General features: G+C 39.2%; 2 protein-coding genes across 6 annotated transcripts; both read right to left on the reverse strand.

Annotated features, from left to right (window-relative positions):
- Nucleotides 1–11,398: 11,398 nt before the first annotated feature.
- On the reverse strand, nucleotides 11,399–15,475 carry BBS10 (Bardet-Biedl syndrome 10). The gene is made up of 2 exons (XM_004602816.2): nucleotides 15,260–15,475; nucleotides 11,399–14,910 (listed from the first exon to the last, which is right to left on the reverse strand). Exons 1-2 carry the CDS (start codon nucleotides 15,463–15,465, stop codon nucleotides 12,918–12,920), a joined length of 2,199 nt encoding a protein of 732 aa, XP_004602873.2. The 5' UTR covers nucleotides 15,466–15,475; the 3' UTR covers nucleotides 11,399–12,917.
- Nucleotides 15,476–21,503: 6,028 nt separating this feature from the next.
- Nucleotides 21,504–200,907, reverse strand: OSBPL8 (oxysterol binding protein like 8). Of its 5 annotated transcripts, none has more exons than XM_055118098.1 (24): nucleotides 200,773–200,907; nucleotides 142,484–142,592; nucleotides 118,079–118,115; nucleotides 105,386–105,514; nucleotides 68,120–68,190; nucleotides 63,368–63,445; nucleotides 58,599–58,700; nucleotides 55,149–55,352; nucleotides 51,900–51,984; nucleotides 48,773–48,944; nucleotides 46,941–47,178; nucleotides 46,352–46,536; nucleotides 42,217–42,298; nucleotides 41,843–41,941; nucleotides 38,690–38,786; nucleotides 37,004–37,102; nucleotides 33,537–33,634; nucleotides 31,529–31,618; nucleotides 30,862–30,998; nucleotides 28,726–28,911; nucleotides 28,304–28,391; nucleotides 24,611–24,716; nucleotides 23,253–23,355; nucleotides 21,504–21,834 (listed from the first exon to the last, which is right to left on the reverse strand). In XM_055118098.1, the coding sequence occupies exons 2-24, from the start codon at nucleotides 142,523–142,525 to the stop codon at nucleotides 21,702–21,704; spliced, it is 2,661 nt and encodes an 886-aa protein (XP_054974073.1). In that variant the 5' UTR covers nucleotides 142,526–142,592; nucleotides 200,773–200,907; the 3' UTR covers nucleotides 21,504–21,701. The 5 variants fall into 5 exon arrangements, with proteins under 5 accessions (XP_054974073.1, XP_054974072.1, XP_054974075.1 ...); XM_055118097.1 differs by having other exon boundaries at nucleotides 105,386–105,523; XM_055118100.1 differs by lacking the exon at nucleotides 118,079–118,115 and having other exon boundaries at nucleotides 105,386–105,523; nucleotides 200,773–200,801.
- Between the last annotated feature and the right edge of the window lie 87,451 nt (nucleotides 200,908–288,358).

The following is a 288,358-nucleotide window of genomic DNA, read 5'->3' on the forward strand; positions in this document are numbered from 1 at the left end:
GCCAAAGAAATGGATACACACGGGGGTGCATGAATGCATGTATGCGTGCGCACACACTTATAGACACACACACAATGTTTATTTGGCCACATCTGGCAGTGCTAAAGGCTACCTCCTTGCTCAGTACTCAGGGGTCACTCCTGGCGGTTTTAGGGGACCATATGGGATGCAAAGGATGGAATCCAGGTTGGCCATGTGCACCCTGCCCACTGTACTATCTCTCTAGTATTAAAAAGGGTCATTTTGAGAAGTGATGCTAAGTATTGCCAACTGAATGAATCCCTGTGGGTGGCCTTTGAAAGATTCCATAGATTTGAAATGGAGTAAAGATAACCCCTTTGACAAATAGTTCAGGGAAAAATTGGATAACTACCTGTAAACAAATTAAAACTGGATCCATATCTTACACCTTACACAAAAGTCAATTCAATGTGGATCAAAGATCAGAATCTCTAAAGTACACTGAGGAAAACATAGGCAGAACGCTTCAAATATGGATCTCAAAGGCCTTCAGTGATATAATGTCATTTGCAAAGACATCAGCATCAAAAATAAACAAGTGGAACTACATCAAAGAGTTTCTTCATGGCAAAAGGAACACAGGCTAACATTAAAAGACAGCAAATTTAATGGGAGAGAATATTTGCATTCAACACATCAGATAAAAGGTTGATATCCAGGATTTACAACAACAACAACAAAATCTGAAAACCCCATCAAAAAAATGGGAAGTGGAAATGAACTGGGACTTCTCTGAAAAAGACCAAGGGATTGATAACAAGAAAAAATGCTCGTCATCTCTTCTTATTAGTGAATTTCATATAAATATGACAATATGAATTCCATATAAATATGACAAACCAGTGAGAATGACACATATCAAAAATATCAGGATCATGAGGCCAGAGCCATAGTATAGTGGGTAGGGCATTTGTCTTGTACCCAGCTGACCTGGGTTTGGTCCCCGGCATATCCTGTGGTCTCCAGAGCACTGACAAGAGTTATTCCTGAGTGCAGAACTAGGAGTAACCCCTGAGCATGGATGGCAGTGTGTCATCCAAAAACAAACAAACAAAAATACTGGGAATAATCCCTGATGAACTCTCATCCCATGCTGGTGGAAATGTTATCTGCTTCAACTTTCATGAAAACAGTGTGGAGATAATCTCAGTAAACTAACAACTGGGCTGCCATATGACCGAGCAATTCCACTTCTGGGTATCTGCCCTCAAGTCACAAAAATTTTTATTCAAAAGACCTTTGAAAACATTATTCATTGCAGCACTAACTATAATTGCTAATATATGGAATAAACTTAGGTGTCCAATGAGAGAAGTGGATCATGAAGATATGGCATAAATATGTACTGGAATCCTACACAGCTTCAAGGAATGATGAAATTATGTAATTAGCTGCAACCTGGATGTAAATGGAAGATGTTATGTCAAATGAAGTAAACCAGAAGAAAGATAAACAGGATAATCTCATTTATTTGTGGTATACAGAGTAATTGGATGAGGAAATGAAATGTTTGAAAGGGGGAATGCCTAGATCATCCTTGGCCACAGAGTATAGGGAAAGAAGGAAAGAGAAGGAAAGAAATCTAGGGGAAGAAGAGACAGATGCGAAGCAACTAGGGTGGTAGGCAGCCTGGGGGAGGAGTGAGGAAGGGATCAAGGGGATTAGTACATTGGTGGTGGAAGTATATAGCTACATATACCCAAACCACAGAGTTTCTTTGAAGAAGTCTTCTCAGAGACTGAGTATTTGGCAATCCCAGTTAAATCCCCATTAATATTGATCCCTTCTCATCTTTATATTAATATTATCTCATATTTCTACGTCTACTTTCCTCCTTTAAGTCCCTTCCCTTCAATTTTCAACTTAAGTTCTATTTCCTTTTATAGGCTTTTCCTGTTTTACACCAAATACAGTAAGTTCACCTCGAATGTTAGTAAGTACATCTTACCATTCAATCTTTATATCGGCTGTATATATATTTGACTAATCTATTATAGGGAACTTTTTTTCCTTTGCCTGTATATATATTTGACTAATCTATGGGGAACTATTTTTCCTTTGCCTGACAAGGTTGATGATATTTTGAGCACTGTAGGCAATTCTTCCCAGTACTCTGAACATGTGCTATATTTATACAATAAAATGCTATTCATTTAGTTTTCATCAACAATATCTGACATTAGAACTCTGAAGAGTACAGCTGTTTAAAGTGAAGTCAATGCTATGATGAGCATAGTGTTGTTCTAAAATCTTTAATTTAGGGGGTCGGAGAGATAGTACAGTGGGTAGGGCGTTTGCCTTGCATGCAGCCGACCTGGGTTCAATCCCTGGCATCCCATATGTTTCCCCAAGCACCGCCAGGAGTGATTCCTGAGTGCAAAGCCAGGAGTAACCCGTGAGCATCGCTGGGTGTGCCCCCAAAAACAAAATAAATAAATATTTTTAAAAAATCTTTAATTTAGGGCTGGAGTGATAGCACAGTGGGTAGGGCGTTTGCCTTGCACGCGGCTGACCCGGGTTCGAATCCCAGCATCCCATATGGTCCCCTGAGCACCGCCAGGGCTGATTCCTGAGTGCATGAGCCAGGAGTGACCCCTGTGCATCGCCGGGTGTGACCCAAAAAGCAAAAAAAAAAAAATCTTTAATTTAATGGCCCTAGAAATCTAATGGTCTCAGAGACTTTCAAACGATGATGATACTGTAAGCACTATTGAATTTCTGATCCAGTACAACTGATTCGTTTCATTTCACACATGTTTCATGTTTTTAGTTTTATGACAAATAATCTCTTCAATTAAAATGTTAAACATTACCATAGATTTTAAAATTATATTCACGCAGCAGTATCTTTTTGTAGTATAAATAGATCAGCAAAGAGTCAGCACAGACACTAATGTAATTTGATCTATTAACTCTGAAATTTTACCTTTTTCCATGTTTTACATAGTTATAAAAACATGTAATTTTTACTACCAAAAACTCTACTGTACTATTTTAATACATCTATTCCCCTCACCAACATACTCATTGTCTACAGGCTGTTAGCTACAGCACCTCTGGAAGGATTAAGCTTCATTGGTAACATTCTGCTGATGCTAAGCAAATTATTAGTTTAAAAAAAATTTTTTTAAATTTTAAAACCTCATTATAAAAAAAATTCACGATGTTATGTAACCCGTTCATATAAGTGCTGCATAAACACCTTTAAAAACTCGTTAATTGGGGATGAGAGTGATAGGTCAGTGGGTAGGGCATTTGCCTTGCATGTGGCCAACCTGGGATTGATCCTGGAACCCACATGGTGCGGTGCCCCAAGTCCAGTCAGAAATGATCCTTGAGCATATAGGCAGGAGTAAGCCCTGAGCACTGCTAGGCGAGGTCCCCAAACCAAATTTTTTAAAAAAAAAACCAAGCAAACAAATAAAAAACTTAGGTTAATTAAGGTATAATTTACATATAGTAAGATTCACACTCTGAGTTTACAATTCTGTGATTCTCAAAGTCTTTTTGTTTAGTTTTGTTTTGGGGTCACACCCGGCGATGCACAGGGGTTACTCCTGGCTCATGCACTCAGGAATTACTCCTGGCCGTGCTCAGGGGACCATATAGGATGCTGGGAATTGAACCTGGGTCAGCCTCGTGCAAGACAAATGCCCTACCCGCTATGCTATTGCTTCAGCCCCTCAAAAGTCTTAGAGCCATCAACATAATGGTCTGTCACCACCAGAAAAATTCGTTTATATCCTTTTACTTTCAATTCTATTCACTGACAACCATCCACCTCATAAAATTGTATGGAGCTGGAGAGACAGTTATAGGAGTTAAGGTTCATACTCTGTATGCAGCAACCTGGATTCAATCCCTAGTATACCATAGGGTCCCCTGAACAGAGCTGGGAGGAGTCCCGGAGACCACCAAGTATCACTGGGTATACACTGGAGGCCTCTAAACTCCACTAGGGTGAGTATTGCTTGGGAGATGTCCCACCCTAAAAAGTGTTTCATTATTCCTCTCCTTTGTCAGACATAGGTAGAACTGCAGCCTGGCCCCTTGTTACTTCTCCCACAGGGCTGTACCACGCACTTCCAGCAATTACTCCTCTCCATGCTTCTACACAAGTCTTTCCTCTAGGACTCTCTTCTTCTCCCTCTGCATCAAGTCACTCCTGTTAGGCCTTGAGATCTGCACTTCAACATCATCTCCTCAGGGAAGTCTTTTTTGACTTGTTCAAATCCTACTAGTGAACACACAAAGCGGCCACATGATTTTACACTGAATTTTGTATTATTTGACTGAAGTTCTTTCCCATTAAACTGTGAGATGCATGAAGGCAGGTATTGGCCTGATTCTCTTTGTGATCATGTACTGGGCATACAGCACAGCTAATGGTAGTCAGTAAAGGCTAAGTCAGTGAATGTATAGTTTGCTCTTGAATAATAAGAGGGTTAGAGATACCCTCTTTAACACAGCTGAATATCCACTTTAACATTTTTATTTCCTCAAAACATAATTAACAGTTACTAGGCCTGTTGTTGACCTGGAAGACTTACTAATAAAAGAAGCAGTTCCTAAGTATATTTTATATATAAATTACATACTATTTGTATATAAATTACATACCATCTGTCACTGTTACTGTCATCCTGTTGCTCATCGATTTGCTTGAGCTGGCACCAGTAACGTCTCCATTTTTATTTTATTTTATTTATTTTATTTTTGCTTTTTGGGTCACACCTGGAAATGTACAGGGGTTAATGCCTGGCTCTGCACTCAGGAATAACTCTTGGCGGTGCTATGGGGACCGTGTGGGATGCTGGGAATCGAACCTGGGTTGGCCGCAAGCAAGGCAAATGCCCTCCCCGCTGTGCTACCACTCCAGTCCCCTTTTTTCATTTCTTAGTAATGTGATCATAAATGCTTTGAGATACTTTTTCTCAAAGGGTAGAAACAAATTCCCCATCCATAAGACATGAGTTGATCCACAACTCACCTCTAATGAACAGAAGTGACAGTACCAAAAAGTTACTGTATTTTTCCTTATTTTTTCTAGGGTCACTTACTCAGTGAAGCCAACTGAATATCTGAGTACCTTCTGCCAGCTACCATATCCATAAGCGAAATCACTCCTTGAGCCCCAGTCAAGTCCCTGAAAGACTTAACTCTGGCTAACATCTTTTGACTGCAAAGTACAGAGGACATGAAACCATCTAGTAAAGGTTCTGCCAGATTCCTGACCTCCAGAAACTGTGGGAGAGAGTCAATGTTTGTTGTTTCAGGCTAAGATTGAACAGAATTTAGTACCAACAATAGGTAACTGAATGGCCCAATGGAGTAGGAGCAAGGTGAGAACTCAAGTGGTTGAGACATGCAGGCCATACCTGAGCTTCTGAGTCTGTTTGATTCCTGGAGTTCACCCCCCGAGATACATGCCTTCCCTCTTCCCATTCCCAGCGTCACCTCCAAGTGGCTCTCAGCTCTCCTGGTTCTCTCCCTATAACATGGCAGAAGGTGAGGTAAGTCAAGCACAGTAAGGTTAAGTGCTTTGTTTAAGTCACTCAACCAATAAAGAGCAAATGCAAAAACCAAGGATGGGTTGTTGTGGCTTGAAAGCTCTATATCTCTGTCTCAGGCACACTGTCTCCTAAATTTGCTTAGTATGGCAAGTGCAAAATTGCTTGACTGTGCTATTATAAAATCTTTGCAGATTGGCTCATGTTACAGTTTCAGAAGGTTTCTGGATTTCCAAAAAAGCTGCTGACTGGAGCAAGTTCTGAGAGAATGGTGAGTAAAAAGACAACTCTCATGAAGAATCTTAAATATACTTATGTACTATTTAAAGAAACTTCTGTGAAGACATTTTGGTAGAAAAGGAGATTGAAGCAAGCTGCTATACATTGGAAGAGATGACTTGAAAGTAATGTCTTTCTTTAGCTTATTATGACTTTATACAATTGCTTTTATATTTATTTCTACATACCTAAGTAAATATATATTTATTTTTATTACATATTTGTGTATTTAATATATGCATATATATAACTAGCTTTTATTTTTATAGAGGAATTTCTGAAATTCAGCATTTTCCTGATATTTCTTAGTTTCCCTTCCAAAGGTCCAAACCTTAGACTAGGCAGAAAGATTTCTTAAACAGGCCAGAGTGATAGTACAGGGACTAGGGCATTTGCCTCCTATGCAGCTGAACTGGTTTCTATGCCTGGCATTCCATAGTCCCCTGAGCCCTGTCAGGAGTGATCAGACCCAGCAGTAAACCCTGCACTCCTAAGCATAGTTGGGTATGATCCAAACGGAGAACAAAATAAAAAATTCTTTGACAACACACAAGATGCCAACCTTAAAACACGTTAATTAGTCATAGTAAGCTGGTGCCTGGACAGGCTGACAAGCTGAAGTCTCTCTGCAAGGTGCCCAGTGGTCTTGCAGTCTACATTTGTAAGACTTAATGTCTTCCTCGCATCCCACTGTTATAACTCATTTCCTCCCTCCCCCCACTTTTTCTAATCATTAATAAAACTTTTCTCTCATCTAATACTTCATTACTCTTATTTTCTTTCTTAAAGCTTTATTACTAGTTCCCTTCCTTGTGAATATTAGGTTCTTTGGACTAACTAAGCTCAATAGGGAAGACTCCCAGCACCCAGAAGTAGGAATTTGGCTGGGCCATGCGCCAAGCTCCGGAGCCCTGAGTTGGAGTGGCCTCTCCATTGCTCACACGTGATTCTGTCTTCATATCTGTGGAATAGGTTTAACTGAAAAATCTCTATTTAGTGGCCCAAGCATGTAATACTTGGGTTTTCCCAATAATTTTGCTCTTCTACAGTCCATGATTTTGCTTGGTGGTTATACCCAGTAGTTCTCTGGGGATACTGAGGATTGAACATAGGCTCCTGCATGTGAAAACATGTCTCCAGCCTATTGAGCTTTCTCTCTGGTCCTGAATCTGAGAAAACTTCACAGTGCCAAGGAACAGCCCTTGGGGCTCCTTAGCTGAATTAAGTCCATGCAGGGACTTCCCTTAGAGGCAATCATCCGCAACCTTTGTCTCTTGTCTAGTTCACTGCCTTTCCCCTAAGGACTGTTCAGCTGCTGTGACAGAGGTTTGGTCTCTCTTCACTTCTCTTGCTGGGCTTGCTCATGGGGTGGAGGTGGGGAGAGAGTTCAGGGTGTCAGCCTGTCCATGCCAGTACAGTGGTGATGGTGAGGCCACTGTCCAGTGTGGTCCTTGCTGGTACATTACCCGATGCTGGTAACAAAGGGCTGCCGGTGAATGAGGCAGGCATGAGACATCTGAGAGCACAATAATAACTTGCCTCCCACTAGGAGGTAGACGTGGGAGTCAGGCTGAGAGAGTTTCTCCTGGTAATGCACATATAGGAACTGGGGTTTATTTATTATTTATTTTTTAATGTAGGAGTACTGCTATTTATTCAGCCATTGATTAAGCTGATTAAATTGGGCATGAACTCCACATCACTTTTTTAAAAATTCAGAATATTTATTATTATTATTATTTAATCACTGTGAGATAGTTACAAAGCTTTCCTGTTTGAGCTTCAGTCATACAATGATCTACCACCCAACCCTCCACCAGTGCAAATCTTTCACCACCAAGGTCCCCAGTATCCCCTCCCCCTGCCCCTGCCTCTATGTCAATCTCTCCCATACTCTCTTTTGTATTGCTTGTTGTGAATAGCATAAGATGTTACATGGCTGTGAGAGAGGCCATGTGCTCCTGGAATTCTAAAATTTTAGCTAATTAGGGTCTGAAGAAATCTCTGCAGCAAGCTGTTGGGTTCGGAGATTCCTTGTGTGTCTCTGGATCATGGTCGTTAAGGAGCTCAAGTAGCAGCTGGAGGTAGTTTGTGGGTGTGACCTCCAGGGTCCCATGGAGATGGGGCGGAGGGGGGGGGGATGAGAAGGACCAGCCCATCCCTTATCCCTTAAGGCCTGGAGTTTGCCATCACTGGACCCGAGTACCTGCATTTCTCACTGGGTTCTGCAAGTTGGCGACTGCCGAAGGTTTTTGGGGACAGGTGGAGGTGTCTGCCCCTGTCTGAGGAGAAAGTCCGGAGCTATCTCTGCAGCGAGCTGCTGGGTTTGGAGATTCTTTTGTGTGTCTCTGGATCACAGTGGTTAAGGAGCTTAGGTTGAAGGCAGTTTGTGGGCGTGACCTCCAGGGTGACACCTGGACTGGCCCATCCCCTATCCCCTGAGACCTGGAGTTTGTTGTCACTGAACCTGTATACCTGTACTTCTCACTGGGGAACTGGGGTTGAGTGCTGAATGAAGCAGGGTCAATGTCCCTTCCCTAAATCAAACAGACCAACCCAATCATAGCTCCCAACTGCTGATGTCTTCTTTTTTTGGAGGGGTGGGGGCAAACCCAGTGATGCCCAGGAGTAATTCCTGGTTCAGCATTCACTCCTGGAAGTGCTCAGGGGACCATATAGGATGCCAGGGACAGAACCTGGGTTAGCTGTGTGCAAGGCAAGTGCCCTACCCTGATACTATATCTCCAGCCCCTGGTACCTATTATTGGTCTCATAATCTTCTTGCACTACTGATGGTCTTCTCATAATCTCATGGGTTTTTCTGTAGCTTCTCCTTTTCTTTTTTTTTTAACTTTTTATTAAATCACCATGTGGAAGGTTACAAAGTTCTCAGGTTTATGTCTCAGTTATACAATATTCAAACACCCATCCCTTCACCAGTGCCCATATTCCACCACCCAAAACCCCAGTATACCCCCCGCCCCCACGCCCTACCCCCTACTGTAAAACTAATGAATTTCACTCCATTTTCTCTTTACCTTGATTACATTCCATAATTCAACACAAAACTTACTATAATTGTTGGAGTTTCCACCCAAGAGAGACAGACCTACTACCAAGGAAGCATTTGATAATTAGTTTTCATTGCTGGAAATGATGAGATATGTAGCCCCACTGCTACCAGTACATAACTCTTTTTTTTTCTTTTTCCTTTTTCCCTTTCCCGCCCACCCCCCTTCCCGCGCCTCATAGTATGGTGTACGCCACGCCGCGTCGGCCAGCGTGGGGCTTTTGCTTAGTTCACAGTCCAGAGAGGTGGCTGCTACATTAATAACCTTCAATATTTCAACAAAAACTTACTGTTAATATTTGGAGTTTCTCCCCCAAGTCAGACCTGTTCAAAAGGAACCGTTTCACATTGCTGCCAATTATAAATGTTAAGTCGCGTGGACGCTGCCGCGTCTGCGCGGTTTTGGATTTCTGTATAAAGTCCAGGGAAAATTCTGCCAGAAATTGCATAGCCCAGCTCACAGTCCCAGTGCATTGCTGTAAGAAGTCTGGAATCAAAGTCTTTAGGCGCAGAGGGTCCGCTTCACGCTCAGCGGCTCCGGATTTATCTGGGCCGAGGGCGTGCCGGTTACGCCCCCTTCCCTTGAGTCCCTGGGAGCCCCAAGTGTAAGAATCGAATACCTCTGGGTTTGGAGTCTTAGAAGATGGCACCTGCCATGTGGGTGCCGCCGAGCTTCTCCTTTTCTAAGCGGTTCACTCTTCTCCGCGTAGGCCTTAAATTTCTGCAAGCAGGTGGTGCCTCAATTACTCTACCTTCAAAGAACTCAGGATTTGCAGGTCAAATGGATCTGGTTTTCATGCCTTTGGGCTACTTAGAAGCTTGGAACACTCTTCTTAAATTTTATTATTCCCCAAAAGTAGGTTACCAGAGCCCTCTGCCTACCTGTCTGCAGCACTATTATGGGGTCACAGGAGTGAAACTCACTAAGATAAAAGAGCACTGAGTCCAGCTCAGGCAGTTCCTCCACCCAGAATCACCAAGTAGGTAAATCCGTTTCCCCTTAGGGCTCAGAATGAAATGAGAGGAATCTTCAGATAAAACAAAGCACATATATGAATATGCATGTATGATCTTTTTCTCCCCCCCCATTCCCTTACTCTTGCTGTCTCTTATGCAATGTCCAGGGGTGTCACACAGTGATGTGAGCACATGGGGTTAGGTCCTTGCTGACTGCACAGTTTAGCTGTCGGGCCCGTATGTTTTGTTTGTAGTGTGTTAGAGTACACTGTGTGAGCACACTCGCAGGTGGAGTGTATCTGGGATGGAACTGACAGACTCACACCTGCAGTGCAGGCACTCCGCCACTCTATTCCTCTCTAGATAATTTTATGAGCAGCCTCGTGGAAAATAGGGAAGATTACCAAGTGGGTCATGGGACTGCCAGTTGTGGGAGCAGCTGTGATGCTATGTGAAAAGAGAGGCATGAGGCAAGTGACACACAAGGTTCCTCAAACACCCACAAAATGACCCCTGCCTGGAGTCTCCCCAAAACAAAATGGTATGTATAGTGATATTTAAAAATCAATTTTAACATATTTAATATTGTTTTAAGAACCAACATTCAAAATACTTCAACTTATATGCATGATTAATTCTTCACTAACTAAAGCCAACACCATCTCTGAAGGTTTCCTTGCTAAATCAATCATTAACCTAAATTGTCAGCTAGCCCAGGGGTTTTCTGAGAGTCTCGGGACTAGATCAAGGAAGCAGCACTTGAGAGGCTCAAGACAGCAGCAATTTACCAAACCAAATCAGAAAGATGCCTAATTATTTTGTTAATTTTTGGCTTTTGGACTATACCTGTCAATGTTCAGGTTTTACTCCTGGCTCTGCACTCAGAGATCACGTCTTGTGGGCTTGAGGGACATTATGGAGTGCCAAGGATTGAAGCTGGGTCTGCCACACGCTAGGCAAATGCCCTATCTGCTTTTCTATCATTCTGGCCCAAGAAAGATGTCAATATTTTATTACCACATCCAGCTCTCAATGCACTTCAGTGAATAGCATATTAGTTAATTTAATAGAACAGTAAAGTTTTCTCCTTTTGCTGTTATCAATCACTTTCATCTGGGAATAGGTAAAAGCTGCATGAAGAAAATGTATATATAATCAATTATAAGCACATAAGGATTCACTTCAAAGTCTCACTCCTGGTTGGTGGGTGAATATATTCAGGGGAACACATATGATTCCACAGATCAAACCCAGGTCTGCTGCATGCAAAGCAAGCATCATAGTCACTGTACTAAAGGTGGACTTGGACCTTTACTTAATAAACACTCCTTAAGATTGTCAAGGTCATATTTTAAGAGGAGACTATGGCAAGGTTAATAGGTAAGGGGAGAGAGAATACAATGTGCCATAACAAATATATCTTCTATGTCTGGGACAGTCATGCTGGTATCATTAGTCCCAACGGTCTATTTCCATGCTGTCAATGTTAGGGCACAGATGAACTAGTATGACCAACAGGTTGGGGGAAAAAAAAGAAGAAATTAAAAATGTATGGCCAAGCTGAGGAAGAAACAATGCTATTTATTAAGTTTCATACTTGATAACATAACAGGCATTGAACTAGGAATTTCTTATATTTCTTTATTGATAATCACCACAGCTGAGTGAGCTAAATGCTGTTATTGCCATTTCATGAGCAGTAGGTTCTATCTACACTGAATTCAGTTATAACTTACATTTTTAAACTTTCAATGCTATACAGACACTTGCAAATTCACATTAGAAAAAAATATTCTCAGTTACGTGTTATTGTTGAACTCTGGCTATACAATAAAAATAAGCCACACCAACAGCAAACACATTAATTCCTTTCACAAGCTCTTAAGGATAAGATTTAAAAAAGTATAAAATTCATATTCCTTGAAGGAGGGAGGTGGGTACACTCACTGGTGATGTGTGTGGTATTTGGAATTATGTACATGGAAAATCACCAATAACAATATTGTAAACCACAGAGCCTCAAAATTTAAAAATAAATTTCATGTTGTTTCTGAAATTAATTTTAACTATAGAAATTGTTTCACACAGTACAGAAAATAATATTTCCAGTAACATTTGAAGGTATACAGCTGGTGAAAATTTATTTTTTCATATGAAATAGAAATAAATAAGGAATTATGAAATGAAAAACTAATTTTTATGCTCTTACTTTTTAAATTTTGTTTGGGGGGGCCTCATCCAGTCTGAGAGGTCATTCCCAGCAGTACTCCAAGTGGACCATGTGGTACCAGAGATGGAACCCGGGTCTTTCATATGCAAAACAAATGCTCAGCTCATCATTTTTTGCGCCTTTTGGACGATTTTCTTTTTCTTTTTTTTTTTTTTTTTTTGTTTTTGGGTCACACCCGGCGATGCACAGGGGTTACTCCTGGCTCTTCACTCAGGAATTATCCCTGGCGGTGCTCAGGGGACCATATGGGACGCTGGGATTAGAACCCGGGTCGGCCGCCTGCAAGGCAAACGCCCTACCCGCTGTGCTATCGCTCCAGCCCCTGGACGATTTTCAATGAAGAAAATCTGAGACTTTTAACTCAATGCTTTGGAACATTTGACTAATAATATAAACCTATTTTAAATAAAAGATTATACCAATTTTGCATTATTAAAAAATGCAACAAAACAGGATGTCATTTGAAGATCCCACCCAAGTTAGATGATTCTACAACTAAATACAGAAAGATAAGGAAGGAGGGTGAGTAAGACAAAGAAAAGCAAAAGGATCTTTTTTTTTTTTTTTGCATTTTGGGTCACACCTGGCAATGCTCAGGGCTTACTCCTGGCTCATTACTCCTGGCGTGCTTGGGGGTACATATGGGATGCTGGGAATTGAACCCGGGTCGGCCTCGTGCAAGGCAAACGCCCTACCTGCTGTGCTATCACTCCAGCCCCCCAAAAGGGTAATTTTTTTTAAAAAAAAGTTATACTGGTTTCTTATTTAGATTGAATTGTAAAGTCAGTGATGACATACCTGCTGTACTTAAATCTACTCTCTTTTCCAGTAACTTCTGTGGCTTCTAATTTCATAATTCATCTTCTGAATCTTGATCACAGATCTTGCGAGGTTGTCTCTTGATATTAATTATCAAATCAACTGTCAAAATTTTTGCCAAACACTGAAGAACTGAATTAATTAACTGGTATTTACCAGCCACTGATTCCAAACCTGTCTGACTGCTTACCATTGGTTCACTGACTTGCAAGGCATGAAGAGTTCTTATATACATTTGTGGAAAACTCTGGTTTCTTTTCCGAGATCTACACAGGATTTTGGGGATGCCTAGAAGTGCATTAGCTATTATACTAACAACCATGGTTTCTCCTGGTTGCTGGCATCTTTTAGCATAATTAAGAAGATAGTAATGTAACAAGAGTTCAAAATTACCACCCACTGGCAAAACACAACCTGCCGGTATAGATGAGAAAGTGTAATTCTGGGAAGGACACTCCTCTAGTAACTTAGATTTCATCGGAAATGAAAGAGGTAACAGGCTCTCTTTTCCAGTAACTTCTGTGGCTTGTAAATTTTCATGAGGAATTGCTATTCTAGTATTTTCTGTTGTTGAGCTAGCAAGAGGACTCTCAACAAGTAGCTCAAGGTTGTTAGTAATCCTGGTTTTGTTTGGAGATAAACACTGCAGTGTTTCATTACTCATGTATGAATCTGTTGATGTCTCTTTTGATGCTGAACATGAATTATATGCTTCTAATTCTACCCTTGGAACTACCTCATTTGAATATACTTCAAAGTTTGTTTGAATTTTTGTCAGTTTGTCCATGTTACTTACAGCACTGTCTTCTGATAGTGTTTGTATGGAGTTGTTAGTAATTTCTGATGACTTACTGCTTTCTCTATTGTTCTTAGGAATAAAAGAACTTGATACATAATTTTGGTCACTGGTATGTGTTACATAATTTAGATCAACCTCTTTAAATAACTGCTGAAGCATTTTAAAAGCACCATGTAAAGCATTTTTATGTTGCTCAACAACACCCTGCACAGGTCCACAAAGAACCATAGAATGTGGTATAAATGAACATGTGCTACTCAAGCCAAGATGAGCATACCTTTTGGATCTAAGGATAAAGAACTTGCAGAATTTCACCAGAGCAGTGTTAGCCATTTCACATTGTGGAGAGCTCTGATGTAGTACAAATGGAGTAAGACCTGTGATCCTCTGGATAAGAGAAATTTCTTCAGCAGATAAGCACTCGACCACTGATATACCGTTTAGCCCTGCATAATAAATAACCGACTCTGACTGTTTCACACTAGATAAAATCAGTTTTACATTCTGACTCTGTAAATGTTGCATTATTGCTTCTGTCCTCTGCATAATCCAAAGCTGGGAAGTCTGAAACTGTTTTTCTGAATGGAAAAGAAACTCAGATCCAGAAGTTGAAAAAGAAGGCTGAATGGTTACTGTTACAATCACCATCCTTATGTCACCATCTGCTGGACGGTACACAGAAAAGTCTCTGTGCAGCACAAGCCCTGCTACAATCCTGGAATCTGAAACAGGCAGGCCCGTTGCGCCAACGTTCAGCTCTACAAAGCAGTCATCCACTAACTCTAACACTTCTTCAAATCCACTTTCACCAGATGTGCACTTGAAAAAGTAGTCACTCATCAACTGTGAAATAAAATTGTGACAGTTTCTTCCCACTTTCCCACAAAAGTAGGCTTCTAAAAGTAAAGATAAGGAGCTCCTACACAATGTTCTTTCTTTAGTGGATAAAGAGAAGATGGACAAAAAGTGCTTACTTAAGAATTGATCCATAATGTAGTCTAGTACCGTTGTCTGAAAAGTCAGAAGAGCTTGGGAAATAAATTTCCACTGACAGCAATTTTTCCAATGCCTTCCATGGGTCTGCATATTTTTGGAAATCAAAGAATCCTTTTCTTTGTCTGTCACTGCACTTATTTCTCTGAGCAAATTGCAAAGGAAGATAATAAATGTTTTAGCACCATCTCCTGTTTTCCTTAGATGACTGGAAACACATGCCACCATCATCCTGCACAAAAAAGAAATAAATCAACTAAGACACTCAGCAGGTTGCTTTTGTGCATCTGTTTCAAGCCTAAACCATGCGTTCGTAGCTCTAGATATATAGTATGTTTTAGTTTTTTCGTTCCTTCTATTCCAAGGTTCTAGGATTGGGAGGGGATGGGGAGTGCGAGGGGATGGGGAGTGCGAAGTGCTGGGAATCTTTTCCAAAACTTGACGACCGACAGGTTTTCTATCGATCATGCATTACCTCTAGCTTACAAATATCTCACTCACGCTCAGTTTTTTAGGACAAGAAATTGAAGGCAAGAGCCTGCGGGTGCCCAGCTACGGGCTCTCAGCGGGAACGCGGATACCTGGCTATCGGATGCTCTAAGTGCAGCGCCTCCAGGAGGCGGCCTCCCTCCCGGCTCAGCAGCACCTCGCCGGTGGGTTTCGTACACAAAACTTGACGCCCCTCAGGTCCCACGCAGCCGCTCACGATGGCTTCCAGCACCTCCGCCACCTGCAACGCCACCTTCACAGAAGCCCCCGTTGCCATAGCACCTTGAGTTTGCTCCATTTCCGGTCGCTGGCCGCCACACGGCCGGGGGGCGGAGCCACTAGCGGAAAAGGCGGGGATAAGAGCGGAAGTCTGTGCAAGTGTTTTTTCCGGTTGGGTGAAGCGACTGCCCTTCCGCTATTCCGACAGTTGGGGCGGGGGGTCATGGCCCATTGTTCCGCAAAGGACGCTTCGAACTTCTTGGGGGCCGTCTCTGAATCAGAAATCTGCTGGCTCCCCTCGGCTCCCTTTGGTGAAATCATTCCCCCACAGTGGTTTTAGCTGCTGTCTAGTCCCTCACTCCCCCAAAACTTCCTTCCTGAAGTAGGCACTGTGCACCGCCAGGACAGAGTTCGTCCTTCACCTCCCCACAAAGCTGCTGCTTGCTATTTAGCAAAATCTCTGCGGTGCACAGAGATGCCAAGTGACGCACACACTCTCCATCGATGCTCTTCATATTAAGAATGCTGTCTGGGGACGCAGAACAGCAGGGGAGGGCTTGGACACACTAGGCTGCAGCTTTGTACTTTGTGGGCCTCAGAACCCCAAGCACCACTTACAATATTCCTTGCCATTTTGGGGGGTTACACCGTATTGTGTTGGCGGGGAGTCAACCTGGTGCGCAGGGCTTGCTCCCCTGCTCACGCATGCAAAGCAAGTGCTTTTTACCACTGAGCTACCGTCCTGGCTCATTTTCCCCCCCCCCCACCCCCTGTAGTAGAGGCAACAGACTTGCAGACCCAGACACATTAATGGGTAATTCTCTCTGTTTTAAGACAAAGGCCAGGTAGGGCAGTAGGGCACTTGAAGCTACAACTCAGTGAATGGTCCCAAGTACTCCTGGGCCCACCCCTGCGAGAGCCAAAGCAGGGGGCAGAGGGGGGAAGGGAGCAGCAAAATAAAGTCATAGAAAAGCTTATTTGGCACAAAGAACACTTTTATATATTAAAGAAATGGCTAAGTAAGCTTTGCTGTGCCATTTATGTATCTGTGACATTCAGCAAGTAGCCTCATGTATTGTTTTAGCATCTTAAGTATATAAAAAAAATCTCGTGAAGTTTTGAACAGCTACACACTGCTTTCTTCTCCTTTGCACTGTGCCTAAGGACTACGTGGTCAAATATCACAGACCCATAGAACTGCACCACATATACAACCTATCTCCACAAGTGATTTAAATCCAGTGGACACCTAGTGGAGTGTTGTGCTACGAGAGTGTTTCTTTGAGGTTGAATAATGAGGCTGTTTTCCATACTGTTTATCCTATGCATAGAAGAAACGTGTAAGCTGCCGCCTCTATTCCCCCACCCCTTAAAATTTGTAAGTCAGAATTGAATGCTAGAAGCAACCTTGAGGAGGGAGGAGGATGGGGGAAAAACAGGAGTTATTTTATTTTTTGCTTTTTGGGTCACACCCAGCGATGCTCAGGGGTTACTCCTGGCTTTTTACTCAGGAATTACTCCTGGCGGTGCTTGGGGGACCATATGGGATGCCGGGGATCGAACCCGGGTCAGCCACGTGCAAGGCAAACGCCCTACCCGCTGTACTATCGCTCCGGCCCCCAAACAGGAATTATTTCTTGAACTCAATCTGATTTATATGGTTTAGATGGGGCAATTTTAAAAAGGGAGTTGTATATTTGTCGTTTTGTTCTTATGATTCCACTGATCACAAAAGGATCCCATTCCTTAATTATTAAATCAATGGCTTATTCCAAATATTCTGTAAGTGCTAGGACCACAGTTCTTTTTTTTTTTTTTCTTTTTGGGTCACACCTGGCTCGATGCACAGGGGTTACTCCTGGCTCTGCACTCAGGAATTACTCCTGGCAGTGCTCTGGGGACCATATGGGATGCTGGGAATCCAACCCGGGTCAGCTCCGCGCAAGGCAAACGCCCTACCCGCTGTGCTAACGCACCAGCCCCCCACAGTTCTATTTTAAGTGTAGAGTGGAAAGAGAAAGGATATTGGAGTCAGCCATGGATTCAGAAGTGTGTTCACTATCGTTTTATCACTATCGTTTTGGAATTACTTAACTTCTCTAAGTTTTGTATCCTTTGTCTATAAAATCGGCCTAACTTCCATATAAGGTTATTATGAGTATTCAAGAAGAATTAATATAAAACACACATCAGGGATTCTAACCATTATAACCTTTCTAACCCTTCATCATCCTTCACAGCGATCTCCCTCAAAAACAAAAACCCAAAGATCCCAAAATTAGACCTATGAAATTTAATCACCATGTTATATTAAAAATCATTTGATCACAACTTATTCTTTAAAATTTTATTTAGAATGCCTACTTGTAGAAGTTAACATAATTTTACAGATCATTATAAAAATTCAATGCTTTTGTCTCTTCAAACATTGATAATGGGTTAGGAATATAGATTAGAAACAATACATTACAAAACAGTAGCCTATGACTATCTGTACATTTGCTATGCACCTTAAGGAAAAGAATTTGACAGTGTGCTGTACTTACACTGCAGGTAACATATGTTTACTCTATTATACAAAACTGACCAGTGGTAGTGTTTGAATTTATAAATGACCATTAAACAGAGTATTTAATTTAGATGTATATTTAGCATGCTAAAACATGAAAACATTTTTCAACTGAAATTCTGTGGCTCATCAGTTCAAATGTGTTGTGGCATTTTTCACTAAGTTTTAATATCAAACTAAAATAATTTTACATGATAAATGCAGAAAGATAAAATTTCTAAATAGTTTAGTAGAAAGTAATTCACATTCATTTTGTCATGGGTTTCTTGTGGCTTTTCTAAATGTTAATCATTATGGAGACACTGGTCCTATACAATGTTAACAGTCCATCTTCAATTTAAAAACTAAAAAAAAAGTATGTTAAGAGTAACAAAAAGTTAAATAAATTCACACGTTATAGGTAAACAAAAATGAAACCAAATTAATAATGGCAAGTTGTACACTTTAAGAATCTCTTCTTACATGCGGTCAAAAAAGGCTGAAATGTAAACTTACTGATTAATATGCGGGGTTTCCCCATGGGGTCCAATTGGAAATTTTGAATTTATGAATCCAAATTTTATTTGTACATTAATATAATTCAAAATAATATTAATTGTCACATATGGCTCATCAATAATGCCATCATCACTGTATGTAAAACAGAAACCCCCCCAAATATATTCACTGTTCATTAGAAATGCCAAACCACTGGAAAAATGAAATATTATATATTTGCTTTCTTAAATATTTTAAGACATTCTTCAAAAAGTTAAAACTGCCTTGCACAGAATTTTGTGTGTATATGGCACAAGATGACACGCAAAAACAGTATGAATTCCATTGAAAAGGCACTGTTTACAATACTAGGAATCTGACAAATCTACTTCAATGATGTTTGAAAGAAGGATATATTTGAAGTATGTAAATAGATAAACCCTTATAAAAGTACAGCATTACTACTTAAACTATAGCAATATATAAAATGAAATAAAGTGACAAAGAAATGACCCTTTTATGACAAGCCCATAAACACTTGAATCTTATTATAGTTCCGTAACAAAAAATAACAGAAGTATTTCTTAAAGGCACAAAAGCGTGAATACTAAATGAGGGTTGTATTTTACAAGGCCAACTTTTTCAATGGAATGGTGACAAAGATTACACTGTACCTTTATAAGTGATACAAAAATGTACTAACATGAATTACAAGTAAAATATCTCTTGCTAAAACTTATTTTACATGCCCTAATTTTGTCTTTTCCTGGGCCAGCTACATCTTATTAAATGTTGGGTAACTGAAAGCTTTGTACATTTAACAAATAAAACAAATTCACTTGTCAATATTTATTATTCATTTAAATTTTCATGTGAAAAAATAAATTTTTGATTGAATGAAAAACTGGCCTAAGGTCTTAAATCCTAGGAAAAGCATCATGAGGCTTTCAGACAAGAGGGAACTGTAAATCACAAACTTTTTATGATTCCATATACGAAGGAAGATTGAAACTCAGGTAGAACATTCATAGTCAATTACATATATGGCTAAATACAAAATATGGCTAAATAAAAAAAAAGGATTCGCATACTTAGCCTAGTATAAGCAATAATCTAAAACTAAACCACCAATTCCTGAGTTTTGTGTTCATTTCACAGAAAGGAATTTATATAACTAAAAGCATAAGTAGACAATTAGATTTGAAATATACTTTTAGTGCATAAGAAACAGTCTTGAGTAACCCTGCTTTTTCTCATGGAATAGTTTTTGAGTCAGTGGGTATTAAGAACCCGTAACATCTGCCCTAAAAAGAAAATTTAAAAGTAAAGAAGAAACATTCTCTTCTAGCCTTGGAAGATAACCCATACACAAATGAAAACACCAATTTTAAGTTTTCAGGGCTGGCTTACTAATGAAATGGGATTTTTTTTGGATCGGTTAATCTAGTTATATACGTAATTTAAATTAATATTAATTTAAACCATAAAAAGATAAAATTGTACAATATTTATAAAATATATGAATAGGCAGTTGAGCATAACATTGGTAACAGAAAGCGAGTACAAAAATTATGTTGACAAGTATGAAATACAAACACCCCCCCTTCTGTTCTTATACAGGGGATAGATACAACTTATTTATATATCAGTTTAAAAAATGTTTTCACATGTATGTAATTACAGCACTGGTTTGCCAATGGGAAACGGCTTTTCATAAAGCCTTAAGGAAACAGCTACTATTGGTTGGGGTGGGGAGTGGGGAGCAGGCTCTTAAAAAATTTTTAATTTTTTAAATTTTCTTAATTTAGTAATAGTTTGGTGACCATATATTCGTTTATTGTGGTGTAAACAGTTAATTATAACTTTATTAGTACCTCACAGTTTCTTCTCAAAGGCAAATGTAGCCAAAACAATTATTTTTTCTGAACTTCATTTTTTCTTAATAATCATTTTAAAACAGAAACTTTCATGATTCTAAGCTGTCCTAGGAAGATGTACCTAAGCCTCAGTACATTTGCAAAAACTTGTTCTTTAAAAACTATATTTATGTAAAAAGGTAAAAATAGTAAACTAAAAAATACAACAATACTTAAGAAAAAAATCTGAGTCTGAACAAAAGGAATCTTGAAAAATTGTGTTTAGCCATATACTGAACTAAGAATAGAGGAAGGTAATAAAGAATTAAACTTCAAAACTTGATGCTCTTCTTAGATACTCAACTTATTGCACATTTTAAAGAAACCAATTTAAATGTATATATAAATGGTACTACACTAAATATCTTTTCTTACATGCCTTTTTCTTTTTTTTTGAAATAAATATTGTTTTTTTTTCTATCCTATAATTTATTTAATACATCTGGGCCTAAATAAATGCTAAATAAGTTTTTCATTATGAAAAAACATGAATTATCAGCATATCATTGCCCTATAAACAGTTCTACAGTGTGGTCTACATCATGGACCAGCTGAATTAAAACCAAAAATAATAAAGAACAGCAATCAATTTTGACCACACCTTTTTTTTTTAGCAAGTACCGAGTGGTAATTGTACATGTATAAGAAAGGTATAATCAATAGATCCAAATAGCTGCACCCCTGTTTTTCATATTGATATACACATACATACACATACCTGTATCTGTAATATTAAATCCTAGGGGTTAAAAAAATATTGTGTAAACTTTTAAAAAAAAGCAAGATGCCAGCTCTTTCCCTTAAAGTGTATTTGACCTACATTTTCCTTGCTGTTTCCCAGAAGTCAATTGAGCTCAATGCTTCGGAAATGAGTTTTTTAAGCTGTTATTCAACTACTGACAATATCTACTATCCCATCAGTTCCCATTCATATTTCCTTATGATAAAGGTTTTTGAAGAAAATAGATTACTATACATGTATTTATAAGATTGATAGCATTTTGTTATGAACAACATTAATGCTATAGTTTAGAACATACTACAGAGTACAAAGACTACTGTCAGGTATACATAAGACATAACTGTGTTTGTACATGTGGATTTATTATAATCACATGTAGACACATTCTCACAAAAGCTGGAAATTTTCTGGCACTTAACATATAGCTCACTTTAATAACCAAAGAGAATAGCTCTTGTTTTCCATTAAGGATGAAAGGTATGAAAAGTCAACACCTCTATGTGTACTTCTAAAGGTTTTGTTTTAGAAATGTGAAGTTCTAATAAAGACCAACGAATTTTAACATTGGTCCCAGTCCAGATCTAGTTCACCAAATCAACTGTAAAGAACTTCTACTTAAACATGAAGTTTATTAAAACTTGAAGCAAAATCAGGAGAAAAATGATGAAGTAGTCTTTTTGCTGTAGGAAATAATCCGTGGCAGGTGTACTTGAAACGAAGTGATTTCGAAGAACCATAACATTTCTACAAAAATAACAATAATAAATTTTATAATTATCAAAACATTAGCATAGTATGCATAACTTCATACATGGTTATACAACACTTAATTATATTATCTAAAGTAACCAGTTCAGTTATTACCACCAAAATGGGGAGCTGACTGTTCTATGTCTATATAGCAAATACATGCATTAATTATATGCATAAAATATACTTTAGGTTGTATGTTTGTAGAATTAATCATCTCTCTTATCCAATGGTTTCAAAATGAAAATTTTGCTTCTTAGCTGACATTAAAGTTCTTTTATCTCCAGGGAAAAAGAGGTAGGGTTGAAAAAACATCCTAAATTCTCCAGGAAAAAATAACTGAATGCACTTAAAGAATATTTATAGGCACTTCTTATGCTAACAAAAACTCTTGGTCATGAAATTAATTTATATTATATTCATGCCACCCTACGTGTTTCTGGAAAAAAAAAAGAAAAGAGTTAATTAGTGAAGATGGTTATTTTCTTCCTGATTTCTATTAAATGTTTTGAGAGTAAAGAAAATGAAAGGAGGCAAACAAGACTAATTTATGGATATAATTAGGAAAGAAGCACTGGTGACAACAAGAGTCTAAAGGAGTTCATGGCCCACTGGGGCTGATATAAAAATACAATAACTTTGTGATAAAGTAAAGTGTTCAAAAGCTGCATCAGGAGCTACACAAACTGAGCAGACAGATAAATGAACTTCATAGAGCAGGGCAAGCAGTAAGAAATATTACAAAAAGGGTGGCATGTTATGTTATGCCACCATGTTATGTTATGTTAAGAGTTATGTTCTGAAAGATAAGTAGGGACTTTCATAATGAACAGATTGAGATGGGAAATCCAAGAAATAGATTCCTGATGGGTAAAGAGTAAAAGATGAAGAGGACAGTACACTTTGGAGAGCTCAGCTACACTCCTGATATATAACAGCAAAGAGAAAGAGTTCAATTTTACTCTCACAGATATGAGAAAACACCTCTCCTCTGCTCCAATATATTACTGCTAAAGGAATTTAAAGTCTTAATCAAAAGGTAATAAAAACTAAATTTGTATTTTAGTCTAAAAATGGGCTGGAGCAACAGGACAGCAGGTAGGGCGTTTGCCTTGCACGCAGCCGACACAGGTTCGATTCCTCTGCCCTTCTCAGAGAGCCCAGCAAGCTACCAAGAGTATCTCGCCCACACAGCAGAGCCTGGGGAGCTACCTGTGGTGTATTCGATATGCCAAAAACAGTTTAATGACAAGTCTCACAATGGAGACAGTACTGGTGCCCGCTCGAGCAAACTGATGAACTACGGGGTGACAGTGACAGTCTGAAAATATTATAAAATAGAAATTTCGTGTATGGCTTCTTATGTAACAAGATATTAAACTTCCTGTACTGTTAGTGCTCATATATGTTACCTTTTAATCTCTTCCTGTGTTTGTTTTATAGATTCAATTGAACTTTGAATATCTCCAAGTTCTATCCCTTTCTTTCTTCTTGTACTTGGTTTGACTGATTGAGCTAAAAAAACAAAACAGAAATGGCATTTACAAGAAAGTTGGCAAAAATAATTACTTGTAAACAATCTATATTTCAGCTTAATGAATCCTAGAAAAATTAAAATGTTCTTAGGCATTATTTTGGAAAGTTTAGGGCTTACTCATTGCAACCATGTTCTATGCATTTATTACTTGTTCACTCTTCTATAATCTCTGTAAAAATTGAGTTCCTTAACTTAGTGTGAGCTAAGTAAAGGTTATGGCTTAAATGTTTTTCTTAAGGTCTAAAACATTACTTAAATCCTTTCTTAGTTATATATTGTTATTAAAGAAGGTTTATATATTATATGACTGAAAGAAAACTAGCACACAATAAATTCCATAATTCTGATATACTTAAAATTTTTTTGTATGTAACTTCAAAACATAACTTTTCTGAAACAGAAAACAGTGCAAAACCAAAAAATCAAAAATCAACCAACCAAACAAAAAAAACTTCCTAAGTAGAATTTAGTGAACTATCCCTCAATTTTTCAAAAACTGATGAGGCATAAAGAACTGCTACATGTAGCATAGTTCTTGATTTGCATATTCCCTTATACACTGTCAATACATTGTGACCTAGTCTTTTTATTTATTTTAATTTTGGGGGTTGTGAGTCAGACCTGGCAATACTTAGAGGTTATTCCTGGCTTTGTGCTCAGGAATTACTTCTGATGGTGTTTGGGGGACCATATAAGATCTCAGGGATTGAACTGGATTGGCTACATAAAAGGAAAACATCCTACATACTGTATGATACTCTTCAGTCCCCTGAAAATTTTTTTATAACTACCTTATTTTGTACACCATTTTTGCTGCCACCAAAACTTTACATATTTTCTCAAGTAACTATGAAATACTATTTTCATATATCAAACATAGTATAATAGAATCTTAAAAAATTTCTGTTATAGTTAATGGTCTTGTATCCTGTTATTCATCAATTTGCTCGAGCGGGTGCCAGTAACGTCTCCATTCATCCGTGTCACGTGCTACTGTAGCCCAATGGCGTCTGCTTGCTCCAGGAACATGAAGAGCCTCAAACCATTTATTCAGGGTCTTGGTGAAGAAATCTGACCATCTTGTAGGTAGGCGGCCATGTGGTCTTTTGACAGCCTGTGGAATCCAGTCTGTAATAGCTCTAGTCCAGCGGTCGTTTCTGAATCTCATTACGTATCCGACCCATCTGATTTTTGAAATGTAAATGGTAAGTGGTCTACAATAAATATTTTTACCTTCACTTCCAGATGAATCCTGGATATCGGGTTCTGGGGATGAATATCCTTTTGCCACTTTCTTCTGTTGCCTGGTTGGCTTATGCTTCATTTTTGGGACACTAACCTAAACAGAAAAAAAAATTGCAATTAATGATCACTATTTAGTAACCTTCAAAATTACCCATTTAGACACAATATTTAGAAACAAAAACTAAAATAGCCTGAAACCTAATAAATTAGGAAATATATACAAGTTATTAAGTTTAAAAAGAAAAATTAATTTGACCCAAATATCAGAAGTACTGAATTACTGAGTTTCCCAATTCTGTCCCTTGTCCTTGCAGTTTCTCCCCACTAAATTTATGCACATCCAAATATTATCCCCACTCTAGCTGAATGCTAAGTGGTAATTTAATTAAAAAAAATAATTAACTTTTAATTATCTTATTCTCAACAAGAAACATTCCCAACAAAGTATGCTGCATTTCCAATAAAATTATTTAGATTTCTTTTGACAAATAAATGACAAAATGAATGACAAAAATGAATCTTATAAATGAAAATATGATTTTAAAGAGCATTGTGTAAAATTACTGAAAGCAATTGAGTACATACACAAGTTTCTAAAATTTATCAAACCATTAACCAGTGGTATATGCTTTCTATAGATTATTACATTTTTGCTTCTTTCTATCCTATATATAGGCCAGTAATTTGAGTAAATGCTCCCAAATTAAAAAACTCACAAGTGGTTGAGGTGATATGGTTTGAAATAATTTTGCAAAATCTTATTCATGTGCTTTAAGTGAAACTTCTGGAATTTTATTATAGAAAGTAAGTAGGAAGTTCCAGATTTAGCTTACACTGTATTGTGTCCTCTTACTACAAGTTAAAATGTTAAAACCTTTTCATAACCTTTAGAATTCAAATCCATATTTGTTGAGTATGTTCAAAACAGAGACTGATGAAGACTTGTGTGAAACTATTTAACATGAGCAAAGAAGTCAGAAATACAAATTTCAGGATATAAAGAGTCATTGTTTTCAGTAACTACCATTTGCAGGAAACAGATGTGCATTATATGTCACTATCATGTCAGTTTGTTGAAGAAACAAATTTGAAAAAATAATTCTAAGTTGTGGTGACATAAAATTTGCCATTCTAACCATTAAGAGTACAATAGTATAAGCTATATTCATAATATTATGCAACCACCACTATTTCGAAAGAAAACCCATTACTGAACAATAATAACTCTCCATTCCCTCTTTTCTTTATTTCATACTATACTCAAATCTTTCTATGAGTTCTCCTATTCTAGATATTTTACATAAGCAGAATCATACACTACTGTCCTTTGGTGATTTGCTTAGCATAATATTTTCAAATTTCATCCATGTCATTGCATGGAACAAGGCTTAATTCCCTTTTTACATTGGCTTACTCTTCAAGCCCGTGTTCGCTACCTTGAACACAGAGCTCACTTGCTATGACTCCATGTATCTTTGCTTTCTTGGTTTTTCACTCTGCAGAAGTCTGTGCTCTGTCTTGAATAATACTGCCTCTTTTTCTTTCCCCTTCCATCTTTCTAAGTATGTTTTGTTGAATAAAAGTTATCCTGCTTCACTAAAAATTTTAAATCATATTTTGTGTATATGCTGACAGACATTTGAAATGTTTCTACCTTTGCACATTGAAAGTAATGCTGCAATAAACGCTGGTGTTGAAGTATGTAGTTGAGTCTTTGTTTTAGATTTTCTTGTTGTGCAATTGCTTTGAGATCACAAGACAGTGCTATGCTGTCCTTAACTCCCTCAGTCTTTGTTAATAGGAATGTTTTTCTTTTAATCATTTCAATTTATTTATTTTTTAATTACTGAGTCACAGTGAGGGTACAGTTACAGATTCACACATTTTCGTGCTTGTTTTTCCCTCATGCAATGTTTGAGAGCCCATCCCTCCACCAGTGTCCATTCTCCACCACCAATGAACCCAGTATCCCTGCCACCCCTGCAATCCCATCCCCCCCACCCCACCCTGCCTCTGTGGTGGGGCATTCCAATTAATAGGAATGTTTTAATTTCTCCCCTTGCATTTAAAGGACAATTTGCTGGGTAACAAATTATTGGTTGACAAGGAGTTCCTTTTAGAACTTTAAATATGCACCTTCTGGATTCCATGATTTCTGATGAGAAATTGGCTATTAATAGCCTTATTAATTATTATAATATTGATGAAAATAAAATGCATTAAACTGGTGGAGGATTTTATATATAACAAGTTCCTTCTCTTACTGCTTTTAATATTCTCCCTTTGTCATGGCATTTTTGTCTTTTGACATCCTGTTTATTTTATTTTGTTGAGTCAAGAGTTTATTCTAGTGTGATTTGCAGATTCATATCAAAACTAAGGATTTGTAGGCTCTCTCCCAATATTCTTTTGGCTTTTTCTGGGATGCACTGACACTTGATAGTTTTACAAAGTTTAATGAGTCTCTGTTCACTTTCTGTCTTTCTTGTCTTTAGCTGTTCTATATATAATTATGTTGATTTCTGAATATCTCTAGTGAATTTGTCACATTGGTTAACATACTTTTTAGTTCCAGAATTTGTTTGATTCATTTATACAAATTTCTTCTTACTGATATTTATTATCTTGTTACCGATATTTCTCATTTTATACATCTTTTCCTTGATTTCCTTAAGTTATTTGAATCTGTTTCCTTTAATTGTGTGCATATTCAAGACCACACACTGACTGTGTGAGTTGTGTGTGGGGGGTTACTCACACACACTTGCTTAAACTGAGACTACATTTTAACTTAGGGTTAATGTTTAGGGCTTTTGCATGTCTTTTTTGAGTATAAGCAATACATCTTGCCTTTAGCATTTGCAAAGCTTTCTCAATTCTGTCTACATGGGGCTTTGTAATGCCTACTTTTCCAAAAACTCTTTCCCCTTCTTGAGTTCATAGGTCTTACATGGTCTATCACTTGTTCCAACCGTAATTTTACTACAGGGCTTCAGCTATTACTAAAGTGAGTGATATTATCCTCTGTAGAGTGCTGGAATAATCCAGAGGGGCAGCGGTTTATTAGGATACAACTGGGTGGGGCAGTGGGGGCACTTCCTGTTTACTTAAAGAAGACAGATTTCTGGGAAGCTCTGTTGTTTTTGTTTGTTTCTGAAAAGTGATCTTTGCTCTAGGTGGCCACAGACTGCTAGTCTGCTTTACCCTTCCAACCAATGCAGGCAGCTTTTCTTACTGAGCTGTGAGGAAGACAAAATAGAAATGTGTGTCCTGCAAGATTCCTTCAGGAAAACCCCAGGGAGGTTAGAAGAGACATTCAGTGTTAGTGAATAAGAGCACTTCTTCTTCTCCAGCTGGCAATATGTGGACCCTTCACTACAGCTGCTATATCACTCAGGACAAGTAACAATGACAAAACTTTCCTACTGCTTTGAAGTCACTCTTCTTGAGTCCTTTCATTCAGCTGCTGCAAATGTTTCTTTTCCAGAATCCTGGGAAATCAGAGTTTCAGCTTACATTTTATGCTTCTTTGGAAGGATAAGAGCTTAGAGTTGCCTATTCTATTCTTGCTGGCATAAAACTTAAACATTTGAAAATCAAATTTTGAGTGTTGGTGACTCATACTAAGGTTTTGAAAAAATTATATGCCTAGCAGAGCTAGTTACTTTTGTTATTACTTACCATGGGGGTGCGATGTTTCACTTTGGTCTGGATAACACCATCTTTTTCAAACTGTATCATATCATTAAGTGGGTCCCATGGTCGAGTACTATAAAAAACAAACAAACATAAGAAACTAAAGATATCACTAACATTAGTGGCTAAATAAAAAATGTGAAAAATTTTCCAAGAACTTTATATTCAACTATTAGATTTTCATTAATAATTATAAGAATAAGGTCTGTCATATCTAACCTCCTATTATTCTTATTAGGATGACTACTTACATAGAGTCAAATGGATAAAAGAAAACAGTAAATCTGAAATCAGACATGCACAAGCAAAAATGGCTTACTAAAACCCACCAAGTAATTATAAAAATTTGGAAGAAAAGGCAACAAACTATGCTGATGTATTTTTTATATTACATTCTAATTACTTACTCTGCAAACTTATAGTGCCATTCTCCTGTGAGTGAATCAAGTTCAAATAATTTGCAACTCCACTCTTCATTCTTAGTTTTCCGTTCTCTGGCAGACTGTCTCTGAGCTTCTTCTAAAACACACTTTTCTTGAGTGGCTTCTGTTTGGTCTTTGGCATTTATGGCTCGAGTTACCCGGTGCCAGAGTCTATTACACATGCAAAGACAGTATTAAAAATACAGCAGGTCAAAAGTCTACAATGAGAGACTCCAGTGTTTACATGCACTTTTGATTTTTATCAAACTTATATTCAGATACTCAGAAATGAGTCAAGATGTAAGAATAAGTGCTTTGAGCAGAGAGACACAATGGGGACTTTTTTCTCGACAAGAGAAATTTATTACATGAGTTCTTAAGTACATCAGTGGATGGTGTTAAGCTGGGTTGGTAGGAATGAAATGAAGAGATCCATCAGTCTCAAATACCTCAAAGATGTGTGCTTTTGACTATGGATGCCCAAATTATCCTGAACTTTTAAAAGTCAAAACGTCTGAAACTAGACTCAAGAACTGTTTTTTTATTTAAGTATTTCCCAGTTTATTTTAATAAGCAGCCAGTGTTGAGAACCACTGATAAAACAAGACTATGAGGTTAAAATTCTATCCACTATAAAAATTTGGTCTTTTAAGTTAGACAAATAAAAACAGATTATCTATATTCCACCCATCTCGGAAGGTAGGATTTCAAAATTGAAAGAATAAAGGATACATGTATGGGATCAGACAGATGTGGACTGTAAACTTAAATTCTATCTAAAAACTTGGCTTTATAACCAGCCATTATAGGTAAGGTCACAGAAGAGTGTTTTTTTGTTTTTTCTTTTTTGGCTGTTGCATATTTTATAGATATTTACTTATTATTATTTATTGAATCACTGTGAGATACACAGTTACAAAGCTGGTCATGATAAGGTTTCAGTCATATAACATTCCAACACCCATCCCTCCACTAGTGTACATTTTCTACTACCACTGTCCCCAGTATCCCTCCTGTCTCACACCTGCGTCTATGGGCACTTTTCTTCTTTTTCTCTCTCTACTTTTGGCCATTATTGTTTGCAATACAGATACTGAGAGGCTACCATGTTTGCAGACCAATCGTTTTGAACCTTTCCACATCCGCTGACTGGCATGTGGATTGACGACTGAAGAATGCTCTAAGGCAAAGTTAGCTATGGATGGGAAGTAGCCTGTAGTTATAACTGAAATGGAATGTTCAGAATTGTTACCTACAGATTCTACCCTTTGACGTCACTGATTGTTAGAAGAAAAATACACAGACTTAACACAGGAGAGAAAATGATAGGCATATGAGAATAGGTACAAAGTACTAATCTGTTTCATGTGTATAAAGCATCTCTTATAGTGTTTTTTTTTTTAACACTTAACTGCTTCCTTTTACTACACAAAGAGAATAAAATAAAACCATATATACAATACTTTGGGCTGAAAAAGATAATCAAGAAATTCATGACATAGGAATAGAAACTATGGCCTTAACTTATTTAATACATATTTAGTGGCATTATTCTTGTATTTTAAAAAGGAAGCAAAATAAGATTTTATAACACTCCCTTCACATAGAATCATGCACACCTAACCTACTGCTAGGTAAAACTGCCACATAAGAGGGGGCGGGGTGGAGCTATACTGGAATTCTTGGTGGTGGAATATGAGCACTGGTGAAGGGATGGGTATTCGAGCATTGTATAACTGAGATTTAAACCTGAAAACTTTGTAACTTTCCACATGGTGACTCAATAAAAAATTAAAAAAAAAAACTGCCACATAAAAACCAAGAATATTAATTAGCATTACAATTTCAGACATAAGAGAAGTATTTTTTTTCCTTTCTGATAAGTCCTATAGCATATAAGAAAGGAAAAATGAAAGTTTCAGTTAGAGAGACACATAACTTTGATTACATTCATCTGACAATTATAAGTGCCAAGACAGAATCCTATCACATTTCACAAGTGTTACATTATTTTGTAGAATTAAAATACAGCTGAAGGCAGAGAAAAGAAAACCCAACACTGAGAAATTAAACAAAATTTTCTTTCATCTTCATGCATTTAACTGAAAAATGAATACTTACTTCTCTGATTCAAAATCTCCTTGCTCTTCATATTTTACAGTGTGCCTTATTAGTCTCCATTGCTTAATGTCTGGTGTTGGATTCCAGAAAACCTCTGAATTATCAGTCTTTTTCTCATTAATAAAAACTTCACTATCCTATATTGAAATAAAATTTTAAAATATTATTGTTTAGAACTGTAGGTCAAATTTCATTCTCTCATATTCTCTCTTTTGTTTTTGCTAACTATAGGGCAGAAAACATTAACTACCAGGTCTCATAGTGGGAATGCTAACTAGTATCATGACCATTTTTATTAAGTCCTTCTTAACAATCTATGTTTCTTCCTCTGGAAAATTGGAAAATAACAGTACTCATCTTGTAGGGTAATTATATCGACTATTAATTAAACAAATAATTTTTAAACAAAATCTTTGGGAGAACTACACCTGTCAGAACTCAAGAAATATGTTATGCTGGGAATTTAACCCAGAGCTCCTGCATGCTTTTCTTGGAGTCATTTCCCAGTCCTGTGAGTGCTATATCAACACTTTAAATTTTCATTAATCAAAGATTTTGAAATCCTAAAATATTACTTAAAATATCACTTGTAATAAACAACAAAATATTTGTTAAGCTGAAGTTTACTTTCTTTGAACACTGGTACTTTAGGCAATGAAATACTTACCCAATGGCCTTCCAAAGTAGCTAAGACTTCCTTTCCCAATTTAAGTTTTCCTGATATTTGATTAACACAGTCACTGCTACCTAAAAATGGCTTTTAAAAGAGAAAAGTGTTAAAAACCATTCTATTATTACACATGTATACACACTGTGGACAAAAAAACAAAAATGTAATTGTATATGTACTGTGCTACTGATGAAATGCTAACTCATAATTCAGTTCAATACAAAGAACTCTGAATTTGCTGCTGTGGAAAAAATAGACAAAAAAGAGACTGCACTTAGAAAAATTACATTCCTATAGCTGACTACTTTGACTGATATTCCTATAACTGACTTGTACTATGTTCTCTTCTGACTGAAGAACTCAAGACAACTCAGTAAACCTAAGGGATTTAACTCTACTACTGAAGAAATAACGCCTCCTTCAAAACAAAACAGTAAAGCAATACTCAACCCCAAACCCTATAGAACATAAACTCTGGACACACTCCAAGAAACAAAATTTGACTTACCACATTGCTTTTTTACTGACTCTTCTCAGAGACAAAATTAAATGTTGGGTTTTTGTTTTGTTTTGTTTTTTGCTTTGTTTTGAGGTCACACCTAGCCAGTACTCCTGGTTCTATGCTCTGGGTTCACTCTTTCACTCTTGGCACGCTTGGGTGCCATACGGAGTGCCAGCGATCAAACCTGGGCCAGTCATGCGCAAGGCAAATGCTCTACCCATTGTACTAAAGCTCCAGCTCCAATACATGTTAGTTTGTAGAAATATTAGCTTATAGTAAAAATGTAATTTACTATTCTCCCACTATAACTGACACTATGGAAGATTTTATATTTTCCTCTAGCTCTGAAGCACAAAATTTTTCTAAGGTGGCGTCAAACCATATCTTCTCCCTCCAGCCCACAAGCTCTTCCTTCAATCATTCTCCCATTGAGAAGTAGGGTCATATCCCTTCACCTTGAATATGGGTGGATTCACAGTTCTTCAATGATTAGAGATAGGAAGGTAAGTTATTTGACTTCAGAGGCTCGGTCATGGATGGAGAGACAGGACTACCGTGTTCATGCCAGGCTTTAAGGAATAAAGCACATGGGAAAGCCATGTACAGAAGTGCCCAGATCAGTAGTCCTAGACCTGTGGTCATCTCACCCCAGTTATCAGGAAAAAATTATGAACTTTCAGCTGATCCAGGGTCCTACTATCAAATCTCTTGCAACCCAAAAGTCTTAACTAACTGAAGCAGCAAACATCACGGAACAAACACATCTCCAATAGGTTCAGAGTTGTGTTGTTGTAGTTGCTGACGTGCAGAACTCCAAGGATCTGAAGGCAGCTGTTTTCAGTTTGTGAGTTTTAGAGTCAGTTATTATGAATAGAAACTAATAGAATTCTGTCTTGGTGTACGAAGCTTTAGCATAAGCATAACATGAACAAGACATATTTGGTATTTTATAATTTACTGAGAAATTTCTATACATTCCTTAAATCTCATGTCCTTTATGATATTAATCAATTTTATTAACTAAAAATAAAAAAAGATAGTGATGGCTCTATGTTGTTCTGGATCATTCAAAGGCTATCCTTTCAATAGCTGTGTGGTTTGCTTTGTTTCTGTAGTATAGGAGACTGAACTCAAAAGCCTTACACCTGTGAAGCAAGTGCCCTGCTCTGATCTATATCCAGAGCTCAAATTTTGTGTTCCGATAATTAGTCCTTAATTAGGAACTAAACTTTGCTTTTTTTTTCCTTGGTTTTGCTTTTGGGTCATACTTGGCTATGCGCAGAGCTTACCCCTGGCTATGCAGTCAGGGATCACTTCTGGAGGACTCAAGGGACCATATAAGGTGCTGGGGATTGAACCTGGGTCAGCTGCATTAGAGGTAAGAAAATCTGCCCACTATACTACAATCACTCTGTCCTCTAAACTGTGCTCTGTAGTTAATATTTATAGTAACAATATATCATTCTCCTTTAATTAGGCATGCCTCCTACCATCTGTACAAACCTTTAGTTTGAATTCAAGTATTGCACTGTATCCAGTTTTTTGACATGTAATATTGACTGTTCCACCAAGCTCCAGTGTCATGGTGCCATAAAGAATTCCTAAGGAAAAGAAGTTTTTAAAAATGTTGCAGAAAAAAATAATAAGAGGAATTTGTAATAGGTTTTTCTAGAAATAAAATACTATTATTAATATATTTATAATACAAATAATTCCTACATAATTAGTAATTATCATTTATATTTATGGGGATTCTGTTCCACTCACCAAAAATTAAGTTAGTATTTGAAAAGATTAACAACTGATTTCTATTATTATAGATTGCATATCTGCAAATCCACAGACTCCTGGCAACTCCAAAATCAACACCCACATACTGTTTTGGTTACTATGCCCATACAAAAAGTGGCAAACCCTTTGATTTGCCTAGCATGAACATTCTAGCTAGGGCCTCCTACTGTAATGGCCCTCCCACAATATTTTGAAGTAATCTTACTACCACTATTTTTGTCGTTTTCTTGGTTGTAATTTTATTGTTAAAAACGACTCTTAGGAGTTGTGATGAAATGGCACCTGCATGGTACCCTAAACACTGCAAAGGTGACCCTGGTGGCCCCCAGGCCCACACTACTTGAGCCCAAGCATGAGAAAGAATCAGGCCCACACAGCCAGGCCCAGTGTCACCAAAGAGTGGCTCCCAGGCCTGAAGCAATGTGGGGAAGCCCCTCCCTTGCTCAAATAAAGAAGAACAAGGTTAACATTGATTGTTTGAGGAAAATGTTGTGAGAAGAGGCTCCCAGGAATTATACCTTGGTATAATTCCTTGGTATAATTAGTGAGGAATAATTACACTAATTCAGTGTTCGTTTATGGAACATAAACATATGCGGCAAATAAGAATCAGCTGTTTAGAAAAGACAAATGCAGTTTTTTGGTGTTTTTTTTTTTTTTTGGCTTTTTGGGTCACACCCAGCGATGCTCAGGGGTTACTCCTGGCTTTGCACTCAGGAATTACTCCTGACAGTGCTTGGGGGACCATATGGGATGCCGGGGATCGAACCCAGGTCGGCCGCGTGCAAGGCAAATGCCCTACCCGCTGTGCTATATCGCTCCGGCCCCGACAAATGCAGTTTAAAAAATTTCCTCAGTTGGTTCTGTGGCTTAAAGTTAGAACAATTCCGTTTTGAGAGAAAAGGTGTGTGTGTGGGGGGGGAAGAGAGAGACAGAGAGAGAGACAGAGAGGAGAGAGAGACAGAAAGAGACAGAGAGAGAAAATGAATGTGATTATCTGCTCTCAGACTAAACTCCAAAAGCAGTCTTTATATATGCAAGCACACAGTGCTAATTTCAAAAAAAAAAAAAAGGAACAGGAAAAAGACAAAATTTTGCATACCTATTTGGCTATGAAACTCTTCTTTCGTAAAACCATTTGTAAGACTAATTAGAGTACACTTAGAAAAATGCACAAGGGTGAAAGGAATTATTCCCTATTTCATTCACCTCTTGATATGAAACTTTCACACTGATATGAAAAATGTTTTCCTGTAGTTAGCTGAGTATGGTATGGGTATCTACATAAGCTGCTGCTTTATTTATTCCAAAAGATGCAACATTTTAAAATGTTCTTACCAATTTCATTTTTCAAATACTTCACGTTTAGTTCAAGATTACACCTGAAGCTCTAAGAATGCTCTGCCAGAGCCACAGCTGCTAATATTCTATGTAGTACCAAGTAAGTAAATGGAAGCCACCAAGACTGGAATCTTAGCAATCTTACCAAATGCCAGGGGTCTGTTATAGAGAACATTCTTACCCCAATTCTTAAGTTTTCTAATTTGTGACATAAAATCATGTAAACTGATTTCTGTTTTGTTATTTTGGGGTTTGGTGACACACCCATCAGTGAGCAGGGCTTATTCCTGGTCCTGCACTCAGGAATCACTCCTGGTGGTGCTCAGGGAACTATATGGGGTGCTGGGATCAAACAGTGCCTATAGAGTACAAGGCAAATGTCTTACCTACTGTACTCACTCTCCAGCCTCACCAATTTCTGCTTTTAATCAATTCCTAAAATAGGGGATAATTATTCTAAAATTTATTTTGAAGCAATGGGTTAGAAAGGACAGTGCACATGATGCCCAAGTTAATTGTCCTTGCTCTATAACTGCAAGTAAATTATCGCTTCCCCTTTCTTTAAAAAAAAGTAAATATTTGGGCGGCCACAGCGGCCACTCAACACCTTTATTGCAAACCACAACAGCTAATTAGAGAGAGAGAACAGAAGGGAATGCCCTGCCACAGTGGCAGGGTGGGGTGGGGGGGAGATGGGAGTGGGGAGGGTGGGAGGGACGCCGGGTTTACGGGTGGTGGAGAATGGGCACTGGTGAAGGGATGGGTTCCCGAACTTTGTATGAGGGAAGTATAAGCACAAAAGTGTATAAATCTGTAACTGTACCCTCACGGTGATTCTCTAATTAAAAATAAATAAATTATTTAAAAAAATTAAAAAAAAAATAAAAATAAAAAAAAAAGTAAATAACTTTATTTAAGACATGCAAGAGGTGGGAAAGTGAGAAACAGAAGAAGGGAGGGAAAGAGTGAAGGATAGAAAGAGGGAAAAAGGAAAAGAAAAAGGGAAAAGGGAGAGGAGAGTATAACAACCAAAATGCAGTTACACAGCAAGTTAACCTTTGTGACTCAATTCCTCACCCTTAAGACAGGGATAATATTCTAAACTTTAGAGAGCTGCTGAAATGATGAAATGAGTGTACAGAGTACACAGAATAGCTGGGTGCTTGGTCAAAAATCATAGTATTCTTTAATTTTTACCTGCAGACTAAATAAAGGGGGGGAAACAATAACTTAAGAAACTGTCAAATAAGGATGGTACATAGAAAGAAATTCAGTGTATTAAAATTTGAAAGAGGGGTGGTGGCGAGAAGATGGAAATACATTTTATTTAACCAATCCAAAGTAATGACCAGTTTAATGAATTTTAAATCCTGTACATCAGGGCCAGAGAGAGAAGTGAGCAGGCTGAGCACAGCTTTCCAAGTACGAGAGAAGCCCAGGTTTAGTCACAGCGCCACGTGCTTCCTCAGCTTGAGCCATGAGTAGCTTCTGCACCACAGCCTGACTCCAATGCACATATGACAAATGAAATTCTACTATTATAAAATAGTCTTTTCCAACAAAACTGTGCCACAAGTTCACTGAATGTGATTCAATTCAGCACAGGAATATACAACAGATATCAAGAATCCCAAACGTCTGTAAACAAAGTTATCCTTTAAAACAAAAGGATAACTCTATCAATCTCAAAACATAAGCCATTATGGATATACATGTTTACTTAAAAAGAAAGTGTAAGAGATATAGCTCAAGTATGAGAAATATTAGGGTGTCAGGATGGCTGAGTAGTCGAAGATGCCAGAGTCAAGCTCCGCTTCACCAAATATGAAAATTCTTACCTTTACAGTGAGCATATGGCATTGTCATTACATAATCTTCACCTCTATTCAAGAAAGTTAACCGTGCTTCTCCTTCCAATATCGCAGACAATGAGTTTCCTGAAATAGTTTGTTAAATTTTACAAAACTAAATGAAACAAGACATAGTTAGAACACCTACCCATTAATTGTAATAAAACCAGGAGAATACTGTGTAAGAATGGTGCAGAAGCCAGGCAGGCAGAGGTCCCGAGTTTGGTTACTGGCACCACACTGCCCCAACCACTACGTGGAAGCCCGCCACCCCTGCCCAGTAAAACTGACATTCAATAAATAATCCATTTTAAGTGTGCCTTCGGATGGTCTTGACAACTATGTCACTCATGTAACCTCTAATACCATAATTAAAATTAAAACTTTCTAACAACCCGAAAGGTTCCCCCTTGCTCCTTAGCAATCAATCCATCCTTTGAGCCTCAGGAAACTATCAGTCTGGTTCTTTTCCACTGTGATTTTATCAATTTTAAAATTTTGTAGAGATGACATCATAGGATATATACTCCATTCTGCTGAACTACTTTTAAAAAAAAAAACTTTTTTAAATTCAAGCAACCTGTTTTATCGACTTTTCCTCCTTTTTGTAAGGAACAGTTAGCAGACAGCATTTCTATATTTGTTGGTAGCCATTTCAGTTGGATCAGTCATCAGTTATTATGAATAATGCTCCTATTGCATTCATGTCAAGGCTTTGTATAATCACATAATTTCACTTATTTTAATACTTAGGAGTAGAATTTCTGCATTTATATTTGAGTCTATATATCCGAGTGTCTGGGTTTGTGTGTGTGGGTTTGTGTGTGTGTTTGTATGTTTTATTCAAAATTAAGTATGACTACTGAACAATTCCTGGATTAAAATAGTTTCCCACTGGGGGCAGAGGGCAGGTTTCTAGAGTTGTATCCTGTTTACTTATTAAAAATTAAACTGCAGCAGAAAAAAATATTACTACTGGTTGGCTCTGAACCAAGTACTTAAATGTACTTGGATCCCTTCTCTATTCAAAAATTAAATAGGAAAACTGACCCTCTCAGATATACTCAGGTGAAATGAAAAACTTCACTTTACTAGTGAAGCTATTCTCCATCTCTGCTGGCAGACATCCTTCTCAACTCAAGTTGTATGCATGCCAAGAAAGTCCCTTTTTGAAGGCTGGACTGCAATAGACAGTGCACACTTTGCATAAGGAAAGCCCTTGTTCAATCCCTGCCATGGTGTGGTTGCCTAGACACTAATGCAATGGTGGGGATGTGGCTCACTCTTCCCCTCAATAGAACTCCAAATCTTAGAAGGGCTTAAGATTAGAAATACACTATGTATGATGGAAGATGAATTTCACTTTCAGTGGTGAAACTTCATGTAGTTAAATACACAGGCTAATGAAATGAAGCACACCTGAAGCTTATAATACAATGTTACTGCAATTAAAAAAAGTACATTATTGTCTTTTGTAAGTGGTGTCCATGACGGTCATATATTTATGAATAGACAAAGAAACACATCATTAAAAGTATTATGCAAGTATAAATCTTAACAGGATATATAAATTCCATGTTGTAAACAGTCCAAGACACTAATAAAAAGTTAACAGAAAAATACTATCTTTCTCCTGCCAGAAAACAATGGAGACTGAAACAAAGGGAAACTCACCATAGAACTTAGACTTAGCAAGGATACTGCCACTAAGGCAAAATCCATCTTTCCGGTTACTAACATAAAAGGCAGATATTGGTGGGTGATGGGACACCTATTAAATAGAGAAAAACAAAGTATAATAAACATATTATAGTGCTATCAAAATTTTTAAGTTTTTAAAATATACTTTACAAAACAATAAAAACATTTTGTGAATTCCATATAAATAGTTGTATAGCCATTCTCAATAGAAGCTCCCAAGCTTTTCAGAAAAAAAAAAGTCCATAACCCTCTGAAAATACTTTCTTCTTCTTTTTGTGTCACACCCAGAGATCCAGAGATGCTCAGGGGTTACTCCTGGCTCTGCACTGAGGAATTACTCCTGGTGGTGCTCGGGGGACTTATGGGATGCCAGAGATCGAACCCAGGCTGGCTTCGTGCAAAACCAATGCCCTACCCATTATAATTGCTCCGGCCCTCTTCTTTTTTTTTTTAAGTGAAGCAAAATAATTTTTTATTGGATAAAATTTACTTAGAAAGACATGAGAGGAGAGTAAGAGAGGAATACATTATCAGGTGAGAACATAGGTGCTTATTCAGAATGGAAAAAAAGCAGAAAAAAAAGAGAGATACATGTTCAAGAACATAGGCTTGAAATTGTACACTTGTGAAACACTGTAACAGGAGTCCCCCAAGGAAAAGCATGGCCCTGTATTCACACTCTGAAGTAGGTTTCTCTTAAAATGTAGCAAAGTGAATCTTTGTAGAAGTGCCTTACTCTCCATTCACTATGGTATCCCTCTATCCCTTTCATTATCCCTAAAAGGTCAGCTTCCATATTGTGAACGACCCTTTGGAAAAGGCCAGCTAGTGAGAAAATGAATTCCTTTCTCAGATGCAAAGTGATGAGCTCAGAACTGAAATCTTCAAGCCTAATCAAATCTTCAGCTATCAAAATGGACTGACATCTTAATTGCGTCCTCCTGAGAAGACCTGAGACAGAGCCTGTTGGCTAAGCAGCCTTGGTTACTGAACCTCAGCACATCAGATCATATGTCTCTCTGGGCAGCAATTTGTTAAGCAGTAATAAATACCTAACACAGCAGTGAGTCAGCATATGGATTATTGAATAGGTTTTAGTAAACTAATCAAAGCTCTGATTAATATGTTACTTAGTGATCTACCATTTCAATTTGTACACACTTAAAGTACTATCTTTGTGTGTGTGTGTGTGTGTGTGTGTGTGTATGTGTGTGTGTGTGTGTGAGGGGGGTTCACAATTGGTGATGTGCAGGGGTCACTCCTAGCTCTGCAATCAGGAATTACTCCTGGCGGTGCTTGGGGGATCATATGGGTCAGTAGAGTGCAAGGCAAAAACTACCCACTGTACCATCACTCTGGCCCTACATTGAAAGCTCTAAAAGAGGTAAGGCTAAAATAATTTAACTTTTCTATATCTTTTTAATGAAGAATTATAGTGAATTAATAGGCAAAGTAGTATCATTATTAAACAAATTAAGACTAATAAGTGGCCTCAATCTGAGGTGCTTAAAAAGGTCCTAAGGAAAGAGTAAGATTTTTCAAATGATATACAGTTTCCTCAATCTCCTTACACATAAGGGGTTATATTATGAGCCACTATTAATGAGAATACCATATTCTTCATTTCATTCATATTCTTCATTTCATTAGAATGAGAGAGGACTCAGAATCTCAGGTACCCTGGTCCTTATTATTGAATGCTTGAAACTAAGAATTCTTTTTATTGTTTACTATGTGTACAACAAAAGTGGGGAAAGTATATCTTCAAGAAGCTAGCAATCCAGTTACAGAAATATTCTGTAAAAATAGTTAAATACTGTGCTAAAATGACTGCTTAAAGGATAGTCATGAAAGCAATACATAATCTTGAGAAGGGAGAAGTCACTGGGTGCTAGAGATGGCTTATGAGTGATAATTAGCTCATGGCTTATGAAGAATAGTTGAGAAGAAATATTGGGGTAGGAGAAATAAATTTAAAAATAATGAGACAAGGAACTGTAATTATCAGGTCATATAATTATATATAGATAGATATAAGTGCAATGGAGGGCTTAGAGAGGCATATAATTTGAGATAAATTTAGAAAATCTGAATGTGGACAAATGGGTGTAAATTTTATTTGGGAACTGAAGAACCCTGAAGAACTTTTTTGGTACAGAGTCATCCTCATTAATGCTTGGAGAGGTTCAATGGCTATTGCTGGCAATGCTTGTTCTGTAAGTACAGCCTGATGGTGTGGTACTCAGGCTTAGAATTACTACTGGATCACCAGGGCAATCCTAACAGTGTTCAGGGGTCTTTGCGCTGCAAGAATCAAACTCAGGGCCTCCCTTATGAGAGTCATGTGCTCTCTCTGCCACTTGAGCAATTTCCCTGGTACCTACTAAAGAATTTTACATATGATCAAAAAAGTGTTTTTATAGAAATAGGAGCTTGGTCAAAAAAGTGTGGGGGGGTGCTAGAGAGAGAGCACATGGGATAAGGTGTTTGAGTTGCACACAGCAAACCTGGTTTAACCCCTGGTATATTCCCTATGGTCCACTGAGCCTAACCAGGAATGATTCCTGACTACTGTGCCATGAATGAGCCCGAGTACCACCAGGTATGGCCCCCAAACAAAACAAAACAAAAACAAAAACGAATACAAAAAGGAAGAAAAGAAAAAGAAAAGAGAAGAAAAAAAGAGGAGAGAGGGCTGGCAGGAAAAATATTTATTTTTGACCACAGTATCCTATAAATATAATAAAATTACTTCCAAGTACGGTACTATTAATTACCGAAGAGTCAGACATGTATCTCGTTCATTACTAAATGGTTAAATGTCCATCATATGGGCACCAATAATAAAATTCATCCACAGAATTTAGTGAATTAGTATACCTATTAAAAAATTCCAATAATGGAGCCAGAATGGTAGTATATTGATTAGAGTGCCTGCCTTGCACACAGCCAATATGGTACCCATATGATCCTCTGTGCACCACCAGTGATCCCTGAGTATAGAACTAGAAGTAAGCCCCGAGTACTATCCGATGTGCTCTCTCCCCTACTCCCCACACCCCACCCCCATATCTCAATAACTTCTGAATCAGTTTTTCTTTTCTCTGTAATATGCATGTCTAGTACCTGTTCAGCAATATAAAAGGTTTTGCTGTTTGTTCTGGGATGAATCCACAAGCAACGGAAAGTCTCACCAAGTATTGGATTATAAGGTTTCTTCAGTCCCTAGTAAAAAACATACAAGTTTAAAATGATAAATACAGAGGATCTGAAGTATTTTATACCAGTTAAAACAGATTGAATTAAACAATTATGAGCCATGTTCATGAAATTTCACAGTGGTGTCATGAGATGAAATGACATCAATTACAATATAAGTCTAGTGACCAAATGTTTTGCAATTTTACTAGCTCAAAGATTTCCTGTAGTACATTGTTAATTAAAAAAAAAAAAAGGTAGGGACCCCATTTAAAAAACCCATATAAGACAAAAGAAAATACCTTTGGCTTTTTATAAAATCCTGACAAATACCACTTTACTACTTTCTTCAAACGGAAATAAGGATTTTCTTCGAGAGCAGCCCTAAAACACAAAATGATAAACAGAGAATTGGGACTCATTAATCTTTAGAGACACGTGTACTTACACCATAGGGGAAGGGGCAGCAGGTGGCATTTCTGGCTATAAAGGTGGAAGCAAGAAACCCTGGAGTAGCCCAAGGAGATGGACAAGGAAGGGAACACAAAAACAGAAAAGAAACTGGAGAAAATTAAAAACAAAGGCAATGGGAATGGCTTCCTGGTCATAGGTAAAATTTAGGAATCTAGCAAAAAATATACTGTTTCTTTGTCCAGGGCAATAATGACCCTGAATTCCATTTAAACATCTAGATATGCTGCCAAATCCTGCTGACACCCATATCTAGAATAAAGTGTCATGGAGGGAGAGGGATATATATATAATATATAATGTAAATATTATATATATATAATGTATATTGTCACTATCATCCCGTTGCTCATTGATTTGCTCGAGTGGGCACCAGTAACGTCTCTCATTGTGAGACTTATTGTTACTGTTTTTGATATATCCAATACGCCATGGGTAGCTTGCCAGACTCTGCAGGCGGGCTCAGTAGCTTGCCGGCCTCTCCAAGAGGGGCGGAGGAATCGAACATGGGTGGGCTGCATGAAAGGCGAATGCCCTACTGCTGTGCTATCGCTCCAGCCCATAATATATATTATTCATATAATATTTATATGAATTCTCCCTCACATACATATGTCAAGCTAACAATGTAATATGAGGTATAGGTGAAAAGTACAATTGATGTTAGGTGTTTTGGCTTTTTGGGTCACACTGGCAACCCTGACTCTGTACTCAGATATTACTCGTGGTGGCGCTTGAGGATTGAACCAGGGTTGGCGCATGCAAGGGAAACACGCTACCCTTCAGTCCCAAACTTGATGTTTAAAGTAGATGATAATTGGGCTGGAGAGAGCACAATGGGCTGAAGACACACTGTGCATGCAAGAGGCCAGGTTGATCTGTGACACCACATGGACTCCTGAGCACTGAGCACAGATCCAGGAAGGGCCCTGAGCACCACTCAGGACACGGTCCAATGCCAAAACAAACAAAAAACACCAAAAATCTCATAGTAATAATATTTTAAGTTTTGATAACGTTTCCCTCATTTTTACTATTATCATAAAATATAAAAAAATGTTAAACAATTTAAAATAACTTGAAAGACTGTAACTATTTTTAGCCTTCAGCTTCCCCTTAATGTGCTACCAAGAGATTTTCTAGAGTGATTGGAGCTATTAGTCATTCTACTGGGAGCTAAAGAGTAATTTTCCTTTCAAAAAATAAATTTTCAGAAATCTTGACTCAGCTGCCCTTTTTCCATTGCTATAAACTCTGCACAAAACACCGAGTACACATGCTAAAGGTGAATTTTTATGTTCTTCTTTCTCTTTTTTAAAAATCTAATTATTTACAAAACAATTCAACTTTCTAAAGGTCTACTGATTTTTTTAAGATAACGTATGAAATAAAGTTTGCTAGACCTAGGTTTACTAATGATTGTGCCAAGTAGAAAGGCTACTCTTTGATTCTTTGGAAAGTTACAATCTTGATTTTCTCCTCCTGTTTTTTTTTTTTTTTTTCAAATTGAATCACCGTGAGAACAGCTACAAAGCTTTCAGGTTTAAGTCTCCGTCATACAATGATCAAACACCCATCCTTTCACTAGTGCACATGTTCCACCATCAAGAACCTAGTATACCCCCGTCCCACTCCTCCCCCTGCCTGTGTGGCAGATGATTTCCACTTTACTCTCTTTCTACTTTCATTACATTCAATTTTTCAATAGAAGGCCTACTATTATTATTTGGAATTTCCCTCCAACAATCACACCTGCCAAAAGGCATCATGAGATAATTTGTTTTCTATTGCTGATAATGAAGAGAATATGATGTCGTGGCTGTGCAATTTTGGGTTTCTCCTATTTTAGTAATTAAGTCCGGAGGGATTTCTGCCAAAAGCCACAGGGTTCTGAGATTGGTTTATGTGTGTCTCTGGTATCATGGCCATTCAGGAGCCCGTTCGTGGGCAGCAATGCGGGGTCTCGTCAGGGCAGGGAGAGCTCCTATTTTAGTTTTAAATCTCTTATTTTATTTTAAAAAATAATTAAAATTGTAGATATAATCAAAATAGAAGCAATTTTTAAAAATATAGGTCTTGCCACTGTCCCATTTCTCTAGGTGTCTTTTAGCTTTTTTTTTTATTTATTTAGTTATTTATTTTGGCTTTTGGGGGTCACACCCGGCGATGCACAGGGATTACTCCTGGCTTTGCACTCAGGAATTAATCCTGGTGGTGCTCAGGGAACGATGGGATGCTGGGGATTGAACCTGGGTCGGCTGCGTGCAAGGCAAATGCCCTACCTGCTATACTATTGCTCCAGCCCCTAGATTCCTTTTTAAAAAGCTAGTAACTTAAGCATAATGAAGTACATATAATTAATATCTGTCTTCAGGGGTCAAAGAGATCACATAGGCACTTGTCTTGCATGCAGCCAATCCAGGTTTGATTCTTGGCATCCTAAGCCCCACACCCCTGAGCATCACTGGGTGTGGCCTCAAAACTAAAAAAGTATCCTTGCTCTTCAAAAAAGAGAACAAGTAGCCTAAAACCACACATGTTACTGTCACTTTTTATTTTTTACACATACAAAATCCTTGATTTTCTTCAGTATCACTTTATAGTGCTCTTTCTCCTATGTGGACATTTAACCTATCAATTATCACTAGGTATCTGAGTTATCTACTCTTTTATGATAACAAATTCTGCTTCAATAATCTTGTTTGGAGCTGGAGTGAGAAAATAGTGGGGAGAGCGTTTGCACTGCCCATATCATCCTGGAGTAATTCCTGAGCACAGAGCCCAAGCACTGCTGGGTGTGACCCATAAAGCCAAAAAAAAAAAAAAAGAAATCTTGTTTGATAGCACTTTGTATAAGTGGGGTTTTATCTGGAAGAGTTATTGGTAGGAGCAGAATTACCGAATTAAGTACTGAATGCATCTATCATTTTGATAAATGCTGTTAGCTGGTGCTAGTTTGCAATGTCCTGCAGCAATGTATGTAAGCATCTACAGTCTCACAAAGGCTTGGAAACAGCGAGCACTGCCATAAGAGGATAAATTTTCAATATAGGAAAATGGGCAACTCCAAATAATTTTATCCTATATATAGAAATCTGCCTCACATTCTGAGAAATTAGTTTCTATGCATATTTTTAAAAAAGAATGGTATTAAGTGTAACACAGAGGTAATGAGTTTTAAAAGTGAATTGCATTTTTACTGTGTGTGTGTGTGTAAGGGCATACCTGGCAGTGTTCAGGGATCACATCATGTAGATTCAGGGACTATATGGGGTGTCAGGGTTGGTCATGTGTAAGAGAAGTGCCCTGCCCACTGTACTATTGTTCTAGCCCCTGTGTACATCAAGTTAAGGTCTTTTTATTGGTTTTCCAAGGAACTGTTAGAGAAGGGGAGCCACCTCCTCTTTCATCTCCTTTCTCTCTACCTTCTTCAGAATTATGCCCAAGATGAACAAAGACAAGAAAGAGGAGGGATTTATGCATGAGGGTATCCAGTTGTAAAAAACTACAGATGTGGCCCCTCACCCCCAAAAGCAGTACAAAAGAGTTGGAACAAAACCTTAAGTCCCAGAATAGTCCCTGAATGAGGGTTTAGGTCAGAGAAAACCAAGAATGCCGACCACCTTCCTTTAATTTGAGTTTGTATGTATAGGCCAGGGAACCTACGATAGCAATGTTGTGGGTATTAAATAGAATTTCTATTTCTCTCAAGCTTGCAACCCTGTAATTCAGTGTCACACATGAAAATATTATATCAACATGTTAAATATGCTTTTTATTATGAAAAAGAAAAAAAAAAGAAAACGAAAATATGCTTTTTATTATGAGCTGTTATTGAAGTGACGGAGAAGAGAGTGATATCTCCCCTTCAATCTGATCTTGATAAGGCACAACTACTGTACTGCTCTCTGGAAAACCCCTCAATCATAAACCATCTTCTATTTAAAGAAGAAAGAATTTACTTACTCAGACAGGAAATCTGCGTGGTAGTAGTAATCTGAAAGCTTATCCAGAAAAGACCGAGGTTCCAAAATAAATGTAGGCAGAACCACCCTTGACAGGTCCATGCCAGGACGGACTTGCTTCAGCAAGGTCCAAATAAGGCTTTTGTTTTCTTCAGAAACAGTTTCTGTTTGAGAAGCCTCACCTGCCTTTGGAAATTAACATAAATGCCAAAATGCTGCATTTATTTCAGACACATAGGTATATAGAAGACAGGTAATGATAAAATCTGAATTTTCTTTAGCACTTTTATAAGCATTTTTAAAATGTGAAAATAAATAAAGTATATAGCTATGTTAGGTAAAAATGGCCGTAGCAAGAGAACTTAAAGTGAATTTTATACACACACACATATGTATTATCACAAAAACACTGTACTGTCTTTACTTCTATTTTAGGTAGTTCACAATAATAATAAAATTAAAATATTTGCAAGTTATTTTGTACCTGGTTCTGATATCAAGCAATATCCAATTTTAAAAGCAACCTGAAGAAATCTTTAAATAGGCAATATTGGTATTTATGTGACACATATAAGTATTAACCTCTTTACCTCTCCTAGTTCTTCATGGCTCTGTTCAGTGTAGGTAGTTTCTTTTAAAGGCTCAACTGGCTCAGGTTCGATATACGAATCATCTTGCCTCTCAGATGTATCTGTGTCACTTTCTTCACTTTTCCCCATCACCTCATTGTCAGACTCATCATGTTCTTGATCATTTTCCTTATCAGATTTATCAGAATACATATCTTGGTCCTTAAAATGCTGTCGTTCAATTTCACTATCATTTAACCTTCATGCAAAGAATTATAAGAATAAAGAAAGATAAGAATATCTGAGGATGATACATAACACTTATTAAGAAGAGTAAAAAAAAAAAATCAAGAAAAATAATTCCACTTACAACTGTATCAGAAAAAATTAAGTACCTAGAAATCAACCTAAAAAGGAGGTTTAAGACTTATACATCAGGACTTTGAAGTTATACAAAGAAAGAGAAGACAGCAAGGAAATGGAAAGCTATTCCTTTCTTAGGGATTGGGAGAACGCAATTTATTAAAAGGACCCTCCTATTAAAATAATTATGCAGATTCAGTGCAATTTCTATTAAAAACATTAAGGAAAAAAAAGGTTACTAAAATTTACCAGAACCATAAAACTCATTGAATAGCAATAACAACTCTGAGTAAAAACAAAAATGACGGTATCATGTTCGCCATCTATACTATAAAATTAGTATCAAAACAGTTGCATTAGAATGAAAGAAGATATTTGAATAATGGTATAGGACTGAGAATTCCGAAATAAACTTTCATATCTAGGGATGGCTAATTTAGGGCAAAGGAGGCAAAAGAAAAGAATGGCAGAAGAAAAGTCTCTTAACAAATGGTGCTAGCAAAACTGGATAGTCATGTAAAATACTGAAATTTTATTACGGGTTCACACTATGCACAAAAGTTAACTCAAAATGGATTAAGTACTCAGAAATTAGACCTAAATCTATTAAAAAAAACCTAAGAAAAACATGAAACTGGATTCAGTGGTGTGTTCAGGGATCCAACTCAATTAGCAAGGAAAACAAAAGCAAAATAAACAGGATTGCATAAAAATGAAGCACGGAAGAGCCTGGCAAGCTCCACGGGGCGTATTCGATATGACAAATATAGTAACAATAACAGGTCTTTCTCCTGACCCTGAAAAGATCCTCCAATCGCTGGGTAAAACGAGTAAGGAGAGGCTGCTAAAATCTCAGGGCTAGGATGAGTAGAGACATTACTGGAGCCCGCTCGAGTAAGTCGATGAACAATGGGATAACAGTAATACAATGACAGTGATACAGAATGATTATAAAAGCCTCTATACTGAAAAAAAAATCATTAAAACAAAGACATCCTACTGAGTGGAAGAAAATATTATACATCAAAGGACTAATATCCAAGATATGTAAAGAATTCACAAAACTCAAAACAAAAAAAAAAATAAACCCTATCAAAAAATGGGGAGAAGAACTGAAGAGATACTTTTTGAAAGAAAACATAAAGATAGCCAACATTCACATAAAAAATGCTATCACTTTCTATCAGGGAAATTCAAATCAAAACAATGTCACCCTCAGTCTCTCAAAAAGGTCAGAAATAAGAAATGCTGGTGTAGTGTGGAGATTGGGAGCCCTCCTCATTCACTGTCAGTGAGAAATGTAACTTGGTGCCATCTCTATGTTTGAAGATCTTTTACAAAAAAATTAAAAACAACTGTGGTGTAGGGATATTAGCGCGTAGTGTCATGGTAATAAAGAAATCAAGTCCCAGTCCTATATATGCTGCAAAAATTCTAGGAGGCCTACTGATTAGTGAATAACACCAAATTAGTGGAAATTATCTACTTACTGGAAGTTGTCACCACTGTGAAGATTGTTAGCACGTAATAAGCCATACAAAGTCACATGTGTATTCTCTGATGAAATGCTGGGGTCATGCTCCTTTCCTTCCCTGATCATTGTACGTTTAAGAAGACTGGAACACTTCAAAGCCAACTCCAAAGCATCCATCCAGCATCTTCCTACATGAACATGTAATTATAAGCAGTATAATTGAAGAAACTAAGAAAAAAAAACCCTAGCATTTATCTTAATTTAACATGGCATCATTAAATGTACTATGATTCCTTTGTTATACACTAGAAAAGTTTAAGAATATTAACATATAATCTTAAAGTATACAAAACGAATACAGTTAAGGGTTTCCTCTTTTTTTGTGAAGCAAGATTATTACTTATCTACCAAGACATTGAAACTTACTTAGAAAAATGTGAGGGAAGAGAAAGAGAGACATACGTGCTCAAGAGAGAACCCTGGCTTCTCCAAAGTGGCGCAAGAAACAGGGCAAACAAATGACATGCATTCATGGGAGAACATGGGATTAAAAAGCAAGCCAAGGATTATGCTTCTAACTTTAAACAAACTATCTAGAATAATATTTGTTACTGATAGGAGGTCAATTCCCAGGTTTAGCATCCATTCTACTTATATGTATGAGGAATTTTAAATCAGGGGAATGTCAATGTAATGCTGTCATTAACTACTACACTATTCATAGAAACACTAGTAACTTTGGCTGAATATGGGTCACCCTGGTAGTGCCATGGCTTTCTGTTAGCTCTGTACTGAGGCCAGTCCCAGTGGGTGCTCAGGGGTCCATATGCAATGCCAGGATTCAAACCTGGTCAGTGGTGTGCAAGGTAAGTGCCTTAACCCTCTTAACTATTTTTCTGGTCTCTTAATAATTTTGCTTTTAAATTGAAATTTAGAGGTGTCTTAGTAGAAAAAGTTATTCATAAAATTTATATATATATATTTCATGGTGTGATTGAAATATATGCCAGATGAAACTCTTTATAAACAAAAATTCATGCCTATAATATTTAACCTTTAAAAATAATAATCCAATAATCATCTGGGAATCAAGAAGGTAACATAGTGGTCAGGACATTGCATGACATGCAATGGGTCATGCCCTGGGTCATGCCCTGGTAGTCCCTGCCACAACTGAGTCTGAGCAGGGCTGCATCTAACCCTGGCAATTATGAATCGTTTAGCCTTGGCTGACTGAGTACTACTGGAAATACCTTCAGGGCACCTTGAACACTGTCTGGAAACCCCACAGCCCCAGTACAAGTAAACTTGGAAAAGCAAGACTCCCTAGGCTAGATATACCTAAACTATAAATTATGACAGTGAGAGAATTCCAATCACAGGTGGGGTCGAGGGTTAGGCAACACCCTACAGTGTTCAGGGCTCACTCCTGGCTCAGGGGACCATCTGCATTGCTAAGGATGGAATCTGGCTCAGGGGACCATATACATTGCTAGGGATGGAATCTGGATCAGCACATGCAATATAAGCCACTATACCTTACCACTGTACTATCTCCCTGACCCCAGTAATTAAGGTTTTAAAATCACCATGGTTGTCGGCGTCATCTTGCCACAGCAACCAACAGTGAAGAATCCGGACTGGGCCAGCAGGCACCACAAGCCAGAGAATGCTCCGGACCCCAGACAGGGCCAACAACACCAGGGTGCCAGACGGAGAAGGTTACAGCCAGCACGCCTTCTCCAGATGGAGCCCCGGCGACACCGAGCTTCTACTACTATGGCTCTGATATGCGGGACTGGGACATCTCCAAACCGCGCGACCTTTCCTGATATACAAAATATATGCTCAGGAATGGCTCTGCCACCCCTGAGCGTCCATTATCCCAGAGGCACAGAAACCAATCTCAGAACGCAGCAGCTGCTGGCAGATATACTCCTGGACTCTAAACTAAGCTACGGCCCCGTGCAGTCCCGGGAGGGGAAGGGTTTCTGTCCCTTGGTCTTTTCCCCGCTGCAACAACATGGCGGGAAAACCAGAACCAATTGGACAGAGAGGTAGGATTTTGCAGTGATGGGACAGGATGCATGGGGAATCTCGCAATCGGGGAAGCAGAACTGGCCCTGCCTTCTGCCCAAATGAGACCCCAAGTGGTCGCCCATGAACAGCTCCTCCACTCCTGAACAGCCATGATCCCAGTGCCACAGAAACCAATCTCGGAATGCAGTGGCTGCTGGCAGAAATATCTCTGGATTTAATACCAGAATTCCAAAACTGGGCGGCCGCTTTTGCAACCGTGCAACATCATATGCTCTTTGTTACCAACAATAGAAAACATACAATCTAATGATGCCATTCTGACAGGTCTGACTGTTGGAGGAAAAACTCCAAATAATGATAGTTTTTTGTCGAATATTGAATGTAATCAAAGTGAGTTAACAGTAAAGTGAAAATCATCTGCCACACAGGCAGAGGGGGCAGTGAGGGTGGGGGGCGGTATGCTGGGGTTTTTGGTGGTAGAACATGTGCACTGGTGAAGGGATGGGTGTTTGAGCATAGTATGACTGATACTCGATCCTAAAAGCCCTGTAACTGTTCTCATGGTGAATCAATTAAAAAATAAATTTTAAAAAAAGTAATAAAATAAATGAATAAATGGCTCTCAAAAAAAAAAATCACCATGGTTGAATACAAGTAAGTTTCATTCTCTCTGTATTTCCTCCAGCAAGTAAAGTATTAATGAAGAATGAAAGTTTATACTTGAGTATGTTTGTAAAATAAAATCTCAAAATCGTCTTATGTTAATATTTAATGATTTAAAAATAAAATTTTTGATTTAATGTCAAAATGAAAAAAACTTAACAAGTTTCCCTAGGGTACACTTACCAAGTTAAAAAAAAAAACTGCTAATATGTCAATGGAGAATAAAGAATTTTAATAGGCTGACTCATCCAACTATCACTGTTTTTTGTCCATCCATATTATCTCATTTGTCTACCAAGTCAGTAATGTACTGAGTTACTCTAAGTAACTTGTGATTGCAATACCTTCTCTTCAAATACCAAACTAAAGGCAGCCTTTCCTGAAGGAAAACAATATATTAAATAATTCTTAAAATCCAATCCATCAAAACTTGTGCTTACCATCTGACTCTGAAGTAGCTCGAATAATCAAATAACTGCTTGGCAAGGGCTGAGTTATGGATCCAACTGCTTCACCTTTTGGACCCTTAGAAACAAAACAAATGGTGTAAAGTTTATGAAATCTCGCCTTTTTAGGACCCATCATTAACTGCAATACTCTAAGTTAGGCTTCAATTATTTAAAATAAGTCTCATACTTACTATTAAGTATAAATGCTTACATTAAATCTATTTTCTAAATAATGTTGTAATTTATAACATTAAAATAGCTAATGTTCTTATTAACACTAAAATAGCAGTTTCTTTTTTGATCAAGAAAGCAAATGTTGCCTTGCTCTTCAAGCCCATGTTTTCCCTTGATGACGTATCTCATTTGCTTGTCTCAATGCCTGCCCTATTTCCACTCTAGAGAAGCCTGTGTTCTCTCTCAAACATGCAATTATTCTCTCTCCCTTCACATCTTAACTTTCTTTCGTCACAAATAAAAAAGAGCAAATGTTAAGAATAACATCTTAGTGTTAACATTTATGAACTTCTTCTCTCTCAATAAGTACACCATCTAAACAGAAAGTTAAATCATGTTTACAACCAACAATTCTGTATATTGTTCATATTGAAAAGAAGCACAGAATTCACCATATTGGCCAAATTATAACTTAAGAGGGAAATTTTCCATTCCTAGATGCTATTAGATAAGAAACACTAAATTTCTAAAAGCCTAAAGAAACAGTGAAAATTTACTAGAAAATTTGACTATAAGTAAACAAAAATAAACCTCTACTTTGTAACTTTATAACCAATTTTATTCTTGTTTACAAATAACTATAAAAACAAACTATTATTTCCAGAAACAAGAATGAAAAAAGAACTTCTGTTGCTAGATGGGAGTTGCTTGTTTTAGAAGTATACAACTCCAGAAAATCTATAATAATTAGTAACATCCCATGATAAATTCACGAGTTTTCTCTGGAAAGGAAATTCAAGGACTAAATTTATGACATAATTTTGAATTAAAAAAGCATTATTTTTAAGATGTAAGATCAAGAAAAATGCATTTTAAGAAGTGTAAACATTAGAAAATGCAGAGTCAACATTAAAAAGTGGAAGAAATGCCAATAAAATTTCAATAAATACTACAATATCTGTTGATTATTTTTGAGTCATCCTATAATTTATGGGTCAGCTCTAAAACCAGTGTAGAGGAAGACCTAGAGTCAGTCTGCTTGGGTTTCAAACTTTGTTCCTTGGTAGAAATGTTACTTAAGTAATCTCATTGGGCTGCAATATTTTATTTGTGTACTGGGGAAAAACTGAATTTTCTTTAGAGGTCTGAGAAGTGTCCATGTAAAAAGTTAAGAATCTTTGACAAAAAAACCTCAAACATTATAATTTCCTAATCATAACCATTGACTATGAAATTACCTAAACAATGTTCTAAAGTAGATTTTCTTAAGGAGGATATGCTAATATTTATTATAACTGTACAAAAATTCCCTCCTTCTACCAATACTTGGAATTAAATTTAACATTAAAATATTCTTAATGATTTAAAATTTCACCATAATTCTAACAATTCCTAAGAACAGCAGAAAATAACATAAGAACTTTAACACAGAGAATAACAATGGAGAGAGCTAAAGTGAGTGGAACATATACTTTGCATTCCCCAAAACTGATCCCTGGTATTTTATGGACTCTAAGTAATATTAGGTGCAATCCTGGTCGCCCCAGAAATACTGGGTCTGGGCATCAAACTGTCAGGGCTCCTACCACAAGGCCAAGCATCACTGGGAGACAAGCTTTCAAGCACAGGTGGGCAACCTCCTAGTCCCCAGAACTAGCACTGTAGCACTGTAATCTTGTTGTTCATCGATTTGCTCGAGCGGGCACCAGTAACGTCTCCACTGCGAGACTGGTTACTATTTTTGGCATATCGAATACACCACTGGTAGTTTGCCAGGCTCTGCTGTGAGGGCAGGATACTCTTGGTAGCTTGCCGGGCTCTCCGAGAGGGACAAATGAATCGACCTGGGTCTGCCCCATTCCGACGCACGCAAGGCTAACGCCCTACCCACTGTGTTATGGATCCAGTACAGTACATATCACGTGACATATAAATATCAGAGGTTTTATGGGTTGACTCCTTTCACTGGAGGAAGCACCTAATCCCACAATGGAATCTCCATTCATCCTTGCTATTGTTTCACACCAGTGAAACAGGTATAAAAGTTCCAGGGCTTTTCCTATGTTTACACATACTGGCTATTATGCAATCTGGAACAAACTAAAAACTTAAGACTATGTTTAGTTGGTGCAAATCTCATGAGGTCTAATTAAAGGAGGAACTCTAAATCTTTTATTAAAATTAAAGGGACCTGAGAAATAAAGCAATGTTTGCTTTGTAAAATCCTCAGCAGAACTCATTTATTAAGCTAGCATGGTATTTATAGTATTACTAGTTATCAACTATGGCATTTTAATTTTCCCGATTAAATAAATGCTCTTATAATAACAGAAGGGTGCAACAGTTATACTCTTTACTTATATTAGCATTTAGAACTCTATTTTCACACAAAGCTGCCTCTCACAAGAATAAAATTGTCTTTTCTTATAGACATCTTATCACATCTCTACATCTCTCGAAATAAGACCACAAAAAGACTGGGAGTTTCTGCTTAAGGATAATTACAAGTTGGTAAGAAGGAACAATTAAAATGATGCAATATTATAAAGCAAAGTTAGTCACAGCAAGTTAAAAAAAAAAGACAAATGGAATCCCAATTGACAAAGGGGATATTAAGGTACAATATAAATCTGGGAGACATTTCTTGGGGGAATTTTTAAGTTCAGCCATAGGGATAAACAAAATCTTTAGAGCATAATTCATTGTGATTAGTGACAGAAAGTAGAATAATTTGCTTGGAAACAGAATAAATTTAGAAGTCCTAGTAAAGGACAACAATCCTATAAATTCCTAAGTGACTTAGCTCAATTCTACTCATATATTATTAATATTTTTATTTTTTTGCTTTTTGAGTCACACCCAGCAATGCACAAGGGTTACTCCTGGCTCATGCCCTCAGGAATCACTCCTTGAGGTGCTCAGGAGGCCATATGGGATGTTGGGGATGGAACCCAGGTTGGCCGAGTGTAAGGCAAACGTCCTACCCACCATACTATCCCTCCAGCCCCAGTCTACTCATATACCATTATCTTTAACTTTTTATCTATATAACAAGTGCTTACTTACCTTCACAGCCCAAATAGATTGCTCCAAAGGATGGAAAAGTTTGAAACAAAATCCATCCTTTTTTGATGGACGCTCAATGATTTCACAGGCATTCAAAAGGACTGTCCCTACCCACTGACCGTTTTTTTGGGTTTTATAGATCAGTAGCACCCCAGGTTTCAACACACACCATAGCTTGGTCCAGCTCTTTAAAGTACCACGAATCTACAAAAATATAAAGGTTATTTAAGTACAGGTGGGTACACTGACGGGTGTGGTATTGGAATTATGAGCATGAGAAACTATTATTAGCAGTACTGTAAACCATAGAATCTAAATTGATAATTTTTTTTTAAGAAATAATACTCTGAAAAATAAAGAAAATAATGCTCTGTACTGTCATGTATCAATGTTATTTCAGTGGCACTGTAGCACTGTTGTCCCTTTGTTCATCAATTTGCTCCAGTGGGCACCAGTAACGTCTCCATTGTGAGACTTGTTACTGTTTTTGGCATATATACTGTTTTGGGGAGCTTGCAAGGCTCTGCCATGCGGGCAGGATACTCTTGGAAGTTTGCCGGGTTCTCCGAGAGGGGCGGAGGTATTGAACCGTGATCAGCGGTGTGCAAGGCAAAGGCCCTACTTGCTATGCTATCGCTAGATAAAGCGCAGTATTTGTCTTTCAACTGCACAAGATCCAAACTGAAAATTTTCTTAGGATGCACATTATTTTCTTAAGCTACTCTATGGAAAGTACTGCAAATAACTGTTATAAGCTCTTAAGGAATTTAAATTCTTTTTTTTTTTTTTTTTTTTTTTTTTGCTTTTTGGGTCACACCCAGCGATGCTCAGGGGTTACTCCTGGCTTTGCACTCAGGAATTACTCCTGGCAGTGCTTGGGGGACCATATGGGATGCCGGGGATCGAACCCGGGTCGGCCGCGTGCAAGGCAAACGCCCTACCCGCTGTGCTATGGCTCCGGCCCCAGGAATTTAAATTCTTAAGTAACTTAAGGAACTTAAATTCTAGTGAGATTGGATCAAGTATTTTGAAGTAATAGACTAAATAAAACTGTTATCCTAATCTTCCTGGCCAGGCCAGGGACAATAAAATAAATTCTGTAACAAAGAATTTTCCCTTACCATTTACCACAGATACAATATTATTTATGAGCATATGTGATTAATCTGCTTTATACATTTTCCCCTTATCACTAAACCAATAGTGCTAAAAATACACTTCCTATATATATATAGGGAATGCTCATCAGTGGCAGGAAAAAGAGGGAGGGAAGGATCACCTTACGGCCACTACAAATGCCTTTTCTAAATTACTTTGTTTTTAGAAATTAAAGCATGTGTGAGATGCATTTCCTGGGGGAAAATTAAAAGCATAAGTCATTAAAACACAAGTTACATAAAACTGTCTACAGTCTAATAAAAAATTGTTTACCCTACTGCTCATGCCAATAAAACTTTGATGAGGTTTTCCTATCAAATTCTATTTCTGTAGTCCCTTAAAATTATTTCCATGCAAATTACTGAATTCACAGAACTGAAAAGAATAACATTTTAAAAAGTAAAAATTATTCTCATTTTAACTTACTGTAAGACATACATGCTCTAAATGCACTAGTAATGTGCTATTAATATTTAGATCTCCCTAAATAGGAATACTATAGCAACACTAACCAAGAAAAATTTTTAAAGGGAGAGTCTGGAGTCAGGCATTAAAAAAAGAGAATTAAGAAAAAAAGCATTCAGGGGCTGGAGCAATAGCACAGCGGGTAGGGCGTTTGCCTTGCACGTGGCTGACCAGGGTTCGATTCCCAGCATCCCATATGGTCCCCTGAGCACCACCAGGGGTAATTCCTGAGTGCAGAGCCAGGAGCAACCCCTATGCATCGCCAGGTGTGACCCACAAAGCAAAAAAAAAAAAGAAAAAAAGCATTCACACATGTGAAAAAAGGTGAAAATACAAGAGAAATGAAAGGACACAATACTCTAAGCCATTATTTTTGGATCTTGGTGATTTAACAGTAGCATTTGGAGGGAAAATTATCAAAATGAATTAAGATTTAGAAACCAAAACCTACAGGGGACGTGCTGGATAACCTATTGGGGTATGGTTAAAGGGCAAAAGTGGGATCAGCTCTGTTAAAATTAAGTAAGATCTGGAGTTTAAAGACTTCTTGGTAGAGTGACAATAAGTTTTTAAGCACAGTAGTGAAAAAGACTCAATATTACTTTAACCACCAGCAAACTATCACAAGACTCCAGTTTTTACTAAGAGAATTTGACAGATTTCTAAAGAGCTCTTGGTTGGAAGTAACACCAACTTTGGGGGAAAGGAAAACTTTCTGAGCTGGGATGATTTTTATATGAATACCAGGTACTTACAAACTTTCTGGGAGATGGGGGTCTTATAAGATAGTTTCTTTGATCCTTTCTTCATATACACACATACATAATTTCTTTGTATACACACAATATACTTTGAATGTTATTAACTTACACAGTCTTCTCCCTCACTTCTCTTCTTGTTGTTCAGTATTGGGGGGTACACATGTGGTGTCTAGAGGTCACACACTTGGTTGCAGTGCACCAAGTTTGGCCGCAATACTTCTAGAGGCTATCCTAGTCATGGTGCTAGAGATCACGGCAGTGCCTGAGACTGCATTAAAAAATGTGGGGTAGTGTTGGTAATCCAACCTATGCAAGGTAGGTATTCTACTACTGATCCATATTCTCCAGCTTCCTAATGTTATTATTTTTAGAGTTAGCATTAATCTGTAAGACTCCTACTAAACATCCTTTAGATAAGAATGAGAAAGTGGTGGGCTGGGGATATAGCTCAGAGACAGAGCACTGGCCTTCCATTGTGAGGCCATAAGTTCCATCCCTAGGGAGAAAAGAAAAAAGAGAAAGAGGACAAAAGGGACTAGGATGAGAGAAAAGGAAATTAAAAAAAATGAGCGTATTCCAAGATCAAGTGAACACTGAACCAAAAGAAGTATATTTTTCTGAAAAGAAATGTTTCACAAAAATAATTTATACATTAACTTTATCTCATATCTTCTCAATGATATATACTCAAGTTAAATGATAACATAAGCAAAACATGTTCACAACATACTGATTAGAATATATAAAGCCACACATATCAAAAGACTTTTGTACCCTCATGGTGATTCACTAATTAAAAAAACAAATACATTTTTAAAAAAAAAAGACTTTTTAGAAGAACTGCTAGTTCTACTTGATTTTACTGTGAAGAGAGACAACATTAAGATTCCTTCTCCCCATTAATGTTGGAAGACAATGCATATGGGATGTAACTAATAGTTTCTTTGCCAATGTAAAACACCACAGAACTGATTTTTATCTTGTGGGCTTTAGATTGCACTCTGGGCTTTCCAAATTTAGAGGTTAATATGCAGTAACTTGAATTCAAGATTGAATACAAACTGACCTTCAACCAGTCAGCCATAACAATAACAGAAGGATCTGTGATTGTACTGAGTAATTCCTTTGTAGCTCGTTTCTTTTCTTCTCGGTAGTTCTTCTTTTGTACCTATTTTAGAAAAATAATAGAAAAACAAAAAATTCAACAGCTATGATAAATTTCTTAGGTCTATAGAATATAAAGTATAAAGTTCAAAATGTAGAATTCTAACATCTTAGATTTCTTAATTTTAAATTTTTTTATAATGAATACAAAAGCTACAGCTGTTGATAAAACTCGGGTTGAAATTGATTAGATAACAAAATATAATATTAAAATCTAAGTATAAAAATATCAATTTTTATGTAAAAATTGCTATACATGATCAGTGGGTTGTTATGTTCTTGCCTAAGATTTTATTAAGCTGTTTGTTGCAATTTGATCGTTGTGTTTTGTTGTTGTTGTTCTCACTGTTTGATTTTAGTTGGCTTCTTGTTAGTTTCCCATCTATTTTTTATTTATTTTATTGAATCACCATGTGGAAAGTTACAAAGTTTTCAGGCTTAAGTCTCAGTTATATAATGCTCCAACACCCATCCCTTCACCAGTGCACATATTCCACCACCAAGAACCACAGTAAACTCCCCCTCCCCACTCTCCCACCTGGCCTGTGTGGCTGATAAATTTCACTTTATTTTCTCTTTGCTTTGATTACATTCAATATTTCAACAAAAAACCCACTATTATTGTTTAGAGTTCCCCCACCCCAAGTCGGACCTGCTGGAAAAGAAGCATTTTATAATTTGTTTTCCATTGCTGAGAATGAAGAGATATGAGGTCGTGTGACCACACTAGTGGCCGAGAGATTTTGGATTTCTGTATTTTAGTATTTTAGTAATTAAGTCCAGAGAAATTTCTGCCAGAAGTTGCATCATCGCAAGCTCATACCTCTCTGCTTTATATTCCACATGAGTGCAATCTTTCTATGTCTGTCTTTCTTTCTGACTCATTTCACTCAACATGATACTTTCCATGTTGATCCACTTATATACAAATTTCATGACTTTATCCTTTCTGACAGCTGCATAGTATTCCATTGTGTAGATGTACCAAAGTTTCTTTAACCAATCATCTTTTTTTGTGCACTCCGGTTTTTCGCAGATTGTGGCTATTATGAACAGTGCTGCAATGAACATAGAAATGCAGATATCATTTCTACTATACCTTTTTGCCTCTTCGAGATATATTCCCAAAAGTGGTATTGCTGGGTCAAATGGGAGCCCAATTTCTAATTTTTTAAGAATCGTCCATATTGTTTTCCAAAAGGGCTGAACAAGTCGGCATTCCCACCAGCAGTGAAGAAGAGTCCCTTTCTCCCCACATCCGCACCAACACCAATTGCTTTTGTTATTTTGGATGTGGGCCAGTCTCTGTGGTGTGAGATGGTACCTCATTGTTGTTTTGATTTGCATCTCCCAGATGATTAGTGATGTTGAGCATTTTCTCATGTGCCTCTCAGCTATTCAGATTTCTTCTTTGGGAGAGTTTCTGTTCATTTCATCACCCCATTTTTTGATCGGGTCGGCAGTTTTCTTCTTGCGGAGTTCAACCGGTGCCTTGTATATCCTTGATATCAACCCCTTATCGAATGGGTATTGGGTAAATATCCTTTCCCATTCTGTAGGCTGTCTTTGTACTTTGGTCACTGTATCTTTTGAGGTGAAGAAGCTTCTTAGTTTAAGGTAGTCCTATTTATTTATCTCTGTTTTCACTTGCTTGGCCAGTGGCATGTCATCTTTGAAGATACCGTTGGCTACAATGTCATGGAGGGTTGGTGTGCTCCTACTGGAACTTTAGTACTGAGGAATTAGGATGTTCAGAGACTTCAGGTTTGGACCAATGAATTGATGCAGCATTGGGTATGGAATGTAGGTGTTGCTATCAGGACTCTGGGAAAGTAGGGGGTGGGGTAGTGGAGGTGGCTGTCCATCCTGACTTTGAGGAGATAACAGTTATCAGCCAGGGCACTGGGGTACCTGAAATTATCTGCAGTTTGATACCTCTGCAGAGAGTATTAGTTGACATTGTGGAGTTGAAACTTGGTGTGGCTGTGTGGCTGTAGGGGGGAGGGAACAGCCTGCCTGCCTCCTGAGGGCGCCCCAGAGTTTTCAGCCCTGGGACCATGGCAGAATTTTAGCTGCTTGGTTTGCATCTCCTCTAAGATTTAGTCCTAAATTGGTAGAGCAGGGCTGTGGGTAAGTCAAATACAGCTGAGACTGGGAGGTAGGCATGGCTGCTGGGACTTGGGGCCGGGGGGAGTCTGAGAAGACACTAGACTAATTTTCTAATCATTATCCCCCTCCCTGTCTGTCCTTTTGGAGAGAATGGATTGAGTCTGACAGTCCTCATGAGCTTTTCCTGGCTCTGTGCTCAGAAATGAGTCATGACAGTACTTGTAGAACCATATGCACTACTAGAGATTTGAACTGGGTTTAGTTAATACTCAAGACAAGCATCTTGTCTCTGAACTCTTTCTCTGTTCCTTTCTGTATATTTTTGATTATTCATTCCTTTATTTGGGAGGGTGGTGGTGGTAGGAAGTTGGGTCATAATGACTGTGCTTGGGCTCACATGGACTGGCAGTGTTTGGGAGGCCATATGCAGTGCTAGAGTTTGAACTAGGACAGGCTGTATACAAGGCAAGTACCTTAATTCCAGCACTGTCTCTTGGCCCTGTTATTGTTTTAACATACAAAAAACATTCTCCCATTCAATATGCTTTAGAATGTTTCCCACTTTACCTCATTCTTTTAATGGCTTCTCAGGATTCCTACTTTGAATAATACTATAAGCACTAATTACAAGCACTAATATTTACTGGGCACATTCTGTGTACTACTTACTGTTCTAAGCATTTTACATGGGTTACCTCATTCAATCCTCTTGATTAAATTCAAAATTTTCTTGACTTAGCACTATAACTGTCTTTATTTCACAAATAAGAAAACTGAGGCATAGCTTCCCAGAATAACACAGCTAGTAAATCACAATTTATTAGGCAGGATTCACATAGAGGCATACTAACTATAAAAGTATGCTTTCTAACATCATGCTAGAACGTCCCAACATTTTTAAAACACACTTATTGCTGAAAATCTATTATTTATTTATTCACAAAATAAAACGGCAGGCATTTGCAACTGATGACTGTTCTTTCTTAATATTAACATCTTAAGATATATGTAAAACACAACAGTGAAATGAATTCATTCAAAATATCAAAGTTTGGGGCTGGAGCGATAGCACAGCAGGTAGGGCGTTTGCCTTGCACATGGGGGACCCAGGTTCGATTCCCAGCATCCCATATGGTCCCCCAGCACTGCCAGGAGTGATTGCTGAGTGCAGAGCCAGGAGTAACCCCTGGACACTGTTGTGTGTGACCCCCCCAAAAAAAAACCTCAAAATATCAAAGTTTTACACTTCATAAATCACATCTACGATATTCTGGGCAAATAGTATAATAATGCAGTCCCATAATTATTTGTAGTTATCAGAAAGATGGGAGAAGGACAGTCATAACCATTGGTGACTTTTTTTTAAAGCAAAAACACAAAATCTTTTTAGTTGCACTGAGTGGTAAAGAGAACTATACACATTCAACAAAATAGTTTAGCAATTCTACTACTAAACACTTCAGAGTGGATAGGGAGCTAGCTCAAAAGGCTGGAGTATGTACAGAAGTCCCTGCTTCAATCCGCAGCCCAGCATGGTCCTCCAAGCACCACCAGCAATGATCTCCAAACATTGAGCTGGTATAGTCCCTGAGCACTACTAGATATAGCCCAAAAGAAAACAAAATTTTAAACAGAATCCCAAAACGAATAAATTGCAACTTTAGAAATTTGGTTTTTACCAATACGAATATTTGACTTTAAATTAGATTTAATATGAGATTGCAAAGTCAAGTGCACTTAAGTACAGATCTGACATAGGATAAGAATGGCTAAAAGAGACTGGACAGGGATGAGAGTCCACTGGAATGCATGGATACTCTTTTAGTGAGGAAGATCACCGGGCATCCCAAACAATGCTCCAGAAAACTAGACTGAGGGAGTTCAATGTGAAGACCCATAGTGCTGCGGGGACATGCACAGGGAATGAACCACATGCAAGAGTTGGCCACATCAAAACTGCAAGAACCATAGGCTCCACACTGTCTCTCAGGCCCCAGAATGAAGTACAGAGTTCCATGATCTTTTTGAAAAGCAGGCCCAGTAATAAATAGCTCTTGGAAATTTAAACTTGGTGACTCAAACTAAAAGTCATGCATCAAGGTCAAATAAAATATGGGGCATGGGATGTGGCTCAGGAGTAGAGCATCAGCTCATGCTTGCATGTGTGAGATCCTAGGTTCAATTCCCGGTACTACCAAAAGGATATTTTTAAAAAGAAAAATACACCTACTGGTGGACCCAGTAATCAGAAAATTACAACTTTAATCTATGCCAGAGCTTCCCATAACATATCTACAAAATAATGATACGTCTGTCATGGGTCCAGCTGTGCAAAGGTATCAGGCCTCAGTGCCCTGAGCAGATAGCTAGGGTCAGAAGTAGCTTTGTGTAGTTACAAGACAGTCTCTCAGACAACTCCAGAGTGCTACAGAGTGCTATATTTTTTATGTGTACTTGCCTGGATATTTTTTTTTCCTTTAGGAAATCACGTATTTTTCTCTTTCTCTTATTAGCACATGCAAAGCATTATAAATTACTGCGCGTAAATAATAAGAAACCAACCTTAAGAGATTCCTTTTTTGTAAGCTTACTTGAGGATGAACTGTCCTTCTCCGAGCCATTATAGAGTTTGGATTCAGACTGAAATCACAGCAGAAATAATCATTAAAACCTTCATTTTCCCCTCTCCCAACATGGCATATAAAAGTACTCATTGTTAAGGTATTTATTGCTGTGATTTACAAATCACAATACTACAATCATCAATTTTCAAATACCAACTTTACCTATATAGCATCAGGATTTAAAAAACAAAAACATATGGGAAGGAACTAGAAGACATCACATTAAATGAACTAAGTCAGAAAAAGGATAAACAGGATTAGATCACTCATACATGGCATTTAGAATAACTAGATGAGGAAATGCAATGTTTTAAAAGGAGATGCCCTGACCAACCTTGGCTTCAGAGTATAGGGAAGAAAAAGAAAGAAAGGAGGGGACGAGGAGAAGAGACAGATGAGAAGCGAAGGGGCCAGGTCAGGGAAGTCGAGTAAAAAGTGGTGTTAAGGAATGATACAGCCAAATATCCAAAACACAGAATCAACAACACTGAAATCAAGAGACTCATTTTAACAACCAGGCTGGAGAGACAGCACAGTGGTAGAGCATTCGCCTTGCACACAGCCGACCCAGGTTCGATTTCTCCGTCCCTCTCAGAGAGCCCAGCAAGCTAACGAGAGTATCCCACCCACACGGCAGCGCCTGGCAAGCTACCCATTTCGTATTCGATATGCCAAAAACAGTAACAACAAGTCTCACAATCAGACGTGACTAGTGCCCGCTCAAGCAAATCGATGAGCAATGGGATAACAGTGACAGTGACAGTGACATTTTAACAACCAAACTTAGAAAGGTGCCTGTCAAGAAGACAGATGGGAGGGCAGAGATGGGAGGGAACCTGGGGACATTGGTGGAGGAAAGTTGATACTGGTGGTGGGATCAGTGCTGCACTATTGGATGTCTAAAACTCAACTATGAATAACTCTGTAACTCACAGTGTTTTAACTAAAAAAGTGGGAAAAAATTCATGTTAAACCCACAAATACACACACAAAAACTAATCAATTAATCTGTGATGTGAAGTTAAATAAGCTTATGTATAAATTTTTGCATATTATTTTTCAAGAAGTAAATACAAGCATTCAGTTTTAAATGGTGATCAAAGTAACCAATTTAAGAAAATTTTTAACAGTTGAAATATACACAAGTGAGTCACAATTCCAGCAACACACATTGTTGCTACTCTCTCACCAATGGGAAGAAATATAAACATCTTTAGAAACTAAATCAAAATACTGATTTGTACATGTTTTAAAACTATCTTTTCTAGTATATACTCTTCCTACCTACCTAGTGCTCCTAAATTATTATTACTTTATTAAATTGGTTTCCAAACTTTTATACTTTATGTATTCCACTTATTTTCCTAAGAACCTTGAAGAGGTCTAATTCCAACTTCAAAGAGTACCAAAGCATTCCACCATTTTATAAATTAGGAAAGAGAAGCTACAGAAAGATGCTTTCACAGACAATCAATCAATAATATAACTCAGATCAGAATTTGAGTCTCCTAAGTCAGCATGTTTTAAAGTTCTGTCATCTGAGAGAATTTAAACATTTTTTTACCAAAGTAGGAGAGCATAAAACTAACGTTATTTCTCTAAGACCCAGAACAATAGAAGTAAGTGTATTTCTCTATTGTATTATGGCTTTCATTATTATCTATAGTTTGACACTGCAGAAAAGATAAAATTAGTTAGCAGTATTTCTAGTGAGAGAAATATATATGACATGACCCAAATGCTGGTTTTAAAATGCTGAACACCATTTTTACATATAACTAGAAATAATCAAGGGCAAAAATTTGGGCATATGAGCCCTTCATTCAATTTTAAGATTTGTGATAGCAGGCACAAGATTTATGTGCCAATAATACCCAAATTATCATCTGAGGAAAAAAGGGAAGAACTCTGCAATCATTTGATGAATTAATAAAATGAAAGCAATTTGCAGTTCATTTCTCACTTCTCCCCTAAAAAAGCTTCACTACTTGGAATTAAAAAAAAAAGTGGTTTTACTGGGCTGAAGGCAGTAAGTAGCTGATCTAGAAAGAAACTGCTAACTCAGCTTAATGTAGATACTGTGCATTAATCCAATTTAAGGTTTTGTTAAAGTCCAGTTCTCAGAGTCTCCTTTGAGAGCTAGACTTGAAATATCACTTTGTTTGCACCCATTATGATGCATTTACTGGAATAACAAAACAATTTAATTAAATTTCTCAAACCAAACAGATCTCCATCTTCTTGTCTCTAGAGAACCCAACAATGCCACTACCACTATAAAAGGACTATGACACTTTCTGTTTTTCACAGCTACATAGGACACATGTCTCATAAAATAGAATAGTATCAACAGTATTAAAAGGAAATGAAAAATCATGATTGCTGACAATTTATCAAGTACCATATTAGACATTCTATGTGACCTGCCCTTATTTAATCCTTGAAGCAACCCTATGAGATAGTAGCAGTAGGTTCTTTTCTAGTAAGGAAACTAGAACAACAGGTGAAATAGCTTTCCTAAATCAAATAGCCAGTAAGTACTGGGATTTGTATCCTGGTCTGCCAAATTCCCCATATCATATTCTTAGCCATTGCACTAAACTGAATCATCACATTTTTTAACTGTTCAGACATTACTGCAGTCAGACTCAAATTTAAGATCTATCTTTAGGAACTAAAGGATATCTGTTGCCTCATGGTAACATCTAGCTTGGTTATTCCTGAAAGTTCAAGGATACAAAGAACCAGCACGTCCGAAGGACATCAGATGAGCTTAGCAGATTAGAGCACATACACCCCAAGGAATCCTTACCATACTGTACAGCAAGTCCTGGAAAAAAATGATCGAGCGACAAACTTCTGTAATTTTTTAAATACACTAACACCTAACTTGGGCAATCAACAGGTTATGAAAACAAGTATCAGGAACAATTTTTGCTGGAAATCTTTTACTATACTACATTTGTCTTTTAACGTGGCTGATCATTACCTTAATGATGATCACAGAGTTTAAAGTATAGTAGTGTGTGTCTCTTCATTAAGCAGTCACAGAATGTTTAGCATGTTACAATTTACTTCTTTCTTGCTTCCCCGCCCTTAATTTTTGTCACTACAAAAACTTAAAAACTTTGGAAAGTTACTCAATTTCTCGGTATTATCTCACTTGTAAAATGAAGATGCTCTTGTTATTGTTGAGGATTAAATGGGGTAGCATGGGAATTTTAACATAAGATTTAATAAATATATATTGCTTGCTTCATGTTTCAAATCAGAAGCCTCCAGATTGTATCATATAAAAAAAACTGGCCTTTTAATTTAAATGAGCCATTAATGTAATCATCATCATCATTATTAATGTGTAAGACCATATTTGTTTTGAAAACTCTTAGGTAGTAATAAACACTACAAATAATTAATATAATTAATATTTATAGCATAACATATATGATAAATACTAAAAATCCTAAAAACTTCCTTTGAAGGTACTTTTATACATAGTAGAGACTGCCCTTTACATAATGAATTCTTGAAAAGTGTGAATAAAATTTGTTGAAAAAAACCCCTACTGTGAAAGCCTCTTAACTACTCCCAAAATAGAAACATAAATAGAGTAGAACCTACTTCTGAAATAGCAGAAACATTTCAAGCTTAAGGAATAGGTTTACTTATAGCCACTGAAATTTGACTCCACAAACCTTTCTGCTCCTAAACCTGATAAAAAGTAAACAGTTTTTCCATAGTTTGTCAACCCCTCCCTGAAAAAACATAGTAAAATAAGTGAATTACAAGGCCAGTGTATCACATAATGTAGTCTTAAAGCAAAAATTCTCAATAGACCTAAGAATATTCACAGGCAGCACAGTTTCAGAAATACCCATTTAAGAAACTCCCTTATTTTTTCAACTATATTTTTAAAGAATCATTTTTATTTAGGTATGCTACTCATCCTTCTCACAGACACAACATTTCAACACCACACCCATCACCAGAGAGCCTGCCGCCATCTACCACTGTCCCAAGAACCCCTCCCCCCTCTCCCACAGGTCCCAGGTGAGTTCAGTTCTTATAGATAAAATCTTTAGCTCTGATGACTTTGACCATTTGTTATTCCCTTACTATTTTCCCTTTTTAAAAATCTCATATTTGAGATAGGTCTGTCTCTGTCTCACTCTCATTTTTTTGTTTTATGTAGTAGAGGTGATGACACCTACACACATAGCTGAAGAGAGCGAAATTCCTGGAATTCTACAAATTAGTAAGAAAACTGTCTCATTTTAAGAAAATGTCTTTTCAGTTATAGGCTATTACTACAGAAGATTTCTGAATGTTAACTGATAAAATGGATACATCTTGAGTATCATTGAAATAAGATTAAGACATTAACGAATTCATTTTAAGCAGTACAAGCCATAGGAATATCTCTGAATAGCAAATGCCCAGATTCTTAATTTGAGAAGTACTGCTACAGCTGACATACCAGAAATAATGTACCTCTTGAGTAAATACTGGCTAGCCAGTAGGCTGTATTTCCAAGTAACCAACAGCATTTAAATCAGCCCCTGTGGAACTTTACCTTTTTCTAAGTATCACATGCTTAGTTAATACCATAATATCCCAGAAAAAAAAAATACAGGATTTGTGTTAGTTTTTTCATTTAAAATATCACAATTTCAGGGGCTGTAATGCTTACCTTGCTCTTCGACATAGAAAGTGAAGATTCATCTTTATTTTGAGAAATGTCTTCCTTTCCTCTTTCAAACCCTTTAAAAAAAGCAGTCATTATTTCAGTATTCCTATATTTGAACATATATATTTGAGTATATAAAAGTAAACAAATACATCATCAAATTTTTAAATATATGTAATATTTAATGTAGATCAGTACAAGAAGTGTAGAATATACTATTTAAATTATCACAGTTTAAAGATATGTAAGGCATTGTCTCTAAATAAACTTTAGAATAAATTAAGGTTTACAGAGGCAATAAAGTCTTTACTTAACAAACAAATGTAAAAGCTAAATATCTATTGTCCTAGATACCTTTGAATGATTCAGGCTTCATAGAGGTTTCATTCTAATGAACTTGTTTCTAATAAAAACCACTTAACTGATGAAATAAACCAAATACTTCTTTACTTTTTTTTTTGTTAGATTAGAAAACAATTCAGAATTACTGACAAAAGACTTGGGAGAAACCATATATCCAGGGGAAAAGTTTTTTAAAAATCTAATACTGTGCTTATTCCAACAAGAAAGCACTGAGCACAGTGTTTTGAACATACCATACATTCAATTATAGCTAATTCTAATTCTCTTCCTCAGTTATAATTGCTATAAATATTAACTCATTTATTAGACTTAGGAAAAGAACAAGTTCACTGGGTCTTCATATCTATATTCACGTATTAAAAATATAAAAGTACATTAAAGCAAAAAAGGAAGTGTTAACAGAGAAAGCAAGAGAGGAGCCAGATAATTAAGACCTCTGTTTTATCATTTACATACATAATCTAAATCTGACTGGTTAATCCTACAAATACTAATTTCATAAGGCATACATTATCCTGTTGGTTGTCCCACAAATCTCATTTACATATGATACAATTAATCAGATAGCAGAAATAGCAGTTAGACATAAAAGCTCAGGTTTTTATGTAGGGGATTATTGTTGTGACTGGTGCTGTTGTGAATCTATTTCTATTGCTGCCACTGATTCCATTAAGACACTGATACTGCTGCATGCCCCCAGTGGTTCACACTTGGTTGTCCCATCAGATGGCATGTACCCAACAAAGATACACAATATTTTGTTAAATTGGTTTGATAAATATAAAAGAACTGACATATAGTTCCAAATCAATTAACTTACTGATAATTTCAAATATGTATCTATTGAAAAACAGGATTTATTTAATGACACCATTAGGAAATACAAATTGCAGTGCCGGCATAAGTTAGAAGAGTCAGTCTGGAGAGATGTACCCATACCCGCCAATACAGAAAGAGCTGCAATACTAAAAACATCTGGTGGATGGCATGGTATTCTTACTTGCCATACACAAAACTGAAGTTAGTCAGATTTGCAACACCATACTTTGACAAGCCAGCCAGAGGTACAATATGTCTACTGTAAGATGGAATGAAGAGTCCTTCCCAAGGCTGTAAAGTTGACCAAGCAGGATTCCGGGGCTATATGGTGGCTGTAGGGCCTCTCTGGCCACATACATAGATCATGCTACACTCGCAAATGGGCATAACAGAATCCCTCTCTAAAGTTCAGTGTACACTTGGACAAGGCCTATGGAATAGAGAACTTCCACTCTTTTTCTGCTGGACTGTGTCTGGTAAGAAGTCCAATAATGATACTTTCCAGCTGCTCTTTCCTTTACTTCTTCCCTTATGTGTCACTCTGTACTAGAGAAGACTTGCCCTGCAGCACTTTGTGAATTCCTCTAGATTTGATGGTCAGACTTCCAATGAGGGCCCTCCAAGTGAGCTGTATCACATGCTTTCTACTTGTACTTTTTATATAAAGATACAGAAAATACGTAATAATTTTCTAATCTAAAAAAAATCAATGGTTAAATCAATCAATCAGAAGGTACAAAGAGACCTAATAGCTCAGAAATACAATCAACGAGACTACATGATAAACCTAGGCTCAAAATAAAAGACTAGAATACAATCAGATAGGCAAATGGTAGCCTAAAGAGAGACAAAGACAGGGCTGGAAATGGTACAGCAGTAAAAGCACTTGCCATCCATGTACCTGACCTGAGCTGAATCCCAGCACTCTGCCTATGGTTCACTGAGCTTGGATCACTGCTTATGTTCCAATGGGTAAGGTCTGTGTACAGCAGAGTATGGTCCAAAGGACAAAAAGAATACAGAAGAGACAGGGCTGGAGAAATGATGGCTCAAAAGTTAGAGCATAAACTTTGCATGCAAGGGGTCCCATGCTCAATACTGACCACTACATGGCCCACTGAGTACAAACCTGGAGTGTTACCTTCACCAAGCACCAAGCCTGGAGTAGACCCTAAGCAATGCTGCACGTAGCCCCCCTCAACCAAAACACAAGAAACAGTGTCAAAGACTGTCATGTTTATGTAAAATAAAACAGCCTTCAACCTAAAAAAAAAAAAGTTGAGCATTGACCACTGACAGGGAAACATTTAGGTTAAGAAAATACCAAGAGAATGTAACATCCATTAACATCTATGCATCAAATGAAAGAACATCAAAATCTATAATGTCACTCTTAAATAGATCTGAAAGAGAGAAATCGATTTTAAATGAGATGAAAAATATTGGCTTTAATAGATATTTACAGGGCACTTCACTCCTAAAGAGTTGAATAAAAAAACATTCTTGAGTGTATCTGAGATTTTCTCAGGAACAGACCATATGTTGGAACATAAAATACTTTTTAACAAGTTAATGAAGATCAAAGTCGATAAACATTATCTTTTTAAAAATCATAGTTTGAATAGAACCAGGAATCAACCATGAAAAGAAAACTGAGGGGCTGGAGTGATAGCACAGCGGGTAGGGCGTTTGCCTTGGACACTGCTGACCCAGGTTCAATTCCCAGCATCACATATGGTCCCCCGAGCACTGCCAGGCATAATTCCTGAGTGCATGAGACAGGAGTAACCCCTGTGCATCGCTGGGTGTGACCCAAAAAGCAAAAAACAAAACAAAACAAAACTGAACTAACAAACCGTGAAACATGTGAAGACTAATCGTGATACTGAACTACTGAGTTCAGGAGAAATTTTTTCTTTTAATTCTGGAAACAAAAATGAAGACATAAATTGTTAGAATATATGAGGTCAAAGTAAAAGTAACACTGAGAGGGACATTGATGCAATACGGTGTTATATCAGGAAAAAAGAAAAATAGAAAATAATCTGCAATGTAGCACTGTCATCCCGCTGATCATCTATTTGCTCAAGCAGGCACCAGTAACGTCTCCATTGTGAGACTTGTTGTTACTGTTTTTGGCATATCGAATACACCACGGGTAGCTTGCCAGGCTCTGCTGTGTGAGCGAGATACTCTCGATAGCCTGCCAGGCTCTCAGAGAGGAATGGAGGAACTGACCCTGGGTCAGCTGCGTGCAAGGCAAAAGTCCTCCCCGCTGTGCTATCGCTCCAGCCAGAAAATAATCTAATATAAAATTTTAAGTACAAAAAAAAAATAATAAAAGCCCAGATGAACCAAAAATCAGTATAAGGAAAAAATAAAATAAACTGGTTCTTTGAAAATACAAAGAAGACTGACAAACAACCCAAAAACAGATGAGTAGGTAATGGAGATGTGTTAAATATGTGTATATGTGCATACACACATAATGGAACTATGTATTTGAAAAGATAAAATGCTTCCTTTTGCTACGAATGGTTGCAACCGGAGGGTCACATTAAGCAATATAATTCAGGAGAAAGAGAGAGAAAAATAATGAATGATTTCACTCATGGTATTTAAAAAATGCAAAGAAACAGAAAACAACAACAACTTGTAGACCTGTAGACTCTATAAAACTGTAGCCACTTGGAGACTGACTACAAACCAAAGTCAGGAGGAGGGTGGAAGTTGGCTGACAGGACAAAAGGAATCATCTTTCAAAAGGCATTGAGGTTGATTCTATGTTTGGGCTATTATGAATAATGCTGATATGAACATAATTGCAAATAGATTTCCATTTTAGCACTCTCACAGAAGCTTTTCCAAAATTATTTTTTGGCTTATACTATAAAAAGTAGCAGAATACCTTTTATAAAGAATACATATCTTCAGTCAATGGAGAGAGAATGACCAATTCACCCCATAAATATTTATAGCAAACCTAATACACACACGCGCGCGCACACACACACACACACACACACACACACACACACACACACACACACACACGTGCCTCCAAGCATGGAGTAGTATAGGGATAAAAACATGTTGTTTATTATAATTCTGTAGAGCCTACCATTTAGTGAGAAGCCAGGTATTCAAATGAAAATTATAACACCGCAAAATAGCTGCATATAACAAAGGTAGTAGAAGAGCTGAAAACCAGTGATAGCATAAACCTGAGTTTCAACACTTGCATTTCCACTCACTAACAGAATGATGCTAGCCAAGCAACTTAACTCTCAATGGGTTCAGTTTTTCTGTAGGGGAAAAGGCATATAACCATCACTGGTTATATTATTTTCACTATACTACTTTCCTATCTTCAATATAATGAAAACTGTATTTATACCAAACACTGCCAAGAATACAAACTTGGCATAATAGGAACAAATCCCAGAGAAGGTCAAATATGCTAAAAAGAAACTCACCAATTCATTAAAACTCACATTTTTCTATAAATTTTATTTTGCTTAAAGTTTATTCCAGTTTTAAGATACTGTTTCAGAAATTGGGTCAATGAGAATATCCAGAAGTTATACCTGAGATTATTTATGGCAGAAATTAGGGAGATTTTTCTTATGGAACTAAAATGAAAAAAAAAGGCTTGTATCCATGAGTGTGTCAAAGTTCTCTTTAAATATTACTAATGAAGGGCCAGAGAGAAAGTATAACAGGTATTTGCACATGGCTGATCTGGCTTCTATCTCTGGCACCCCACAGGGCCCCTCAGAACTGTCAGGAGTGACCCTTAAGTGCAGAGCCAGCAGTAAGCCCTTACCACCACTGGGTGTGGCCCAAATATAAAATATACGTTATGTATGTGTGTATATATATATGTATATATATTTCACTAATTCACTAACTCTCCACTAATATCAGATAAAAGAAAACACATCTATTTTTCCATTATGTCTAATAAGAAATTTTGATTTTTATATTTCACTTAGAAAATTAAAAGGCCATTTCTTTTGAAGCATGAAATTTTATTCTATTCCCTAGCTGACCAAATAAAACAGTTAAAGAGTTTTTTGCCACAGCTGATTGTAATATGACTGTTGGTTGTAGTAAAGGGAACAGAGACATATTTCTGCGATATGATTTTCCCCATTCAGTAACTGAAAAACCAAAGCTGACCATTTACTACTGAAACATACCAATCCAAGATGACCTTCACTATATTCTTTGACAAGATTACTCGGCAATTCTGCCTTCAATTACTTAAGTAAATCTACTTTGACAATGTGAGATGGGCTTTTCTATTCTTTAGTAGGGCCACATGATTTTTCTTTAATATTAATTAGACTCGTGGCATGAAGGTCAGCACACATGTGCTAGCAAACTTGCAGGCTTAGAGGAAAAAAATAGGAAAACAGACAAATATAACAATGGAACTAAATTCCACTTAAAAGCAAAATTAGTATTCAATAACATTAAAACATCTTAATTATGTTGTATCTGTAAAGCCATTTCTAAAATCCATACCACTGACAGCAAAAGAAGCATGAAAGCAACCCAGCTATATTTAGATGCAATAATTACAGATTATAAATTTTAAAGTTATTTAAAGCATATGCTACTTAGGCAACAGAGTTCTGGACTATAGTTTTCTATTCTTTTCAGAAACACTGTTAGCAAACAGAAAGAGAAGTAAATTTTTAGTAATTTATTTAACTGTAGAAGTGAACACGATCAATAAAATGTTTCACTATCTCAAGAGACTTCATGTTACACCTATTGATATGAGTATTCAAAAAATCAAAAAATAAATATTAATGTAAAAATAGGAAGGCGAATTCAAGTGTACAAAACGAATGCCAGGAAAAGATATTAAAGCATGTACTCATTTCAATCATTATTCCTTCGCTATAATTACTATGGCCATTTTTATTTTAAAATAAAAATTAACTAAAATGGATTGAATATAATATAGCAGTTTAAATTTTTAAAGTAAAGATATTTATATTTCAAAATATACAGCCACTTAGTATGATAAATTTTCAAATCAAGAAAACAAAAAATAGATCAATTTTTTCAAAAGATCAATTTAGATATCTCACTGACAAATTTTTAACATCAAATCATATCTGTCAATGCCTAATTTTATTTTATTTAATTTTATTTAATAAACACTACCCTAAAATTAGCATAACAGTTTTTCAGCAAAGACTAACCACAGGAGATACATCCATCAATAAGTAGCACAGCATTTCAAAATTATACTTAGGCAGACAACTTTACTATAGTTGAGGCTGAGACATTAAAGCATAAAATAAACATCAATTTTAACTATAAAAATGGACGAGAATATTAATTTTAAACCTGGGTTCCAATTGCAAAAACCTCAGGGCAATTTCTTATAAAATTTTGCATTTATTCAAGCACAGGAAAGGTTCTAATTTTACTAATGGGTCATAATATCTACTTCCATAATCAAAGTGAACATTTAGACTCTAGGCACTCAAGACTCATACTTTACTGAATCATTCATTAGTTCTCAAGTTTGAGCTTTAGAGACAGAAAAAAATGGACAAGCCAAGTCATATAAACAGCAGTGACGAAAACCTAACCTCTCACCTTAGAATTGTTTTTGTTTAAACGAAGCAGTTTTAAGATATTAAAATGCCTGGTCTGTTTTAATAAAACATCTGAAAGAAATTAAGAAAGGAATACAAGATTAAACAAACAAACCTGCCAATGAAGGAGAAAGTTCATTGTATCCTCCAAACGAAGCATTCCGGACAAGCTTTCGGCCATCAATTCGTGGAGGAAATAAAACAGGCGAAACCATAGTACATGAAGAAAATCTACGCTGTTTTGAGCTCTCTTCTTTCATGGCTTACAAGGTCTATTTAATGTATATGCTCACCCAAAAGGCTAATTAGACCAGACTGGCAATGACAGTCTTTTCTCTCACGTACAAATGTAGCAAAATCCACCAGCACAAACAAAGGACACACACATTAAACAGCAAAGGAAAAGGACCAGAGGCTGTCAAATCAGCAATAAACAGAAAGAGACTGGCAGAAAAGGCATTAAGCCACGCGGAGGGCTTTTTAAATGAACTGATAAACAAGGAAGGCTATTTCACTAAGATTTTTACCTTTTAATCAAAGCTTTAATGCCCTGCACTGACTCACAGCTTTAGGAAAACAAAGCAAGATCAATACTTAGAGATGGAAAAAAAAAATCAGTTTCTCCTCCTTCTCAAAAACATAAGCCTTTTATCTTCTCCTCTTTCTTTCTTCTATTTTTGTAACATTAACCACACTTCTTACCTCTCCTGACTCTTTCCTTTCTGGTTTTTGCTTACTGAAAAAACAGATATATACCTAAGACCGTTTATCTTTCCTGAAGCTTCTAGATTTATATCTAATCTACTGCTTGCCTCAGCCATGATTAAGAATTCATAAGGAAAGATAGTCTTTCAAGTACAATTTTGATGGCTTTCTACAGCTAAAACCAAGAACAAACACTTAAGTTTTACCTCTAGCAGGGTTATAAGAGTCATTAAGACATTGTTAATGCAATCCAAGCAAAGAGAAGGTTAAAAAAGACACCATTACAGTACTGTATACCCTAATAGATTTGTTTCCTTTGAAACAAGCTGCTACAGTTCTTTTTCATCATGTTTGAACATTTCAAAATATATAATGTACCAGAGAATTTTCCACTTAAAATTCCTACTTTGAAAACTGTGATTTTATTACAGTAATAAAAATATACTCCTTTGTTAGGTTAAATGACTATCATTTTGTACCGTTAAATTTAACAGGAAAGTACCTTATTCAAAATGATATACCATTAAATTTTTTTATACTAGTCTTTAAAATTCCAACTACTTAATATATGCTATTAATATTAAAATTTATTTATTCTACCTAAATTGAGGTTAAAAGAGTTCTAGTCAATACAGATCTTACAGTAAATTATAATACTTCGTAAATTTTATAGTTCCTCATTATGCACACACTTTAAGGATGCTTCTCGATTCCTATACAACATCCCATATAATGTTAAGACTGATTCTTTTCATTTAAAAATAGTTTTATAAAACCCCATAATTTACTGTATGCAATATAGCAGTGTTTTTTGAGCAAAGGCATGTGAAATCAATTAAGTGGACTGGAAACATAACATAAGTGTTAAGTCTCTTGCCTTGCATGCTGCCAACCCTGGTTCTTTCCCTGGCACTGCAAGGAGTTAATTCCTTGAGAAAGTGAGGAGTAAGCCCTGACACAGCTGGGTGGTCCAACCCTGCCTCTGCCCCCCTGCCCCCACCAAATAAAAATCATGTCTCAAAATCAATTAATGATTCAATTAGAATAAAAAAGAAGTCTACAATTGCCACAACTACAATAGAGCTCTGTGCATGTGTGTTCTTCATTCATAAAATATTAATGTTAATGATAACAGAGAAATAATTCATGCAGTAGTTTATGTCTTTCAAAGGATAAATGCTATAATAGACATTCCAGTGTGATGGTTAATCAGGATTTGGAATTAAACAACTTGATTTCAAATCCCAGTTCTATCTTACTTTTGAGAAATTACATTCTCAGGGTTTCTATTTTCTCATATGTATATGTGTGTTTGTACATACATATATATGTGTGTATAAATATAAACTACTAGTGATATTTCTATTATGGAATTGGTACAATGATTAAATTGAATAGTAAATTATAGAATGAGTCCAGGTTAAATCAAAATAAAGATACTAACTTAATATGCTCTCTCCTAAAAACTAGACCAGAAAAACTAGACCAAAATTACCTGATCATATATTTATGTACAAATATCTGGCAACTCAGCAGCCATGCTCACAGCCACCCCTGGCAGGCACCAGATAATCTCGTTATCCACCACTATCCAGATCAGATGTCTTTCTCTTCCTGAAGGGTGCATAACATGACACTCGCCATAACCATGCTGCTGGACCCTGTACCAGGCTGTTTCACTTGGGGCATCCCAGAGCGGGGTGGAGGAGACCCCCCACCCCCGAAGGGACCCAGCCTCGCAGCTGAAAACCTCCAGAACTCAACCACCGACCTGCTCACAGCCACTCTCCACACGAGTGCGGGTCGAGCTTCACCCATGAGTGAACCTTTTGCTGGACCGCGTGGACACTTCATAGAACACACCCACACCAAATACTGTGAACTACTTTATAAAATAAATTTAAAAAAAAAGATTAGAAGGAAACTTATGCCCAATTTATAAATTAACACCCAGTTAAACTGTCAGTTACATTTTAGGGCAAAATTTAAAATATTTTAAGATCTCAAAATTTTACTTTCCACACATATTTATAAAGTGTTTACTAGAGCAATCTTTCTCACATGAGAAATTCTTACAATAGAATTAAGATTATATGCTAAGACATCCATTGTTCAAAATAACAACTTTTACCACCCAAAGGTTTATCAAAGCTGTAACCATGCACCACCTGAATAGACTAGAGAAAATATTGTCTTATTTATGTAGGCCTTATTCCATTCACAAGACCCCACTGAGAATGGCTATACTAGCAGGTAAGCCTTGTACATGGCTGACTCAGGTTCGATCCGTGGCACTCCATATGGACGCCTGAACACTGCTATGAATGATCCCAGAGCAGAGCCAGAAATGAGCCTTGGGAACTGCCAGGGCCCCCAAACAAAACAAAAACAAAAACAAAAAATTGAGAATGATCATACTAGTATAGACTCTAGCAACAATTAAGAAATTAAGTAATTCAAGTAAGTATGGATAGAATGCACGGGATACAGGTAGGATAGAATGCACGAGATACAGGTAATAAAAGCTTCTATCATTAGAAAGTTCCCTACCACTAAGCCATCCTAAAATAAAGACAAACTGACGTGTTAAGATGCTCCCATTTTTTCTGATGTTGACTTGTCTTACTACTATGCTCATGAAATTTCTTCCTCCCCACAATGCCCTTATTTGCATCAGCAAAGGATATTTCTAATATGCTGTTTCCTTTATGACTATTTAAGAGTGTGTTTAAGTTAATGGCAATTTTATTTTTTTGGCTCTCTGGGTCATATCCGGCAATGCACAAGAGTTAATCTTGGCTCTGCACTTAGGAATTACTCCCGGTGCTGCTCGGGGGACCATAAGGGATGCTGGGAATCAAACCCGGGTTGACTGCTTGCGAGGCAAATGCTCTACCTGCTATGCTATTGCTCCAGCCCCAGTTAATGGCAAAATTTAAAAGACAGCTCAGAGATTTCACCTGTATTCCTTGAGCACTAGTATGTACTGTCTACCCCAATCACCAACGTCCCTCACCCAAAGACATATACTTGTTGTCACTGATTAATCTGAATACAGATCAATCATCAACGTATTAATCTATATTCAGATTAATCACCAACGTCCCTCACCCAAAGAAATATACTTGTTATCACTGATTAATCTGTATTCACAGTTTAATACCCCAAAGTGCATAGCTTTCTGTAGTGGGCACTGTTGGTATTGTATCCTCTACAGATTGGGATAAATTTATAGATGACATGTATTCATCAAGAGAGTATCAGTATACATTTTTACACTGCTCAAAAAAAATCTTCCTGAACTTTGCCATCCCTTTTTCCCTCCGAACCACAGGCAGCCAATGATATTTTCACTGTCTCATTAGTTTTGCATTTACCATAATCTTATATAGCTGGAATCATACAGTGTGTAGCTTTTTTAGACTTCTTATTTTTAACTTAGTAATAAGCACGTAAGATTCCTCCATGTGTCTTCATGGCTTGCGCTCATATGTTTTTTTTTTTGTCCTGAACAATCTTCCATTATATGAACATATCACAGTTTATTTACACATTCACTTTCATCTTGGTTGCTTCCAAGTTTTGACAACTACAAATAAGGCTGTTATAAATATGTATTGTAATTTTTTTTATGGACCAAGTTTTCAACTTCTGTGGGTAAATACCAAGGGATGTAACTACTCTGCTGTATAGTAAGCATGTGTTAAATCTTACAGAAAAATTATAAACTGTCTTCCAAGTGGCTGTACCAGTGCGCAACTCCATCAGTCATAACTGGGCTATCCTGTGCTCCAGGTCCTTGCTGGCATTGTGTGTTATCAGTGTTTCAGATTCTAGCCAGGCTAACAGATGTACAGTATATTTCAATGTCCTTTTAATTAATTTACTTCCCCCTGACAATATATAAGCATTTTTTTCACATGTATATTTGTATTTATATTTCCTGAAGTGTTTGTTAAGGTCTTTAGCTCATTTTCAACAGGATTATCTGTCTTCTTATTGGGTCTTAAAAATTCTTTGTAGAGTTAAAAATAACCATAATAATACTATACAGTCTTTCATAAATATTCTCACCCAGTCACTTGTCTTTTTATTCTTGTCACACAGACTTTTACAAATAAAAACATTTTATTTAAACATTCTACTTTCTACCTATTCCTGGCAGGATGTGAATTTAAAAGCAAAAATCAATGTTCTTCCCATATACTCCCAGATATCTATGACCTATGCCATAAAATAAAATGAACCATGTGTTTCTGAGGACTCACTAGTGATCTTTCCCAGTGGTTTGCATTGAAGAGATTTGTTAAGTTCTCAAATAGATTAAAAGCCAAAATATGACCCACAGACAGATTAACTACGTTTATTGAGCAATGTCAAAAGTGGCTGTATTCTTATTCTCTTACCCAACTAAATCTGTGCTTACTATTCTTTTTTTTTTTTTTTTTCAGCTGGGGAGGAAGGAGATAGCAAGTAGTGGTCAGAAGAACCAAGGGATCCCTCTTGGGATTCTTGGAATAATTGGGGTAGAGTTTCAAAGGCAGGCTCAAGGTTGTGGTGTTGCTTAGGCCTTGTGATGCCACCCAGGCACGCCCTCTGCCTCTCTGCTTAGGAGCCTTACAGGCAGAAATGACGGGCTCCTTAACCCTTGTACTCTACAGCACATTATTCAGTCTTGCAAAATAAACTATAGAAGGTTCAGACATGAAAAGAAAATTCACACAAAGAGGATAGTTACCTGGGGCAAGTAGGCAACAAAGTGGGAAACCGAGAAACAGACTCAAGAACCTAAAATGCAAGAAAGATCTCTCCTAAATTTGCATACACTGAGGTAATCCGAACTTCCAGATCAGTGTTTGATCATCAGTGTTTAGTCATCTGAAAGTTTAAATAAGAGCCCTAGTTTGCCTATACCTCCTATACCTTCTTTTCACCTCCTATACCTTCTCTCTGGCCCCCAAATTTTTATGCAAAATACTTTTATATAACTGTATTTTATTTTTTTTAATTTTTATTTTTTATTATTAGTGGATCACCATGAGGTACAATTACAGAGTTATAAACTTTCATGCTTGCGTTTGTCATTTATAAATTTATAACTTATAAATTTATAATTTATAAATTCAATATAATCCATAAAAAAACTTGGTAAATGAAGAAAGTACAATCTCAGAACCAGTGGAACCATTAGTAGGATAGAATATTATCATGGGTTCTGGGTCTGGTTCAGTAATTAGCTATCTGATTCATGCCTATCTAGAACATAATTGCATATAATTGCAAAGATACACATAAACAAACAAAATACCTTCATAAAAAACATAATACTCTAATGAAACACAACATAATAATGAAAATATATGCATTTTAAAAATAAAATTTAAAGGCAAATATTCACTTAAAACCAAAATTTGGACTTAAATTTAAAAGCCAAATAACCTCTTGTAGTTTCAGTTAAATTTCAGACTCTACTTATGATCACTATATAATTTGTATTAATTTTTAAATCCAGATTACAAACCAAACTAGATTTAAAGTCTGATTTATCTCTCTTAAAGACTGAGAGTATAATCACATTTAATAGGCCAAGCTAATCAGAATCAACTACTATAAAATCTGTAGCAAAATTAAATGCTCTTAAAAAAACATATGGGAGGTGGGGAGAGACATAGGAAGAAAGCACAAAAGAGCAGGTGCCATGCATGTTAGATATCCTGAGTTTCATCCCTGACACTATGGCCCCCTGAACACCAGTGAAGCCCTGATAAAGACAAAAATCATTTAACAAAAAAAAAATTTTTAATATGGATTGAAGGACTGCAGCAATAGTACAGCAGGCTGGGTGTTTGCCTTGCAAGCAGCGGACCTGATTTAATCCCCACCATACGCCAACACCACCACATAGTCCCCCCAGCACCACCAGGACAGGAGTAATTTCTGAGTGCAGAGTCAGGAGTAACCCCTAAGCACTGCTGGGTGTGACAAGGAAGGAAGGAAGGAAGGAAGGAAGGAAGGAAGGAAGGAAGGAAGGAAGGAAGGAAGGAAGGAAGGGAGGGAGGGAGGGAGGGAGGGAGGGAGGGAGGGAGGGAGGGAGGGAGGGAGGGAGGGAGGGAGGGAGGGAGGGAGGGAGGGAGGGAGGGAGGGGAGGGAGGAGACTGAGGCTTGCTCTTCCAGTCCACGTTCACAAATCTCATTCCCTTGAACTCGTATCTAGTTTGCTGGTCTGTTTCTTTGCTTGCTTATTTCCAGTCTGGAGAAGTGTGTATTCTCTCTTGAATAATACTCCATTTCTTCACATCTTTCTGTGTCAGTTTCAACTAAACACCATTGCTTCACTTTGAAAGAAAATAAAGGGCTGGGCTGGAGAGATATTACAGTAGGTAAGGAGCTTTCCTTGCATGTGGTGGACCCAGGTTCAATCCCTGGAACCCTCTATGATCCAATCCTTATCCACCACACTTTCTTACCCCATACATCAGGAGTGATCCCTGAGCACAAAGGGGCCAGAAGTAAGTCCTGAACACCACCAGGCATGGTCGAAAAACAAAGAATATTTGAGTTAGCATTTCAATCTACCAATTCTATTCTACATGGTGTGTCTATAGATTAAAAACAAGTAAAACTTATACAAAGGTCATTGTAAGGTCAGCTGAATAGTTTTGAAGGTTATATGCAACATACTAGATATATGTTGTGGAGGGGGGTGTTGGGAGGGTTTCTGTAGCAGTAGTCTGGGGACTTACTCCTAGTGATATTCAATCAATCCAGTGGATGGCCTGATACTTTACCAGGATACCAAGCAGGGTTCAGCAGAGCCACACCTACCCATGCTCAAGGTCTCCAGGGCTATCCACATGTGCTCTTGGGGACAGGTGGTGCTGGGAACTGAACTTGGGAACCCCTTATATGTGCTTTAATCCTATGAAGTATCTCCTAGCCCCTAAAAACTGACTTTGCTCTGCTTTTCATAGTACTTTTAACTGTCTGTTCTTTATATTTCTTCTAGCTACTTTGTGTTTATTCTATTAAGCTAAATGTTTAATGCATTTTCTTTAAGCCTTCTTGCCAAGTATTAGCATTAAAAATTTAATAATATTTTGGTTTTTCTTGTTGGCAACTGTAAGACCTCTTTGATCACAGGATTGCTATTTTTATCAATTCTTTTTTGGATCAAGCAGGTAGGGTGCTTGTTTTGCACAAGACCAACCTAAATTGAGTTCCTGATACCACATATGGTCTCCTGAGCCACCGGAGTGGTCCCTGAGCAGAGTCAGGAATAAGTCCTGAGCATGTTGGGCATGCCTCCCCACAAAAAATAGTTATAACACACACACACACATACACACACACACATACACACACACACACACACACACACACACACACACACACACACACCTCTAAAGGTATGTGTTAATTCTTTCAGGCACCTAAATAACTTAAGATCCTTTTTAACTGAACTGGGTATGTGTGAACTGTGGCCCAAACTCATATAAATATGTGTTTGTGCTTAGAACTTTTTAAGAACACTTCTCTTCCCACACTCCACCTAGAAAGAAGACCAAGACAGACAAACACAAAATTCCAGCTTCTCCTGTTAAGTACCTTTTCCAGTTTTTATTAATAATTCTTTAGGACTCCTAATTCTTCAGGACTCCTAATTTCACATGGAGAGATCTCCAATCCAAGTTTCCATCATGAAAACAAAACTAAATTCTTTTTTCCTGTATTACTGAAACCAAATTATTATTATTATTATTATTATTATTATTATTTTGTTCTGTTTTGGGGTCACATCTGGCAGTGCTCAGGGCTTTACTCCTGGGTCTGTGTTCAGGGATCACTCCTGGTGGGCTCAGGGGATTATATGGAATGCTGGGGATCAAACCTGGGTGGGTTATGTGAAAGACAAATGACCTACCCACTGTACTATCGTTACAGCCCCTAAAACCCAAATTTTAACTAGACGTTTGGGAATGAGCAAATGCCACTCAGCAATAAATGCAAGTTCCAGAGCTCATTACCTCTCTAGGTTAATCAATCTCCCCCTACTTACTCCTTTACATTACTGACAGTTCAGCCATATTTTAAAAATAAGAAATGGACTGAAGACATAATTCAGGGCTAAGACACAGGACTAACTCCACCTCAATCCTCAGTACTACATATGGTCCCCGAGCATTGCCAGGAGTGATCCCTGAGCACAGAGCTAGGACTAAGTCCTGAGCACTAATGGGTGTAGCCCAACTTCCTCTCAAATAATAAAATAAAAAGAAGATAAATAAAAATAAAAACTTTAGTGCATCCTTTATTTTGAAGTTCTTACTGAAAAGGCTTTCTCTGAACAACTATGTTGCAATGCTTTTGAAACTGAAAGTTCAATGACATGTTTTCATGTTTCCTTAATTTTCCCTACTTCATGTCCCTAAATTTCCCAATTACAAATTATGCTCTTGGAGAGAGGTGTATAGAATAGAATTTGTTCTTGCTTCCTAGTACAATGCTAGTACAAGGGGCTAAACAAAAGTCAGACTGACAGGTAAGACCCTTTACTCCTGGGAGGGAGAGGTCCTCTCCCACTGTCATGAACTTCAGTCTCCACAAGGAGATGGGCTTGCTAAGTTTTCACCATTTCATTCTTAAATAAAATTTATACCTAGGTCCAAAGTTCCAACCACTCAGAGAAAATGGAAACTCAGACATTTCTAAGAAAGCATCTTCCCTCAGAAATTAAGCACATTTAACTTAAATTGAAAGATAGTACAGCACATAGGGGACTTAGCCTGGGTTTGATCCCAGCGCCACAAATGGTTCTCTGAGCACTACCTGACGTAGATCCTAAGCACCACCAAGTAGCCCCGAACTGAAAGAAAAACTGAAAAGAAACTGTCAACTCTACAGGCATACATTTTTTACTACGCTTAAAAGCAGACTTCAATTTATCAGGCTTTGGAAACAAGAGGACATTCCAAGAGAATATGAGTAGAGGAATTAGTGAAGTGTACATCTGATAGTCAATAAATGTTATTTTAAGCAAGAAAATAAATATGAACTATCATTTTTTTTAAAAAGCAAGTCCTTCAGTGTCCATATCCCTCATTTTACATCTTTTAAAATAAGACCTAGAGAGGATAACACAGACTGTTTTCTTTTTAGAGAAAAGAAAGTATAAAACTATGATGAATTATTGATTCTCACTTTTCAATAAATACTTCAAGCTATTTTAATGTTCCCTGAAGTATCACAGGAACAACTGAATAACATAGACATGGTAACATTTCACATGAGATTAAAGAAAAAAATTTTTTACTTTATTTGCCAAATATTATCTCTTATTCCAATGGTACTTTCCCAGCTCTATAAAGCAAATATGGGAAATTCAAAACAGGAAATTGGGCCTCTGAAAAGCCTTTTCTTTCAAAGAGTAAGCAGACGACGTATGGTACTACCTTTCACAGAGCTGACCCCCTGTCCCACCCCCTGCACCTGGTTCCCTGAGGATACCTGGGGATATACCTGGAGGCCCCGAGCACCACTAGGATGACCTCTGTAATATCATGCACAGGCCAGAGTAGCTTCAAACCTTCTACCCTTGATATAAACTCTGGCCCAGTTGTCCGTGAATACCTGGCAGGGTCCCCTACCTAGTCTCCTGAGCACTACCTGGAGACCCCCAAAACAATAATATAAATAAAAATTTTAAAGAAATCATTTCAGAAATTTAATGTATTGAAAATTAGTATAGAATTTAATTCAGAATAAAATTAGTGTATTATCTAATTCATATTATTTCTAAATAAAGCAATTTATGGCTGTTAAATCAAAGCAAAGCACTCAGACCAAGAAAATTTGATAATGAGGAGTGGGGATAAATTGAGCCCTCTTTCAGATAAAACTGTGTATGAAATATAACACGTCATTCAAGAACACACTGTTACGTATTTTCTCATTTATATCAGAATGGATCCTAAAATGTCTTACCAAGGAAGGAGGAATTGCTTCGGTTCATGGAGAAAACTGATTTCTAAGTCTCCTTTTATCTGTGAACTTCTCTAAAGAAGGTATATTGTGTTAGTCACCTGAGATTATGCCAACAGTGTCTGCCACTGTGACCCTAGGGAACACAGTACAAGAGCTTCATAGATGTAAAATGTCAAATACATACACGAAAACAGTTTCCCTATATTTCTGAAGTTTTCTATCAAGTTGTGATAGAAACCTATCATGTCAGATCTAAAGCTGCCAGAGCATTCAAGGTAAAGGGATATTGCACATTTAAGAGATTTTTCTAAAAGATGAGAGAAACAACAAAATACAAAGAAGAAAAATTTTAATTTTAGATTAACCATGCATGATATAAATTATTTCTACAAACCTTATTAGGCTGATGTTTATTTTTTTAAGTTATAGAAATGTTAAATATTTAAAATTAGTTGAAAGGGCCAAAAAGATAGTAGAGAGGTTAAATAAGTTGCTTGCCTTCCTTGTGGCCTACCCTGATCTATTCCTGGCACTGTATGGTCCCCTGAGCACTGCTAAGAATAATCCCTAATATGTTGGGTGTTGTCCAAAAGTTAACAAAATTAGAATACAAAAAAAAAAATTGAAATAATTCACTTACATTTAGGCAAAGCAAGATTATTTTCCCCTAACAGGCACAACTGAAAGATGTACAAAAGTGTGTACCATAGCTATTTATTTACCACCAAAAAAATAAAAGGGTAACACTGTAAGATAAATTACAGCCACACATGGAGCTTTGATAACAATCTCCAAGGTGACCCCGAGGGAATAGAAAATCTATCCATGAGATGAGCTATAATTTAGTCTCCAGGCTCCTTTAGCATTGTCCATATGCAAAATGAGAAGAAAGCAGAGGCAACAAGCTTAATTTATCTAAATATCTGTCTTGATAAATAGAATATATAAAATTGGAAAATGTCAGCATAAAACAAATGCCAATCAAATTAAAAGGTTGTAATTTTAAAATTTAAAGTAAACTGGTACCCAGTCTCAAATAGAAAAATAAATTTAGCCATGCACAATTTCTGAAATAATCTACTTCATCACTATAACATATGTCAAATAAAGAATTAGTGAATCTTCCCAATTTGGGGGGAGGGAGGGGGAGAGGAAGAGAGAGAGAGAGAGAGAGAGAGAGAGAGAGAGAGAGAGAGAGAGAGAGAAAGGGAGAGAGGAGGGAGGGAGGGAGAGAGAGAATCTTTATTTACTTTTTTTGATTTTGGTTTTGGGGTCACATCCAGTGATGCTCAGGCTTACTGCTGTCTCTGCACTCTGGAATCACTCCTGGCAAAGCTCAGGGGACCATATGTGGTGCTAGGGATGGTACCCAGGTCCTTGCCTGCTGCTTTCACTCCAGTCAAAGAAAGACATTTTAAATTATGGAAGGAAGCCACAATTCAAAAGAAAAATTTATGGTCTGCATTAATTTGGTATGAATTAATATACATAAAAATATTTTTTAAAAAGATATTAATCCGGGAAATTAGAGCAGTGAGAATTTGCCATTCTAAGCACTGGCAAAAACAAGATTCTAACACCATAATATGTATAAACACATGATAAGAAAATAGCTCTTACTTTATTTTTTTTTTTTTGGCTTTTTGGGTCACACCCGGCGATGTACAGGGTTTATTCCTGGCTCATGCACTCAGGAATTAACTCCTGGCAGTGCTCAGGGGACCATATGGGATGCTGGGAATTGAACCTGGGTCGGCCTCGTGCAAGGCAAACGCCCTACTTGCTGTGCTATCGCTCCAGTAAGTTTCCATGTCGTAATGATATTTGCTTCTCCATTTTATACATATATGTATGCGGTAGGGCGTTTGCCTTGCACGCAGCCGACCTAAGTTGGATTCCTCTGTCCCTCTCAGAGAGCCTGGCAGATACCCGTGGTGTATTCTATATGCCAAAGCAGTAACAGCAAGTCTCACAATGGAGACATTACTGGTGCCCGCTTGAGCAAATCTTTGAACAACGAGATGACAGTGCTACAAAAAAATAGCTTACAGAATGATTCATTCCTGTAAATACTACTGCCTTTGATAATCCTAAGATCAAAGCCATCTCTGCCATTTACTGATTTTGTGAATTTGGACAGATTTCTTAATGTTTCAGATTTTTCACTTGTTAAGCAGACACAGAAAGTGAGCACGGTTTCTATGAGCATCTGAGAGAATAATCTTGTGTGGCAGTCTCAGTAGTAAATCTGATATTGTACAATATACAACTTTTAGCACAGTGGGAAAACTCTAAGTACTCAAAAAATGGAAGTCATTATTATGAATTCAACAATTATGAACAAAATAAGTGCCATTTGTCCTTGCTGTATGGTCACTTACTCTCTTGTAGGACTCTACAGCAAACATAGGAACAATATTACATATGGAATTCAAATTAGAGAACAAACTTCTAGCAAATAAAGATCAGTCCCCCAGATTTCATTTATTCTTCATTAAAAAAATGAGCCCATACTCTTCACTAGCATTAGACAGATACATACTAAAGAGAATGATATGCTAACTCATTAAGCATAAAATTACCTACTATGCTCCAGATTCTATATGCTAGAACTGGCAGTATTTTTGCTTTGTTTGTTTAATCTGAGCCATACCTGGCAATCCTCAGGGGTTACTCCTGGCTCTCCACTCAGATATCACTCCTGGTGGGATTGGGGGGCCATGTGAGATGCCAGGGATTGAACCTGGGTCAGCTGCATGCAAGGCAAACACCCTAAACACTGTACTACCTCTCCAGCCCCTTTGAGAATATTTTTTAAAAGAATAAAACACAATTTTTACCCTGAGGTGCCTACTGACAAGGTCAACTCTCCTCTTTTTACAATAATCGTCACATATTTTATTGGTACAGTATTTAAGGGTTCTTATGTCAGGCCTTAAAGCCACTTACACAAAACCTCTAAACTCCTACAGAGCCATTCCCCTCCAGCAAAGCAATTCAGCATATTCACGCTAAACATGGGACTCCCTCACTCCATCTAATCCAGTCTGCAACTCTTCCTTGGTTACACACCTCGAAAAGCCTAACTATGCAGAAGAAAACCCCACATTAGAGCAAACTGACAAGAGCCTCAACTGAGGCCAAACCAGCAGCTGGCAGTCCCACTCTACCCAGACTCTGAATCCAGACAAGTGATGGAGTTTTTCCCAGGATGGCTGATTCCTCCACCTTCACACTGAGTTCCATCCCTGTTGTCTTCTTTGAGAACTTGCCTACTCATCCTCTTCACCTTTCTCCCATGTCTTCCACTTCTCTCTACTGACTTTTCCTATATTTAAAATGCTCAAATATTTTCTATCCTAACAAGCCTCCTTTTCCATTCCTATGTCTAATTATCATACTTTGCTTCCTCCCACTGATACAACTGCTAAAAGATTTAGTCCTAAATGTTTATTAATTTAAATGTCTTACTATCTCACTCCTCAATACTGTGCCTTGAACATTGTCTCCAAAACTGAGTTCACAAAAGCAAGCAAAGAAACCTTGTCAAGGGTCAATTTTTTAAAAAACTGTTTTGACAGCTTAACTTTTGAGCCATATTTAAATCTGCAGATCACTCCCACTCCTTCATACAAAGCTGCTTCATTCTTCTGAGAAATAAGTCTCCTCTTTTAGAAATCTCCTTTGCCATTATACTTAAATGTTGACATTTCCTAAAATTAGTTCCAACTCTCCTTTTTCTTTTCTTTTCTTTTCTTTTCTTTTCTTTTCTTTTCTTTTTTTTCTTTATTTGCTGGTTTGGTTTGGGATTATACCCAGTGGTATTTGGGGGCTTAATTCTGGATTTGTGCTCATGGACCCATATGTGGTACTAGGGATCAAATCCAGGTCTACTTTGTGCTAGATGAACACCCTATCCACTGTACTATCTTTTCAGTCAACCAATTCTTTTCTTTTCTCAAAACTACAACTTGTCTCTAACTTCACAAAACTCCCCAAAGAGGCATTTTTTATACCAAGTTTATGTGTGTGAATACATATAAATAAATATGAGATATCAGGTAAAATTTTCACTAATCATACTAGCACTGATTTTTTTTTTAATCCTATTCTGGCTGGAGCGATAGCACAGTGGGTAGGGCATTTGCCTTGCATGTGGTAGACCTGGGGGGTTCGATTCCCCCGTCCCTGTCGGACAGTCTGGCAAGCTACTGAGATTATCTCACTCGCACGGCAGAGCTTGGCAAGCTACCCATGGCATATTTGATATGCCAAAAACAGTAACAACAAATCTCACATGGATATGTTACTGGTGCCCGCTCAAGCAAATCAAAGAGCAACAGGATGACAGTGATACAGTGATTCTATTTCACTTTTTAAAATAAACCAACTCTGCCTGATCTACATGTTTGGTTTAGTCAGCTTCAATTATTCTGTTTATACTGACATTTAGAAGTCTAAATCTAAAATTTCACTGCAGAAGACCTATTAAATCCTAAATCTTTAAAACCAATTTCCTTCTAAGCAACTCCACATGGGTAATTACAAAATACTTCCAATCCACAGCCAGAGAGAAAAGTGCAGGGATTAAGGTGCTTGCCTTGCACAGGCCCATTTCATTCAATCTCAGAAACATACATGGTCCTCCAAGAACCCCCAGGAGTGATCCCCTAAACACAGTTGGGTGTACCCCCCAAAAAAATACACTTCAAATTCATTATATCCAAAATAGAAATTTCAGCATCTTTGCCCAAAAAAATATCTTCTCCAGAGTTTTCTATTTTGATAAATAAATGGACTAGTTTTTTCCAGGCAACATAACAAGAGGTCACTGATGGTCTCTTCTCTTTTTCCATTGATACCCTAACTATTCAACCACTCATCATTCACAATTTTTTTTCTATATTGCTGTGGATTTTTTTTATTCCAACCACTATCACAGTTTTCCACTATAACTCTTCTGCATTTACCTCATTTAGACATTAGTTTAATAGTTTCACTGTATTCTTTAAAATGTTTAAATGCAATTCTAAATCATGTCTAAGTCTAACTGCCTACAATTAATTGTACAACATGCCACCCCACATTTAGTGGCTTAATACATACAACTATTTGCTCACAATTCTGTACAGATAGGGGGGAAGAAGGCATCTGTCCAATATACACAGCATTCTCTGGAATACCCAATGTGGTTCCCTCTTACAGGCCTGCTTCTTCACCTGCAACAGCCTAGAATTGCTATAAGCTGTCAACTTGCGTGTTTATACACTGTGACAGAGTCTGAATAATGAGATTTTTAACATAGAAGTTGATGCCCTATAAAATGAGAAAGTAAAAGCTACCAGCAGTTCTCTAAGATGCCTGGCCTCAAAAGTCCTAGAATGACCACAAAAGTGACATTCTATGAATATCAGAACAATCTCGTAGTCGGTAGATTCAATAGGGGTGGAGATGGAGGAGGATATAGGTTCATTTACTGAAGGATTAATTCCAAGGACACAGATACTATTAATCAGATTTAAAATTAAAGATACCATACCCACACAATTCAAATTCCTTCTACACATAAAAAAAATTTCCTCCCACGGAAATAGTAACCTATCACACATTAGCTATAAAACCTAGAACTAGTTATCTAAATCCAATTTGAGTACTCTCTGGAATTAGCTGCTTACATATAATTCCTCAGATACAGTTCATCTTAAACCAAAAACTTCCCATCACTTTAGATGATGACAAATTATCTATCCTATAAGCCAGGTCTAGAACTCCAAAACACATGAGTTCAAACTGTGGAGAGGAGGAATTACAGAGAAGATACACAGCAAAGCCATAGTAACTTCAAATTTCTATGCAAATACTGATTAAAATGCAGTTCTGTTCACTGAAAAGAAGATTTGGGGGGTACATATTTTGGATCATTTTTATTATTTCATAGAAAATGTCCACATATGTAACAGTGTCACTCTTCCTTCCCATACAAGATTAGGAAACCCCATTCCATACACACACACACACACACACACACACACACACATATATGCATAAACAAAGGCACTAACCTATGTCTATCTTTTTCTAAGCTGGTGGTGCTTTCCTATCAAAATTTTGTGGGTTCCTATAAATTCTACTGGGATTAATTTTATTAGATAGATGACATGTCCACAAATCTCTACGAAATGAATCATTCTCCAACTTGGGCTGAGGACCATGGTACTGTGGAACAGGAGATTTAAGAGCCTGGTAGGTTCTTTGAGTACTTGAGTCTCAAAATAGTACACCTTTAAGACTCTCTGAAGCTCTTTTGTTTAGTTGAAAGATTCTAAGATACACGATATTAAGTCTTTAGAATCTCAATAGTGAATCCTACAGAAGCATGCACTTGTGGTCTGACGCTTCAATGGAAGTCATTTCTCACAAATAGCGCCTTAGAATTTGAGAAGTATTTAGATAAAGGGAGAAACAAGGCAGGGAGGACCAGGATAAAGAAAGGCATGGTCTCACTCTGGAACAAGCAAGGACGTCATCTAGCTGGGTTCCTGATTAAGGAAAACGCAGAACAAAACTGCAGCATAAAGTCAGATATAATAAGAACCTTGACCACAAGACTATGAAATCCTCCATTCAAATTCTTGACTGCTAGTTTCATCTTGCTGGTCCAAATGTTGTTACATCAAATACACTTGGAGAGCTTTCTAAGTACACAACCTCCCCCCTGGGGATTTTAAAAGGCTGCAGTAGAAATCTGTATCTAAGCAAAGCTCCCAGGTGAGTATCAGACACGGCTGGACTGAGGAGCCACTGCCCTAAATCAACAACCAAGCAACCAACAATTTGAGAAAGGAAGTGACAGAAATGCACACAGGTGCTAGAGCGACAGTACAGTGCATAGAACATTTGCCTTGCATACAGCAGGCCCAGAATTGATCCCCAGCATCCCCTACAATCCCTGAGCACCACCAGGAATGATTCCTGAGTGCAGAGCCAGGAGTAATCCCTGTTTATCATCAGGTGTTGCCCCAAGAAAAAAAAAACAAATCAAAGAAATGGTAGCATCTAGTTTTCAGTTACAAGCAAACTAATAAAAGGCAATATTTCCATTTATAATTTTCTTTTTATTCATTTTATGTTCTTCAAATTCCTACTTTGTAAAATGACATATTCCCTGTCCACATATATCCACAAGAATGATAATCCCATCACAACACAAAATAATCAAGGTCTGGTTGTTAAGAAAGATTATTAGCCTGTACAGAAATACATGGGGCTGGAGCGATAGCACAGCGATTGGGCTTTTTCCTTTTACGAGGCCGACCCATGTTTGATTCCTCCGCCCCTCTTGGAGAGCCTGGCAAGCCACCCGTGTGTACTGGATATGCCAAAAACAGTAATAATAAGTCTCTCGATGAGAGATGTTACTGGTGCCTGCTCGAACAAATCGATGAGCAACAGGATGACAGTGACAGTGACAGTGACAGAAAAACAAAGTCCTCACAGAAATGAGAAGGTGAGCATAGTCTGGAGAAAGGGTATAAAGAGAGAAGGTTCTGAATGAACCATGATGGAAACAGCATTAGTGTTATTATCGGTTTACTACACTACTGATGTCACAGTTGCTGATATCCCTTCCATGCAGAGCTCCACTCGGGCATTCCTCACCTCCAAGTACCTAACTGCTTTAGTCTTAGACAAAGTGAACGGCCCATTTAAATTACTAGCTGACTCTCAAGCCACTTCCTGTGCAGAGTGGGAAACGGTTTTGCCTTCTTTCTCTCCCTGAGCTCAACCCACAGGACTGGAGAGATGACCATGTCACTGGGAGACCCAAAGCCTGGAGCAAAGCCCTATTTAGGAGAGCTCTTCCACGCCTTCAGAGCTAATGGCCTTGGACGTCTCCTGTGGAAATATGTAAATCCTTTGACTTAAAAAAAAAAACACTTTCAAAGTCATGCTTTGTTGCATGATTCTGCCTGCATCCAGAGCAAAGGCCCACTAACACGGAAATTATTCCGCTGACAACAGCACAAATGATCATGGACAAAAGACTTTAATATCAAACCCGTATCTATAAAATACTTGGAGGAAAACTTGTTCCTCCAGATCTCTCCAAGATGCTGACCTCAGAAGTTTTCAATGATATCATCCCATTAGCAGAAAAAACAAAAACAGAAATAAGTGGAATTACATCAAACTAAAAACCTGCACTGAGAAAGAAATGAGAACCAAAATAAGAAGATAACCCACTAATGGCAGAAAATATTTGCACATCAAACATCAAAGGGAGAACACCGAAGTTATATAAAGCACTCTTGGAGCTCAACAACAACAACAACAACAACAAAACAGCACCCTATCAAAAACTGGGAGAGGAGAGAAACAGATACAGGAGGTAACAGGAGTGAGGTCTAGGACCTCGAGCACATCAGTTGTTTGAAACTGAGACATAGCTAAACCACAAAGCCAACAATATTGGAAGCAGGAGATCCAAACTATAACAACCAAACTTAAGAATGTGCCATCAAGGAGGCAGGTGAGGGGGTGAGAAGGAACCTGGGAACACTGGTGGAGAGAAGCGGGCACTGTTGGTGACTATGGTGTTGCAACAGTCTCTGCCTGAAACTCAATAACAAAAAAGTAAATCAGTGCCTTAACCAAAAAATTAATTTAAAAAAGATAAATCCTTAAAGATGGTGAGCAGGCATAAAAAAAAAATGTTCATCATTACTGATTATCAGGGAAATGCAGGTCAAAATGACAATGACAATCACCCACACCAATAAGAATAGCCTATAGCAAAAAGTCCAACAACAAAAAGTTGCTGCAGGAATGTAGCCAAAAAAGGAACTCTCATTCTCTAGCTCGGAGTACTGCTGCTTGTCTCTGCTTCTTGGAAAATGGTCTGGATATTTCTCAAAACTTTTTTAACAAATCTTCCATATGTCTCTACAATTCTACTCCTGGGCATGTACCCAAGAACACAAAAACATTAATTCAGAAGGACATATCCAAACCTATGTTCACTGCATTTTTATTTATAATAGCAAAGATCTGGAAACAACCCAAATGCTCAACAACAGACGAGTGGATAAAGAAAATTGTCACATACACACACACACACACACACACACACACACACACACACACACACCACCACCACCACCACCACCACCACCATCACTACCACCACCCCCCTACCCCCAACCCCGCCCGCATCCAATTCAGCTATGAAAAGGACGAATCTTGAAGACTGTGGCAACTTAGATGAAACTGGAGGAAGCCATGCTAAGTGAAGTTAGAAAGGAAAAGACCAACATAGCAAATGATCTAACTCACTTGTAGGATATAAAGAAACAAAGTAGGGGATTAGATAATCTCCCATAAAAATGACCCTGAGAAATGGTAAATAGAGCTGTATTCTGAATTTTCTGGGGATGAAGATAGAGAGGAGATCTTTGGATAAGGGCAGAAGGATCTTAGTACTCTGGTGGTGAGGGTGGTGTAGCAGCACCACAAGTGTAAAACAATAATATTGGTAGTGTTATGAAAAAATAATGAATTAAAAATAGTAAGAATGGGGGCTGGAGAGATAGCACAGCGGGTAGGGCGTTTGCCTTGCACGCGGCCGACCCGGGTTCAAATCCCAGCATCCCATATGGTCCCCTGAGCACGGCCAGGGGTAATTCCTGAGTGCAGAGCCAGGAGTGACCCCTGTGCATCGCCAGGTGTGACCCAAAAAGCAAAAAAAAAAAAAAAAATAGTAAGAATGAAAATGGAAAGAGGTTAGAACTTTAACATTTTAATACCTCTGGAAGAAATAACAGAAAACAACTTTTGCAAACTTAAGAATATTTAAAAAAAGGACTGGAGTGATAGCACAGCGGGCAGAGCATTTGCCTTGCACGCCGCCAACCCAGGTTCGATTCCCAGCATCCCATATGGTCCCCTGAGCACCGCCAGGAGTAATTCCTGAGTGCAGAGCCAGGAGTAATTCCTGAGTGCAGAGCTAGGAGTAACCCCTGTGCATTGCCGGGTGTAACCCAAAAAGAAAAAAAAAAAAAAAGAATATATATAAAAGAAAGATAGCTTATTTAATAAGAAAAAAATCTTGAGTCTTAGGGGAAAGAAACTGATAAACTGAATGTCATTGAAATTAAAAACATCTGTTCTTAAGAAATAATGTAGAAAATGAAAAGGCATGCCAAGAAAGGAAGAAAAAGCAAATCTAGAGAAGGATTATATTGAAATACATTTTTAAACATCTCAATAATTTTTAAATAGGCAAATTTTTAAAGTGGCAAAAACACTGAAGTGACATGTTAGAAAAATTATAGGTCAAAAAATTATTATTATAAGGTATTTAACACCATTAATCATTAGGAAATGCAAATTAATACCACAGCAAGATGACAGCATACAGTCACAAATTTACATATTCATAAATTTAATAAAACATACACTTGTCATATTACTACTGCTAAAAAAAATCTTCGAATGAAGCATTGTACATATAATGTGGTTATAACAAAAGGCATAGGTGACAGAGTTAAAGTTTGTAAAGCTTGATCCTCAAAATATATCTACATTAATTAAAATTTTTTAAAAAACAAATAACTTTAATTTTGATGAAAAATCACTGCCCAAAACTTTGTCAATCTGTCACTGTTTTCTTCTAGTAGGTTTACAGTTTCAAACCTTTAAAGACTTAAATTCGATATTCAAACAAGCTCTGAAAATCACATCTAGGTTGAACACAAAATAGTGAAATGGGGTAAGGGAGTTCCTCTTATTAAATTGCTCTATTTCCATTGTGAAATAGAAAAAACAACAAGGACATTGTGAAACTAAGAACATTATTTATACACCATAAGGTTCTTCTATAAATTTCATAAGCTAATGAATATAAAAAAACTTTTAATAAATGCTGTCATTATTACTACCAATAAGTTTTTGATATTTTAATGCTATTTATTAGACTGGAGCGATAGCACAGCCAGTAGGGTGTTTGCCTTGCACACGGCCAACCTGGGTTTGATTCCTCCATCCCTCTCAGAGAGTCTAGCAAGCTACCGAGAGTATCCCACCCGCACAGCAGAGCCTGGCACACTACCCGTGGCGTATTTGATATGCCAAAAACAGTAACAAGTCTCACAATGGAGACATTACTGGTGCCCTCTCGAGCAAATAGATGAACAACGGGACGACAGTGCTACAGTATAATGCTATTTATTTAGGAGCTGAAATAATGATATAAAGTACTTGAGACACAGTAGACATACCAAAGAGGTTTTTGAGACATTTGTTTCCCAGTTTATCTTGGTTAAGATATACCCAGTAACCAAGAATTAATGGGTATATTTTATGTCAAACAAACTTCTAATACCTGAAAACTATAATAAGGAATTTCAATAAGGAAATCAGAGGAAGATTTTTTTTTAATTTTTTTAAAATTTTTTTTTAAATTTATTTTATTGAATCACCAAGTGGAAAGTTACAAAGTTCTCAGGCTTATATCTCAGTTACACAATGCTCAAACACCCATCCCTTCACCAGTGCCCATATTCCACCACCAATAAAAACAAAAACAAAAGCAAAAACAAAACAAACAAACAAAAAAAACCAGTATACATCCCACCCCTCACCCCCCAACCCACCCCGTACGTGAGTGATAATTTCACTTCCTTTTCTCTTTACCTTGATTACATTCCAGATTTCAACACATAATTCACTATTGTTGTTAGAGTTTCAAAACAGACTCACTATTTTTGTTGGAATTTATCCCCTAAGAATACAGCTCTATTAACAGGGAAATATTTGATAATAAGTTTTCCCCTGATGAGAATGAAGAGATAAAATGTTTACAATTTCTGTATTATAGTAATTAAGTCCGCGAAGATTTAAGTTTGAAAATGAATCATTTCCCTTCCTGGAACAGCATGTAGCCAAAGTTAGTTCACAGTCTCCATACATGGGTGCAAGCACTTGCTGGAACCCCAATTCCTAAAGCTGTCTTTGGTTCCCGCTCGTTCCACATCCACCGGCTCTGCAGAGGCATGGGCACCCGGGCCGAAAACCCGGCCGGCCGGAGCCGAGCACCAGCCCCGGCTGGGCAGGAAGATTTTTTTGTACCACACACAAAAATATTTTTTTTTGCTGATTTTAACAACGAACTGATTTTATATAATTCACCCTACAACTATTAATTTACCTATAATGTACCTAGGAATACTCATACAAAAAAAGGTGTTGCCAGAGCAATAGTACAGTGAATAGAGTGCTTGCCTTTTGTGTGGCCAATCTGGGTTTTATTTTGGCATCACATATGTTTCCCCCCTGAACATTGCCAGGAGTGATCCCTGAACACAGAGCCTGAAGTGAGCCCTAAGTACTGCTAGGTGTGGGCCAAAACAAGCAAACAAGAGATTATAAATAGACTATGCATACTAAAATATTTTGCCAGTGTTTGTGTAAGACGTTGACATATAGCAAAGGCTGAAATATCAGACTCCAAAACAAAGACAGTCACATTTTTTTTTTCTTTTTGAGTCACACCCAGCGATGCACAGGGGTCACTCCTGGCTCTGCACTCAGGAATTACCCCTGGCTGTGCTCAGGGGACCATATGGGATGCTGGGAATCGAACCCGGGTTGGCCGCGTGCAAGGCAAATACCCTACCCGCTGTGCTATCACTCCAGCCCCCAAGACAGTCACTTTTTAAAATTTGAAAAATAAAAACAGAGCCAGGGACATAATTCAGTGGTAGAGCACTTGTCTTGAATTTATAAGGTCCTAAGTTCAATCCCTTGGCATTTTGGCACTGCATATCATGGTATTGATGTGTCAGGTTTGTTTGAAATTAGATATATATTTATACATAATAAAATCAATTAATTTTGTAAACAATATAAAATAAAGCAATATAATTATTGCTACAGATCAGCAATCATGAGTGGTTATAATTTACTAGTCCTCGGTCTGATCTCTCTATGTACAACCTTTTTTATTTTTTTGGCCATACCCAGTGGAAGTTGACACTGGTAGTGTGACTGGTGATGGAACTCAACCCTATAACTAACTATGTCAACCCTATGAATAAAACTCAACTATGACTACCTATGTAAATCAGAGTCTAATTAAGAATGTAACTTTTTAAAGTCAAGGCATAAGAGAAAATAAAATTAAATAATACATTATTAAAGGAGGTAAAAAAATATCAATTATATTAACTGAACTAGCCAAGCAAATCAATAAAGTCAATTAGTACTTATATTGATTAAACTTACCAATTTTAGCACAATTACATGGTATGGTTTTAAGATTACATAAAATACTTTTAATTTTTTGAGATGCATTCAAGTAATTTGGGGTACAATTTCAAGACATATAGTCTATTCCAAACATTCCATTCTTGGGTCTAGAGTGATAGCACAGAATAGGGAGTTTGACTTTTATATGTTCAAGCCTAGGTTCAATCCCCAGTACCACATATGGTCCCATGAGCCCACCAGGAATGATCCCTGAGCTCAGAGTCAGGAGTAAGTCCTGAGCACTAGCTGGTGTGACAAAAATAAAAATAAAAATAAATTTCGGTTCTAATCCTGAATAAATGAAAAATAATGAGGTATTTCTATAATATACAAAGTGGGCAAAGTAATGTTCATTGTACCACTCCTTCAAAATCTGTGCATAAAATGTCAATGGATGCAGGCAATGACAGTTTTAATATTTATTAAGTAATTCTTCTTTGTCTTAAGATTCAAGAATTCCTCTAGATATTCTTGTATGAGAATAAGACATGAATTAGACAAACCATATCAATAACAGTTAAAATTCTAGGATACAGAAAGGAAAAGCCAAGTAAGCTACACTCTTTCAAAATTTATGTTAGAATGCATACCATGTATACCATGTATAGATTGTCAGGCTTTAATAAAAGCATTGTGGCATAAAATGCCAACTTTTCAAAAATATGTTCAACAACTAAGCAATAAATGTTAACAGATTTAATAATTACTAACAAATAATTTAATAATTATTAACAGAGTTGACATTGTTAATAAATGTTGTTTCCTTGTTTCTGTGCTACATCCAGCAGGGCTGAGATTTACTTCTTGCTCTGTGTTCAGGGATCACTTACGGTGGAATATGGGAGATAATATGTAGTGCTGGGGATCCAAGCCAAACTGTGAGCAAAGCCAGCACCTTACTATCTGGCTGTATACTATCTCTCTGGCCTGTAACACAGTAATTATTTTGATCCTTTTTGATAAGTTTTTCTGGTTCCAACAATTCTATAAAGAAATGTTCCATCTAATATTTAGCTGCTTAGGTATTTTCCTGTTATTAACTATAAAAATGATCATGTATCTTATTATTTACCAGTTAACTCATTTAAAAAGTAACTAAAATCTACTCTTAAAGAATAATTAACAATACCAAAACTAGATTACTTTAACAGTTGCGCGCGCATTTTCATGTGTGCGTGTGCGCACTTGCGCACACATGCACACACGCACACACACACACACACACACACACACACACACACACACACATCTTTCTACCAAAGCTGATGTCCAAAGCATTTGATTAAGTATCTTTATTTAAGGATCAGAATCTAATACACAAAACCAATTAGGAACTAGGAAATATAATCTGTGAACCCGAGAGGCTCTGGGTTCTTCATGGTAAAAACAAGTTTCATAGTATTTTTTTCATTGGGTTAACCTTTTCACTAGTGGTGCAAAAAGGATGTTGTAAAAAACTGCTTGCACCTCAATACATATCAAAGCAGACACACCAAACTGGCAGCAGTTATTGAATCCTTCACTGATGTACAGCTTGCAGTTTTGAAAAAGCTCAGTTTTATTTACAAAAGCCCATAATAAAGTATTAAAAATTCCTTATCTTAATCCTTGAGTACACACAGTTTCAATAATCTGTCTGACAAAATGAGAACTGTAGATAAAGTATATCTCTGTATTATATTTTAAAATGTGTCAACACGTGGTATATTTTTGTCACTTAGTGAGAAACTATTTTCCAAATGACAAATGCAAGATATTTTAAAATCATGTCTGAACAAAGAACTATTAAAATTTCAAAACAGATCAATGGATTCTAATTTAACAGAGTATGCAATGCTTTATGATTTAGCTTCAGATCCTATGTAGCAAGTATAAACATTTAAGAAACTAACACTTGTCAAGTTTGGAGGTAATGTCAAAACAAAATATTCACAACTGGGTATAAAATCTATTATTGTAAGTACCCATTTGCACCTGCATAATCATGTTTATCAGGCTTCATTTTATTCAATTATGTAAATCAAATCATCAACAGATTAAGAAACAAAAATGAAAGTCCAAGATTTTTTTGTAAAAATAGACATTAAAAAGATATACAAAACCTATGTAACAACAGTACTCAACCATGCAATTTCACCCCTCAAAGATGATTTAAAAACAATATCTAGAGCCATTTCTGATATTCACAAGTAGAAGAAAGGAAATGTAAGGGATCAAAGCAAGAGATGATGCTAAACAAACACCTACAATGCCCTTGGTGCTGTTATTTCCATAGTTAAGAATTATTCAACCAAGAATATGTATAAGGCCAAGTTCAAGAGAACTTGAAGAAAAAGACTACCACTCTTTTCATCCAATTTATTAGGGGGTGGAAAGAGGAAAAAATTATTTTTCATAAAATATTTTATTCATATCAATGTTAGAGATTTATTTTATATAAATAGTAGGTATTTTAAAATTTCTTACTTTCAGTTTGCAAAAATTATGTCAATCTAAAAAATTGCAAATTATTTGGAGTCTTCAGTAACTCTTAATAATGCAAAGAGGTCCTGAAACCCCCAAATTTGAGAATCACTTAATTAAAAGGATGGTATATAGAGTAACAAGACAAGGGAATGGAAGGTATCAAATGATGGCAAACTCTTGGCCGTAGATTACAGAATACCAAGTACGGAGACGATGAGGTGGACTGGAGGTAATTTAAGGGCAGTGGTTAAGAGTCTTGGGCACTCCACAAGGCGAGGATAACTGTGCTCATCAAAACCATGAGCAACAGACTCACATATAAATCTCAGAACCAAGCAGCAGCTCACTGCAGGGATGGTTCCAGACAGTGTGCCGGGCTAATTTCACCAGGGAACCTCAGAAAGAAGCAGGCCTCCTCTCTCTCTGCCTGCACCAGATGAACCCCTGCAGCCCCAAACCTTCAGAAACCAATCATCACCACCCTCACATCTTATCTTCACAGACTCCAACTGGTCCCCAAGGCAAGAGAGTAAGTCCATTGAAAACCCCAGGTATTCAGAACCAGTGATTCAAAGTGTCAGGCCTCATGGGGTCAGGAAGGGCCATTCCTTCCCATCTCCCCACCCTTCCGGGGCCTAGGGGCCTAGGCTGTCACACCCAGGAACTGCCTCAGGCAGCTATTTCAATGCATTCATAGCCATGATCCAGAGACTCACATATAAGTCTCTGGAACTGAGCAGCAAGTGGCTGCAGAGATGGCCCCAGACCACAATTATTTAAATTTTTATGATCCCAGGAACATGTGGCCACTTTTATATATCATACTTTTTCTGTTGTTATTGTTGAATCACTGTGAGATAGACCCTTACAAACATCTTACACTATCCATAACAAGCAATTCAGAATAAATTATCTATCATCTGTCTGTGGGGCATATGAGTGGTGGTAGGAAACTTCAAAATACTGTTGGTGGGAAGCTGTTATGATGGTGGGATCAATGTTGAAATACTGAATGTGACCAATTATTGTGAACAGCTTTATGATAATAAAATAAAATTAAAAAAAAAAACCAAACAACCATGAGTATCAAAACTATGTGACCCAAACTATAAACACAGGCCCTTGGGAGGCAGGATGGGGAGTAGGAGGATACTTGGAGAATCGGAGGTGGGACACTGACACTGGTGATGGGTTTTGAGTCGTAACATTGTACACTTGAATCTCTACTGTTAATTTTTTTTAAATCATGATGCCTAAACAAAAAATGCAAAGAAAAATTGCATAAATAAAAAAGCATGTTTTTTTAAAAAGTGAGAGGAATTAGAGGACTCCAAAGAAAAAGCATATTCTTCTTAAGAGTATCCCGGCAGGCGAGACCCGAGCGCCCCCACACGAACGGCTCCTTCGCTCCTGAACGACCATGATCCCAGAGGCCCACTAACTAATTTCAGAACTTCTGCCAGAAATTTCTCTGGACTAAAAGACCAGAAATCCAAAACCGTGCAGCCGAGACCGCATATGCTCTTCATTCTCAGAAATGAAAAACAAATTATCAAATGATGGGCTGGAGCAATAGCATAGTGGGTAGGGCATTTGCCTTGCACACGGCCAACCCAGGTTCGATTCCCAGCATCCCATGTGGTCCCCCAAGACCACAGGAGTAATTCCTGAGTGCAGAGCCGGGAGAAACCCCTGAGCATCACTGGGTGTGACCCAAAAAGCAAAAAATAAAATTAAGAAAGAGAAAATAAACAAATTATCAAATGATGCCTTTTTGGCAGGTCTGATTGTTGAGGGAAAATTCCAATAGTGAGTTTTCTGTCTAAATATTGAATGTAATGAAAGTAAAGAGAGAGTAAAGTGAAAATCATCAGCCACACAGGCAGGGGTGGGGATGGGATGAGAGATATACTGGGGTTCTTGACGATGGAACATGTGCACTGGTAAAGGGACGGGTGTTTGATCATTGTATGTCTGAGACTTAAACCTGAAAGCTGTGTAACTTTTCTCATGGTGATTCAATAATTTTAAAAAAAGGAAATGCAGAAAAATCCGGAGCTGCTGAGAGCGAAACGGACCCTCTGCGCCTAAAGACTTTGATTCCAGAGACCTAACACATTTTGGCATCCAGCGCAACTTGTTACAGCAATGCACTGGCACTGTGAGCTGGGCTGCAACTCCGTGCTGCCCGGGGATGGATCTTTTCTCTCCACCCTGTCTTTCTGCACAGAAAATGGTGGCGGCAGCAACATCCACATGGCAGGAGCCACCTTCTAAGACTCCTAAGCCAGAGGTTTTTATGAAGAGGAGGGCAGGTTAAGGGTTAAATTTTCCTTTGTAACTGTTTGACTGCTTTGAAAGAGGTTTTTTCCGTGACCTACCACAGGGCAGGAAACTGTCACCAAATGGGCCAACAAACTGCCCTAGGAACTATAAGCAAACATTTGCAGGGAAACAGATAACAGTCAACAAATGTTTAGATATGCAAATTAAGTGACCTATGTGTGATCCCCTTTGATCTATAGGTGTGATTCCCTTTTTGATATATGAGATTTTCTTTTCTCCCCCAAAAGGGTATAAAAACAGCTGGCTTTTTGAGTTCAGGGCCTTCCGCTATGCCACCATTGAGGCACAGTTGAAGGTCCCAATACAGCTATATTGGCTTGAATAAACCCCGTTTGCAGAAAGAGTTGTCTTAGTTTTGTTCTTTTGTTTCTCCGAGCCTCCCCCAGGCAGAAATCTGCCACCCCTAACATTTACACTTGGGACTCCTATGGAATCATGGCCCAGATAAATCCAGAGTTGCTGAGAGTGAAACGGACCCTCTGTGCCTAAAGACTTTGATTCCAGAGACCTTCTAACACATTTTGGCAACCAGTGCAGTTTCTTACAGCAATGCACTGGGACTGTGAGATGGGATATGCAATTTCTGGCAGAATTTTCCCTGGACTTTATACAGAAATCCAAAATCCAAAACATCTCTTAATTGTCAGCAATGTGAAACGGTTCCTTTTTAGCAGGTCTGACTTGGGGGGGAAACTCCAAATAGTAACAGTGAGTTTTTTGTTGAAATATTGAAGGTAATCAAAGTAGCAACCATTTTTCTGGACTGTGAACTAAGCAACAGCCCCATGCCGGCCGAGAAGAGGAAATATTCCTCTTTCCCGGTTGTTTCCCATTTTTGGGGAGAAATGCGGCGTGGCGTCCACCATACTATGAGGCACGGGAAGGGGGGTGAGGGAAGAAAAAGGGAAAAAAAAAAGAATTATGTACTTGGAGCAGTGGGGCTACATAGCTCTTCATTCTCAGCAATGGAAAACTAATTATCAAATGCTTCCTTGGTAGTAGGGCTGTCTTTCTTGGGGGGAAACTCCAACAACAGTGAGGTTTGTGTTGAAATATGGAATGTAATCAAGGTAAAGAGAAAATGAAGTTAAATTCATCAGTTATGCAGTTGGGGGGGCAGAAGCGGGAGGTATACTGGGGTTTTTGGTGGTGGAATATGGGCACTGGTGAAGGGATGAGTGTTTGAATATTGTATAACTGAGACATAAGCCTGAGAACTTTGTAACTTTCCACATGGTGATTCAATAAAAATAAAAATAAATAAATAAAATGAAAAAAATAAAGGAGTATTCTAGATGATCAAAATAAAACCAAAAAATCCTACATAAGGAAACAGTTCAAAACAAACAAGTTGGGGCAGGGAAATAAACAAACAATATAATAAAGCAAATGCTTAGGATGGAGGAGCCTCAGGTATGATCTCCACACTTCATGGTCTTCCAAGCACTGCCAACAGTAACCAAAAAATTATTAAAGAGAATGAGGTTGTAGCTCAGTGTAGACCATATGCCCTGCATGCATGAGACTACAATTTCTGTAAATCTGATATTATTTTCTTCAAAAACTCATGTGTGTGTGTGTGTGTGTGTGTGTGTGTGTGTGTGTGTATGTGTGTAAGGGCGCGAGGCATGTACATAAAGCCATTTACATCAGAACTTCTTACCCTGGCTATGAGGACTTGCTGGACTGAAAGACGGCTGATACAAATCTTTGGTTGGTGTTGGAAAAGCTTCTTTCCCTTGGCGCTGACTCATCTTTACTGGTGTCACAAGTTGAGATTCGTCACTGCTTGCTACCACAGCTCAAGGAAAGAAGAGAGAGGAAAAATAACATTTAGGTCATAGATTTACATAATGGCATATTTAATAACATGGAATTGAATTCGATGGAGATGACCTCAATGTTTACATTCTTTTTCTTAGTGCAATACTTTAGTGCAATACTTGTAATATGAAATTACAACCGCGCGGCCGCTATTGCGGCCGCATGACCTCATTTCTCTTCACAACAGGTCTGACTCTAGTGGGGTACTCCTAACAATAATAGTGAGGTTTGTGTTGAAATATTGAATGTAACCAAAGTAAACAGAAAGTAAAGTGAAACTTATCAGTTACAAGGTGGCGGGGGGTGTGTGAACGGGATGGGAGGTGTACTGTGTGGCCTTTTTTTTCTTTTTTGGTAGTGGGATATGGGCACTGGTGAAGGGATGGTTGTTTCAGCATTGTATAACTGAGACTTAAGCCTGAAAGCATTGTAATTTTCCACATGGTGATTCAATAAAATAAAATTCTTATTAAAAATATGCATAAATAAATAAATAAATAAAAATAAAATTAAAAAATATGCAATCACTTTGTTTTAGTTTGTCAGAGCAAGGGAAATTAACAAATGCATAAATAAATTATACAAATTAGAAACATAAAAATAAAAACACATTCACTGCTTCTTTTTAAAATATTTTTATTGTCACTTAGGCAGCATGATTAATACTTGTTAATGTTTATTACTAATGTTAATGTTTATTACTACTCACCACCACCAAAGGGCTCAATATCTTCTACAAATGTCCTTATGCTACTTTTAGTCTTCATCTTAGAATTTTTCTCCCCCACTGTTTGGCAGTTTGAGTTTTATAATTTTGGGCTAACAGTTTCTTGTTTTGTCTCTATGTTATATATGAATGAAATCATCTGATATTTGTCCTCATCCCTCTGATTTATTTCACTTATTTTCTTGACTTTGCTTATTGGCTTATACTAATTTTGGGGGGGCAGGAGGTTGTTTAGTTTGGGGAGGTCACACGTGGTAATGCTCAGGGGCTACTCTGGCTCTGTGTCCAGGAAACCATGCAGTGCTGGGAGATGCACTCAAGCCTACTGCATGCACAGCAGGAGCACAGCCTGTGCCTCGGAGCTACCTTTTTGGCCCTGTATAGTCATTGTTTATAAAAGCTATTGCAAGGTTTGCTACAGACCTTTCACTGTGCTATTAACTTTTTACAGTTGCTAACAATAAACAAAAGATAAGGCATTTCAGATAAGAAATGCAAATAGTCAATTTGTATAATCAGAAAACATACAAATTAGTATCAAAATAAAATATTTTACTGCTCCTCAAATGTCTACTCTCATTTTTAAATTTCATGGAAATTTTTAACCCTACAGCTTTCAGAGAGTGAAGTTTGAGTTTTGGAGATTGCTTTGCCAAAAACAAACCAATAAAGGTAAGATTACAATTTAGGATTATTTGGTGCCAATGTGTGATCTCAAAAAGCTCTTTGCTCCAATAATCACTTGAAACACTGTCCAAAGCATCTATACACTCCTTTGGGCAAGTAACCAATAGAGAACAATGCCCAATTCCACAGTAGCAGTGTAGCACTGTCCTCCCGTTGTTCATCGATTTGCTCAAGCAAGCACCAGTAACATCGCCATTGTGAGATTTATTGTTACTGTTTTTGGTATATCGAATATGCCACAGGTAGCTTGCCAGGCTCTGCCATGCGGGTGGGATACTCTTGGTAGCTTGCTGAACTCTCCGAGATGGACAGAGGAATCAAACCCAGGTCAGCCTCGTGCAAGGCAAACACTATCCACTGCGTTATCGCTCCAGTACAATTCCAGAGTGGAAGAGGAAACAAATGATGGAACAGGGCAAGGGAAGTGCAGTGTCTAGGTTGCCCATATTCATTTTTGGACCTTTAGGGTCCATATAAACAAAAATGTTCTTAGTCTACAAAAATGTTTTAATCTTGAAAATGACTTCATTCTAGATTTAGTCTCTAGTTTAACCAAAACTTACTCTTTGTATGCCTGTACGTTTTTTTAGACATTGTGATTTACATAGTTGTTTATAAGGGTTGTTTAGGAGAGATTTTAGGCATACAATGTTCCCTCCTACAATCCCAACAGCCTACTGCCTCCATCCCTCCAACCTGACTCCTTGACAAATAAACTTTTTTAAGCTCAATTATTTATTATAGTTTAATCCTGTATTCCTAGACGGGAACATAGCCCACGTGGCAGAGCCTGGCAAGCTACCCGTGGTGTATTCGATATGCCAAAAACAGTAACAAGTCTCACAATGGAGACATTACTGGTGCCCGCTCAAGCAAATCGATGAGCAATGGGATAATAGTGACAGTGACAGTGACAATCCTATGTTCACAGGAGTGTTGGCTCTAGAAGTGTATGTTTGTGTGCGTGTGTGTGTATGTAATTTTTTTGCTTTGCTTCTATAACACAGAGGGGTTCAAGGTGCCCTAACTCTTGAAACCCCTAAGTTTCTTCCAGATCTCCTCTTCTCGCTTACCTCCTCATCTCTCTATCCTTGACATTTATATTTTGTAATCTAGAGCCAGTATTTTGCCCAACTTTGCTACCATTTCCTAGGCAAGTTATTCTATATATCATTCTAAACCATCTACAGTAAGAACATCTGGTATAAATACCACAGCTTCATTATCCTTATTAACCATTCTTTTGTTTTAGAACATAAACATAATCTGGCTAGCGTATTAAGTGCTGTAATGAACATAAGTGTGCATGTATCTTTTCTTTTTTAACATTTTTTTACTGAGTCACTGAGATAGACCCTTAAAAAGCTGCTCATGACTGGATTTCAATCATACTGTATTCCAACACCTATCCCTCCAGCAGTGTACATTTCCTAGCACCAGTGTCCCCAGGTCCCCTCCTATTACCCCACACCCACCACCCGGACTTTTCAAGTAAACATTTTTGCAACTTTTGGGGAGATACCAAGAAGTGGGATCACTGAATCATGTAGCTCTATATTTAGTTTTTAGATGAATCTCCATAATGTTTTCCATTAAAGGCTAAATGAGACAACATTCATCACCAGTACATGAGAGTTCTTTTTTACTATATCCCTGCCAGCATAGCCAGTTCCTATCCTTTCTGGTATGTGACATTCTCACTGGTGTGAAGGGATGTCTCATCACCGTCTTCTTATTGATTTCCCTGATAATAAGTGATGATAAATATGGTGTTTTTCTGTCTTCTTCAAAGAAAAATCTTTTCATTTTTTTCTCCCAATTTTTATGTGATCATTGGGCTTATTGATGTTGATCTTTGTAATTGCTGTATATTGTGTATACCATGGATATTACCCCTTTGTCTGATGTATTGTGTGAAAATATTTTCTCCCAATCAATAGGATGTCTGTTCATTTTAGTCCACATTTCTTTTGCTATGCAGAATTTTTTTTAATTTGCTGTGATCCATTTATTTTTTTTGCTGTTGTCTTTACCAATGGGATATATTGTCAAAAACACCTCTGAGGTATTTTGACAAATCTTAAAGCATTCTGCTTATATTTTCCTAATATATGTTTCAAAATTTCTAGGATCCTGATCCACTTTGAATTGATTTCTATGTAAGGTGAGAGATCTGGACCCAGTTTTGGTTTTTGCATGTAGCTCTCCAGTTTTCCTAACAGCATTTGTTGAAGAGGCTGTCTTTTTTTTTTTTTGCTTCTTGGGTCACACCGGGAGATGCACAGGGGTTATTCCTGGCTTTGCGCTCGGGAATCACTCCTGGCGGTGCTCAGGGGACCATATGGGATGCTGAGAATTGAACCCAGGTCGGCTGTGTGCAAGGCAAATGCCCTACCCACTGTGCTATCACTCCAGCCCCTGAAGAAGCTGTCTTTACTCCACTTCACCCATTTTTCATAAATTAGTTGTCCAAATATTTGAGGATTTATCATTAGGTACTCAATTCTAACCCAACAGTTTATTCTTATTCTAGTACTACGCTATTTGATTAATGTAACTTTAAAGTATAGTTTCAACAGCACCTAATTCTTATTTCTCAGAATACTTTGGCTATTCTGGGTGTTTCATGGCTCCACACAAATTGTATCAGTGACCACTCTAAGTGATTTAAAGAATGTCATTGAGATTTTTATGGGAATTGTATTGTATCTACATAGTAATTCAGGTGCTAGGGTGATTTTGACAATGTTGGTTCTTCCAATCCATGAATATGGAATATTTTTTCATTTCCTGGGTTTTTTCCTATTCCTTTCTTAAGTGATTTTTAGTTCCCCAGAGAAATGTCTTTGATCTCTTTGGTTAAATTGATTCCTAAGTAACTTGATGTTTTTTTGAAACTCTATTTTAAATGGGGGTAATTTCTTTAATCTCTTCTAGTTCACTATTTGCATGTAGGAATCCAACAGATTTCTGTATATCTGATTTTGTAGTCTGCTACTTTGCTGTACTGTTTCTAGAAGTCTTTTATTTTCATCTTTAGTACCTTCTACATATATTACCAAATCATCTACAAATAGACTTATCTTGTTCCTTGCCTTTGTACAGTTTATTCTCTACACAGAAGCATAAACAATCTTTGTACTAGCTTTACATATGTGATTGTGTTAAGTGGCCATCACCAAAAAATCAAATCAAATCAAACAAAAAAACCACTACATGCCAGCTTGCCCCAGTCTCTGACTGAGCCTTATAACTTGTTCTATTTATCTGCAATACTATCAGCTTTACCAACTTGACATTAATGACTACTCTTATCAGTTGCTGTGTGCAAATGTCATCTCCAGAAAAATCCTCATAGTGTCTTTGGTAAATATTGAAAGAGGAAGTCTCAATTTCCCCTTGCTACAAGAGGGGAGTCCACAGTTTCCCCTCACCAGCAGTTCCATTTCTCCTCATGGACCAACCACACCTCATCCCCAAGGATCTTTAACATTCCTGGAGTTCCCAAGGAACTTCTGTCCCAGAAGTAAAAGTGACAAGACTAAGATAATGAACAATACCCAAGCCAGGTGACCAGAAAGACAACTAGCCCAACCCACTATGTAGATTCACTATGTAGATTCTCTGTCACAGAAAGACCTGGCTTTCCTATAAAAAAAACTCACAAAAAGAGCCATTGGTAACTTAGTCCTACACTAAGCTCCTCCCCACTTGTGGAGCTCCTTCTCTTTTCTCTTCCACTTTCCAATAAACTTCTCTACATTCTAACTCTGAGCATGAACATCTTTATTACTCATATAACCGAGGAATCTCAAACAGAGACCCACTGCTGCTGCTTCTGCTGCACCTGCACCATTACGTTTTGTTGCTGCTGTTCTGGGGGTCAGACCTGACAACGTGGGAGGTGGGGAGGAGGAAGGCCTGAAAGCAGATTAGGCCCTGAAGTGCTGGCTGGGGAGTACAGGAGGGCAACACCCTGAGCTATGCAGGCAGCGCCCAGGACAGAACCCAGTGCTAGTTCACACGCAAGGCACATGCTCCAGCACATCTCCAGCCTAAGTTAAGTTAAATAGAGCACAACTTTTTGTTTTTTCCAGTGAAGGTTCACTACTCCAGAGTTACACTTTATCACTCTATTCTACATGATTTTTAATTATAGATCTTATCATTGGCTAAAATTATGTCATTTATTTGAATGCCTGCCTTCTTCAATAGACTATAAATTTCTAAGAGAATGTAATTTGGCCTGCCTTATTTTCCCATAAATCCTCAAATCCTGCAACAGTTGCTAACATATTAAAAAGAATTTTACTAACTGAATCCTTGATAATTCTATATTTTCATAAAAGTTTGTCATCATAAAGTTTATGGTGGTTCTTTTTATTACTGAATCCAAGATCCATTTAATCCTAAGAGTTACTGTTAAAATTAAGGGAAAAAAAAAAAGGTAGGGGCTAGAGATGTAGCTTAGCAGTAGAGCACTTGCCTTCATTATAAGATACACTAGACAATCCAACACTACAAAAAAAAAAGGTGCATAAGATACACTAGATATACACTAGGTGTATAAGATACACTAGAAAAAAAGGTGTATAATCCAACTCTACAAAAAAAAAAGGTGTATAAGATACACTAGAAAAAAAAAGGTGTATAAGATACACTAGACAATCTAACACTACAAAAATAAAAAAAAGGTGAGGAATAAGAAAGACTGAAGCGTAATCACTCAAGCAGTGAAGCAAATGTCTCATGTGTGGGAGACTGAGTTCACTCCAGTTCCCAGAACCTCCAGATGTAACCTCCAGATGTAACCCACATTGTGGCCAGGAACCACAATGAGTGGCCCCGGTTCCTACTCCACTAGGGGTGCCCGCTAGTTTTTAGTAACTCTGGTACTAAAGTTAGTGAGAGACAAATTGACTTAATAAACAAAATGAAGAGCTTTTAGAAAAAAAACTCATTCACATGTAGAACCTAGACAGACAAAAGAGAAAAGGAACAACTATTTGATTAATGAAGCTAGGGCAAGTGTTAATCCATAAAAATAGATCCTGTCCTCATACCAAATACAGAATAGTTTTATATAAATTTAAGACAAAAATGTAAGGAACAAAGCTTGAGAATTCTTGGAAAAATATGAAAATATCTTTATACAACTGGGGTGGGGAATGATTTCTTTCAAAAGATACGACAAAGTACTAGCAAGAAATAATAATAATAAAAGCTCTTAAGAGCTACACATTGAAATCAATAATTCAGATTTAATAAAAACTACCAAAAATAGGGGCTGGAGCAACAGCACAGCAGTTAGGGCGTTTGCCTTGCACGCAGCCAACCCGGGTTCGATTCCCAGCATCCCATATGATCCCCTGAGCACTGCCAGGAGTAATTCCTGAGTGCAGAGCCAGGAGTAGCCCCTGTGCAATGCCGGGTGTGACCCAAAAAAGAAAAAAAAACTACCAAAAACAGAAACACAACACAGGAATGGATATCTGTAACATATAATTAACAAAGAGCTTACATACAGAAAATACTTTTTAAAAATCCCTGTAAGTTAGACAGATCAAGATGTAATTACAAAAATGAGAACACAAGGCTGAAGAAATAATACAGTAGGTAAGTCCTCGAAAAGCAATGTGGAAAAAATTATCCTCCCTACTAAGATTGAATTTTAGAGACCACAACTCAGCCGGCTGGGCACATACTTTGGATGTACGAGCCTGAGTTCGATCCCCTTGCACTGCATAGTCCCCCAAGCACCAATGAAACTAACTCTGAGGAACTGAATTGGCTGGAGACCCTGAGCTTCACCAGGTGTGGGCCCTAAAATAAAATTTTAGGATAGGTAGAGAGTTGAGTATGATCATAGGCATCTGCTTTGAGTGCAGAGAGACTCAAGTTTAATCTAGCACTGCATGGTCCCCTGGGTACCACATGTGGTTCCCAGCACCATGGCATTCAAGTAGTGTTCCATCAACAGACCTAGCTGACTGTTACTGGGGGTGGCCCTAAGACCACTTGAGTATTGTTTGGGAGGTCCCTATAAAATACTTTTAATTTCCTCATATTCTATGGCCCCAGCAATTCGACTCTTCCATTTACACCTAGAAAATTTCTTATATATGTCACGAGTGAATTCAGGACTCGTATCTTATTAGAGACATAGCAGGGGCCAGAGAGACAGTATAGCAGGGCAGGGAACCTACACATAGCCAACCTAGGATCAACCCCTGAGACCCCATATGGTCCCCTGAGCACTGCCAGGAGTGATCCCTTGAGTGCAGAGTCAGAAGTCCCACAGGTATGGCCCCAACACCGCTCCCAAAAAATGAAGTTTATAGGGGGCTGGAGTGATAGCACAGCGGGTAGGGCGTTTGCCTTGCACGCAGCCGACCCGGGTTCGATCCCCGGCATCCCATATGGTCCCCCAAGCACCGCCAGGAGTAATTCCTGAGTGCAAAGCCAGGAGTAACCCCTGAGCATCGTTGGGTGTGACCCAAAAAGGAAAAAAAAAATGAAGTTTATAGCAACACTGTTTATAATAGCAAATACTAATACAATTTATTCATCAATGAAACATTAATATACTGTGATATATATGTATAGCACTGATAAAGAATAATATACTTGCAACAAAATAATGTGGCTGAATCTTGAAAATAATATTGACTACAAAATACAGGTCTAGTGATGACTTAGAGCATAACATTCTTATGAAATTGAGAACTAGGCAAAACTGAACAATGCACACATAATTTTAAAGTAACCGAAAAAATTTATAAAAGCAAAGAATAATAGGGGCTGGAACAATAGCACAGCAGGTAGGGCATTTGCCTTGCATGCAGCCGACCCGGGTTCGATTCCCAGCATCCCATATGGTCCCCTGAGTACCGCCAGGGGTAATTCCTGAGTGCAGAGCCAGGAGTAACCCCTGTGCATCGCTGAGTGTGACCCAAAAAGCATAAAGCAAAATAAAAAAGCAAAGAATGATATGCAAAAATACAAATTAGTCATCATCTCTGGAGGACAATCTTAGCAAGGAAGGGAGAAGCCCATAAATAGACCTGAGGAGTTTCTGTGTTTTTTTGTTATTGTTGATTGTTTTCTGGATTTTGGGTCACACCTGGCAGTGCTCCTGACTCACTCCTGACTGATCAGGCAGCTGTATGTGCATCAAGAGACTGCTCAAGGTTCAGCGGCATGCAAGGCTAAGTGCCTTACTTATATCTCCCCAGGCCATGAAGTATTTCTAAGATTCAAATCTAAAGCTGAGTGATACCTGAACAAGAACTGAATGCTGAAAGTAGGTAAAGGGATGTACATGTCTTTCAGTGTCTGTACTGAAAACCATAGGGCCCAAATGGAAAGAGACAGAGTGAGAAAGAGACAGGAGAGACGATAGAGGAGACAGAGAGAGAGAGAGAGAGAGAGAGAGAGAGAGAAGAAAAGTGTCTTCCATAAATGGGGATATTGGTGGTGGAACACTGTATGATCAAAACCCAATCATGAACAACTTTGTATCTATGTATCTCATAGTGGTTTAATCAAAAACAAAATAAAATAAAAAGCAAACAAAAAATTAAGTAGTATAATAAAGGTATGAATATATACTCACTTATATGTTTATCCTTTTTTTATATATACTATAAACATTTTATAGTCCACCAAACTGAATACTTAAGGTTAACTTAAAGTACATTATTAAAATACAACTAAAAGAATTAAAGTACTTATTTGTGCTTTCTCTATAAGACATGGGCATCTATATCAGACATGACATAAAATGGGAAATGGTCTAAGGAAATATAAATGCAGTTCTTTTCACCCTTTTCTAGCCTCTGATTTACAGTAGGTATTACTGTCTATGATCCTGACAACCTGAAAGTGAGATCGGCTTGGAGAAATAGTAACACATAGAGTAAACTTCTTTATAAAAAAAAAGAAATTCCACTTTTCTGTTTGTTTGCTATAATTCCATTTTTAAATATTATCAAGTATATAAACATAAGAATATCCACATAAATAAAAATTAATATATTATTTGGCACACGCTCAAGCTCAAGTGAGACACTGTTGTTATCTGTATATCTTGATACATGACACATAAATACTTTTTAAAAATGACTAGCTAGATAGTTGAGGAATAAATTACAGCATGATTCTAATGATTCCGATGCTACAAGCAACTGCCTCACCGACTAAAGATAGCATTGCAGTGCCATCTGCTGGCTCTACTTTGTAAGAGACGTTATCTAGTCACACTGTTTTATTTAGTAGAAATGAATCACACAGGATTAATTAGTAAACAAAGTAACACACCAGCTCTGTGTATATTATTTTGTTTTTGGACAACACTTAAAAGGGTTCAGGGGTTACTCCGAGCTCTGTGCTCTAGGGTCGCTCCCACCAAGCGACCTTGGGGGATCCACAGAATGCCAGGAATTAAATTCAGGCTTCTTCAAACCCTCCTACATGCAAAGAACATGCTCAGTGCACTGATCTATCTCTCTGGTACATTAGCAGCAACTTCTAAGGAAAATACTATATAAATAACATTTATATTATATATTCAATTTATTAATACAAAATTTGAAAATTTTATAAGCTTTAAAGTCTGGAGTTGCCCTTTTCTAGGTGGAAGCAAAAATAAAATAAATAATTAAAAGCACAAATCTTTTACATAAATACCCTCATACATTTTCTCAAATACTATAAAAACAAGTATGTAGATATATATTGCTGTAGCTTTCCTATTCAGCAGTACAAATCCTAATAAAGTACTACATGAAGTTAGTTTTCATTCTAAAAGTCTCCAGTAAAAAATGTCGCAGACCCAATCTTTTAACAGTTTGTAGCACACAGTACAAATTCATCTCATATATACAATGTATATTTTAATTTCTATCTTCTTAAATAAATAGGAAATGTATTCTACCCCAATTATAAAGTCATCCATTAAAAAACCAGCTCACTCCTAGAATAGAAACAATACAATTGTTATTCAAAATGTAATTTTATTTGTAAAGCTGCAGCAGTGCCAATCAGTTAATCTGAGCCAGTCCCTTAACATATGAAGTAATTGAAGTCACTGAAATATCCAATGGAAATATTTGTAAGGTACCACAAGTATCACTGTCACTGTCATCCTGTTGCTCATCGATTTGCTTGAGTGGACACCAGTAACGTCTCCATTGTGAGACTTGTTACTGGTTTTGGTATATCAAATATGCCACAGGTAGCTTGCCAGGCTCTGCTGTGCGGGCGAGATACTCTCGGTAGCTTGCCGGGCTCTCCGAGTGGGGCGGGAGAATCGAACTCGGGTTGGCCACATGCAAGGCAAACACCCTACTGCTGTGCTATCACTCCAGCACAAGGTACCACAAGTAAGTCTGAGAAAAAAAGAAATGCAGGGGGACAGAGTTTATTTTCTTCCTACTTCAAAATTTTGTTTTAATTATATGGTTTTAAATAATAGATCAATTCCTGCAAGTCAGGAAATTTTAGCATGTCCCTTTAAATAGTATATTTTGGGGAGACTACACTTAATGGTGATGGGCGGGGGGGGGGGGGTGGTGGCGGGTGCTCCCAGTGATGCTCTGGGAACCTTTGATTCAATCTAGGTCTCCAGATAACAAAACATGCACTTAACATACTGAGCCCTATCTACCCATCCCCTTTAAAGAAAACCACTCCTTAGGAAAAAAAAAAAAACATTTCTACTATAATCAGTAGTAAGGTCAAACAGCAATTGATCTGTAGTTAAAGAATTTTATAATAAGTAGAAACCAATCCCCATCTTTAATTTAAAAAAATGAGTACTATAGTACTAACTTGCAGGTGACTATTTTTAGAAATAGTTTTTAGGAATATGAAAACACTGTCTCCAGCTCCACCATGATTTTTAAATGCAAAATTTTGCTTGCCCTGTCACAATTCATTGAAATGACTTAACTCCCTAGATAGACTATATTGATACGTACGTTGGGGAACAATTAATGTAATTTCCACATTGCTTTTCAATAAAACCACAATCTTTGCTTTATGATGCACAAAAATTATTTGGTTAGACTTAAAGCAAACTGATAGTTTTTTCTGATTTTTATAAAAACTCTGAATTTGATTTCTGAAAACTAAAAGACACAGGGAACTACTGGTCAATATTAAGTACTGGAATTTTAAGTTCTTAGTTTTTGGTTCATCATCCATAAAATTTATCCTTTTTAAGATGTTTTCTTAAATTTCTTTCATCTTACTAATTCCATGAAGGGTGGAGGCTTCATAGGGGCCACACCCAGTACTCAGGAGCCCTGTGCTCAGTGAACCCTGTCTATGGTTAGGGAACATATGGAGTGTTAGGTATTGAACTGGGGTAGCAGCATGCAAGGCAAGTGCCACACCCACTGTATGTCTCCAGTTCCACCATGATTTTTAAATGCAAAATTTTCCTTGCCCTGTTACAAGTCACTGAAAGGACTTAACTCCCTAGGTAGACTATAATGATACGTACGCTGAGTAAGAAATTTATTCACCTGGAATCTCCTTATACCCCTAACCCTGCACATCTGGTCCTCCTCCCCATAAACAAACAAACAAACAAAAACCTATGGGACACAATTTTAAAGGGTCTATTTGAATCTCTAACATAAAATATGCACTGTCATGAAATATACCCAAAGTACAAAGTATAAATTCATTTTCCATAATCAAATAATCTACTGTATAAAAACGCTAACAAGATAAAACAACAATCCTCATCTTCATATGGCTGTGAATTTCTTGTACAGTTTCAGTATCTGTTTTATGACTGATTGTGACTGAATAAAAGAGGATTTCAAAGAGAAGTCCTAAACTATAAATTTTTAAAAATGACTAAGTAAATAAGCCATATTTAGGCAATAAAAATACAAATATACATTTCCACCAGTCTTAGATGGCCACTGAGAACATAGAGACAATGTATAGTCACTTATATTCTTTACTTTGTTTTTCAATGCCTGAAAAGAACAATAGAAGGCTTAATAATTAAAAGAGACATACCATATACCTTTTAAAGTACATATTAAAATCATAAAATATTATCATGTCCCCAAACATGCTATTCAAATGTTAGCTACTTACTTGATGGCCCAAAGACATCTTTGCTATCACCAAGAAGCTTTAAATGCAGGGTAATTGAGCAGCAAACAAATACAATCCAAACCAGGGAGAAGCACAACGCATCAGGATGGAAGCAGCAGTAAAACAAAAGGACAAGGAAAATAGAATTAGTTTATAAGTAGAAAGCACATGCATATCGATCCTAATCTTAATTCACAAGAAATTTTCTTTTTCATATATAAAAAGATCTTAGTTTAGGCATTATCAAGAACTTTTTAAATTTAATTTTGCAAAATGAAAGTGGAAAGAGAAAAATGAAATCATCCAAATACTGTTTTTAAAATCACTCAAGCAAAAAATTATTTTGTCATAATTAACGAAAAGGTTAAGAATGGTAAATATATATATATTTAGAGCTGCTAGGAACAACTAAAAGTTATTTATTCTTAAAATTTAATCGTTTGCATTTTAAAATATGTAATACCCATGCACTAATTAAGTATTAGTTATGCATGCCATGAAAGCACTTAACACTACATAGATTCATCCTGTTTCTTCTACAAAAACAAAGGCATTTACTGCATGCTTATTATATGCCAAGCATTGTGCAAAGAGCTTTTACAAAGAAAGATGTCAACAAAGAACAAATTCTTTCTCAAATGACAAAAAAAAACCCAAACTCAAAAAACAGGAACACTAATTAGAAAGACAAAATTTTTAAGTGTTAGATAAAATATTTGTAGGTGCCCTTAAATATCAAGTTTATCATATAGAACTACTTATCTTTAGGAAGTTAGAAATCCAATTTTAAAATGAATAATTTGCAATCATCTAAAAGACACATGTTAAAAACATGTCACCTAGGGACACGTTTAAAATATAATAATATAAAATAAATATATAAAATAATTTCAGTTTCATAGATAAAAAAGTTTTGACCAAACTGAACTTATCTGTCCTCAACCTTTTGCAAAATAAGCATGTGCAAAGAGATAAAGTATTTGTGTACTCTAAAATGGCTCCAGTGATCCCTATTTCTTGGCATGTAATTCCATTTCTCTGGCTTGCTGAAATGCTTCTAATGGACATACTACGGCTAAAGTGATGGGATTTCACTTCTGAGATCATACTATAAAAAAAAACTATGCCTTCCATCTCTCTTACTCTCTTAGCTAGAGAACTTTGGGAAAGTTAGCTGCCTTGCAAGAAAAATTCTCATAGACATAGACAGACCCATCAGGCAAAGGACTAAGGTATGCCAACAACTACTAAGTGAGCTGGGAAATTGTCTCCTGACTCCAACCACACTCCCATTTACTGAGTCTAACTTTCATATAAGACCCAAATATTCCTAATTCCCCAGTAGATTGATTACAACATGAGAATTTTGAATGAGAGATACTCAGCAAAACTGTTTTTGGATTCCTAACATGTAGAAATTATAAGGTAACACTGCTTGTTTCATACCATTCAATTTTGGGATGATTTGTTAAATACCAATACAAAAATTCTAGCATTTAAGAAGTTAAGAAACCAACAAAGAAAACTATGATGACTTTTAAAAATGTTTCATATCATCTAAAAACCATCTTTATTGGGCCAGAGTGATTGTACAGTGGGTAGGGCATTTGCCTTGCACGCGGTTGACCTGGGTTCAATCCCTAGCATCCATTAGATCCCCCTAAACTCACCAGGAGTGACCCTCTAAGTGCAGAACCAGGAATAAACCCTAAACACCACAGGGTGAGGGCCCAAATAACTAAACAATAAAATATATATGTATTTCCAGTATACCCACTGTCACTGTCATCCCGTTGTTCATTGATTTGTTCAAGCGGGCACCAGTAACGTCTCTCATTGAGAGACTTATTGTTACTGTTTCTGGCATATCCAATTCGTATTTATTCAAGCTAGCTCATTATTAACAAATCATTTCACCTTTTGAGGTTTATTTTCTCTTCAATTAATAGATAACAATAGATACATTAAATAAAAATGCAAAATAAAAATTCACAGTGATGGGGGAAAACGGAAAGAAAGAAAAAACAACTGTTTGGTGATCTGTAATTTTGTTCTGACTTTCTAGCTGCTTCCGTGGTCAAAATCTAGAAAGTTCTTGAAGGCTCAATTCAAACTGCCAATTCTACCTACGACCGAAGTTCAAGCATAAACTCTCTTTCCCTAGCTCTAACCTCCTGCTACCAGTTCTTTGACACTGCATAGAAATCTCACAATATTCTCTCTATTGCTATAATAAATCTAAAAACCAATACTTTCCCCTTAATATTATTGCGGTCTATAGCAAAGTTCTATTATGAGAGTTTTTTTTGTAATCAACGAAATAATAAAAACAGATATCCAGGATAGCTACTTAACAAAGCTATTAAATTCTTGGCTACTATGAGGAATTATATCTAACTAACTGAAACGTAATCATAAGTAATTACCAAATAGGACATCTAATGTTTAGCAGTTGTGCTTTAACCAGCTCAACCAAAATGATTTGTCACGATAGCATTTGTCACTTCTAAGAATGTTTTACTCAAACCCTTCATCTCCAAGCTTCTCTGCCTCTCTCATATTCACTCTCTGCTTGGCTCTTTCCCTACAGCTCCCTTAAGACACTCCCCAAGGCTGTATTCTCTATCTGTTGTCCCCATTCATCATGTTTTCCCTTGATGATTCCATTCACTTGGTGTACAAACAGATTCTATTCACTGACAATTCCTCAAAATAGTTTACCCACTTTAACCTCTCTTGAAAGTCCAGCCCCTGAAAACCATCCCAATTACATGCCTGATGAACCCATTTTTCATATACCCTAATAAAATATCATTGGTAAGAGCTTTCTTGATCTTCCAAACTGACATAATAAAGGGATATACTTTCCAAACTGGTACTTCAGTCTTCTATCAGGAAGGAATGCAGGAGAGAACCCACAAAATTTCTTGAGACACTGCCCCTGCACCTCCATAGTCTTCAGGAAATAGGAAAGACCCCTTAGTCACTGGTCACTTTTTTCCCCCAAACCAGAACATTGCCTGCCTAAAAGACTTGTAAGCTTCAAGTCTTTTGATTCTCTTCTCTGCTACAAAACTATCTCTAGGATTCTGCTCAAAAGTGACTTCATCAGAAGGCTTCCACAACATTCCAAGAATATAACAAAGACAATAATTGACATATAACACAATGTATGTTTATATATGCTTCTGGTCTCCCTCCACTGGGATATAACCTTCATCTGTTTTGTTCACTGTCATATACCTTAAGATGTTAACATAGTTACTGCATTTATGCAAAAAGATGTCTTCCTTATCTTTGTTTTATGAAAAGTAACATCATACATGCATAATATGTTAATATAAACTAGAATGAAATCTGAGTTAAACCAAATTCTATCAATATCCCCTGGATGAATGTGAATAAATAATCTGAATTAAATTTCCTTCTTTTCTCATAAGATGTTTAAGTCATAAAATTATACAAACAACTGAGCAGAAAAAGATCTCAATCTTAAGAATTTCCTTAGCTATAACTTAAAAGCATATTTTCATTTTATTCATCCTTGGTCAACATGCACTAAATCCTATTGCTAGAATTTCTACCATCACTTCATTCTTTTTCTTAAATAATTTGGTCCTTCATAAGTAACACTGACTGTTATTCATGGTTTTGGTAATGGACATCAGTAATATTTCTTTTGGCACTGTGGTCTCTTGCCATAATTAAATCAACCTCTTTCTTCAAGGTCTTCCCATACAAGGGAAGCCTTTATTAATACAATATCTGTTGTCATTGATGTGCTGCATCTTAAATTCACATTATAAAACAATAAAAATAGTTAACCACTAAAAAATTACCAGTAACCTTGATCTTTGACCTCATAACATTCCCCTCTCTATCTGAAAATGTTACTTGAAAATGTCATAAAAGCTCACCAAAAACCATGTTATTACATCACAGCTTAAATATGTCAGCTATATAAATATATATAAAATAATTTACGTACAGAAATATTTCAGTGTATGCTTAATCTTACGGCCTATTTAAATAATTTCAACTTTCAGTCTAAAATAAGAGCCATTACTTAGAATTTAATTTAACCAGTTCTTAACATAGATACACAAACCTACATTCCATGCTGAATCATGACTAGAATCTGAATCAAGACAAAGACTGCATAACAAGTCCTTTCCTTCTACAGTTCAAATCAGCAATTGTATGTGACACTGTTCAGTATAAAGCCAGAGGAGGCAAGGCTGCTAATAGATTTGTAGAAATCTATTAGCATTTATGGAAATATCAACCTCCATGACTCATTGTATCTATCACACATAAAAATGCAGTTAGCAACTGTTGGTGAAGTCTCAGCAACTTTTTGGTACTAAAATGCCAAAACACTCACCAAAGATAGAAGAGTCAAAATTAGCTAGCAAGAAAAAGCTTTCAGCGAAATAAAGTAGACCATGTATTGCATACTTTTCAAAATATACTTCGTACTTGGTAATCCTCATAAAAACTTTAAAAAACAGGCACAGAAATATAAATCAGATATTTAAATAAAAACATTACAAAACTACAGATTCACCACAAACTTTTGGTAATGGAGGCATGAATTCTTTTTTTCTGGTACATATGATAATTTACCATGACTAAACCAGTCTTTATCAAGGCCTTCACATACAAGAAAACTCAGGTTCGATTCTCAGCATCCCATATGGTCCCCCGAGCACCACTAGGAGTAATTCCTGAGTGCTAAGCCAGGAGTAACCCCTGAGCATTGCCAGGTGTGACCCAAAAAGCAAAAAAAAACAAAAAAAAACAAAACTATTTTTTGGTAATAACACACAAGACTCAAACGAGAACATGTTAATGATCTCTAATCCAGGGGCTTAATGGCTCCAAGATGAGATACAACAATTTTCACATACTTTTCTCTGAGGACACCTTTTTGGATCATTTTCAATCCATTATTCATAACAACCAATACAAAATAAATTATTTAGCATCTGCCTTTGGGACAGGCTTGAGTGATGGTGGGAAAATTCAAAATAAAGGTGGTGGAAAGTGTAATGGTGGTGGGACTGGTGTTGAAATATTAAATGTAATCAATTACTGTGAACAACTCTTTGAAAATAAAAAAATTTAAAGACAAAAAACAAAACAAAACCAAAAAACCCTATTTCTTGGTGTGCACTCTGGTCTGAGGCCTGCCAGCAAGGCTTGGGAAGTCAGTGGTGTCAAGATCCAGCCTGGGGGAACCTGCGCATACTATACATGTGCTTCAGCCCTTGGAACTATCTCCCTCACCCTGGTGCAGAAAATTATTAAAGATGAGCATTGTGTATAGTGGGAAAATAAAGCAATTTACTTAATGATTTCCTTATTTGAAAACATTTTTCTTATTCTTTGAGGCTAATATATCTATCATCTAAAAAAAAAAAAATACAGCTTTGCACTAAAATGGAAAGAGTCAAGTTTAGGTAAGAGATCCAACCCTCCCTCTGGCTACGTGTAGAGATAGACCCTTAACTTTGCTACTGTAATATTCCTTGAGTAAAACATTAGTAGACTGAATCTCATGGTCTATGATATTCCTTCTAAAGGCAGTGCTCAATAAATGCATTAGATACTAAATCAAATCTCTTCTATATTTATGTAAAGCATACCTTAAAAATATTCCAGTCCTGAGGCTGGAGCAATAGCACAGCGGGTAGGGCGTTTGCCTTGCACGCGGCTGATCCGGGTTTGATTCCCAGCATCCTATATGGTCCCCTGAGCGCTGCCAGGGGTGATTCCTGAATGCATGAGCCAGGAGTAACCCCTGTGCATTGCCGGGTGTGATGCAAAAGGCAAAAAGAAAAAAAAAAAAAATTCCAGTCCTTTGGAGGGCTACACATTGACTAAGAAATTCTGACAAATGACCTTCGTAAACCACATACCTTTCTTTCCACCTCTTAAATCTTACAACAGCACATTTCAGCAACTGAATTCACCATCCTCTTTACCAACGGGATCATGCTAAGTCAAATTCAAAGACCTCTTCTTCAAGATCTCACAATACCATGCAACAGATTTGTTTTGAAAATTGAAGGATACTTGATTTATTAAGAAAGAAGGCCTGAATCAGTATTAGGTAATAACTTATATCTTTAAGAATCAAGAACTTGAGAATGTAAAAAAGGGAATATACACATTAAAAATTGAAAATACGGGCTGGAGCGATAGCACAGTGGGTAGGGCGTTTGCCTTGCACGCGGCCGACCCGGATTCGATTCCCAGCATCCCATATGGTCCCCTGAGCACCGCCAGGAGTAATTCCTGAGTGCAGAGCCAGGAGTAACCCCTGTGCATCACCAGGTATGACCCAAAAAGCAAAAAAAAAAAGAAATTGAAAATAATATAATCTTAGAGAGTAGACAGTGAACACAAGGGTTAAGACACATGCCTTGGGGCTGGAGCAATAGCACAGTGGGTAGGGCGTTTGCCTTGCACGCGGCCGACCAGGGTTCGATTTCCAGCATCCCATATGGTCCCCTGAGCACTGCCAGGAGTAATTCCTGAGTGCAGAGCCAGGAGTAACCCCTGCGCATCGCTGGGTGTGACTCCCCCCCACACCCCCCCCCAAATAAAAGACACATGCCTTGAGCGTGGCCAAGTAAGGTCTGATATCCAGGACAACACAGTTCTTGAGCATTGCTGGCTACAGCACTGGAGGACCCTGAAGCCCTCAGGGGTGATCATGATAATCTCCAGCACTGCAGGGCCTTGTAACATGGGATCTTTAAGCGTTCCCATTAGCTAGGCATCAGTTAGATTGGCCAAGAATCACCAAGAAAAGATGCTGGACCTGCAGAACACCAATTGGGAAGCTTCTCTTCCTCCCACTCCCACCCTGAGGAAGGGGGGTGGGGAGGGGGAGGGGAAGAGGGAGGGGAAGAGGGAGGGGGAGGGGGAGGGGAGAGGGAGAGGAAAGGGGAGGGGGAGGGAGAGGGGGGAGGAGGAGGAGGAGAGGGAGAGGGAGAGGGAGAGGGGGAAGGGGAGGGGGAGAGGGAGAAGGAGAGGGAGATTGTGTCTGTGTGAGAGAGAGATTTCTTAGGAAGGCTTAAAAACAATGATGAGAAACCAGACCATGGCCTCTAAAAAATTCTTAAAATAGGAAGAAACCACATCTTCTATAGAAATGTATGTTTCAATTCAGTCTGGGACAGAAAACATACAAAATAAGCATAACCATATTGTTGACATAAAAGAGAAATGAAACTGTCAAAAATGACTATAGTTCTTTCAAGCAAACTGGAATCAACTGGAAGAAACATCATAGAACAAAGATGAAATAATATAACAATCAAAAGATTAGTCCACGTGACTGATCCAACTGATTTACCATGTTCTCCCTTGAACAGATCTCTCTCCTGCTTGCTTGCTCTTTCTCTCTCTCGCTCTCCCTTCTCACATTTCTTTAAGTAAATTCTTTAAATAAAACAATTTTACTTAAAAAATAATTCATGCAAAAATAATTCACTTTTGAAAGATGGTGGAAAAGTAAATGATTTTTTTGAGAATTAGTAAATAAAAAGAATTAGAAACCCATTCCCTTTCCTACACAAACTTTATCTTAGGGTTATTAAGTAGTTTACAGAAAGTTGTAATTTACTTAGAATTCCAGTCAATAAATGGAAAAGAAATCATCAACTTGGACAATCAACACTTTTCAATCCTGTATGAATTAATGGCTCTAAAAATGGTCATGAATTGCTGCAAAAATGATTAAATAAAAAATTACAAATAAATAACCCAGAGAGGTAGTACACAGATTTAGGTAATGACCTTTGTACACACTGAGCCTAGTTCAATACTCTACACATCTGATCCCCGAGCACTACTAGGAATGATCCCTAAGCACAGAAATAGAAGTTGTCCCTGAGCACTGCCAGTGTGTCCCCAAAACAAACAAAAAGAGATATTTTCAGCCTCATCATTAAAGTCAGTATTTGCTAATCCTAGGTCATGCATATATCAATAATCTATTTTATATATACAATAAATGACAAATCACACTTCACTTCCCTGAATATACCATGGTGGTATACAACCTACTCATCCTTACTCTCACTCTCCCTTTCTCCCCAGCATAATTTTCAGATTTACTAAAAGGCATTAATCCAAGTTTCTTTCTACACTCAGATCAAGCACAGGCTTGGTGGTGGGGTGAGGAACTTTTCTGGCATATCCTTTTCCTCCCCTCTAAAAGAACTTCTGTGCCATATTTAGCCATGAGTTAACACATTACCTCACCCATTATGAATTGTTTAATGTATAAATACCCTAAGACTCATGGAAAGAATATGCAACTTGGTATCAGTTCCTAACACCACTGTCTACTTGTTTAAAAAAAAAAAAATCAAAACAAAACAAAAAACATCATCTGTAAAAGCTACTTTACTTTCCTGAGCCTCAGTCTCTATTTAAAATGAGCATACCAATCATAGCATTACTATGAAGGGCCGGGATGCTTATGTAACTTACAGAGCACAAAAGTACATGTACATTATATTCTTTAGTACCTTCTTGAAACTGCACATCACATCAATTATAAGGTCCTGCTAGTTTTTCATTCCTTTTTGAAAAAGCCCATTTCCCCCTGTTGCTGCTGTTGTAGTTACTACAATGACTGGGGGACACAGGCTGGTCACTTAATTAGAGTGCATATAAGATATCACACAGACATCTAGTTGAGGTGCTCACACTCAGCTATGATGCTCGATGAGGGACACACACTCCAGCTGTGCTTGCTGAAGCACATTTTGGTGGTGCTCACCGGGGGGTTAGAATTCTTCAGCTGCAGTGCTCACACACATGCTCGAGCTGCAGTGTTCCTCATGCTGCTGGCTGCAGTATGCCATACATCACACATTCTGCTGCAGCACCAGGGGTTCCATACAGCAGAATCACTGGGACAACAAGTGCATGGAAGCAACTCTGGGGATCAAATTCATGACTTCACACATGTAAAGCAGATGCTCATGACACTGAGCCATCCCTAGTTCTTCTACTCTTTGACTATTACTTTGCAGGCTTTAGTGACCTTTTACTGGGATTATGTAACTACATACTGACTTACTGCCTGGGCTAAGCACTGTTATTTCTAAAGTTTTCACATAGAAATATTCTAGACAACTATTAAGGTACTGGTATTTGCAGCTCATGCTCTAAGATTCTAATTAACATAGTCACACTATCCGAGGCCAGGAATTTCAAAAAATGTCCAACACAACTTTAATGTTTACTTTGTTAATCCCTTCAATATTTCTTAATTTAGCCAAGTTCATTTTCCTGAGTCACCAACTCCAAAAGGTTTGCTTTCCTGTTTTTATAAAACAAAACTCTCTAACTATAAAAATAATATTTCATGTCTCTCTATAAAAGATTCTTACTTACATCTTACTTGAGATGTAATTAAAAAAAAAAATTAGGGGACCTGAGCTATAGTACAGCAGGTAGGGCACTTGCTTTGCATATGGCCACCCCAGATTTGATCCCTGGCATCCCATATGGTCTGAGGACTACTAGGAGTAATTCCTGAGTATAGAGGCAGGAGTAACCCCAGAGTATCACCAGGTGTGGCCCAGAAAACTAAAATAAAACAAAATAGAGCAAGGAAACAGTATAAATTTATTTTTACGTACTTAATTTTTAATTTGTTTGCCTTCTGAAGCCAAATGTATTCTAATACTGACACATACTTATATTACTCTGGTTAACTTACCTCTATCTTCTTTTGTTAAATGGAGATAAAAGTACTACTTCATATGGTTAAATGATGATTACATGAGTTTATCTGGAGGTCATTTAGAAAAGCTCTTGGCACATGGTAGAAATTTAATGCTATAAATTTAATTAATAAACTTAATAAATTCTCAAATTATTAATTTTTCTAGCTTTATTTTCTACTAATTCCCCTACTCCAGTAACATTTGTCATCTATTCTGATGATCACAGGCTTGTGCTAAATGAAGATTAGTTTGCTAAATTCAATGAATGCTGTACCAAGCTGAACAATTTACTTGTGGGCATGTGTGTATATACATTTATGTACTATTTATTTGTTGGCACTTACATACACACACGCCCACAAATAAATTTATCAGCTCTCCCAAGCTCTTTCCTGCTCTGTTTCTGTTTCTAACCTCTGAAACTATAAGATGACTTCTGAAGTAATTGCTCCTAAGTTAGTGAAAACCTACCAATGTGATCTAAGTTCTACCAAAAATGCCCTCCATTATTCTACTCCCAGTAGACAGTTGAACGAGTGGATATTTTCTTGGGATTTCTTGGCATTTCAACCAAATTTAAAATATGTAGAAATTTATTTTTAATTATAAATGTACACAATTTTAACTAAGAGTTCATTGTAAAGCTCTGGGTATTTTAGTTTTAATTATATCCTGCTTCCAAGAATCACTTATTTAAAACAGGAAAAAAAATGTAAGAGTGGATGCTTATGGAAAATCTTCAGTCCAGAATATTATCAGAATGACATTGTTTATAGTAACTAAAACAAATAATAAATCTTGAAACTCGGTTTCCTTTGTGTCTAGTTTTGTTTGTGCCTAGCAAACAAATAGCTCAATGTCCAAGATAAATAACTATCTATATTTGGGAATTTAGTTACTTTATTAGTACTAAATTTGGTTTTTAAGCAGTGGAAGAAATTGGCAAAGACCTTAATAAGAAAGATCTGTCCAACTGTGCTGCTGTCTTTTTAAATCATTGTCCCACTTTCTGTCAGGACCTCTGCCATTCTAAACAGGCAACACAAAAACAAAGAGAAGTAACCAATCACTTACAAATAGGAACTGAGTTTCTGCTGAAATAAATAATATTCTCTGAACTCATTCCTAGAGATAGATGGAGAGTAACTTTAGAGAAGAAATAAAGTATAGTGCCATAAATACAGAAAAGGTCAGAATGCTAGAAGTAAAAGTGAGAGCTAGAAGTCTTTTCTCTAAATCTGTTTTCTTTTCCTTTTTCTTCTTTTTAAAATTGGAGCCATACAGAGCAGTATCTGAGGGACCATGTGGTCTGGAAATTGAATTCAGGGTCTGCGTTCTATCAATTAAGCTATCTCTAGGGCCCTATATACTTTTCTATCTAGAATATGCTCTGGGAGGGATCATAGCCCACCCTGCCTATAATAACAAGATAAAACGTGATTTAACACCAGGCCAGAAACAATAAACACAGTTCACATCTAGCTGCAATGTCTGTACATAATATAGGAAAAGAAGCTGTGTGCACCTTCCAAAGAAGCCTGTTCCCCAAAAGAGCTAAGTGACTACAACCTGGGAAGTTGCATGTGGAAAAGAGTTATACCCTGATCAGAAATATAGAATAGTTCCTGAAGAAACACAATACATAAGTGGAAAGGGGGAAATAAATGATTAAAAAAATCATTTTAACAAGAGATTCTCTAACCTAGTAATACATTTATTCCCCTGTCTGACCAAACTGCTGAGAAATTTGTCTTTTTCTGTCTGGGTCAATATCAGATAAGACAGTCAATTATTCCAGGAAAGTATTATTTTCAGGAAAGTATAAGTTCACAAACAAAAATAATTACTGTTCTTTGGTCTCTAAGTGGTATGAAAATAAAATTAACCAATCTTGACAAGTGAGACAAATCAGTGAGTCACGTCATAAAAAAACTTCAACTGGAGAAATAGTTAAAAGATAGAGACAAAGACAGATATAGAGATAGGGGTTAAGGCACTTGCCTTGCATTCAGTCAGCCCCGGTTTGATTCCCAGCACCACAAATGGTTCCCCTAGCCCAGTTAGGCATGATCCCTGAGCAGAACCATGAGTAACTTCTAAGCACAGACCAGTATGGCCCAACACCTACACTCAAAGAGACCAACAACAAAGTTGGATTGAGTCTACACTTTCAACAACATCAAAAGTACCGTATCAAAAATAACATCATAATCACTGTAATTGAGACTCCCTAAGTCTCTGGATTAAGATCTTTATTGCTCCAAATCATTTAATATCCTGCTTCCTAATTCACATTATATATCAATATAAGAAATGGATCATCTGTTTTTTTCTGCCAAAGGTCATTTGGATATTTCTAAGGTCCTTTGCAGGCTATACAATATACACAGAGAGGCCAAGAGCAGTCAGTGAAAAGCGTACATGTCTGGAAGGCAGCTATGCTTACCAGTATACTATCAATACACTGGGAGCATATGTGAGTGTACATATGTGTAATGTACCAGGGTCAAATCACAGAAGGCTTATGGGCCAGACATTCCCAATCCTGATCTACATAAAAGTATCCAATGGCATAACTTTACATACAGAATCAAGTTCAAAATCCCGATTTATCACTAATGCCTTCTTAAGCTTGATCTTTGTTACCTAAAATGATTTATATAAACAACATTCATCCAAACTATTCATTTCCCCCTAAATAAACCTTAAGCAATTAATTCCCCATGCATCCTAGCCTCCTGCTATACTTCTGTAATGACCTTTTTTGGAAAATAACACAACTAAGAAGAAATTGCCTAATCACCATCCCTGAAGTAGTGCAAGAATATGAACACCACATCCTTCTTAGATGCAAATATAGAGCTCTTCGGAATGGAGTAAATGAGGCACCACCTAGAAAAAGGTGGACCAGGACAGACCCCTCAGAAATGGAAAAACTATTTGAGAAACTAAAGGTCATAATAAGAATATGAAAGAGAGTAATTAAGAAGTCAAGTCTCTTCTCCTTGACAATGCCCTAGTAACAGGCTCTCATCCAAATGGGGGAAGTTCCGAAAAAGCCTGACTACAAAATCAACTTTGTAAAGAGAAGTCTGTGTATTCTCTGTCTTGGAGATTGGCCCACATCATGCCCTAAGATGTGTAATTCCTTTCATTTCCTTTATGGAAGATTCTCCACCTTGGAGATTTCCCACATTACAAACCTGAGATGTGTACTCTAAGCTTTTTCCCCTCTAGAGAAATCCGTGTTCTCACACTTCCTCCCCTTTATATTCCTCTAAATAAAATTATTTTCCTTTTACTATTCATCTTCACAAATTCTTTTCTGTGAGAAAAGGCACTGCTCCTGGAAAACCTGGGCAGGAGCTAGCACTGACTTTCTATTTCTCACAACAAGAAGCACCTTGTTTGGACACTCCCTTCACCAGTGTCCACTACCCTCCACCAATGGCCCCAGTTTCTCTCACGCCCACTCCTCCACCACTGGCCTGCCTCTGTGGCAGGCACATTTCCCCTCTACGACTGTCCTAGTGTTCCCCCTTCCCTAACTTATTCCCTCCCTCCCAGTCCTGCTCCAGTGGTGAGCTAACTACTGAAGCCTAGTTCTGCTCTTCATTTCTATTGCCTTTGGGCATTAGATATTGCTCTAGGAAGTTTCTTTATATCACATCTGAAAGAGATCATTCTGAGTCTGTTCTTCTCCCTCTTACTGATTTCACTCAATATGATACTCTCCAGATCCATCCACATCGCAGCAAACTGCATGACTTAATCTTTTCCTATGGCCAAGAAGTATTCCATTGTGTATATTACAATAGTTTCTTTATCCAGTCTCCTGTTCTTAAGACATTTGGGTTGTTTCCAGAGTTTGGCTATTGTGAACAGTACTGCAATAAGCATAGGATAGGACTGCAGGTGTCTTTTCAGCACTGTGCTTTTGGATTCTTGGGGTATATTCCCAGAATTGGAATTGCTGTATCATATGGAAGCTCAATTCCTGGTGTGGTTTGTTTTTTTTTTTTTTTTTTTTGAGGAATGTCCATATTGTTTTCCAAAAAGACTAGTGAATTAACATTCCCAGCAGCAGTGAATGAGAGTTCCTTTTCCCCCACATCCTTACCAACACTGGTTTGTTGTTATTTTTTGATGTGTTCGAGTCTCCGTGGTGTGAGGTGATATCTCATTTTTGTTTTGATTTCCGTTTCCTGGTTGATTAGTAATATAGAACATTTTTCATATGTTTTCTGGTCACTTTATTTCTTCTTTGAGAAGTTTCTGCTCATCTCTTTTCTCCATTTTTTGATAGGGTTGGATGTTCTTCTTGTAGAATTCTTCAAGAATTCTTATAGAATTTTTCTTGTAGAATGCTTTATATATCTTAGATATTACTCCTTTATTGGATGAGTGGCAGGCAAACAGTTTTTTTCCTAAACCGTGTGCAGTCTTTGTATTTTGGTCTTTTTGTTTCCTTTGAGGGGCAGAAACTTTTTTTTTCCCAATTTTTATATATTTTATTTTCATAAAGTAGTCCACAATAGTTTATTACAGATAATATTCAAACACCAATGCCCCTACCGAGCACTTTCCCACCACAATAAAAGGCAAGTGTGTGAAGGTTGTTGTATTTTGTTCTGGACCCATTTAAGCCCATATATAGGAGAATACAAGCAAGGATGTTAAAACCAAACAAATATGTGCTACTTCTGGGGGCGAGAGTGATAGTACAGTGGATAGGGCATTTGCCTTGCATGCAGCCGACCTAGGTTTAATTCCCAGCATCCCATATGGCCCCCCAAGCACCGCCAGGAGTAATTCCTAAGTGCAGAGGTAGAAGTAACCCCTAAGCATCACTGGGTGTGCCTCGCCCCCCGCTGCCATCACCTCCCCCCTCTGCCAAAAAAAATGTGTGCTACTTTTGGTAAGTAAATAGCCTAGAGTATAAGAGGTTGGAAGTACTGTTCTGCTCCAGAAAATTCTGTATTGCTCTCTTCTGAGAGCTTTTAAGTCTCTGGATCTTGGCCGTTGATGAGATTACATGGCGCAGAGCGGAGGGGGAGAGGGGAATGCAGTTTGTGGGTGTGACTGCCAAGCTACTGGAAAACTGGAAACTGGGGGGAGGAGGCCCAATCCTGATCCTAGCGAGCTTGAAGATCTCAGTCACGGGTCCCACATACCGACATTATTCTGCGGTTCCCTCTCGGATGAAGCTTGTCCAAGTGTGTGGAGAGTGGCCTTGAACTTGGCGGTGGATGGGTTCTAGAGGTTTTCAGCTGTCAGGGTTCTTCTTGGGGTGGGGAGGGGAAACTCAACCCAACACCCTCTGAGGGAGGGGCAGAAACTTTTTAATTTAATACAGCCCCACTTGTTTATCTTTGCTTCTACTTATTTGGTCAGTGGCATTTCATCCTTAAAGATACCTCTGGCTTAAATGTCAGGGAAAGTTCTACCTATATTTTTAACTGTATACCTTATAAATTCTGGTCTGATAGCAAGTTCTTTAATCCATTTTGATTTGACTTTTGCGCATGGTGTTAGAAAGAGGTCTGAGTTTATTTTTGCATGTAGCCAGCCAATTTTCTCAAAACTACTTGAGAGACTTTTCTTGCCCCACTTTTTATATTTTTTGCTCCTTTATCAGTGATTAACTGACCATATATTTGAGGGACTGTCTCTGAATTTTCTATTTCATTGATCTGAGAGTTTATATTCCAGTACCATGCTATTTTAATTACTATTGCCTTATAGTACAAATTGAAGGTGGGAAAACTGATATCTTCTTTCTTCTTTTTCCTGAGGATTGCTTTGGTGATTGACGGTTGGGGAGGAATACTGTTTTTTTTGGTTTTTTGGGTTTTTTTTGGGGGGGTCACACTCAGCTATGCACAGAGGTTACTCCTGGCTCATGCACTCAGGAATTACTCCTGGAGGTGCTCGGGGTACCATATGGGATGCTGGGAATCAAACTTGGGTTGACCTACTTCAAGGCAAATGTCCTACACCCTACATGCAGTGCTATCACTCCAGCCCTAGAGTATTGTTTTTATACAAATTTCAGGAATGTTTGATGTACTTCTTTGAAAAATATCATGGGTATCCTTACAGGGACTGTACTGAATCTGCAAAATGTATTGGGCAGCATCGCCAGCCATTTGATGTTAATCCTTCCAAGTTCATGAGCAGGAGATGTGTTTCCACTTCTTTGTGTTCTCTTTTTTAAAAGGCGTGTTTTAGTTTTCTTTGTATAGGTCTTTTACCTCCTTAGTTAAGCAGATTCCTAGATACTACTTTTCAGAGAACAAGTGAATAGAAGTACTTTTCAGAGGAACAAGGGAACTCTCTCTCGCTCTCTCCCCACCTCTCTCCCTCCTCTGCCTCCCCTCCCTCTCTCTCCAGTATTTGAACACAGGAGGAAAGTCATGAACTTTTACATGCTATATCCTGCCACTTTATTATATAAATCTAAGCGTTTTCAAATATAGTATCAGTCATCTGCAAATAGTGACAGCTTAACTTCTTCCTTTCCTATCTGGATTCCCTTAATATCTTTTTCTTGCCTTACCTAATTTCTATGGTACTTCTAATACTATATTGAATAGAAGTGGTGAGAATGGGCAACTTTGTATTGTGCCTGATCTTAGAGGAAAGGCTTTTAGGTTTTCCTCACTGAATATGTTTGCTGTGGTTTTGTGGTAAATGGTTTGACTATGATGAGGAAAGTTCCTTCAATTCTTTTTTTTTTTAATTAATTTATTTATTTTTTGCTTTTTGGGTCACACCCAGCAATGCACAGATGTTACTCCTGGCTCTGCACTCAGGAATTACTCCTGGCAGTGCTCAGGAGACCATATGGGATGCTGGGAATCGAACCTGGGTCGGCCGCATGCAAGGCAAATGCCCTACCCGCTGTGCTATCGCTCCAACCCCAGTTCCTTCAATTCTTATGGGAATTTTTGTCAAATGCCTTCTCTGTATCTATCTATCTATCTATCTATCTATCTATCTATGTGTGTATACACATATATGTATATATACATTTTCATATACATATATATACACACACATATATGTATTTGCTTGTATTGATATGGTATACCACATTGGTTGACGTGCATATGCGGAACCATCTATGCCTCTCAGGGATTCATGATTCCTACTTGGTAATTGTGTATCATCTTTTTGATGAGTTATTGGATTATATTTGCTACTAGTTTTTGTTTAAAATCTTTGTATCTATATGCAAAGGGGCTGCAATTCTTTTTTGTGTTGTCTGTTGGCTTCAAGTATCAAGATAATGTTTGCTTTGTAGAAACTGTTTCTGTTTCCTCAATTTCCTGAAAGAATCTGAGAAGGACTAGCAGGAACTCTTTAAAAGTTTGAAAGAACTCACCAGTGAAGCCATCTGGGCTTGGGCTTCTGTTTTGGGGAAGACTTTTGGTTACCGTTTAAATTTTCTCAGAAGTAATAGGTTTGCTCAGATATTCCATATCATCTAGGTTCAGACTCTGGAGGTTATAGAAATCCAAGAATTTATCCATTCTTCTAGGTTCTCTCATTTCATGGGTAGAGATTTTCAAAGTAATCTCTGATGATCTTTTTAATATCTGTAGTATCTGTTGTGGGCTGGAGCGATAGCACAGCAGTTGGGCTTTCACCTTTCACGCGGCCGACCGGAGTTCAATTCCTCTGCCCCTCTCGGAGAGCCCAGCAAGCTACTGAGAGTATAGAGCCTGCACGGCAGAGCCTGGCAAGCTACCCGTGCATACTGGATATGCCAAAAACAGTAACAATTAATCTCTCAATGAGAGACGTTACTGGTGCCCGCTCGAACAAATCGATGAACAACAGGATGACAGTGACAGTATCTATTGTGATGTCACCCTCCCTTTCATTTCTGATTTGCTTAATTAAGAGTCTCTCTCTTTGTGCATTCTTCTAGTGATTCATAGATTTTGTTTAATTTTCCAAAGAACCAGCTCTTGGTTTCATTAATCTTTTGGTTTCTAAAAAAATTCAAATTCATTAATTTCTGCTCTAAGTTTTATTATTTCCTTTCTCCTTCCTGCTTTGTACTCCTTTTGTTGGTCATTTTCCAGTTTCTTAAACCCTGCTTAAGTTAGATTACTTATGTGGGTCATCATTCACTTTAAATTCTATGATCCTAATAACCTATGCTATTCAGCTTATTGTAGTCAATTTTTTTTTGTTTCATTTTTTTAAACAAATAGGAGTCATTCACACCTGTAACCTTAAACATTCACTTCCATTGTGGGTCAAGGGTCATAATGGAACTGAAAGAGCTTTATTTACAATCAATACGTAGTTTGGATGATGGCAGACTCATGCCTTCAAAGCAACCATTTTTTTCTGCTAGGTCACAAGTAAAGGTATTTATAGGGAAAGAAAACAGAAAGCAATGCAGGCCAGTAGGTACCAGGAAGAAATAATAAAATCCCTCAGACTGGATCCTTAGGCACACTTAATCTTATCTGCAAACCTAAACAAAATAAGGGTTAGGCTTTGGGGAGGAGTAAATTGAGAATAAACAGTTCTTATCTTCAGGCTTTGAGACACATAGTTTGTCATTGCTGGTTTCTCACCCAGCAATGCTGGCGGATATGTAGTCTCATGGATCAAACTCAAAGCGTCAGATATGCTGGGTATATACTCTACCACTGCTGTATCCCTTCCCTGAACCCACCCAAGGTTATTTTCTCTTAAGAAAGTTTCTCCAAATATAAACAAATGGGATTACATTAAACTAAGAAGCTTCTGCACCTCAAAAGAAACAGTGACCAGAATACTTTTAGAAAAAGCCCACAGAATGGGAAAAATAATTTACTCAATATCATCAGATAGGCGCTTAATATCCAGGATATACAAGACACTGATAGAATTTTGTAAGAAACAAACCTCCAAACCCCATCAAAAAATGGGGAGAAGAAATGAACAGAAACTTCCTCAAAAAATAAATTCAACTGACCAAAACACACATGAAAAAATGCCCTATATCGTTAATCATCAGTGATATGCAAATCAAAACAACAATGAGATATCATCTTACATCACAGAAACTGGCACACATCAAAAAGAACAAGAACAACCAGTGCTGGTGTGGATGTGGGGAGAAAAGCACTCTCTTTCATTGTTGGTGGGATTGCTGACTGGTCCAGCCTTTTTGGAAAACAATATGGACATTCCTCCAAAACCTAGAAATTGAGCTCCCATATGACCCAGCAATACCACTTCTGGGAATATATACTGGAAATGAAAAAAAAATACAGGAGAAATGACATCTGCACTTGTATGTTTATTGCAGCACTGTTTACAATAGCCAGAATCTGGAAACAACCTGAGTGCCTGAGAACAGATGACTGGTTAAAGAAACTTTAGTACATCTACACGATGGAATACTATGCAGCTGTGAGAGAAGATGAAATAATGAAATTTGCATATAAGTGGATGGACATGGAAAGTATCATACTAAGTGAAATCAGTCAGAAAGAGAGGGACAGGCATAGAATGACTGCACTCATTTGTGGAATATAAAGTAACATAATAGGAGACTAACACTTAAGGACATTAGAGATAAGGGCCAGGAGGTTCGCACCATGTCTTGGAAGTCAGCCTCACATGCTGTGGGGAAAAGGCAGCTGGGATAGAGAAGGGACCACTAAGTAAATGAGGGTTAGAGGGATCATTTGGAATGGAAGATGCATGCTGAAAATAGACTATGGACCAAACATGGCCTCTTAGTACCTGTATTGCAAACCATAATGCCCAAAAGGAGAGAAAGAGTAAGAGGGAATGTGCCTGCCACAGAAGCAGGGGGTGGGGCAGGATGAGCGTGGCGGGAAGGATTCTGGGAACATTGATGGTGGAGAATGGGCACTGGTGAAGGGATGGGTGCTCAATTATTGTATGGTTGAAACATAATCATTAAAGTTTGTAAGTCTGTAACTGTATCTCATGGTGATTCAATTAAAGAAAAAAAATTTTTTCAACCTCATCGTATTGCAACCACCAAATCTTTGCCTCCTTGCAAGTAAATTCTGTTTATTGCCATAGCTATCCTTCTCTCTGTCCAGTCTTTACAAGAGAAACATAATTACGTTGGGGTGTCCTCAAGTAATGTTCAGGAGATCCAGGAGGCCCTCCCTGTGAGATTCTTACCAACCAGGCTGGTGGTTCAGTGCTAGATCCAGGGATAGGGTGTTTCCCTGGTCCTACAGTGCTGGAGATAGAACCAGGAATTAGGGTTGAGCACATGCAAGGCATGAGCCTCAAATCCAGTACTATCTCTCCTGTCCTAATAAATATAATCCAGAAAAACTATGTTGTACATGTTTTAGCATTTCTTTCACCTGTCACAGTACATATAGCACAGAGGATACAACCCTCAAAAAGTTCACTATTAATGTTTTAAAAACTAGTACAGTACAGATTTTTTATTTTTGGCTTTTTGAGTCACACCCTGCAATGCACAGGGGTTACTCCTGGTTCTGCACTCAGGAATTACTCCTGGTGGAGCTCAGGGGACCATATGGGATGCTGGCCATATGTAGCCCAGTCGGCCACACGCAAGGCAAAACCTTCCCACTGTACTATTGTTCAGCCACCACAGTACAACTCTGGAAAAGGAAAAGGAAAACCTGGAAACTTGGAGAATTTAATTAATAACTAGAGTCATACGATAAGGTAGAGAACTCAAATTTTAAGACCTAGCTAAATTTTTACCCATGTTCTTCTCTTCTTACACCCATTTCTCCTAGTTCTAAACAGTAACTAGCTTAGGCCATCCAGTTCAAAGGTGGTATTTTATAAATAGGTAACTCAAAAATGGACTTCAAAACAAGCTTTAAATATAGAATGTTTCAGTAGTTCCCACTGAAATTACTGGTACCAATCTCTCTAGAATGAACTACAATGTTTGACTGAAGAAACTCAGTAAAGAAAAAAATTGCTTTCACTGCTAAAATAATTTGATCCAACCTCTTACTGTCAACAGAATTAAGACTTAAAAAATAACTGAAACTTCATTAATGCTAGTATTTCGGTATAGTATTTCATCCTATCTACTTAAATATTTACATTTTTTATATTGCATTACATTTTAATTAATTAATTAATTTTTAAAATTTATTGTGTTGAATCACCATGTGGAAAGTTACAAAGTTCTCAGGCTTATGTCTCAGTTATACAATGCTCAAACACAACATTTACATTCTGAGCAGTTACAGACATCAGTGATCTAGGGCTATTCCTGACCCTGTGCTCAGGGACATAACTGGTGCTGGAAATGGAACAGGGATGGGGTATGTCAGCACATGCAAGGCAACACCTCTACTCCTTGTACTATCTCTCCAGGCCCCCATAAATATTTAAAGATAATAAACTTCAGGTAATTTTGTAAAGACAGATTAGACAACACCTTAGTGTCAAAATAAAACATTCAGAGACACATCTCAGTTGAACTAAGAGATGGGCCTTTAGAGTAGACAGGTAACATCCCTGAGATTAGTTCCCTATCTACAAAAGTGCAGGTAGAAAAACATTTAGTAATGTTTTCTTTAAACACCTACCATTAATAAATGCTCTTTTCTAAGTATATACTTTTATCAGAGACTATTTTGATAAAAGTATATACTTAGGGAAGAGCAATTATTACTACTGGTATTCCTATTATCACACTAATATAAGAATTTTAGGGACCAGAGATATGTGGTTCCAAGGAGGAATACATATGGCCTGCATATGTGAGACTCTGAGATTGCGCTCCAGTACTGCTTCCCCCCACCCCCCCCAATTCATCTAAAAAATCTTAAGAAAGTAAATTAGCTTAGTTTTTGTTGTTGATACTGTTGCTACAATGTCAGAGATCACACCCAGGACCAAACCCATGCAAGGCATGTGTTTCATACCACATGCCTGACCCAATATATTCCATTAGCTTTACACAGACATTTATAGTAAACACTGTTCTCTTAAGGTTTTAATCTTAACTTTTTTTCTAAAATTATAGCAAAAATAAAAATGACCTACCGTCAAGTTTCCATTTATAGTTGCCTTGACAATAATTTTCTTCATAAATAAACCATTTCTCTGTCCAATCTATCATTTTTCTCTTTCAGTTAAATAAAGTTTAACTTTTTTTTTAACCATTTAAAAAACTAAGACAACTCTGAACCAGAAATTCAAGAAAGGTGGGGACCAAGTTAATACAGCTAAGCAAGATAGCTTTCTGCTATCAATCATTACACTGCTCCTAGATTTGAGCCTGAACAAAGGCCATTCACTAAGTTTTTAAATTTACAAACACTTTAATGAAACAGTGGCTCTAAACTCCTGAGCAATATGTAACACAGAAGAGTTAACCTCTGCATTATTCTCACAGTATAAATCCATCAACGAATATACCACCTAATATGCCAGTTACCAGCTGAACATTTTACTCAACGTCACTCTTACTTTAGAGAACAGTAACATTCTGAATATAGAAATCAACACTTATCAGAATCTCTCAAAATGCAAGAACAAAAGATAAATTAAAAATAAAGTGGGAGGGGCTGGAGCGATAGCACAGCGGGTAGGGCGTTTGCCTTGCACGCGGTCGACCCGGGTTCAAATCCCAGCATCCCATATGGTCCCCTGAACACCGCCAGGAGTAATTCCTGAGTGCAGAGCCAGGAGTAACCCCTGTGCATCGCCAGGTGTGACCCAAAAACCAAAAAAAAAAAAATAAAAATAAAAAAAAATAAAGTGGGCAGGACACTTGCGTTGATGAGAGCCAGGAGGAAACCCTGAGCACTGCCCTATGGGGCCCAAAAAGCAAAAGAGTGGGGGGGGAGATAAAAATGAAAATTACACTGGAGCAAATTTTTATAGTGACAAATTATAATTTAATTTAGCCCATAGGTGATTATTTTTATCTTTGAATTAATTTTATTTTTAGTTATCTACTAATGAATCTTTAACCTCTAGGCCTACCTATTAATTTATAAATTAATAAATGCATTCATAAATTTAGTTTAAAATAAATTTAGTTATTTATTTATAAATTTACTTATTTATAAACAAATTTTATTTATTTATAAATAAATTTCTGGCCCCTTCCCTTCACTGACTTTTTAAAATTTGCTTTGTTTTGCTCTGGGGTTAGACCCAGTAGTGCTCAGTGGCTAAGCCCAACTTCGTGCTCAGGAGTCCTTTCTGTTAGTACTCAGTGGATCATGCAGTATTAGGGATTAAATCTGGACTTCCTACATATCAAGGAAGGGCACCAGTCCTTTGAACATCCTCTCCAGCCCCCTTTATGGCTCAGGTTGATGTCACTGTTGTGATGACTGCAGAGTGCACACATGACTGGCTGTGGTGCTTGGACATTTTAAGTATAGTGCTTCCAAGGGGTTGCACATCACATTCTGAGACCAGCACAATCTGCTATGGCGCGCACCCTCACTGAGGGTTTAACACCTTACTTGCAGTACTTTGCAGACCTGCCTGCCAGGGATCACTCTCTTAGCTGAAGCATATGATCTCCAGTGAGCTCCAGTCATGGAGCTCCAGTCATGGAGCTCACTGGAGATCACACTTCCTGGCCATGGATGTTCCCTGAAAGTCACACTCCTCATTTATTTGCATTTCAAAACACAATAAAACTGCAACCACAAAGCAATGAGAATCATTAAATCCTTATATATTTAGGGGCAGGAGAGAGAGTGCAGCCGTTAGGATGCTTGCCTTGCACGAGGTCAATCCAGCTACCATCTCCTATACCACATAGGGATCCTGATCACTGTCAGGAGTGATCCCTGAGCACAGAGCCAGGAATAAACCTTGAGCACCGCTGAGTGTGGTCCCAAAAAAGCAACAATAAAAATTTCTTTAATTTTTTTTTTTTTTTTTTTTTGCTTTTTGGGTCACACCTGGCGATGCACAGGGGTTACTCCTGGCTCTGCACTCAGGAATCACCCCTGGCCGTGCTCAGGGGACCATATGGGATGCTGGGATTCGAACCCGGGTCGGCCACGTGCAAGGCAAACGCCCTACCCGCTGTGCTATCGCTCCAGCCCCAAAATTTCTTTAATTTTTAACAAAACTTTTTTTAAAAGAGAAGTATGTGTAACTATTCTGAATTATCTGATTCATTCCCTTCACTTGTTCACAGTTACATGGTTTCAGATTTAAGGGCATTTGATTTCCTTAACTGCTAATTTTCCTTTGATCTCACTATGGCAAAACATATTTTGGGAAAAACGACTAAAAATTATTACATAAGTAGAATTTACAAAGGGAGGGTTGTGAACGAGAGGAAGAAGACAGGGCTTAAAATATCAGAAACTGACTGGGTAATATTCCAAGAAACTTTAAAGAACCTATAGTTTTCATATCAACAAGGAAGCTAAATATTTTTTAAACACATGCCTTTAGGGGGTGGGAGAATAGTAACGCAAGCAGGTAGGGAAACTGCCTTGCATATAGCCAACCCAGGTTCAATCCCCAGTACCCTGTATGGTCCCCAAAGCCTTCCAAAAGTGATCCCTGAGCACAGAGCCTAGAGTAAGCCCTAAGCACTGCTAGATAGGACCCAAAGACAAAGTAAATAAAATAAAATAAACATTTGTTTTAAATATGTTGCATCTGAACCACTTACCGAGGTTCGGTCAAGTTCTCCATCTGCCAAACCTGCCTCCATGGTGAAAGAAGATAGATTTATGCTTCTCTTTCCATCAAAGTTCAGCCATCCTGTAAAGATGGAAAACCTAGAAGACAAAAATCATATGATGAGGACTAATATTCAGTTGTAATAAGTAGAAAATAAAGCAGTGAGACTCACTAAATCTCAGAAGAGAGCAAAACACCACAGAGATGCCTCTAGACCCACGCCAGGCTATCTCTTTGGAGTCAACCCAGAGTGGGTCAGGCGAGTCCCTCCACCCGCCCCAATAGAGCCCCAACAGCCGAAAATCCTCAGACCTCAATCGTTGCCATGCTTGGATTTCCACAGGCTTGGACGAGCCTTATCCATGAGTGAATCTGCTGAAAAACTCAGGTATGCAGGTTTTGTGACCAAAATTTTCAGGCTCCCACAGAGTTGGGAGTGAGTCACCTCCCTCCAGCTCCCTGTTCTTCTGGTGTCGGGCAATCAGTCATGCCCACGAACTGTCGCCATATAAGCTCATTAATGACTATGATCCAGAGACTCACAAATAAATCTCAAGAGAGCAACATGCCCAAGATGTCTCTGGACACCAAAGTCACCATCCAGTTAAAAATTTAACTACAGCTGTATCACCCTATTTAAATTTTTAGGATTCCTGGATAATTCATACTCTATACCACGGATGTACCAAGAATAGCACACCACATCTGATGGGGTGTTAAGTAGAAGGCAATCAATGTCAATAAAAATATGTATGTACATGTGCATACACACACACACACAAAAGCACACAAGGCTCACCCTTTAACATGTTAGTAATCTCTTATACAAGGGTTTAATGGCTCCACGGCAAGATACAACAATCTTGACACACTTTCCTCTAAGGAAACTTTTTTTGATTATTTTTAGCAGATTATTCATACAAGCAGTCACTGTCATCCCGTTGCTCATCGATTTGTTCGAGTGGGCACTAGTAATGTCTCTCATTGAGAAACTTATTGTTACTGTTTTTGGCATATCCAATACGCACGGGTAGCTTGCCAGGCTCTGCCGTGCGAGCTCCATATTCTCAGTAGCTTGCTGGGCTCTCCGAGAGGGGCGGAGGAATCGAACACGGATTGGCCACGTGAAAGGCGAAAGCCTAACCGCTGTGCTATCGCTCCAGCCCCATACAAGCAGTACAAAATAAATTATTTAGGTCCTGCTTTGGGGCTATGCTTTAGTGTAGTGGTGGAAAAATTCAAAATATGGTGTGGGAAGGTGGGATTGACTTGATTTGGAATATTGACTATAATAAATTATTGTAAGTAACTTTATAAAACTAAAATAAACTGTTTTTTAAAAAAGAAAAGAAAGCAGCAAATATATTGGCAAGAAAAAAATGCATTTTAGGTGAAGGCTACTGAAAAAATCCAATAAAGAAAAAAAAAAACATTTTGTCACAGGAATTGAAAAATGTAAAAGATGGGGTCACAGATGTGAGTCAAGTGATAGAGCACATGCATTACGTATCTGAGAACCCAGGTTCAATTTCTGTCACTGCATGGGTCCCCCAACATCATCAAATGTGGCCCTCATGATCCCCAAACACAGCCAGGTATGACCTCCCCCCCCCAGGCCTCAAGTCCCACAAAAGTGAATAAAAATTATAAAGGGCAAAGGAAAAAAACAATCTAACAAAAACATTCTAAATGAAATGCAAAGCAAAGCAAGTTTAAAACTGTGATATTGCTCAAAAACTGAAATTTGCTTACATCTAATAATGAAATAAATTTTATCACATATTATATAATATATATACATTTTATATATATGTACTAAGTTGTAAATACGAAACAGAGTAGGAAAAGCAAATGTTAGATTGTTAAATACACAGTTCTCCTAATGGGCGAGAGAAATGACTCAATGTGGGGCAGGAGGTATGCAAAGAGACAATACAAAGGGTAGGGCGCTTGCCTTGCACACAGCCGAACTAGGTCTGATCCTTGGTACCTCGTATGGTCCCCCAAGCCCTCCAAGAGTGATCCCTGAGTACAGAGCCAACTGGGGACCGCCAGGTGTGCCCCCACCAAAAAAAGCAAAAAAGGAGAAAAATTAAGAAAGACGCCTCAATGGGTTTAACACATTTGCAGCAGGAGACTTAGGTTTGATCTCCCCAGCCCCATCCCTCTTGGAGTACCAACATAAGTGACCCCAAAAAAAACAGAATACTTAGTCTTAGACTTGCCAAAATACTCTTAGTACTTCTGTATTGTTTTAACTTTTATAATTAACATTTTTAAATGTTGCCATCAAAATCTACATAGGATCAATATTAAATGTTTTAAAAATCATTGGTACATGACACCCACTACCAGAGTGCCAGCATCCTCCAACTGCTGATGCTAGGTACCTTCTCATGTTCTCCACCCTACCCCCAAACACACACACACACACACACACACACACACACACACACACACTCGCGCATTGCTCAAGTCTACAGACAGATTCTCAGATCTCTTAACATTGCCTACTGCTTATTCCCATACTTTCATATTTCTTTATACTCCACACATAAGAATATTCAGTATTTTCCCTTCTCCTTCGTAGTCACTTCTCTTAGCATAATACTTTATAGTTTCATCCAAGTTGCCATGAACTGCAAGGTTTTTATTTTTCCTTAAATCTTGATAGCAATCCATTATGTGCATATACCACAATGTCTACTAATGTGTCAATGGACACTGGTTGTTCCCAGATCTTGGATTTTATGAACAGTGCTGCAGTAAACATAGGAACACACATATCACTTCTAATTGATGTTTTAATGATCTTGAGGTAAATGCCAAGAAGTAGAATCACAGAACAATTTGGAAGCTCTAGTATTCATTTTTTAAAGAAGTCTGCATACTGTTTTTCATAGTAACTGAACCATATGAGTTTCACCAAAACTGGATGAGAATTGCTTTTCCCCCACATTTCTGACTATACTGATAATTTTCACTTTTTAAAGTGAGCTACTCTCACTGTTCTGAGTTGGTACCTTACAGTCATTTAGATTTGCATTCCTCTAATAATCAATGATGTTGAACACTTTTTCACATGCCTATTGGCAATACATATGTCTTCACATCTGTTCAGCTCCTCTCCCCATTTCTTATGGGATTCTGTGTGTGTGTGTGTGTGCGCGCGCACACACATGCATGTGCATGCACGCGTGTCTGTGTGTTTGTATGTGTGACCAAGTTTTGTGAATGGTTTAAAAAATTAGGTGTCAACCCCTTGTCAGATGTATGGTAAATATTTTCTCTCATTTATTTAGATTATCTTTTTATCTTGGTCATAATTTCTTTTGAACTGTAGAAACTATTGGTCTGATAAAATCTGTTTAGTTTTGTTTTGGAGCCACACTGAGTGATCCCAGGAACTAACTAACTACTCTTGGCTCTGTGCTGAGTATTCTGAGAGTGCACAAAAAACCATGTCGTGCCAAGGATCTGAACCTGGGATTCCTGCATACAAAACAAGCACACATCCCATTAAGCTAGTCCTCAGGCCCTTTTTGCCTTTAATAAGAAACCATTCAGTGCTTGTTGTAATATTGAACAAATGGAGGTGGAGTGATCCCTGAATACAGATCTACTGTGGGTATGGAAGCTCCCTTCTAAGTAAGTTTCCTCTTTGATTTTGCCACTCTAAAGATTCTCTATTTTGCAATTTTTATTATAATGTGTCTTCTTGGTGGTCTTCTACTTGAGCTTATTTTGTTTGGAATCAGTTTCGTGATTCTGGGTAAATAACTTGATTCTCAGAGTGGGAGAGTTCAAAGCTATAATTTCCTTGACCAATAATTTCCCTATTCTGTTTCCTCTCCTCCTAGGACTCCTATATTCAGAGGTTGTTTCTTTTTAAAGTGGGTCTCTGATAATTTCATTTTAAATTCTTTTAAAATTCATTTTAAATGGTGGACTTCTCTGCTTCTTCATTGTGTCTGCTGCACTTTAAGGGATAGGGTGAGGAATAGGCTATATGCAGGCTTTGGTGAAATCTAGGATTCACATCGGCCCATTCCTCACAGAGTCTGTGGGGCTGGGTGTTCCTTCCAAATGCTATGAGACTCTGCCATGCAGACCTGTGTTGTTACCCAGTGTGCACAGTTCCCGTGAACCACCTTAACACCATCCCCAATCTACCTTGCTGTCACAGTCTTTGTTCTTGGGCAATCTGGTGCAAATCTCTAAACCAGACTAAATGTCTGCACTCCTTCTGATGCAAGGTGATAGGGAGGTACCTCTGTCCTCACCTGGAACAATAAGCTGCCTGCCCACTACCTCAAACTCAGATGCCAGGGAAGTCACTTTCTTGTCAGGAGCTACAGATAGGTGTCTGCTGCGATGATCACAGTGAAACCTGCCAGGCCCAGGTTTCACAAGGGTGGAGCGTCCCGGTTCAGGTTTTGTGAGGGTGGAGATTCTCATTTTCAGCCACAGCTTCCTTTCCCCATACCCAAATCTGTGTCTGACGCCACCCAACTCTGGGGTTGCCTAGAGCTCCTTATCTGATCTGAAGTTCCTGGCAGCACCAGAGATTCTCCCAGAACTGCTTGCTGATATCTCCTACGTACTACCTCTAATGTGGATTACTTTCGTACTTTAGATTTTAAATGTCTTAGAAGCATGTATTTATTGCAAGATTTTTCATTTCGAACTTTTAATAAACCTCTGGAATCCTGGGCTTGAAAGATATTAAAACCTTTAAAGCACTTTTCTTGAAAGCTGCTGCAGCCAAGAGACTGAACCCCTGAGCACTGCCGCATGTGTGCCTTGCCACAACCCCTATCCACTCCACAAAAACACTCCTTAAAACAGTTAACTAATCAAATCAAAAACAAGTTGGAAGTATAGGCATTTCTTGGAATCCTAAAGTTGTTTTGTTTTATACCAGAGGTGTTCAGGGATCACTTCCTGTGAGACTTGCGGGACCATGCGAATGAGGGATGGAATGTGGGCTCCAGCATGCAAAGCATATGCTCCAGTCCTTTCAGGCCAGCCCCCCAGCACCTTCACCCCATTCCCACCAACTTTCTTCTTTCTATAAATGCTAAAGGCTGAAATACAAATGTTTATCAAAAATAATCTTGTGGCAGACATTACAGTACAGTGAGTAGGATGTTTCCCTTGAATGTGAGTGACCCAGCTTTGATCGCCCACACCCCAGATGGTCCCCTGAGCACCATCAGCAATGATCTCAGAATACACAGCCAGGCATAAACCCTGAGCACCACCAGGTGTGACCCAAAAACCAAAAAAAAATTTTTAAGTACTCTTTAGATCATTTGGTTTGGGTGGTGTTTTTTTTTTTATTATTTTTTTCTGATATACATAATCAATAAATTTAGCCCAAGTTGATTTTCAACATACATAACATCATAATGTATGTTATTAGTCTCAATATTCTTTTCAAGAACAGATACTGTGTTTTATGCATCTAACCAGAACTAATTCACAGTGAGTAATGAGTGAACACTGACTGATTGTACTAAACTAACATTGTCAACTCACTTATATAAGAATTCAAAATGTAAATGATACAAAATTATTTATGTATATGAGATACTAAAATTCAGATTTATACTGAGTAGCATATCCTAGAAACTGACACTGTTTTAAAAAGTAACAAAATTCGCTTCCTCCAGGAAGGGAGCATAACATGAAGCCTGCCACAGCCATGTCACTGGGGGCAGAGGAGAGCTCTCCCGACCCCAAGGGACCCAGCCACAGCAGCTGAAACCTCTAGAACTCAACCGCTGCCACACTCAAGGTCGTTCCCCACATGCTTGGGCCGAGCCTCATGCATGAGTGAACATATTCTTGGACCTCGGGGCCACATTTGCAGCCACATGACACATCATAAGACACTCCCTACCCATTCTCCATAAGTACCACACCACATTTGATGGGGTTCAGATAGTAGGCAACAAATCACAGAGGGAAATATATATACACATATATACTCATATATATATATATATGAAAGCTCACATCACTCAAAATTTAACATGTTAGTGATATCCTAAAAAACGTCTTAATGGCCCCTGCCAAAATAGAAAAATCTTCACTCTGTTTTTTTTTTTGTATTTCCAGCAGTTCTTCATAACAGACAATACAAAATATATTATTTTGGTTGTGCTTGAGATGGAAACATCCCAAATTTGGTGATGGGAAGGTGTAATGGTGGTGGGATTGGTGTTTGAATATTAACTATAATCAAATATTGTGATCTACCTTATAAAATTAAAAAAAACTACAAAAAAATAAAAGAAAATATAAAGTAACAAAATTCCCATAGGAACTTCAGGAATATTCTACCAATGTTCATCTTATCCATCCATATATAGAACTCAATTATTCCTAAGCAATATATTAGGCATTTCAAATATAACCATGAGCAATAGGAGATTTTTTAAAAATCTTTTTTAAAAACCTATCATGGATCTTGTAATTAAGAAACAAATGAAAAATAAATTAAAATTTTACATATTATATTATAGATTATATTAAAGGTGATATACCTGGGAAAAAATTTAAGCAGATTAAGAAGAGGAGGAGCAGAAATAATTCTGATTTTAAACAGTAAATTCATGGTAAGTCTCTTTGAAAAGATGACATCTGATCAAATATTTGATTTAGAGAGGAAATTAGTCATGATGATAGGAAACAGTGCAAAGGTCCTAAGTATCTATACACAGCTTATAAATTTGAGGGACAGCAAAACAGTGTGGCTTGAATCATGTGAAGAAAGGAATATGATTTGAAACATGATCTCAGATGTCAAAACAAGCAGTTCATATCTGGTCCTACAGGCAGGCTACTGTAGACTTGATCCCAAGGACATGGGAAGTCAGGAGAGAAAAGAATAACATGATCTGACTTACAGCATTAGTTTCTCTCCACACTGTTAATAGCTATAATAGTGAGGTAATAGTAAGGTAATAGTGAGAACAGGGTAGAAATGGGAGTTCAATTAAAAGGCAGTTACAATAATCCATGAAAGAGGTAACAGATAGTAGGCAGAAGATAAGAGCCATAAAAATATTAAGAAGCAGGATCATTCTATATACCTGTTGCAGGTACAAGGCAGTGGAGGGGAATATAGTGGGCAGAGGATTTCTGAAGAACTGAACAACAAAGTCATCACTAAGGACAAATAATACTGACTTGAAGTGACTGTAAGGATGACAATCATCAAATAAGACAAGTAAAGATACTGGGATAGTGAAGTTTTTTTCTTTGGAGTATAGGAGTAAGAGAAGGAGTAAACATGAATCTGAAACTGAGTTTGGGGTGTTAACAGATTATTTATTCAATATTCAAGGAGTATGCTCAGCAGACAGTTGGTTACCAGAGTCTGAAGCTCAGTTAAAAAGCCTAAATTGGAGATAGAAATTTGAGAGTTGGCATACTGTGGTGTGGTAAATCCCACATGACTGAATCAAATCATCAAGGAAGCAGATATCAAAAGACAGGTTTCAGAACTTCTCAGGTTTATGGAGCTGGAGTGATAGCACACCTGGTAGGGCATTTGCCTTGTACAAGGCCGGCCCGGGTTCGATTCCCAGCATCCCATATGGTCCCCTGAGCACCACCAGGAGTGATCCCTGAGTGCAGAGCCAGGAGTAACCCCTGTGCATTGCCGGGTGTGACCCAAAAAGCAGAACTTCTCAGGTTTATGTATTCATCCAGCTCAGCAAAATGCGTTGGCTGATTGGGTATTTAAGGCATGATAGTTAAAATTTTATTCCATCTTGGGTCCACTATTTACATTTAAAAGGTTATTTATTTTATTTTACTTTTACTGAATCTGGAGGTCTTCGGCCATGGGAACTCTGCTCGGGGCGGGGAGGGAAACTGAAGCTCATCCCCTCCAAGGGGCCCTGGGGAAGATAGCCAGGCACGGGGGCAAGGGACTCTCTACATCACTCTCTTCCAGGAGCTTGGTTTTATTCTCTGCATGTTGCCATTTGGTGGGATTACATAGCGCCGGGGGCAGTCCCTGGGTATGACCGCCTAGCTACTGGAAAATGGGGAATCTGGGTGGAAGAGGCCCAGTCCCAATCCAAGCAGGGTTGGGCACCTCTCCACATGTTCAGACTAGTCTCACGCATGAAGGAAATAGCAGAGGAACCCAGGTGTGTGGGAACCAGGGCTGAGACCTCCAAGCCTGCTCAGAATGCCTCTTCCACCCATTTTCCAGTAACTAGGCGGTCACACCCAGGGACTGCCCCCGGCGCCATGTAATCCCACCAGCCACCAACATCCAGAGACTTTAAAACCAAGCTCCTGGACATCTGATAGCCTAGTTCTCCCTCTCAGAGAACCTGGCAAGCTACTGAGAGTTTCCTGCCCACATGGGAGAGTCTCGCAAACTCCCCATGGCATATTCATCTGACCCTGATAGAGTCTCCAACGTGGCACCATTGGAAAGGACGAGTAAAGAGAGGCTTCTAAAATCTCAGGGCTAGGACGAATGGAGACGTTACTCTGAGACCGCTCGAGAAATTCGACGATCAACGGGATGATGATGATGATGATGATGATGATGATGATGATGATGATGATGATGATGATGATGATTTATTGAATCACCATGAGATAGTTAAAAAGCTTTCATGTTTGAGTTTCAGTCACATAATGATCAAATACCCATCCCTCCATCAGTGCACATTTTCCACCACCAATTGTCCCCAGTATCCCCGCAACCCAATCCCAAGCCTCCCCCTTCCTCTATGGCAGACAATTTTCCACATACTCTCTCTCTCTCTACTTTTGGGCATTATGGTTTGCAATATAGATACCGAGAAGCTATCATGTGTGGTCCTTTATCTACTTTCAGCACACATCTCCCATCCCAAACTATCCCTCAAACCATCATTGACTTAGTGATCCCTTCTCTATTCCAGCTGCCTTCTTGACCAGCTCATGAGTCAGGCTTCCAACCATGCAGTAATATTCCTGGCCCTTGTGTCTACTGTCCTTGGGTGTCAGCCTCATATTATGTTATTTTATATCCCTCAAGTGAGTGCAGTCATTCTATGTCTGTCCCTCTCTTTCTGACTCACTTCATTTAACATGATACTCTCCATGACCATCCACTTATAAGCAAATTTCATGACTTCATCTTTCCTAACAGCTGCATAGTATTTCATTGTATAGATGTATCAAAGTTTCTTTAACCAGTCATCTGTTCTTGGGCACTCGGGTTGTTTCCATATTCTGGCTATTGTGAACAGTGCTGCAATCAACATACAGGTGCAGATGTCATTTGTACTGTCCTTTTTGCACCCTCAGGATATATTCCCAGAAGTGATATTGCAGGGGTCATATGGAAGCTCAATTTCTAGTTTTTAAAGGAATGCCCATAATGTTTTGCAAAAAGGCTGGACCAGTCAACATTCCCACCAACATTGAAAGAGAGTCCTTTCTCTCCACATCTGTGCCAGCACTGGTTGTTCTGTTCTTTTTGATGTGTGCCAGTCTCTTTGGTGTGGGATGATTTCTCATTGTTGTTTTGATTTGCATATCCCTGATGATTAGTGATACAGAGCAATTTTCATGTGCCTTTTAGCCATTTGTATTTCTAAAAAGTATTTTAAGTACAAATTACTACCTGCCTCAAATTTCTATTTACTGTTCTATAAACCAATTTTCATCCCATTATAATAACGGAAAGACAAGAAAAGATGACACAGTCTCAGCAATATAACAAAGAGATGACAAAGTTTCAACAATATCACAAAGAACATGATTAGTAATTAACAGTACACTTAGCTCACTATTTTAACACTTGTTACCCTAAGGAATTCAGTACAATAAAAACAAAAAAATAAATAAATGCAAATAAATTACTACAATTTAGTCTACTTCGTTTCTTATTCATCGACTAACTTATTATCATTGATTTTTAATGACTTTCTTACACCCTAATTACACATTAGCAGGTTATTCTTGTTACGGTTATAGTATTTGGGGAAAGAGGTGTGGGAGGGGGCCACATCTGGCAGTTCAGGTTTTATTCCTGGCTCTACACTCAGGGATCACTCCTGGTAGGCTTGGGGGTTGAGATGAAGTGCTGGGGACTGAGTCAGGTCGCTGGATGCAAGGCATACACCCCACCTGCTGTACAATGGCTCCAGCCCCTTCAGTAAACTATTTTTATGTAAAGTGCTAGATAACAAAAATGTTTAACTTTAGACCTTATAGATCACAGAACCTTCATTGCAAAGACATAGCTCTGTCCTTATAGCACAAAGATAAGCACAGATAAAATAAAAACAAATGAGTCTTTAAAGAATGTATTTATAAAGCAGGGCACAGTTTGGTGACCTAGTATAATGCCTGTCTTACTAATACATGTATATGTAGAATTGTAGGCAATTTTAAGAGTACTTTTATTTCCTTAAAAGTACTATATTAATTTGCTAATGCTTTCTTGACAAAATACAGCAAGTCCTCCAATAAAATGATTTTACTTAATATTCTTTCATTATAATGTTGATAAAAAAAGACTAGATTGTGTCAAACCAAACAATGGCCTTGTTCAAGAAACTGCTATCACTATATATCATCTTTCACTTAAAATTTCAGTATATTAGAACCCATCAAAGGCAATAAATGAGAACTAAATGAACAACAGTCAGAGAAGAATAACACAGAATGATTTTCTCACCATTCTGGAAGCTAAGTTTGAAAACTGAGGTGTCAGCAGTATTGGCCTCTTCTGAGACCTCTCCCTGGTGTGTAGACAGCCATCTTCTCTTCTCTGGCATTTCCATGCTGTCCCTTTATGGATGTTGGAGCCCAAGCTTCCTCTTCTGACAATGTCATAAGTGGTTCAATCAGCACAAATCTAATGACTGCATTTTAATTTAACTACCTTTTTAAAAACCTTATCTTCAAATATAGTCATTATCTGAGTAACAGGGTCTAGGACTATAACATAAACGTTAGGGCTGGGAATAGCAACATAATCCAGCCTGTAAAAAATATCATTTAAGTATGATTTATGGGTGCCAATTTAACAAGAAGTGGGCTGTGAAGATTCATTTTGCATCAGCTTGGCTAAGCTATATGTCATTGTTTGGCCAAATATGTAAATGTTGTTGTGAAGGTATGTTTTAGATATGATTAACAATGAAATCAACTGATTAAGATTATCTGGCTACAGCAGACTATCCTCTATGGTCTGGGTATTCCTCACCCAGTTGAAGACATCAGGGGAAAAAAATGACTGTGTTTGTTCCTCTAAAATACTCTTCCTCAAGTCAGCCTTGGGTCTCAGACTGCAACATCAACCCATCTCCTGGGTTTCTAGCCTGTCGCCCAACTCAACAAATTTCAGACTTGCCAGACACAACAATAGCATGAGCCAGTTCCTCAAAATAAATCCCTTTCTTCCGCCCCCACTCCCTCATCTCTTTCTATACGCATGCATCCTATTGGTTCTCTTGTTCTGCAGACCCCTGACTAACACAATATGTATGTATCTATCCATAACTTCTGCACATACAGATTCAGATATATTTATCTCATCATTGTCACCACCCTCCACCCTCTCCTCTGTACTACAGAAGCTAAAGACATGAGAACCCCATTTTACAAATATCTTTGCTCTTGGGAATCCAAAAGCAATTTATATTCAGGCAACTTAATGCATCTGCACAGTACTTGGAAGGCAGAAAAGAGACAGAAAGCAAATCATTCTTCTTTGATAGCAGTCAACAGACACATGGGCTTTACCAGATCCGAGCTTTTACAGTGATGACTAAGCGATCCCACCTGCCAGTTCCCATGTTGATGATGACAGGCAGCTACAATCAGCAGCCACGGTGGGCTGAACTGAAAGACAGGAACATACTTCCAAATTCTAGGTCTTCAGCTTTTCCAATATGTTTTGAGGCATCAAATTCCTGTACTGACTTCATTCCTGACCTCACCGATATTTTCAATTAAAAAATTTAAAATATATTGGGCCAGAGCAAAGGTACAGCAGGTAGGGCATTTGCCTTGCACGCGGCCGACCCGGGTTTGATACCCGGCATCCCATATGGTCCCCCAGCACCGCCAGGAGTTATTCCTGAGCGCAGAGCCAGGAGTAACCCCTGAGCATCACTGGGTGTAACCCAAAAAGCAAAAAATAAATTAATTAAAATATAATGTATATTAGGTGATAGCACTGAGATGAAAAAAAAAGGGGAGAGGGTAATATTCACAGGGTAGAATTTTAAAAGAACCAACTGAATGAAATGCTCAGTAACATGAGGGGAGTAATTCAAATTATTTAGAAGCTCCTTACTAGAAGAAAAAACAACAATCACCAACACAAATATCCTGAGGCAGGACCATGTGGTACCTAGCAAGAAATCTGACAAGTTAGAATAACTAACAGAGTGGTGAGCAATAAGAACAGAAATGTAAACTTCCCAGCACAGAATCTTGGAGGATATAAGTTTTTGACTTTTATTCTCTAGGAGAAGTTTACTGGTGAAGAAAAGAAATTACAGAATTGGACTCACATAGGGTTAGTGCTGGCCAGCAAAAAAAATGACAAATAAGACTATTGCTATAAGCCAGGCAAGAGACAGTTGTTTGTGCCAATTCATAGTAGCAATGAATTGTGTCAAATATTCAGATATTTTGATAATGATGAAAACAAGTACAGGGTATGAATTTTAAAAACAGCAGTAGGGTACAGACAGAGGGTAGAAATAAAGAAAAGAGGGGCTGGAGCGATAATACAGTGGGTAGAGTGTTTACCTTGCATGCAGCCAACCCAGGTTTGATGCCCAGAATCCCATATGGTCCCCCGAGCACGGCCAGGAGTAATTCCTGAGCGCATAATCCAGAAGTAACCACTGTGCCTCACTGGGTGTGACCCAAAAAAGTAAAAGAAAAAAAAGAAATAGGGAAAGAAGCAAGAAGAGAAGAGCAAAGGGGAGGAGAGAGGAGGAAGCACTAGAGTAAGTAGGGAGAAGGAAAGGAATCCAGTCTTTTGCTGAAGGAGAGATAAAAGAGGGAAGAGGAAAAAGGAGAGAAAGTAGGGAGAAGAGAGGAAAAGAAAAGAGAGAAGAAAAGAGTGAAAGGAGAAAAGAAAGAGGGAGAGAAACAGAAGAGAGGAAATAGGGAGAGAATGGAAGAGGCAGGCAGGGAGGAGGGGAGAAGGAGAAAGGGATGGAAGAGAGAGAGAGTGTTTAGAATTTTGTCCTGAGCAGCTGGAATGAAACTGTCATGGATAGATATGGAGCACATTATGCTAAGAATCTTGGAGAGGGGGGGTGAATATCAGGAGTTCCTTCTGAAGTGCCATTTAGACAACCAAATAGAGATATCAAAGAGGCAGCTGTACATGCAGATGTGAAGCTGAGAAGTCAAACTAGAAATACAGAGTCAGCACACAGATGGAATTTAAAGTAAGAGTGGAGACCCAGAAGATAGCTCAGTGGCAAAAAAGCAGATGCCACAAAAGCATGAGGCACTGATCCCCAGAGTTGCAACACAATGTGCAACCTCCAATAAGCAGCACAAATAAAAGTGTGCAATACCTGAAAAGCATTGCTGCATGAGTGCACAGGTAAACATCATAATTAAAAAAAGTGAACCCCACCAAGCATCACTACTTAATGTGCGAGAACCACAACCAGATAAGCAACCCCCAGGGAACAACACAACCAAGCACATGTAACTTCCAGTCATCACAACAAAGCAACAAAGGGAAAATGAGTGAAAGACTGACTGATTTAGGAATCTGTGCAGAGAGAGGCGGCTTCTGTTCAGAACCTGGGGAACATAATGTATTAAAGAATCAATAGTTATAGAATGAATGACTTCCAAGTTTTTGGTTTTCAAAACAAAAATAATTGACATAATTACACTATACAATCTCTAAATGTAAAATGGAATCCATCTATATATAAAAAACAAAGACAACACACATAATAGTACAAATCAAATCATAATCTGTTTGGAAAGGAGGCAGGAAGAGGAAAGCAAAGTAAAATTAAGGTTAAGTTGCCTAACGTACTCGCCTTTGATATGTGCCCTATTTTATGATCTTAACAAGACAAGAAATAGTGCAAATATGTCAAGGAATAAATATGTAATGTTTTCTTGAAACCAATATTAGGACTGAAAAACACATAACAAAAGGACCCTGAGATAGCAGAGTGGTTGCAATCCAAATTCAATCCTGGATACCCCAACATCACAGAGACAGTGATATTTCATCCCGAGGAGTTCCATACTAGGATCACTGGGAGTGGCTGCTCAGTTATCTCTCCTCCAATTACACATATAACAAAAAATATCCTAAAGGGAGAGGATTATTAGAAGCTTGAAATATACTAATTTCCCCATTTTTCTGAGGGGAAAATCAAAAGATGCTTAAATGACAATAAATCTAGGAACATAGGGCCGAACCTATAAGTACAGCAGGAGAGCTTTTGCCCTGCATATGGCCAACCCAAGTTTGATCCCCACCATTCCAGATTGATCCCACCATTCCAGATTGATCCCACCATTCCAGATGGTCCCCTGGGCACCACCAGGAATGATCCATGAGTGCAGAGCCAGGAGTAATCCCTGACCATTACCTGGTGTGGCCCAAAACCAAAAAAATAAATAAATATAGGAATGAAAAAATATTAAGAATTATTAGTAGCAAACTTAATGACACTGCTCCCTAAGGAATAAGCTTCTGGAGAAGAAACTTTCTTTTTGTAATTTAGACTTTTTAGTATATCATATGATGTCTCATAACCAAAGATGTTTAACAGATTTTTTTGTAAAAGAAGACAGTGTATCACAATCCTGAAATCTTGTTTCTGCAAATTGCCAAGCTAAAGCTAGGCCTGCATCCTAATTTAAACATAATTACTAGCTGAATTTAAAGTTTAAAGAATATTATGTTCCCTCCTTTGTTTCTTTTGTTATCAGTAGCTGAGGCATTGTTCAGAGCCTAACTGTCAATGCTTCAAACTAACAAAGTTTTTAGAGAAAGTAATTTTTTTTTTTTTTTTTTTTGGTTTTTGGGTCACACCCGGCGATGCACAGGAGTTACTCCTGGCTCTTCACTCAGGAATTACCCCTGGCGGTGCTCAGGGGACCATATGGGATGCTGGGATTAGAACCCGGGTCGGCTGCGTGCAAGGCAAACGCCCTACCCGCTGTGCTATCGCTCCAGCCCCTAGAGAAAGTAATTTTTATAAAAATTCTTGTCTATTTTGGACTTACATTGTTACTGTAGTCACAAAGAAAGAACAACTAATAAGCAAAACTGGCCTCTTATCAAATATGTCACTTAGTCATAACAACCCTCTGAGAACTTCCTCTAACGGCAGCAACTGATATGCTGTCTATGAACTAATCTACAGTGTTTGCACTAGGTAAAATCTTCTAGGAAAGCTTGATATAACGAGACATTATTCGTTTGTGACAGTGTGAAAAAAGTAAGGTATCAACACCTACTAATTCATACATATATTTAGAAAACTAAATCTTAGTGCATTACTTGATTAAAGAAATTTAAATTGGTCCTCATCAAAGTGATTGCAAAATAGTGCAGTACATACACTTCCTAAGAGTATAACATGTTGGCATTATTAATTACATTAGGGGATCATGTTTTGAATGAAGAGAATTCCATTCTAAAAATAAAAATAACAAGGAGGATGATGGTAGTGGTGGTGAAAATGGAAGACTAGAAGGCAACAGAAAAGCTGGAGACTAAGGAGCAAGGGGAAGACAACAGGCATATGGGCAAAGTGTGCCTACTATACCTGCTCAACCTTAGAGAGCTGGATGAGGATGACATGCAATCAAGGAGACAAAAAACAAGAAGAAACATCACTTCAACTCTAAGAAGAGGGACAGGCAGAGTAAGTTACCAAGAGGGTTAATGGTAAGGGAGATGGGGCAGGATCTAGAGGATTAGATCCTCAAGGGCTCTAGATCCTAGAGGACTAGAGGGCATCTAGAGAACGTCTCTCACCTTGTTTTTTATTAACACCTGTAGCAAAATGTAGATGTTCACACATATTATGCCCATTCCCACAAAATACTGGTGCAAAAAGCACTATATTTCACAAACAATAAATACATGCCACTATGCCTCAAAGTCAGTCATTATAATCTAGCTTGATTCAGTGAATAACTGTCTGATAAGACATTATGTAGCAAATACATTAAACACTTAAAATAGAAGCATTGTTTTAAATAGAGACATGTATATATCTACCATCAATTCCAGTGACAGCAGTTACTAGTAAAAACAAAAAAACAAAACCAGAGGCCAAAGAGATAGTACAGCACAGCAGGTAAGGTACTTGCCTTGCAAGTGAGGAGGGACCTAGGTTCAATTCCCCGTACAATATCGTCCCAAGCTCCACCAGGGGTAATCCCCAAGCGCACAACCAAGAGTCAGCCCTGAGTACAGCTTGATGTAGGCCAAAAATTTAAAAAGAAAGGAAAAAAAAAAAAAAGAGAAAACTAGTATAGATTTTCTTTATCTGCTGTTGTTACAAAGTATAGTCTGTTTCACACAGACTCCAGCCAACTGTATCATTAATATCCAGAGGAAAACCAACTAGGCTAGATTTAGTGAAAAAATAGAAAATTACCACTAAAATTTTGGCAAGGTTCTAAATTACTTTCCAATATCACAATATAAACTACTTATATACTAATTCATAAGTGTTATGGTTTACAAATGCTGGCACCTATTGTGACATCTTCATCAGCTCAAATCCTTCATAGGGCTCAAAACACGTTCATCAGATACCTACCTCTAATCATGTAGAATGCTCTATTCTAGATTACAGACATACAGAGAATAAACATCATTCCTATATTCAAAGGAAGCAAGTTAAAGGAACTAGTATGGTACAGTGTAATGAGCCTTATTACAAAGATATGGACATAAGAACACAAAAGATTATTAAACCTAGATTCTAAGTGTCACGCAGCATGAAAACAAAACAAAACTCAATTTCACAAACCCCCTTTATGTTAAATACAAATTAACTACCAGAAATAAATTTCAAAAATAATATAAAGGTTATGGGTATAGCTCATCAATAGAGAACTTCTTGCATGGAGGCGGCCCTGGATCCCTAGCAGCACAATAAATAAAGAAAACCTTACTGCAGATCCTTTCATAAATATAATCTAAAGGAATTTAACATACATTTTATTTTAAACTTGGGTTTCCTTTTTTAAGATTCATCTGGCTTTAGACAGCCACAAACAAAATGAGTTTACATTATCTGCCATTAGATATAAACTGTATGGAAGAGTAAAGGGGGCCCAAAAAGATAGCAGAACGGGTAAGGCACTTGCCTTTGCACATGGCTGACCTGGGTTAGGTCCCTGGCACTACATACAGTTCCAAAAGACCAGCAGGAGTCATCACTGATGGCTGAGCACAAAGCCAGAAAGTAAGCCATGAGCAATGTCAAGTGTGACCCCCAAAAAAAGAAAAAAAGAAACAAAAGACTTAAGAAAACACTTAATTTCAAATTGAAAGATTTTTTTTAAATGCATGGAAATCAACTAGATTAGAAAGGGAATTTTCTAGTCTGAAAACAAACACCATTTACACCAAGATTCTATCCTATATAAAAATCACTGAAAATTCTACAGTTAAAAGGTTTTTACAAATAACAGACAATATCACACTTAGTTACATAAATTTTCCTAAAGACTTCAGTCAATTTACACAAAGTTCTCTAAAACCTCATTTATCCTTGCCTTTTTCAACCTCAAGAAAGAACCCAGGAGGGGCTAAAGCAATAGTACAGCAGGTAGGGCATTTGCCTTGCACGTGGCTGACCCAGATTCGATTCCCAGCATCCCATATGGTCCCCCGAGCACCGTCAGGAGTAATTCCTGAGTGCATGAGCCAGGAGTAACCCCTGTGCATCGCTGGGTGTGACCCAAAAAGAAAAAAAAAAGTGAGCCCAGGAAAAGTTCAGTAGTAAAACTCCTGTTTTGCATACACACATAAATCAAAACCTGCAAGTCACTAAAATGAAAGCATAAGTCATCTGAAAGGTTTGAAATAAATATAAACACAATTTAAAGGGAAAATTTTATTTCCAAGTGAAATATATATAGACTATGGGTCCTAAACAAATAGAAAAATGGGAGCAGGGAGACAGATCCAAAATCTGGAGCTGAAGCAATAGTACAGTGGGTAAGGCACTTGCCTGGCACAAGACTGACCAGGGGTTAATTCCCTAGCATCCTACATGGTCCCCCAAGCACCACTAAGAGTAATTATTGAATACGGAGCCAGACGTAACCCCTAAGCATTGCTGGATATAGACAAAAGACAAAAATCTGGAAGGGTTGCATATCTGAGGCACCAAGTTAAATCTCCAATATAGCATGGTCCCCTGAGCACCAATGAGTACAGTTCTAGATGCCCCTAGGCACTGCCAGGTGTGGCCCCAAGCACCACCAGGCCCAAGAAGCTCCACATCTTCATGCACAAGAGCTGAACTGTGAGATCTACACAGCAGGCAACATTATCACTATGAGTGGCCCCCAGGAGCACCGCTGTGGTCTATTTTTTTTTCCATTATCAGAGGGTTGGGGAGATAGCTCAAAGGGCTAGAGCGCCCACCTTGCATGCTGAAGCACTGAGCACTGAGTCATGGTGCAGCCCCTGAGCATCACTAGTAGGTAAAATCATTAGAACTTTTGTTTAGCGGGGTGGGTATTTGCATTGTATGAAACCAAGTTTCATGTACTGCAAAATAAAAGCAAATTTCAAATAATGATTTATCTTTGATGAGAATTAGATTAATAATTGAGATATAGAAGGGTTTATGAGTGTTGTCAATGTTCTAGTTCTTGATCTGGCCATGTTATCTCTGCAATAAAAGAGATAGACAATACAAGAGAGCGGTTATACCTTCTTTATAAATCTCAAACTCATTTTTTTGTAAAATAACTTCCAGAAAAACCAAATGTCCACTAAATCTAGTACGACATATGGAATAGTTTATTAAATGACAGCTTAGCATCCTTACAGTGAGTTGATGCCCTAACTCTTTTGGACACATGTAGAATCCAAATGCAATTAAATACAACCCAGGTTCAATTCCTCTGTCCCTCTCGGAGAGCCCGGCAAACTACTAAGAGAATCCCTCCCGCACAGCAGAGCCTGGCAAGCTCCCCGTGGTGTATTCGGTATGCCAAAAACATTAACAATAAGTCTCACAATGGAGATGTTACTGGTGCCCACTTGAGCAAATTGATGAACAACGGGATGACAGTGCTACAGTGCTAATCTTATATCACATCAAACTGCTTCAGTAGAAGATAATTTATATATTTTTTCATATGCTATTCTACTGCAAAACTGAAGAGCAAGGTGAGAACACAAAAATAGGCTACAGGAAAAAATTAAAGTTTAAAGGAACAACAGAGACTGGCACAAATCCAAAAGAACATTAACAACCAGTGCTGGCATGGATGTGGGGAGAAAGAAATTCTCCTTCTTTGTTGGTGGGAATGCCGACTGGTCCTGTCTTTTTGGAAAACAATATGGAACATTTCTCAAAAAAACTAGAAGTTGAGCTCCCATTTGACCCAGCATTACCACTTCTGGGAATATACTCTGGGGGCCCAAAAATACACAGCAGAAATATCATCCTATGTTCATTGCAGCACTACTCACAATAGCCAGAATCTGGAAACAACCCATGTGCCTAAGAACAGACAAATGAATATAGAAACTATGGCACATCTACACAATGGAATACTAGGCAGTTGTTAGGAAAAATGAAGTCAAGAAATTTGCCTATAAATGGATGGACATAAAGAGTATTATGCTGAGTGAAATGAGTCAGAAGGAGAGGGACACAGAAAAATTGCATTCATTTGTGCTATATAAAATATATTATATATAAAATAAGAATATATTGTATACATAATAAAAATAAAATATAAAAATAAATAAAACGAATAAATATATAATAAATATATTTAATAATATATATTATACACTATATCTATATAAAGACTAATATCCATGGCCAGGGAAAACAGGCTAGGAGGACTGGTCAATGGTTGGAATTAACCACAAATGTGTGTGGAGCAGAGGGTAGGAAAGATAGAGAAGGGACCAGTATGACAATAATAACTGAAAATCATCATGCTGGACAAAAACTGAGTGCTAAAAGTAGGGTGGGGGGCTGGGGAGGTGGGGGTGGGGTGGGGGGAGGTATACTGTGAATCTTGGTGGTGGAATATGTGCACTGGTGAAGGGATGGGTGTTCGAGCATTGTATAACTGGGACTTAAACCTGAAAACTTTGTAACTTTCCACATGGTGATTCAATAAAAGAATAAAATTTAAAATAAAAAAAAAATTAAAAAATAACAATGGGGAGAAAAAAAAGTAGGTAAATGGATATATACCTGATAAACTTTCAGTATCTGTATTGCAAACCACAATGCCCAAAAGGGGGGCATGGGCAGAGGCAGGGTGGGAGGGTGATAGGGAGGGAGGGAGGGTGAGGGAGAGAAAGAAAGAGAGAGAAGTACCTGCCATAGAAGCAGGCGGTGGAGGGGATGGGAGAAAAACTGGAAAAACTGGGGGCACTGGTGCCGGGAAATGTACACTGGTATACGGGTGGGTGTTGGAACACTGTATGACTGAATCACATGAACAGCTTTGTAAGGGTCTATCTCACAGTGATTCAATTAAAATTTTAAAAAACAAGTTTAAAGGAATAGTGACTTCACTGGGCCAAGGATGTAAATCAATGGTAGAGCACTCACACTGCACATGTGAGGTCCTGAGTTCAAAGTCTAGCACTGCAAAAGCAAAATAAAACCATTTCCCATGATCTCCAAAATATGTCCCCAGGTAGTCAAATTGCAGGTGAGGTCCTGAGAATATATTAATTACCTAATGGAAATAAAATTTTGAATTCTAAAATAACAGTTTTATTAAGAAACCTACAACATATATTAAGCATAAACATTATCTGTATGTTTTGTTTTGGGGATACACTTAGCAGTACTCAGGGCTTCAGGGCTTACTCTTGGTTCTGTGCTCAGGGATCATTCCTGGCATTGCTCAGGGCAGGAATCAAACCAGGGTTAGCTGTGTATAAGGCAAGTACTTCAACCCCTGCACTGTATCACCTGTCCCATCATTTATATTTTAATGCATTTGTTTGTATCTATCATATGATATACTTAAAACTATTTTAGGAAAGATAATTCTTATCTCTTGGGGACTGGAGCGATAGTACAGCGGGTAGGGCATTTGCCTTGCACACGTCCGACCCGGGTTCGATTCCCAGCATCCCATATGGTCCCATTCCTAAGTGCGAAGCCAGGAGTAACCCCAATGCATCATTGGGTGTGACCCAAAAGGCCAAGAAAGAAAAAAGATAATTCTCATCTCTCATAATTATATAATCACATATACCGAAAAAAACCTAGTTATATTTACTGATAGACAATGATAACATTCAAACATTTAGCTTCAAGAATTTACAAACAATAATGTACAAGGAAATTTACTTGTTTAATAAAAACCACTGAAAACAAGAATGGGATTGTCCTCTCACCTACCACCCATACAACCTTTCCATAAAATAACTTTAGAGAGAGTAACATTAAAAGGTTACAAAGACCCCAAAAAGAGGTAACTAAATTATTTTGAAAAGCATCTTTAAGAACCTGGTGGCTAACCAAGTCTAAACGTTTTTATATCAATGACTGAATTTGATATATACATAGAACATCACACTACTTCTAAACAAAATAGAACAAATGGTCTCCAAAATTCTACAATGCACTTTGTTCCTCTGTGAACTCAAAATGCTAGTATTAATACTGAACACTACACTTCTAATTATTAGCTTATCCATCTTTCTCCCACACATATATCCAAAAAATCCATGACAATCAACTTATACAAATTAATAATACAAACATGTTTCAGCGTTACACAACATATAGCAGAACCAAGGTGCACAAAGCTTACATAAGGTTATTGATCTCATGCAAAGCTTCTCATGGTAAATGGTGCTTAAAATTGAAACCTGAAGGATGAATGGCAGTTTGTTTAACAAAGAATGGCAAGAAACATATTCTCACAGTGACCGCATAACCCCTAATGCAGGAGGCACACCTCATACATACCTCCACATTTCCAGCAGCACCACACATTCCAAAATAGGGAAGTTATATTTGGGATGACGACATCATGGGGGAAGAAAGTGTGAGATGATAGAATTTTAAAATTAAGCAAATACAAAAAGTTCTATTTCCTTCAAATCTAGGTATCTTGGATTTGAATGGCACACTAATGCCAAGCTTCTTATGGATTAGGTAGTCAACTCAAAGGAGTAGAGCACAGGCTTTGTATGCTAGAGTCCTGGGTTCAATCCCTAGCGCCATATGATCCCCTGAATGCCATAATGGAGTAATCCCCAAGAATGGCCAAGTGAGGCCCAAAGCCAAAAAACAAACAGAAAATTTATACTATTTTACTACTTTTTTTAAAACAAATAAACCAACAAAGGAAACCAGGGGCCTGAAAGATAGCATAGGGTTACCAGGTTTAGCTTACACAAGGATGACGCTGGTGCCATTCCCAGTACTACATCCAGTCCCTCAAACACTGCCAGGAGTGCCCCTGAGCACAGAGCCAGGATTAAAGCCAGAGCACCACTAGGTGTGGCCCAAGCCCCCAACTCCCCAAAAGGGAGAACAACAGATTATAAAGGAGGTTAGCCGCTTGCCTTGCATGAACCAGAAGTGATAGCTGAGCACAGAGCCAGGCGTTAGCCCTGAACACAACCAGTGTGCCCCCTCCTCACACCCCAAAAGATGAAAATCAACCCCTAGGGAAGCCCTCTTCAGGAGTTCTACTAGTCACTATAAGATACAAGGTGTAAAAGCAACAGAGAGTACTAAAATTTTGATAGAAGTCTGCTTTAAACAAGAAAGTTCAAAAATAGAACATACTATATAGAAAGAGTAAAACACTGTGATCACCTAATTTACCTATCTTTTTTCCTAATAACATTTCCTCCAACAACAAGGTTGAAATCTTTTCATACCCAGTTAAGTATTTTATTAAATCAGCACTTAAAATAGTGTGAATGGAAATATTCTTAACTGTTCATAACACACACATTGGATTTCACAGTAGCCAAAATTCAATTATAATTATGCAAACATGTTGTGACTTTAAAGGACTGTAAATAATGAGGCTAATGTTTTTGCCTCCAAAAAGAAGTGTAAGGGAAAAGTGGTGCATAGCAAATGTGGAGCAGTTGAAGCTATTGTGCACTGCTGGTGGGAATGTGAAATGGTGAGAGGCTGTGGAAAAACATTATGGTAGTTCCGCCAAAAAAAATTAAAAATAAAACTGCCATATGATCAAGCAATTCCACTTCTGGGACTAAAAGCAGAAGAATCGTAAGCAGAATCTTGAACAGAAAGTTTTACGCCATGTTCCTAGAGTTATTAACAATAACTAAAACATGGGAAAGATGAATGAGTAAGCAAAATGTGGCATACATGTGTAATGAATATTATCTTACAATGAAGGATGGGCCTAAGAGAGATATAAAAGGGTTGAAAGCATCCTTTCTCATTCTAAAATACACATTTGGGGGAGGGGGTGGGGGAGAGAATCTGCATTCATATGAAGCCCCTGAATCTACACACTTTCAAAAACCAGAGCTAAAAAAAGCCAATACAATAAATGATACCATATGGATTTAACCTACAAACTCCAGGAAATAAAATAACAATTATTTTTTATTGCTATCTTTGAACTTAAAAATGCCTGCTTAAGATTGGGGGAAAAGGTGTTTTAGGCCGTAACAAAATTAACTGCAGAATAATTAAGATTTAAATATTTTAGCTCAAATTACAAAGCACAGGGAGGTATTGAAATGGTACATTTACCTAAAGAAAAAACATTTTTGAGAGATACATAGAATTTTTCAACTGCCAATTATGATTAGCTGTAGCACTGTAGCACTGTCGTCCCATTGTTCATGAATTTGCTCGAGCAGGCACCAGTAATGTCTCCATTGTGAGACTTGTTACTGTTTTTGGCATATCAAACACGCCATGGGTAGCTTGCCAGGCTCTACCATGCGGGTGGGATACTCGGGTGGGATACTCTCGGTAGCTTGCCGGGCTCTCCAAGAGGGAAAGAGGAAGGCAAATGCCCTACTCACTGTGCTATCGCTCCAGTCCTGTTTGATTAACAAACACTTTAAAAAACATTTTTTTTTAATTATGAAGGAAAAACTTTGAATTCCAAAGAGGGAAAATTACAAGTTTAATAACTATAATGTACGAAGAATATCTTCAGGTGTGAGAAAGACCATACAACAATATATCAGTCATTGAATTAATATCTTTTGAGTCTCAAGATGTGAGAACCTCTATTATAACAGGCCAGCAGAATCGATCAGGTCCTGGGAGATGGCTCAAAGGTGTAGAGCACAAGCCAAGCAAACAGGAAGTCAATTCCCTGCATCACATGGCCCCCAGGATCAGATGTGGCCCTCTTCCCAAAAAGAATTAGTCATAATAAGTCATAATAAAGTCCTCTGGGGAATGAAAATTATTAGGCTGATTTGAGAGATAATTATTCAGGTGTAAACATATGCAAAAAAATCCAGCTCTACACTTAGGTATGTAAGTTTTGATGTATTTACATTTTTTGTATATGTAAGCTTTTACGTCAATTCTTTGTGAAAGCTCATTTATTTTTCCCATCAGATGCTGCTAATTACTCTCACACTTCAATTTTAATTCAAACAACCTAAAAACAAACTTGTCCTAGCTAAAAAGCACTACCTGCCTCACTTTAGTAACAGATGTTTTAAATAACCCAAGAGGAAAAAGCAGATGTGCACATTTTAAAAAGAACAGTACCAGCAATAGGCAAATATTCATCAACACCACTAGGTTTTGTTCAGCTAACACTTTCTGAATTTATTTTCTAGTAATTAATTTTACCAAGCATTAAACATGGGTCTCATGAACGCAAAACACATGCTTTACCACTTAACCACATCCCTGGGCCCTGAACCATATCCAGATGTTTATTTCTCCATTAGTCACATAATTATGCTTCTTGATAAGAACTTGACTTTTTTCTCCATAGCAATTTTTCTCAATAATCTTAGAGTACCAATTTCATGATTTTTAGGATTTAACATGAGCAGTAATTATTTACTTCTTCCATGCATCTTTATTTTTACTTTAATCTTATCTTAATAAAATCTATAAATGTACTGGATTTTTTATACAGGTCTATTTTTTATATATACACACACCAGATGATTCAAACTTTTAATGTTCATTAGTGATTAATCAATTATTGATCAGTGATCAATGAACCTATCATCCCACAAGAAAAACATTTGCCATAAGGTGTTTAATTCCTACATTCATTTTCAAGATATTCATTTTTCCTAACCTCATGTAGATTGTAGTATAATGAAATATGTCAAAACTTCAGCTGAGAATTAGTGGTGAGCTTTTGTCTCTGGCCTTCAGATTCCTCATAAGTAAAATATGAAGGCAATGTGACAATAATGAGATTCCTTAAAATTCTAACATTCTATAATCTAATACCAGTTTACTCATTGCCTAAGTATTACTGACATAATACTGCAATGCAAAAGAATTTAACTTATAAGGTACCACAATCAACTTGAAGGTCCATTCTGCGAATCTGTTTTCAGAGTACCATTCTGAAAAGGGGTGAAAAGACTCTAAAGGAAGTTACAATAACCACAAAAAAAGTTTCCTAAGTTTCATCAAATCCAATTAAAACCTTTATGTCTCATAAAATAATTACAAATTTAAAAATAAGTTAAAGTAGGTAATAAAGATAATATATAGCTTAAATATTTTTTATCTTTGAAATACACATTTTCAAGTTTGATGTAAAGGCATTTCATTTAAGTAGTTCTCTATACATATCTGCAAATTAAAAGCTGAGCATCCTCTTCCTTTCCTAAACCACAATCTTTAAAATGAAGAAAAACTTTTGAAACACTTGCAGGATCAGGGAGATAGCACAGAGATCAAGGTTTTATCCTGGACACTGCATGGTCCCTCCAAACCACATAGATATAGCCCTGACTTACCCTGAGCACTGCTGGATATGACCTTGGTGGATCCCATACACTGCCAAGATAGGCTCTGCTGGGTCCATGGCACTGGAGGTATAAAACAATACACATCCTTGGGCCCTAGAATTGAAACATTCAGCCTACTAGGACAGTAATCTCTGGGAAGGCTCCCAGACCTCTAGAGGTGAGCACTGCTCAGAAGGCCACTGAAAGAAAAAGGGGGAGGGGAATGGGGAGGAAAAACTACTACTGACATGTAAATGGCCCAGCTACTGACATGTAAATGGCCCAGCTTCACAGATTCAGACTAATCTTGGAAGAGATGCTAAACTGATGAAAGTCACAGGCACACCTATCTCAGGGCTGAAAACTCTAGGGTCTCCCTGGAAGGGGATGAGCTGAGAGTCCCAGTTCTACAAATCCTGGAATTCCTGAAGCACACGGCCACATATGCAACCTTGCAACACCTCCCAATTCCACCATACTGATAGCCTGGGAGAGCACAGCAAATTGGATGGGAAAGTAGCATAAAAGCCAACTAAGTTCAATAAGCAAAAACAGTAACACAGAAGGCTGAACAGCAACAAACAGCTCAGACAATGACTTTAATAGTCCCATTAAAGAGACAGAACAATTTTCACAAGTTTTCTTTTACTGAACTATTTCTTGATAATTCATTTCACTTACAATTTTGTCATAACAAGCAATAGAAAATAAATTCTGTGCCTAACAAGGGGGCAGACATGGAGGGTCACACTGGTGGAGGTATTGGTTTTAGAGCACTGAATGTAGAAACAATTTTATTATATGAATAACTTTTGTAAACCATGGTGTTTAAGTAAAGTTCAATTTTTTTCATTAAAAATTGAAAAATTAAAAGTATTTGCAAAGCCATTAGTTCAGAGTGTCCCCCTGAATGCTCACATTACTTTCCCCATCTCTTCTGGGTACTGTATCCATACCTAGTCCCAAGAAAACAATGTGAATGGGCCCACACTACCTAGTGAAGCAAAACAAAGGAATTCAACAGAAAAATCCCTGAGCTTAGAAAACCCACTTTCTTGTAATGGGTAGCAAGCATGTCTGCCCCATGCTTAGTGCACATACACTATCTCTGCATAAGCATCCTTTAAAAGATATCTAAAACAAAGGACATGTTGGTGCTTTACTTACAAAATATGCTGAAATCTAAGAAACCAATAGAAGATCGCCTTCCAACAGCCTGTTCACTCTCATCTACTTCACTACTACTGTCCAACACCTTATAATATTTTACCTTCATTATCTATCTGTTATTAATCATATATCAAATCATCGGTGATTCATAAACCATTCCTAAGGGCACTTATGTAAATATCTACTTGGATGTGTTTTTAGCAGAATTTTTCCTATCTGCTCTTAAACAATTTGAAGAGTCACTTCACATATGCATTATATGTCATCAAGTTCTGTCTTAATTACTGAAATATATCATTGCCTTCTGCACTGAAGTTAGCCATCACCCAAAAAGACTCAGAGACCATAAAGGTAGCATTAGTCTACCCTGAGCATCCATCCTTCCACACACAGACAAAAAATCCACAACCAACAAAGAACAGTTAAGCAACACAAAAGAACAATAACACAAATGCCAAGAATAACCACACCTAAAAAGGGAAAGAAAGACAGCATCTTTGTCTTACATGCGTCATCCAGCATCGCTCAGCACCGAAAAGGAACTTCCCAGTAGAAAGAGCTCCCCTTAATGGGAAACAAAGAGCTGAGTGACCAGCTTCCACACACTACATGAGAACCCTACTATAATCACTCCAAGCAGAGACTGGCAAAGCTGTTAGATGTACAGAGGCAGGAACAAAGAAAAATAGACACTGCCAATATCAGGGACACACTGGAAGTGATCATGGTCCCCAGAATCTGCTCTGCAAATAATCGGCCACTTTTTTTCACTGGTCACTGAAAAAAAGCATGATACCACAGACATATGCAGATTTCAGATACCTTCACTCCACCAGTATTTGCAGTCCCAGAAGCGTTAACAGTCCTAACACTTTTCATGCAGGGTTCCCAGGGTTTGATCCCCAACACCACACAGTTCCCCAAGCACTGCCAGGAGCAACCCCTGAACAGAGAGCCAGGGTAGCCCATGAATAGAAGATGTAGGCAAAAAAAAAAAAAAAGCAAATAAAAAAACATCCCAAACATCAGTTGTCTGAGCATCCCCATCCCCGCCCCATTCAAAACCTACCTAAACTTATATAAGCCAACCAACCCCAAAGCCTCTGTAAATGTCTGAGTGCAAGATGCCAGTCTAGACTCGCAAGGATAGCTCCCACTACTGTGCACATGCTCAGTGTTAGCTCCTTCAGCCGTGCCCTTGCAAGAGATGACTTACCACCTATCACCTGCTTCTACTGCTGGACACAGGGAAGCCACAGCTAGCCAGGGTAGCTGGCTGTGGGTCTAAATTAGCCTTATCTTCCATCACTGATCTAAACTTAACTACAGATAAGTTCACCAGGTCAAACAAACTTCCATCACTGACCTCCACTGCTTACAACCATGGCAAGTTCCAGGAGCCACTGACACCCAGAAAATCAATTCATTCTCTCCCTCTCTCCTCTTCTCTCCTCTTTTCTCTCTCTCCCTCCCCTCTCTCTCTCCCCCCTCCCTCTCCTCTCTCTCCCTCTCTCTCTCTCCCCCCTCTCTCTCATCCTCCCTCCCCTCTCTCCCCCCTCACTTTTTTCCCCAATCTCTCTCCCCCCTCTCTTCTTTCTCCCCCTCTCTCTGCCTGTCTCTGTCTCTGTCTTCCACCCCCTCCTCCTTCACCTTCCTCCTCCCCCCACCTACCCCCCTCATCCTACCCCAGCTACCAATGTACCCACTGTTGGTGCTCAGGTCTTGCTGACTGCTCTGTTCTCACCATTATGTGTGACTTTGCAACCAGCCATCCTGGATGTTGCACTGGTTGCTGCCACTAGGTCCCCAGAGATGAGCAAGCACATACTCCAGTGGCTCTGGCCACTACCCTTTTGACCCAGTATCCTAGTGGCTGGAAGTAGTCACTGCTCTCAGAGCCGCTGAGGATCCCACACTAGCCAAGGACCAAAGCTGAGTCACGGGGCAGGAAGAGCTTAAGCCTACAAACCACCAAAACCCTGGTGTTGCCTGTTCACCTGGCTCAGGATAATAGCATTCTCCAGGAAACTCTGCTGGAATGTCCCCATTGATCTACTGAAGTCACCCCACAGTCAGGAGGAGGCAATTGCTCCTGATAACAGAACCAGTCTCCATGGTCATTTAACAAATGCTGTACTATATTAATGGCAAATCAACAGAGCTGAAAGATTTGGATGCAGCGAAGAAATAGTTGTATATTTGTATATATAACTACATAAGTAAAGTGCACATAGTAAAAATAAATAAAACTAAATATTCATGTCAACCTAAAAACTGTGGTGGTCATTTTATTTGCTAAAGGCAGTGTGATTTATAAAGTTGTTCATAACAGAGTTCCAGACATATAACGTTCCAACATCGATCAGTGGTTGGCTTTTTAACTGTCTGTGTCCACTTATCCTTCCTGTTTTATAATGTGCAACTGTATGTCCTTCGAGAAAGTACTCCTCCATCAATGTGTACAATCTTGATACCCCACCCTTTCCTAGGCAAAGTACGAGCAATAAACCCAAGCCACTATAATTAGTTGCTACCTGTCTTATTCTCTGAGAACCATGAATCATGAGTAGAGTGATTAAATCAATAAAAAAAAAATAATTAGAGAAGAACAACATATCCTAATGGAAGCACCATAAAGATGATCCACTGCTCCCGGCTTTCTATATCATGGGAGCTACTTAAGTTCTTCCTAAAATTGAATTTTTCAGGAACCAGAGAGAAAATGTTATGCATGCTGCTGACCCTATTTAGAACTCGGCACCACATTTGGTTCCCTGAAGCACTGCCAGGGTTCACTCCTGAATACAGCAGATCCAGTAGCACAGATCAACAGAGTGACCCTCTCCCCAAAATAAACTGGAGGTGCAGGAATAAGCATTTAAGAGACTGGAGAGATAGTGTAAGGGCTAAGTCATTTGCCTTATGTACAACTGATTCCAGTTCCATTGCTGGCATTGCATATGGTCCTCTGAGTACCATTAGGAGTCACCTCTGAGTACAAAGCCAGGCCGTAGCCAGGAGTGCTCAAATCCCACCTCCAGCTGAGTTTTTCAGATCATAGTTTCAAAGTCCCAGTTTATCAATTTATCAATTTAGTGAATTTTTAGGTTAGTCAACCCAACCAAAATTGATAGTCTAAATCAAACAACTCTCAAAATTCATATAGATACTATTTATTTCACTGATATTACTTATTTATATTGCTTATTTTAGCCATTTATATCCAAAAGAGTAACCTTTAAGTGATAAACTGGAATTATTTTAATTTCAAAATATTTTAAGTGCATTTACAAAAAAGAAAAATAAAAGTTAAACAAAGAACAGTAACCACCAAGTATGATATTCTAAGTCAAAATACAACCATAGTAATAGTCACCTCTGTGTTTCTAACTAGGTCTTTATATGACACTGAATATTTATCAAATAAAAATCATGCAGATAGGGTTTTATCTGAATCATAAAGAAAATAATTGTGTTTAATCAGAACTGTGTCAGAATTTTAGTTTGAATCTTACTATTTAAGTTCTTTTCTCTGGAGCTCCCACTTCAAATCTTCTCGCTCACTATCAACTGAAGGGTCTGTGGTACACTGCATCAGTACTAAGAGGTCAAACATATCTAAAAATATCTATCTGAGCAGCTGACTGACATTTCCATTTGCCTGAGTGATCTTGCAATCTAGTGTAGTCTTTAGGAAACAAGAGTGAACACAAAGCATTAACCAACCTGTGTGAGTGAGGCCCTGCACCACCATCTATACCAACAACTTGAAAGAGAGACTCTATGAACCCACCTCTGCTCCACACTGACCTAATTTCCAAGTCTGAAGTGTGTCAAACACAAAGCTTAAACAGACTTTTCAATGGAGTCATCTGATTCAGTAGAAAGAAAATGTACACATGTATTTCTACACTAGCCAAGGACATTTGTTCACTAGAACAAGTTGGTTTAAATGCATAAGCAAGACTCAGAAATATTCCAGCATGTGAGAAGTAAAGGAAAAGGACACAAAAATAAACAGAAAGATAAAATTCCTACATAGACACATAAAACTAACTGAAAGAACAAAGATTACACACCCAACAAAACAGACATATTAAAAAAATCAATATGTACTTGAATATATAATCACACTTATTTTTTTTCTCCTGTTATTTTTACTCTAAAATAGTGTAAGAGAAGAAGAAAAATAAAAGCATCTGGGAGCTGTTTTGAAACCCAGAATGGTATTCCCTTTCACTCTCATTTACATGGAGTCAGACACTAAATAAAAATGCAATCTGCATCTTATATTGCTCTTCAACTCAATATGTTCCCACTAAGTTGGTTGGAATTAGAATTCCTTAACTATTCATGCAAAGGATTGCTTTAGATAAGGTCAGGACATTTCTGCTGTAAAGCAGCTAGGGCATTATTTTAGAGTAATTGAAAAGTATCGCAATTTCATTTCCATCAGATTTCAGATTTAATGCTTGGATTCAGCCTTCTCAAAAACCATACAGATGTACTATCAGACCCTTGAAGATGATGGTGAGGCAAAGGAAGAACATGCTACCTCCTCCTGCCCAGCTCAAAGTACATAGCATCTTCTTAATATAAACACTATCTGCCCTGGGAAATAACAAGGGAGCGCGTGGCCCCTGCTGATGACAGCATCTTCAAAGCAGAATTAACAAAAACAAAATAAATACAACGTTACAAGTGATGAGGGGAAAAGCAAATTATGTAAGGTTTCATTTTTTTGTTTTGTTTTCAAAATGCTGTTAAGCAGGAGTAAATACACTGCCTCAAAACCATACAGAAATTAAGTAAAATCAGGCCAGAAGAGTGAAGGGTTATAAAGCCCCTTCATGGAGCTAACCTGGTTCAATTCCCAGCACCACAGGGGTTCCCCAAGTATACAGGGCGAAGCCCTGCGCCCATCAAACACTGCCAGGGTAGCCTAAGAAGTCCCCAGCATGGAGAGCCCAAGCAGAATCACAGCCTAGGCCCCATGCACTGAAACGCCGGTCCAGATGACTAAGGATCCCTGAGAGAAGCTAACCTCCAGAGCACAGCTTGGAGGCCAAAATTATATATAAAGTAAAATCTCTGTGATATTGGCAGACTGTATGTAACAGTGGAACAGAATAGGGAGTTCCAAAACAAACCATATAGTTAATTAATTTTCAACAAAAGGGGCAAGAAAATCCAACAAAAATGGAATATGCTCTCAATAAAAACTGGATATTCATTAAAAAGGAAAAGAAAACCTTGGCTCTTTCACAAAGCACAAAAAAATTAATTCAAAATGAATCACAGACTTAAATACAAAAGCCAACACTATTAGCTTCAAGAATAAAACATGAGAGAAAATATTCACAAAAGGAAGGGGTAGAAAAAAATTCACAGTAGACTAAAAACTCAAACCAATGAAGAAAAAACATGGTATTTTGGATTTCACTATAAACTTCTCTTCAAAAACAATTCAAAGAAATAAAAAGGCAAGTAGACTGTGCAAAACAAACACTATACATATGCTACATACATACACACACATATCTGATAAAGAACTAGTATCCAGACTATGTAAAGAACTCCCGAAAATAATAATAAGAAAACATGATGGTTTAAATAGACATCTTAAAAAAAAAATACAAATGTTTGGCCAATAAATCCAGGAAAAGATGTTCAATGAAACTGAAACTAAAATGCAAAGAAACACTAGGACAGGTCAGAGGTAAAGCCTTGCATGTGAACAGCTCCAGTTCAACCCCCAGTACCACATAAGGTCCCCTGAGCACTGCCAGGAGAGACTCTGAGCACAGTCAGGAGAAGTCTTGAGCACCATCATATGTGGCCCTAAAAACAAAATCATCAGAGACTTAACACTATATAATCACTAACATATATATTTGGGAAGAGGCGTTGGGACACACCTGGTGGTACTCAGGAGCTGCTCCTAGCTCTCTCTAATTTCACACTTGGTGGTGCTCAGGAGATCGTGCTAGGGATCAAACCTGAGCCTCCAGCATGAAAAGCACTGTGCTCAATCAAGCCCCAAAAGTTACCTTCTTCAAATCCAGCTAAAATGTTTTAGACTAACAATTGTGCGTTGCCAAAGATAGGAAGCAACTGGAACGCTCACATATTGTTGGAAACACAAAGTAATACAGCCACCCCCGGGTATTACCCAAGAGAACAGAAATATGATCAGAGACATTCCATGGAATTTGCATAGAAGTTGCATGTATAATAACCAAAAAACTAGAAACAAGTCAACTATCTATCAACTGGTGAATAAACAAAATTTAGCACATTTATTCATACACTATGATGCTATTGAGCAATATAAAGACACAACCCTCAGAATTTATACAACATTCTAGAACAAACAGAAACAAGTTAAACTAATGTATGTTTTTGCTTTGAGGTAAAAGGGATTGAAACCACTGTCTCATGCTTGCAAGACCACTGCTCCACCACTGAACCACATCCCTGGCTATAGGGGAAAAACCGGGATCAGTTTCTTCCTGGGGAAAAGAGATACATTAGGCAGAAAAGACAGAGAATTTGGGGAGTAAATGAAAATGTTCTATATCTTAATTATGGTATTGGTTACATGTAGTCACATTTATCAAAATGCACTAAACTACATATTGCAGCATTTTATTCCGTGAAAATTATATCTTAAATAAGAAAACTACTCAAGTGTTGTTTGTGGGTTAAGCAGTAAAACACAGAATTCAGAAATAGCAAAGTGCCAAATAATACTGAAAAGAAATTTTTTTTAAATCATAAAATATATTCAAATTCTAGCTCAAATATAGCTAAATATGTAACTGAGGGGACTCATTTCACCTGTAAAATGGGAATCTCACACAGAACAACTGTCAACATAAATGACATAGCTAGTTTAATACCAGGACTGTATGTCATTAAAACATTTCTCAAGAAAAGGAAAAAAAGTTAAGATAAAGAAATTAAGCTAACAATTAAATTGAGTAAATCATGAAAGAATATCAGGAATTACTTCAGATGACTGTTTCAAATGAGGAAAAGGAAATGAATGGGAAGAAAGGAGGGAGCTGTAGGTGGACGAAATGGTACTGTGCAGAAGAATGGAGGCGGAAAGGAGAAAGTCTAGTGTAGGAGAAAGCAAAATTAGCATGCCTGTGGCAACAAGTCCATATACGGAAGTAAAAAAAAAAAGGGCAATCGTCCTCTCTGACGTAAACACGTCATTTAAATTTTACAGTAGGATCCAGAATAGAAACTTCATCCACTTGATGCTATGCTACAAGATAAATATATTCAACTGTTTTAAATAGGAGAAAAATAAAAGGTTTCGTGTACTGAAAAAAAATGTTTACAATCATCAGCTTCAGTCTCCTGAAGAGTGGCCCTGGTTTTTCCTTCCAAAAAAAAAGAAAAATCATTATTAAAATGCAGTTATAGCTAAGCAACAGATGGACTCATTGTGGACTATCACTGTGCTCCAGGAATTATAAAAGCCTTAACATCTTCCAAAAACTGAATTAACATTGTTAGCTTGAAAAATGAGACCAAAAAAAGAAATATCCTCAGAGCACTCTTTAACTACAGCAAAATGATCTTATGGCAAGCTACTGACAAAGTATCAAAATGCTAAAACTCTATTTCAAGAGACCTTATGTGACTAACTTCAGGATTTGGGAGCAATTATAATTCTGAGCTGTTTTAACATTGAAAAGTTGAAAAGGGCTTAATAAAAGAAATGTGAATCTGACATTTGAATGGCAATCAAATTGACTTAAATTTTATCAAGGTTTTGCATAACATGGCAGAGCAAGTCCTCTATATTTTATATTCCCTCCCAAAAAAGTATCTTCTCAGTACTTTATTTCTGGGAAGAAACAGCCAAGAAACATCTTGGATAATGAAGTAGTTCCCTGACAAGAGAAAAAAAAAAAGGAGAAATGTGGAAGAATGAGATGCACAATGAGAAACATGAGGTCAACAGTACTGATGTTAATTAAACAAAGTAGAAGAAGGAGTGTAGCTAGAGTAAAGACAAGGAAACTACAGGATAAAGTAACTGAGATCTTTTTGAGAGAAGGTGTTCAGCAGTGGCAGGAACTAGGGAACAAGCAAGGTTTTAATCAGCACCTTCTGATATTAGAGCACCCTCAGTTAGAGACGTTGGCTCAGAGAAGGGCATGCAAAGTCTAGAACAGTGACCGTATCTACTACTATCTTCTTAAACCCATTTCAATATTACCAATAGCTAAAACACTGACAAGTATGGTTAATAATGACTGGTACTGAATTGAATAATGATTATAATCTTTAGGAAAAATGTTAAAATGTTCTTTACATGACAATGGTATTTTAGTCAAAGCATACACACTTTAAAAATTTTTTAAAAAGCTTCTATTTAAGAACTGCAAATTAGAAAAATGTTTTAAATAATAAATTAATAAAATATCAGTTAAGACTCATCATTATATGTATGTTTATTGAAAGAAGAGTAATACTGCTCTAGGTTATACATTATTTTTATTTTATTTTTTATTTTTATCATTTTTGCTTTTTGGGTCACACCCGGCAATGCTCAGGAGTAACTCCTAGCTCTGCATTCAGGAATTAGTCCTGGCAGTGCTTGGGGAACCATATGGGATGCTGGGGATTTAAGTTGTCCACGAGCAAGGCAAAAATGCCCTATCCTGCTGTACTATCATTCTGGCCCTATACACTGTCTTTAAAATGACAACTTTTAGAACTTTTAAAATGAAAAACCTTCAAAGTGCCCAACAGAGTAACCTGCAACACAAAAAGCAATCCCTTTAAAAAGTGCTCAAAGACTTGATGGGGCGAGAGATAGTAGGGGGATAAAGAGCTCACCTTGCAGGAAGCCAACCCTGATTCAGTCCTACGCCAGGTCAGATCCAAGCACAAACACGATACGGGGTCACCTAAGCACCACCAGGCGTAATGCCTGGACAGAGTCTGAGGTAGAAAATAGATTATCTGCAGATTCAAATTAGATTTTTGAAGAGTTCAAAACATAAAAGAATAAAGTCTCTTATGAGAAAATTTAAGAGCTACTATTAAATATGGGGAAAATAAACAGTACCCCTCCTGTTGCTTACAATAGGAAGCATACTTTAAACTTTCCACCTAACAGCTATGTTGCCCAACAGTTATCTATACAGGAAAAATAAATTATGAGAAAAAAGTAATCTAAATTAAAGCTCTACCTGATCATTATTATTTTCTACTTGGAGGGGAGACCTAAAGGGAGAGGAGGGCAGAGAAGAGACCATACCTGGTTTACTCTGGGTTCTCAGTGGTCAATCCTGGCAGTGCTCTGAGGGCCAAGCAATGCTGGAGATTGAACCCAAGTCTCTGCATGCATTTCATCCTGTTGGTGTATCTCTCCAGCAATCTTCTCTATTATTTATTTGTGCTATTGCCTTAACAATATCCATTTGTGCGGGTAGAGACGTAGATCAATGGGAATGCAGGAATCTGGGGTGCAATCCCTGGCACTATATATGGTCACCTGAGCACTGCCAAGAGTAACTCCCAAGCACACAGCTGGAAGAAGCCCCTCTGTACTGTTGGTGTAGTCAAAAAAATTAAAAAATAAAACTTAAAAATTAACAAAATACTAATACCCACTTGGAGGGAAAGTGCATTTGTTTAAAAGTTTAAGCAAAAGGGGCTGGGGCTGTAGCATAGCAGGTAGGGTGCTTGTCTTGCATGCAGCAGAACAGGTTCGGTCCCCAGCACATCTGGTCCCCTGAGCACGGCCAGTACTAATTCCTGAGTGCAGAGCCTGGAGTAAGCCCTGAGCATCTGACCCAGCAACACATATGGTAAAAAGCCAGGAGTAAGCCCTGAACACTGCCAAGTGTGGGGGGAAAAAAAAGATAAAAACAACTGAAGAGGAGCTGGAATGATAGCACAGCGGGTAGGGAATTTGCCTTGCATGTGGCCAACCCAGGTTCGATTTCCAGCATCCCAGGAGTAATTTCTCAGTGCATGAGCCAGAAGTAACCCCTATGCATCACTGGGTATAACCCAAAAAGCAAAAAAAAAAAAGAAAGAAAGAAAGAAAGAAAGAAAAGAAAACCAACTAAAGACATACACACAAAAAAAAAAATTTAATAAAAAAGCAAAAGAGGAGGCCAGTACGATAGTACTATGGGTTGGGTGTTTGGCATGCGGCTGACCCAGGTTCGATCCCTGTGCATCCCATATGGTCCCAGAGACCTGTCAGGAGTAATTTCTGAGTGCAGAGCCAGGAGTAATTCCTGAGCATCACCAAGTGTAACCCAAAAAAGAAAAAAAAAAAAAGTATAAATTTTTTTTTTAAAAAAGGCAAAAGAAAATTAAAATAGCAACTTAAAAGATCAAGCCATGGAAACAAAAAACACAGTTTTTATCTATTCAGTTACAGCATTCAGCAGACTGTAGCAACGATAATCTAAAGGTTATCTAAAGGTTATAAACACCTTCACCAAAGATCAAAGATTCTTCAAATTAAGACTACTCTCCACTCCCAAATTGTTGGGGGGAGGGGGACTATGTATTTTGTTTAGCTTTGCTTTGTTTTGTTTTTGTTGTACCGGGAATAATTCCAGGGCTATCAGGGCTATACACATGCAAGGCAAGTGCTCAACTATGAGATATATCCCTGATCCCTCTCAAGTTTTTTGTAAAAAGGGCAGAGGGCCTAGCTCAGTTCCTAACCTCAAAAGCTTCTCTAAGATACTAATATGAGAGAAGTTGACAGGATTCCTTAATGAAGTACAGGCTATTAGTCCCATTCTCTTATCTCTAGTGAGCAGTCAATGGAAAAATATATAAACACACACCCGCACTCCAAACACACCCAGAAATGTTGTCAATTTCTGGCCAAAAAACCTTAAGCAGGGCTTGGAGTTGGTTCAGCAGTTTAAAATGCCAGCCCTCCTTTTCCGCTGCTCCAGAGCGGGGCAGGTGTTGTCCCTCCGGCTGCCCTCTAGGAGCTCCAGCGGCCACCATTTTCTACAAGCCAGCAAGAAGGTCCAGGTAGGAGTGAGCGGTGGTGACGGCAAATCTCGAGGGACAGGGGAGGAGTGGGGCCTTCTCCTTCCCCTCCCCCATGGGATTCCGAGTTGACGCCACATCCACCCACTGTCTACTTAAGTTCCCATACGGCCATGATCCAGAGATACACAAACCGAGCAACTTGCTGCAGTGATTTCTTCAAACCCTAATCAGCAAAATCTTAGAATTCCTAGAGCATGGCTGCTCTCGCGACTTTGCGACATTATATTGTATCCGTAACAAGCAATACAAACACATTGTCTGGCATTGCATTTTCAGCAGGTATGAGGGGTAGTAGGACTGGTCTCAAAATATCAAAGGTAACTAAAGTAGAAAAAAAGTATTTTGCAAATTTTCTGCCACACAGGCAGGGGGAGGTGTAGAATGGGGGGTGGGGGGAGACTGGGGATTTGGGCGGTAGAAAACATGCACTGGTGAAGGAATGGATGTTTGATGACAGTATGATCGAAGCTCAAACATGAAAGTTTTGTTACCCCTAAGCATCACCAGGTGTGACCCAAAAAGATAGATGAAAAAAAAGAAGGGGAAGGAAGGAAGGAAGGAAGGAAGGAAGGAAGGAAGGAAGGAAGGAAGGAAGGAAGGAAGGAAGGAAGGAAGGAAGGAAGGAAGGGAGGGAGGGAGGGAGGGAGGGAGGGAGGGAGGGAGGGAGGGAGGGGGCGAGGGAGGGAGGGAGGGAGGGAGGGAGAAAGGGAGAGAGAAAGAGAAAGAAAGAAAGAAAGAAAGAAAGAAAGAAAGAAAGAAAGAAAGAAAGAAAGAAAGAAAGAAAGAAAGAAAGAAAGAAAGAAAGAAAGAAAGAAAGAAAGAAAGAAAGAAAGAAAGAAAGAAAGAAAGAAAGAAAGAAAAAGATAAAATGCCTGCCTTGGGGTCAGAGCAATAATCCAGCAGGTGAAGTACATGTAGCCAACCCACTTTTAATCCCCGGCAACCCACATGATCCCCCCTCCCCCAGCACCGCTAGGAATGATCCCTGGATGCAGAACCAGGAGTAAGCCCTGAGCACCACCAGTTGTAACTCCAAAACAAAGCAAATAATAATAATAATTATAATATTGGAGCAGGAAGTGACCAAAAAAAGGCAAGCTTGTAACTCCCAGTCTAATATTCAAAAAAATATATAAAATCAACAGGAGGAATTATAAAAATTCAATCCTTTTGATTTTATTAGTGCTAAAGCCCGCAAAAGGAATTACATCATAATCCCAGTTATTTGGTTTTATTTGGGGGGGGGGCAAAGGGAGGAAACTTTCCAAGTAGTGCTCAGGACCAGGGGCCACTCCTAGTGATAATCAACTGGGTTATGGGTTATATGGTTCAGTGTTTGGGCCCAGCTGACGCTTCCAGGGCTAAACCCAACAATGTTCAGGGATTACTGTGGTGCTAAGGATCAAACATAGATCTCTGTTCAAGCAAGGAATTCACTCTTGGCCCCTGAGCTACCTCTCCAGTCCAATCCCAGGGTTTTTTTTTTTTTTTGGTTTTTTTTTTAATTAAGAGAACACACACATGAATTTGAAATTGGAACACTGAATCCCCAAAACTTTTAAATCAGGCTGGAGCAATAGTACAGGGGATAGGCACTTGACTTGCATAAGGTCAACCTGGGTTCAATCCTGGATACCTCATACAGTCCTGAGCCCCAACAGGAATAATCCCTGAGCACAGAACCAGGAGTAAGCCCTGAGCACTGCTAGTGTGTTCCTAAAGACAATTTTAGTGTGTTCCTAAAGATTTTTTTTTTAAAAAAATCACAGCCTAAAATTAAAAAAAAAATTAAAATAAGCCACAACACCTACAAGTTGTATGTACATAGGGGCCAGCAGTACAGTACAATCCCCAGGTCTTGTGTCTTGTGTGTGTGTGTGTGTGTGTGTGTGTGTGTGTGTGTGTGTGTGTGTGTGTAACTGTAATACATTTATGAAGGGGCAGGAGAAGACAGGAGAGATGAAAATTCAAAAACTTTAAAATGTATCAGAATCATCCAGAGAACTTGTTAAAACTGATTTCACAGATCCAACTCCAAGATTTCTGACTCAGTAGATCTGGCTAGAACCCAAGAATTGTATTGTTTCTCAGATGACACACACTTGGAAAGCCACTGGCTATGGCAGCTCTCCTTGGATGAGCCACAAGTATCTTCATTTCACTATGACCTAATAGGACCTCACAGCCTCTCACCTGGTCACCTATAAACCATTCTTTCTGTACCCAGAGCATTTATTCTAAACCTGTTTCACCATTAAGACATTTTGAACATGGTCTATGGTGCCTCACATTACCCAGTCCTTGACAACCAACATACAACTGCTTGCCTTTTTTCCATACTCCAATCACAGTGGACTCTTTCATGTCTCAGCCAAAGCCTGGTCTCACGCTGTTCCAGGATATTTAAACAAGATGTTCTGCCAGAAATATTCGACTTTTTTCTCCCTCAGCTCAAGTCAGCCTCCTTGGCCACCCTCCCCTTCGAAATCAGCAAATTCTTATATCACCCTATATCCTCTTCCTCTTAGTACTTTCTGCAATAGTCATTACAGGTAATTGAGCAATTAGCAGTAGCAGTTTACTGTCTATTCTCACTCTTCCTACACATACTAGCTCCAAAAAGTCATATGTCTTCCTAGCTGCCACCAAATTTTCAGGCCCTTCTCAACATAACCTTGAGCACGAAAATATCTATAGCATGTACACGTAATTTTAAATTATTTTGGGACTGTGAAAGGAAAAAGTATTAGTGAGAAGGGACTAGAGGGATTTTTTTACTATTCTTTTATAGTTAAAAATCAGGAAATTTTATTAAACTCTACCATCTAGAAAGAGTTCAAAATCAAGAAAATCAATACCTTTGAAAGATTAAATGAAATGTTCCTATCACAAGTTCCTCTACAACAAGTTGTGTTACTGCTCATTATCTGTACTAATGTTGTATGGTATTGTATTGTATGGTATTGATATCCAAAAGTCAATTATAAGTTTACAATGTAGCCTAAACAGTTTTCACAAAAGTGCACTTCACAGAAACTTTCATTTCAGTATATTCAGGCTTAAACACAAATGGTTTTAGTTCATTCTAGTAAGAAACACAGAACTACAATTAAATATAAAGATGAGGCCAGAGACATAGCTCAATGATCTATCTAAAACTCATGCTTTGCATGCAGAAGAACTAGATTATTGTTCCAGCACCACATGGTCATCCTGAGCACCACCAGGTGTGGAGTGTGGTAAAAACACACAAGGAAAAAAAGAAAACAAACCCACTAACAACAAAAAACAACCTAAATATGGATAACCACAAAATATGTAATAAATATTAGCATATCAAAGAGTAAAACTATGGTTATTCTATAGCTTCTGATCTAACTTAAAATGGAAAAAAAACTGCCATCTATACTTCATTCACCAACTATCGCCTTTAAAGTACATAATATTTAGGCCCAAAAGACAGCACAGAGATTAAGGCTCCTGCCTTGCATGTGCCTACACCACATTCTCGAATCTGGTTCAAATCCCCAGTTTCCTGAGCACTGCCAGGCATGGTCCTAAGCACACGGTCAGGAGTGGTCCCTGAGCCCAGGTATTGCCCCCATAAAAAATAGTCTATGTTGTTGGAACATTATATGACTGAAACCCAACCATGAACAACCTTCTAACTGTGTATCTCACTGTGATTCAATTAAAAAAAAAAAAAATAGTATATGGGGTCAGAGACTTAACACTGGGGTCAGGGGCACAAACTACATGCCTGGACCCTGCAGTACCACTGTGTGTGTTCCTTGCAACCCCATGGTACTACACAGACAGAGAAGAGCCACATCCTCGGGCCCTAACAATTAAATATCTATCCAACCCATCATTGTGAGTGAGCATCATTGTGAGCATCCCCTGAGCAGTGCCTGGGAGTCCCTACTACTCCAAATTAAAAAAAAATAATAACCTACAAGTTAAATCAGCATAGCACTGACTTTTCAAATTGTCAAAGTGTAACTTTTAATACCATAACAGGATTTAAAGCCAAATAAACCTTCTCTTCAGTGAGAGCAGTTATTTTTTAAGATCATTTTAAATTACCATCACCCAAAACAGTTTGAGCTTCTCTCTTCTAATCATTTCCCTAGATACTTTATAAACAAACAAGAACAATAAGCTTTATCCCTCTAACTACCCTTCTTTTAACAACAAAAAATGATATTCTTCACTTTTTTACCCCTAATTTTAAGCATATAACTTCCATTTGGAATGACTTTTCAGTTTTTCTAAATATCAGAAGCATTCTCCAAGGATATAATTTGCTGCCATAGAATGTAGGCTAAAAAAGTGAGGCGGAAAGCTCTAAAGAAATGTCAAAAGAGGGCTGGAGGTGTGGCTCAGTTAATGAGTGCATGAAAGCTTTGCAGGTAGGAGGCCCTGTAAAAATAAACTATGGGTAACTCTCTGAACATAACAGTCCTCTCCTAGATACATAAATTCTAGTATACACTCTTTAAAACTGGCAACATTTGGGGCACAACTCATTTGTACAGAGCTCCGATCTCTGAATTTATAAATTCTGATTTTCCTGAATGACAGATGCTATAATACAAAAGCACATTTACTTAAACTGAAAAAAGAAACACATAGATATAGAATGAGAAGCCAAGGTTCACCTTTTTTAGATTGGCCCCTTAGTAGCTACAGGACTGAGCAAGTTACTCAAACATTTCTCTGTATGACATGATTGATTCCATCTGTAAAATGGGAAAATACCTTCCATTTCAGAACCATTCTGAGGATTACATTACATACTATCTGAATGGAATTCTAAACTAACACCTTCAAGGAATCTTGAAAAGAAACTAAGAGGATATCAATTCCAAACTCTCCTTTTTATTTAAGACCAGAGAGACTAGTTTGCCAAGGTCACAGTTAGTTAGCAAGAAAGACAATACTTCTGGCAGCTTTCTCATTTTCCCAGTGCATTTGCTTACTAAATCGGTAATGTTTGTAATGCTAATTTGCACTAACTTGTAATAAAAGATTTCACAGAGGGTTTCTGAGACAATGAATCAAGACCTATAATGGGCACTGTTTATAAATATGAAAATAGTGATCTGTATTAATAATTTAGAATTATATTAAATCTCTCTTGAATATTAAGTCTCAACTTTTTAATTATTTTAATTTCTGTCACTGTCATCCCTTGCTCATCGATTTGCTCGAGCAGGCACCAGTAATGTCTCCATTGTGAGACTGGCTGTTACTGTTTTTGGCATATCGAATACACCACAACTAGCTTGCCAGGCTCTGCCATGCAGGCAAGACACTCTCTGTAGCTTGTCAGGCTCTCCGAGAGGGACAAAGGAATCAAATCCGGGTCGGACACGTGCAAGGAGAATGCCCTACCTGCTATGCTATCACTCCAGTCCCTATTTTAATTTAAACTATCAAATTCTGTAAACATTTTTACTATTTTCTAGAAAGTTAATCTTCTAAAGTAAACATGAGCCTTGTTTTAAACTAAAACACCAGAAAAAGTCAATGTGTTTCTCAATTACTATAATAACTGATTCTAATAAACCAAAAAAACTACCCAGTTTCCTATAAGGAAAATTCATGTCATATCTATACTTCAGTTAAGAGTTCTTACTCGAATCAAAACTTGAAATGCAAGATCTAAAGTTTATTCAAGACATCCTCAAGGAATTTTATGACTGGTTTTATTATTCAACCCCCAAGCACTTCTTCATTTTTTGATACTAAGAATGGTTTCTACCTTAGGCATGAAAGAAAAATGATTAGGTGCAGAAGTCTGGCCGAGAAACATTAGGGTTTTGAATTCTAGATATACATTCCTAGTACTCAATATCTCTAATTCATCAGGTAAGTAAACAAGATGCAGAATTAAACCAGCTAGTCAATTTAAAGAGGATCTATAAAACATCAACACAATTTTATGTATGACCTATAGGGCTGGGTGATAACTCAAGAGGGCATGCCTAGCAGATTCTGGAGTGTGATTCCAATCCCCAGCACTGCATGGCTCAGAGCACTGCCAGATCCAAGTACCAAACTTGGTCACACTGCCAAGCTGAGCATTGATAGGGGTCACCTAAGCCACGCCACTGTCCTGCTCTCTAAGCAGCGTCATTTAATGGTCATGATTTTTTTTAAAGACACCAGAAATGAGGAAGTAAGCAGATCATTTTTTTCTTTTTCTTTTTTTCTTCTTTTTTTTTATTTTTTCCGCTTCTGGGGCTGTACTCAGTGGTGCTTACTCCTGGCTCAGCACTCAGCGATTGCTCCTGCTGGGGCATGGGGGAGCCACCTGGGATGCAGGGATCAATCCCAGGTTGGTCATATGCAAGGCATGCACCCTCCCTCCTGTAGTATCGCTCAGGCCCCATTAAAGCAGATAACTCTTACACTGAAAATTTATTTTCATGGAAATTGATCAATATGATAATAAGGAAAACCCTCAGTGAATACCCAAAAGGCATTCAGGAAAATTAAAATCCTAATTTGCCTTATGTCACAAAATATATCTCTGATTAACTTCAACTTAGGCTAATAACTACTACTGTGAATTAAAAAGTCCCCCAAAAATCCAAAATAAACAAAATCTTGTTAGTTAAAATGCTAATAAATGTTAGGCAATCAATCACTTAATCTGTTTTTCCACAGAAATTATTCCTCAATAATGAAGGGGGTACTGTTCATTATTTTTAATTCTTAATCCTAATCATAAACAACTTCTTTTTTGTGGAGGGGAATCTAGGGCTCAGGAGTTATTCCAGCTCTGGGCCCAGAATTCAGTCCTGGTGATCCCTAGGGGAACAATGAAGAGCCAGGGATCAATACCAGGTCAGTGACAAATAAAACAAATTCCTTAATCCCTGTACTATCTCTATAATCCCCAACCATAACTTTTAAAAAATATAGTGAACTATAACTTTTTTAAATCAAATTTATATCATGCTAAAATATTCTTTTAAATTTCAGGACAAAGTAAAAGTACCAAAACTATAAGCACAATGGAAGCAACAAAGAATACTATAACAGGACTGGGGAAGTAATACAGAGGGCAGGGCACTTGCCTGCCTGCAGCCAACCTAGATTCAATCCCAGGCACCTCATATGGTGCCTCAGGCCCCACCAGCAGTGACCCCTGAACACAGAGTCAAGAGTAAAACACCGCTGTTCTGTGTGGCCCAAAAACAAAGACTACCATAATAACCTCTGAAGACGGAAATTAATCACAAGACATCTGAAGGAAATAGTTAACATACATGAGGGAAAGCAAGAGAAATATCATTAGCTAATCAAATATCTGGAATCTAAAATGAAGAGTTTCACAGAATATAGCCAAAGTTCACAAATCAGTAAATAGATATCAATAGCATTAGCAAATATTTGTAATTCTGAGTTCCTTTACACTGGACAAATAAAAAAAAACAGCACAAGAACTAACTGATTTTCTAAGATATTTTAAATTTCAAATAAGTATTATGTAGGCCCTACAATGTCATATATAATCTGGGATTTAAACCTTCCCAAACTAGCCCCTCTGAGAGGATTTCAAGTTCAAAGCTGCCAGCATTTTCAAAACCTGGATGGCAGAAACTTCAAACAGAAAAAGACCTATACTCCAATCATTAAAAGATACACACAATCCAGGAGATAAAACTCTAGATGTAAAAAAAGAAAAGGAAAAAGAAAGAACTACAGATTCTTACAAAAGAAGGCTCAAGATTAAGGGGGAAATGCGGCAAAATCATAGAAAGGAGATAAGAAATAAGTCAATTTATTTGCCCACAATAATTTTACCATCAGTCAAAATGAAACCTGAAGATTCAGAAAATGAGTGGGAAATAAAAAAGAGAATTGGCTAAAAAAAGTTTTAAACAATTCTGAGAAAATTTTTAATATAAAAGGAAAGTATAAGAAGAAAATTAAGATATTCAGTGAACTAGCTTAGCTTAACTGGATATTAAAATTAAGATATTCAGATATTCAGTGAACTAGCTTAGCTTAACTTAACTAGAAAAGTTCAACATTTCCAGTACCCAAAGACAATAAGGTAGGGCCAGGGAGAGAGCAACTGGAGTGTGTGCTTCGTATAAGGAGTTTCATTTCTGGGCATATATGGCCCCTCAAGCACCACCAAGAGTGGCCTCAAAACAAAATAACAAAATAAGGTAAAAGACTGGGGCAAGAGAGATCATGTAGCAGGTAGGGTGCTTAATTGTAAATGGTCCCCCCATCCCTGCCACATGTACCCCTGAGCACCACGCCAGCGGGTATGATCACTGTCACTGTCATCCCATTGCTCATCGATTTGCTTGAGCGGGCACCAGTAACATCTCCATTGTGAAACTTGTTACTGTTTTTGGCATATCAAATACCAAATACCGGGTGTGATACAAAATTTTTTTTTAATTTAAAAGGAAGAAAAGTAATAAAAATGTTAATAACTACTGAACCAAAGTAACTGCAACAATTAAGACTAAATAATAACATCTTGCTATCTAAACACAGTTAAGAAACAGAAAATAAGCAAGAACTTACTCTGAGTAACCAAAATGTCACAGCCCCATGGGCTTAAAGCTGACACTCTCTGGAGCAAAGTCTCTCTTTTAAATTCAACTCTAAATGATCTCATGATGTTTCCAAGTAGCAAACTAGAAATAGCAAGGGAATCAAAATGACATGTGCAAAGTTAGAGTGAATAACAACCAGAAAAGAAACAAAAACAAACAAGAATTCAAAAAGTAAAGTTTTGGACAGTCAGAAAAATAAACAACTATACAGATAAATAGTAAAGAAACAAACAGTTTAACAATATCATAATCATAATTTCTACGGATAAATTAAAATGTTATAAAGAAATTCCTTAAGTTTTGTATCTTCTGTTCAAGAAGCTAGTAAAGTACTTCAACAAATGACAAGAGACCAAATATAAATTCTCCCGCCAATTATTTTGGAGTTGTAATGGAGATAACAACATACACAGAGGAAACAAATAAAATCCTTACAGCAAAGAAATTAAAGCTGAGGATAGATGTAGAGAAGCAAGTTAGCAAATTCCTCAAAGATATATGATGTGAGATTTATGAATACGTCTGCCAGAGTATGATTTCTGGTGCCCCAGATGGCCCCCCCAAGCCCTGTCAGGTATAATTCCTAAGCAGAAAGCCAGGAGTCAGTCCTGAGCAACACCAGGTGTGTCCCCAAAATGAAAATAAAACCCACGAAAAAGGTGTGAAAAAGAAAAGAAAAATAATAAAAATCTAATAAAAACAATGTGAGATTTATGAGGATGTCTGCCAGAAACTTAGGGAAGTATGACTGCATATTAAATGATACAGTAAAGTGTTGGAATAAATATCAGGCGAAAAATAAGAGAATAAAACATTATCTGGCTTGTCGCCCCCTCTTGCAGTTCACAGAGGACCCCGATGTTTTTCTCCTAGAGATCCAGCCTTGGGACACAACAACATTAAACAGAAGATTCGTGTACACCTATGTTCATGGCAGCTCTATTGAACAACAGTCAAGACTGGGAAATAACTCAAATGCCCAAGAGCAGATGAATGAAGAAACGGTGTGTATGAACACTGTGGAACAGTGCTCAGCTATGAGGGAAGAGGAAATCCGACCTTTTGGTACAACTTGGATGGAAATGAAGGATGTAATGTTAGGCAAAAAATGAAAGAGGAGAAGAGCAATTGCTGGATGGTCTCCATCATGTGTGGTATAGAGACAATAAGGAGTATACAATGGCCAATGGAAGCAAACCGTCGGATTCTGGCATAGAACTGAGGTTACCCAGCTAGCAGGGGCAGAGGGTCCTCTTGAGGGCTGGGAGATAGGGCACAGAGGACATTAAGAAGACTTTAAGAACATTCAAAGGAAGTCAGGGAACATTTTCAGGATGATTTTTCTTGTCACTAGTATGGTAATAGTAGGAATAAGCCTAGGTTTAGACCCAGTTTTATGTGATTTAATGTTTGCTAAATTATGAAATCCACATGATTGGCTCTGAGAAAATTAGCTACATATTTTAAGACATTCTGTAAGACAAGGAAGAAACCACCAAAAAGAAGGTTATATGAGCTTTTTTCTGGTTTTGTGCAATCACTTTGTCTCCATCTTAAGGAAGAAATTTGATCCTTTTCTTTCAAACACTAGGTTACTCATGGATGATTGATGAAATATTCTGGGATTAAGTTGATTGTTATTTACAAACAAAATATTCCAAAGATATTTTAGCCATAGTGTAATCATTTAAGCCATAATATTAATATTGATAGAATGCTGGGGTTAATCAACAAATTTTATTAAAATTCTTTCATTATTTAAAAAAAAAAAACATTATCTGGCTTGCTACAAGACAATTACATTTCTCATCCCTTATTTCCCCTCCCAGGAGTTCCCTAAGCAACTGACATTTACCCCAGGGGCAAAAATACTTTCTCTAAAGAAAAGTGAATAGGCTGTCTAGGGAAAGCTAAGTGGGAATATGGCACCACATCATAAACCCTTCTGATCTGGCACTGGAGTGCCATAGTCTAGAAGCTATTTTCCATCCTTGTTACCCTAAGATAATGCCTGGCAAGAGACAGTTCTTACCTCATACTGTTCTGACCAGAGTGCTCTGATCAGAATTCCTACTCAATGAAAGTATTTAAAAGAGAAAATGTGTTAGGAATAAGATGAGAATCAGACCAAGGAACTCCATCAACTTGCTGAAGCAAAATAAACAAATAAGGATCAAGATTTTAATAAATAAAAGTAAGCATAAAAATGGATTATTATTAAAAAAAACCTCACCAGAGGGTAAATAAAAATTAAAAAAAAAATTTAAAATCTAAATTTTCTGAGACTAAAGACAGCATTATGAGAATTTTTTTAATTTAAAATAAACGCCTCCCTAAGACTGAAGGGGAAAAAAAATCCCATGACACAGAGAAAATGAACACAAAAGTTCTAAGTATAGAAGAAACAAAAGGCATCATTGAGAAAATAAACATCTGCCTACTAATGAACTAGCAGGCAAAGTGAGGGGAGAAGTATCAAAGAAGTTATCTCATAGAAGAGATAAAGAATGAGTCGAGTTGAAGAGTGGGATTCAGATTGCCAGGGCAACTGAGTTGCTAGAACAAATAAAAAAAACAGAAGCAATCTATATGGACCAGAAAGATAATTTAGGGGTATGATGCTTACCTTCCAAGGAGCTGACCCATGTTCAACCCCTGGTACCTTATAGCGTTCCCCTAGCACTGCCAGGAATAACTCCTGAGCTTCACAGAAGTGGCCCAAACTTCCCACTGTAAGCCTCAATATGACTTTGTATTAGAAAGGTATACAATAGAGAGGATTCTAAAATCTATTCAAATAAAATAAAGAACAAATCACTTTAAAAGGGTAACTGTCTTCTCATTCATTATCTGACTCCTAAACGACAACAGAGCGATTTTTTCCGAGTACTGAAGGAAAATTGTTCACAACCTACAATAGTGTACTCCACCCAAACTCAGGTACAAAAACAGAAGGAAGGTATTTTTTGTACATGGAAGAATTCAAAAACTTCCCTCTTCTATACGCGTTTTTTAAGAAGTCACTTAAAGATATACTCCAAAATTGGAAAATAAAATTAAAGGGGAAAAAAATCTATAATAGAATGAATGTAATTCAAGGGGGTAGTGGAAAGAACTTACAGGAAGAAGAGATCTATTCTAGTGGCCAGAACAATAGCACTGTAGGTATGGTTCTTGCCTTGCCTGTGGCAGACGGGGGTTCAATCCCCTGCATCCCATATAGTCCTCTGTGCCAACAGGAGTGATTCTTGAATGCAGAGTCAGGAACAACCCCTGAGCACTGCCAGGGGTGCCCCCGCAACACCCCGCCCCCCAGAAGAAAAGAAAAGAAAAATTCCAAATCGAAGCAAAAATCACAGGGAACTCCAGATAGAGAACACAGTAGATATCAAGCTAAATCTGAGGATAGGCATACAAGAAATCTTGAGAAAATATAAAGATGTATACATTGCAGAAAAAGGGAACAGTTAGAAATACCAAGAGGAAACAAAATAATAAACAGCTAAGTTTGAGTAATTGATTAAAACAAAATCCACTGGACTCTGATGTTACTTTTTTTTAAGTGGCTCAGAAGTTGCTTAATAGGACCTGATGGAAAGAAATCACAATCTGAGCATACTACCTGACTCAAAACATAGTTTTAATATCAAAATTATACAGTTTTTCATCATTTTGAGAAAATCTATCAACATTACAGCTAAGTTGTGGGGAGAATTCATACTGGCAATAAAAATTCAACTACTAATTCAGGAAAAGAAAAGAGAAAATTCAGGAGTTGTCTAAACTTAATAAGTTAAGAGAAGTGTGAATGAACATTCAATAAAAATAAGTCTATTTAGAAATATAACAGAGCTTCCTTTGTGCCATATATGTAAACAAACCTTCCCCCCATCTCCTAAGAACAGAGAAAGCCCTATAATAAAAAATAGCTTCTTTCTATTGAAACTTACTTTTTCAGGTTAACTCCATATTTTTAAGTCAATAATTCTCTACTGAAAATGATTTGGCCCCTCAGTGTCTCTCTAGCAACATTTTGCTGTTGGATAATTAAGGAACAAGACAAGGATGCCGCTATCCAGTCCCAAATGTCCATGGTGCCAAGTTGAGCAATTCTACTTCTTAGGGAACATTTGGAACTTTTATAGAAAAGCATTAATAGTTTTGGGGCTGGAGCAATAGCACAGCGGTAGGGTGTTTGCCTTGCACAAGACCTACCCAGGTTTGATCCCCAGCATCCCATACGGTCCCCTGAGCACAACCAGAGGTAATTCCTGAGTGCAAAGCCAGGAATAACCCCTGTGCATCGCCAGGTGTGACCCAAAAAGCCAAAAAAAATTTTAAAAAGCATTAATAGTTTCCCTCTGCTTCAAATTTTTTGTTTTGTTTTGTATTTTGGCAGTTTTAATGGTGGGTGTGGTTGACTCTGTGCTCAGGGGTCACTCCTGGCAATACTCAGGGGTGTCAGGAATTGAACCAGGATTGATTACGTGCAAGGCAAGCATCTCACCTGTTCTCTCTCTGGTCCTCTGTTGTACATTCTTATGATGGTATCTTGACAGAAAGGAATATTTTAATGTACGCAGAAGTCTCATGATTGGTCTGATTAGAGACCTAGAGACCATCCTCTGGGTCCTGACAGGTCTCTGCAGTTTACCCACTGATCCTTTAGAGTCTTAAAAGCATGCCTGATGAGTAGATTAGAATAAGCATCCACTGAACCTCCTAATGGCCCCATGTCAGCATCTACTGGTATGAATATCTGTAAGACCTCAACTACCACCTCCGTGCAATCCATGCTTATAGTTAAGGCATTACTAGTTTAAAAAAAAAAAAAACACTAAATTCTCAGTAAGTTCAATTCCTCATTAAAATTATAGGCCCCTGTGAATATTCCTATTTGGTGCACAGCCTTTATTCCTAAATTACAGACCCCAAGACAGAATGGAATATTATAGTCAGGGGCTAGGAAGATAGTACAAAAGTTTATTATTTTTAAGTCCTTCACCCTCCTCTCCACTTAACCAATACTGGTCTGACTTAGGATGATTCAACTATGACTTTTTCAACTTTACAGTGGTGCTAGTGATACACATTCAATAGAAAGTCTATTGTGTTTTCCAGACTAGCGATAATATGTGGTAAGAAACTCTCATGACGCCAGGAGCAGCAGTGAGTCACAGCTCCCAGCTAGCCACAAGATCACAAGAGTAAACAATTGTTACTCTTGGGGGGTTTTTTGTTTGTTTGTTTGTTTGGGGGCCACACCCTGCAGTACTAGAAGTGGCAGGTGGGAGGGGCACCACCCCTGGCTCTGTGCTGGGCTGGGTCCCAGGCCTTCCACGTGTGCAGCCCACTGAGCTATCTCTGCAGTCCTCAGCTGTTACTCTTTTGAGTACCATATTCAATAAATTGTGACATACCCAACACTTTATTGAAATAGACTTTGTGGGATTCTTTTGTTTTGTTGTTGCTGTTGTTATCATTGATTTTTTTCTCCCTAACTGTAAGTTAATCTTAAATGCTTATTCGAAATGCTTTTAAAGTAGGCAAAGCCAATTCAAAGCTTTATAGCATCACCAAGTATATTCACATCAAATCATACACTCAAAATAGGCTCGGAAAGTCAACTGCAACGAAATTATAGACAGCAATATAATGCTGTGGTTAAAAGGCCAAGCTATGAAGTCAAAGGTCAGATGAAACCTCAAAATTAAATCCTTTTAGTAAACTCCACCATCTACGCTTAGCCTTCCTAGGACTCAGATTTAGTTCAAATCCTGGCTTTACTACCTACTAACAATCTCTCAGTTCCTTAAGTTTAAAAAGAACAAGAAAACTGTTATATGGGGTTATTGTGAGCATTAAATGCGATAACATGTCAAGTACTCCTAAAGCAATACCTGGAACACTGCAGTCAACACATGAACTATTATTATAACCAGCCTACGACTATTAAAACACCTTCAGGAATTATAACAATCTGCCTCTATATCAAAGTTTTAATAACTATCAGAAAGTTTCTTTGTATCTTTATAAAGAGTCTTCAAGCTTTAAAACCATTTCCTCTTTCAGTTCCTTGTGAATATGGAAGAAAGTGCATAAATGGCTTCTTTATGTCTTTTTATGATAAAATTCCCTTCCAAATACTTTTAATAAAAGTCTTCCAAAGCAGAGACTGCTCTGCAGATCATAAACAGTACAAAGAGTTCACAAAGCATAATAAAAATTTGAGATGAGATTCACAAAAGAAAAAACAGCTGCTGGAGCAAAAAGCTTAGATAAGGAATCATCAGAAGTCTATTACAGCAGGCTCAAAAAAAAAAAAATCAGTCCTAGAATAAAACACATCAAGTAGCAATTCTTCAAGGTTTACTCTCAGATTGACTTTTTTAAAACAGAAGGTATTTTTGGTAACTGTTCTTATAATAACAGGAAAATCCCACTTCTTTCCAATAGTGAAAAGATACATCTATCTTGCCTTGATAGGACTAGGCAATTTCTTCAAAAACAAGTACTGTTAAAAAAAAAAAAAAAGCCTAATGACTCAGATTTTCAGTACCACATATTTCTTTCTTTAAAGTTTTAAGGTATTGGGGCTGGAGCAATAATAGCACAGCAGGTAGGGCATTTATTTGCCTTGCACGCAGCCGACCTGGGTTCGATTTCCAGCATCCCATATGGTCCCCTGAGCACCGCCAGGGGTAATTCCTGAGTGCAGAGCCAGGAGTAACCCCTGTGCATCGCCAGGTGTGACCCAAAAAGCAATGAATAAATAAATAAATAAATAAATAAATAAATAAATAAATAAATAAATAAATAAATAAATAAATAAAGCTTTAAGGTATTAGCATTTTGTGGGTCTGAAATAGGGCTTCTTAAACTTTTTTCCACTAGCAGTTCAGAAACACCTTGGATTCTTTACACATTTAATTTTTAATTAATTTTTGGTAATGGGTCGCCAGAAACCTTTTACTTGTTGCCCAAGTTTTTTCAACTCTCACACTGTTTTTGGACCACAAATGGGCTCATGGCCCACAGTTTAAGAAGCTAAAATCTATGGCTTTAAGAAGTAATACAGGCATCACAGACACAGTACAACCAGCTGGTCGCATAGGTCCAGTCCAAAGAGCCACAGTCTCACAGCACTGGGAACAGAACCCGGAGTAGCTCTGGGTATGGGACACCCCCAAAGGATGTTTTTAATAAAGTAATAAAATAAAACTTCAATTTATCAGAAAACATTACATGTAATAGAAAACTAAACATCTAAAAGTCAAATAGATATTTGTTAAATATTTTTAATAGTTCTTTTTTGTTTGTTTGTTTGTTTCGGGGCCACACCCCGTTGTGCTCAGGGCTTACTCCTGGCTCTGCGCTCAAAAATTACCCCTGGCAGACTTGGGGAAACCATGGTGATTGGAAGGGATTGAATCCAGGTCAGCAGCACGCAAGGTAAGTGCCCTACCCTCTGTACTATACCTTCAGCCCCTCAAATACTTCTTAAAGCTCTAAACAGGAAATATCTTAATAATGTAATGATTGTTGAGGTTCTGTGTTAGATTCTGAGGCAAGTACACTGATATAAATTACATAACTTTATTCTCCCAACAACCATGTGAGTTTAATACCATTGGCCTCCTTTTACCTAAACTAAGGGCCACTGATTTGCCCAAGCACACTTACTTACATAAGATACAATCAAAATTCCATCCAAAATTTCTGATCACTGGTTCAGTGTCCTTGCTTTCACTATACATTGCCACTTTCAAAACTCACATACTTAATCTTATAAGGTAAATTGATCTTTTTATCTGGAAAGATAACTGTGAGGGGAGAAGATCTTCATAACATTACCCCAGAAACTCACCTTAATCAGACATGCATTGCTTTAAGGTATCTATCACCCTTAGAACCTCTACTTATTTTCAGATAATCTTTAGGCAAAACCTAACTAAAGAACCACTTTTTCCTAAAAGGTTTCCCAGATTAAAGAGTTTTCTGCTCTCCTAGCAACATACTTCCAATACTGCGTCACTGGCTTTTATCTGAATTGATAAAATCTCACACATCACTTTGTTCTCCATTCATAAGACATGAATTACATTTTTTTTCATTCAGTAATTATGAAGCATTTGGAGACTCACAGATGAGTAAAATAAACATGGTCCTTGCCATGACAGAGCAATCAGGTTGTTTGGAAATATGATACAAAAAATAATAATAACACAGGGCATAAGAGACAAAGACTTTCCAGAACAGAGATTCATTTCCTGTAAGGTTTCTGAAGAAAGTCCTTTTTCACTTGCAAACTCAAAACACTTTTCAAGGAGAAAAATTTCTTTTATCCCAGACTACACTTTCAAGTCATGCCTTTCAGTAGGCATGAGAGCATGGGGACCAAGACAAGAGAAGGATAGATCTAAGTCCAGATATATGGGATCCCACATATTGACATGAAATCTTCACATTAGTTGAAAGGTATGTCTTTCCCACATGGAAATGACCATACCTTAGCCACAACTGCTCCAATCAAGCCAACAGTTTCCATGAACTGAATCACCTTCATAAAGAACAACTGAGGCCTTTTCATTCACACTGGATTTGAAAGTCATATTTATAATGAGACAGAAACTATATCTTTTACTTTTAACCCAAAGTTCGAATATAAACATGTTCAACTTTGTATATTATATTCAAATATTTCAGGTATTGTACAAAATGTTTTCAAAATAATATCAAAACTGATACTATATGTTACTATCCTTTCTTCTGCCATTCACACAAGTAACCTGCTCCTCATGGATTGTTTATAAGCCAAAGCAAGTTGAAATATACTAAAAGCACTAAAGTTTAGAGTGCATTTGGGGCAGAAGCAACAGTACAGTAGATATTGCCTTGTTTATGCAGTCAACCTGGATTTCATCTTGGGCATCCTGTGTGAACCCCCAAGTACCCACCAGGAATAATTCTTGAGTGCAGAAGCAGCAATTACCCCTAAGCATTGCCAGGTATGGCCCAGAAAAACAATACAAACTTTTTTTTGTTTTAAAAAATTGAGTGCACTTGTTCTTCAAACAGATCCTGGCCAGAGAGAGAAACTGAGCACATGTCTTGCATACAACTCTGGTTCGATCTTTGGCACCACATGCTCCCCAAGAACTGCCAGGAGTGAACCCCCAAGCACAGAGCCTGGCCAGGAGTAGCTCCTAAGTATCAGGTGTGCTCCCCTCAAAAAATCAAGAACACTTTTATAGTGCACATTTTGTACATTGATTATTTCAATTTTTAAAGCAAAGCACACATAAGCATAACTTCATTAGACAAAAATGTATATTCATCCCCAAAGTAAAGTTTAAGGTTTTCTATTCAAAAATGAACACTCACACTAGGTACAATTTAAGATGCCATAAATGTTGCAAGGAACATATTTGATTGCTTTTAACACTTTTAATAAACAGCAGCATCTTTTCACAGATCAGTGATACAATATCCAATGAAAGAGACAGAAACCCTGGACTAATTTTAATGAATCGGTCATTTCTAAGCACCTGCGTACAATGTATTGTGGCTCCAACGGTTCACATGGAATTTGAACACAACCTTAATCTCCATAATTAAAGACCTAAAAGGTAGTTCTTAGGTTTCATCTATTCCCTTTCCCAGCACTCTGAACAGGCATATGCTCATTTTTACCTTGTTATCAAAAAAGGGATAACAAATTATTTGCAGGGAGGGGAGAATACCCGGGAGTGCTCAGAAGCTCCTTTCCAGCTCAGTGCTCAGGGGACAATGCTGTGTGGGGATAAAATCCAGGCCTCACACACTCAGTCCTCTGAGCTACTATTCCTGTAGTCCTATTAGTACACCAGGCAGTGTTCAGGCTCAGTGCTCGTGCTCTGTGCTCTGGGACTGATCACTCCTGGCAGGGGGCGGAGCCAAATGGGGTGCAGGGGGACCAAACCCAGGTCAGCCTCCTGCAAAGCAAACGCCCTACCCCTGTACTATCACTCCGGTCCCAGAACTTCTAATAAACAACAAATAGCTTGACTTTATTCTTCTTCCTCAAACTGTTTTACGAAACTAACGTTTCTTAACAATTTCACTGCAAAGGAGGTTCTAGCAAGCATCCAAACTGACCCCAGTTTCTCGTTATTGGTCTACACGACGGTGGAGGGGATGGAGAAAACGTAGTAAGTAATTCACCCGTGTTCCTCCACAATTGTTACTCTCCCTGCATTCTTAAAGGAGACAAAACTGCATTAAATCATTACTTGAAAAGACCTAAAGAAGCGCTAGTTTGAGGCTAAATATGTGGAGGAGTTAATGAAAACAAGTAACTCGGCCAGGCAGAGGGCATTCTATTACTCACAAGTCCTCTAAGTCAGCATCAGAAGGCAAAAAACTTCACAAACGTGCCAGTCTCATCAGGTAAGTTCTCCCATCTGCCTCATCAGTGAGGAGAGCCCCAGATACCTATCAGTTGAGCCAACGTTTCGATAAAATGAAATTAGGCTACGCTGGGCCACCGCGACGTCTCTCCGAGAGAACCAGTGCAGTTAACACGACTTCTGGGAACGGACCATCGGCGGGGACTGTGGCTCTGCCCGAGCGACAGTCCCCCAGGGTCCCCGGCCCGGCGCTTCCCCGCGAAGCCCGGGAACCCGATTCTACTGCTGATACCGGGCTCGGAAACCCAACCCGAGCGCACGAGGGGAGGCGAGGCTTCGCCTTCCTCCGGCGGCCGAAGGAGGCCACAGGAACTGAGGCGGAGGGGAGGGCCGGCACCGCCGAGCCGCCGGGCTCCGCGAAGGGCGGGTGCGGCCGGCGGGGCGCGCGGCGGAGCCTCCTCCCGGGCTGTCACAGGAAGACCCCGCGCCTCGCCCCAACCGCGCCAGGCGACAAAGCGCCGGCTCCCTCCCCCACCCAGCCGCACCCCCTCCCCCGGCGCGGGGCGGGGGGGGGGGGCTCCCCGCGGACCCCCGCCGACCGCGCAGTCAAACTTCGGGGGAAGACGAGGCACTCGGGACGCCGAAAAAGCCTCGCACCGCCCCCCTCCCCCGCCCCTGCCGCGGCTTTTGTCAGGATGCAGACGCCGCGCCGGCGGGCCCCGAGACACCCCGCGCCCCCCTCCTCCCCCCAAATCGGGGGGCCACGACGAGGGAAGGAGGAACTCCTCGGCCCCCGGCCGCCCCGAGCGCGGAACGCGGGACCGGGCGGAGCGGCGGCGGGGAGGGGTGCGGCCGGGACTCGCCGCCCCCCAACTCGGGAGCGCCGCTCGACACTCACCGGTGCGGAGCCCCCGGAGAGGCGGGGCGCGGGGGGCCGGGTCCTCCCGAGCCCCGCACGCGTCCGGGCGGACCTCAACTTCCCTCGGCTGCGGGGGCCGGCGGCAGCTGCGGCGCGCGGGGACTCTGGGCGCTGGCTCCGAGCGCCGGCGGCGGCGGCCCGCGAGGGGGGCGGAAACTCCCGCCCGGCAGTTCACGGGCCTGGGCGGGCCCCCACCTTCCCTCAAGCCCGCCGGCTCCCGCGGTCGCTGCCGCCGCGGCCAAAGCGAACACCGCAGCCTCTCGGGCTGCCGCTAGCAGCACCGCCCGGCCCGGAGCGCGTCGCGACCTAATGTTGTCATCGGCCGCGTCGCCGCCGCTTGTGGGCACCCGGAGCCGCCGAGAGCCTTCACATTCGAGCGCCCTCCTCCCCGCCCCTCCCCCGCCCCGCGCCGGCCCCGCCCCCGCCAGGCCCCACCCCCGCCAGGCCACACCCCCTTCCCGTCACGTGACGGCGCGCGGGGGCGGCGGCCCAGCGGCGCTCTCGGCGGGAGCGGCGTGGGCTGCGCGGGAGTAACTGTCAACACCTTGCGGGGCTGAGCTTTATCTCCGCCGGGTCGCCCCAGACCCGGGAGCCGCCGTCCGCGGCCCCGCCCGCTCACCTGCTGAGGCCTGCTGCGCCGCTCCCGGATCGGGGCTCCGGAGCTCGCTCCCACCGCAGGCCCGGGCCCGAGGCCGGCCTCCCTCACTGGAGCGTGGCGCGAGTTTTCGCTGAGGAAAGGAAGGCGGCGGCGGCCGTGTCTGGTTTGCAAACCAGGGAGCAGAGCCGCGGTCTCAGTCGTCGGTTTCCATCCCCACCAGTAAGGCCCGGTGTGACCCCAAAGCCGCTCTCCCCCACCGGCACCCACCAAAATTAAATAAACGCAGCTACTTGATACTAGGTCTGTGGCATGTAACACTCTGTCTCTCTCTCGGGCTATTTTTTTTTCTGTTTTTATTGAATCACTGAGAGATACAGTTACAAAGTTGCCCGTGATTGGGTTTCAGTCACACAATATTCCACACCCAAGCCTTCGCCAGTGTACCTTTCCCTCCCGCCACCTGCCTCCTATGGCAAACACCGTCCCCCCCTCCCCCTCTCCCTCCCTCTCTGTCCCATTTTAGACATTGTCGTTTGCAATACAGTTATTAAAAGGTTATTTTGTGTTTCACTTCAGCTCCTTTCAACGTTTCTCCCCTCATCCCTGCTAATGCTCTTTCAATAACTGATTTCTTAGAAGTTGATTTTTGTTTGGGGGTTTTTAGGAAGGGATGAAGGATTTTAATCAACCTGAATGAAAGTAGCCAAGCAAACTAATTTTTCTTACCTAGTCGTGTTTAGGAGCCTTAATGCCAGTCTTAAATATTTTATAAGGTGTTAGGTGGAATGGTGACAGTTTAAACAGACATTTGGCGTTTCTTTTCATTTTTCTAAATATAGGCTACTTTTTTTTTTAAGCCTACTTTTTAAATTTAAGCTGCCTTACGTTTGGGGCATAAATTTTTGCTTTATTGTTTGTTTCCGGGGCCACACTTGGTGGTGCTCAGTGCTTAGTCCTGGTTCTGTAGTCAGGGCTAACTCCTAGAGGTGCTGACCCCATGGATCTAAGTGGGGTTGGCCGCTTCAAGCAAGTGTCTTTACCCTATACTACCTCTCTAGCCTCTAAGCTTTTGTCTTTTTACACCATGACACAAGGGATCCACTCCTACACCCTAAACCTGTTGATGAGACTGAAAAAAAAACATACTTGTCACAAAAAAGAAAGTAATAATAGAGAAATAAGGGAAGGAGGTAAGCTGATGATCACAACCAAACCTTACCATAATTCAGTCACATGGAAAACTCTTTTGCAAAAGTCAAAATCAGTTTGTTCCTTATTTTTTCTTTCTAGCCCAGGACAAATGATTTTCAGAATTTAAACAGTTCTTCCCTATTTGCTATTTCTTAATAAGAGAGAAGTCAGCATTTGTGGAATATAAAATAACATAAGATGAGACTAACACTCAAGGATAGTAGAGACAAGGGCCAGAAAGCTTGCTCCATGGATGAAAGCCTGCCTCATGAGCTGGGGGAGAAGGCATATTCCGGTGGAGAAGGGATCACTAAGTCAATGATGATTGGAAGGATCCCTGGGGATGGGAGATGTGTGCTGAAAGTAGATAAAGGACCAGACATGATGGCCTCTCAGTATCTGTATTGCAAACCATAATGTCCAAAAGTAGAGAAAGAGTAAGAGGGAGACTGTCTTCCATAGAGGCAGGGGGAAGGATGGATTGCGGGTGGCGGGAGGGATGCTGGGACACTGGTGGTGGAAAATATACACAGGTGGAGGGATGAGTGTTCAACCAATGTATGACTGAAACTCAATCATGAAATCTTTGTAACTCTCACGGGAAGGAAAGAAAGGAAAGAAAGAGAAGAAAGGAAAGGAAAGGAAAGGAAAGAAAGAAAGAAAGAAAGAAAGAAAGAAAGAAAGAAAGAAAGAAAGAAAGAAAGAAAGAAAGAAAGAAAGAAAAAGAAAGAAAGAAAGAAAGAAAGAAAGGAAGGAAGGAAGGAAGGAAGGAAGGAAGGAAGGAAGGAAGGAAGGAAGGAAGGAAGAAAGGAAGGAGAGAAAGAAGGAAAGAAAAAAGAAAGAAAGAAAGAAAGAAAGAAAGAAAGAAAGAAAGAAAGAAAGAAAGAAAGAAAGAAAGAAAGAAAGAAAGAAAGAAAGAAAGAAAGAAAGAAAGAAAGAAAGAAAGAAAGAAAGAAAAAGAAAGAGAAGTCAGGGGCTAGAACTATTAGTAATAAGCCAGCTGCCCTCAGTTAAAGTCCCTGCACTGTCTATGGTCCCTGAGGAACACTGAATTTGATATGAAATCCAAAAAGAAAAAAAAAATCAAGAAGTTAGAAAGCGGGGCTGGAGTGATAGCACAGCATTTGCCTTGCACGTAGCTGATCCGGGTTTGATTCACACATCCCATATGGTCCCCTGAGCACCACCAGTGGTAATTCCTGAGTTCAGAGTCAGGAGTGACCCCCTGTGCATCGCCAGTGTGACCCAAAGAGCAAAAATGAAAAGAAAAGAAATCAGAAAGCATTCTAGTCGACTACTTTACTTTAAAGTGAAAAACAAAATAAATTAATTATATAAAATAAAATGAAAAACAGATTGGAGATCTGGAGCAGCACAAAAACAGCCCCTCTGCTCCTTAAAGACTATGATCCGGGAGGTCTACTAATCCATTTTGGCACCCAGCGGCTTCTTATAGAAATGCATCTAGACTGTGAACTGAGCTAAAATAACAGAAATCCAAAACCTCATATAATCTTCATTCTCAGCAATGGAAAACAAATTATCAAATGATGCCTTTTCAGCAGGTTTGATTGTTGGGGGGAAATTCCAAATAATAACAGTGAGTTCTCTGTTGAAATATTGAAAGTATTCAAAGTATAGCGAGAATAAAGTGAAGATTGTTAGCCACTCAGGTTGGGGGGAGGGGCTGGGAAGGGGGTATATTGGGGTTCTTGGTGGTGGAACATGTGTACTGGTGAAGGGATGGGGTTTGATCATTATATGACTGAGACTTAAACCTGAAAGCTTTGTAACTTTTTTCACGGTGGTTCAATAAAATAAAAATTAAAAAATTAAAAAAAAAAGAAATTAAAAAATAAAAGGTGACTTTTATGACAGAAAAAAAACACAGATTGGAGAGATAGTATAGCAAGCAGGGCACTTGCCCTGCACCTCAGTGATTTAGGTTTAATCCCAGCTACCCTACATGGTTTCAATCCTAAACCCTGTCAGATGGAGTGATCCCTGAGTTTAGCCCCAAACCAAAAAACTAAATAAATAAAAATGAAAAATGAGAGAAGCGGCAGGCATTCTAGTGAGCAACGCGGCCCGGAAAATGCTCCGGACCCAAACTGGGGCCAACAACACCGGGGAGCCGGAAGGAGGAGGTGCAGCCAGCACACCTTCTCCAGATGGAGCCCTGGCGACACTGAGCAGCAACTAACACGGCTCGGGGATTCGGGACTGGGACACATCCGAGCCACGCGGCCACTAACGCTGCCGCGCAACCTTTTCTAAAACCTGAAAACATACAATCTTTTAATGGAAAACTAATTATCAAATGCTTCCTTAATAGGGTTATCTTGTTTGGGGGTATAACTCCCACAACAATAGTGAGTTTTGTGTTGAAATATGGGACGTAATCAAGGTGAAGAGAAAATGAAGTGAAATTCATCAGTTACACAGTTGGGGTGGGGGGCGGGGGGTATACCGGGGATTTTGGTGGTGGAATATGAGCACTGGTAAAGGGATGGTGTTTGAATACGGTATAACTGAGACATAAACCTGAGAACTCTGTAACTTTCCACATGGTGATAAAATAAAAATAAAAATAAATAAAAATTTTTTAAATAAAAAATGAAAAAGCAATAATGAACCACTGTATTTCATGGAGATCTAAGAAATCATGAACTCTCCATTATTTTGCATAACCTCACCCACACCCCCAGCAAAAATAAAAAAAAAAAAAGAAACAAAGAAATGGCCAACTGGACTATTCCATGCAAATTTTTCAAAAGACAAATCCTGAATTCAGAGATGTTGAACTATGTAAAAACAAGGGCTCACCCCAGAACTTCACACGTGTTCTACCTGTTACAACTCTGGTACTGCTAAAACAAAACATAAAAAGAAAGACAAGAAAAATGACATACTAGATGAACTCTTAGAGTCAGGTCTTTAGGAAATACCCTAATGAATGTTTTCTAAACCGGGGTTTTCTAATTTTCTCCCTGGAGACCACCTTTCTACCTAGAAATGCAGTCCTGGCAAGTGCTGCCAGAAAACCACAGATTCATCGCTCAACTGAGTGTTTAATTTCTGGTGCTAACCACCACATTCAGTTACAAGGGGTCACAAACTTTTTTGAAGAGACTTGATCTGGGTGGGATGCATAGCACATAGGTTAAGGCATTATCTTGCAGCCAGCTGTCCGGGTTCAATTCAGGACACTGCATACGGCCCCTGAAAACCCCCAGAAGTGATCCCGGAGCATAGAGCCAGGAACAAGCCCTGAGCATCAGCGGGTATTTCCCTTTTCCTGCCAAACACACACAAAATAAAGAAGCTGAGTTCTAAATAAGGAACAGATCCTACATCTTCAATTCTCTGGAAGAGCAAACGCACATTCATTATTAGTCTATGACTCAAACTTTCAGCAAAGCTAATAACTTTAGAGTTTGTCAACAAATGGAAACCTGCCACATTTTCTAGAGCAGTGTTTCTCCAATTGACTCAAAATTCTATTTTATTTTTTTAATAGAATAGGCTAAAATAGATTAACTATAAAAGACCAGCATGCTTATCGAATTAGTACAAGAAATTCTGAAACTTGTATTCAGTTATTAGGGGAAGGTAAATGTTTCCTATGTTTTGATTTAAACTCTTTCTTACTGTGGTTATATACAAGTGGTTTGAAACAGAATGTTCTAGAGCAGGACTTTGTACATTTTTTTTTCATGACCCCTTAATGTCTGAGACATGCCACACAAGTGAGCACTGCTGGAAATAGCTTGGAATCCTTATGGGGTTGACTTTTGAATAAATCTTTAGTATGCATTCACAAACCTTTTACTGCTGTTAAGTAATTCCCAAACCCCACATTCAGGTATCACTGTATCACTGTCATCCCGTTCCTCGATTTTCTCGAGTGGGCACCAGTAACGTCTTCATTGTGAGACTTGTTACTGTTTTTGGCATATTCAATATGCCACAGGTAGCTTGCCAGGCTCTGCTGTACGGGCAAGATAGTCTCGGTAGCTTGCCAGGCTCTCCAAAAGGGGCAGAGGAATCGAACCCGGATTGGCTGTATGCAAGGCAAACGCCCTACCCACTGTGCTATCGCTCCAGCTGGACTGGGCTGAGCACATTCAGGTACATGACCTTTATATGGGATGGTGATTCCCGACTCCCACATTCAGGTACATGACCCCCATATGGAATGGCCAGTTTAAGAAGCCAGGTTCTAGAGAACAGACAATATGTAAAAGATACCATCTGGGCTCGGCACTGCTATGCTTTCTCTTAACTTTGAGAACAGAAACTAAAGCTAAGAAAAGAGGACAGATTGCCTTGCCTTATCTTCTACTTCAGTCCCATTTTCTTATTTGGTTGTTGCAAATAAATGGTCGTATACTGAAATGGAAAACATAATGAGAGCAAGGAGCCTAAGTTACAGACTTCACTAATTAGATGTGTGACTAGATAAATTACTTTCTGCTGATAAAAGTAGGGAGTTGGCCTACTTGCTCTTTGAGGGATGGTAATCAACCTTTTTCCCCCCAACAGATGATACTCACATTTGAAACAAATAACTTATGCAATAAATTTAAGATTATGCAAACTCTTGTCAAACTAGCTGTAACTCCTTTTTAGTCCCACTCAAAAAAGGAGAAGAAGAAGAAGAAAAAGAAAAAGAAGAAACAAATGCAATTAAAATGAAAGTGAACACCTAGGAAAATGGTGGTATATTTTTTTATGGCCTTCAAATTTTTTTACTGTTGTCAATAAGTTACTCATCGAGACTAATTTTTTTATTAAATAAAGTAATGAGTTTGGTATAACTAATTTCAACAAATGGTTCATTAGTGCATTAGAGTTGAAATATAAATGCACTTAGATCCTTTCAGATCTAGTCTAAGATTCTCAGAAATAATTTACTGTAGCACAATGTAAGTACATAAAACAGAAACTACATTATTCAATCTTGCACTATAGTGAATAATATTTAATAATTCCCATGTGCTTTGGTAAGAAAAACTCTTCAAGTTTGCTGCTCTTAAAATGATTTTAAGAATAGTATTTGGGGGCTGGAGTGATAGCACAGTGGGTAGGGTGTTTGCCTTGAATGTGGCCAAGCCAGGTTTGATTCCCAGCATCCCATGTGGTCACTCGAGCACTGTCAAGAGTAATTCCTGAGTGCAAAGCCAGGAGTAACCCCTGTGCATTGCTGGGTATGAATCAAAAAGCAAAAAAAAAAAATTATTTCAAAAATAATACTTCTCATTGTCAATATAAGAATATAAGTAACTATTTTCAACATAAGTAACTATTTTCTGGGGCCGGAGGGATAGCACAGCGGGTAGGGCGCTTACCTTGCACGTGGCCGACCCGGGTTCGATCCCCGGCATCCCATATGGTCCCCCAAACACCGCCAGGAGTAATTCCTGAGTGCAAAGCCAAGAGTAACCCCGAGCATCGCTGGGTGACTCAAAAAGCAAATAAATAAATAAGTAACTATTTTCTTATAACTTGGTTTCATAAGATACTACATTTGGAGTCAGATCTCAGTGTGAACCTTAGGTATGTCACTTAGCTGGTTTGCTTAATTTTTCTGAGCCTCAGTTTTTCATTTCTAAATTGTGGAGATGGGGTGGTAGGATGGTGTTGGAGAGCTCATTCGACATGGGTTTGATCCCTGACCTCACATATAGTCTTCCGAACCCTACCAATATATCCTGAGGATGCAAAAAAGCACAGTAAAAATAACATCTGTACCTATATATTCATTGCAGCACTGTTCACAATAGCCAAAATCTGGAAACAACCAGAGTACCCTAAAACAGATGACTGGTTAAAGAAACTTTGGTACATCTACACAATGGAATACTATGAAGCTGTTAGGACAGATGAAGTCATGAAATTTGGTTATAAATGGATAGACATGGAGAGTATCATGCTAAGTGAAATGAGTCAGAAAGAGAGGGACAGACATAGAAGGACTGCACTCTTTTGTGGAGTATAGAATAACATCACATGAGACTGACACCCAAGGACAGTAGATACAAGGGCCAGGAGCATTGCCCCATAGCTGGAAGACTGCTTCATGAGTACAGGGGAGAAGATGGAATAGTGAAGGGATCACTAAAAAAATGATGGCTTGAGGAATCAGTCAGGATGGGAGATGCGTGCTGAAAGTAGATAATGGACCAAATATCATGACCTCTCAGTGTCTGTGTTGCAAGCCATAATGTCCAAAAGTAGAGAAAGAGTATGGGGAATATTGAAATCATTCCTGAACACAGAACCAGGAGTAGTAATTTTGAGCACAAGTTCATATGGCCCAGAAAAAAAAAAACAAAATAAAGGAAAAGGGAAGCTGTAAATATTTAGTGATTAAATCAGAAATAATTTATAGAGTTCTTAGCAATGATTCTAGCTTGAGTGCTCAATAAAGGTTAACTCTTAATTGATATGTCTCCGTTGTATTGTCTTGTATAATAATAAGAGAGCCTAGCAAGCTACCCGTGGCATATTCGATATGCCAAAACCAATAACAATATCGGGTTTCTTTCCCCTGACCCTGAAAGAGCTTCCAGTGTGGCAGTGTTGGGAAAGATGAGTAAGGAGAGGCTCCTAAAATTTCAGGGCTGGTACAAATGGAGGTGTTACTGGCGCCCATTCGAATAAATCAATGAAAAATGGGATGACAGTGATACAGTGATTGTCAATAATCTTCACTCAGAATTTACCTTTTGTGCCTGCTGTTTAATTATAAATTTCCAAGAATGAGAAGAGTTTTTAAACCAGTTTGAGCACTTATAGACATAATAGTCTTTCCCACAGAATATTTTTCAACTCTGACCAAGAAATAAAGAGACTTGGCTTGAACATCGCCCAACTTTTCTTTAGTCTATCTAATTAGATACATTGCCAGGGATTGCTAATGAGGATTTTCAGTTAAAATACTTATTTTCTGGAAGAAGGCTAATATTGACAGCAATCTCAAATGTTGTCTTTTTTTTTTCTTTTTGGGTCACACCCAGCGATGCACAGGGGTTCCTCCTGGCTCTGCACTCAGGAATTACTCCTGGCGGTGCTCAGGGGACCATTTGGGTTGCTGGGATTTGAACCCGGGTCGGCTGTGTGCAAGGCAAACGCCCTACCCATTGTGCTATCACTCCAGCCCCTCAAATGTTGTTTTTAATACAACTTCAAAAACTGTGGTGGATTCTGTTTTTATTACTGATAATGTGACACGCTCTAGACAGTAGTTCGTTAGGAGATGTGAAAATACCAACTTCTTTAAAACTGAATGCATGTCCTCAGCTCAGTCCCTGCGTCTTGCAGTGCCTGCCTTGAGAAAAAAAAAAAATGTTTCCAAGTGGGTCTCAAAATCAAGAAATACATAAAAGAGATCTGAAAATGACCTTTATTCTGAAATGGTTCACAGTAACTGACCCAGCAGCTACTAACATGAAAAAAAAAAAGAGTAAAGCATAAATATTTGCTATTCTAAATTACAGAGTATTTGAAATTGCTATGCAGCATAATCTCTCAAATCACCTAAAGTAAATTTTCTGCCAGCAGATTAGTGTGTGGGTGAAAAGTAAAAAGCTGGAGGCCAGAGAGATAGCTCAATCTGCTGAGCACATGCTTTGCATGCAAGAGCCCTGGGTTCAGTCCCTTGAGCACCACAGGAGTGACCCCAAGCACTGTTGGGTGTGCCCTCCACAAAAGAAAAATAAAACAGTGGACCAGAGATAAAGCACAAAGAGTAAGTACACATGCTCGCACCTGGGAGACCTGACTTTGATGCTTGTCATTCCTTGCTTCCTCCAGGGCCATGCTAGAAGAAACCACTGAGTACTATTAGGGGTCACGCCTCTCCCCACCAGAATAAAAAAGCAAATGCTATAAAAAAAATTAAACTTTTGTTTTAGAAAATAGAACAGCCAACTAGGTCATCAGTAAACATCCATCTAAAATTTCTATTTAAAAGTGATCTTTAAAAAAAATCTACAAATTAGCTTGCAAAATATTTGCATGTTGATTTAATTATGTCTACTTACTCTTCCTTTAAAAAAACCACTGTCATCCCATTGCTCATCAATTTGCTCCATCGGGCACCAGTAACATCTCCATTTTTGAGACTTGTTGTTACTGTTTTTGGCATATCGAATAGGCCACAGGTAACTTGCCAGGCTCTGCCCGTGTGGGGTAGCTTGCTGGGCTCTTCGAGAGGGGCGGAGGAATCGAACCCAGGTCGGCCACGTGCAAGGCAAATGCCTTACCGCTGTGCTTTCACTCCAGCCCTTTAAGAAATAGCATGGAGGAGCCAGAGTGATAGGACAGTGGTTATGGCGTTTGCCTTGCAATGCGGCTGATCCAGGTTCCGTCCCTGGCACCCCATATGGCCCCAAAGCCCAGGTGGGAGTGATGTCTGATACTGGTGTAATGAGGTTGAGATCTGAGGTCGGGTAAACCATACACATGGAATTTGATATTGGCTGATTGTAAAGTTGGGAGCTATTAACAACTTTGTAAATTACAGTACCTTAATAAAAAAATATTTTAAAAAAAGAAATAGCATGGAATAATAGATGGGCAAAGGCAACAGAACCTTGGAGTTGGCCTATATAGGCCAACAGAACTGGCCCATAGAACTGAATTTACCAAGGTCGGGAGAGGGGAAAGTTGAGCAAGTGACCCACTGATGAAGAGTGGGGTGTGGAATGCTGTATGCATGAAAGTCTATCATTAACAGTAATGTAAGTCACAGTACCTAAAATTTAAAAGAACACTTTTTAAAAAAGTATTCCTCATGGAAAACTTAAGTTATAAACAAACCATCACGTAGAATTCTAGTTTCTATTTCTGGCAATATTTTGGGCTAAGCAACTCACACAGTGATCGCACCAAAACCTAGTTGAAATGTTGAAATATATTTTTGAATTTTATTGAATATAATAATGAACTCGAATAAATTATTGAAGTAAAAATGAAATTTTTGTAGAAATCTAGAGTTGAGAATAACCCTAAAGCCAGCCTATACCCCAAAGTCATTTGTCAGTTAACATGAGCCTTTGACAAAACAAACTCCTGACCTCATTTATACACATACACACTCATACCAATTAAGTTCTAAGGATTATTCAGTAGAAAATACATGCTCTTTTATATCTGGCATACCTACTTCCATAAGTTTACATTAAAAATTAACAGTCTTAGAGAGATAGTAGACTGAAGCGATAGCACAGTGGGTAGGCGTTTGTTTTGCATGCAGCCAACCCAGGTTCGATTCCTCCGTCCCTCTCAAAGAGCCCGGCAAGCTACTGAGAGTATCCCCCCCCCCCCCACGGCAGAGCCTGGCAAGCTACCCATGGCGAGTTTGATATGCCAAAAACAGTAACAAGAAGTCTCACAATGGAGACATTACTGGTACCCATTGGAGCAAATCGATGAACAACAGTGCTACAGCAGAGGAAGTAAGGTTCTTGCCTTGCATAGGCTGACTGGATTTCTATTCCTGGAACTACATATGGTTCTCCTTCGTGGTCAGGAGTAATACCTGAGGGCAGTTCCAAGCCCTAAGCACAGCAGGGTGTGGCCCAACAGCCACATAAAGAAAACAGAAAAGAAAATCAGCTATCCTAAATGTACCTTACTGTTGGTAAATCATTTCTAAGAAACTGGCCACATTTCTGCTCTCAGACAAAGGTAAAATTTGAAAGTAAGGTTTGAAAATATGTACCTTCCCAAAAATGGGGGGGCGGAAATGTACCCATAAAAAGAATGTCAAAAAGGGGCTGGAGCAATAACACAGCGGGTAGAGCGTTTGCCTTGCATGCGGCCAACCCGGGTTCGATTCCCAGCATCCCATATGGTCCCCTGAGTACCACCAGGAGTGATTCCTGAGTGCAGAGCCAGGAGTAACCCCTGTGCATCACCAGGTGTGACCCAAAAAGCAAAAAAAAAAATAAAAATCAAAGAAAAAATATTTGATAAAATATAATTTAAAAATTTAAGTATGAGTTATTAAAATGTAAAACTCAGCAGAAAATTTCACTGGCACAGCAGAAGTACATTTTTGGGGTTTTTGTTAATTAATTTTTATTTTTAAAAAGTATATTTTGTGAAGAAATTATCTGAAATGCAATAGAAAATAATTAATGAAAAACATAAAAATGACTTCAAATGACATGGAAGACTTTGTGAGAAGACCTAAAATACATCAAATTAAGGCTACAAGGAAAGAGTAAATGAATAAAGGAAATATTTGACAAGATAGTGCTTAAAATTTTCCAAAACCTACGAAAAACTTCAACCCAAAGATTCTGGAATGACCCTGAATTCCAACTAAATTAAGAAATACAGTTCTACACATTGGCAAATCATGTTGAAACTATAAAACACCGAACATGAGCAAATCTTAAAAAGGAGCAGAAAAATATACCAATTACCTTCCAATATCAGTAATTGACCAGTAACAGTAGAAAGCAAAAAGCAGTAGAATTATACCTTTGAACGGCCAAAAGAAAGTGACATTTTGGGGCTAAAGCAATAGCACAACGGGTAGGGCATTTGCCTTGCAAGCGGCCAACCCAGGTTCGATTCCCAGCATCCTATATAGTCCCCTGAGCACCGCCAGGGGTGATTCCTGAATGCATGAGCCAGGAGTAACCCCTGTGCATAGCTAGGTGTGACCCGAAAAAAAAAAGTGACAGTCAATCTAGAGTGCAATGTCCACTAAAAATATCTTTCAAGAATAAAGGCAAAATAAAAGCATTTTCAAGCGAGCAGACATTTTCTGCCTGAGTCTTCTTTGTCTAAATATATGTCTTTATTTGGGGGGAGCTGTGATGTGACCCAAGAGGTAAAGCACATGCTTTGTACATGGCAGGTCCCAAGATACATCTGTGTACCACATGACCCCATGCACCACTGTAACACCAAACCCCTAAAAACTGTTGTGTATGGGTCTTTCCCTTCCTACAAATAAAATGTCTTCCTTGCATTATTTTAGCTTTAGAGAAAACCCAAATAATTCAAAATTTTAGGTCTAAGAATTGAGACTAAGTGAGGAACATTAGAAATGGTAAATGTCTGCATAAATTTGAAATCTATTGACTATGAAAAATAATTGTTAAAACCATTGTAATGATGTCTGTTTTCTGAGGGGCTAGAGACATATCACGGTGGTAAGGTGTTTGCCTTGCACACAGCTGACCTCGTTTCAATACTGACAGGATTGATCCCTGAGCCCCATCTGGTATGATCCCTGAAAAATTAAATAAATGAAAATACAACATCCAGTTTCTTGTTTTATATGTTTACTTTAGCTTTTGGTTTTTGTCATCACATGCAGAAGTTCTAAGCGGGCTACTCCTGACCTGGTTTTATAGATGCTCTTGGTGGTGTCCAGGGGACCAAATCATACCTAATATTACACACAATTTTCCCGAGTTCATAGCATGTACTTCAGTCTGTTGAGCTATCCCTGTGCCCCAAATTTCTATGCTTTTAAAAGAAAAGCTAATAACTATGTGCCTTACCAGAAAAAATGTCTAGTAAAATTCTTAACTTTGTACCTAATATTAAACAGACCTCATCAGACCAGTCTTTTCCCTGTTCATATAAATACTTCCACCTTACACATGCTTAAAAAAAAAAACATTGAACATTTTTCTTCTTCTCCCATCTATATAAGCAAAACTATATTCATAATTTATGATATCATCTTTTTAAAAGATTGTACTGATGCAGCGTTTTATTTTTATTCATAATGACATTTCAAATCTACATAATGTTCCAATGAAGATGATTATTATTAATAGACTAATAAATTAGCCTATTTTTAGAAGATCGTGATTTAGTGTAATAAAAAACAGAATTATATACTATTTTCAATAACTCTGCAGTATTAATAGTTCTCACCACAGAAGTCTAAAGAGGAAAGTTCATCACAACAAATTATATAATTATGTATTCGCAGGTTAAGGACAATTAAGTCTTATTGAAAAGCTCTGCCTACACTTTCCACCCACATGGCCTATTCAAAATTAGGTGCATGTTATGACTTTTAACACCATCTCTGGAAATAGTTAGAAGTTTATGCTCAGGGTAGAAGGATTGACTCCTGAGTTTTAAACAGTTCAGATGCCATCAGAAACTGCAGATGAATTTTTGAAAGATGAATCCATTTCTTTCTGATAAGTACATAGACTTAAATTCCCAGTTGTAAATATGATTTTATCTTAATTTTATATGACTGCATAAAATGATGTTTATATAACTACTTAAACAAGGTTAAGAGAAGATATAAGCCCTTAAATATATCATTGTGATAACTATAGTATAAAAATTTTTTTTTACCAAAGATGTACTTTTGTTACCTCATGAAATTGTTACCTAGTGAATGAAATTATCCAAAACATGTATTTATGTAATACTTTCTTGATAAAAACAAGATATATAATCTCACTGCAGATGTCAAAATGTCTTTTATTAATTTACATATATAACATAAAAGTATACAAGTATAGATTATTACAGTTAGCTTTGATCCATGCTTTATTTGTATATATATGCATATATATATATATATATATATATATGATTTCTGTGAGGTTACAAGGAATTAAATCTCATAGACTAGGGGCCAAAGAGATAATACAGCAGGTAGGCAGGGTGCTTGCCTTGTATGTGGCTGATCTGGTTTTGATCGCTGGCATCTCACAGGGATCCCTGAGAACAGCTAAGAGTAATTGCTGAGCACAGAGCCAGGAGTAACCCCCGAACATTGCCATGTGTAGCCAATAAAAACAAATAAATAATTTTTATAGATTATATTATACATTATTTCTCTCAATTTGTTATCTTTCACTTCGGGCGTTCAAGGACTATCCCAGTACTACGATGTAAAGAAATTATCAGGGCTGGCAAGACAGTTTTAGCCTTGCATGCCACTAGCCCTGGATGGATCTTTAGCACCAAATATGGTCTTCCGGAGCACAAAGCCAAGAATAAGCCCTGAACCCTGTTAAGTGGCCTAACCTCCACCCCCACCCCCAAATTAGTTAGTATCTGTAAGTTATCCCACCTCTTTGTGAAATAAATGCAAAACGAGCAAGGGCCATGACTATACATCAGCAGCTTCAGAAATCACTTGTGCTATTCTCTTGCAGGTGTGAAAGTGCCACAAACACTCAATATTAGCAACTAGCAGCCATCACTCCAGTTCTCCCAGTAAGCACAGTCCCTAATTAGAGGCCTATTGGTGATCTCTTAAATATTTTAGTGTCTCTTTTGTACAGCTCCAAAACATTGATCCCAGAGATGGCAAGGTAGAAAATGAAGGTACCCTCCCTATACTATAGCATCATCTTCATGGATCCTGTTGATAGTTTCCCCTAATTGGCTTTAGTCAATTCCTATCAGAGCCTAAACTTTGCCTGCATCCCTATATATAAAGTTAAAGGAAACCCCAATCCCATCCCTGGTCATTTCTTTTAACCCCTGACTTCTATAAGACCCTCAGGAATGCTGAAGAAATAGGTCAAAGGCCTAGAGTGCATGCTTTGCATGTAGGAGGCCAGGTGCAAACCCCAGCACTGCTTGATCCTCAGGAATATCTCCTAAGTTATGGATCACTGTCACTGTCATCCCATTGCTCATTGATTTGCGAGTGGGCACCAGTAACGTCTCCATTGTGAGACCTGCAAGCTACCCGTGGCATATTCGATATGCCAAAAACATAGTAACAACAAGCTGTGGATGACCAACAAAAAATATTTTTTTTAAAAAATGAATAATAAAAGATAAACTTGTAAGGGAGACCTGAGGGTCAGAGATGTAGGAAGAAAACTAAGAGAATGTGATAGCATAAAATCTAAAGAGAGGGGCTAGAGCGATAGCATAGCCGGTAGGGTGTTTGCCTTGCATGTGGCCGACCTGGGTTCGATTCCCAGCATCCGATATGGTCCCCTGAGCACCACCAGGGGTGATTCCTGAGTGCAGAGCCAGGAGTGACTCAAAAAGAAAAAAAATCTAAAGAGAATTTCTGGCCCCACAAGAAGTCAAACCAAGGAACACACAAAGAAGTTGCCAATTGCTAAAGGCTACAAAGGTGGAGAAGGTATGTTGTAGATCTAGTGCTAAAGTAAACATATGACCCCAGCACTCAATACCTGGACACTGGAAATAAGCAGGCAGAGATGCTCTGAAGATGTAACCAGCTAGGTTGGGGCCCTGGCAGTTTCTTAAGCTGGAATATCAGTCTGTGTTGATGACTCAGAAGCTATAGTGGGCTCAAGTGCAAAATAGTGATTTTTAAAATAAAATCTTTTATTATTGCAGAAGTTGTGTATGCATGGTAGAAAGTGAGAAACTATATATAAACAAGAAAAGAAAAACATCCAAATTCCCCAATCCAGAAACTACTACTATTAACAGCTTATTGCATATCTTGCCAGATCTCTATTGATACATACTATGCTTATAAATAAATATATATTTTGGGGGCTGGAGCAATAGTACAGCAGGTAGGGCGTTTGCCTTGCACGCAGCTGACCCGGGTTCAATTTCCAGCATCCCATGTGGTCCTCTGAGCACCGCCAAGGCTGATTCCTGAGTGCAGAGCCAGGAGTAACCCCTGTGCATTGCCGGGTATGACCCATAAAGCAAAAAAAAAAAAAATGTATATTTTTAACCAAAATAGTTTCATATTCTAATGCAGTTTTGTAGTCTATTTTTCTACCTTTCCAAGTCAATGAATTTTCATCTTATCTTAAATCCAGACATTCCCATTACACTAAAGATATCCTTACTCTGAAAATTAATAAGGTGAGTACCCTGACCATAGACCCCTGAGTACCCTAAAATTAAGGAATTAATGTTTTTCTTTCATGCAGAAACCATATTTGATGGTAACCAAATAGCTTCAGATAGTAAAGGCAGTTTTTTACTTGAGAAAATCATAAATTAGAAGGAATGATGGAACTAGAATTATTTTACACGTTTACTGGTTTGTTCCCTTGCTATCCTCCCTGGGCACATGTGGTGGCGCTGAGTTTTGAACTTGAAGCCTAATACGAGGTGGGCAAGTGCTTTATGCTTCTAAGCCACATCTTGTGCCCTGCAATTTTTATTTCAAGTATTGTCTTATGTAAACAATTTCAACATGTGTTAAAGCATCAGCTTTATGTTTCAAGAAAAACTGGGTAACTTTATTAATTAATTGTTTTGGTCTATTTGCATCACACTGAGAGATGCTCAGGGGTTATTCCTGACTCTGCACTCAGGAATTACTCCTGGCAGTGCTGAAGGGCCACATGGAATGCCAGGGATCGAACCCAGGTGCAAGGCAAGTGCCCTACCTGCTGTACTATAGCACTGGCCCCCAAACTGGATATCTTTAAAGCATCAAAAATTATGCTACATAAATTGCTTCTGGGTCACAAATTAATAAAATAAGGATGAGACTGTCATATCTTTTATTCTGAAATCAGTCTAAGCTTTGACAATTTTACATTATCAAAGGGCATAAAAGATGCTCATAAAAGCATAAATTACCCAAATATTGCATTCCACAGCATCTACTTGACTCCAACAAATTCTTATATCAAATATCTTCCAAATGAAGATTTCTCAAAACATAATATTTATAGGATAAGGAGAAAGTACAGAGGTTAAGGCATTTGCATTGTTGACCCCAGTTTGATCCCTGACAATGCATAAGGTCCTCTAAATACTGCCAGAAGTGATCCTGCATAAGCCAGAAGTAAGCCCTGAGCACTGAAAAAAGAGTCATGTTTGCATCTATTAAAAGTCAAAGAGGGGTCAGAGACATAGCTCAAGGGGATGGAGCAGATGTTTTGAATTTAGAAGAACTTGATTTGATCTCTGGCACTACATGGTTCCCCCAAGCACTGAACCAGTAATCCCTGAGCACCTGTGGCCCAAAAATATAAAACAAAACAAAAAGTCATAGATAAGATGCTCTGCATTGATAGTGACACTGTGGACCAGAAAAATAAGAAGTAAATATATATAATACTGTTCTGTACTACGGATCTGTTTTGTTATACTAGAATTCATTCCACATAAGAAAAACTTAAGGCGAGAGCACTGGTCTAAGGCACAGACTCCATATATTTCCAAAGGAGGTATGACTGGATGTTTCCTTGAATTGAAAACACAACTCTGCAATGGAGTAGGCCTCCTGCCTGCTGAAGAAATGAGATGTGGAACTGGGCTGTGTGGGGGCAGGGGGAGGGAGTATATAGAGTTGCAAGTAAAACTGCTTTCAGGGGCTGGACCGATAGCACAGCAGGTAGGGCATTTGCCTTGCACACGGCCGACCCGGGTTCAATTCCCAGCATCCCATATGATCCCCTGAGCACCGCCAGGAGTGATTCCTAAGTGCAAAGCCAGGAAGTAACCCCTGAGCATCGCCGGGTGTGGCCCAAAAAGCAAAAGAAAAAACAAAAAACTGCTTTTATGGTCAGAGGTTATACCTGTCTATTTATCTTCTATTAGTCTCATAAATCAAAACACCTTGGTATCATTAGAAGATTGGTAAAGTGTATGCCCTGTGGGAAATTTGTTTACAAATGAGTGGAGTAAAAATAGTAATTATGTGCAGAATTCGATACTCCCAAAAGAGAGTAATTAGGAGAGTTTCTATTTCTTGCATTGTTTTATACTTAAATATCATAGGACCAGGATGCTTAGGTGGTATGAACTCTTATGTATGATCCCTGACAAGATGTGGCAATGTGAGGATCACAGGGTGGCACCAAAGCAGCACCACAAACAGTCCTAGCCACTGTCTCATCAAGCATGGCTGAGTGTGGTCCCTTTAGAGTAGGGGGAAAAACAATAAAATGGACTTTTTAACTCCACATTTTCAATGGGGAAAAGAGATTTTATGAGGTCATAGAGCAGTACAATGATAGAGTTTGAATTGGAACCTTTTTTTTTTATTGAGTTGCTATGAGATATACAGTTACAAAGCTGTTCATGATCAGGTTTCAGTCATAGAATGATCCTACACCCATCCTTCCACCAGTGTTCATTTCCACCACCAGTAACCAGTTTCCGTACCACCACACTCCCTCCTCCAGCCTGCCTCTCTGGCAAGTACTTTTCTTCTCTCTCTGTCTCTGTCTCTCTGTCTCTGTCTCTCTGTTTCTGTCTTTCTGTCTCCCCTTTTGGGCATTATAGTTTGCAATCCAGACACTGAGGGATTCCTTTACCTGCTTTCAGCACACAGTTCTTATTCAGAGTAATCACTTTCATCTATCTTTGTCCTAGTGGTCCCTTCTCTACCCCAACTGCCTCTCCCCCAAGCACTTGAAGCAGGCTTCCAATTGTGGACAAATCTTCCTGGCCCTTATTACTACTGTCCTTGGGTATTAGTCTTCTATTATGTTTATTTATATCCCAGAAATTAGTGCAATCATTCTGTTTGTCCATATCCTGATTTATTTTACTCAGCATGATACTCTCTATGTCCATTCATTTATAAGCAAATTTCATGACTTCTCTTTTCCTTACTGCTGCATAGTATTCCATTGTGTAGATGTATCATAGTTTCTTTAACCAGTCATCTGTTCTTGGGCAGTTCGGTTGTTTTCAGATTTGGACTATTGTGAATGATGCTGCAATAAACATAAAAGCACAGATGGCATTTCTGCAGTGTGCTTTTGGGCTCTGGGGTATTTTCCCAGAAATGATATTACTGGGTCATATGGAAGCTCAATTTCTAACTTTTTGAGGAATGCCCATATTGTTTTCCAGAAAGCTGGACCAGTCAGCATTCCCACCAACAATGAGGGAGAATCCCTTTCTCCCCATATCCATGCCAGCACTGGATGTTCTTTGAACTGGAACTTTAAAGTTCAAGATCAACCCCTATAAACTATTCTACTTCAATTACACAAATTTTAATTTTCAATGCTGTTTCTGGTGATTGTTTTTGAGCCATACCTAGCATTGCTCAGGGCTCACTTCTGGCTCTGCACTCAGGGATCACTTCTGGCTGGACTTGAGGGACCATATGTGATGCTGGAGTTTGAACTCGGGGCTGTCAGATGCCAGGCATGCGCCTTACCCACTGTCCACTTATCCAGCATCTGAAGTGTGATTTTTTTTCAGATGGAACTGAGTGCTCCTCACACCTGGCCATGTTCAGGCCTAATCTCTTTTTTTGGTGGTGGTGGAGGGGGGGGTGTGGAGTGGGAAGATTTGGGGCTACATCTGGCAGTGCTCAGGACTTACTCCTCAATTCTGAACTCAGGGACCACTTCTGGCAGACTTGGGGAACCATATGGGATGTTGGGGATTAAGCTCTGGTTGGCCTCACCTAAGGCAAATGTTCTACTCACTGTTTAACCAATCTGACCTTCCAGGGACTATTCCTCTGACCTGGGTGCTGAGGGCTTGTCTCTGGGCTATTCCCAGGGTAACGTGTAGTACTGGGCATTCAATCTGTTTCCCTCACACATAAAACATGTGCACTAATCCTTTGGGTGATCTTCCTGATCCCTTGACACCAATCTTGAGATTTTTCCTTGGACATAATAGTAATATTGACTTTCAACAGTTTCAAGATTCTCACTGCTGACCCTACTGGGTAAATCTCTGCAGAAAGTGAAAGTATTTGATTCTTGTCAAATAATTGCAATGAAGAAATAAAACATTAACAGAATATTTTTTTCCCAGATAACAGTCAGTGCTATTCAAGGCAAAGCCTAAACTTTTACTTGACATTTTTGCTACTTTTTATGAATTTGACAGTTGTGCATTTGGAATCTGTTCAAATTCTATTTGTAGCTGACTCATGTGAATGCCAAGGAGATCAGTACATCTGCTTCTTAGCATCTCTGGAGTAATCTGTATTTGCAGAATGAGTTATATAAATTTGAACATGAAAACGTGCTCAATCGGATTTACTTACCACAGGTCATATGATATTAAGCTTTTCAGGGTGGTTTAATAGAGGTATTGAAGTAAACAAAGAGGTAGATATGTTGCTGTTGTTTTGAATAACTTCACTAAAATCATTTACTAAAAATCTAAAAAGACATGATAAGAAGAAATTATTTATTCAGGATAATAAGTAGTACTTGCAGAGTACATTCCCAAAAGCCCTGCTGATGGGTAAAAGCAAAAATGATACATTGAAGGTTTATCTTAATTTCTTTGCTCTTTGTTAGGTATAAGATATTTTCTAAGATATACTTTTCTAAGAAATGAGATATTTTTTAAAATCTCATATATCATTATCATATCTAATAAAATCGACAGTAATTTTTTTTTTTTTTTTTTTTTGCTTTTTGGGTCACACCCGGTGATGCACAGGGGTTACTCCTGGATCTACACTCAGGAATTACTCCTGGCAGTGCTCAGGGGACCATATGGGATGCTGGGATTAGAACCCGGGTCGGCCGCGTGCAAGGCAAACGCCCTACCCGCTGTGCTATTGCTCCAGCCCCGACAGTAATTCTTTAACATCATGAGAGGGCTAGTCAATCCACCTTCCTGATTGTCTCATTAAGTTATTTTGTTCGAGACCAGAGCAATAGTGTAGAGGGCAAGACATCTGTCTTGCACACAATCAACCTGAATTTGATGCCTAGCACCACAAGTGGTTCCCTGAGCCCCACCAGGAGTGATCCCTGAGGGCAGAGCCAGGAGTAACCCTGAGCACAGCCAGGTCTGGCCCCCAAACAAACGAACAAATTCTTTTGTCTGAGGAGATGTCTCTCAGGTGGTTCTCAGGAGGCCAGGGGGCCCCCTCTCAGTGCTTTATAGCCAACCAATGCAAAGGTTCAGATACATGGTGTTGTTTGGGTCCTTGGCCAGTGGATTACCCAGGCCACCCCAGTGGTGTTTGGGGGTTTCCATAGTTGTATCCAGTAATTCTGAGGGACCATTAGGAATTGAATTGGGTTCAACTGCATGTACAGTTGATCCCCTATACTATCTCTCTGATGGTCATTACATTTTTTTATTAAATAATGCAATAAATAAAAATAATGAGCCGGGGAGAAGACTCAGTGGACTAAGGCACATGCTTTGCATACAGGAGGCTCAAGTTCAGTTCCCTGCACTGTGTGATCTACAGGAGCAACCACTGACTGCAGAGCTGGGACAAGCCCCTATACAGCTCAGTATGATCCTATCACAACAGATGAACAAACTCTGCAACAGTAATAGTAAAATATCACCGTATCACTGCATCACTGTCATCCCGTTGTTCAGAGATTTGCTCGAGAGGGCACCAGTAATGTCTTCATTGTGAGACTTGTTGTTACTGCTTTCGGCATATCAAATACGCCATGGATAGCTTGCCAGACTCTGCCGTGTGGGTGGGATACTCTCGGTAGCTTGCCGGGCTCTCCAAGAGGGACGGAGGAATCAAACCACATCAACCACGTACAAGGCAAATGCCCTACCCACTGTGCTACCACTCCAGCCTATAATAAAATACAATGAAAATAATTTATGTGAACCAGATTTTTTTTGTATTTGTTTGATTTGGTTTGGGAGCCACATCCAGTGATGCTAAAGGCTTATTCCTGGCTCTGCCAAAAATCACCCAGGATCACTCCTGACTGTGCTCAGAGGACTATATGGGGTGTCCCGGGCTGAATCCGGGTAGGCCAAGTGCAAAGCATGCATTTTACCTGTTTCTCTGGCCCTGAATCAGAATTTTTAAATGTTTTGGCTTTGGACATTTGATTGATACATGTGAAAAGTCTATTTTATGTTGGTTTTGTTTTGGAGTGGGGAAGAGTCACATTTGGTGGTGACTTCTGGCTCTGTGCTCAGGGATCATACCTGACAGTGCTCATGGTGCAAGAGATTGAACAGGGTGGGCCACATGCAAGCTAAGCACCTTACTCACTGTGCTCTCTCTGACCCCTGAGAAGTCTTTTTTTTTTTTCTTTTTGGGTCACACCTGGTGATGCACAGGGGTTACTTCAGGCTCTACACTCTAGAATCACTCCTGGTGGTACTCGGGGGACCATATGGGATGCTGGGAATCAAACCCAGGTCAGCCGCGTGCAAGGCAAACGCCCTACCCACTGTGCTATCACTCTAGCCCGAAGTCTATTTTTAATCTATAACTATGCCTTTCCTTTTTTCCCCTTACCTTTACTTTTTTAAAAAAATCTATTTTTATTTATTTATTTATTTTGGCTTTTGGGTCACACCCGGCAATGCTTAGGGGTTACTCCTGGCTCTGCACTCAGGAATTACTCCTGGAGGTGCTGGGGGGGTAGGGGTTGGAACCATATGGGATGCTGGGAATGGAAAACGCCCTATTCGCTGTACTATCGCCCTAGCCCCCACCTTTATTTGTTTATAAAGTTCATTTTCTTTGGGAAGTTTTCCTGTTCAATGACAATTGTATTCACATGGTGTGCTATCTTCTTTTTTAATACGGGCTACCCCTCAGTGTACCATTGAGTGTGGCATCTGAGCACTACGAGGAGCACAACTACAAATGGCACAATAAAATTGAGGAGAAAGATATCAGAAAATATTAATTATATAATTTTTGGATATGTTGATCTTTAACATATTATAAAAACAGATTTCTTATAAAATCAAAAAGTAACTTCAGAACACAGTTTGTAAGACTATCATACTGACTTATTTGTTGTAAATAGAGTGCACTATCTTTTCTTTCTCTGTTGTTCCCTACCTGATTCTAAAAAATAGGGATTAAATTCTTTTAGAACTTTAGGGAAGAGTAATTTTCCTTTATATTTCTGTCACTTTCCTTAAGTATTCTTTTTTATTTAGTTGGTGATTTGGGGAGAGGAAAATAAAATCCAATTTTTGCTATTAAAAAATCAAAAAACATATAATTGATGTCACTGAGAGAGAAGCAACAATTCTGCCTGACTTTTTCCTGAAGATCCAAATTTTCTTCTGGAATGTCATCACCCATTTTATCTCGATCCTGACTGTAGCCATATGTTGAAGTCATGTTTTCCAAGCAGTTTCACCAAAAAGATAGATTTTTATTTTGGTTTGTTGTTGTTGTTATTGTTGTTGTTTATTTGTTTTTTGAGACACACTCAGCGATGCTGAGGAGTTACTGCTGGTTCTGCACTCAGGAATTACTCCTGGCGGTGCTAGGGGGACCATATGGAATGCTGGGTCTGCTGTGTGCAAGGCAAAGGCCCTACCTGCTGTACTATCTCTCCGGTCCCAAGATATATTTTTAAAATCTTTGTCTGGGGGCCGGAGAGATACACAGAGGAAAAGGCACTTGCCTTGCATATAGTTGGCCTGTTGGTTCAATCCACAACACCCCATATGATCTCCCAACCTTCCTGGAGTAATCCCAGAGCGCAGAGCCAGGAGTAAGCCCTGAGCACAGCCATACGCCGCCCAAATGCCAAAACAAACAAACAAATGGACAGGAAACTGCTCTGTCTACATTGTTTCTGACTTTAGGGGTTAGGACCTAATGGAAGTTATCACTGCCTAAGCCCCATCGTTAATAAAACAACTTTCTCCAAAAGTGGTTGTTTAATGAGGACGTAAGTCTGACAGAAGAAACAGAAAGTGAAATCTTTCCAGTTTGACAATTAGAGAACACAAGTTTCAGAAATAATTGTAGTAATTGTAGTGTGGGAGGGGACTGTGAGACATTGGTGGAGAGACTGTGATGTTGGTGGTGGGTGTAGAGTTGGAACATTGTATGCCTTAAACTATTATTAGCAGTAATGTAAATCATTGTAAGAAAATAAAATTACTTATAACTTAAAATATTATGCAAATAATCAGCATAATAGGAATTTCATCATTTGTTCATGAGTACCTACTATATGCTTAGCAGTACTCCAGGGAGAAATTTGGAGTTGAAATACTTCCACCAAAAATTTCCTGACTGAATTTTGAATTGTTGTAATGATGAAAGACAGGGTAATGTTTTATATTCAAAACTAATATAATTTGTTCAGTATAATAATAATAATAATATTTGAGCTTTATTGCCTCCCAAATAAGCTATTCCTATGCAACATATGATTCAATTCTCAAAAAAATTCCGAGTCAGAAAAGAATAATCTAAATTATGCTACAGTTAGAAAAAAGTCTATGGTTTAACTGAACTTATATTTATTTCTTGTTTCAAAACTTTAGCTCTAGGACCAGGGAGATAGCTCGAAGAGGTAAAGTCACATGTCTGACTTGTGACTTGAATTGGATCCCTGGCACCAAACACCCTTTCCCAGAACTGCTAATTGTTGCCTTTACTGCCCCGTCACTCCCAGCACTGCCAACCCATGCACAGACCAATCAGGTCTGTGCTTGGATGAATATTGTCAGGAGAAACCCTTGGCTCTTGAACACTACTTGGTAGGACCCCACCTTTAAATAAAAGTTGGTTCTGAGTACAAGTAACCATCCTCCTCATGATTGCATGATAGTCCAAGCTGCTTCAGCCTGTGGCACCACCATCTTCACATGAATCATCTTTCATGTTTGTTCCAATTAAGGAAGAAAGAACTAGAATTTCACATGATCCTTTCATGGCCTCATCCTGGAGTTGACACATATCTATTTCACAATATCTCATTGGCAAGAATGAATTCGTGGGCTCATATAGTTGCAGGGTTGCTGAGAAATATAATCCATCCAATGAGTGCCCAGAAGGGGAACAGAACTGAATATTGATTAATCCTGGCAATATATACCATAATAGCCATTATTAAATCTGTTCTGTTTATATAGGCGAGGAAATGGAAGCTTAGCAGAGCTAAGTAAGTCATCCAAAGTTACAAAGTAAGCAGAGGAGTCATCCTGTGAACCTGGGTAACCTGACTGCAGAGCCTGAGCTTAACCTTTACCTTATCTCCTGCACAAACGGAAAGTCTGGCAGAAGCCAGCCACTGCTATACACATTATTCGATTCTTCTGTTCACTTAAACTCTGTCTCATTCAAATCAGCATACAGGTGTTCATTCAAATGCAAGCTGATTTGTAATCTTTGTGCTGGTTATCGCAGTAGCATATGGAAGAGTTTGTTTCTTTGACAAGTTCTCCAAACTTTGAGGCTACAACATAAACAATAGATTAGTTGGAATGGTTCGCTTTATGCGTGAGCTTGACTGTGTCACAGTGCACAGAAAGTTGTCAGACATTATTCTGATATTTCTGTGAAGGTGTTTTTAGATGTGAATAAGAGTTAAGTTGATGGATTTTGAGTAACGTGTAATTGCTCTCAATATGGGTGGGCCTCGTCCAATCAATTGAAGGACTTATTAGAGCTAAACTACTGAGTAAGAAAGTATTCTGGCAGTAAATTGTCTTTTAACTGAAACTCTTGCCTAGGTCTGTATAATTGCATGATAAATTCCTTAAAATCTCTCCTAACCCCCCACCCCACCACCATCCATCATCTCTCATTCTCCCTCTGTCTCTCTGTCTCTGTCTCTTTCTCTCTATCACTGTTTTTTTCTCTGAAAACCCACAACTAATTCAATAACCTTAAATTGGTCTCTACAAAAAAAGGTTAGGAAATGACACCTTATTACATTTAGGCCACAAATAAGATCATTTACAAATCCTATTGACTTTGATCTTTTCTTGTTCAGTGAAACAGCTGAAACCTAGAATACCCTACAGATATAAATCAATACTTATTATACTTTCTATAACATAAAAAATAAAAACTTATTGATTATACAGTATATAGATTTTTTACAAAGAACCTTGCAAAATAAAAAAAAAATCCAAACAAATCTGCCATATATATAGGCATTACAATATGGTCTTATAATCTACTCAAGAACATATTCTAACTATCTTCACAAATTCAATGTTGTGAGAATATGTGGCTAGGTGTTAATGATAATTTTCGAAGGGAATCAGTTCTACACAACTAAGAATTCTAAATCTGCAATATTAACTTGTCCTTCATATAAAAAAACTGCTTTTGAAGTCTTGAGTTGCCCCCTGCTGGTCATAAATTATCAAATTTATTAAATTCTTAAAAATTAGTATTTTATTTTTCCCTCAGTGGGTACCATGGCTGTCTTGCACACAGAAAACCTAGCGTTTGATTCCTGGCACTCCATATATCCCCTGAACCACATCAGGAGTGATCCCTGAGGACACAGCCAGAAGTAAGCCCTGAGCATTGGAGGGTGTGGCCCCAAAACAAAAAACAAACAAAAAAAGAGGCGCATCAGACTTTTTCACCCAATTAACTCACAATGAGTTTCCATTTACAGTTGAGATAAGTAGACAGACTTATTTAATACAATCTTCTTTATAAATATATGTGTTGTATCAAGTGATCATCCCCTTTTTTGGGGGGAGGGGAATCACACACAAACAACTTACATAATGAGATAAGAAAAACACTTGTTTAAGAATTGTAAAGTTGGGGGAGCTGGAGCGATAGCACAGTGGGGTAGGGCATTTGCCTTGCACGTGGCCAACCCGGGTTCGGCATCCCATATGGTCTCCTGAGCATGAGACAGGAGTAACCCCTGTGTATCTCTAGGTGTGGCCCAAAAAGAAAAAAAAAATAGAATTGTAGAGTTGGGGATGTGACTCAGAAGGACATTATCTACCTTGCATGACTGAATTCCTGGGTTCTGAATTACCACCTCTCTGGGGCTAATCTTTGACAAGACACTTGAACTTCTTTTTACCTACGTCCTACTTCTTACTTTAATTTATTTAATTGACCTACAATAAGCGCATATATTTAAATATCAAGCTGGAGCGATAGTGTAGTGGGTAGGGTGGTCACCTTGCACGAGTATGATCCAGGTTCGATTCCTCTGCTCCTCTCGGAAAGCCCGGCAAGTAACGAGAGAATCTTGCCTGTACGGCAGAGCCTGGCAAGCTACCCATGGTGTATTCGATATGCCAAAAACAGTAACAACAAGTCTTACAATGGAGACGTTACTGGTGCCTGCTCGAGCAAATCGATGAGCAAGGGGATGACAGTGATGACAGTGATTTAAATATCATTTGATATCACTGTTAATGTCTATATCAATTGACATTATAATCATGTCTACATGTAGTTGTGTATCACTGCAACTAGAATAGTGAACACAGTCATCACTCCCAAAAGTTTTTCCGTACCACTTTGTAATTCCTTTCTCTTGTTCCTGCCCCTCCTAGCTTGTCCTTCAAATCCAGCCACATGCTTTCTGTCACTATAGATTAAGCTGAATTTTCTAGAGAGCAAGCATATTAATCATATTTGTTTCAGAGGTTAAAATGAGATATGACAAAAACCTAAATTCTTTTTAACTATAAGTTTTTCAGAAATGGAGATTCCCTCTCTCAAAGTGGCAGCAGTGGGATATAGGCCTTAATTTAATTTTTAAATTTAATTTCATATTATTTTAGGCACCATGATTTATAATACTGTTAAAAACAGTTACAATACTGTTAAAAGGGTTCCGTGCATACCATATTCCAACCCCACACTCTCCACCAGAGTGACCACTTCCTCGGCCCCCACACAGCATTGTCTCAAGGTCACACCCTCCCCGGGCCCCCCCCCGCCCCCCCGCTCCCGTCACCACCTCAACCACCACCATGTCTCTCTGCCGTGGTACACTCAATTCTGTAGACCAGTTCTCAGGTTCTGTTGCCACTGTAGGCCTTAATTTTAGAGTCATGGGACATGAGCTCTGAAGCTCTGAGCTCTCTCATTTACAAGTCATGTGACCTTGGGCGAGTTACTCAACAACCTAACCAAGGCGAACCATTTCTCCATACTTAGGAGAAGGATAATAATAGCATTGGTCCTCATAAAGACGTTGTGAAATGGCAGAGAAAGCAATTAGCTCAGTGCTGAGCTTATGCCTACAGCGCACTTCAGCCGCAGTTGTCACTATCTTTAGACACTTCAAAGAGCACCAACCTGCTTTGTAAGAAATTGAGAGCTCTGACCAGGTAGCCATCGTTTATTTTGATGTTTCAAAATAAGCATACTAATAATAATAATGTTTGAAATATCAAAACAAGAATTCCTAGAATCACCAATGATCTCATGAGAAGAATTCTTTTTTTTTTTTTTTTTTTTTTTTTTTTTTTTTTTTTTGCTTTTTGGGTCACACCTGGCGATGCACAGGGGTTACTCCTGGCTCTGCACTCAGGAATTACCCCTGGCCGTGCTCAGGGGACCATATGGGATGCTGGGATTTGAACCCGGGTCGGCCGCGTGCAAGGCAAACGCCCTACCCGCTGTGCTATCTCTCCAGCCCCCATGAGAAGAATTCTTAAGAATGAAGATTGTCAGGGCTGGAGAGACAATACAGTGGATAGGGTCAATCTGGGTTCAATCCCAGCACGCCGTAATGTCCCTTGAACCTGCTAGGAGTGATTCTTGAATGTAGAGCCAAAAGTAAGCCCTGAGCACAGTAGGGTGTGGCCCAAACACAGCAGCAACAGCAAAAAGAATTGAGATTGTTAAATTCACAGTGATGGGTATGCTGTGGTGAAGCTGAGGTAGACAAGGGCGCCAGGTAGCACTGCACTGTAGTACTGTCGTCCCTTTGCTCATTGATTTGCTAGAGCGGGCACCAGTAACATTTCCATTGTGAGACTTGTTACTGTTTTTGGTATATCGAAAAGCCACAGGTAGCTTGCCAGGCTCTGCCGCGCGGGCAAGATACTCTCAGTAGCTTGCCAGGCTCTCAGAGAGAAACGGAGGAATGGAACCCAGGTCAGCTGGGTACAAGGCAAACACCTTACCTGTGCCAGGTAACCAAGCAAATACTATTGATCATGTTAAATCTTGCTAATGGGAGGGCTGGTGAGAATATGGAAATGACGAAGGGGCGGGAATAATAGCACTTTAAAAGGAGAACCAGTCAGGTAATTTGCTCTTTAACCCACGCAGTTCCTCTCTTGGCCTGGGCAGGTCCACATGCACGTGGCCCCAAGGTAAGCCAAAGGGACAAAGAACAGCAAGCACCAGCATGGAGAGGCAGATCACAAAGCATCAGTGACAGACCAGGAGGACCCATGGACTTTGAGGGACAGAACCAGCAAGAGATCATTGTGGACCAAGGATGGTGGACATGGGAACTATAGAGCCATTCAGCCCGGACATGGGACATCACAGGAGCCAAACTGCCTTCATAAAGCTGGTAAATAATTATAACTACATCAGCACCTGGAGTTTTTGTGCTAATTTTATATACAGTGCTCAAGGACCCAGCTCATGACCTCATCAGTTTACCAGTAACAGAGCAAGTTTTCAAAATTCTAATTTTTCTTGAAAGCTAAACTTCATTATTGTTATTTTATATTGGGTTTTGGAGCCCACCTGGTGGTGCTAGGAGGAATCACACAGTGCCAGGAACCAGACCTCCCTTATGCAAAGCTGCACGCACCCTTTGAGCTCTTTCCATGATCCTAATCTTTTATTCTTTTGTCTGTAGACCACACTCAGCAGCACTCAGGTCTTACTTCTGCACACTACTCAGAGGTTCAGTTCTGGTGGGCTTGGGAGATGATGTATGGTGACAGGGCTTGAACCCAGGCTGGTTGCAAGGAAAGTGTCCTACTCGCTATACTATCTCTGTTCCTCCCCTTCAAATTTTATTCCTAGAAATGAATGCTTTAAGTTGTTTTAGCTGAGGTACAGGACTTCACTGACTTTTTTTTCTTTTTGGGTCACACCCAGCAATGCACAGGGGTTACTTCTGGCTTTGCACTCAGGAATTACTCCTGGCAGTGCTCAGGGGACCATATTGGATGCTGGGAATCGAATCTGGGTCGGCCGCATGCAAGGCAAACGTCCTACCCACTGTGCTAGCACTCCAGCCCCGACTTCACTAACTTTTGAGACAATGTATTGCCAATGCCTTAGTGCAATTTTTTTTTTCATTCTTTCCCCCCCTTTCCCTTCGCTTTATTGTTTGGATGATTACATTGTGAGGATGCTTGTACACTTGACTATGGTACTCATTGGGGGGTCACACACATTATTTTTTGGAGGGATTGGGCTGCCATAACCAATGGTGCCTGGGGAAAATTTTCAGTTTGATGCTCTGGGAATGTTCCCAGTGGTGCTTGGAGACCATGTGGTGATGGGGATCAAACCTGGGCCTCCCGCATGCAAAGCATGTCTACTCTAGTTCTCTGAGCGCTCTCCCAAACACCAAGCACATTTTTTAAGTTGTGGTGTTTACACACTTGCTTGCCAGGGTTTGCATACCTTAATTTTGCTCACACATCCTAACTTTTGGTGGCAGTCCATGTTGTACATTTAAATTATGGCTCTTGCACACATCTGACTAAAGTTTCCCTTGTAAGGCACACACTGTGGTGGCACTAAAGTCCCCAAAATGCAGTCCCTGAGAACACACTCAATGTGAATGTGTCTAGGGATGAGCTCAAAACTTCAAGATTGTAAAGATTGCAAAGCAGGTGACTTTGCCTCCGACCTATCGTAGAGTCCTCTTTTGCGATCTTTGTTTCATTATCTTTTGATTTTTCATTCTTTCAAGTAAAAATGGTTTCATATAAAAAGTGGCTTATTCTCAATCATATAAACTCCTTCCCTCAAGAAACTATTTTGCTTTTATATGTTATGCATTTTATCTTGCAGAGTATTTATTTTATTTAATTCAGTGGGGGTGGGTTAGAACTACAACACATGGTCCTAAGAGGATGCTCCCAGCTCTGTGCTCAGGATTGCTCCTGGCTATGCTGAGAGAGCATGTGCTGTAGGGTGGCGGGGGTGGGGGTGAGGGGCATCAAACACAGGACTCCTGTATGCAAAGCATGCATTCAACCCACTGAGCTACTCTCTGGTTCACACAGAATTTCTATTAATTTTTGTACCAACTCAGTTGTACTCAGAAGCTATTCCTGGTGCTGTGCTCAGGGGTCACCCCTGGTGGTGCTGGGGGGACCCCATGCTGTGCCAGGATTGAACTAGGGCCAGCTGCAAGCAAGGCAAGTACCTTAACCACTATATTGCGTCTCTGTCCTCTGCATAGAATTTTTTAAAGATATGTAATCAATGGTTCATATTTAGTAAAGTTAATAGTTACTATCTTATCAGGCATATTCTTAAATAAATATTCTTTTTTTTCCTATTAATGAATAACGATGAAGAATAGAATGGGTAGTAGTTCTGTTTGGTATTGCTTCCTTGGTTTCTGTAAAGGCGCCAGCAATTTTACCCACTGTTACCTTTGTATCCTAGTACAAATGTCAACACAATGTGAAAGACTAATAATGTCTTATTACTGTGAAAATAATAATGACCTTGAAGATACTTGAAAAAATTTTCAGGAACTTCTTGGGGTCTGCTGAGCACTTAGGGAGAACCACTGGTCAAGACAAAATTTAAATGTCATAAGTTATATATGACATGGTAACAATTCATTTTCCACAACTTTTGCCTTTCTGCAAAATGTCTATGCTGTTACGCTGTTATAATCATTCTAGGCCTAGATATTCCTTCATCAATCTTTCCACAGACTGGCAATCATGAACCATCATATTCTGTTTTTAGTTCTAACTCAGTTCCTGATTTCTTCTTCTTCTTTGGCTTTTTTGGGGGGGTTATGGAGGGAGCTGGGGAGCACACCAGGTAGTCTCAGGCTAACTCCAGGCTCTGCACTCATAAATTACTAATGGTAGTGCTTGGGGGACCATATGGGATGCTGGGAATTAGACCCAGGTAGGCTGCATGCAAGGCAAGTGGCCTACCCACTGTACAATCTCTCTAGCCACCATACCTACTCCCAATTTCATCTTAAGTAGAGATTCCTTGCTTCTATCTTAAACTTCCTAATCAAATCCTACACTAATCTAATGATTGCATTTTAATTCTTTACCTTATCATCAGAACTCAGCCTGGCCCTTCAAGGTAGAATTTCATTTCATCCATTCATTATTTTATTTGTACATTGATTGTTGAACATTTTTCTGTAAATTTTCTGTGTTATATCCTAGAATTATTTGACTCTGGTTTTTAAAGGTGTCATGTTTGGGGCATGTGAAACAAAAGTGTAAGTTTTTTAAAGTAACAAATTTGGGGCCAGAGAGAAATGATACAGGAAAGAAGGCAGTTGCCTTGCGTGCTATCAATTCTGGTTTGATCCCTAATACTGCAGTTTATTTGGGAAGCACTATAGAGCAACTGAAAATGTCTGAGCAGAGATAATGGGATGAAACAGTTTAATATAAAAGCTTGCTTAAGATTTATTTGGCAACTATATAAGAAAAGAATTTGTTTGGGAAAGACTTGAAGCAAGAAAACCAACTTGGAGACCTGAGTCCTGACCACTGAAATGAGATAGGAGGAATACGGAGTTTTGAAAATAACAAGGAAGTAAGGTCATATGTAGGAGAAAGGGAGAAATGTCAAAAATGATTTGAATTTCAAGCTCAAGTTACTAGGAAAATAGAAATGGTATTAAAAGAAATCAGGAAGTCAGAAAAAGGAACAGTTTGTGTGAGACAGGATGATGACTTCAGTTCACTACCTACCAGACACTTAAATGGCCCTTCAAATAAGGAACAACTTAATTTTATAGCACTTACAGGACCTAGAAGCTAACATATCAGAAAATTGTGGTTAAGGCAAACTGACTTTACTGTATCTTTGTGAAATGGGAAATGAGAAATGCAGTCAGTATTTTAGTTCTCTGTAGAGTTTTTCTCTAGATAAGTCTGAGATCTTTGATTCATTTTAATAATGGTAGCTCATATGTATTTGTTGAGTGATGTGAATGTGCTAGTTATTATGGTAAGTTTTATGTCAATTAATCTTCCCAATAGCTCTTAGATATTGTATCTGGAATTTCATAAAAGAAAATACAGTGCAAAGAGGTTAACTAACTATCCTCAGGTCAGATAGGAAGAAATAGAACGACATTTGAAAGTTTCATGTGTTTTCAAAGACCTTGTGTTTTCTACTCTATGTTCTATAAAGATGAAAAAAATTCCTTTGGGAATAAACTATTATTGGTATTTACTACACGAAAGCATCCAGACATTCATTGATTGCCTCCTTAAAGAGGCCTATCTAGGAATGTGGAGAGAGAGTAGAGTTAGGCTGCTGGCCTTGCATTCAGCTGACCTGGCTGAGCCTGCCTGCTAGGACTGATTCCTGAGCAGAGAGCCAAAAGCAATCCACAAGAACCACCAGCAAAACCCTAACACCCCATCTCCTCTCTCTCTCTCTCTCTCTCTCTCTCTCTCTCTCTCTCTCTCTCTCTCTCTCTCTCTCTCTATTTAGGTAAGGCTTGTGTTCAGAGGCTCTATTTCTTGGGACAACTTAGATTTCCTATCAGTATGACAACTCCTGTCCTTTATTTTAGACCAAGAAATATTAAATCATAATTAGCTTTAAAGCATACAACTTAAGATGAGCAGATAAAATAGCTGTCAAAAAGCTATAAGTCTTTTAAAACCATTAAAAAGCTAGATAAGATCTTCTGGAATCAATTGAGACAAACAGCTGAGAATGCCTTTGGTTGGAAATCTGAGCATCCAAGTGTAAGGTCTTTCTTTACATAAGGAAAGAGGGGCTGAAGTATCCTGGAGACAAAAAATACAGTCAGGTGCTCTTTTAATTCAGGAAAAAGCAGAGATCCAAGAAACAACTACCATGTTACGTTCTTTACTTTGCCATCTGGTAAGTACTCAAGAAATTCAACTTTCCCTCTTCTCTTTTGCATTTTATGAAGTTTCTATCCTTTTGTTTTCCCTTAATGTATTAAAAAGAAAATCTGGAGAATTTTGGTGGTGGTGAAGGTGCAAAAACTGTATACATCAATACCACAACATAATGTAACTGTTACTTAAACCTCAATAAAAATTTTAAATTAAAGAAAAAAATCTGGAGGAATAAACCTTTTATTCTCATTGCTTTGGTGCATAGAGTCCTTCTACCTTTTGAAGCTAAGAATGACTAGTTCATGGTACATCTCAGTTCTATCTGGAATGTCCTGGATTTGAAGGACTTATGGAAACATCACATATCCCTATAGCCACTGAGCTGTAATGATTAGAAAAAGAAATTTTTTTCTAGAATGGAAAGTCTTTCTGCTCAGAGACCAAATGGGAAGATGTAATCTCATAAGCTAAGAACCATGACCTTTGTTATGGAATATCACGGAATTTCTGGGCAGCAATTTAGAACACAACTGTGTCTCCTTATTACTAGTGATGAGCAAATGACAGCTTATAATCACAGGGGTATACCAGTGGTTTATTTTTTAATTTTTTTCCTGTTTCTAAATTTATTTTTTAATTAGTGAGTCACAGTGAGGGTACAGTTACAGATTCACACATTTTTGTTCTTGTTTTTCCCTCATGCAATGTTTAAGAGCCCATCCCTCTACCAGTGTCCATTCTCCACCACCAATGAACCCAGTATCCCTCCCATCCCCCCAGTCCCATCCCCCCACTCTACCCCACCTCTGTGGCAGGGCATTCCAGTTTGATATCTCTCTTTCCTTTTGGGTGTTGTGGTTTGAAATAGGGGTATTGAGTGTTCATCCTGTTCAGTCTCTAGTCTACTTTCAGCACGCATCTCCCTTCCCGCGCAGGATCTCCAATCACATATTACTTGGTGTTCCCCTCTCTATCTGGGATGACTTTCCCCCAGAGTGTGAGGCCAGCTTCCAAGCTATGGAGCCAACCTCCCGTATACCAGTGGTTTAACTTGACAGTTATTAAAGAAATGAATTTACAGAGCCGGTGAGATATTTTCATCTGCCAAGAAAAGGTTTTAAGCCATACCTGGTGGTGTTCTGTTAGGCCTGGCATGGGCAGAGCTAAGGATTAAAACATGGGACTAAGGATTAAAAACAGAGCTAAGGATTAAAACATCAAATCAGGTATGTGTTATCTATGAGCTATCTTACCAACCCCAAGACAAAAAAAAAAAAAAGAGGTTTGAGAGTGTATCAGATAAAAGGAAAAAGCAAAATTGTTGTATGCACTAAGGTCACTGGAGGGAGATGTGTTTGCTGAGAGCAGGAAGGAAACTATAGGCTGGGTGGGCCTAGAGTTTACTGGCTCTTCACTGAGGTGTTCCCCAGAAATACTATCTATTTCAGTTCTAAACTATTTAAGGAATCGTTGGTTTTTAAGAAAGAAAAAGCTTCTTTTGCAGGCAAAAAGCTTGTCCTCCTCATTATTTTGCCCAATGGCAAACACCAATATGTTCTTGTGTTTTTATTTCAGTTTCCTTTATTTCGTGAAAATTAAAGGAGTGTCAACAGACAGGATGACTGGTGAACACAGAAACCCAGATCTCACAGTCTCTAAAATGGAGTAGTGTCACTTGCCCCAAAAAGTACAGCTGAGTAGTTGCTTCTTCAATGGTGACAAGAATCCCCCAATTAGAAAGCTTTTCTTACTTATCCCCATAAGAAAATAAAAATCTAATGTAACCTTCATGAGGGAATTGAACATGGCTTCCTAATCTTCATGTAAAGTCAGGATGGTGGAGCATTGTGGTCTGGAATACAGATACAGAGAGTAGAGCACTCAAATTGCATGTGGCAGACCTGGGATCGATCCCCAGCATCCCACAGAGTCCACCGAGCATTGCCAGGAGTGATCCTCAAGCTCTGAGTCAGGTGTAAGCCTTGAGTACTGCTGATTGTGCCTCCCACTTCCCCAAAGAGTCAGGATGGAATTCTGGGTAAGCCAGAATAACCTTAAACAAGCTTTAATGGGCCTGAATCGAACTCATATCTATCCATCATATCAACTATCTGTTGCCTATTTGATCATTCAATAAAATGTCGTAATTATTGACCATTTGCCAGGCACCAAGGGTATAATATTTATAAGACAGATAAGATAGCTGACCTTGTGGAACTTGTCTCTGGGAAGAAATAGAGATTAAGTAAATAAATACATCCACTTTTTTTTTAAAAAAAAAGATTTTATTATTGAGGGGCTGGAGCAATAGTACAGTGGGTAGCGTGTTTGCCTTGCACAGGCCAACCTGGGTTTGACCCTTCGCATTCCATACGGTCTCCCAAGCACTGCCAGGAGTGATTCCTGAGTTCAGAGCCAGGAGTAACCCCTGAGCATCGCTGAGCTATCTTTCCAACCAAAAAGAAGAAAAAAAGATTTTATTATTGAATCATACTGAGATAGATCTTTTACAAAGCTGTTTTAGCCATACAGCCAAACACCTATTCCTCCACCAGTGTCCCTAGTTTCCTTCTCATCACTTCCCCCAATCTCCCTAGCCTGCCTCTTTGGCAGGCACTTTTCTTCTCTCTCTCTCTCTCTCTCTCTCTCTCTCTCTCTCTCTCTCTCTCTCTCTCTCTCTCTCTCTCTCTCTCTCTTCTCTCTCTTCTCTCTCTCTCACTCTCTTTCTCTCTCCTTCTCTCCCTCTCTCTCCCTCTTCTCTCCCTCCCTCCCTCTCTCTCCGTCCCTCCCTCTCTCTCCCCCCCCCCCTCTCTCTCTCATTTTGGGCATTGTGGTTTGCAATACAGATACTGAAAGATTATCTGGTATATCTCTTGTCCTATTTTTAACACTCAGTTTTTGACCAGCATAATCATTTCCAGCTATTCTTGTCATCCTGGTCCCTTCTCTATCTTACCTACCCTCTGCCCCCCACATACTTGTGGTTGATTCCAACCAATGGGGATTAAGGAAATAAAAACATTCACTTAGACTTGGAAGAAAATTAACAATTTTTTTCTGGGACTTTGTGCAAGGCATCAGGGACATGAAAATAGCTGGCTCTGAGAAGTCGAAGATTCTACCTGCCTACAAATGTATTACATTAGTAAAACATTTTTAGTTGACATCCTTAATATGAATAATGCCATCTCTTTTGCCTCCTAATGTGATTCAACTCAACTCCCCTTTCCACTCACTTCACCATCTCAATCCATTTGTACCAATTATAGATTATTGTCATCTCTTACCACTGAAAGCTAATGGAACGAGAATGAATGTTTTCAGTTTCATTCCACAGAATGAAATTCCTCTGCTCTACTGAATCCCAAATGACATAAAACAGTCTTACTCGTTCCAGTTCCAAGCAGAGAGATGTATTATCTTTTATCTGAGGATTGATGGAACCATGGATCTGAAACTCCCATTTTAGAATACAGCAAGGTGAAGAAAAACCATTGTCCTATAGCTTAATATATCCAGGGCTTGTCCTTAGTTTGTTAAAAGATTTGGAATTGAAAAAAAAACAGAATTTTATAACATTTGTGATTTAGGTTTCTTTACAGCTTTAACTAGAGCCAGGAAAAGCTTATATTTTGCCCTCAAAAATATCAGAGGAATTAATTCTGAATCATCCAATACATATAATAAAACTAAGACTCTCAAGTATTTACCAGAAGTTTCCACAGTTTCCCAAGTTTGAAAACGTATACTTAAATAGCTATTTTGATGAATTTTCCAGGGAACACTTTTTGAAAAATAGAGGAGATCAAGAAAGAAAAGAGATGTATGCAAGTTTTGCTGGTAAACTGACTTTCTTGAGGGGATGATGCTCTAATTTGAAGTTTCTGTTGATTTCTTTATTATAAGAGCTCCCTCCAATAACTAATTTCAAGTTACCAATTTGAATCACTGAATATACAGTTAGGGAAAAAATCTGCACAGCTGGTTCTTATGACATTTTATGAGTTGATTTCAGTACACAGTGGCTATAACCTGGAAGAAAAATAAATATTTATTTCTTTTAAAGATTAAAAAAACTAATAGTGTAGTTCCTAGAAAATAGTTTCGAAACTATCCTTACAATTGTAATACTTTATACGACTAAGGATGCCTTTTAAAAAAATTTTTTTTTTTGCCTTTTGGGTCACACCTGACGATGCACAGGGGTTACTCCTGGCTCTGCACTCAGGAATTACTCCTGGTGGTGCTCAGGGGACCATATGGGATGCTGGGAATCAAACCTGGGTCAGCCACGTGCAAGGCAAAATCCCTACCCGCTGTGCTATTGCTCCAGCCCCCATAAAAATATTTTCTATGCTACATACTCTGACGTGATTTACATTTAAACATGGCAATGAACTTTCCCAATTAGATATATATGAAAAATATGTACTGTTAGCAATGCAATGATATTTAAAAGTAGTTTGTCAATGATACTTGTTTAATCAGATGAGGTAGCTGTCGACCCCTCTCCTTGATGGTCCACCAGATGGCAGACATTTCACAATAATGCTACAAATGAGGAAAATTACCTTTTAAGCAACACTGGACAATTTTTCAGTGTTGCTGCTGAATCTTTTCAGTGAAGATGCTGAAGAAAATAATAAATATATTTGATCAAGCAAAAACAAATGCAGGAAAATATTTACAACTCATGCTCATATTTTTTCCCAATTGCTTATGCCTTTCTTTGGTGTTCCAGCAGGCTCTATCTGCTCTTTCCTGCCATTTTCATTCATGGAAGCATATGAACTTGAAAAAGGATAATCTTCCCCTTCAATACCATATTTTCATGTTTTTTTTCAAGGTATCTATGCAAGATGAGTAGAAATCATCCTCAATAATTTTTTAAATGATCCACTTCTAACCTATCATGGAATTCTACTGAATTATTATTTAATGTTGTTTACATGTTAATTACATCCATGGTTCATATCATGAATTCTTACCTATTTTACGTTTGATATACTTAATAATCTCATAACTCATTTTCTTTGTTATCTTCTTCACATAGCAGAAACAACAGTTTTAAATATATAGTTGGAATGGGGGCTGGAAAGATAGCATGGTGAATAGGGTGTTTGCGTGGCATGTGAAAGACTCATGTTTGATCCCCATAACAACTTACCATCCTCTGAGCTTTACTAGGAGTGATCCCTGAGCACAGAGCCAGAAGCAAGCCCTAAGCACCATTGGGTATGTCCCCACTATATATATATATATATATACATATATATGTATATATATGTATATATATGTATGTGTACATATATATGTATATATATATATATAAGAACATGCCATTCTCTTGTTTAAATCCTTCATGGCATCCCTTTTCTTTCAATATTACTGAATTTTTCCCTTTAAAACTAAGTTTATATTCGTGGAAGCATGGCAGAATGAACTGGTAAGTGTGTGCAATAAAGGACAGTATCTCACTAGATGTAGCTGCCTGGCTCTGTTAGTGCTGATTTTCTTACCAGAAAGTAAGTTGTTACTTCAGTGTCCCCAGAGTGATGAGCTCAGTGCCATTTATCTCAAGAAAACTACCACATGATTATCTTAAGGATGTTAAAAGAGAGAACTCAGCATCTTATTTTGAAGGATATAGAGGTCTTTTGGGAAACTGTAAAAAGAACTTTGTAATGGTTTTCCATGCAAAGACTATAACGTTAAGTGCTTCTGATTAGACAACGCTGAGGTAAAACACTCAGTTCTCTTGGAACACATCATTTCAAGTCTGTAGTGGAGAACAATTTATTTATTTTTAGTAAAGTAAAAATAGTTTTATTTAGAAAATAGGAGAAGAAAAAAGGAGAGGCTGAGAGCAAGTGAGAAAGAGAATAAGAGTGAAAGAGACAGATAGAGAAGGGAACACCAAGTAAAGGGTGTTGGAGGACCCATTTGGGTTGGGAGATGCATGCCGAATGTAGACTATAGATTAAACACAATGACCACTCAACGCCTCTATTGCAAACTACAACACCCAAAAGGAAAAAGAACAAAAACCAATGTCCTGCCACAGAGGTGGGGTGGGAGGGGATGGGGGTGGTGGGAGGGATACTGGGATCATTGGTGGTGGTAAAGGAGCACTGGTGGAGGGATGAGTACTCGATCATTGTATGACTGAAACTCGAGAACAAAAGTGTATAAGTATGTAACTGTACCTCACAGTGATTCACTAAAAAAAGTGAGAGAGAGAGAGAAAGAGAGAGAGAGAGAGTCCCATCTGAGAGGTTATCATGTTTGTTCCTTTACCTGTTTTCAGCACGCAGTTCTTATCTAGAGTGACCATCATCATCAGTGTGCCTGATCTTCATCATCATCTCTCAAGCTTCTGGGTGCTCACAGGTCTTGGCTAAGCCCAGTCTTGTATGTAACTGTAGTCAGGCTATTGTTGGGACTAAAGTCATCTAGAAGCTTCCTCTTCCATGGTATGTTGGCTTCATAGAGAGAGAGGATGGAGGTGCGGGGGGTGAGGAGATCTTCACTAGCAACCTGCACACACACCTTCTTATGTGGCCTGCATTTGCTCACAACTGACTGGTATGAGAACAGAAAGGTCTAGCTATCTCGCCCCAACCAGGGACAGTTCTAGAAGGGCCTTTCCGACACTGGGAACCTGAGGCATCCATTAAAGGGCAGTGTCACATCTTCTTCATCAGTCCACACTGCTTCCTTCCCTTCTCATATACAAACACATAAACCAAGACATCATTTAGTGAACTAACTGTCTTAGAGTCAGTTCCTGGGGAACCCAGCTTGCAATAAGATGTGGGAACAGTACATCCCTTAGGGAAGGCTAACCAGTGGGAGCTAAATGAGCTATAACCACAAAAGACCAGTCAATGTTGATGTCAGAATTTCTATTTGGATGCACTGGCGACAACACTCCCTGATACACACATCTCTGTGTGTGAGGGTGTTGGGGATGAGGACTATTAACTTTGTGAAATTATTTTGAATTTACTAGCATGCAAGTATATGGTGACTTCAAATGTATACTTGTGGAGTTGATCTTGATCTCCAATTAAGAGGCAACTGTGAGAATAACAGTTCCTAGATGGATACAGACACATCCTCCTTACCAACACCACCCCCAGCAACTGCTCTTAAGGCAGTCATTAAGATGAAAAGAGTTGTGACACTTCTTCAATAATCTTGTAATTGGGGGCTGGAGTGATAGCACAGCGGGTAGGGTGTTTGCCTTGCACACGGTCGACCCCAGTTCAAATCCCAGCATCCCATCTGGTCCCCTGAGCACCGCCAGGAGTAATTCCTGAGTGCAGAGCCAGGAGTAACCCCTGTGCATGGCTGGGTGTGACCCAAAAAGCAATAAATAAATAAGTAAATAAATAAATAAATAAAGAGTCTTGTAATGAATGGAAGCACTGGACACTGTTATTGTTGCTTTGTGGAAGAAAATGAGCAAGGGAATAATCAGGGACAGAACCAGAGGCTGCAGTGGCAGGCCTAAAGGAGGGCACAGGAATTTAGTTCTGTTGTCCTATAGGAACATTTGATTGTTGATTTTTAAGTTTATTAGAAACTGTTTAGGAATCAAAGAAAATCAACACTTCAAAAACCATAATCTCCCAATTATTATCATGACTATGTCTTTGTCTCCTTTATAATTTTGTTGTCACTCCTTCCTTCCTTCCTTCTTTCCTTCCTTCCTTCCTTCCTTCCTTCCTTCCTTCCTTCCTTCCTTCCTTCCTTCCTTCCTTCCTTCCTTCCTTCCTTCCTTCCTTCTTTCCTCCCTTCCTTCCCTCCCTCCTTCCTGTGCCCCTCCCTCTCTTCTTCCATTCTTCCTTTTCTTTCTATAGTGCTCAGGGCTTGTTTCTGGCTCTGTGCTCAGGGACAACTCCTGGTGGGAATTAGGGAACCATGATAGCACAGTAGGTAGGGTGTTTGCCTTGCACACAGCTGACCTGGGTTCGATTCCTCCGTCCCTCTCGGAGAGCCCAGAAAACTACCAAGAGTATCCCACTCGCATGGCAGAGCCTGGCAAGCTACTCGTGGCATATTCAATATGCCAAAAACAATAAAAACAAATCTCATAATGAAGACATTACTGGTGCCCGCTCGAGAAAATCAATGAACAACGGGATGACAGTGCTATAGTGCTACAGTGTGATGCTGAGAATTGAATCAGGGTTGACCATATACAAGGTAACATGCCTTTACCTTTAGCCCCTATACTATTCCTCTGTCCCCAAGTGTCACCTTTAAAAAGAAGTTGCTGGTTAAAGAAACTATGGTACATCTACATAATGGAGTACTAGACAGCTTCTACGAAAATTGAGGTTATGAAATTTGCTTATAAATGGATGGACATGGAAAGTATGATGCTGAGTGAAATGCGTTAGAAAGAGAGGGACAGACAATGACTTGTGGGATGCAAAAAAAAAAAAAACCATAATATGAGAACAGTATCCAAGAACAGTTAAAACAAGGGCCAGAAGGATTAATCCATGGTTGGAATCCATCAAATGCTTGGGATGCAGACAGTTGGGGTAGAGAAGGGACCACCATAACAAAGACAATTGGAAATGATCACTCTAGATAAGAACTGCGTGCTGAAAACAGGTAAAGGAACAAACACGATAACCTCTCAGTACCTGTATTGCAAACCACAGTCCCCCAAGGTGGGGGGTGGGGTTGGACAAAAGGAGTGAGAGACAGACAGACAGAGAGACAGAAAGAAAGAAGGAAAGTGCCTGTCATAGACATAAGCTAGAGGGATGGTGGCAGGAGGGAAATTGGGGACATTGGTGGATGGAAAAGCACACTGGTGAAGTGATGGGTATTGTAACACTGTGTGACTGAAACCAGATCATCATCAGCTTTGTAACTGTATCTCACCGTGATTCATTACAAAAAAGATGAAGCCACCTTGATTGTTGTTTACTCCACTGAAACTAACACTCGCCTTTTTCATCTTCTTCCTCTACACTACTTTTATTTTCCTTATATTGTTTTCACCTGACATTATTTTAGTTTTTATTTCCTTATAGATTCTCTCTCCCTCACTGAAATATAATCTCTGAAAGGGATAGGAATTTGTCTACTTTTTGTTCAACTATATACCAAGCCCCAGGAAACAGCAAAAATGTAATAGATACTGATTTTCATAAGCACATGAGCATTTTATTGAGTAATCAGTATTTCTCTAATTTTCCATATTCTGCTATAAATTCTTATATATTTTAATTTTTAAGTGAAAAACAAACCTTTGAATTCTAAACTCAGGGATTGGAGAGATAGTACATCCGGTAAGGAGCTTGCCTTGCACACGTACAACCCAGGGTCAATCGCCAGCATCCTATATGGTCCCCTGAGCACTGTAAGGAGTGATTCCTGAGTGCGGAACTGGGAGTAACCTTTTTGCATCACTGGGTGTGACCCAAAATCTAAAAAAAAAGAAAAGAAAGTCTTGTTTGAAAAAAGATTCTGAACTCACCCAGAGATAGGAAGCATAGGCAACAACAGGCAAGTTTTGGCTTTCTGAGAGATGAGTTAGGAGTGTATTCAGCCCATCCCAAGAAGAGTCTCCTCTCTGGATTTCAACTTGCAAAGTCACGGCCAATCTTTGCAAGATTACAAGATTAATACTTCGGATCTATCACCTGTCATCATAACCAGCTGCTGCTTTCCATCTACACAACACCAGGACAGACAACAGGGACTGATGTCATCTTGAGCTCTTCATTTATTTTGACCTTGATTTATTTGGAGTGGAGGCATTGTTTTTAAGAAAAACATGTAGGTTGTCTTAAAATAAAAATCACTTAAATTTAAAAAAAAAGATTACAAGATTAAGAAAGTGGATTCTATGATAAAATAGAAAAAAGTATGGCTGGTAAAAATCAAACATTAATTCTCAAATGTAAGTAAGTTGAGAAAAGACTTCTTTATCCTGGGTTCACCTCATAAAACAAGATTAGCCTTCTCAGTGTTACTAGCTTGAAGCTTGAAAACACCCTTGCAATTTTTTCTTTTTTTTTTTATTAGTTTATTTTTAATTAGAGAGTCATCGTGAGGGTACAGTTACTGATCCATACATCTTTGTGCTCATGTTTCCCCCATACAAAGTTCGATAACCCATCCCTTCACTAGTGCCCATTCTCCACCACCAGTAAACCCAACATCCCTCCCCCCCTCCCCAGTCCCGTCTCCCCCCACCCCACACTGCCACTATGGCAGGGAATTCCATTTTGTTCTCTCTCTCTGATTAGGTGTTGTGGTTTGCAATAAAGGTGTTGAGTGGCCATTGTGTTCAGTCTCTAGTCTGTATTCGGCCTGCATCACCCTATCACCCTTCCCCCACATGACCTCCAACCACATCAAAATAACTTTTTTTTTTTAATTTATTATTTTTTATTAATGAAACACTGTGAAGGTACAGTTACAGATTTACATATTTTTGTGCTTGTGTTTCAGTCATACAATGCTCAAGTACCCATCCCTCCACCGGTGCCCATTCTCCTCCACCGATGACACCAGTATCCCTCCCACCCACCTATCCATCCCCCCACTCCCCACCACCCACCTCTGTGGCAGGGTATTCCCTTTTGTTCTCTTTCTCCTTTTGGGTGTTGTGGTTTGTAATAGAGTTATTGGGTGGCAATTGTGTTCAATCTGTGGTCTTCTTTTTTTTTTATAGTACAAAATTTTTATTTCTAAACAAGAATACATTTATGGCCAATTCTAAACATTTTTATTTTATTTTTTTATTTTAATTAATTTATTTATTTTTAATTCGTGAATCACCATGAGGGCACATTTACAGATTTATACACTTTTGTGCTTATGCTTGCCTCATACAAAGTTCGGGAACCCATCCCTTCACCAGTGCCCATTCTCCACCACCAGTAAACCCAGCATCCCTCCCACCCTCCCCGATCCCATCTCCCCCCACCCCACCCTGCCACTGTGGCAGGGCATTCCCTTCTGTTCTCTTTCTCTAATTAGCTGTTGTGGTTTGCAATAAAGGTGTTGAGTGGCCACTGTGCTCAGTCTCTAGCCCTCATTCAGCCCGCAACTCCCTTCCCCCATATGGCCTTCGACTACATTATAGTTGGTGATCCCTTCTCTGAGTTGCCCTTTCCCCAGAATGTGAGGCCAGCCTCCAAGCCATGGAGTCAACCTCCTAGTACTTATTTCTACAATTCTTGGGTGTTAGTCTCCCACTCTGTTATTCTATATACCCTAGATGAGTGCAATCTTTCTATGTCTGTCTCTCTCTTTCTGACTCATTTCACTCAGCATGAAACTTTTCATGCCCATCCACTTAAATACAAAATTCGTGACCTCCTTTTTTCTGACAGCTGCATAGTATTCCATTGTATAGATGTACCAAAGTTTCCTCAGCCAGTCATCCGTTCTAGGGCATTCGGGTTTTTTCCAGATTCTGGCTATTGTAAATAGTGCTGCGATGAACATACATGTGCAGATGTTGTTTGATTATACTTTTTTGCCTCTCTGGGATATATTCCCAGCAGTGGTATTGCTGGGTCAAATGGGAGCTCAACCTCTAATTTTTTGAGAGTCATCCATATTGTTTTCCAGAAGGGCTGAACCAGTCGGCATTCCCACCAGCAGTGTAGAAGGGTCCCTTTCTCCCCACATCCTCTCCAACAGCGGTTGCTTTTGTTCTTTTGGATGTGTGCTAGTCTCTGTGGTGTGAGGTGGTATCTCGTGGTTGTTTTGATCTGCATCTCTCTGATGATTAGTGATGTAGAGCACTTTTTCATGTGCCTTTTGGCCATTCGTATTTCTTCCTTGGTAAAGTTTCTGTTCATTTCTTTGCCCCATTTTTTGATGGGGTTGGATGTTTTCTTCTTGTAGAGTTCAACCAATGCTTTATATACCATTGATATCAACCCCTTATCTGATGGGTATTGTGTAAATATCCTTTCCCATTCTGTGGATAGTCTTTGGATTCTGGTCACTGTATCTTTTGCGGTGCAGAAGCTTTTTAGTTTAATGTAGTCCCATTTGTTGATCTCTGTTTTTACTAGATTGCTTAGTTCTGTGTCACCTTTGAAGATACCTTTATCTTCAATATCGTGGAGGGTTTTGCGGACCTTGTCTTCAATGTACCTTATGGTTTGTGGTCGAATGTTGAGGTCTTTAATCCATTTTGATCTGACTTTTGTGCATGGTGTCAGGTCAAGGTCTAAGCCCATTTTTTTGCATGTGGTTGTCCAGTTGTTCCAGCACCATTTGTTGAAGAGACTTTCCTTGTTCCACTTTACATCTCTTGCTCCCTTATCAAAGATTAGATGATCATACATTTGGGGTTGTGTGTAGGGATATTCCACCCTGTTCCATTGGTCTACGGCTCTGCCTTTGTTCCAGTACCATGCTGTTTTAATTGTTACTGCTTTGTAGTAGAGTTTGAGGTTAGGGAAGACTATACTTTCAGGGATCATTTCTATAGTATTTTACAAAATAACTTTTTAAGATTGTGCCGGTGCTGGCTCTCTGAGGTTACACAAGGCTGGCTCTCTGAGGTTACACAGGTGCTGGCTCTCTGAGGTTACACAGGGCTGGCTCTCTGAGGTTGCGCAGGGCTGGCTCTCTGAGGTTACTCAGGTGCTGGCTCTCAGAGGTTGCACAGGTGCTGGCTCTCTGAGGTTACTCAGGTGCTGGCTCTCGGAGGTTGCACATTTTTTCGTAGGGAGTTCCTATGGGTCAGTTACACGTTAGCATATGAAGCGGCTTTTTTCCAAAGCAGTTGAGATGGGACACTAATTTACCTGTACTGTCAATGCTGTTCTAAAAACACTAGCACAAAATAAGCAGTGTGAAGCCTAAAGTGTACTGATATCGAGGACATTGGATTTCCAACATTAGAGAAGGCTGTGACGCTCTTGGTGAAGCTTTTCCCCACGAAACACAGACCCCTGGCCTGAAGAGGCTCTGTGCCTGGCGATGTGTTTGGTAGACTCCGGTGGGAATGAGTCCTTTGTTTGGGGAAAAATCCCAGGGTCTTGAAGACAGGGACCCTGAATATGGGACTCAGGTCAGATAGCTGGATTTTAAGCTCCTGAAGATGTGACTGACTGAGCTTTGTAGGCAAAGAGGCACAGTTGCCTTTGTCCTGTGTCCCTATGAAAGAGAGTTCCTCCAGACTCCAGCAGGCCCTGGGGAACAAGCAAGCTAGAAGGAGGCCCCCACTGAGTGAGAAGCTAGTGGGCACCCCCCTGAGTATAGGAATTCCGGGGGACCCTTGAGAGAATAGACACTTAGGGCTACAGTTAATTAAGGGTTACTCTCACTACTAGGAGCTGCTCCTGACCATAGCAATCATCCCAGAGAGAGAGGGGCAGACAGACAGACAGAGAGACAAAGTAGAGCAGCGAGCTGCCAAGAGCACTGCTAGCAGAGTCTTCCTCTGAGAGCCCAAGGCAGAGTGCTCAGGGAGGAGAGAATATGTCAGGTGTCTTCCCCCACGGTGGTCTCTTTTGGTTGCTTCAACTCCTAGACCCCAAAACTCCTGAAAAGGGCCAAGTTGCTCCATAAAGAGACGGGGAGAGCTCAGAGAAGACACCACTCACAGAGCTAGCACGTGTTTGCTCTCTGGCTTCGGAGGCAGTCTGTTGTTTTGTGAGTCACGGCCAATAAAAAAGACAGAGAGATGGAGGTGGTGGGGTCAGGAAGAGGGCAGAACCCACAAACCTACCACACACGCTCCACAGCCCAGGGCCTGGGACTTGGAGCCTGCACTGACCTGACCTAGGAACTGCATCGATGTGGTCACCCGAGATGGGAACATTTGCCTATGAACCAGAGAGGCATCCAGAGAACACCCAGTGTTCTGGGTCCTCCAGTTTCCCCACACTCTGGGTGTTCGGAGCTCAGCTTTCCAGTCCACACCATGATATATACTTTTTTTCTAAGTGGTGACTTACCTCTCAGGAATAGAGACTTAGCTGGAAATCTGAAATCTAGATCAGAGATTTCACCACATTTCTGGACCTTGAACAGAGAAGACCTACCCAGGGAAGGAGTAGTAAGTGGTGGCTATTTTTTTTTTCCCCTGTGAATTAAGGAGGGTGGAGACATGGTGGTGGGGAGGTGTGGAGGGACATATGACTGACAGTCTGATGGAGGAGGCTATGCAGATTCCCAACAGTCCTCAGGGGCCTTTGCCAGCTGCCTAGTGAGTCCCTGCTGCACCCCTGCCCCTAAATTTTGGGGTGGAACTCAATCTTCAAAATTAATTTCTTTTTCCTTCTTCATAGAGTTCAGTGGGGCTTCTGTCAATTGCCACCTCCAGAGGTTCTAATGAACTTGCTTTGTTTTTTTTTTTTGTTTGTTTTGTTTGTTTGTTTGTTTGTTTTTCAGTTGGGGCTGGAGTGATAGCACAGTGGGTAAGGTGTTTGCGTTGCATGTAGCGGACTCAGGTTCGATTCCTCCGTCCCTCTTGGAGAGCCCAGCAAGCTACTGAGAGTACCTCGCCCATATGGCAGAGCCTGGCAAGCTACCCGTGGCATATTCCATATGCCCCCCAAAACAGCAACAAGTCTCACAATGGAGGTGTTACTGGTGCATGCTTGAGCAAATCGATGAGCAACAAGATGACAGTGACAGTGATATTTTTATTAAGATGCTATAATTGACAAAGTTGTTCAGACCTACAATATCCCAACACCAATCCCACCCACAGTGTGCCCTTCCCTCCACCAGTGTCCCCAGGCTCCCTCCCACCTCCCAGCCTGCACCCTTGGCAGGTATCACTGTATCACTGTCATCCCGTTGCTCATCCATTTGCTCGAGCGGGCACCAGTAACATCTCCATTGTGAGACTTGTTGTTACTGTTTTTGGCATATTGAATGTGCCACGGGTAACTTGCCAGGCAAGTTACTCTCAGTAGCTTGCGGACTTTCGAAAGGGGCAGAGGAATCAAACCCAGATGGGCCTCGTGTAACGCAAGTGTCCTCCCTCTGTGCTATGGATCCAACCCCTTAGCAGGTATACAAGAATTTTTTTTATATTTATATATTCCTTGCTAGAGAAAAAAAAAAACCTCAAAGGACTGACAAATGTGATGATTGGAAAATAAAGCAATAAAAGTCAACTTGTGATGATTGATTGCTATATGATTTTGACCTATGCAAATAAAGAAATTCAAATCATTAAATACAACATAATACGATGCCTTCTCTCATTAAATCTGACACCTAGGCAAACTTGCTTGTCTTCAGTAGAGTTCAGGCTTTTGATTTTCTCTTTTATCTCTACTCCACTGGAAAGTCTCAAGAAAATAGAGAGAAGATGTACTTCCCCCTCATAGAGAAGTAGAAACATAAAGGCATTGCTCACAGGCTATTGATTCATAGGCCTGGTCATGGCTCAGTAGTCTCAAGCACTTGCCTTACAAGTGAGAGGTCTGAGTTTCATCCCTGAACTGCCCACATTGCCCTGGCACGTCTGCTGCCTGGGATCCCTGGCACCACAGCAGTGCCCATAGCTACCACCAAACGCAAGTGTGTGGGACTCAGCAAGAATCCAACTTAACACCGTGTGTGAGCACTGAAGTCCAAAGTGTTTTGCCCGAGTGAGCACTGTATAAGCACCACAACCAGATCTGCAGAGCACCCCAGCCATAGCAGTGAGCCTACAGAGCAGCTCACGTGTGTGACTCCCAGTCATTGCAACAGCAGTGATGAAGGTTCAGCATGGAGGGAAGGAGAGAGAGAGAGAGAGAGAGAGAGAGAGAGAGAGAGAGAGAGAGTTGAATCTAGTGTGCTTTCACAAAGGAACTAGTTTTTCTTTGCTGTTTGATTTGGAGACTCGGGAACATGTAAGATGCGACGCTGCTTTCTATTACCATATCTCTGAAAGATACTTACAAAGGAGGCTTTTGCAGACAGCCAGAATGGAGGAGAAATTGTGGCTGTGTCCTCCAAAAAATTCCCCCTTGCTCTTCGACAGCCTGCAATTGCAGTTAGATATTCTAGTAATTCACTGCTTAGCATTGGTATTAAAATTACCTCTCTACTTTTTAAAAGAAAATAATTAAACGTTAGTGAGGTTTCTTTGTTAAGTCAGAAAAGAGAGTTTAGCCTTTTCCTTTGTGACAAATGAACAACACATTCATGACTCTGGGTTTCTTTTTCTTTCCTTTTGGTTATTTTTAGTTATTATATAGTTTAGGTATATATTATCTACAAAATTATTTTCCTCATCTACCATCAGAGTGCCACGACCTTCCGCCACTGTCCCTGCGTCCAGAGCTAGTTGGTCTTCCTCATCCCTTCTCTTTTGTGTTCCAATATCCAGGGCTTGTTACTGTTTAGTGTGAGTTCACAAAGTAAGTGTGTAGGTGCTGCTGCTGTGATGTGTGTGCATTCTGTGGCTTAGAGCTGCCTCCCCTCCTCCCCAGGACTCCTCAGTAGAGAGACAAAGAGACAAGGAGACAGGCACCACAGACTGATGGTGAAAATGGTTCGTTTAAGGCAGAGCTGCTAGCACACTTAGAGAACATCAGAGTGGGATTGAGGTAAGGACATCGGTGTGATTGATCATTTACATACCTAAAACATCTGGAAATTTACATAGATCATTTACATAGATAAAACTAGAAAATTCTCTTGGGGAGATTAACTCAAGGAGACACTCTGTCTCCCAGAGACATCTACACTGCTTTTATCTTTCCCTCTAGTTGTATATGTTATCAATACTTTCAGTTGTTTGGATAAACACAGTAAAAGACAAAGATCCCAACACTTAGTTCTCTGGGCTCTGAGAGCAAGCAAGGCTTTTTCCATAAATCACAGACCAAGCCCTCAGGCCAGTTTAGCTTGTCCTTCCCCAGGGGTGCTCTGTCTCTTAAGTCATAACAGCTTGAATCAAGACCATGAATTTATGCTTTCTAGACTGTCCCATTCTGATTCCAGGGTAGCTTTGTTACTTGCCCCAGGTCCATCCCAGTTCCACAATGGGACATTTCTTTTGGGGTGTTAGGAACTACAGCAACTGAAGCCTAAGTCAAGTAATTATGATAGAGGCCCAGGAGTAGATATAATTCAGAGTCAATCGACTTCCAAATATTAGGAGCATAGCACTGAGGACTTTCTGTGTTTAAGCAAAAAACATTGCTCTATAGTAACATATAAAAAGGCTATAGGGGAAATAGAAAAGCAAGTAATTCACTAGAAATACAAAATCCAGAATTACCAGAAAGTTTTGACATAAGTAACCAAGATTGACTTGGAGAACTGAGACAATGAGGTGTAAAACACAAAGATAAACTCAGAGGATTAGGGATGCTTATACGAGCACTGTAAGCTTCACTGGGAAAAGGGGCAATTCACTGATGAAGCCTAAAACCCTTCTTAAGGTTAATATCCAGCAGTTTAGTACTGTCTGTTCTCTTGTTTTGTCCCTCTCTATGTCACAGCAGAGTGAGATATCTGATATTTGCCTTCTGACCCTCTTCATTAAAGATGATACCCTCCAATTTTATCCATTTTGCAGCAAACTTCATGGTTTAATTTGTTTCCCCTTGTGGCTGCATAGTATTCTACTATGTATATTTGTCACAACTTTTTTCTTTCTTCTTCTTCTTCTTCTTCTTCTTCTTTTTTTTTTTTTGGCTTTTTGGGTCACACCTGGTGATGCTCAGAGGTTACTCCTAGCTCTGCACTCAAGAATTACTCCTAGCAGTGCTCAGGGGACCATATATGTGTGCAAGGCAAATGTCCTACCTGCTGTACTATCACTCTGGCCCTTCACACAACTTCTTTATCCATCTACTCACTGTTAGATATGATATTTGGATTGTTTTCATGTCCTATCTATTGTACCAAATATTGCAATGAACAAAGGTGTGCATATATTCATCTGAATTAATGGTGAACTGGAGCTTTGTGCCTTTGATAAAACTGGACATCTGTTAAATGAATGGTTTCTCAAAAATTCATTTTAGTCTGAAAAAAGGGTTTAATCTTTTCTTTCCCCTTATTATACTTGTTTAATACTGGGTCATCTACCTAAGACATCTCAGCTGGGAATGGAAGGTTAACAGTGGGAGGGGGAGATAGCACAGGGGTTCAGGCACGCGTCTTGTGTGTTCCAACCCCAGGAGCACATGTCCCTCAGCATTGCCGGTGTAACCTCGGGTGCCTCTGAACCCCACCAGCATGGCCCTGGTAGCTCCTGGCACTGCACTGCCAGGCTGCAGGGCATCCTCCGGCCATAGCACTGAGCCACCAATCCTGTTGGTCAAGTACTGCCAGAGTGGCCCCCGGAGCCCTGAGCACTTACTAAGATTAATCATGGGAACCCATGTGACAATCCTACTTTTCACTTTCAGTGCAGTATTCAATACATTTAATGAGATAATGAACACTTTGACCTTGCTTTTGGGCTACATATGGCAGTACTCAGTACTCCTTGTTCTGTGCTCAGGCATCACTCCTGGCAGTACCTGGGACCAAATGCATCAGTAGGGATCAAACCATAGTTGACAGCTTGCAAGACAAACTTCTTAACCCCTATACTATCTTTCTATCAATTCAACACATTATTTTAAATTAGGCTTTTGGGGCTGGCTTGCTTTTTCAAGCCTGTTTTCTCTCTCAACACATATGTTTTCTTTTTCTCCTCTCCTTTTCCTTCCAAAACTGTGTTCTCTCTTGCACATCTCCCTCTCTCTCTCTCTCTTTCCCTTCACATATCTCTAATTTTCTTTCAATAAAACTGTTTGCTTCAGAAAAATAATAAAATAAAATAGATGTTATGATGTATTATTTTTGACCAACTGTAGCTTAATATTACTATTCTGAGCAAGTTTTAGATAGGCCAAGCTAAGCCATGGGTTTAGTTAAATATATTAGACACATTTTTTAAATGTCAAGCCTTAATTTTCAACCTATCATGGAGCTATGGGACAAGTCAAGAAGCATTTTTATATAGGGGGAAAATTTTGTACACACATTATGTACCAAGGTATTCACAAATGAATTTTGTCATTTTCTTTCAGTTCTTCTGATTTCTTAGTAAGTCAGTTTTTTTTTTCTCTTCATGATTTTGTTCATTTGTGGGGCGACAGTTTGGGCCCCCCCTGGGAGTACTCAGGGGCTGTTTGGGGCTGTACACTTGGAGTGACCCTTGGGAGTCCTGGGAATTGAACCAGCATTGGCTGAAGTGGCCACACGCAAAGCAAGTGTCTTACCTCTGGTACCTCCTATAGCATCTGCCTCTGCTTCATTTCTTTTTTTTCTGGATTAACACTTTGGTTCAGACTGAACTTCTTTTAATAGAAACTTCTAACCTCCTGTATGTTTATAATCTTTCATCTCTGCCTCAGTGAACTCTCTGTGAAGCAGTTCAGCTTTCTCATGGCCATGTAGGCTCCAGACCAGCAGTTTTCAACTTGTATAGTCCTGCAGCCAGAGCTTAAAAGCCATGACTCTAAAAGCACAAACACCCACCGCCACCACTCCTGGGTCACTGGTGACCAGCAAGAGCCGTATCTGCCCATATCTGCCATCCCGAGGCTCTCGGCTTCTCTGTTGGTATTAGGGTATGTCTGCAGCACTTGTCCAGAAGAACCTCAAGTCACTTAGAGAATCCCCTTTAAGAGGCCAGGTGCATGTCTTGACCTGGGTTTGACTTGGCCACATAGGGTCCCCCGAGTCCCACCAGGCGGGATTCCTAAGTGCAGAACCAGGAATAAGCCCTGAGCGCTGCTGGATGTGCCCCCAAAACCAACACAAAAACCGTTGTTCTTCTAAACAATTCTTTTCATTTTCTTCTTTTTGGTTACAGACTTATTTTCTTTAAGTTCTCTCTTCCGTTCCCTTCATTACGGTTGTTGATATGAATAGGAGTCACAAGCTTTTTTTTTTTTTTTTTTTAAAAAAAAGCAAAACAGGGGCCAGAGTGATAGTCCAGCGGGCAGGGCTGTACATGGACATGGACAAGTTTGCCTTGCATACAGTCAACCCGGGTTTGATTCCTGGCATCTCATATGGTCCCCCGAAGCATCACCAGGACTAATTCCTGAGTGCAGAGCCAGGAGTAACACTGATCACTGCTGGGTGTGACCCAAAACAAAACAAAAACCAAAACATTGACAGGCTGCTTGGTGTATACCCTGGACACCTAAAAGGGACAGTTTAGGTACCAGCATGCTTCCAGCTGATGAGAGCAGACTGGCCTGGTCGGTTCACTCCTGCTGCTTGAAAGAAAGCTCAGTGCTGATCTGGAGAGACCCTACAGCAGGTAGGGAGCTTGCTTTGCATGCTGCATACCTGGGATTGATCCCCAGCACCCCATACGGTTCCCTGAGCCACACCAGAAGCAATCCCTGAACGCAGAGCCAGGAGTATCCCTGAACACGCTGGGTGTGGAGGGAGGGAGGAAGGAAGGCAGGAAGGCAGGAAGGCAGGAAGGAAGGAAGGAAGGAAGGAAGGAAGGAAGGAAGGAAGGAAGGAAGGAAGGAAGGAAGGAAGGAAGGAAGGAAGGAAGAGAGGGAGGGAGGGAGGAAGAGAGGGAGGGAGGGAGGGAGGAAGGAAAGAAGGTAGGAAGGGAAGGAAGGCAGGAAGGCAGGAAGGAAGGAAGGAAGGAAGGAAGGAAGGAAGGAAGGAAGGAAGGAAGGAAGGAAGGAAGGAAGGAAGGGAGGGAGGGAGGAAGGAAGGAAAGAAGGTACGAAGGAAAGGAAGGAAGAAAGGAAGGAAGGAAGGAAGGAAGGAAGGAAGGAAGGAAGGAAGGAAGGAAGGAAGGAAGGAAGGAAGGAAGGAAGGAAGAGAGGGAGGGAGGGAGGGAGGGAGGGAGGGAGGGAGGGAGGAAGGAAAGAAGGTAGGAAGGGAAGGAAAGCAGGAAGGCAGGAAGGAAGGAAGGAAGGAAGGAAGGAAGGGAGGGAGGAAGGAAGGAAAGAAGGTATGAAGGAAAGGAAAAAAAGGAAGGAAGGAAGGAAGAGAGGGAGGGAGGGAGGAAGGAAAGAAGGTAGGAAGGCAGGAAGGAAGAAAGGAAGGAAGGAAGGAAGAGAGGAAGGGAGGGAGGAAGGAAAGAAGGTAGGAAGGGAAGGAAGGCAGGAAGGCAGGAAGGAAGGAAGGAAGGAAGGTAGGAAGGCAGGCAGGAAGGAAGGAAGGAAGGAAGGAAAGAAGGAAGGAAGGCAGGGAGGAAGGAAGGAAAGAAGGTATGAAGGAAAGGAAGGCAGGCAGGAAGGCAGGCAGGAAGGAAGGAAGGAAGGGAGGGAGGAAGGAAGGAAGGAAGGAAGGAAGGAAGGAAGGAAGGAAGGAAGGAAGGAAGGAAGGAAGGAAGGAAGGAATAATTGAGTCACGTTTGGGAGGAGGTGCATCAACCATGCTCAGGTAACCATGCGGTGCCACAGATCAAACCTGTGGCTCCCATACACAAAGCAAGTGCTCCGGCTCTCTAAAACATCTTCCTGACCTTGGGTTATGCTCTTGGTAGTAGTACCCATTGGGGACTGCATTTTCATCGTGGTACCGGGTATCACAATGTTTGTGCCAACGGGAACACATTCAGCACCTGGGGCAGTGCAAGGATTGGACTCAGTCTCCACGCCTTTGGGACAGGCACTTCACCACCAAACTACATGCCCAGGGTTGTTTTATTCCCTCTTTGAAAGAATTCCCCAGTTGTTGGATCAGTAGATGAGAAAGCCAGAACTCAACATCAGGCAGTGTTTCTTAGAGACTAGAACACGGATTCATATAATTCACCTCAGAGATTGCATACAATATTTCAACAAAACTCACTATTTTTGTTGAAATATTGTATGCAATCAAAGTGAAAGTAAAGTGAAATTTATTAGTTACACAGGTGGGGGGGGCTAAGGGTGGGGGGGCTAGGGGCGTGGGGGGTTAGAGGTGTGGGGGGCGGGGTGGAGCTATACTGGGATTCTTGGTGGTGGAATATGAGCACTGGTGAAGGGATGGGTATTCGAGCATTGTATAACTGAGATTTAAACCTGAAAACTTTGTAACTTTCCACATGGTGACTCAATAAAAAATTAAAAAAAAATAAAGAAAGAAAAAATTAAAAAAAAATTCACTTCAGAGAAAGGACAGAGATGAGGCATCGAGTGGGGCAGGAGGCTGGTTCCTGTGCCATTGTCTCCTGCACCCATTCAAGGCTCCTTTTTCGAACAGGAAGGGGAATGTGGACATTGCTTCCTTACTGTCTCTTCTGTGCTGTTTTTGGGCCACACTCAGCAATGCTCCCAGTAGGAGAAGGGTCACCCCTGGCTCAGTGCTGGGAGGTCACTCCTGGTGGTGTTCTTGGGATCATGCAACGCTGGACTGGAGCTCAGGCCTTCTGCATACAAAGCATGAACTAAGAGGGTAGAGTTGTCTTTATAACCCCCTCCTATAGACATTTGGGGCTTCCGTGCAGCCATAATTTGGGAAGGAGCAGGTTTGGGTACCCCAGTTGTTTTCAGGGTTTGTTCCTGGCTCTGAGCTTAGGGATTATTCCTGGAAAGGCTCCAGGGAACAATATGTGGTGCTGGGGATAGAGCCTTGGTCTGCCACATGTGATGCAAAGTGAGCACCTTATCTGCTATACTATCTCTCCAGCCCTCAAGCTATAGTTGTTAAAGTTTATTTTTATAAAGTTCTCAAAGTGGACCATGCAATTAGTACCACCCTCTCCCCCAAACTAGCACGCACCCCTGTGAGCATGTATACATATGCTATGTATACAGAGAGAGAGAGAGAGAGAGAGAGAGAGAGAGAGAAGGAGGGAGAGGGAAAGAGAGAGGGAGGGAGGGAGGGAGAGAGAGAGATTCTCTGTGGGGTCTGGGACATTTGCTGTAATTAGGTCTTTAAACACTTTGGAAGTGCAAAACTCTTTGTCTTGGGTGTTTTCTCTACTAGCTTCTCCCAGCCCTTGCTTATTCCTTCCAGTAACACCTTGATACCTTTCCCATTTACAATTACTCTCTAACAAACACCTCCCTCCACTTTAGCTGTACAAAGTAACAATCCAATCACTCCTGAGGGTCTTCCTGGGTTGAACTCCACCCCCTCCACTCCCTCTACACCCTCCACCCTCCACCCCCTCCATCCTCCACCCCCTCCACACCCTCCTGCTAGTGAAGCTCATAACTAGAAGCAGTGACCACAGAGGAGCAAGTTCTGGGATCCTGGGGGCTGCTTGGGAAGTTCCACATCTTCCTTCTGCCTGAATTATTCTGTGCCTTTTCACAGAAGCCACAGGATATTTGGATTACATTTTATAGGACAGTTTGGGGCTATAAAACAGAGGGCTCCAGTCAAGAACATAGAAGCTGAACCACCATGAATGACCTAATCTCGGTCATACAGTGTCACTCAGCTGTATCCTATAGTGAAGAGAAAACCTCAAGTTTTGCTTGCTAACTGCTGCAAGCAGCTTCATCTTTAAAAAATGATGTATTTATTGGTTTGAATGCTACACCTGGTGATGCTCAGAACTTGCTCCTGGCTCAGGGATCATCCCTGGCTGGTGCAGGGGACCACGTGGGATATGGGGGATCCAACCCAGGTCAGATGCATGCAAGGCAAGTGCCCTACCCACCGTACTACTGCCCCAGCTCCTCAACAAGTAGCTTCATTTTATTTATTTATTTTTGCTTTTTGGGTCACACCGGGCGATGCACAGGGGACACTCCTGGCTCTGCTCTCAGGAATTACCCCTGGTGGTGCTCACAGGACCATATGGGATGCTGGGAATCGAACCTGGGTCGGCCGTGTGCAAGGCAAACGCCCTACCTGCTGTGCTATCACTCCAGCCCCAAGTAGCTTCATTTTAGCTGTGCGGTTCTACATTTTAAACACTCCTGCAAGTTCCCAAGTTCTTTCTGAGATTGGGAAGTTTACTCTTTCCCAAGACCATAAATTCTCCCCCAGACCTTAGACTCACAGGGGACTATAAGACAAAGGAGCAATACCTGAGCAGAAAGTGGCATAAATAACCTAAAAGGTCATAAAATAGACAGTCCCCACCAGCCTAAGTGGGAATGTGAGATATTAATCGTAGTGTAGCAACACAAATAACAAGACATCTCTGGGAAACAAATGGGAATCCTCTGATTACTTTGACAAATAACACAAAGACCCAGTTTTCCAACAAAAACCGCACAAAACAAGCCACACGTAGTACTATACTAAGTTCCTCCCTTGCTAGGGAGTTTCTTTTTTCTTCTATTTTCCAATAAACTCTACTGTTTTCTAACTCTGAGTCTGAACATCTTTATTACTCAGAACCCCAGAACTGGGATGAAGACAGAGACTTGCCATCACCACCTGCATCACTACTGTAAGCAAGAACTGTGTGTCCACATCTGCCTCCCGGCTGCTCTCTGCCTCTCAGTTGGCACAAGGGTAATGTCAGCATTACCGGCCCCAAAGAACCTCAAGTCACTTAAAGAACCCCCTTTATGAGGCAATGCCTAACTACTTTTGGAAAATAGTTTTTTTTCTACGTTTTAACATGGTCTCTATCTTCAAATTTCAATCCATTAAAAATAATCCTGAATGTGTTACAGCTTTTGTGCCACTTTATTTTCAACATTTGTAAATGTTTCTGTTAACACCATTCCCCAAACTCAATAATACAATTATAATTATTTTCCAATAATTTGTGCTATCGATCAGCGTTTCTCAACCTTTTCTGACTGTGGTCCCCTTCCAACCTTGTTATCTTCCTGTGCCCCTGTCATCCCCTTGTACCAATTGCCTCCCTCATGTTCTGCTAACACCTTTCCTATTTACATCATTTTCACCTGTGCTCCCCCTTGAATGAAATATCCTCAAGCCAACAAGGGGGCTATATATCCCCCAGCGGGGTCATGCTGGTTTAAATAAAACAAAGTAACCACACATACAAGGAAAGGGACAAGTTTTGGCTTAAAGGAAAGAATTGCAGAGAAACAATTCATTCGAAGCTTGTGGGCAACGTGGTCATTGAGCTTTGTCTTAATAAAACAGGCCAGTTGTAGAGAGACACTTCAGGTAGGGATGGGACAATAGAATGAATGCTCAAAAACAGGGCGTTTTTGAGCGTTGAATGGCAGAGGGAAAATGGTATTGATTGTATCCAAAACATATACTACTTTTGGGGCTGGAGCAATAGCACAGAGGGGAGGGCATTTGCCTTGCACGGAGCCGACCCACGTTCGATTTCCAGCATCCTATATGGTCCCCTGAGCACCACCAGGGTAATTCCTGAGTGCAGAGCCAGGAGTAACCCCTGTGACCCAAAAAGCAAAAACAAAAACAAAAAGCTGAAAAGCGAAATGTATACTACTCTCAGATGCAAGAAGTAGAAACTGGGCTAGATAGGTGAGTGAACTGGAGCTCATGCTTTGTGTGTAGGAGACGTGGATTTGATCTCTGGTGCCACATGGTCCTCCTGAGCACCAGGTACTAGGAGTACCTTCTGAGCACTGCCAAGTGTGTCCCCAAAGCAAAACAAAACAAAACTAAGCAAAGGATGCAGATGTCTAATAGCCAATTTATAAATTTTCAGAGGATAGAAGACGAAGTAGGTAAGGGATGAAATTGGAAAGCACAAAACTATAGGTTGGGTGATGATTCAAAATTCTGTATTGAATTGATCTACATTTTAATTCCAACTCTTCCCACTGGTTATGTTACTCTTAGAAATGCTGCTGACCTCTCACAGACTCTGTTTCTTTATCCAGAAAATTCTGCCTACCACTGTGAAAACTGAACAACGTGTTTCTAAAGTGTTCATGGCAGTGACTGCACAAACTAAGTGCTCAGTAAATGGTATTATTATTAATTTTATCATCTCCATAGAAACAGTGTTTGAAGATGGCTTTTTTTCTGTTTCAAAGCAACTCATTTTGAGTTTGTGAATTTTAATTTTTGTTATGGTTGATTTGCTTTTGTAGAAGCTAACAGCTCTTAAGAGACTTGAATATAGTTTATTTGTAACTTTAAGCCCACTTCCAGCAGAAGGAGGTAGCGAAACAGAAATATGATTCAAAGGCCATCTTAATGAAATGGGTCATCACATCAATATTGTGAACGCAAACTAAACCGTGAGCTGCTGAGCCAGTGGCCTGTTCTCCTTCTAATAGGTTACCATGACCTTCCCTTGCACATCGTGGGAGGGCCTGGAGTCATTTCGTTTCCATATACGAGTTTTCCAAATTCAACTGGTGTCCTGAAATCTTCCTAAAGGTTATGTGCTCTTCCAAAGACATGTCAGTGCCAAGAGTCTTGTCCAAAATTCAGAGTGAATTGATGAGCTGAGCTGAATCCAGTTCCTGCTGAATCCCTAATCCTCACCGTGAAGGCATTTGGGGCAGGGGTGGGGGGTCACGGGCCCTCTGGGAAGTAACCAGATGAGGTCAGAAGGGTGGGGCTTGCATGATGGGTCTCAAGGTTTTTGTAAGGAGGTCAAAGAGCTCCAGCTTCACCCCCCCACCACATGAGGACCGGGCAAATGGGTGACTGTCTATAAATCTCTTACAAGACTCTGAATCCACCAGCACTTTGCTCTTGGACTTCCCAGCCTCAAGAGAGGTGAGATTATAACAGTGCATTGTTTAAGCCACTGAGACAATGATATTTTAATTATCTGATTTGAGTAGGATAATATAGAAATAGAATACCTGGACTTAGAAATTCATTTTCCCCATAGAAATCTTGATTTAAATAATTCATTTCTGAGGCGAGACCACTAAGAAACTTAAAACATGTAGCTGAAATATCAAATGTTTATAAGCTAAAAAAACATTTAAGAACACTGCTATGATAGTAGTTTTTATTTTATTTTTTGTGGGTTTGGTGGCCACACCTAGTTGTGCTGAGGGGTGGTTCCCAGTCATGCCTGGGGGATCATGTAGTGCCCATGACCAAACCCAGGCCTTTGCATGCATAGCATGTGCTCAGCCCAATACTGGCCCAAATACTAACTTTTAGACAAAACAGAAATTTAAGCGTTATTCTGTGATGAAAGATCCCAGGATTCAGTGCTCTGCTCTGGTGCTGTCTGCCTATGAATCTAAGTTATTTTTATGTCTCTTCCCCTCGATCTCTTTACTTATATAAAAGAAAGAGTAGGAAACTTTGTGATAAGATTAAATTTGGTTTTTTTAAAAAATAATCTTCCAATGTTGATACTCATTAGGAGGAATAAAATGAGCTACTTAGAGAAGAAAATTTTGTCTATGCTGAAACCAGAAAAATTACTTTATGGTGCAAACTCTAAACGATGAGATCCACAAAGAACATCCCTTGAAATAAGCTGGATTTTGCTGCAAGCCCCTCTTGTTTTGTTAGGATCAGGGGAATGAGGACTCCCATGGATGGGTAGGGGTGCTGAAGGGAGACCAACCTGCCCTCTTGGAGTCATTCCTTTATCTGCTAAAATGCTCTGTCCCTCAGTAAGGATGAGGACCACGCAATCCACAATCCAGCCCACACAATGTATAAACTATATCTCCTAGAATAAGTGTTTTACCTTAGATCAATCTCATAAACAGTCGCTTTCCAGATGTAAATGAGAGCAGTTAATGATGTATGGGGAAAACGGGGGAAAAAATTGTAAAGATAGAAAAGGGAGAAACTGACTACAAGAAATGAGCGCAGGGAGAGAACTGCGTCAGTTCTCCAGACTGGCCAACAGGTGGCATCAGAGTAGCTTGGATGCCACTGGGAACAAAGGGCGGAAACAAAAGGTCGGGGTTAGGCAGTTTGGGGATGCCTGTTTAGGAAGGAAGTATTTGTTGTGCATATTTGAAGGCGTCTTATTTCGCTACCTAAATTGCTCATTGCCTACGTGGAGGACACTTCCCAAACAAATTGTACTGAAACTTTCGGTGCCTCGATTTCCTCCTTATGTTGAATAAATATAGGGAATTTTTCCTATTACTGTTGAATGAATATGATAATGATAATGATACCTAGGTCATGGGATTATTGAATTCATATCCTTGAGGAATTACGAGTTTATGTGTGTAAAAGTAACCATGCAAATCACGGAGCAGCTGCTTAACGTTCAGTTTTATGACAGCACAGTGACCCTGGGGCACTGACAAGCTCGGGTGATGTCCAGGCACTAGCGGGTCCATTGCTGGACAGGATGCTCACAAGCTTGATATTTGTAGCTCAGAGACTTCCTCACATGAAAATATCCGTAGAAAAGATTAGTAAGGGAATAATCGCTTACACTGGCAACATGGCTCTATTTGTTGAATGTTTATAGTGAGCCTCAGAGTTCACTGAAATGGCATCTGTGGATCATTTATGGTTTCCTCATACTTCCTGAGTCATTCTAGAGAGGCATTGTCTGAACACTGCAAAGCAAACCTGTATTTGTTTGTTTCAGCCCCTACTTTTCTCAGCGGTGCCCAGGTCTACTCAGTTTTATGAACGCATTTTCATCTTTAATGAGAAGAACGCTCAAGAAAGAGGATGTCAGGGACTGGAGCGATAGCACAGCAGGTAGGGCACTTGCCTTGCACGCGGCCGACACGGGTTCGGTTCCCAGCATCCCATATGGTCCCCTGAGCACTGCCAGGAGTGATTCCTGAGTGTAGAGCCAGGAGTAACCCCTGTGCATCACCAGGTGTGACCTAAAAAGTAAAAAAAAGGAAAGAAAGGAGGAAAGAAAGGAGGAAAGAAAGAAAGAAAGAAAGAAAGAAAGAAAGAAAGAAAGAAAGAAAGAAAGAAAGAAAGAAAGAAAGAAAGAAAGAGAATGTCATTAGACTTGATGGCCTCAGCTTGATATTTAGCAGACCAGAGAACAGCTACCAGCAAGCTGACTTTTCCCCTTCCTATCTTTTGACTCTGCCAGATTTTTGCTTCAGGTCAGTACTTTCTAAGTTAATTTCTTTCTCTGGGACTGTAACTCAGCCTTGAGAACCTCTTACCCAGATACCCAGGCTCTGCCACTCTCCCTCAAGCACTGTGCAAGGCTCTGCTTCAAACACTGCAGATCCCTCTGGAACAACAATGGCTCCCTCTGACAAGCTGTGGGTCAGAGGCAGAGACAACCATCCATCCTCTTGGATGTGGACCCAGCCCAAAGTACCCCGCACCCCCCTCCTTTACTTTTAAATTTGCCCTCTGCCCTTCCTTCAGTTGGTGGTGCTGCTGTGATGACCAGGAACCATGCACCTGGTGTGGTGCTCAGACATTTCATAGTTGTGCTCACCAGGCTTCATACTCCTTCATTTGTGGTACTGACTCATGTGTGTGTGTTTGGGGGGGGGGCGGAGAAGGGAGTGTGGAAGGGGGAGTTTCATTTCTGTGCTCATGCACACCTGTCTGTAGTGTGGTCAGAAATTGCTGTGGGGGTTAGGAGTAGAACCACCAACAAACAAATGAAAAACCTCCCAACAAACAAATGGAAAAGATTCTTTGAGGCTGGAGAATTAGCACAAGGGTAAGGCACTTGCTTTGCATGTGGCCAACCCTGGTTCTGTTCCTGGTACCTCATACTCATACCTCAGTATCACCAGAGGTCCCTTGGGAGCATGACTCGATTGCCCTGGCAGTTAAGCTGCGATCAGGTGCGGAAAATGCTGCCAATCCAACAGCTCAGTAAAACTCATTGTCTGGGGCTTCTGTGGGAGAGGGGTCCTGCACACAGTCTGCTGGGCATGGACCAAAATTCCAGACTTTCAGAAGGCAGGCAGGTGCTCGGCAAGCACCGTGTTGCTTATGCAATTCAGGCCTAGTGAGTCACTCTTATCTCTTCGGGAATGGTAAAGCCCTCCTGAAATTTAAGTCCCCAGATGGCAGCCAAGGGTCAACCATGTCAGGAGGCTGTTTTTAGAACAAGCAGTTAGACCTGCTATCTTAGTTCACTTGTTGGACAGGCCGGAACAGGATTTGTCCATGTAGTTTTATTTTTTAAGAGATTTTTTTTTTTTGCAGGGGGGTGGATTTTTTCCTGATTGTCACTTTTGATTTATTTTTTTTCTTTTTCATTTCTTATTTTTTAAATTTTGTTTTGCTTTGTTGTTTCTTTGGGGCCACACTTAATCACGGATTATTCCTGACTGCACTCAGGAATTAACTCCTGCTGTGCTTGGGGGACCATAAGTGGGGTGTGGGGGTTGAATCCCCACACCCCATTTATGAAGGCAAGCACCTCACCTGCTGGCCCCCTGACTGTCACTCTTTAACAATTAAGAAAGACAATATCCTGATTACCACAGGGTGAGCTGAATGTGACCGTGGGGCTCTATTGGCCCCTGGCACCTCGCAAGTCTCCAGCAGTTTTGCATCCTTGAGCATTGTATCGAGCTGTGTGGTGCAGTTCACTGAGCACGGCTCAGCAGGGTAGCCTTATCTGACTAAAAAGTCAGATTTTGATGGCAATAAAGCTAGATTTTCACCTGATAACAAGTGGAGTCACTTTTATATAAAGGTTTGAGTCTTGTACATATATCGCAGACTTTGTCACCATCAACAGTCTTGCCTGTATTGAGTGCCAATCGCAATTTAGTGCCATGTTTTTGGTCCAGGAGTGGCTAGCTGGGGAGGGGAGAAAGAAGCAGGCAAGCATATGGGATAACCACCAAGTCATGATAATCCACAATAATATATAATGGTCATGATGTGAACTCCTGCTGTTAAGACCCCATCATGTCCTGATTCCAGACTCCTCTGAAGACTATAGAATGCTTATAGATATTCTTAGACATTGCTTTCATTTCCTTAATTAATAAGTTCCCGCTATGTGAGTTCATTTGAATCTGTCTCTGTTCCTACTCACCTAAATATTACTGACTAGTGATGATGCAAATAAGTCCTTGCATATATTATTACTTAAGATTTTTCAAATTGAAGTCTTTGTTGTTATCCTTTTTTGCTAAGTCTTGTGAGAATGAAATAAATCATGTCAAGAGAAATAAACCTGGTGCAAAGAAAATTCAAATAGTTCTAGACATCAATGTATTCCACTTATTTTCTAGCTCAGTAAATGTTTACTGATAGTACATAACAAGATAATGATAGATAATTAACAAAAAATTTTTTCTTTATATCCCAGCGCCACATCTAATAGCCTAGTTCTCCTTCTTCGAGAACCTGACAAGCTACCGAGAGTTTATTGCCCACACGGGAGAGTCTAACAAGCTCCCTGTGGTGTATTCATATCCCAAATACAGTAATATATATATATATATATATATATATATATATATATATATACACATACACATACCTCTTGGAGAGCCCAGCAAGCTACCAAGAGTATCCTGCCCACACGGGCAGAGCCTGGCAAGCTACTCGTGGCGTATTTAATATGCCCAAAACAGTAACGATAGGTCTCATTCACTTGACCCTGAAAGAGCCTCCAATGGTTGGAAAATACAAATAAGGAGGGGCTGCAAAAATCTCAGGGCTGAGAGGAATAGAGACATTACTGGTGCCCGCTTGAGTAAATTGACGAACAACAGGATGACAGTGATACAGTGTGATCCCAGCACGTAGAGAACTACCAGCCATAGAGTTTAGGCACAACAAATGTTTCTGTCTGTTGTTTTTATAATGACTGTAGGTTGCACCCTCTTGGTAAGATGCTTGCACCAGTGATTGCTGGTAGTGGTTCCCTGTAGTTGTGCTGTTCATACATTTTTTAGATAGCTGTGTTCAGGAATTACTCCTCGCTCTGTGCTCAGGGATATTTCCTGGCTAGGCTTGAGGGACAGTCTGTGGTGCTTCAAGGATTGAACTCAGTCAGCTGTGTGCAAGACAAGTACCCTGCCCACTCTACTATTTCTCCAGACCCTCAGGACCCTCATTTTAGCCCAAGTTTCTTGTCATGCAAAAAATTTTAAATTTTTATTATTTTGGAGCTTTTACATGCTTTATTGAAAAAATATTTTAGAGCTAACCACTCATAAAAACATTTGGAAAGAGAAGATGGAGATCACAGTTTGCTGATAATTGTACTGGCAAGCATGGTGACTAGAACTTAATTGCCATGTAAAAACTTTTAAATTTTATGCAGCCCCATTTAATTATTTTTGTTTCTGTTATCTTTAAGGCAGATGCTTTTGTCACTGAGCCGGTCCAACCTCCTAAATGTTTTCTGACTTCATAAATTGAACTCACCTATAAGGAGAACTAGAATGCCAATGACAGAGAAAAGGAGAATAATTTTGTTTAGTATCACCAAGGGGAAATGCATATTATTGTATAAGTATACTGTATGCCACCACCTAACTGGATAGATGTTCTAGATATTGTTTTTCTAATTCCACCCATAAGCTGACACAGAGGTGACTTACAGTGGAGGAACCACAACTGCCCCTGTGTCTACTGCAGGTTTTATTTACTAATAGAAATTTGAAACCTCTTTATTTTCTTTTTACCTTATCATTTTATTCTTCATATAATTGAGTAAACAATTCAGGGGTATAGATTTGACTTTTACTAATAAAGGAAAAAAAATGATACAGAAAAAGAAACTACAAGAACAAAGAACATTTAGCAAAAGAGGGAGAATCATATTAAACTTAGTTCTGGAAGTAAAGTCTGAATTTGTTGGTATTCATTCAATTGCAAGTGACAGAAATCAAACTGATGTTGGCACAAGCACAGTTGGATTCAGAGTTTTAAATTAAGTTGTGAGAAGGCAGTCTTCCTCTCCCAATTACTTGCTCCCCCATACATCAACTTCATTTTCAAGATAGAATCACTTCTAGTGGCACGATGACTACAGCATTGAGCTGATGTACTTCAAGGTTAGAAAACTTACTAGAGAAAGATTGTCTTTTGTCATAGTTTCAACAAAAGTCTGATATTTGGGAGTTATTTAAGTATCGTGCTATAGGCCCACCCCAAACCAGTTCTGCAAACTGTGTGGGAGATGGGTGTAGAAATGTACCAGGAATGAGGCGGAGGAGGTAAAGGCAGTACCAAACAAGCCACAGAAATATAAAAGGGCTCCAGGGAAGGGCTCAAGAGAAAGGGAACTAAGATACTTCTATAAGATTAGAGGCACGTTGGGGCTGTAGCGATAGTACAGCGGGTAGGGCGTTTGCCTTGCACGCAGCCGACCTGGGTTTGATTCCCAACATCTCATATGGTCCCCCGAGCACCGCCAGGAGTGATTCCTAAGTGCAGAGCCTGGAGTCAGCCCTGAGCATTACTGTGTGACCCAAAAAGAAAAAAAAAAAGAGATTAGAGGCGTGAGCAGTTCACTCATTTATTAATTCATTCAACAAATATTTACTGACTGCTTCATATATTTAGACCTGTTTTATTTTTATTTTTATAAAGTTGTTCACTATAGTTCCTTACAGTTAATATTCAAACATCAATCCCACCACCATGTACCTTCCCAACACCATAAGAGGAAAGTGTGTGAAGATTGTTGTGTTTCATCTTGGAGCCATTTAAGCCCTTGTATAAGAGACTACAAACATATATGTTAAACCCAAACAAATGCGTACTACTTTTGGTATATCAGTGGGCTAGAGTATGAGAGATAGCATGGCCGCAAATGTTCCAGGATGTTCTATATCGCTCTCTTCCGGGAGCTTTATTTCTGAGTCTCTGGATCTTGGCCATTGATAAGATTATATGGCGCTGGGGGCAGTTTGAGGGTATGACTGCCAAGCTACTGGAAAACTGAGGAGCTTGGGGGAGGAGGCCCAGTCCCATTCTGAGTGAGCTTGGAGATCTCAGTCACGGGTTCCACACACCTGGGTTTTTCTGCAGGTTCCCTCATAAGTGTGGCTCCTCTGAGTGTGTCAGAGTGGCCTTGGGCATGGCGGCTCTTTTGTTCTGGAGGTTTTCGACTGCCTGGGTTTTGCTGGGGCAGAGAGGGAAACTTAACCCGCCCCCTCCTAGTTGTCCTGTTGAAGACCAGACTTTTTTTAGATGTCAGGTGTACAACAGCAGAATATATAGATAAAATTCTTTGCTCTTTTTTTGTTTGTTTGTTTGTTTGTTTGGCTTTGGGGCCACAACCAGTGGTACTTAGAGCTTACTTCTGACTCTCTGCTCTAGGATAACTCCTGGTGGTGCTCAGGCGACCTATGCAGTGCTGTGGCTTGAGCTGGGGTTGCTTTGTGCAAGGCATGTGACTTAACCTCTGTACTGTCTCTTCAACCCCGAATAACACCCTCTATTTTTAAATGACCGAGGTACTGTGATTTACAATGCTATTACTTTGTTAAACAGGTTTCCCTTCTCATAACTCATACGCCATACCCCTCACCATTATACCTTCCTCCCTCCCCCAAGGACTCCAAACCTTTCCTTTCAACCCTTCCTCTCCCCAACTGAGTTATGTGGATCAGTTCTCCTGTTGTGTTGGTTTGGTCTTTTGTTGCTGCTTTGTTGTATATCCTCAAGTCCCACATGAGAGAGACCATTCTACATCTATCCCTTTCCTTCTGACCGGCTTCACTCAGCATGATATCCCCTAGTACCATTCATGCTACTGCAAACTGTCTGAGGTTTTTTTCTTTCCTAGAGCTGCATAACATTACACTGTGTATAAATACACCACAAATTCTTGATCCACTGAATAAATCACTTTAAAGAGGGCGAGATCAGACCATAAAAAAGAGGCAATGGAAAAGTCCTGACATTAGATTTGACTATAAGGGACAGTGACAGGAGGCTCACACAAGCAGCTTAAATGATGTGAAGGTTAAAAAAAAAAAAAAAAGGCCTATTGGAGTCAGTTCAAGAGAAACAGGAGAAAAATTATTTGGAAACCGTAAATATTAAACAGCAACATATAGTTTATTTCTGTGAAATGGGGCATAGAAAATGGAGAGTAGTTAGAAGAGTATACTAAAAGAAGATTTTTTTTTCTGCTTTTTGAATCATACCCAGTGATGCACAGGAGTTACTCCTGGCTCTGCACTCAGGAATTACTCCTGACGGTGCTTGGGGAACCATATGGGACATTGGCAATCAAACCCAGGTTGGCCGTGTGCAAAGCAAATGCCCTACCCGCTGTGCTATCGCTCTAGCCCCCAAAGAAGATTTTTTAAATAGGAGAAACATATACATGTTGGCAGAATAATACAGTGGAGAGAAGGAACTTGCGATATAGGAGTTAAGGCAGAATTGATGAAGCAATGTATTTGAAGAGATGTGTATAAAACAATAGATGTCCACTGCAAAAAAGAAAATGGAAAATTTTAGAGAAACAAATTTCTGAAAACCCAGAGTAAAGATAACTGTGGTTTTGTTGACCAAGACCATTTAAAATGGACAACAGATTAAGCATGGAAGAGAATAAAAGGCAGAACACTCGTGGAGAGGAGGTTTTTGACTTAAAGTTAGATTGTGATGACCATCAGCATTCTGAAATGACATGCGTGCAGGGGTCAGGGCATGAGTTCTCATGCATGAATGGAAAAGGAATCTACTGGGACAGAATTTATCCTAAGGGAAGGAGAAGAAAAGTTGGCAACTTAAGTTGGAATCTTTAACTGGCCAAAGGGAAGAAGCAATTAATAGAGCTTAAAGTTTGACTCAGATTTAGTCTCTGGCCCATACTCTACAACTCCTACTAGAGTCCTGTAGCACTGTAGCACTGTCCTCCCATTGTTCATCGATTTGCTTGAGCAGGTACCAGTAACGTCTCCATTGTGAGACTTGTTACTGTTTTTGGCATATTGAATACGCCGAGGGTAGCTTGCCAGGCTTTGCCATGTGGGCGAGATCCTCTCGGTAGCTTGCTGGGCTCTCCGAGAGGGATGGAGGAATTGAACCCAGGTCAGCCACATGGAAGGCAAACACCCTACCTGCTGTGCTGTTGCTCCAGTCCAGTAGAGCCCTAGAGAAACAAATGTAAGAAACAAGTGAACAAATAGAAGGTCAGTTTTAATATACCATGTAAGATACTAGGATCACAAGACAAAATCCTATTTTGCATCTCTTCTGTTGGTACCACCCCCACCCCAAGGGGGAAAATACCCCACAAAGGATGGACTTTGTTACAGCAAAGGATCAATGCCTTAAAATTTCAAAACATTTCCCACAATAGTCAATAGGTCTACAGGACTCTAGTCCCTATGATGATGGCTCCAAAGGCATCAGTCCTCAGCACCTTGCCACAGTAGGAACCAGTTTCAGGAGTGGAAATGATGTGAATAGTTTGTAGTTTGGGGAATGTTGGCATCACTTAGGGGAGGGGCAGTGGTCAGCATCATCAGGTGACTTCCTGGAGGCAGAAGATTGACGAACAGATAGTGCCAGATGAGGGTAGGGGAAGAGAGTCAAGTCAAACACACATGACAGCTGCCACCACTTGGTTTATATCACATTGTGTCTCTCCACTTCAGAGCCTACCAGAGACAATTGTAGGTTACTTTGATGATGACTATATGTTCCACTTTGGAAGGAAAGGGTGAAAATGAGAAACAATGCTATTACTGTTAAGCAATTTCATCTTATCCTTAACTTGGTCACATCAGAGATACCAGTTATTAAAAAAAAGTCTTAGGAGGGCAAAGAGAGTGGGTAAGATGCCTGCTTCATCCATGGCCAACCCTGATTCCATCCCAGTATGACACATGTTCTCCAGAGCACTACCAGGAGTGATCCCTGAGCACGATGTCAGGAGTGAGCCATGGCATGGTCTAACATTTCCCTCTAATAAATTAAATAAAATAAAGAAAGTATAACTGCATGTAAAACGGAGGAAAGAAACAGAGGAGCACAGGTGGCTGAAGAGGACACTCTGTTGAAAGGCGAATGTCAAAAAAGGCAAACCCAAGTATTGCGTGCCTGCACTGATCATGGCGGCTCTCCTATCAGGGTCTCCATGAGAAAGGACCCAGAGATGGCTTAGTAGCTGGGGGAGCACCCAGGGCAAATGGAAAGAACTGAGGTTAATTCCCATTGCTAAGAATGCACTGAGGTGATCCTGATAGGCCTAAGGTCTGTGGTCTGCTTAGGGACAAATTTTTTTTGGGGGGGGGGGTCATTTCTAGCAGTGCTTGGGGAACTTCATGGCACTGGGATTGAACACAAGTTTCCTGTATGTGAAGTTTGCAATCCAGCCCTGTGAACTATTTCCCCAGACCCTTAAAAGACTAACTATAGGGGTCAGAAAGATAATATAGAGAGGTGAGGTGCTAGCCTTATATGTGGATGACCGCAACTCAAATCCCTGGCAAGGTCCAGAAACTAACTGTATCAGCATTTGGGGGTAGGATGTGGGGAAGATAAGGAATTCAGATTCTAGGGCCTCATTCTATGGCTGATCTCATTTAATCATAATCTACATTGGATCAGATTTCATATGACTCTATGCAATTTAGCTCAAGAAACTATTATTTGGGAAAAAAAATTATTTTTTTGGAAGGGACGGTGGTCCACATCTTGCTGCGCTAAGAACTTACTTCTGGCTGTGAGCTCAGGAATCACTCCTGAGGTGCTCAGGGAACCGTACGTGATCCAGAGGATTGAACCAGAGTTGGTCACATGCAAGACAAGGACCTTACTCCTGTGTTATCTTTTTGACTCAATTTGTTTTTGTTGTTGTTTTGGGGCCACAACTGGTGGTGTTCAGGGGTTACTCCTGGCTCTTCACTCAGGAATTGCTACTAGCAGGTTCAGGGGACCATATGGAACGTTGGGGATAGAACTCAGGTCAGCAGCATGCAGGGCAAGCGCCCTACCCGCTATACTATCACTCTAGCCCCACGGCCCAGCTTCTCAGATGGGGATCATAGAGATAGTCTAGGAGTCAAGGTCCTTGCCTTATATGTAGCTTACTACAGTATCTGGGAAGACCCCCAGCACCCCCCAGATTTTTAGGTGTTTGATTAGAATTTTAGTTTTTGTTTTTTGTTTTGTTGTTGTTTGTCTTTTGCTTTTTGGCACACCTGGTGATGCTTAGGGGTTACTCCTGGCTCATGCACTCAGGAATTATTCCTGGCGGTGCTTGGAGGACCATATGGGATGCTGGGAATCGAACACGGGTTGGTTGCATGCAAGGCAAACGCCCTACCCGCTGTGCTATCACTCCAGCCCCAGAATTTTAGTTTTTTAATAAATGGATATTTCTATTTTTGGACAAAATTATGGGGGGGAACACACAATATAATTTCTTTGTGTCTTGTTTGACATTTGTAACACCATCATAACTTTACTAATGAAACAAATTAGAGGACTTCATTATTTTTCAAAGGAGTTCTTTTAATCTTTGGTAATCAATCCATTCTCTTTTGAAGTGGATATCATCTCAGTTTATTTTCTCTTAGTGCATGCACAGCAGATCAAACCTGCCTTGTGATGGCTTTTTATGTGACCCAGCAGATTTCCAACAGTGTGTTCACTCACTTGGCAAAACACTTCGTGTTTTTTAAAAAAGGTCACAATCATTTTCAAGTCAGTTTCCATTTGATCTGTGGATGTTTACGTCCATCACTGCGAGAGCAGCAGCCCAGCCACACTTTGACAGGAAGGGTGGGGATTGAAGCCAGTGTTGAGCCTGAGGATGCTGAGAGGTCTGGCTTCATAACTGGGTGGGTCATTAGCTGTTAACTATATTACGATAACTGTTGTTTTCTTGGCTAACCTCAGAACTGGGATGGTGCGCTAACGGGAACCCAGATAACAAATCAAAGGTTACAGTCAGGAAAAGTCAAAATAATTTTTGCTTCCTTTGTTGTGCTTATCTGTATTTCCAAAACTTTCCAGAACTGAATACATGTTTTTGTAATAAGAAACAAACAATGAAAACCCTTGTACTATAATTTTTAAGACTGTGGTGTCATTTACAGACAATAAAATGAAGAGAGACCTTAAGTGGTCAGTTCCCGGAACTGCAGCATCATACACAGCCGTAGCTCCCACAACATGAAATCTTTCCATCATCCTAAAAGGTTTCTTTGTACCAATAGAACCCCAAATTGACCCAATAGAGTAGTACTTTTCAGTAGTATGCACCCTGCCTCCCAGGCTTTCTAACCTTTTTAGAACGGGTTTCAATCGACTATGTTGGAACAACACATTCTATCTGGATTTTAGCAAATACACATTTTTGTTTGGCCTCAAACATAGAACTCAAGCATGCAGAGGCAGTCAAAGCTCTGGCCACATTTCTTTCGACGTGCTCTCTTTGTCTGTTTCTAATGTGGATGAAAAACAACAAACGGGAGGGGGGGTGGGGGGATGTTATCCTTCCATAATCACCCCTCCCCCAGCAGCCTATCATTTTTTCCTTCTTGCTTTTTTCTTCTTGCTTTGAAACAGCTACTTACTGCGCAGCCCGCAGAGGATTCTATTAAGATGAAAGCTTTGTCCTTGTGAAGGCAGACAAAGGGCTCTAAATAGAGCTGCTGGCCAGAGGCTGGGAGGAAGGGGTGTGTCCTGCTCTCCACAAGTCCCCACCAGCCCCATAGCTGCCTTTCAAATATCTCTTTCACTCTCCTCTAGCTTATGGTAACAACTAGATTTCTGATTAAAATATAATAAAGTTTGAAACACATAGAACATTATAAAGGTTCTCTCTGTCTCTGTCTCTGTCTCTGTCTTTCTCTTTTAGGTTGCCTTTTTAATTCTGTGGGGAATTGCTAGTGTTCACTGATACTTTCCTTTGTTCATTCACTCAGTGCCTATTTATATTTGTGGGTATTTTATGTTTTGTGTCAGGCTAAATGCTAGGCTCTAAGTAATAGCAACAAAAGAGGAAAAAGAAAGGCAGGCCAGAGATGTAGCACAGTGGTTAAGGGATTGCGTGGCATCACATTTCCTTCATTTCAAATCCCTTCCACCTCCTATGGTCCCTTGAGTACTGCCAGGAGTCACTCCTGAGCAGAACACCAGGAATAGCTCCTTAGGACCACCAGGTGGGGCCCAACTCCTGTCCACAAACAAAAAGAACAGCCTATTGTACTGTGGGGGAACAGATGAGTGAAAAGGAAATTCTGAGTCAGGATAGAACTGTGTATAGGAACTTACAGATCATCATCATACTGCAGAGCTGGAAATAACCTATCTAAGAATTGGAACAAGGCTGGAGAGATAGTGTAAGGGTTATGGCATATGCCTTGCATAGGGCTGAACTGATTTGATCCCTGGAACCACATAGAGACCCTGACCCTCACCAAGAGTGATCCCTGGGCACAGAGCCAGGAGGAAACCTAAGAACTGCAAGGTGTGGGACCAAAACCAAAACACAATTGGAAGATGTTTAGTTTTACTACACAGCTGCTTAATAAAATTCATTGTGGCCATCAAATACTGTTTTTACAGGACATACCTACAAATACATTAAGAGGTACAAGTTACTTGTGTTCTTTTTCAGTGGACGGAGGCATACCCAGTGGTTCTCAGAACTCACTCCTGGCTCTATGTTCACTCCTGGTGGTGCTTGGGAGACAATTTTGGATGCCAAGGAATGGATCTGGGGGTTGCATCCAAGGCAAGAACCTTACTGTATTACCTCTTCAGCTTCAGAGCTTGAGTTACTTGTCTTCTTAACACAACCACTTATGTTTTTAATCTTAGTGTTTTTTTTTCTTAAAATTAATTGTTGAGCCTGGAGCTAAATCTCAAAGATCACAGGTTTCCGTGCAAGGGCCTTGAGTTCAATTCTCAGCACTGTAGGACCCACCCATAGCCAATAAACCTGATGGGGGAGGCCCTGACAAGCCCCCCTGGGTCTAAGTATCCTGGCTTATCACCAGAAGAGGCCCCTAAGTATTAATCATTGAAAATACTTAATAATAACTTAACATGTAGACACACATATCAATGAATCCATCTCATCTGTGCTTCTAAAATTGTTTCAGCATATATTTGTCCTTCCCTAACTATAAAAGCAACAACTTTTCATGCAGAACATTTTTGTTTGTTTTGGGTCACATCCAGTGATGCCCAGGGGTTACTCCTGGCTCTATACCCAGGAATTCTCCTGGTGATGCTTGGGGGACCATATGGGATGCCTGCCAGGAATCCAACCTGGGTCAGTCACTGTAGATAAGTGTCTTACACGGTGTACTATCACTCCAGCCTCTTATGAAGAACTTTCAAAATTGAGTAGTATTGTCAGCAGATAGGGCATTTGCCTTGTGTGTGGCTGCTCTGGGTTCAATCTCCAGCATCCATATGGTCCCCTGAGCACTGCCAGGAGTAATTACTGAGGGCAGAGCCAGGAGTAAGCCATGAACACTGTTGGGTGTGGCTGCAAAACAAAAGTAAATAAATAAAATATTTTTAAAAACTGAGAAGTATTTTTATACTGATTTAAAGCACTTTATCCCTTTTCAGTGAAGTGAATCTGTTATATAGATTTTTTTCAAATGTAATGTTTTATTTATTTAAAAAAGTTTTTTTTGAAGTAAACAGATTTTATTTAGAGGTTTCTGAGGGAAGGAGGGAGGGATAAGTGGGAGAGAAAATAGTAAATGGGAGAAAGAATAGTAAGAATAACACGCTCAAGAGAGAACTGGGGCTTCTCCAAGGGTTGAGAGAGCTCTACACACATCCTAGCTCTAGACATGAAAGCATGAAAGTACACATCTCAAGAGGGGAGATGCGGGCGACACATGTGCTCGGACCCACATGTGCTCGGCCGCGTGGGAACAAGCAGCACATGGGCTCAGGCAGCATAGGTGCTTACTTTAAAATTTTTTTAATTGAATCACTGTAAGATTGACCCTTGCAAAACTATTCATGATTGGTTTTCAGTATTACAGAGTTCCAACACTCATCCCTCCCTCCACCAGTGTACATTTCTCAGCTCCCATCACCCCCCACATTCCCTGCCCCAGCCTGCCTCTATGGCAGCAATAGGGGCAAGCACTTTTCTTCTCCCTCTCTGTCTGTCTGTCTGTCTGTCTCTCTCTCTCTCTCTCTCTCTCTCTCTCTCTCTCCCCCACCCCTTTATCTTATTTTGGGCACTGTAGTTTGCAACATTGATACAGAAAGGGTATCATGTATATCTCTTTACCAATTTGTAACACCCAGTTCCTGTCCAGCATGATCATTGCCAACTATTATTGTCATACTGGTCTCTTCACTATCTTACCTACCCTGTGTCCCCTCACCACACACACAGACCTGTCATAGATTCCAGCCATTGACCAGTCCTCCTGGCCTCTGTTTTTCCTGTCCTTTGATATTAGTCTTATACTTCATTAAAATATATACCACAAATGAATGGAGTAATTCTATATCTATCCCTCTCCTTCTGACTCATTTCCACTCAGCATGATGCTCTCCATGTCCATCTACTTATAGGCAAATTTTATGACTTCATTTTTTCCTAACGGCTGCATAGTATTCCATTGTGTATGTACCATAATGTCTTTATCTCGTCGTCTGTTCTTGGGTACTCAGGTTCTAGCTATTGGGAATAGTGCTGCAATGAACAGAGAAATGCAGACGATATTTCTGCTGTGTTTTGGGGCCCCCAGGTTATGCAGGGAAAAGGGACTCTAATTCATTGCTGGTGGGAATGCTGACTGGTCCAGCCTTTTTGGAAAACAATATGCACATTCCTCAGAAAACTAAAAATTGAGCTCCTATTTGACCCAGAAAAACCATTTCTCAAATATAATGTTTTAATTTTTTATCAAAATCACACATAATGCAACTTAAAATAATCAAATTAACTGATTATACTTAGAGTGAAAAAAAAAAGAGCAGTCTATTCTTTTTATGTCTGCCAGCCCCAGTTCCCATCCCTTCCACAGATAATTTCTTTAGTTTTATTTTTTTAAATCACTTATTTATTTAGGCTTTTTGGGTCACCATTAGCAATGCTCAGGGGTTGCCCGCCTTGGCACTCAGGAATTACTTCTGGCGGTGCTCGGGGGACCATATGGGATGCCAGGGATTGAAGCTGGGTTGGCTGAGTGCAAAGTAAACACCCTACTTGCTGTACTACGCTCCGGCCCCACTTCTTTGGCTTTAAAGTTATTTGGGAGACATAAATGTTACCATAGCAAATAACATGAATAGCAGTATTTTATAGCTTTTTTTTTTCTTTTTAATTCAGTATTACCTTTCCTGTGTGGGTTTCTGTAGGGGTTCTCTATTTTCCTGGCCTATTTCCCTGGGGAATGAGGCAGGTAACCCTGCAGGCTTGGCTCTCTAGCCCTGGCACCCCCTGCACCCCGAAGCACTCTGACTGCCTGGTCAGCAGGTCACGGGACCCCTTCTCTCTGGGCCCCACCTGCAGGAGACCAAGTGTGTGTGTTCTGCTCTACCATTTCTGGAGCTCTTGGGGCAGAAACTGCTCCATGTAACGGGCTGAAAATGGAGCCGCTCATCATCCTAAATCACCACAGAAATATTAGCTCTGAGTCTTATTAACTCAGGAGCATTAACTATGCTGCTGAGACGCGGGCTGCTAAGGCATGCTTGCCTGCTATGACTGCAGCTTGCCTCCTGCTGACAGTTCCTGGTTCTCCTGGTGTCTCCGCAGGAAGACTCTTTCTGACCCTGCAGGTGCTTTTAGTTGTACAACGGGGATCAGAGGCACAGAGGGGGACCCTACCATTTTTGGCTGGTGAAACGGTATTTCATCTCACCTCCCTTCTCCTCTGGGACAATTAAAAGTGGGTCTCGCAGGGTTTCTGTCCCCGCAGGAGGACTGAGCTCATTCACTGACTTCTTTCTCTATTGCTTTGCCCCTTCCCTGTCTCTCTTTCCCACCTCCTCACTCTGTTGCTTTGCATCACTTCCACCAAAATCTTCCTGCACTCACATCTTGTAACAAAGTTGGTTTTATGTTTGACACTGAGATTCACCAGCTGAATCTGAATAGCCTCCCTGTTAGGAAAGATTTAAGCTCTTCTCACCATTCTCTTGCCTCCAATCACACTTTTCCAAATTCTATGCCTTAAATATACGTGAGTTGTGTGAAATTGGCATTTATTAGCAATAATATAGTCAACACAGGATGATTATAGTAGTATGCCCATAAATAAATCTCAAATGATCTGCGTGCATACTACATTTTTTCACTGCCTCTATTGTCCTACTTTTCCTTAATGCTATTGCTCTTGTCTCCTGCTTCAGCATGGATTGGTTGCTGTACAATTGAATGTAGAAATACATTTTAATTTTCTGCTATGTCAGTTGCCACTCCTATATATGACTTACAGCAGATGAAAGTCAAAAGTTCATAATAGTTGTGTCATTATTGACATTTACTTTCAATGGCCTCACCACAGAGACGTGACATTTTCCCAGTGTGGTGTTGTTCATACATTGTTTATACAAGATGTTCACATATATTATCTCTTATAGTCCTTCCCTCAGTCTGTAAAAAAGCCAGGTTATGATTCTCATTGAGAAAATTCATTTAATAACACAAAATAATGTTGTGAGTGCCAAGCATTGGAAACCAACTTTACAAATTAATTTACTTCCCAAACTACTCTAAATGGTAGGTACTATCATTACCACTTCACAGATGGAAAAATCGAGCCACCAACGTTTAAAACAAACCCAAGATGTGATCCCCAAACAAACAAACTGTACTTCTCTCAGAGGGAGGCGAGGGATCAAAGAGAAAATGTGTATGACATTAACAGGCTCTCTTGCAAGGAGTGGACCCAGTGTTTGGAGTATATATATATTGACCAATCTTAATCATATGTCTCTTAATCTCTATCCATTTGTGAGGAATTTCGTATGATAACTCAAAAACAATTGCATGTTAAATACCAACAGAGACATGTGAGTGATTTGATGACTTCTTGAGAGAAATGACAAACAGATATTTTGTTTATCACTTGGAACATAGCAAAGTCATAAATCTCAGTTTGTGAATCATACTCGAGGAGTCTGGTAGAGGACAGAGAAAATCCAAATGAGCATTGAAGTGGCAGTTTATAGAGGTTCCCTGAGAGTGGATGGTTCTTGTATCTTCCTTGGCGCACACTACTGGTAACCAAGCAGAAAGAAAAAAAAGCCCTCCGAGATTACAAGTAATATCAGCATGCACTAAAGGAAACAAGCACAGTGGCAGAACAAGTGTGTTGCAAGTCAAACTGGCAGGGGCAGTGCTGGAAAGTCCTTATCTGAAAAGTCTCACATTTCCTTTTCCTTACTTGTACCTCTCAGAGGGAGACAAGTACTCAGGACAAGTTAGCAGGAGGGCAAAGTGGGTAAATGCACATATGAGATGGTTAGACTCCTTTAAATGACAATTTATTTTACAATCAGATGGTCATAGGTGAAACTGAGGTATTTATTGGGTCAGAGAGATGGGATAGGAGTCAAGGTAGCTTGCCTTGTACTAGTTTTATCCCAGCACCATATATGGTCCCCTGAATAAGGTCACCACTGGGTGTAACCTTGAAACAAGCAAACAAATTTTTTGCTTATCTCCCTTAGAAGGATAGGAGGGGGCTGGAGCAATAATACAGTGGGTAGGGCGTTTGCCTTGTACTCGGCCGACCTGGGTTCAATCCCCGGCATCCCATATGGTCCCCAAGCACTGACAGGAGTAATTCCTGAGTGAAGAGCCAGGAGTAACCCCTGAGCATTGCCGATGTGACCCAAAAAGAAAAAAAAATCGGATAGGAGGAGAATATCTACCCAGGTATTTCTGTTTTGATTCTCACTCCTTTGTTTTCAATCAAACAAAAACCCTGACAGAACAAGCAATGGGGGATAAGAGTGAGGAAGTGTGGGTCAGGGAGATAGCTCAAAAAGCTGGAGCAAATCTGAAATCCTGAGTTTGATTCCCAGGACCACATTCTTATCCATAGTGCCCAGCCCTGGACCAACACTGGGCCAAATTGACTGGATTCAAACTCAGTTATTAGCTGTGTAACTTCTGCCAAGTTAATCAACATCTTAGTAGCTCTGTTTTCCAATCCATAAAATAGGAATGATAATATCATTTACCCCATAGAATTTTGAAGAGAATAAGAAATGAATTAATACAAGTAAGGCACGTAGAATATTATTATCCTTGATAATGTTACCTAGTCATGGTGGTGCAGAACACCTGAAGAATCTGCTGCCAGTACTCGTCACTACACTCCACTACACTCGATCAGCTCTTCACACGCTACCTGTCAGAATGCAAGTTTACATCCCAATGGAAAAGCAGCAGGACTGTCCTGTTGTACAAGAAGGGAGACATCCATGACATTGGCAACTATCTCCCAATCTGTCTGTTGTCCGTCGCCTACAAGTTGTTCACTCGTGTCATCCTGAATAGAATAGGCAGAACACTAGATGAAGGACAACAATGTGAGCAAGCCGCATTCTGAAAAGGATTCAGCATGACCGACCATACCCACACGGTGACCAAGCTCATTGTGAATCCTTTTCAGAATGCGGCTTGCTCACATGGGGACCAAGCTCACTGAGGTTTTACGAGAGTTCAAGATGCCGCTCTGTCTAATGTTCATTGATTTAAAGAAGGCCTTCAATTCTGTTGAGACTGAAGTGGTATCGAAGCCCTAGCCAAACAGGGCGTTCAAACATCAGGATCCTCTGTGAGCTGTATTACGGATTCACCACCAGTATCTCACCATTCTACGAGGAAGTGATCATTGACATAAAGAGAGGGGTACAGCAGGGCGACACCATTTCACTAAAACTCTTCAGTGCCACCCTTGAAAATGTCATTCGATGACTGGAATGGGAAGGAATGGAAGTGGAGATAGGTGGTCGGTAACTATACCACCTCTACATTGTTCTAATAACACCAGACATTAGCCAAGCAGCAAGAATGCTGCCGACTTTGACCATGAGTGTGGAAAGGTTCGACTGCAGCTGAATCTCATGAAGACAATGTTCATGAGAAAGAAACTAGTCCCTAACATTCCATTTGCTCTCAACGGAACAAACATCTCTGAATGCAGCAGCTATGTGTACCTGGGTCAAGAACTCAACATGAGGAACAACTTGACGCCAGAACTGAGCAGGAGGAAGAGAGCAGCTCTCTTGAAAGTGGACGCTTCCAAGAGCATCAAAGAAGTGGTTAAGAGGATGAAGAACCTCCGGCTCCGGGCACATCTTTTCAACTCCACCATTCTTCCTGCACAAATGTATGCCTCAGAGACCTGGCCCTACGAAAACAGGATGAGAACGCTATTTGGGTATCCCAAAGAGGAATCAAAAGAGACATGCTAGGAGTATCATGTTTCACTCAAGTGAGAGAAGGAATTCAGAGTTCTGACCTTCGCTGACGATCAAGAATCAGGGACGCTGTCTCATTTCCCAAGACGTCGAAAATCAGATGGGCCGGTCATGTAATGCGATTCAGAGATGACTGCTGGACTAGAGCTGTTACTGACTGGATTCCACAGGATGTCAAAAGACCGCTTGGCTGCCCACCTATGAGATGGTCAGACTTCTTCGTCAAAACCCTGAATGAACAGTCTAAGGCTCTTCATGTTCCTGGAGTGAGCAGATGTCATTGGGCTATACTTGCACATGACAGGGATGAATGGAGACATTACTGGCGCCCACTGGAGCAAATTAGAGATCAATGGGATGACAAGTGACAAGTGACAATGTTACCTAGGCATTTTACACATTGCTGTGTTTAAAACCTCTGTAACAACCCTTTAAAGCAGATATTACTAATTCCATCTTACTAATGGAAACTACTAACCACTGAAGCCTGAAAGACCTTGGGTCAAATTCTAGTTCTGAGATACTTAGCTTAGTCAAGATATTAGGAAATAATTGAGTAAATATCCAGAAGGTACTACCTCCTGCCCTGTGTTCTGTTAGAATGGAATGAGTTGAAGAATGTGAAGCATTTTGTACCATGCCTCCCAAATGTTAGCAGGCTTGCTATGATACATTTCTCAAGAAGGTATTGCTCACATTATATTCTGAGTCAACATAACCCTAATTTAATCTCCAGTACAGCAGTCATGATTCAATCCTGTTCAACACTTTTCGAATCATTTTTAGTAATAACACATTCCTTCACTAAGTGGCTTATATTTTATAATTTTTGAGGATTTTTAAATGATAAGCTGTTTATTGTGATAAAAATGTCTTCTTGGAGGGTCTAACACCCTCATCTGTAGAATGCAGAGAGAGAAATCAATGGAGCAATCAATGCTGAGCTTGGATTACAGAACCAAGCAAGCAGTTGGGGAAGGGGTGGAGGAAAGGAAGATCAGACTGGAGATAACGTAGGGACAATGGTGGAGAGTCATGAGCACATTGGTGGTGAGGCATGCAATCTATATCTATTTCTGCAACTATATCTACATCTATATCTATACATATCAATACCATAAACTTTAACACTATTGTAGTCATGTTACCTAAACTACAATAAAATTTTTTAAAAAGAGCATTAAAATCACTGTATCACTAATTAAAATCACTGTATCACTGTATCACTGACATCCCGTTGTTCATCGATTTGCTCGAGCAGGTGCCAGTAACATCTCCATTCGTCCTAGCCCTGAGATTTTAGCAGCCTCTCTGTACCCCTCCTTCCCAACAGTGCCGCATTAGAGGCTCTTCCAGGGTCAGGGGAATGAGACTCATCATTGTTACTGTTTTTGGCATATCAAATACACCATGGGGAGCTTACCAGGCTCTGCCGGGACTAATTAAAATAAATAAATAAAATAAAATCTCACTTCTTATCTGTGAATATAACCAGTAGGCCAAGTTCTGCTTTTTTGAATGGTACAGAATGAATCCAATATATAGTCTTCACAGTTTTACAATATATAATCTTTACAGGACTGAAGCGATAGCAGAGCAGGTAAGGCATTTGCCTTGCACGCGGCCAACCGGGTTTGATTTCTCCGTCCCTCTCAGAGAGCCTGGCAAGCTACCAAGAGTATCCCACCCACACAGCAAAGCCTGGCAAACTACCTGTGGCGTATTGGATATGCCAAAAACAGTAACAACAAGTCTCACTATGGAGACATTACTGGTGCCCACTCGAGCAAATAGATGAGCAATGAGATGACAGTGATAGGTGTTTTTTTTTTTTTTTTTTTTTGCTTTTTGGGTCACACTCGGCGATGCACAGGAGTTACTCCTGGCTTTGCACTCAGGAATTACCCCTGGCGGTGCTCAGGGGACCATATGGGATGCTGGGAATCGAATCTCGGTTGGCCGCGTGCAAGGCAAACACCCTACCCACTTTGCTATCGCTTCAGCCCGTGATAGTTTTTATAGAGGGTGGATAAGGGTAAGGCATGGGTTAAAGACATCTACATAAGTAGTGCTCAAGAGATAGTGTACTGGAGTTTAGACACTTGTCTTGCATGTGTCCAACACTGGCTGTACCCAGAACACCATACCTGGTCTCCTGAATACCATCAATAGTGATCCTTGAGCACAAAGCCAGGAATAGGCCTAAGCACCACCAGGTGTGCCCCCCTTCAAGGAAGAAAGATAGTTACTTAGTGATTTCAGTGAACTTAGAAGAAAAAATAGTGCCTTTATTTTCACTATCTCTAACAACTGTTGAATTTTCTTCAGTTATGACAGAGGGAGCAAACACAGTAGTCTTAAATGTTTCTCTAACTTGTCAACAACAGAAACCATTATATAGTTCCAACTCACATTCCAGTTGTTTCAGAAATAGTGAAATGTCATTGACATTGTTACTTGACAGTTTCAGAGGTCATTAGGCTTGTTGCTGCAACTTGTTATTTGTTGTACAGATAAATTTTTATGTGTGTAGCTATATCACAAATGTAATTAAAAATGTTTTGAGAAATCAGGGATATGATTCAAACAATGATGTACATGACTAGTATGTGTAAAGCTCTGAATTTGATTTCTGAACCTCTTGTTTCCCCAAAGTACCATTGAGCGTTGCTCTGATGGCCCCAGAGTACTGCCAAGTATGACCCCATAATAATAATATGATATATCATTATAATATAATACTGAAAATTATGAATATAATATAACAATTTATCACTGTCTGTAGCACTATCCTCCCATTGCTCATCGATTTGCTCGAGTGGGCACCAGTAAGGTCTCCATTGTGAAACTTGTTGTTACTGGTTTTTTTTGGCATATCAAATACGCTATGGGTAGCTTGCCAGGCCCTGCCTTGCGGGTGACATACTCTCGGTAGCTTGCCGGGCTCTTTGAGAGGGACAGAGGAATCGAACCCGGGTCGGCTGTGTGCAAGACAAACACCGTACCCACTGTGCTATCGCTCCAGCCCCATTAATAAACAAATAAGCATAACAATATATTATATATAGTTTGGGGCCACACCCAGCAGGGGTTATCTCTAGCTCTGTGCTCAGGAGTGACACCCTGTAGTGCTCAGGGGACCATACATGTGCTGGGATTTGAACCAGGGTCCTGTCGTTGCATGCAAGGCCTTACCTCCTGTACTATCTCTCTGACCTTTAAAAATACTTTCATAACTGTATTTTAATAAAATTGGCTTTCATTTAATCCTGTGTGTAAATTTGCACATTTACAAATAACATTCTAAGCAAGTCTCCATCACAATGCTAAAACCCTAGTCTAACCTTTATCATGCTCCTTCCAATACTCGCTCGCTGCCCCCTAGCATGCTCTCTTCCTGAATCGTTTCTTGTATCCTATTTCAGGAGACTTGTCACCAGGAGATTGTCACCTGGGAGGAAGCAGCTTGAGAAATGAGATCCTCCCACTGGAAAGATGAAACAGGAGGGAAGAAGAGAGAAACAGGTGGGTGCAGGGAGCAATGCTATTGTAAAGCGGAGCACTGGTGACACGGGAGAGAAGAGAACAGAATGGGAGGTAACTCAGGAGGAGGGGGGAAGGGGGAACCAGATGTCTGCTGGAGGTAAGGCAGTAGTAACGCAGACTAGCAAAGACAGCCCAATTAATTAATGCTGTATTCACATTTTTTTCAAGTTATTTGCTTATTCAAGCCAAAAGACTTAATACTCTTTTAGATAATGACGCTGATGTAATATTTTATGTTATATCGTTGGAGGTGTATGTAGTGTTCTAAGTCTGATTGCTTTTTTTGTTTGTTTTGGTGCCAGGGATTAAATGCAGGGCCTCATAAGCACAAGGGATGTACTCTAGTACTCTACTCTACTACTCTACTACTAGCTCTACTACTAAACTACATCACCAGTTCCAGGTTGATTTTCTGAACCTTCAATTTGCCTCTATGTGAATTTGATGGAAAATGATCTCCATGGTCTCAAACAGCACTAACACTTCTAACTTCGTTGACACTTAACAAGAGAAGCACATTTCGCTCCTGTAGCAGATCATTTGGTTTAATGTTGGTCTGTTTGTATGTGTCTGTCTGGTGTTATTGGCCAAATCAAAGTATGAAAAATGCCCAATAAAATAATTAACTGATGAAGTGGGTAAGCACCTTATAATATTGTACTGAAAAAGACCTTCATTGAAATAAAATTAATTCTCTTGCCTACATTAACTCGTGAGTTTTGACTTTTTTTTGGGGGGGGGGGCTTGTTTTGTTTGTTGAGTCACACATGGCAGTGCTCAGGGATTACTCCTGGCTCTGTGCTGAAAGATCTTAAGCAGTGCCAGGGGATAGAATCTGGGTCAACTTTAAGGCAAAGCAAGCCATCTCTCCAGTCCCCAACAAATGAGTTTTCAAGACAGAAATAAAAATTACTTTAATATGTGTTTGAAGATGAAAAGATGTCCTTGGTTTTCATCATCATAATATTTTAAAGTACACTATTAAAATGTGAATTATAAATGGAAAAGTAAAGCTTTTTAAAACATTAATTTTTAAAAATTAAAATATTAAATCACTTGGGGCTGGAGCAATAGCACAGCAGGTAGCGCATTTGCCTTGCATGTGGCCAACCCGGGTTCGAATCCCAACATCCCATATGGTTCCCTGAGCACCACCAGGGGTAATTCCTGAGTGCAAAGCCAGGAGTAACCCCTTTGCATCACCAGGCGTAACCCCAAAAAAGCAAAAAAAAAATTAAATCACTTGAAATATAACTAGAACATATAGTACATACTTCAAGAGACTTCTTGAGATTCATAGAGCTTTATATGTGTGAAATAAGGTTGTGAAAGTGTCTTATCTTTTTTATTTATAGCCATTTATTTATGGTGAAGTAAATCGTCTTCATGACATTTTCATTTTATAAAGTTCTGGGGGTCTAGTAATAGTACAGAGGGTAGAGCACGTCTCTTGTATGTGGCCAACCTAGGTTTGATCTCTGGCACTCCATATGGTCCCTCGAGCCCACCAAGAGTGATTTCTGAGCACAGAGCCAGGAGTAAGAGTTGAGCACCATTGGGTGTGACCCAAAATGAAAAAGAAAAGGAAGGAAGAAAGGAAGGGAGGTAGAAAGGAAGGAAGGAATAAAGGAATAGAAGGAGGAAGGAAGGAAGGAAGGAAGGAAGGAAGGAAGGAAGGAAGGAAGGAAGGAAGGAAGGAAGGAAGGAAGGAAGGAAGGAAGGAAGGAAGGAAGGAAGGAAGATTAAAATTCTTTAACTTCTTTAATTGTGAATTTCGGTTAAGCACTGAAGGTTTGCGTTAAGTCTTTAACTTTTTGTGCAACGTAAGTAAATTATAGAACACATAAGCAGAGGCAAAGTAACCCAGCTAAGATGTGGAGTAAAATTAGAAAACAAAAGGAAGTAAAGATAGAGAGAAAATAAATGCCCAGGCAATCGATGACTTGTGTCCTTAATTCCACCGAAATTCCTCCAAATGCTTCTCATATAACCAGGATAATCTTGATCCTTATAATAGCACAAAATTCTCAGTTACTTCAGGACTAACTCCTGGGCCTCTTAAAAAGGACTGTTTGAAGCTGTGAAATGCATAAATGAAATGATGACAAGAAAGTGTGACTAGGCATTATAAAAACTTAACAAGCAGAGCTGTCGAGATAGTAAAAGGGATAAGGCATTTGTCTTTCACATGGCTGACCTTGGTTTGATCCTGGTACCACATATGATCCTCTAAGCACTTCCAGGAGTGTTCCCTGGGCTCAGAGCCAGAAGTAAGCCCTGAGCACTGATGGATGTGAACCCTTCCCAACAAATAAACAAAGAACAATTTACTGTGTTATAACTCCAACAATAATTTTTTTTTTTTTTTTTTTTTTTTTGCTTTTTGGGTCACACCCGGCGATGCACAGGGGTTACTCCTGGCTCTGCACTCAGGAATTACTCCTGGCGATGCTCAGGGGACCATATGGGATGCTGGGATTCGAACCTGGGTCGGCCGCGTGCAAGGCAAACGCCCTACCCGCT

Source organism: Sorex araneus, chromosome 10 (genome assembly GCF_027595985.1).
Source record: "Sorex araneus isolate mSorAra2 chromosome 10, mSorAra2.pri, whole genome shotgun sequence".
Classification (NCBI taxonomy): domain Eukaryota; kingdom Metazoa; phylum Chordata; class Mammalia; order Eulipotyphla; family Soricidae; genus Sorex; species Sorex araneus.

Coding starts and splice junctions, on each gene's coding strand:
- BBS10 (XM_004602816.2), bottom strand. CDS start 15,465: ATGGAGCAAACTCAAGGTGCTATGGCAACGGGGGCTTCTGTGAAGGTG. Junction 14,911..15,259: donor TTAGAGCATCCGATAGCCAG/GTATCCGCGTTC, acceptor TTTTTTGTGCAG/GATGATGGTGGCATGTGTTT.
- OSBPL8 (XM_055118097.1), bottom strand. CDS start 142,525: ATGGAGGCAGGTTTGGCAGATGGAGAACTTGACCGAACCTCG. Junction 68,191..105,385: donor AGCAAGTCCTCATAGCCAGG/GTAAGAAGTTCT, acceptor CTTTTTTTAAAG/GGTTTGAAAGAGGAAAGGAA. Junction 51,985..55,148: donor AATCTATTTGGGCTGTGAAG/GTAAGTAAGCAC, acceptor TTTGTTTCTAAG/GGTCCAAAAGGTGAAGCAGT.